This window comes from Crotalus tigris, unplaced genomic scaffold (genome assembly GCF_016545835.1).
Source record: "Crotalus tigris isolate CLP2741 ecotype Arizona unplaced genomic scaffold, ASM1654583v1 scf7180000019097.2288821080:1192077, whole genome shotgun sequence".
Taxonomy (NCBI): domain Eukaryota; kingdom Metazoa; phylum Chordata; class Lepidosauria; order Squamata; family Viperidae; genus Crotalus; species Crotalus tigris.
In genome coordinates this window covers 406931-650723 of record NW_024097373.1, presented here as the reverse complement: position 1 = coordinate 650723, position 243793 = coordinate 406931, and the positions used below count along the sequence as shown (strand labels likewise).

At 37.4% G+C, this 243793-nt stretch overlaps 4 protein-coding genes across 9 annotated transcripts; 3 read left to right on the top strand and 1 right to left on the bottom strand.

The window, feature by feature from the left end:
- Positions 1-7866: 7866 nt before the first annotated feature.
- On the bottom strand, positions 7867-33630 carry DTL (denticleless E3 ubiquitin protein ligase homolog). Its single transcript, XM_039359614.1, has 15 exons — positions 33373-33630; positions 32364-32489; positions 31233-31331; positions 30961-31022; positions 29995-30115; positions 28095-28160; positions 27708-27820; positions 25503-25576; positions 24028-24131; positions 22345-22449; positions 15143-15255; positions 12776-12865; positions 11993-12128; positions 9469-10274; positions 7867-8409 (listed from the first exon to the last, which is right to left on the bottom strand). The coding sequence occupies exons 1-15, from the start codon at positions 33416-33418 to the stop codon at positions 8344-8346; spliced, it is 2127 nt and encodes a 708-aa protein (XP_039215548.1). The 5' UTR covers positions 33419-33630; the 3' UTR covers positions 7867-8343.
- A 54-nt stretch (positions 33631-33684) lies between these two features.
- Positions 33685-85286, top strand: INTS7 (integrator complex subunit 7). The gene is made up of 20 exons (XM_039359613.1): positions 33685-34019; positions 36491-36620; positions 37058-37204; positions 37515-37652; positions 38907-38953; positions 42464-42663; positions 43242-43364; positions 47782-47899; positions 50844-50978; positions 51799-51896; positions 53694-53933; positions 57622-57759; positions 59355-59561; positions 68945-69139; positions 72361-72464; positions 74452-74520; positions 76077-76209; positions 77348-77446; positions 82746-82931; positions 83559-85286. The coding sequence occupies exons 1-20, from the start codon at positions 33929-33931 to the stop codon at positions 83859-83861; spliced, it is 2901 nt and encodes a 966-aa protein (XP_039215547.1). The 5' UTR covers positions 33685-33928; the 3' UTR covers positions 83862-85286.
- A 5295-nt stretch (positions 85287-90581) lies between these two features.
- Positions 90582-164505, top strand: LPGAT1 (lysophosphatidylglycerol acyltransferase 1). Of its 6 annotated transcripts, none has more exons than XM_039359643.1 (9): positions 90582-90695; positions 106603-106694; positions 119183-119450; positions 132758-132876; positions 136036-136131; positions 146566-146839; positions 155167-155293; positions 161740-161846; positions 163349-164505. In XM_039359643.1, exons 3-9 carry the CDS (start codon positions 119213-119215, stop codon positions 163498-163500), a joined length of 1113 nt encoding a protein of 370 aa, XP_039215577.1. In that variant the 5' UTR covers positions 90582-90695; positions 106603-106694; positions 119183-119212; the 3' UTR covers positions 163501-164505. The 6 variants fall into 6 exon arrangements, with proteins under 6 accessions (XP_039215577.1, XP_039215578.1, XP_039215576.1 ...); XM_039359639.1 differs by lacking the exons at positions 90582-90695; positions 106603-106694 and adding exons at positions 116290-116552; positions 118066-118290; XM_039359640.1 differs by lacking the exons at positions 90582-90695; positions 106603-106694 and adding exons at positions 116640-116815; positions 118066-118290.
- Positions 164506-192462: 27957 nt separating this feature from the next.
- NEK2 (NIMA related kinase 2) lies at positions 192463-212484 on the top strand. The gene is made up of 9 exons (XM_039359665.1): positions 192463-193128; positions 196200-196417; positions 199259-199499; positions 200771-200853; positions 201041-201167; positions 201599-201818; positions 205667-205721; positions 206290-206360; positions 211977-212484. Exons 1-9 carry the CDS (start codon positions 193033-193035, stop codon positions 212204-212206), a joined length of 1341 nt encoding a protein of 446 aa, XP_039215599.1. The 5' UTR covers positions 192463-193032; the 3' UTR covers positions 212207-212484.
- The last annotated feature ends 31309 nt before the right edge of the window (positions 212485-243793 follow it).

Genomic DNA, 243793 nt, shown 5'->3' with positions numbered 1-243793 from the left:
TCATGCTATTGAAAGAAAAATCTTCAAGTCCAGTCCAAGTCAGGAATAAATAAATGGAGGCTATTTGATCTTTATTGAAGAGCAGAACAGCAACAGCATGCAGTTCTGGGGCAGCTGACAAAATGGAGTTGGGAGTTGTGGGTTTTTATACCTTCTTGGGCTTTGGAGTTGTTCCTGTTTGAGGTTGTTCCTGTTCCTGTGCAATGAACTTTGATCTATGGTTCAGTGTGCCCTTTTGGTATTCTAATGGTATTCTATTATGTCCTAAAAGTCATGTCTTTAGATTTTGGGTGGGGGATGTAGATTTTAGGGATCTTTGTCTTTCTAATCCCATCAGCTCCAAGCTTCCTGGCCCCAGTCTTCCTGCATGGATTAAAAAATCTGCATTTCTAAAGGGCTGGTCTCCTAAGTTTCTGCTGGGGGCAAGGGCTGCTTTTAAGATTTTTTTTCTCTAATATTCCTTTGAGGATATAGAATATTCTGCCTTTTTAATATTCCCCCAAAATATTTCCTTCTCTTGACTTCCTACAATGCCAATCATGTAATACTGAATGGGAAGATATCCTCTACAAGCACTACATTAGTAGAGCCCAAGCACATAAATATGTTTAAACATATTTATTCTACTTTCACAAATTGCACAAATTCCAGGAAAAACAAATGTCCTTTTAGACTGACAGAAATTCAAAGGCAGAAAGAGCATAAAACACAGGCCACTGACAGTCGCCAATTTCTATTGAGCAGTTGTTTAAAATGTTTAGGATCTATTTTAAAAAAGAGTTTCTGGATTTATTATATTCCAGTACATTTGCCTACAAAAAGGGGAAAAAATCCATTTTTGGCCAAGGTGCATATTCTTCTAATGAAAGCAGAACTGGAGAGGTTACACAACGTTCACTCACCACATAGAATATGTTGCCTGGCAACAAAAAGGAAATGTATTCAAAGCAAGACAGGCCTTAGTTAAAGGAAAGCCTCTTTATGTGGGGAGAGCCGAGTTTTCCTTGACTAAAATATATATTTCCTGCAATTGCAGATGAACTGCTTTACAGCCTGCCTACCATGACCCATTGGCTCCTTCTTACACTTCATGAAGACTTCATTTAGACAAGACAAATATATGGGCAACCAATATATAAGACAAACAAATATATATAAGACAAACAAATTTCCTTCCAACATGATCAGAATGTCATGCAAGGCTCCCTCAGCCTTCATTTTATTCTATTTCTGAGAAGCCTGATTAGAGTGAAAAATGGTGACTCATTCACACTCACCTCATGTAGAAAAGTTTGTGACCAAGGACAAAAACCATTAACAGGATTTAGAAGAAAGCCAATTCTGCCAATGCGCTGAGCCTTTTCCAGGAAAGCCAAGTCATTGCTACCTGTAGCTGCAAAGCTCAGACTACTCATCTACCAAATCATATTTCAGTCATAAATGCAATTTATTGCCAGCGAGATAGGGTTTTGTTGATCTTGCAGAGGCTATTGATCATAATATGCTAACTTTATAGTACTAGGGACCTAGTAGGTATTTATGGGCTGCTCTTGATAGCCTGACAGATTATTTCTAATACTGTCACCAGGATCTTTTGGGGATATTTTCCCATGCTTGTAGGTTGGGTCCATAAGGAAATTATGGTAATGAAGCAGGAATGTGCTGTATTTGCATGCCAATATATTGAATATTTAATGATGAAATAAACAAAAATGAAAGCAGTGTTTATTGTCATGAACTTTTTGCAACTACTGTATTGTGTACAAAAGCCTTTATTAATAGTTAAAAATGTGACCGTGAGTACTATAATTTGAGGATTTTTATCTGAGTGTAAAATGTTAATATATTTGAAAATATGTCTTCCTGGTCTTGATTTTAAAATAGGCCAGATATTATCCTACAAAAATTCATAATACAATAAATATGATCAGTTTCAAGGTCAGTACCATTACATAGACATTTTTGAGAGATGGTAATACTTTGAAATCTATTGTACAACTTACTTGACAGCAACAGATTTAATCTAGCTTTAGAAAAGGCTGTTCAACATTTGCTTAGAGGTAAACTGTTAAAATTGCCTGAGCCGAGAGATGGGTAGCAATTTAATTGATAAATAGATAATATAGGGAGCTGAAGAGTATAATTGTACTTTATTTCAAAGATCAGGGTGAACAGCAGCCATCAACCTATCATTTAAAACTTGCTAACTAATGATAGTTTCACCCAGTATTGCTCTCCTGAAGCTCTTCTGAATAGCAATTATAAATTTAAGATTGTTTGGTCAGTATTTTAAATGCAACTTAAACCTTAAATTTTAGATCATGTATTTATTTATATCCTGCATTTATTATTTTATTAATAACTCAAGGTAGTCAAGAAACATATTCCTTTCTCCTATTTTCCCCACAACAACCCTGTGAGGTGGATTGGGCAAGAGAGAGAGTATAACTGACCCAAAGTCACCTCAGCTGGGCTTTCATGCCTAAGGAGAGATTAGAACTCAGTCTCCTGGTTTGTAAGCCAGCACCTTAAATACTACACCAAACTATGCTTTATAAAAAAAGAAATGTTTGTTTCCAAAGCAGAAAAAAATAAAAAAAATTACTGCTTTAGAAATGATATGGAAAAGTACTTTAGAACATGAAGGAATATTAACATAGAAGCAGTTAATAATTCTTTAAAGCAGCTTGTCTTTTCCCAGGGTTGGACATATAACAGCCATGTGATCCTGGTAAAAGAATTAGCTGCATGAATGGCAAACAGATATGTACATGCCCTCATGCACTACAAAGCACCTTTTTTTTAACAAGAGACATGACCTTTGCACAGATAAGAAAACAATGCTTTATTTGTAGATGGACGAAAAGGATCCCTGAGTTGGTGTCACTTGTAGTTGCTTTTACATTGATAAAAATTAGAAATACATGACACAAAAAAGTTCATTTATTTCTCCTTCATACTCACCCAATGTTAATTTTTAATGAAGCATGATAGAAATAATTTAAATGGAAATTTCATGTATTTTATAAGTGGGTAAGATTGTCGTAAGAAACTAATAGGCCTCTTTAGACTGTAGACCAGGTGATGGGTGATATCGAAGCTGTTGTTAACCCTTCCTGTGCTTCTTTACATCATTCTATAGTATACCCTTAAAATAAGGGATACCTTGAAGAAAGGACAATCTACTGACTTAGCTTTGAATTGAACAATAAACAAAATGGCCATCTTCATATTAGGCAACTGATGGATCAAAGAGGAGAACATGTAAATGTGGCTGAGCAGAAACACTGTGAAGCTGTTATTTCAAATTAATCAGTATTTAAAAGAATAAGATGCAAAAGACCGCAATGACAGCTCAGATCCTTTCTTCAAGGATCTGAAATAGAGCCTGTAAATAACACTCAGATTTGCAGTTTGCTTGTAAGTTTTCGCCTGGCTGGTGAGACAACATTCCTGTACATACACATAATGATATGTCCATGGATGGACTTAACGTCAGGATTTAGTTTCTTTTAGCATTTATCACATGTAATATTTGTCTTGTTGCGAGCACAAACTTCTATTCAGAATATTGTCCTGTTTTGGGATGAAAAGGAAGCTACTATTACAACCCTAATCCTGATTCCAACATATATTTTACATCAGATTGGTAAGGAAAGCTATATTAGAATCTGAATTTCCATAGCTAGTGGGAAACATACCAACTATTTTGCACGTGCTCAGAGGTATTTACTATGAAATGTTTTTAATCTCATAGGATTGAGGCCTGATAAAAATGTAAATCCTAGGAGAGATTAATCAATAATAAACAACTATTTTCTACTGTTTTATGCTACAATCTTGTCCTTTACAAATTGTACCTTCTCCCACCCATCCCAAAAATACAATCAAAAGAGATTCAACAGCTTATCTCTTTCTTCTACTTTATTCCCCAATTCCATAGAAAATCCATTATTCATTCTTGGAAACTTTTTTGAAGCCTCTCTTGGAAAATTCCTTTCTGGAAACACCGCCCAAGTTTAGCATAGATTAGCCAGAGGAGTTATACTTCTATTGAAATCAGTGGTAGCAAAAGTAGAATACTGATTGCTAAAAAAAAAGCCCTCGTGCTATAATATACAAGGACACTTCATTATATCTATAAGCTTTGTTGAGACTCAAGTAAGCTTAAGATCAGTTCATAGATATCAGTCTTTAGAACCCTAGCAGTTAAACTGACTGGGGAGAGACAGTAATCCCAGTGAAGATATGCGTCAAGGAACATTGTTCTATCTCTATAACCTCCCGTGGAACAAATCAAGCAGCAGGTAATGGGAAGAGCTCTAGTGAGACCTTGAGGAGTTTCTGATAGTTGAAATAGGCCAGCTTTCCCCAGTCTAGTGTCTTATACATGTAAGATAAGATAACCTTTATTAGGTTATCATTTTTTACTGTGGCACACCGGCACACATTAAAAATGAATTTCTGTTGCCTGCTCTCAAAAGTGTACACATACATAACACACATATAAACGTGCGGGAAGTACCCCCCTTGGAGAAGGAAATATTAAAAAGGCAGAATATTATATTTCTTCAAAGGATCTTAAAAAGGCAGAAAAGCATGCCCAGTTTTTCTCCCTCCCCCAAGCAGAAACCAGCTCTGTAGAAATGCAGATAATCCTTTCAGAAAGACTGGCACCAGGAAGTTTAGAGCTGATGGGATTAGATAAAACAAAATTCCCTAGAACTAACAACCCCTCACTCAGGCTATGATATAGGAAGCGCTTGTTGCATAACTTTGAACAAGTGTTAAGTGAATGCTTGTAACTTGGTGCTTACCTGTACTTGTATCATGTTCCATTATTTTTGTATTCAGCAACCAACCAACTCCATGTTCATGCAAAACTTTCCAGAATTAAGTTCTATTAAAGTTATAGTGCATTTTCTCTGACTTAACAGACATACAATATTTATATACTTTTTTCAATGACCATCTAAATACCAAAAATATGGACTGTATATGCCTTATCTGACCTAACATTTACTTCCCTCCTTTTGCTTACCTCTCATACCCTTCCAATCAGAATTCTCAGAAACAACCAATTCCCCTGTACTTATATCATTTGTGCTATTTTTCCCTTTATATACTGTATGTATGTACTAAAAAAAACAGTAATGATATTCTTCCAATAGCACATATGCAAATGTCACACACAGCCACTTCCTATAGGTAGACAAATGAATATGCCTAGGAGAAGATCAGGCAAATATAAGGATGAATCAATGCTTACAGATGAGATTTTTAAATGACAGTAGAAATATATCCCACTTTTTTCTTAAACTTGATGACAGGGCCTTATAGCAGGGCCCTAAAAAACTGCCAGAAACAATGTCACACAGAAAATGTGAGAAAAGACTCTGTTGAGTTTTTATACAGTTCAGTACCAATGTCAATCATTGTTTAATCTAAAGTAATTAAGCAATTTAATTGAATAATACGACTGGAGTAATATTAGAGGAAAAATGGAAAACAAATATAACAAAACCTATGCAGACATGGAATTGAAACAGGGATTGTATTGCCTAGCACGCTCCTATCAAGCCAAACATTCAACAAATGTAGAGAAACTTCTGTCTTATTTTCCTAATATTTTTTTTTAATAAGGAGTTTGAAAAACTTTGTTTCACATGCAAAAAAAATATGGGCATTTGGGGCAGATTGTATCTTCTTTCTACATAGGTAGATGCCAATCTAATCTTTTACACATAGAATCTCCATTTTAAAAATTTTTTAGTTCTTCCAGTTTGCAAATGTAAAACAATAGTACAACCGTGTCAAATTTCTTGTAATCAATTTAATCATCTTGAAACACATTTTCTTAGAAAAGAGGAAAAAGATAAGGTTACACTGCATCATTGACATAGTAGAAGATTTACTTCTAAATCAAATGAATGGGAACAGCCTGCAGAGCTCTAAATTACAAAATGCATCTTGCACCAATACAGAAATAAATTTCAGAGGGATGACAGGTGTAAAACCACTTGTAACAAATACAAGGGTCCTCTGAAATCTAATAAACTGCAACCCAAGTGAATTTAAACAAAGTACATGTAGTACATACCTTAGCTTAAGTAGGTGTAGGTGTGTGTGTGTGTGTGTGTGTACATAGATAGATAGATATGTGCCCAGCACAACAGACATTACGGACATGGCACATGAATCAACCCTCGAATCATTGGAGAAGACCGAGGCACCGGTTACATGACCGGGAGAAGAACGGGATGCCCTCTCCCCACTATGACCAAACATGCATCCTTTTAACACTGGATTGGGTCAGTACGACCTTAAATAACTCCCTGCGAACTGCAGGCATCCATTCGAGGCCCGATCGACCACAACAGAGAAATTCCCTGGTGAATGGAATGAGCGGATGCGCGATGGAAACTAGGTCATGCCAGGAAAGAGAGAGCAATCCCACGCTGACCGGTCCGACAGGGGAACGGAGGGCTATGAGCGGTGCATGTTCGGCTGCACGACAGAGAGATTCCCCCTGTGAAGGATGGGGGCGGAGGATTTAGATGCAATAAGCAGGAGGTCGATCAACAACGAACTAAACGGCGACGGACCGCTATCCGTATGGCCAAAAGGAGTTACCTTCAGGAGCACGGGGGGAGAGGCGATGGACTCAATGACATACAAACTGAGATAACACCCATGGAAAGGGATGGGAGAGTGGGTAATACAGAATGGGACGGAATACCTAGGCTACGGTCGCAAAGGGCGAGGGGATTTGACCATAGCTCGGTTGAGACAGATGAAGGGATTGGGAGAAAATGGGAGAAAGCACATACCCCCTCTAGCAAGCTGAACCATGGGCAGGAGGGCGGTGAGAAGGAGATAGCCACCACTCGTGAGGGAATGGAAGGATTCCGTTTAACCCTATGGTTAGCGAAGGAGACGTACACGATGGAGCACAGAAAAGGAATAGGAAAGAACCGCACTTTGACGCTAGAGATATACTTAGAACACAGCATGTTCAGCTGGGACCCGTGACACGATCTAGAAACCGGATGCAGGCAATTAGTGATTTATATAAGCTTCTTCCTAACGACTACTTTTAACCCTGACGATATCGGGAGTCCCCAACGAAAGCTAGGTTCAGTAAATAAATTTTCCATTTTATTCTCTTGGTGATCAACTATTTATTGGTTTTTAACACACACACACACACACACACACACACACACACACACACACAAATTGTATATATATACCAATTGTGTAAGAGCAGAACACAAGTCAATACAGAATCTCAGCACATCCATGCACATGATTAATATGGATATGATCTGAATTAGCAGTCACTAGTCAGTACATATAGGGAGATATTTAAAACAAATCTGTTAAAAAAAGATAAAATTACTTTCTGTAGTGAGCCAATGACTGAATGACCTTGGGAATTGCTGATTTATTTATTTGACTTGTTTGCCTGCATTATCACTTGATATGAAATTATACTATTTTTTCTTGCAGTTAATGACCTATATACTCCTAATGTGATGTACATGGCAACATATATCAATTTTAGGAATTTGACTGTGCTATGAAAAGGTAAACGCTCAATACAAAACAATCATCTAGCCCGGGGTAGGCAACCTTGGCTCTTTTATGACACGTGGACTTCAACTCCCAGAATTCCTGAGCCATCCAAGTCCACGAATCATAAAAGAGCCAAGGTTGCCTACCCCTGATCCAGCCAAAAGCTTAGCTTTTCACCACTTTGCCTCAGAATTCAAGGGTCAGATTTCGTTCAGGAGTGCACAGTACATTTCTGTCTCTCCTGCTTATTATCTGCTCCGTTGCAAAAGAACAAAAACAGTTGCAATGTTAAGAAAAGTGTACTTTATAGGAAAATATTTTTATACCAGTACAACAATGGGACACTGTGAAGCACAAAATAAAGGCATTTCCTTTAGTATAAGGCAGATCAAGTAAATCATTCTTGAATGGATGGTTCCTTTTTTCTTTTGCATTATGTCCTAATTTAGCAATTAAAAGTACATTCAAATAGATAAAAGCATATTCAAAAAAGGTTTGAAAAAATATTTTCTGCAATTTAGCATAAAAAAAAATAAACTTAAATCTTACAATCAAAGGGATTGGCTGTTTCATTCATTGAGCCTATTTCTCCATTTTATTAGTGTACTAACTAATTAAATGCAAGATGGTAAATAGAAAAAAATAAAAAAGGAAGTATTAGTTTTAATTAAGATGCATGAGTATCTTTTTTGTGGATAAAACTAAATCCAGCTGGATTAATAAAAAGCGTGTTTCAGTATTAAGGCACACTTAAAACATAGTTCTTTAGTTTTTTTGTGACTTTCGCTCGAAGTATGTACAAATCTTCCTCATTGTTATTGTAGTTATAATCTGTAAGATTAAAAACAAAAGGTGTATCTAGTCAAATATAATTACCAGCATAAAAGGTCTCATCTTTATAGTTTCGTCCTTTCCATAGTCATTCTAATTAATTTCTCTATATTAGCAGCTAGCTAATTATCATACATGAATTCTTATGTAGCCAGAAGGTTAATAAGCAGTCATAGTGTAGTAGGGTAGTCTAAACCAGCCTAAGAAGACTTATACAATAACTTCACTATTGAAGTCAACTTCCTACTTAGTGCAGGAATTAAAGCAACACACCGATGGCTGTTTTGTTTGTACACATCTAGTAACAAGATGTGAAAGTGGTAAACAGTATCAGATCTATCCATTATCAAAAAGAGATGGACAGTAATCAAATCCTCCTTTCCCAAAGAAAGGAGCATCTAGCAAAACATCAAATCACACTAGCATATTTTTCTGCTTGGAGTGTGGGGCAGGATTTAAAAAACAGCAATAGTACATTTATTAAATCTTTACTAGCCTTACATCTTAATAAAGAAAAACATCATCTCTATACCATTATAGATTTATGCTATACAGCCTGACCATTAGTTTTAGAAAGTAGAACAAAAGACGGCAAGTATAAAATCCATCCAGACTCTGTAGATAAAGATTACAAATTCCGTATTTCTACATGTACAAAAGTGTTGTTTAGAAAAACTGGCCTGCAGTGCAAGTTGGGCTATGTAGGAGGCAGAAGTTCTGTTCATACTTTAGTTCTCAGTTTTGGAAACTGAGAAATTCAATTTCTGACAATTGAGTATCCCTACTTCATAAATCAGTATTAGACATTCTTCAAACTATCTATGTGCTCCCAAGCACGTGCCACTTCCCCATCTTTGCCTATTATGTACCAGAGTGATGCTCTTTGGCTACACAATGCTGATTTAATTTGACATTGGTTTAGTCCTCTCTTCCTACTTTTTATAACAAAGAAACCCTTTTGCTACTTGTTATAGCTTTTACTATAATATATAATACTTATAAGAAGAATTTTGACCAAATTGACAAAGGTGTTTTAGCAATCATGTGTAATTTACTTACGGGCCCTAGTGATGTAGCTCCTGTCCTAGCTTCCATTCGTTTTGTGCTTGGATTCCGTAATGATGAGGATGACTCGCTTGAGTTATTCATCTTGTTAGTTCGTAATTTATTTCCCAAATCAGACAGCCAGGTTCTTCTGTCAGGTGAACTATTCTCCTTGTCAACCATCTTCTCACAAGATGTCTTGGTAAGATGTGAAAAATTTAGACAGGTGGCAGAAGAACAAGGATTGCTAGGAGAAAAGGGCTCTTTCAAGCTTTGAATATTCTGTACTTCTTCATTAAGAGTAGGGTAGTCTCGTCTACAAGACTTTGAACCTGCTGCCAAAGTGAACTGTTCCAGTCTGGATTTCTTAGACTCCGGGTGATGTTCAGTCATACAGTTACAGCTTTTGAGACACATCATATTTTCTTCCCTACTGGATTCTAACCTTCTCTTGGCACGTGCTTCTGACCTCAAGTGTGGTGACCTGGAAGCAAAGGGAATGTCAGGAATATCTGCTGCAGCTATCTGTGGAGAAACTATCTTTGTTTCCTTTATAGGCGGAGATGAATTTGGAATCTTTGTAACCCACTGTTGAATGGACGTAGTTGAAGGTGTGCTTGAAGTAACTTTCTGCTTTGCAGGAGTAAAGGTGTAAATTGAGATGGTTGGTGTCCTAGCAGATGATGATGTTGGTGTGCTGGTAGGAAGTGGAAGATCTCCTGTATAAGTTGGAGCACAAGCAGCTGGCTGTGGTGAAGAAATAAGAGGGCTGCCGACTGGAAGAACTTTAGGTGGAGTCCCATGCCTGCTGCTAAGAACTTCTGAAAGGAAAACAAAGCAGCTTTAGTGAAGATAAAGTAATATGAGGAAAAAATACAGCAATGTTGCACACTAGACATATTTAAATATTTAGAATCTGAATGACTCAGATTTGAAGGTTTTTTTCTGTGTTTTCTTAGTAGGCAACTTGAGAATTGCTACTTAGGAAAATGTATATAAAATTATTTGGAAATACTTTACTTCTAGGAAAATTCAATGCTTCTTGGCAAGGTTTTTTGTGGTAAAAGACAAGATACAAAATGATAAAGTCTGAAAAGATCAGGCAGTTGCACAAAGAACAAAGGCCTTGCTCAAGGAATTCCATTTGCTTGCAGAATTTGCCTTTCCCAAATAGTAAAATCTCAGAAAGCCTGTTAGCAAAGCCTGTGCATATGTAATTCCCGAGCAGCCACAGTACCACTGTCTGTGCCAGTGAATGGGAGGGGGAAGGAAGTACAAACAGCTTGCATGCTTTTATCTAGGCAGCCCTGAAATAGAACTGGGGTTAAGACAATATGAATTGGTGCAAATAACTATTTTATGTATTTAGCATATGCTTTGTATTCAAGAACCAAAGTCTCAAAAGGAAGCCTGCTTATGTTTGCTAAGTTCATGGACTTCCTTTCCCAGGTTATTTCTAACCTGTTTCAGGAGAAAATGAAGAAGAATAAGAAGATAAGACATTTTATATAATACTACTGCCAACTTTATAAAGATGCAGCATGCACATCACTTGCAGTTTTCAGACCAAAGGATTAAATATCCTTCTTTATCTATGGGAATAGGAAGTGATTCTTTTAAAGTTTCCTAGGAGAACAATGATGTATATGTGCACGTGAGATACTCGCAGCATGAAAGAGAACTGGCATATACCCTCCTATTGTTCTGCAAGTTTCCTGCATAGGAATTTTATGTTTATAGAACAATTTACTGCCATTCCTACAGCTAGAAATATGTCATTTGCAAAGCTCACTCAGAGATACCAACATAATTCATTTTTGGGGAACTTCTTTGAAAATATGAGATAAAAGAGATTTATCACATATGATTGTGCTGTGAGTTGCAGTCAATAGATAGAAGTGAAGACACTCTTGTAACATTAAGTTTAAAGACTAATGTCTAACAATACATTCTTTACCCTGTAAGTTTATCCCTCTTTGCAAGCTAGAATTAAGAATGACATTCTCCTTATGGAAAGCACATGAGGCCAAAAGAAATATGCCTTGCTACAACTGTTATTCTATTCATGCACCAATGAATTTGTTTAGACAGAACCAATTGTTAACTACTGGTAAAAACTTTCATATCTAGGATACTGGAAACAATCTATAACGTGTTCAGGATTATATAGATTTAGAATTTGAAATATTGCACTGATTATTAAACTAACCTATTTCGAACAAAATTACTTCAGAAATCTTTATATTGATTGAAATATAGGTTTTATTTCCTGGAATATTTTATTATAAAACCCAATTTTGCACAATCCTTTGATTTCTACTGCCTTTTTGATTGTGTATATTTTTTAATTGTTACTTTGGCAAATGTATGCAACAAATTTGTTGGAAACGAGAATTGCAATAGGGTCTATTGCAGCTTCTAAGTTCTTCCCATTATTAATATACACTGCAACATAAAAGTGATGTTATTTATAATTAATAGTTTTCTAAAATCTAAATCAACATTAGAGAAAAGCTATAATTAATTCACAAGGCCTTACCTATTTTGTTTTGTTCTACTACTCTCTTTTGATCAGTCCAACCAACCAGGCTGGTTTTGTCTGTCCAGGTCTTTTCTTCAGTGCTTTGCCTCAAGCGCCAAATCTTGATAGTGTTGTCATCTGAACAAGTGGAAATCTGAAAAATAGCATGAAAAATATTGCAGTGTTTGAAATATAGAATGTAAAAGGTAAGTGTGGGCAAATTACTGGTCGCATATGGCCCTTACTATCCAATTTACAGTACCCACACTGGATGAAACTGGTATTTCTTTTAAGGAACACTCCTTAAAAATCATCAGTATCACCCATTAATGGAATTAATGGATCACTATTTCTAAATACATTTTTTTCTTAGGCTTGCCCATATTTACAGTATGCCCCATGTATGTTATATACAGAGGGAATGCAGACCTCAGCCTAGAAAAAAGTAATGCCATACTGCATTCACTTGGGAAGTCCTATCAAACTTTGTATTCTTACTTCTGATCAGACAACCATTTCATTACATTATACTTTACAATATAGCAAGAACTGATTTCTATATACACGCTTAATCTGCATGGTAAAAAGGAGCAAGAGAAGCCATTTGAGGAGCAAAGATTTCTAGGAAAAGCATGAAGATATATATAAGGAAATAAGAAATTTATTCCAAATGTCTGGGATAAAGAACCTGTAAAAATAGCCATCCATGTCTTATAAACAAAATAAAATAGTTACATTTTTTTTTTGCAAAAAAAGAAAATGGAATAGAACTAAACAAATGACAAAACACCAGAAAGAAACCTTAGTGAAGTCAGATGGGCACCAGGCAACAGAAGTAACTTCTTGCAGGTGGCCATGAAATACCATTGGAGGAAGTTGTGGTTCAGATACCTATGTAGAATAAACAAGAATAAAAAAAAGTTATTAGGGAAGATTATTAATTTATTTATGACTAGCACAAGGGACACAATTCAAAGGTAGGACACTTGAGCTTCTAGACCAGAGGTCCCCAACCTTTTGGGCATCAGGGACCGGTTCTGTGGAGAGAGGTATTTCCACAGACCGGAGGATGTGTGGTTTTGTGTGCTGCCTGCATCTCGCAGATGGGGCTTTGCTTGTTTGTGCAGCCTGGTTGCTGGCATGCCGTGGCCCAGTACTGGTCCACGGACCAGGGGTTGGGGACCCCTGTTCTAGACATCTAGACATCCCTAGCTAATATCCAAATTGGCTGGACTACTCCAGTCAGCTATAAACTGTGCAATATATCTAGAGAATTCAGGTTAGAGAAAGCTAATATAAGTTAACAAAGAACAGCTTCTATCATGTATTATTAGTTAAAGGACAAAAGGAAGTAGAGAAACCAAACACATTCTGAAGAAATGCATGAACATTGTAGCTACATCTGTAAGCTAAATTCTATATTCAAAACCCAGATTATGGGTAAAACTAAGAAGACCAATGCTGTACAGTCCAAATTTTGAACATTTTTTACCCAGTGTAAATAGTTTTTCCTATTCTTCATTGTAAGGTAAGTTGATGAATTATGTAGCACACTGAACCTCTACTTTCAACCAATTTAAAATCTTTAAAATACATACACAGATCTCCTGTGATGTCCATTGATCAACATAAATGTATGATTATCTTTTTTCAGATTCTCAGCGTAAAACCATGATAGCTCAAATGAGTTTTATACCTGGCTCAACAGTAGTGTTTATGAGAGATCTAGGTATCATGCTGGACCACTGCTTAAGTATATGGGTCAGTGGTGTGCTGCACTTGCCAAAAGGTCCTATGCTGCGTCAACAAAGGGACAGCATCAAGATCACAGGAAGTTATACTATTACTCTTTACTGCAGTAATGAGGCCACACTTCGAATACTACTTCCTTCCCTCTGAGATCTGACAGGCTGTCACCATTCTAACCTTCTACTTAAAACCTAGCAAGTTTTGGGATAGGGTGAAGTCGGGATTGGACAAAAATGTGAATGCATCAGAAGTTTCCTGTTTTTAGTTTTATAATATATATTTTTTATTGGTTATAAGCTGCTCAGATTTGTTTTTAAGATAGGCAGCTATAAAAATGTTTTAAGTAAACAAATTGCATGACTCAAAAATTATGTAGATGTTAGCATGAAACAGTTCATGCTTCATATTTTGTCCTGAATGTTTATGTTTTTGAAAATTCCATCCTTTTCAGGAAAATGTTTTGAAGAGGCAACATTGTGGTAAGAAGGAATATGCAAACATTGGTAACTAGGTGGTGATGAAACATTCCAAGAGCCATTTAGATTTTGATATTTGATGTTAATAATCTTAATATTCAAGAAGCCTAGGGATCACAAACTTTGAGAGAGCAATTTCTCAGGGTTCTTACAAAATGTTTAAGGAGCACTTCGCTGGCTTCCTGAACACTATGTCAACAGAATCAAGTACAAAACAAAAGGAGGTTGCTATAAAGAACATACTCCTTGTTTATGAGTTTTTGTCATATTTGATTATTTTAGAAATATAATTTAATAAAAACACTTAATTTTGCTAGATGGGTTAATCTGAAATGCCCTAATGTATGTCACTGGATGAGAAAATTATACTGAAACATGCATTTCTCCACAGAATGCTTGGCATCTAAACTAAGTTTCTAAGCTGCCAGCCGATACTGGCAAATGTTACTAAAAATTCTAACTGAACTATCATAATAAAATCTTAACTCCTGGAAACTGAGGATCATGGAGATAAGGGAAGAGAAAGAAACCTAATTGTGATTCAGTTTATAAACCTTGGGAAATGATTAGGTTAAAAAAAATAAAAACAATTATGACCATTTAACTTTGGTTAGTGTAGACTCTTGTTAAATATAAAGCAAGAACCTTCAGTTTGTTTTAATTGCTGAAAAACAGAACTGAAAAGAGATTTTTAAAGACCTATTAAAACCAGTTTAAGATCAGCAACTAGAAATACAGAGAAGGTAGAGGATGGAAGCTAGCTCTGTTTTATATCTGGACTTGTATTCAGGTTTGACAGCTGTGTACTTTAGACACAGTATGCTGGAAACATGGTTCAATGAATCTTATTATCTTCGCTCTGCGCCTACATATCCATCTGTCCTGCACAAACTGAACACAGAAATAACATAGCAAGGTTATAGTCAGAGACAACACTGCTTACCTTCCAGATATAGGCACATTGGTCACTTGAACCACTGATTAAGAACTGGTTATCTGGGCTAATGCTGGATTTGACATAGAAACTGGAATTTTGATGTCCAGTAAAAACTGACACTGCAATTCAAAAACAAACAAACAACAAAAAAAACCATATATAACTTAATTTGAGGATAAATCCTTTGCATAACATAGTATTTTATATAGAGAAGGCTCGAAACCATTTAGTAGCATTTCTCTCACAAGCAGAGTAATCAAAGTTTTATTGCCAATGACCCTATTTGTATACATTACAAAATTATCCAAATGATATAAATTGAGATTTTAGGATATTCAAAGACAAATTACTTCTCCCCTTGAAGAGTGAAGATTTAAAAATAAATAGGACAAATATAGATGATGGAAAGAAGGCAGATCATAAAATAAAAGTATATAGACAATAGCCCTGAAATGGAAAGGAAAAGCAAAAAAAAAAGAGCTTGACAAAGAATATTACAGTTAACAAGAATTAACAATTAATATTAAATATACAGTATTCAAAGTAAAGGTAAAGAATTGATATACCTGCTATTAAGTGAAGAAGACAATAAGCATAACAATAAAGAAAAAACACAGAAACTCAGCTATTTGGTTCAGTTTTCTCCAACAAACAAATATACGTTCTATTAGGAAGTTGAAAGGAGGTAAAGAAAAGGGCAAGATTGAATTTTGAGCTTGATAGAAACATTGTGAGAAAATTATGAATTAATTTCTTAATTTTGAATAAATATTAATCTCCAGAGGTAGATTAATTCCATCCCAGAGTACTGAAGGAAGTAGTTGATTGTCTGGCTGAACCCTCATGCATTATATTTTAGATATCCTGGAGAACGGATGAAGTGCCAGAGTAGAAGAGAAGAGAGCAAATGTGCTCAGAACAAGGGAAAAGAAGAGGCTGGAAAATATTGACCAGTTAGCATAATAATGATAAGTGGGAAGGTTCTGAGGTAGATAAGAGACTTATCTGTAAGAAACTTAAAAACAATGTAATAAGCACCAAAAATTAGAAAGTGGTTTTCGAAAACCAGTTTTGCCAGACTAATCGTATTTTGATCAGATTGTAGAAATGCTCACAGACAGGATGAAGTTTCATATCAGCAAAGAATTTGACAAAATACCTCATGGCATTCTGATTACCAAGCTGTTTAAATGTGGGCTGAATGGAATGACAGTTAAGTGGCTACACAATTAGCTCAGGAATTTTACTTTTATGCTCATTGAAATAGAAGTATTGAATGTGGTGCCAGAAGATTCTGACCTGGGTTCTGTGCTCTTGGATATTTCTATTCATGTTTTGGATGTAGAGATACAGAGAACAATTATCAATGAGACAAAAATCACATGGAATATCTTACCGTAAAATAGAAATAAATTTCAAAACTAAATTACAGAGAAAAATTAAAATTTTCTTCACTTAGGAAACAAATAAAATAAAGAAGTACAATCTGATGGGTAAATAGCACGTAAGAGAAAAAATAGAAAAGTAACTGCAAATTTGAATATGGGCCAGCACTGTGATGTGATCACAAAAATGCATATTTGATTTAGGTTGCATCAATGGAAGTACAGGTAATCCTCAACTTACAACCACAATTGAGTCCAAAATTTATGTTGCTAAGCGAGACAATTGTTAAGTGAGTTTTGCCCCATTTTATGACCTTTCTTGCCACAGTTCTTAAATGAATCATGAATCATCGTTAAGTTAGTAACACAGTTATTTAGTGAATCTGGCTTCCCCATAGACTTTGCTTGTCAGAAAGTGGCAAAAGGTGATTATGTGACCCTGGGACACTGCAACCATCATAAATATGAGTCAATTGCCAAGCATCCAAATTATGATCATGTGACTGGGATGCTGCAATGGTTGTACGTGTGAAAAACGGTCATCACTTTTTTCAGTGCTGTTGTAACATTCACTAAGTGAACTTTGTAAATAGAGGACTATCTGTATACTTTTTATATCCCAGTGTAATTTTTCTGTTTTATTCTGTGTTATCAGATCCCATATGAAGAACACTGTCTAGTCCTGGGAACTATATTTAAGAATTGAGAAAACCTAGAAAACATTCAGGACTAATGATAAGCTCAAAGGACTAGAAAACTAAAACCTATGAGAGGAGTTTGAAGGAACTGAAAAGTTTACATATCATCAATATGTGCAAATATAGAAGAGGGCCAAGATCTATTTTATATCAGACTACAGGGCACAGAATATTGGACTTAAGCTACAAGATAAATGTTGTGATTCCATGCCAGCCTGTGCTCCCAACAGCTGAGTCGGAGGACTCTGAGGAGGAGGTGGAGGAGGCATTTGAAGGGCCATCAGAGCCAGAGGGAGGCTCTGAAGTACAGGACTCACAGTTGGATGCAGAGCCTGGGCCCTCCAGCTGTGTTTCTGATGAAGCTCAGCTGTGTGAGGAGCATGAGTCAGACTTGGAAGAATCACAACAGATGGACTTGCTAATTGACGCACGCAGATGGCGTCAATTAGCAAGAGTAAGTCAACAGAGGTCAATGAGGCACCTCCAAAGTAAGAAGAAAAGGCAAGGAGAGGCACCGCCTTAGGACTGCTAAATAAAGGGAAGAGGGGTGGTGCTGGTAGCTGAAGGCAACCGTTTGAAAACTGCGTCTTGGAATCTTGGTCTGTGATTTCTCTTGTGACTTCGCGTCTGCTTTTCATCGTGTTCTTTTGGACTTGAGTTTGCTGTATTTGACAGGTCTATCAACAAAATTAAAAGAGGTTTTTGTTTTTGTTTGCAAGTCTCAGCCTATTGTAATAGCAGGGGTTTTGTCCTTGTGAAGTTAACAAGGACGACAATAGGCTGGGATAGAACAATAAATTCCGACTGAATTGTTAGGAAAAACTTTTAATAGTAAGAGCAATTTGTAAGTGAACAAATTACCCAGAGAGCTGACAGCTGCTCTTCACTGAAATTAATTCACTAAAGCCAGAGAGCTATCTGAAAGCTGTTAGTTGGATACTTACATTAATGGAAGGTTAGATTTAATAGCCTAAGTGGCTTCAATTTCTATGGTTGTCTATAATATCTTAACAATGGACAAACATTCCTTTGAAGTAAAAGAGGAACAATAAGATAAGCTAAAAATATAACCACAGTTAAGTAATATGAGAAATAATTAAGAGACTTTCTTCAGCTCAGGCAATTTTCTTAAAGAGCTAGGACCAGCAGATAAGATATTTGGAAGAACATGGAATACTCACAATCAAAGAAAAAGGAGCAAAGAAGACATAAAGTTTACTCAGTACAGCAAAATAAAACTTGCCACTAGAGGTTTGTAAAATGTTTCAAGTTTCAATTGTATAGAACTATTTTAAGTTCGAAATTAGTGTTCAATCTTGAAATGACCACACTTTCATATTAGAACACATCTGTAAACAGTATCAGATCCTTATTCCTGAATATAGCAAATATTCAGCGAGTTCCTGTATGACATAGTAGACTCCTGTGTTAACACAGAATTTCTAAAATGTTGCAAAAATATAAATAAATATGTATTAAAGATATTCAGAGTAGATTTTTTGAAATGTTTTTTTTAATTTATGTTCACTTATTTCTTTCTCCAGGGAATGTAAGTTTTGAACTATTTATCTCTGAGGTTAACGATATGGTGGATTGTTTACAACTTTTCACATTTGGCACTTCTGAAGTAGACACTGAAGTTTCAGGATCCAGTAGGGAAATTGCTGCTTTTCTCATTTCCTGAAACTGGTATCTTATTTCTTAAGAAGGATGTGCAGTGACACAGAGATATGGTTTACTTGGCTATTTTTAAACACCTTTAACAGCTTTAAAACTAATGCCCCAAAGAATTCTGAGTTGTCAGTAGCAGAGAGTTATATGCAATGGACATTCTTCAGGGACAAATGGGATGTCAGATTCCTAGACTCAGCACAGAAAGTTAGAGACCCTCTGATCAGTATTGAAAAGAAAACTATGATATATAGATGTAGATGGATGGATAGATGCTTATGGATGTAAATATTATAATCCAACATTATCCACATAGTACTGTCTAAACATGGCTTCAAACCATGTTATATCAAGCCTGCATCAGAATTGCTACCAGTAAGGAAAACTAAGAGTTGTTTCAAAACTTCTGGAGATTCAATGCTGAAAAAAGGCTCTACATTTAGGCAAGAAAAACCAAATGCACAGGTATAGTATAGGGGGTACCTTGCTCAATAGTAGCAACTGTGAGAAGAATCTCCGAGTCCTAGTGGACAATCAAATATGAGCCAGCAGTGTGCTGCAACTGCCAAAAAAGCCAACACAGTGCTAGGCTGCATTAACAGAGGGAGAGAATCAAGATCACGTGAAGTGTTAATACCATTTTACAATGCCTTGGTAAGGCCACACTTGGAATACTGCATCCAGTTTTAGTCATCATGATGTAAAAAAGATGTTGAGACTCTAGAACAGTGGTTCTCAACCTGTGGGTCGGGACCCCATTTGGGGTCGAACGACCATTTCATGGGGGTCGCCAAACAAGGCTGTTTTTCCCCCCTTTTCTTTGGCCACGCCCCTGGCACCCAGTGATGTATAAGTGGTTGGGGGTCACCACAACATGGGGAACTGTATTATGGGGTCGCGATATTAGAAAGGTTGAGAACCACTGCTCTAGAAAGAGTGCAGAGAAGAGTAACAAAGATGATTAGGATACTGGAGGCTAAAACATATAAGGAATAGTTGCTGGAATTGGGAATGTCTAGTCTAATGAAGAGAAGGACGAGGGGTGACATGATAGCAGTGTTCCAATATTTCAGGGGCTGCCACAAAGACTGGACAGCCATTTGTCTGAAATGACATAGGGTTTCCTGCTGAGCAGGGAGTTGGACTAAATGACCTCCAAGGTCCCTTCCAACTTTATTATTATTATAGATTGGCCACTCATTCTACCATTTTCTCGGCATACAATTCAGCAGAATATTTTTCTATTGTTTCATAACACTGAGAATTGCCCACCCATCTTTTCCAAAGGAATCATAAGAGATAGATGCTTGATCTATCTTCTTCTTGTCCTGTCAGAGCAATTAGCATGTTGCTTTGTTCTGTTTTAGGTTGAACACACATGGAGCAGGGTAAGCAAGCATTTTCAAGTTTGCAAACATTTTCACGCTTTAGTAGGCAGAGTGTTGACATGTGCAATTGCTCACACACCCTAGCAGTGCTACACAGGAAATCAAAAGTCTTGCCTGTAAGAGTTCAAAGTCAAACCAGAGCATGGGTAAATTGTTAAGTCCAAAAGCTGTTTAAAGGTTAGTCAGCCAATTCTGGAACCAAAAAACTGAGATTCGGGTGGCACAAGAGATTCAAAGACATGAAAATATAGAACTAAAATTTAAGCAGTTGCTCCCAATGGAAAAACCAATTGTTGTCAGTTATAGTAGTATTGGTTCAGTTAAGGTTATTGCTAGCTTGTTTCTCAATGAATTGAGCAGAATTCCTCTGAGAACATGCCATTCTTGGTTCTCTGGAGTTTGTAACATATTCTCAGGGATAGCGCTGCTTGGAATTGGCACCTGTCATTTGATTCATACTGATTCTCCCAAATTGGCAAGGTTGACCCTAGGCAGTTAATTGCTTTCCAATTCCTCAGGCTGACATTTGTCCAGTGCAGGCTCTTCTGTGTTTGAGTCCTCTGACTTGAAAGAGACCATGACAGTCAGGATAGGCAGATCCAAGTTAATTTTTCTCTCTCTTCTATCTGGGCCTTGAAATCCAAAATAATCTTCTTCTAGTAGGAGTAGAGTGACAGAACCCAGAAATGAACTTGACCATTCAGAACAGCTTTCTTTATTCTGATATCTGTTAGATGTACCAAGGCTGAAAGTTCTGGGGACTGCATTTTCAATATATGTGAAAGTATCAGGCTGAGGAACGATGATTACAATTACAAATGTATCAATTCACCTACAGTAATTCAGAATTATCTCCATGCAACCAGTGTATATACAACGTTATTATAAACAAGATGCTATTACAATTCCCAAGAGGCATAGAACATTTTACAATATTGTCTGAACAAAAATAGAGAAATAGGTAGAACAAGATAGAAAAACCAACCAACTTAGGCTAGATTACAATCCAAGCATTAGAAATCTTTAGAGATAGCAAAAATTGAACCAAAGTTTTCCAATTCTGCATGGATTTGTTTTCTTTCTGCTTGGTAACCTTCCATTAGGAACACTCAAATAAAATGGATGTAAGTATTTCCCTTTTCTGACCTTTCCCGTTTTCTAAAAATCCAAGTTCTTACCAGTGATACTTCCATAGCAAAAATAAAAATAAAAATAAAATACAATTTCTTACATTTTCAAAATATTCTGGAGTGGATTGTGGCATTGCCACCTGGAAAAGGGCAGCAATTAAAGTTTTGTAGATGTTATTGATCAATCCACAGAAAAATCAATTTACTGAACCTTCTGACTATTGAAAAATTACAGAATATAGCGTAAAGGTAGATGGTTGGAATGTAAATCAATTTCCATGAATTTTATTTTTATTTCCTCCCCCCCAAAAAAGGGGTGGGTGGGTGGGAAAGAGCAATGATTTAGGAAAAAAAAAAGAATCAGAAGAACACAAGGAACACTTAATAAAATCTACTATTTCAAACACATTTAAGTTAGCCTTTCAGTATTTGCTGTTCTCTTGTGGTCTGAGAGGTAATTTTGTAGACTCTGAAAATGATGTGATAAATAAACAAGCCTTGCTTGAGATAAGCACAATTAACAAATGAATTCACAATTCATAAGATGTAATGGTTCCACTCTGGATTAATGTAAAAGGCTGCTAATGACTATAAGTATACAGAGAAAAGATATATAGGTAGTCCTCAGACAACTGAGCTTGTTTGTCAAAAGGAAAACAGAGTATGGAGACATCTGTAGGGTTATAAACTTTCGTAATGCGATTCATAGAAGCTGTCCTGATAGATTTGAATGTAAAGTATAATCTACTACGTACTGCAATTCTATGGACACTCAGCTTGACAAAAGCTTATCAAATATATGGGACTACCTTTCCTGGAAATGCATATGATACTACCGTACTGCCAGAGATAGAGTAAGTGCATCAGCCATAGCTTTTTAAACTGGTTAAGTATATGATGTACAGATAACCTGTATCCCAAAATATTAGTACTTACCTGGAACATTCTTCAGACCCGGCATACAGAACATGTATATATTATCATCAGTGCAATTAGCAAATAGGTTGGTACCAGTGGAATCCAAGATAAGACTGGAATATCCTAGAATACAGAAGATTCTGTTGTCAGACTTCCCTCCTTAAAAGCTGGATAAGAAACAGCTAATCCCAGGAGCAGGAATCTAAGACCTCTGATTATTAGTATTTATTAGAAGATTAAAGGAAGATTAAACACAAAAATTCCAGCAAGTGCTTTCAAATAAGATACTAAGGTATAAGCAGCCTACAGTGGTGAAACTCATCTACGTTTTATGTTCTTTCAATACAAACAGGAGGCTTGCCTTTTTTTGTGAAGGTGGAATAGACTGCATGTTTTCATTATTTTGGTAAATGCTGGTCTTTTTATAACTAGGGAAACTGATCTCTTATGCTTATTTAGTCGGTTTGTGGGATTTGATAAAAGGAAAAAAGATTTAAAAAAAATATTTTAGCACATCCCGTATTGCAGTGTAAAAATATTTCTATAATAGCTTGTGGAAATCAGATTTTATTTTTCTTCCATTCAATGGAGACTGTTTCTCAGAGAATGCCTGAACAAATCCCTGCAATTTTCTTGGCAAAGTTTTTCAGAAGCAGTTTGCCATTGCCTCTTTCCTAGGGCTGAGAGTGACTAGCTTAAGGTCATCCAGCTGGCTTTGCGTCTAAGGTGGACTAGAACTCTCAGTCTCCCAGTTTCTATTCTGCCACCTTAAACCACTACACCAAACTGGCTCCATGTAAATCAGATAGAAAATATAAAAAAGATGGAAATCAGAAGTATCTAGTGTTCCAAATCACTGCTTAAAAATTAAAACTTTGCTTGGCATCAGGAGAAAAAAAACTGTCTGAAAAGCATTCCCTAAGAGAAAATTGCGTCTAACAAAACCTCAGTTCTGCCTACATCACCTCAGAGGAAGGAGCAAAGCACTGAGAAGACCTAAGCATATAGGCAGGCTCTTATTATTTAGTTATGATTAATGTCATAATGTCATATTTACAATACTTTACAGAATGGTTTTGACTATGACAACATCAGGTCACTCACCAACAGAATTTCTGCTTTATTTGGATTAAGCTTCAGTCTACTGGTTTTCATCTAGTTCCTTAGTAATGCTGACACTAATCTAGCATGGCAACTGCTAGATGTAAAAGAGTTGCATACTATCAGTGTGTTAATTAACTCCTAATGACCTGCCTGAGACTTCATGGAACATGGAAACTCACAAGGACCAGAAAATAAATTTTATAGCCCCTTATGGCATAAGTAACCATCATAGTATCCTCTCCATAAACAAAAACACGACCTTTTTAAAAATCATCTTCCAGGATCATGGAAACAGTGTCTTTAAGCTCCAGTTTACAGACCATCCCAAAAGGTAATGTGGCAGCACTGAAGACTATTGACACCTAGAGAATTAACTCATCCTGCCCATTCTCTCAGAACAGGTGACCAAACAGGTCACTAATGCCATTGTTTTGCTAAAGCTAGTTCTGAAATCAGGCTAAGACAGATTTTGATAAATGACCTCAGCTCAAAGTATAATTCTAAGGTATGAATACAAAACAGAGCAAAAGCAAAGAAAGATCTGTTTTGTTTTGGAATGACTCTGTCTTCCTTCTTGAATATTCAGTTATGCCATACCAAGTTTACGGATGCTATTCCCAGGGTAGCTGAAAACTCTGGATGGCACTGGCTCCTGCCGGTATGCAGTATAGTTCTTGCGTAGATCCCATATTTTGATCACACTAAAATGAAGAAAACAGAATTCTTCAGAATTTCATACAATGATCAAGTCTTCCTCAGTTTGAGGTTCTACACATATATCTGACATGAATTCAGTAAACCATAATCCCAAAACATGTGAAGGAAGCTTGCCGTAATCCAGTCTCATATGTAATACTCAGGCCAAGAATAAAAGATTAATTGATGGACAGAATATTCCTTTATTCAAGATATTTGTTCAGCTGGCTGGGAAGCAATATAAATTGAGAAATACAATAATAAGAAGCACAGTATGTCTGTCTGTCTACTTATCTAATTTATTTTTAACAGTTATAGTTCTCCCAAATCAAAATAGTATGGATGAGTTACAAGATATTAAAAAAATAAACCCCAAGACAAACACCACTAACACTTTGCTAGGTTCAACAATGAAATTAAACAATTTTCAATAAAAAATATAAAACTATTTTCAGTAATTTTCTAAATGACATGAGGGAGAGGACTATATGAACCACAGGGTATAGGTCAAGTATGGGAGCTGCCCACAGAAGCCTGTTGACTTTTTCATGTCCCCCTAACTTCAAGAAAAGTGGAATTCTTACCTGTACTTCCCAAATGGGCAGATTCAATTCTAATTAGACAGTGTCTGATGCAGCCCAGTGCCATATCACATATGGCTTTTATAAGTGATTACCAGCACTTTGCATTGAGCCCAGAAGTCTAGTGATAGTCGGTGCAGCAACAGGAGAGGTGTTACCTTGCAAGAAACTGATCTATCAATAATGGCCTCCACTAGCTATTTAAGCAGCACTGTCAATCGAGGAAGAACATCCCCAAGGCACATAACACATTTCATGGGGCAATGTGACCCTGTCTAATGGCCCATGTTAGTACAATGACATTTACTGATATACAGCAACTCAGCCTCGGAGGGATTTAATCAATTATAAATGTAATACAATATATTAAATATTATTTGTTACTACTATCAGGATATCACCTTCCAGCTAGAAGAATTTGACAGGACCCAAAGATTGAGAAATTATCTTCTCAATTTATTTAATTGCTTAAGAGAGACAGCAGTACATCATATGCCTTTAAAACCTATACAATGTGGGAGAGTGTGTTTCACCATCTTCTGCTACACTTGAGCTATAGGATGGATCCTTGTTTGACAAATGGCTTAGTTTATAATGACACAACTAAATAAGAAATCTGCTGTTTTTTCCCCCCAGAAAGTCCTTGTTCCCCAGGTAAGAGGCATTCTATGAAATTTCATTTAAATTTCATTACAGGAATGTTCATATGAGCAAACAGACCAAAATTAGAAATCCATAATACTTCTCAAAAGGAGAATTAAAAAAAATGTTGGAAACAGAAGTATTTACTATTACCCATCAACAGCCCCTGCTGAGATTAAGGTATTTTCATCTTGAAGTAGTACCACTGTCACACTCTGCTGGAAATCCTTAGAAGAAGAATGAGAAAAGAAGTCATTTCTCAACAGGCTAATTCTATAACAAAGTTAATTTCAGTATTGATTTGAACGTTTCCTATAAACAGCTTCCCATTTGACCCAGTTAGTAATTATTTATTGACATTTCCAAAACGGTGGCTCTATGTCAATAGTTGATGCAACAACTGTGTATAAAGAAAAACACACAAAGGAAGGGAAACCTAATTGCCACTGTATTCACATTTATCTATTGTTGAGTCCCACTGAATACAGATATATTGATTTTTAAGTCAGCATAATTGAGATTACATTGTATGCCTTACAAATGATTAAAACCAGCTTCTCAAGATGTCATTCATATCTATTTGGATGCAGAATGCAACTTAATTGGAATAATTCAATTTTTCTGAAGTTCCCTGCCTATGTCATTCCTTGTGAAATATGGTAGGCTATAAAGTATGATGTAGCTAGTGCATTTATTTTTAAGCCTACCTTCCAAAGGTAAGCCATAACATAACTAAGAAACAACTGCCTAACAGTTATGGAAATTGAAGAAAAATGTATTTAATCAATTTATATACCCACTGCACACTGGGATTCTGGGCTCTAGAGAGAGTGAGAGAGAGAAACCCAACAAACAAATAGAAACAAAGAGCATACAGCATACAAGGCTAACACAATCATATTCCCATTGCAAACAGGCTCATTCTACACCCTGATTCAGGGCTCTGGAGAGAAAGCCAGATTTTCAACATCTTAAGGAAGGCCAATAAGGTTGGGACCATTTGAATTTCAGGGGATATGCTAGTCAACAGAGAAGAGGAGCTGGGTCCCCATAAATGGCACTATTTCATGTAGGAAACCCAAAGCATGTTAGATATTGTACAGATTTCTCTACCCAATCCACCTCACAAGATTGCTATTAAGGAACAAATTAAATGTGGAAGCATTAGATGCCAGCATTAGATGCCATTACAAACAGGCAGTTCCACGAATGACCTGCCCTGTTTCATGAATGGTTTTATAGGTGGTAACCAGCACCTTGAATTGCACCTGGAAGCTGACTAGTAGACAGTATGACTCACAGAGTAATAATATGGGGCTATCATGCTACTGCATTCTCGACCCATGGTAGCTTTTAAATGCAGCATGCATTCAAAATTGGGTGCTCAGAACCCACAACTTGAAATGAGTATACAATGGATATAGCATACATCTGACATCAGTTAGAATAAGTATGTGATAATATATAAGAGTGATGCTTCCTCCATGCACACATTTTCCCTTTGGGCATGCCTCTAGAGCTACTGAATCTGAGATATAAAAAAATGACAGATACTTTCTGATATCTAGATTTTTGTAGTCCAAATACGATAGAACAGTAGAACCTTTTTAATGCCGCGACCCCCAACCGGTCGTAAGTCGAGGACTACTCAACCGGTCGTAAGTCGAGGACTACTCAACTGGTGCAGGATCGTTTGCAGAATGGGACTTTTGGCAGACTCAGCAGGGCAGAGACAGCCTGGACAATTCCTATTGGCTTTTGAAAGCCAATAGAATTAGACTCTATTCAAGAGAGTTTATTCTATTGGCTTTCAAAAGCCAATAGAATAAAAGGGAGTAGCACAGCTAAGGAAAAGGGGAAAAAAAAATGGCGGACTGTGTTGTTTGGCGACCCCCCGTGAAATGGTCGTTTGACCCCAAATGGGGTCCCAACCCACAGGTTGAGAACCACTGTGGTAGAATTAACCAAAACTCTAACTCAAGTTTAAAGCAGCTTATTACTTTCCTATTTGTATCATCTGTGGCAGAGACCTGCTTTAAACCTTAAAGTTAAAATACTTTTGCTTAAGAATCCAGAATAGGCAAAGCAAAATAAACAAAGATGAACAAGCTTCCCAATGTAGGAATATTTTTTTCCAGAAGAATGCATAGGAAATTTTATATTTGTTTAAAAAAATCGGCCAGATTCTCTTTATATGCTAATTAATAACCTTCTAGATATTAGTAGAGGTTCACATAAATCAATGTAATTAATTCAGTTGTTTTCCTTAATTTCTACCATCTCCCTAATAATTTCAAGCTAGTGCAGCTGCCAAGACAGAAAATGACAAAACATGGCCTTAAAATTCCAGATTCTTACCACTGAGGGTGCAAGTCCTTTCACGTTCTGTTTTTTCTTCTTCAGTTTGGATGGTGTTTTATCTATGATGTTGTGGGCACCGCTTATTTGTTTAACTTGTCTGTAAAATCCATCTGTAAAACAGGTTCAGGAAATATTAAAAAGGCCTTCTCTTCTGTCTTTTTCATATATGGTAAATAACCCACAATCATACTGTAAATTCATCCAACTTTTTGAAAACTGAATATCTTTCCTCGTATTAGTACATATTATGTAATGGAAAGCACTGGAATTAAGACAAGGAGATCCAAGTTCATATTCACAAAACTCAGAGGATAATCTAGTGATCACTGCCATCTCATAATACCATTGCAATGATTCAAGAGAATAAACAGACACATCACATACCTTTCTTACTGCATCGAGTGTCCCAGATCATGATATTCCCATCCCTTCCTCCAGTACAGAACACAGCTATAAAATACAAAATTACAGTGTTTCATTAAAAAAACCGATCATGTTGATTAGACCCTAATTCAGTAATTTCTCAAATGCATTCCTTGAATCAATAATAGTCCACAGAAATTTACTTCAGCCTTCGCACACTCACAGGCCTGAGCCCATTTGCCACCTTAGCCTTACTTCCTGGAAGGTGCTCAAACTCCACTCATAGTCTATCTATTCAACCCTTTCTTTCTTGCACCCCCTGACAATCAGCTGGTTTGCAAGAATGGACAAGTGGCTGAAAATTGGCTCACTGAAGCAACAAAGTTAAGATATGCATTTGGTTTTGCAAAGGGTATGCAGTAGTTCCTTGAAGCAAAGGAATTAAGGGTCATAAACAAACTATTGCATTCCAGAAGTGCTGCCATGCTGCTTTGGATTGGCCATTCTTTCAATGCACAACTTGTGTGTTGGCCAACCTGCTCCTGATCTTCTCAGAACCTTTTCCCTTCTTTCACCATTAGTGCATTAATGTTTGCACACCTCTTTGCCAAGGAAGAATCCTCCCTTAGCATTTTTCCCATTCATCCCACCACTAATCCACTTCCAAACAAAATAATTACATTTCTGTTCATTTACAGAAGAGCAACAGTTGTTTATTCCATGTACAGACCACAATTTCTGAAACATGTATCTTTCAGATGAAACATTCAGCTGTTCCATGCATAGATCGTTTTGCACATCCTTGGTACTAATACAACCAGCAATGTGACTACAATAATAAAATTCAGCAAACTTATCTTAAATACAGATCTTAAATACAGTTATTAATAAAAACAACAGTAATCTCACATGAAGGACACCAAAAGAAAAGTATAAGAAAAACAATTAGTATTTAAAAATAGGACTTTATTAGGCTGGAGATCCACAGATTTTTCCACAACATTCTTGACTGACAGGTTTGTACTAAAAATGAATGTTATTAAGGCCTGGGATACATAAAATGATTTAATGTTAATATCTATTATTGAATTAACATTTTGATGCAAATTTTAATTTAAAAAAAGTAGAAGGAATGGGAAGGCATTACCTGAATTGTTAATTCCAGTAGTAATTAAACTTATATAGCACTTCAGAACGCTTTACAGCCCTCTAAGCAGTTTATAGAGTTCAGCATATTACCCCCAACAATGTGGGTCCTCATTTTACTGACCTCAGAAGAATGGAAGGCTGAGTCAATCTTCAGCCTGAGGTTTGAGCCTCTGGCAGTGAGCAGTCAGCCTGAAATACTGCATTCTAACCACTGCGCCACCATGGCTCTTAAATAAATTAAAACAAGAATAACTGGGGGGTTATTTGTTTAGGTGGTTGCCTCATTTTCTTAATATTTCTTTGTTGGCCACAGTTGAAAAAAGTAGAGAAACCATGTTCTAACTTTTTGTCTCTTTTTGTAATACTCATTATTTCAAGTACTAAACATATTTTACATTTATAAATGCAGATGTTCTGTCGTATACTTCAAAGTAGTCTAAACACATACCTTTGCAATTTTTGAGGGGTTTTTCAATTCTACCTTGAGCTTTTCAAAAATTTACCTTGAGAAATGATTGTTTTTGTAAATGTAAAGATGGAGTATTAGACTGGGATTTCTACCTTATCCTTGCTAGTTCATCTAAAACATTAAAAAGTCCTCAATGATAGCAGCATAGCTTTTTCACAATTTATGATCTATGAACATTGGCGTAACCATGGAACCATAATGGTATTATAGTGTATACCATAAGTCCCAAATTCCTATGCTCCATATTTTCTACAGTAATTTCCCCCCAAAAAATTCATTAACGAACAGAATATTAAAGTTTACCTTTTTCAAACTTAGAAAAAGCAACTGATTTGAGACTGCACTGATGTCCTTTGCATACTCCCAAGAGTTCACCAGTCTTTATATCCCACACTTTTGCAGTTTGATCCCCTGAAGCAGTAACCTTAGAGAAAATAAATGTAATAGTTTACCACTGGAAACAAAAAATTGATACCTTTAACATAAGCTTATGAAACAGAAGCATTTTTCAATAGATGTATGAAGTGTTAATTCAATATTATGTATATTTACTCAAAAATAAACTCCAGCAAGTTCAGGGGAACTTAGTCCCTACATAGAATTCCTTGTTTTGGAAGGTATCAGATACATAGATGGTTAAAGACATCTAAGTATAAGACTGGATGTACTCCTGGTCCTCAATTTATGATCACAGATGAGCCCAAAATTTCTATTACTAAATGAGACAGATGTTAAGTACGTTTTGCCCCATTTTATGACCTTTCTTGTCATAGGTATTAAGTGAATCACTGCAGTTCTTAAGTTAATATCATGATTGTTAAGTGAATGTGGCTTCTCCAGAACTCAGAAGTTTGCAAAAGGTGATCACATGACTCTGGGACACAGGAACCGTCATAAATGTGAGTCACTTGCCAAGCATCTGAATTTTGATCACATTTCAAGTTCCCAGTGGTTTCCTATCATGTTTTGCTGTGTTGAACGAAAAAAACAAAAGGCATTTTGTGTTTTCTTCCACTGGAGCCCAGAAAACATAGATATTACTATAGAAAGTTTGTCCTGAATTAAAACCAAACCTTTCTATATTTAATGCATGGCCTAGATTCTGGTCATATCATTTATCTTCTAAGCTGTTATATTACTAAGCCCTCTAATGATCCTGCTAGAGTATTAGGAGCCAAATAAAGCATAACAATATATTGCTAGTAACAAAAGTAAAGGAAATAGTGGCATCCATATTTAATGAAACAAATAGTGATTTACAATACTCACAATTTTGTGGTCATAGGGCATCCATGCAAGATCAAACACAGCATTTAAATGAGCTTGCCATTCTGAAGTGAAAGTGAAATATATTAGATCTAAATAAACCACATTCTTTGTAATAAAAAGTCCACATATGAAAAATGAAGACTATTACCTTCATCAAATTTACAAAGAACAATATCACAATATAAATACAGTATTCAAAAAAACCCTCTACAAGCTACTGCTTTTATCAAATAATCTAATTTATATGGTCCAAATACAAGACTTTTTTTTACCTTTAACAATTTTCTTGTTGCTCAGTTGTGTGTGGGTGTCATACAGCCTAACAAATCCCTCTTCATTGGCAACACCAAGTACATGTTGCACATCTGGAGCTGAAAAATAATGTAGTAATATTTGTATTTTAAAACCTTTTGTATGCTTTTTAATAATACACAATTTTTCTGCATCAGAGAATTACTATCATATATTCTAAGTGTTAATCATACAAAACACAAAATACAAAGGCATTCTTTATTCATTTTTTCCTTATTCTTATTATTGTAAGAATAGACAAGCATTGCCTACTTTGAAAGATTAACTTAATAACTAACAAGCTACTTTAAAAGACTGGCAGATACTGTAATTAAACAAGGGGAATTCAGCTAATGAACATAAACAAGTTCTCCTTTTGCTATATCCTTCTGATAGCTGCTTTCAAAAGAGGAATGCATAATCAATTTCTTTATGCATTAATTGCTTTACTTTTCCAAGATTACTTACTTTCCTACCTTTGCTGAATTTGGAAAAATTTGCTAATTTGATGGTAGATGGTGGATATTTTCTTCATTTTGTCATGGAAATACTTATATACGGATGGGTGTAGCCTAGCTGAAAATTCAAAAAGCATCCCAGAAAAATGTAATGCCAAACCATTTCTGTACTGCAAAGAAAAGTGTAGGATATTTTCAACTCCAAAAGTAACTGACTCTATATAATTTACTACTCACCATAAACTCCCTAATGCACGGGTGTCAAACTGTGACCCGTGGGCTGGATGCATCATAGCGAAACTGCGCCCACCCCATTGCCGGCAATGGCAAAAAAAATCACGATACATTGCGACACATCATGTGACATTGCAAGTTTGACACCCCTGCCCTAATGCATCAAAGTAACTAGCCTTCAACTTAATTAAGCCCAAATAATTTGAATGTTGCCAAACATTGTCCAGCATGTTATTTCATCTTTATGATTAGGAAATTTTTCAGTCTAATATGTGCCAGTTTGTTTGGACTACGAATCAGATAATTTTTACTTTTCCATTGACCATAATGGCTTTGTATTATAGTACAAAAGAAAAATAAAATTAGAAATCACATCAGAACAGTCTACCTTTAAACCAACATAATGACAAACCACTTTACCTGTTGAAAAGCTACAGCCAAAAGGAGGAACTGGAATTCCCATTTCTCCATAGGAATGATGGTCATCTTCCTTAATACACTGATACTGACCTAATAGATGGTGTAAGGAAAATCTTGGTGCCAAACCTACCAAAAAAGAAATTTATAAGACAGATAATTTTATGTTAATTTTTTTACTGACAGTAATAAAATAATGAAACAGTAATAAGCATAGAAGCCATCTCCCCAGTTTATTAGTGTTTTCAAAAAAAATTTGTTTAGTGTTAAGTAGTTCTCTCATCCTCGGTCTCCACTGATCATGTCATATGGAAATGCTAGTATATGTGGCACCAGTAGGCCAAATTATCTCACCCACTATTCAGTCAAATATGGGTTTGCTGTACAGCATGTTTCTTTGATCCACCTCCCCCACCTCTAAGTATTGTATTTTTAAGTGCTTTACAAGGTCTACAATATACAGTATTTGGATTCAGAAATCAACATAATTCTGCCTACTATTAACTTTCATTTCATTAGGGCAGGTTGGGGGTGTGTGAGCTGAGCCATTTAGCTGCGTGGTCCTGGCTGCCCAGAGTCATTTTTGGTGAACGGGGCAGCTATACAAATCTAATTGACAAATGAATGATTCACGAATAGAGGATTATCTGTTTATGTCAGAATGACAAGGGGAAAAGAGAACAGGGAAGACGCAGGCATGCTTTCCTCACTCCCTCGAGGAATTAAAAGAGTTAAAAGAAAGCTCATCTTAAAGACCAGTGGAGGAGTAGCGAGGGTTGTTATGTTTTGATCCCGTTCTCCCTATAACTCAAGGCAGAGAGCATACCTAGTATTCCTTCCTATTTTCCCCACAACAATTAATTCTATGAGGTGGGTTGAGCTCCGAGAGTGACTGGCCCAAATTCATCCAGCTGGTTTCCAGCCTAAGGGAGGCCTGGAATTCTGAGCCCCCTGGCTTCTCGGTTACACCAAACCGGCTCTTTTCAGGAGCGAGGGGCTTCCCGACACTTACCCTGCGGTCCGGCCTGACAGCGACGGATTAATGAACGACACAGCATCCCTACCAGCCGCTGAAAGTTCTATTGTCACCGCGCGCTGAGTCCGCGGGGAAAAGAACAGCTTCTCCACAAGTTCTCCCGCCAACCCGAAGTCCGCGCCAAAGTCACTTTTCTACAGCTATTGGCTACCCTGGCGGCAAGAAGCCACACCTCCTCTTTTCTATTGGCTACCCCTATTCCACAGCAAGATGATGCCACGCCCTTATACGCGAGACATTCATTTTATAAACCAACCCGTCTTTTTTTTGAATCGCGCATGCGTAACAACTTTTCCACCTCCTACTCTTTCGATAGCCCATTTTCCGGAAAGGGTGATCCGTATGCTACCGTAGCAGGACTGGCGGCGGGAACGCGACTGCGCAGGTGCCTAAGCCTGGGGTCTGCACAAGCGCGGATAATTACTGCTGGAAACGGAAAAGAGACAGGATAAGCGATTTCGTGTCTGTGTAAAAAAAATTAATAAAGAGTTATTCTACAATTCCTTTCAAAATCCTTCTTGTATAACTGGGAATGGCTTCCGTTTCCAAACCCTTTCTTGCCGATGCCGGCTACGGGGAGCAGGAATTGAATGCCGATGCCGCACTCATGGAATTGGATAAAGGTAAGTAAAATGGAGGGGGTGGGGTGAGGAACTTGTGGCACGATGTGCGCATGCGCGAATAATGTACTTACTAGTGCCTTAAAGAAGTCCCGCCTTCTCGTTTTGTTTTGAGCGCAATCGTCCTGTTGGGGCTTAGCAGAAGGATGAAGTTGCTTTAGGTTGGAGCGGAAGGCTTGTGACTTTTTAAGATTGCCAGTTTTATTATTGTGTATTTTAAGATGCCACAAGCTTCTTGTTCAACTCTCTCTCTCATTCCAAGGCAAAACAGGTAATCCTCGATTTACAACAGTTCATTTAATCACCGTTCAGAATTACAGCATCACTGAAAAAAGTGACTTATGAACATTTTTCACACTTAACTACCCTTGCAGCATCCTCACAGTCACGTGATCAAATTCAGACAGTTGGCAACTGACTTAACATGAGGGTTGTAGTGTCCCAGGATCATGTGATCACCTTTTGTGACCTGACAAGTAAAGTCAATGGGTAAACCAGATTCACTTAACAAACATGTAATTAACAACTGCCATGATTCACAACTGTGGCAAGAAAAGTCGTAAAATGGGACAAAACTCAACAAATGTCTCATTTAGCAACATAAATTTTGGGCTCAGTTGTGGTCATAAATTGAGAACTACCTGTACTCAACTTTTCCAAAGTGGTTGATTGTCCTGAGTCATTAATTACCTCAGCCAACAACTATCCTGTGTGGTGCAAGTGACATTAAGTCTCATCTGTTTTACCATAGAGCAGCATGAGCCTATTTAGGTCAAGTTATCCCCCCTGTGCACTGAAAAAATTTAGATTAAACATCCCAGGCAGTTGTGCATTGGGCTTTTGTTTGAATACTTTCATTGAAAATGCCTAATCTATGCTTGGATAAAATTAAGCAAGTCCTGTCTTGTTCCAAAGATCACTGCCCAGTATTGGGGGTGATTTGAATCACTCCAAATTTATATAACATTTTCTGTTTATTGACCTGCTTCTTTAAAGGTATGACCTCACTCTTAAAAATTTTAAGCCCCAAACTTTAAAATGAAGAAGAACATAAACAGGATAGTTTGCCATTTAAAATAATGTTATTAAAAATTACATTAAAAAATACAAACTAGGAAAAATAAAAATAGGAAGTACAGAAAAAAAGAGGAAAGAAAAAAAAAGAGGAAAGAAAAAAATAAGAAAATGATAAAAGATAATATAAGGAAATGATTTCCCACTTCATCACAAGTATAAACAATAAAAAGGACAGTTTTCAAACATCTAGCCCAAGTTTTCCTTATGTGGTCAGTGCTTATCCATTGTTGTACTACTATTAGAAATCATTTCATTAGGAGCATTTAATTCTCTCTCTCTCTCCCTCTCCCTCTCCCTCTCCCTTTTGTTCTCATTCCCAGCATGCACTGGAGCAGCAACATAAGCTGAGGAAAGGGGTGGGATCACAATCTGCAAAGTGCCAGGCATGGCATTGTGATTGCTCCATCCCTTTTGATATGCAGTTATATCATATACATGTAGATTTTGACCCTGAGATTTTGACTTTCCCCATAGATGCCTCTGTGCTAGACTAAAATCCAGAGCCATGTAAATAATAATATACTAGCAGGATAAGGAGTAAAACAAGAACAATATACATACACACCAACTAGAACAGTAGTGATAAACCTATGGCATGGGTGCCAGAGGTGGCACTCGGAACCTTCTCTGTGGACACGGACGCGGTCGCCCCAGTCCTAGGCTTTCAGCTGGGTTTTATAAAACCTTTTTGCTTTAGGCCTCCACCATCGTGTGCAAAAAAAAAAAAAAAAGGTTCAGTCAATTTCAACTTCTCACGAGAAAAAAAAAGATCTTGCAAAGTTGGAATTGATTGATTGAACTTTTTAGTCCCACCCAATCTGCCATTACCATCGCAGCCATGCCCACCCAATTGGCCACGCCCACCCAATTGGCAACACCCAGCCAATGGGCCACACACACCCGGCACTCGACGATGCATAAGTGGGTTTTGGGTTGCAGTTTGGGCACTCAGTCTCTAAAAGGTTTACCATCACTGAACTAGAACAGAGTGATCACAATGGTACAGCTGCACAATTAAGAGGCAACTTTGTTGTCTGAATTCTTTTTGCATCATGACAGTAATCCAGTTGGGTGCAGTTGAAGAAAAGCTGGATTTCTATTTCTAGTCCTCTATAAGAGCAGTGGAAAGGTCTTTTTGATATATTACTTTCTCCCATAGGGCTTCTCCAGTGGAGATGGGATTGAAAATTGTATCCTATGCAGGCTTCTTCAATGAATAAACTGCATTGTGTGGAATTTTTAAAATAAATATATTAAATATATTTTTTATGAATTTATTTCATGCTCAGGTCATATGTGTTGTCCCTTAGACAAATAATTTTGAACGCTCTATAACTGTATGATTCTTTGTTGTTGTTTCTAGAGACTGTAGCATTGTGCTGTGTTATTTGTCATAGGTCTTCGATCTGGCAAGTTGGGAGAACAATGTGAGGCTGTTGTCCGTTTTCCAAGACTCTTTCAGAAATATCCATTCCCAATTTTAATTAATTCAGCATTTTTAAAGCTAGCTGATGTTTTCAGAGTTGGGTGAGTGAATATTTTTTGTTTCTTAATTTTAGTACCCTAGTATCTGCGTTGTTTTCTATTTGATCCCTGGTGATTTTTTCTTAAACACTTTAGAATCACGATTGCTGAAAGATTAGCTTCTTCATTTTAAGTCTTGTATTCTTTGTAAAATAATCAATGGAGGTCCTGTTCTATGTCTCATGGACCTCTGTGTTATTTTTTTGAATAGGATTAGCAAGAAGCTGCTTGCAACTGAAGAAAGCCCTTCTTTATTATACAGATTTTTTTCTGTTGGGAGATTTGCAATTTTGACTATTTTTAAATATGGTATTTAATTCTGAAACTTTTTATTTGATGCACACTCTTTCATTATGTTTGCTAACTGCTTTGGAATTGATCAGGAAAGAAACAGTACAATTATCATCAATTAAACACATTATATATATTTTTAAAAACAGTAACAACTTCCTGAGGCTGTGTGTTCTGAAAGTGACCCAGCAAAGTGAGAAGCACTTGGAAAAGATCCTGAATGTGGATGAATTTGTAAAAAGAATTTTCTCAGTTATTCATAGCAACGATCCAGTTGCTCGAGCAATCACACTAAGGTATGCCTGTCTATCAAGGAAGGCTGCCCAGATGCTGCCTATCTGTCTGTCTGTCTGTCCTATCTACCGTGTTTCCCTGAAAATAAGACCTATCCCGAAAATAAGACCTAGCCTGATTTTTTCCACAGGCACTTAATATAAGCCTTATCCCCAAAATAAGGTGCTTTGGCCAGTGTGTAATATATAATTGATAAATAAAACAACATAAAAATAACATTAAAATTAAGATAGGATTAAAAAAAAATACTTTCCCCCAATATTGCTATTATTGTGAAGGTTTTATACTGAATTCTTCTGTTTTCTTCTCCAGGATGTTAGGCAGTATGGCTTCCATTATCCCTGAGAGGAAGAATGCACATCACAGTATCCGCCAAAGCCTCGATTCACATGACAACGTTGAAGTTGAAGCTGCCATTTTTGCTGCAGCCAATTTTTCTGCCCAGTCCAAGTAAGAACAGCACCTAGGATGTGTTTATTGTTCCCAAGTTAGCAATCAATTAATCCTTGATATCTCAATAGACTTTTACTTACATTATTTTCTTATTCATTTCTTTTCATTATTTTTTCTGAAGGAGATGGGTTGTTTAGAGGTTTGAAATATAAACAATAAAATAAACTTTAGCAATTTTTGCAAAAATGTCAGTACAGGTAGCTCTCAGGTTACAACAGTTTGCTTAATGACCATTCAAAGTTACAGTGGCACTGAAAAAAGTGACTTATGATTTTTTCACACCTAGGACCATTGCAGCATCCCCACGGTCACATGATCAAAATTCAGATGCTTGGCTACTGGCTCATATTTATGACGGTTGCCGTGTCCCAGGGTCATGTGATCACCTTTTACAACCTGCTGACAAGCAAAATCAATGGGGAAGCCAGTATTGATCTTTCACTGCTGTGTTCCCCTATAATTTAGAGGAGTGGGGGGGGAGACTAATAGAGTGAACCTCACCAGTGCTTTGTTTTATAGATTGTTTTGTAATAAAAATATTGTATTATAAGTTACTAATAAATTACTAATTAAGATTGAGTCGTATGTAGGAAGTGAACAAAATATAAACCAGGAACTTTATCGTTTTGACTGAAATAGTATTCTTACTTAGAACTAAAGCCCACAGAATTTTGTGAAATATATTTCTGACAACAGGAATTGAAATGTTTTATTAATTTCTTATCTGTTGCACGACACTATTTCTTACTGACATTTAGAGATGGGTATAGTTCATATTAATTTGTACTGTACAACAATGAAGTTGTAGTTTTTTTGAACACTGAAAACCACTAATGCCAACAGTCATTTAACTATGCTGTAGTGGCAACAGTACAAATCTTAAAATATAGTATAGCATTCTTGGGAGCTTGGTAATCTCTGACTATCTTTACCTCAGGTCAAGCAGAGAGGGAGCGAGAAGGAGATAGAATGAGTAATGTAATTAAATAATTAACTAGTTTATTTTTTAAGGCTTAATGTTGGAAGCCTACATACAAATCCTAGTTAATGCAACTATTTGGTATAGTTGGCTTACCATTTTCTTCAGTGTTCTTGGTGTATTCATTGTTTTACATACACTGATTTACAAGCATATAAACTTTAATCTGATAATATCAGATCTAATAGTATGCTCCAAAAGAAAATATCACACTGCCAGAGTTTTCATGGTTTATTCTTATTTTGATTCATTATATTTTTCCTTCTTGACAGAGATTTTGCAGGAGGAATATGTAACAAAATCAGTGAAATGATTCAAGGTATATGTCCTCTGGATTTTCTCCTTGCATATCTGTGCCTTTGAGAGAGTTTTTTAAAAAGTGGTAATTCTGTTATTTAAAATATTTCAATTTTGAAGTAAAATTCTGGAAATGCTAGCTTAATCAAAGGGTGAGAATTTACTGGGTAAAAGTTTTGTCCATTTTAATCACTTGGTGACCTCCAAGGTCCCTTCCAACTTTACTACTACTACTAACTACTACTACTACTACTACTACTACTACTACTACTACTACTACTATTATTATTATTATTATTATTATTATTATTATCACAAAGTATTTCTGGGGTTGGTATTTCAAAGAAACATCTCATTGTAAATATTGTGAGAGGATAGCTGTGTTAGTCTATGGAAACAAAATTAGGAATCCGATAGCACTTTTTCAGATTAAAAATATTAAATATTAATTAAATATTAAATAAATTAATAATTTATTAATGAATAAAATGCCAATAAAATGTGCTCGTTTGTAAAGATTCCTTATGATTAAAGGGAATCTGTGTTTTATTGCTAATGTATAAAAAGACAAAACTTGAATCCTGATGGCTTTATGGACACATCCAAGTACAGTGAGGAAAAAAATATTTGATCCCCTGCTGATTTTGTATGTTTGCCCACTGACAAAGAAATGATCAGTCTATAATTTTAATGGTAGGTTTATTTTAACAGTGAGAGACAGAATAACAACAAAAAAAATCCAGAAAAATGCATTTCAAACAAGTTATGAATTGATTTGCATTTTAATGAAAGAAATAAGTATTTGACCCCTTCGCAAAACATGACTTAGTACTTGGTGGCAAAACCCTTGTTGGCAATCACAGAGGTCAGATGTTTCTTGTAGCTGGCCACCAGGTTTGCAAACATCTCAGGAGGGATTTTGTCCCATTCGTCTTTGTAGATCCTCTCCAAGTCATTAAGGTTTTGAGGCTGACATTTGGCAGCTCGAACCTTCAGCTCCCTCCACAGATTTTCTATGGGATTAAGGTCTGGAGATTGGCTGGGCTACTCCAGGACCTTAATGTGCTTCTTCTTGAGCCACTCCTTTGTTTCCTTGGCCGTGTGATTTGAGTCATTGCCATGCTGGAATACCCATCCACGACCCATTTTCAATGCCCTTGATGAGGGAAAAAGGTTCTCACCCAAGATTTGACGGTATATGGCCCTGTCCATCCCCCTTAGCAGAAAAACTTAATGTTTCTTCCTCCATGTTTGACGGTGGGGTGATGTTCTTGGGGTCATAGGCAGCATTCCTCCTCCAAACACAGTGAGTTGAGCTGATGCCAAAGAGCTCGATTTTGGTCTCATCTGACCACAACACTTTCACCCAGTTCCCCTCTGAATCATTCAGATGTTCATTGGCAAACTTCAGACGAGCCTGTACATGTGCTTTCTTGAGCAGGGCGACCTTGTGGGCACTGCAGGATTTCAGTCCTTCACGGCGTAGTGTGTTACCAATTGTTTTCTTGGTGACTATGGTCCCAGCTGCCTTGAGATCATTGACAAGATCCTCCAGTGTAGTTCTGGGCTGATTCCTTACCATTCTCATGATCATTGAAACTCCATGAGGTGAGATCTTGCACAGAGCCCCAGACCGAGGGAGTTAGTTTGTGTTTCTTACATTTGCGAATAAATGCACCAACTGTTATTACCTTCTCACCAAGCTGCTTGATGATAGTCTTGTAGCCCATTCCAGCCTTGTGTAGGTCCACAATGTTGTCCCTGACATCGTTGGACAGCTCTTTGGTCTTGACCATGGTGGAGAGTTTGGAATCTGATTGATTGCTTGCTTCTGTGGACAGGTGTCTTTTATGCGGATAACGATGAGATTAAGAGCACTCCCTTTAAGAGAGTGCTCCTAATCTCAGCTCTTTACCTGTATAAAAGACATCTGGGAGCCAGACGTCTTGCTGATAGATAGGGGACCAAATATTTATTTTACTCATTAAAATGCAAATCAGTTTATATCTTTTTTGAAATATTTTTTTTCTGGATTTTTTTGTTATTCTGTCTCTCACTGTTACAATAAACCTACAATTAAAATTATAGACTGATCATTTCTTTGATAGTGGGCAAACATACAAAATCATCAGGGAATCAAATAATTTTTTCCTCACTGTAGTTTTCTTGGCCATAATAGTAGTTTGGCATTGCCTTCTTCTGGAAAGTCTTTGTAACTTTTCAGTGACCCACAGGTCAGCTTTAATAGTCTTTTAAAAGCCAAAGTTGACAATAATAGTGAGGAAAAGTTTGTGAATTTTTTAAACTATAAATATAAACTGCAGTGCTGTGTGTGATCCTAGCTTCATCTAAATCCTGTCAACTGGTAGATTCTGATTAAACAACATATGAAAAAGTATCCTGTATCATATTTTAGTTAACATCTGTGTTTATTTTCACTGAGCTAGCATTTATTGTTTATTGGAAAACATTTTTTTTTATATTTAGTAACTGGTGGCACCTCCTTTAAGCTGAGTGTTTCAACAAAATGTTTCCTGTACCTGTTGCTGAATCCCATATAACAACTTGGAGTATTTTGTGTCAATAAGGATATTGTTGGTTATGGTGTTGTTGCTTACTGATAGCTCTGAAGGGCTCACAAACCTCATTACTTAGTTGGGTATACAGTATAGTAGAAATCAATTTTAGAAGTGTATTTGTTAATGCTTCAGAAGTTAATTTCATTACATAGAGAAAGAAGATTCCAGTATGATTCAGATGCCACAAGTCATTTACAATGGAAATTAGCTTCCATGTGCTCACTTTTCCTCCAGTATGCCTATGAGGAAGAAATTGTCCGTTTTTGATTGAGCAAGCTTCTTTCTTCATCTGAGCAAACAGGAATTCATTTTAAACTTCAAAGCATGGGTTATGAAGATGGCTTCTTTCAATAAATTACAGATAAAATTATCTGTTTCTACCACCACATGGAATAGTAAATTATGTAGATAATATGTTTAGTTGAATGCTTGTGATTTAACTTGCTTATCAGTAAAATAATTATTGGATAGTCTTACAGTGGGAATAGGTAACTTCAGCTTGTATCTAAATACAAACACAGCCTGAGGACATCCAAGGAGGAATGCTTTCTCCTTTGAATTTCTTGAGACCATAGAAGATAGAATATTTTGTTTTAATCCTAACATATTTCTTTTTGAGTGGCTGGCTCTGCCAACTCATTTTAGACTAGGTGTTTATATTACTCACTATTACTGTTTTATGTATCAAAATGTGTATACATGGTGCATTGTTGATACAAGCAACAGTGTAGGCCATGTCCTTGAATACCTATTGTTTCACCCCTACAGTCCTAATTTCAGTGGAGGCAGTGGGTTGAAAATTGAACTGCATAGTCTTTGCCCTGTAGCTGCAATCCTGTAATAATAGCACTACCCATATCTTTAATGTTTTTGGCATGTTCTATAACACCTCTACGGGCACCATCCCCCAATTTGATTATGCTTTATTCAGAAAGCTACTTTTCTTTAAACAGGTTTAGCCACTCCAGTAGACTTGAAACTGAAGCTGATCCCCATTCTGCAGCATATGCACCATGATGCCAGCCTGGCTTCCAGTGCACGTCAGCTGCTCCAACAACTGGTGACATCTTATCCATCTACTAAGATGGTCATTGTGACTTTGCATACATTTACCTTGCTTGCTGCCTCCTCTCTGGTTGATATCCCCAAGCAGGTAATCCTATTATTATTTACTGATTTGCTTTTTCTTTTGAAAGCATATAGCGTTTAAATGCACAAAAAAAGTGAAATTCATTTATCCTGGGTAAGTTGAAGAAATCTTATCTATCCTTCCTGACATATACTTTTATGGGCGGCGTATAGAGGTACATCCGTACTCGACTGCTTTAAAATGTGTCCCATTTGGTACTCAATGCACTTTGATGTGAAAATTTTGCCCTGGTATTTGTCATTCTTTTGGTACTTGACATGCAAACTAGAACTTGTCGGTATTGGCTGCCTTGTGACTCGCTACCCTTTTCAGCTGAAACAAAGAGTCACATGTTAAGTCACATGGTTTGTGTGGTACTCATCATTTTTAGTACTCAACCCGCCTCCCGGAACCAATTAACGACTACTGAGGTACCACTGTAAAATAAAACACTAAAAACCAAATAATTTAAGATTTTTAAAAAATAAAAATTAAATTACAAATAATGGAGAGTTCCAAGATAGGGAGACTTGCTTGTACTTGCAATTATATTAAGAAATCCAATGAAATGAAATTTCATTTTAGAGTCTTTTTTTTTACAGATAGAACTCTTATTGCAATACATGAAGAATGACCCAAGAGAGGCTGTAAAGAGGCTTTCTATCCAAGATTTAAAACTGCTTGCAAAAAAAACTCCACATACTTGGAGCAACGAGAATATTGAGGTATAGAAACAGCATCATGTTTTGTAATAGTATGTGGGAATGACCTTGGGAGACAGAGAGATGCAGCCAAGGTCAGATAAAAGGCAGCTGAGCTTATTGCAAGAATGTGGGAGGGCAGGAGGCTCAGAAGAGACCCTCCCTAATTCTGTGGCTGTAAAGGGGGGGGGGAAATTACTTGCAGACTTGCAAGTTTTTGTAATGTAGTTTTACAATAAAATAGAATTGGCTCATCTGATTGTGTTTTTAATTTGATTTATCTAGTAAGGCTGACATGCTTGCTTTGGAATTGACCATTAAAAGCTGCATTCCTAAATCCTTGGATTGGGCAGGAAATGATTTGGTTTACATATAAATAAATATGCATAGAATTGTGTCTATGAAGGCTTGCTTAATATATCAAGTCAATGTAAATCTTGAAACAACTATGTGTTCTTCCATCACATAGTATTTTGGTTTGCCCTGCTATACTAACATGTTCTAGTTATGTTATTTCTTTGCTCATGTTTGATGTAGGTCTTCTCTTTAAAAAAAAGTTTCTTTTAATTTTTTTTATTTATGCTGATCCACAACAAGTATTGTTGTCGAATTATTTTATGGTTTATTTTTAATCTTTCTTATAAGATACTTCTCAGGTGACCTTATATCCTTGATGTGGCACTTGAAAATTTCAAGTGCCTGGATAGACTAGGGATTCTGAGAAGGATTGTTTTGTATATATTTGCCACTAACTTCTACTTAAATTTCTTGTGCAGGCTGAATACAGTTTCTGTAGTATATTTAAATACTGTGTTTGAAATTGAAACATAGAACTCATTTATTCATTCATATTTAGCTCCAAACTAAAGAAAAATATATAATGCAAACTTTCTCAATATGGCACATTTAGGTGCTGCAAATTATGGATGACTAAATATATTACAATTGGTCTACTAGACATACAGTGGGGCAAAAAAGTATTTAGTCAGCCACCAATTGTGGAAGTTCTCCCACTTAAAAAGATGAGAGAGGCCTATAATTGTCATCATAGGTAGACCTCAACTATGAGAGACAAAATGAGAAAACAAATCCAGACAATCACATTGTCTGATTTGGAAAGAATTTATTTGCAAATTATGGTGGAAAATAAGTATTTGGTCAATATCAAAAGTTCATCTCAATACTTTGTTATATATCCTTTGTTGGCAATGACAGAGGACAAACGTTTTCTGTAAGTCTTCACAAGGTTGGCACTCACTGTTGCTGGTATGTTGGCCCATTCCTCCATGCAGATCTCCTCTAGAGCAGTGATGTTTTGGGGCTGTCACTGGGCAACACGGACTTTCAACTCTCTCCAAAGGTTTTCTATGGGATTGAGATCTAGAGACTGGCTAGGCCACTCCAGGACCTTGAAATGCTTCTTATGAAGCCACTCCTTCATTGCCCGGGTGGTGTGTTTGGGATCATTGTCATGCTGAAAGACCCAGCCACGTTTCATCTTCAATGCCCTTGCTAATGGAAGGAGATTTGCACTCAAAATCTCACGATACATGGCCCCATTCATTCTTTCCTGTACACGGATCAGTCATCCTGGTCCCTTTGCAGAGAAACAGCCCCAAATCATGATGTTGCTACCCCCATGCTTCACAGTAGGTATGGTGTTCTTTGGATCCAACTCAGCATTCTCTCTCCTCCAAACACGGTGAGTTGTGTTTCTACCAAACAGTTTTACTTTGGTTTCATCTGACCATAGGACATTCTCCCAATCCTCTTCTGGATCATCCAAATGCTCTCTAGCAAACTTCAGACGGGCCCGGACATGTACTGGCTTAAGCAGGGGGACACGTCTGGCACTGCAGGATCTGAGTCCCTGGCGGCGTAGTGTGTTACTGATGGTTGCCTTTGTTACGTTGGTCCCAGCTCTCTGCAGGTCATTCACTAGGTCCTTCTGTGTGGTTCTGGGATTTTTGCTCACCGTTCTTGTGATCATGTTGACCCCACGGGGTGAGATCTTGCGTGGAGCCCCAGATCGAGGGAGATTATCAGTGGTCTTGTATGTCTTCCATTTTCTAATTATTGCTCCCACAGTTGATTTCTTCACACCAAGTTGCTTGCCTATTGCAGATTCAGTCTTCCCAGCCTGGTGCAGGTCTACAATTTTGTTTCTGGTGTCCTTCGACAGCTCTTTGGTCTTCACCATAGTGGAGTTTGGAGTGTGACTGTTTGAGGTTGTGGACAGGTGTCTTTTATACGGATAACAAGTTCAAACAGGTGCCATTAATACAGGTAATGAGTGGAGGACAGAGGAGCCTCTTAAAGAAGAAGTAACAGGTCTGGGAGAGCCAGAAATCTTGCTTGTTTGTAGGTGAGCAAATACTTATTTTCCACCATAATTTGCAAATAAATTCTTTCCATATCAGACAATGTGATTGTCTGGATTTGTTTTCTCATTTTGTCTCTCATAGTTGAGGTCTACCTATGATGACAATTACAGGCCTCTCTCATCTTTTTAAGTGGGAGAACTTCCACAATTGGTGGCTGACTAAATACTTTTTTGCCCCACTGTATATGGCCTGCTTTTTTTTTTTTTTTTGAAAGTGTTGCCTAAGATTGTATTTCAACTAGTTTCATAGTCTTGTTCTTCTACAAATAAACAACTGTAGCCAACAGATCTTGGAAGTAAAGTGCAGGATTTCCCAACATGCTTAACTGCCTTCCTTTTTTCTCCTTTAGAAGTCAGTTATTTAAAATAATATTTCCGATTATCTATTCATAGGAGATCCAAGGAGGTTTCATTATTTCTGGAATCTGTTCCTTAGCCAGTATTAGTTAGTTGTGGTTGTTTTTAAAAGAACTCTTTGCCAGTCCATTGTGTTAAGTTTCCGAATAGGAAAATTTTGTCTGGAAAAGATTACTAATTAGATTACAATTTTTAAAGCAAGCTTGCCTGGAACAAAGCTGACAGCTGATTTCTCGTGGCAATAAATAATGAAGAGGAACATAAAGTTATCACTGTGTAGATCAGAATCAATTTTATAAAAACCACATCCATCTGGTATCATCTTCATTTTTTATCTCAGTAATTGGGTCTTTTGGTCATTATATTGAAGATTTATTAAGTATTTATAGTCTTCTAGTAAAATATCTGTAATGTGGTTTGCTCATATAAAAGCAAAAGGAAGGGAAGATATAAAATAAGTGAAAACCTTGAAACTTCCCATGAGATTTATTTTGGCTACAGAGATGAATGCTTCTGCAAAAATGAAAAATATAATTTCCTTTTTAGTACGGGCTCATAGTAAAAAATGACAATAGAGGTTATCTTAGCTTTTAAACCTAATTGGGGTTTTTATATATTTTAATGTATAAAGTATAAACCCCCCTAGTTGTTTTTTTAAAATGTTGTTTCTAAACCAAACATTTGCACTAAAGAAATTCAAATGTTCACTTAAAATATGCCAAAATGCAACAATCATGGGGTATTTATTTGTGGCTTGCTTTCATCCTATATAGTTTTTCATATGTCTTGGTACAGTTTCATCTACAGGCTCTGTGCCTCTGCAGAGCTCACATTTGAAAATGGAAGGTTTTGCTGAAAATTCTGTGTCCTGTATGCCAGTTTCTTCAACCTGCTTCTCCCTGAACTCCAGATGTGATAGAATATAGCTTGGAATAGGAATTGTAATCCAACACCACTGGAGGAAATCAGTATGGAGAAGAACACTTTATGCCTAACAGAGAAACCCATGTTGTCTTGCTCTGTTCACTTTTACCTGCCATCACAATATAGCCTTGCATCCAGGGTAACTGTTATAAAACCCAATTATAATGTGGAGGAAGGGCTTTGATCACCCAGTTGTTGTATAACCTCAAAGTATTATTTTAAGGTAGCCAATAAAACATTTGTCAATAGAGGTACTTCACTGACTGAGCTATGAATTATGAGATGGCAAATAGATGTATCCATAAGAAAGGTTGAGCGCCAAAAAATTGAGGCCTTTGAACTATGGTGCTGTAGAAGACTCCTGCAAGTCCCCTGGACTGCAGGATGATCAAACCGGTCAGTTCTAGAGGAGATCAACCCTGACTGCTCTTTAGAAGGCCGGATCCTGAAGTTGAAACTCAAGTACTTTGGCCACCTAATGAGAAGGAAGGACTCACTGGAGAAGAGCCTAATGCTGGGAAAGACTGAGGGCAATAGAAGAAGGGGACGACAGAGAATGAGATGGCTGGATGGAGTCACTGAAGCAGTAGGTGTGAGCTTAAATGGACTCCAGAAGATGGTAGAGGACAGGAAGACCTGGAGGAACGTTGTCCATGGGGTCGCGATGGGTCGGACACGATTTCGCAACTAACAACAAAATAGGTGTATGCAAATTGTCTGGGATTTGATGTAAAATGTGTTTTCTTTAAAACCATTTTCCTCTTGTCTGTCTTTTAGGCCCTATGTGAATGTGCTCTTCAAACTCCTTATGACAGCTTGAAACTAGGCATGCTATCTGTGCTTTCTACCCTGTCAGATACAATAGCCATCAAACAGTACTTCAGCATTGCTCCAGGTATGAATAAATTATATCAGCCTAATTCTGGGGTACTTTTCTTATTTATGTTTTTATTTATGGCATTAACATAAAAAATATTGCTAGTGAGTAGTCCTTTTTCTTGAGAAGTGTTGAAACTGTGCAGTTTATTTTAATCATGCTGGAGTGTTTCAACCATGGTTGTGACTGGAATTTTCAACTGAGTTTCTGGTTCACTGTTTCTTATTAGAAATTGCCACAATCAACGTTTAGAAAAAGCTATGGGTGTACTGAAATGTCTTCTTTGGACAAATCAATTTTCTTGCATTTCTTGTATCTAATCAGACAGAATTTCACCAATCCCACATTCTTTACAAGCTGTTCCCCATAGGTGGTTTATGATAACAAACAAACAGAATCAACATCCTCCCCATTGCCAGACTTAGAATAAAACTTCCACATATTCCCATCACTTATACATAAGTAAGCCAAATCCATATTTTAATATTTCTCCAGTTATATTGCCCATACTTGCTCTATTAGCATTTTCCTACATTCTCAAAACATGGTTTTCTTTTTATCTATTTTTTCTTGAACATTAATAGTTATAGCATTATTTTCATTCTTCAAGGTTCAGTGTGGTCCCCAAACAAATCTTTGAAATACTTTTTCCAGCTCCATTTCCCCAATTCAGCCTCATGTCATTAATCTAGAGTAGGTTACCAGCCTTAGTTGTACCCATTTTATATACATTTGCCGCTAATACTCAGACGTGTACCTGCCAATTTTGTCAGATTTTGAGTGGTTTGCTCAAATGCAAGCAATGTCCACTTTTTGTCCAAGTAACTTCATGCTGTCCCAATCAAGCTAGGATTTTTAATTTAGAGATTATCTTGCAAGTCACCATATTGTTATCTACCTTCCACCACTTAGGTTAGATTCAATATACTGACACACACAGGATGTGCATGTGTCTATATATTCTTATATATATATAGACAGCTATTGTACAGCTATTGCATGACAGTAATGTTCAAATATATCAGTGTGCAGAGTTCAAAGCTTAGATAGTTGAGATATAGGATATGTCCAGAAAACGTGATGATGAGTGACCAAGATATTGAAATAACTGTATTTCAATAATGCAGTTACAGATAGTCCTCGAATTACGAGTGTAATGGAACCTGTACATTCCACTCATAACTCAAAAACTTGTAGAGTGAATCTCGTACCTCGAACGAGATCACTCCCTTTCTCATTAAGTGCACATGAGGTATCTTGGGGGGGGGAAGGCCGGGGGGGCTAGTGATGGAACAGGCCCCCAAAGCCTCCTCAACCCACTAAGAAATGCTTCCCCCTCCTTTCCTGTTGCGTCGGACTCACTTACCTTGCAAAATCTGTCTCCTCTCTGCCATAATTTCTTTCCATTTGAGGGAGAGGAGAGTCGGCTTGGAAATGCTTTTTGCGTCAACAGTGGAAGCTCCTGGGTGCCATAATATCGCACAAGTTCAAACAAAAATGCTCTGCAAAAGAGATCATGGCCCCTGAAAGCTTCCATTCTAAGGGGAGGGGAAATGTTTGCTTCGTTTGCATGTCTATGGGACAAAGCTGGGAATTGGAGTCAGCCAGGCACAGGACCAATACCGTCCAAAGCCCGGGTGTGCTGCTCGCTCACGTGCTCCAGCCTTGGTTTGAGGGCACTAAGCCTTCAACTGAGTGAGGAGGCATTGTGGGGTAAATCCCCTTGGACCTGCATCCAAGCTGCTGGCGGTGGCTGCGGCAGCAACAACCACCTGAGTGGCTACGATTTCCCCTCTTTAGCCAGCCACCCATCTTGCCCAACCTACTCCTTGCCTGACCAGCCGGTGGCACAAATCTTGGCCGCTCTTCTGCTTATACTCCTCCCCACTCCACCGGTGGTGGCAGCTTCAGTTTCTCCGCTCCGTCCAAAACGACGAAAGCGGAGGCACAGAGCAGAATTGCTCTCAAGAAAACATGGGTGTGCTGCTTGCTTGGGTGCGCCGGTCTTGAGAGCAATCCCGCTCTGCACTTCTACTTGTTTCCACTTGGACAGAGCAGAGAAACTCAAGCCACTGCCGTTCAAACACTTTTTATCCAAACGCAGACCTGAGAGACATTGGAAGGTCCATGTGCCTGCCAGTGGAGTGCTTCAGAAACAGAAAGGAATGCTCCGTATGACTGAGGTCTCCATTTGGATAAAAAATGTTTGAGTGCCTATGGGGCTATTCAATATGCAGGGATTTGCTGCGTTTTGAAGCTCCATGTGACAGTCCTTTCCATTTCTGAAGCGCCCCACTGGCAGGCCTTTTCTCAAGCCCTTTCCTGGTGAAAACAAGCCTCTGGAACGAGCATGCCCCACTCTTTCGCTCCATTTTCGCCAAGAGAGGAGACAGATTTTGCAAGGTAAGTGAGTCCAGCACGGCAGAAAGGGAAGGGGAAGCAGTTGTGAGGATGGGGGGGGGGAGAATAGGGTGAATGTTTCAGAGCCTCTGCGGTCGCTCGTAAGGGCGAACGACTGCCGTGATGGTGCAATATTTGTAATTTTGGGATTTGCTCGTATACACTAGGGGGTGCTGGTTACGTAACTTCAAACAAACGTTAAGTGAATGCTCCTAACTCAGGGATTATCTGTATTATTGTTGTCAATTAAATTTATCTTGAAGGAAAAGGTTTATTCATTCTGGATCTTCCCTAAAAATCCTCTATACAAATTGCCTGCAGCCTTTTGAAAATCCTCTTACGGTTTTTTTTCTCATTCACTCCCTGCAAAATTGTGATTCATGCTGCTCTCATTTCTCTGTTGATGTTTGGATGTGTTCATCTACTCATCCCTAGAGACTTGCCAATACTATTAACACAGCTAACATCTTGGTTTTCCCTTTCCTTTGAAAACTGCAGAAAAAAGCTTGTTTCATGTAATAAATGTTACCATGCTGCTTAAAGATGACCTTTTCTTACCTAGGAACAAAATCTACTACAGCAAGGTCATCTGATCTGGTCAAGCTTGCCCAGGAGAGCTGTTATCATAATAATCAGAATATTGCAGCACATGGAGTACGTGTTCTGACAAATATAGCTGCTTCTTGTCAAGAAAAAGGTAATTCCAAAAGGTGTGGAAGGAGCAGTGTTTGCAGAACAGTTTATGATGATTAGCATAGCATATCATGTTCTCATCTGAGAATGCAGTATAAATGTTCCTAAGTTCCACTGTTTTCTATTGCTGCTTCTTTGCTAATGCTGCTTTCCAGTTCCTAACCAAATCTTATAGCCTTTTTCATAATGCCATTTTGGCTGGATGCCAAGCAATAAAACACAAATTGTTTGTGTTTTGGTAGAAACATATGCCAGTAAGTCTGGTAAGATTAGAATATATTTGTTTTTGGAGTGATTTTGGCTGTGTTCTGTTGCTGTGATAAGAGCTCTATACTCCAGGGCAAAGCCTTAATATAAATAATTGTAAATGTAATTTTCCACAGTCCTGTGTATAATAGTGACTTGAGTGATTAGTATCTAAAGAATAAAGCATTATAATCTAGTCTAGAGAAAAGAAGGATTAAGGGTGACATGATTAGTAGTATTCCAGTATTTGAGGGACCGCCACAAAAAAGAGAAGGCCAACTTATTTTCCAAAGCATCAGAAGGCAAGACAAGAAACAATGGATAGAAACTAATCAAGGAGAGAAACAACCTGGAATTAAGGAGAAACTTCCTAACAGTGAGGACAATTAATCAGTGGAACAACTTGCCTCCAGAAGTTGTAGGTGCTTCATCACTGGAGGTTTTTAAGAAAAGACTGGACAGCCACCTGTCTGAAATGGTATAGGGTCTCCTGCTTGAGCAGGGGGTTGGACTAGAAGACTTCCAAGGTTCCTTCCAGCTCTATTCTGATTGATTGAGATAATTTATCTCTCCCCTAGAACTTTTGCCATTGGAGCAAGATGCAGTCTTTGGCCTTGAATCTCTTCTTGTTCTTTGTAGCCAAGAACCAACTTCATCTCCCGAAGCGACTTTAAAGGTAAATTGTAAGGTTTTTTTCATCTTGTCTCTCATACTAATTGATATAAGAGATTTTCCTGTATATTTGTTTAATTATTATTATCTGTAACTTTAATTGTTATTTGTTATTTTAGATGTCTTTGTGATTTGTTACTGCAATAGTTGGTATTTGGAGCTGTCCTGGATTACACAAAAGGTGCAGTTAGTGAACAAGGAATGACACTATTGTTTAGAACAAAATTTAGTAATTGCATTTATTCCCAGGATGCTTCCAGATTTAAAAAAAAAAACCAGTTAATGCTTTTTGAGCCCTTTATATTAGCTGTGCTCTTTCTATTATGCAGACTGACCCAATCATCAGGATCTTCAAAGGAAATTCTTTTTCAGGTCTTGTTAATGGGAATAGCATGTTTTGCAGAGCACAAGAGAGAACCTTGTTAGTGATGTTGCTCTAGTTGGTGCCAATATTGATTTTATTTTGATGCCAAAGAAGTGTTCTGGCTCTTTTTCCAAATTTTGGAATCATGTAGTTTGACATCAGTATACATTCTGTTAATACTGAATTGCAGAATCTATCGTTTTGAAATTGTTGTGTTTTTATTGTGTTATTATCCTTTCTGGTTTGTTTTTCTCATTGTACTTACTCAAATTATAAGTATGCTAATACATGTAAAATCAACATAAGAAGTTAAGTTTTGAAAATAGAGCCTTGAAAGGGCTCAGAGAGAATTTGACTGATGAATTGTCTATGTGTTCTATGTAAAGGAGAAAGTCAAAGAAACCATATCAGATATGGATCTTTAATAAGCCAGGGCATATCATTTAATAAACTCTGTCCTTGAAGTAGCCTGCTCCTAGCCTAAATAACAAAAAGATACAAGCCATTCCACCCTCTTTTGGAACTTAGATAGGCGAAGAGATTTTGAATTCCTTTTGCCACTGCATTTGCCGTGTGCTGCCTCTGTAATCAAGGGCTGATGTCATGTCAGGCAGAAAAAAATAAATGAGAGGACCATAATGTCAAAAAATCTTTTAAAAAAAATAAAAATAAGATGGGAAATATGGTTTGTTCACACCCAAGTGTCTGCAGAGCCATTCCTACCTACTATTAATATCTACAGAGACATCTATTATACCGACTATTAAATGTGGAGTCTTCTAATTGCCTTTTGACTAGCCAGAGAGGGGAAAATGGGAAATAGCAATTTAAAACTATCAGCATAACATTGAACTTTGGTTTAAAATTAGATACAAATTGATACATTGATGCCCAAGTATGTAGGAATTAGTAAGCAATTTGCTTCAGATTATTTTGTGTTATAAAAACTGTGATTACAGATAGTCCTCAACTTAAACCCAATCATTTAGTGACTGTTCGAAATTACAACGGCACTGAAAAAAAGTGACTTATGATCATTTTTCACACTTACAACTTATTTATTGCAGTATCCCCATGGTCACATGATCAAAATTCAGATGCTTGGCAGCTGATTCATATTTATGACAGTTTCAGTGTCCCGGGGTCATGTGATCACATTTTGCGAACTTCTGACAAGCAAAGTCAATGGGGGGGGAGCTAGATTCACTTAACAACTATGTTACCAACTTGACAGCTTCAGTGATTCACTTACCAACTGTGAAAAGAAAGCTCCTAAAATGGGGCAAAACTCACTTAACAAAAGTTTCGCTTAGCAGCATAAATTTTGGGTTCAATTGTAGTCATAGGCTGAGGAATACCTGTAATAGATGGTATCTTTTAAGAAAAACAACTAGGGTATCCTGAAAGCTGAAAAAGTGCCATCTTGTTTTTATGCAGATCATACTCACTTGTATGGTGAAGCTGGCAAAGAGTCGCCCCCATCTGAGCCAATCCATCGTGGAGTCCTTGTTGACACAGCTACCTCGTGCTCAGGAGGCTGCTAGAATTCTCATATGCCATTGTTTGGCAGCCATTGCGATGCAGTTACCCGTCTTAGGAGATGGAATGCTGGGAGACCTGATGAATCTGTATAAAGTGATTGGATGTTCTGCTTCCAATAAACAGCAAGAGCTTTTAGTAAGAAACTCTTGATTCAGAATATTTCTTTTAGGTAACAGATGAAGCTGTTGGGATTCAGACTGAATAAACATTTAATGAACATTCAGCAGAACTAGTTGCTATCTGACAATATATGTAACACTTAAATCAAGAGTGGCAAATTCAACTCCCAGAATTCCCCAGCCAGAGTTGAAGTCCACATGCCTTAAAGTTGCCAAGATTGGACATCCCTGACTTAAATTGTTGTATTTATAAACAGAGTGAAAAGCATGACGTCTTTATAAAATTGATATCTTTGACCACCTCTTTTCTAAGACTACGTTGTTTTTAATTCTCCAGCTCTCCCAGGAAAAAATTGACTGATAAAGAAAAACAACGAGGGTATCCTGAAAGCTGAAAAAGTTTGCTGATAAAACCCCCTAGAGATGCTGATAAAACCCCCTAGAGATGCCAGTAAGATTAGCCAATTACTTCAAAAGGACAAATTATTTCCAAACCTGATAGGCATGAGGAATCTAGTGCTTTTCAAATAAAACTTCCAGAAGATCTATTCAGGGAAACTGAATTAAACAAGGAGTTTTACCTTAGGACTATCTGGAGAATTATCAGTCCTTGCCAATTGAGTTGAGGGACCAACAGCAAACAATTGCACTGACCAGCTAGCTAGTTTTGTGTTGAGCTTTCCAAAAATTATTCCACTTGGTCAGTAAACAAAACATTACAGAGTATTTAATGAAAGATATCACTGGATGTTTTGAAATTCCATAAAGTAAGTAAGATGCTTAAAAAAACAATATTATTTGCATAGTGACTATAGACTGGAGATTTTGTTAGGAAAGCAAACCAAATCAATCTAAGCCAAAAGGCCCTGCTTTAAAAAAATACAGCATAGAAAAAAAGAGAATAATGGGGGAAGGAGCAATGAATGGGGAGAAGGAACATTACAAGGCAAAGGCTGCCTATAGCTCCTGAGTCTTCTTTTTGGTCTAATTCCTTTGACAGTAATTAATGAAAACTGAAAGCATATTTTCCTTCATTTTAGAGGTGGGAAACAGCTGAAAACTATAATGCAATCCTTAGAAATAAATCACATTGGAAAACAGCTGAGATGTACACACACCCCAGCCCTGCCAACATATGTCCATTGGAGTTGAGCAGCTATTAAATTCAAATGAATAAATATGTGAAATAACCCCATCCATTTTGCAGTATTCTATCCTCCCCACATATTGAGTAGCCTCAGTCTTTGGAGCATTGCCTGTACCTGCAGTAGAGAGCAAAATGAAGCCCAAGAAGAGATAAACTGTGTAAAAAAAATCAGTCTGAGAAAGTGTAAGAGAAGAAAAATAATCTTGAGGGTGTACTTCCAAATGAGAAAAGAAACAGTGTAATCAGAAAGATGGTTAAAATAAAACAATATGCAATGCATTTTAAAATGAAGGTAGCAAAGCAGTACCCATGTAGAAAATAAGAGTTAAGTGAACTTTCTCATTGAGCCAACATTGGAAATATAAAAGCCCATTTCAATATAACTTTTTGTTAAAAAAAAAAAAAGCAGCAGTATGACTGTTCCCAATTTTTGTTCTGCCCAGTAGATGGCATTTATTTTACATGGTTGGCCTGGTTGGCCTTAGCAAATGCAGTGGAAAATGTGAGAACTTCACACTGTTGCTGACTCTCTTCTTAACATGCTGTGGAACCTGGCTTAAAAATATACCAATATTTGTTAACAAGTTCCTTTATAACTGATTTTCTTCCTTGAGTCCTGTATTCTTTGGAAACCTTTACCTTAGTACTTAAAAATGAACAATCATAAATTTAATGTTTATGATTAAACATTAAATGAACATAGGTTGCTGGATGAATGAATAAGAACTGCTAAATGTGTTACATTACAAGTAGCCCTTGGCTTATGAACATTTGTTTAATAGTAGTTCAAAGTTACAATGGCCTTGTAAAAAGTGACTTAAAATCTGTGACTGCACTTATGACCATCACACAACCGTTGTGGTCACGTGATTGTAATTTGAGTGCTTGGCAACCGGCTTGCATTTACAACCAATTGTGTGTCCTGTAGTCACATGATTGTGATGGGCAACCTTTTTATGAATTTCCATCAAAAAACTTCCATGGGGAAGCGTTTTGTTAAGCAAACCACCATTGTTAACAACCACCATAAAACCCCTCATAAAACTGAGTCCAACTCAATATATGGTCACGGTGACCACAAATTCTGGTCCCAACTATGGTTGGAAGTCAAGGACTACCTGTATCTACAAAGCAGAGGGGTGCCCATTTCGAACAGTCAGTCCTACCCTGAAATCACAAGAGATTTTTTTAGTTAAAAAGTTGCCCTAATGTTTGACAGCGGTAAAGCAAGGAAGTTTTATTCTATCATTATGGGAAAATAGTCCTATATCATTATAAGGAATGATTAGAATCATTATGGGAAATGCTAATGTATTTCTCAGTGTGACAATTTTATTCAGATTTGGATTTGACCACACTTTGAAAATTATAGGGCATTGTATTTCTAGAATGCAGAATGACAGACCTTGTACCATTCCAGACAAATGGCTGTCCAATCTCTTTGTAAAATCCGGTGTGAGGAAAAACCTCACAACTTCTGGAGGCAAGCCATTCCAGTGATTGTTTTTACTGACAGGATATTTCTCCTTAATTCTAGGCTGGATCTCTCTTTGTTAAGTTTCCATCCATTCCTTCTTATCTTGCCTCTCAGGTGCTTTGGAGAATAGGTTGACTCCCTCCTCTTCGTGACAGTCCTTCAAATATTGGAAGACTGCTATCATGTCATCCTTAGTCCTTCACTTTGTTAGAGTAGACATTCCCAGTACTTCAAAAACTATACATTAGACTAGAAAATCACTAGATAAGAACAACCAAAACGATCAAGGGAATGAAACAGTTTCTCTACAAGAAATGGTTATAGCTCAGAATAAAAAAAAAAGAGGGCGACCCTCTTTAAGCGATGCATAGAGAAAGATTCTGTTCGTATATTGCACTGTTGTAGCATGGTTTATTTATTTTGGCTTAGTTTATGAATAGGCCAATATAGTGCATTCAGATATTATAGTTTAATCTGATATCAGCATGTTGGGCAGCAAGTTAATATTGTAAATATCCCTATCATTAAAGCTGTTTTCTCTTTCTCTGCTTTGTCCTCTCTTGTGCAGTGAACAAATGCTCTGGGCTCTCTTTCCTTTACACTAGCAAAATTGTGGTTTGCATATTTCACAGAAGTACTAATCGGTACGGAAGGAGAGTTTGAAACAGGTAGTCTTTGACTTACAATCATTTGTTTAGCGATCATTCAAAATTATGACAGTACTGAAAGAAGTCTATGCCTCCCGTTTATGACTGGCATCCTGGGATCATGTGACCACCATTTGTGACCTTCCCAGCTGGCTTCCAATAAACGAAATCAATGGGGAAAGCCAAATTCTCTTAATAACCATGTGATGCATTTAATGACCACTGTGATTCCCTTAACCACAACAAAAAAGGTAAAATTGGGTGCAACTCACTTAACTACTACTTCACTTAACAATTGAAGTTCCGGTTCCAGTTGTTGTAAGTCAAGGACTACCTGTGGTCAAATTACTGATGCTCATCCAATTCAGCCTTCTATCAAGACTTTGTGTGGATTTTGACTCAGCCTTTTGCTTTTGCTTTTTTTTCTCATTAGGTTTCTCTTGCTACTGTGATATTCGTTGCCAGTCAGAAGACATTATCTTCTGAAGTGAAAGCTGTTATCAAACAACAGCTTGAAAATGATTCAAATGGATGGACAGCTTATAGGATAGCCAGGCAAGCTTCAAGAATGGTATGTGGTGCATAGTTATAAATCAGATTTTTTTAATGCACAAAACTTTTTGTGTTTTTTCTTTTGTATGCTTTATATAAACTTTGCTTTCAGAGGTAATTATATATAGTAAGCATATAGCAGAGGCAGGTGTCCCACTTCTCATGTAAAATAGATGTATTTTTGATGAACTTTAGTAATAGCACTTAGACTTATATACTGTTTCACAGTGCTTTATAGCCCTTTCTAAGCTGTTTACAGAGTCAGCATATTGCCCCCAACAATCTGGAACTTCATTTTATCCACCTCGGAAGGATAGAAGGCTGAGTCAACCTTGAGCTGGCAGTCAGCAGAATTAGCCCGCAATACTGTATTCTAACCACTGCACCACCACAGCTCTATGTTCTTTATTTGAAAAAGGATTTAAAACAGAGTTGAAGATGTGAAATAATTTATGTAGTTTATATAATTTATATAAAGTAAATTCTTCTTTCCTCCAATAGATGGTACCCAGTGGGCTAGCAAATAGATAAAACAATGTAATTAAAAGCACAATAAACACACTTTCAAATATTTCTGTGCACATTTTCAGCTTCATCAGCTAAAACCCACCTAAGTGTTAGAGACCTACCTAAATAGAAGTTGCATTTGTCTGCTGGTAGAATGCAGCAAAGAGAGAACTGGTCTGAAAGAGACTCGGTATCAAATTTCAGAGCCTGGGAGCAGCTACAGTATGAAGAGCAATTCTACCTCACATTTCCATCAGCCATACCTCTAAGGATGGCAAGCCTAAAGCAAGTCTCTGTAGGATAATGGTTTTTTGTTTTTTGTTTTAGACAACCACGTCCCATCTTTTGTAATGTTTTACAAATCATAACTATGGCTGGAAACAAATTGGTAATTTGTGGAATTGATTTGTCAGGAAAATCATATTCTCCCGGTAATTAATGTGAGACAATGGTGTGAACAGATTATTCAATTTTTTTTCAGCCACCTTTTATTAGTTTTATAAATAATATAAATTTATAATTTTATATGTGTCTACGTGTATTGTATATGCATTATACATTTATAAGACATATCCTGGGACAGACACATTTGGCACACAAAATCTTCCCTAGGGAGATTTTCTCTTGACCTCTACTGAAACCTTAGCATTCAGTTTCAGTACTGGGTTCAGGAGCAGACCCAACGTGAAGACAGTCTTCAAGGAAGAATGTAAGCCCCTTTCAATGTTATGTATTGCCTCATCTTTTTCTTTTTAAGCAACTAGAGTCTCTTGTGGCTTAAATGTGCCAGATTAAATTCTGGTAACAAATGCCAGTTAGTCAAAATTAATTTTCTTGGCAAATCAAATTATGTTTATGCAACTGACGTGGTGTTACTGAGAGCACAGTACGGTATCATGTATATGCTATTTGGGCAGCTGTTGATGGGAATGTCTGTATACTGGAACACAGGCACTATTACAGCACAGAAGGGAAGATTGCCAGCAAGTTTGATTATACTTGAGTTATATATTGCAAGGCTGCTTCAGATACATGTTTATTGCTATCTGCTATGTTTAAGTATAGAGAATTTTCTGCTGTCTTCCTGTTTGCCTTTACCCTTTGTAGGGTAATCATGGCATGGCCAAAGAGCTTTATCAAAGCCTGCTGACTCAGGTAGCTTCGGAACACTTCTACTTCTGGCTGAACAGTCTGAAGGAGTTCTCCCATGCAGAGCAGTGCTTAACCGGGCTGCAAGAGGAAGATTACAGCTCTGCCCTTTCTTGCATTGCTGAGTCACTAAAATCTTATCACAAAGGAATAGCATCTTTAACGGTCAGTATTTTTTTTTTCCCTTGCAGAGCTGCTAGTCAAAGTACAAGTAGTCCTTGACTTACAACAATTCATTTAGTGACTGTTCAAAGTTACAGTGGCACTGAAAAAAGTGACTTATGACCGTTTTTCACAGTTACAACCTTTGCAGCAACCCCAAGAATATGTGATCAAAATTCAGATGCTTGGCAACTGGTTCATATTTATGTCCGTTGCAGTGTCCTAAGGTCGTGTGATCACCTTTCGCGACCTTCTGGCAAGGAAAGTCAGTGGGGAAGCCAGATTTGCTGTAACAACCGGGTTACTAACTTATCAACTGCAGTAATTCACTAAACAACTGAGACAAGAAAGGTTGTAAAATGGGGCAAAACTCACTGAACAAATGTGGGCTCAATTGTCTTCATAAGTCGAGGACTACCTGTAACAATCTTTTATTTTTTTCCCTGTTTTGAGCTACAGCCTTCTGTGTCCTTGGAAAACCAATATAAGGTTTATATCTCATGGTTCAGAACAAGCTTTGGCTGGAACTGAGATTTCAGCAGTGATCCAGTGTGTTCTTATTTAGGAGATGGCGATTATATCATTTCCTAGACCTCTGGTATGCCCAGACCTGGATAGGCGCTCCCGTAAGCTTCCTCTCTTTCTGAAGATGAAACCAAATATAGTTAGTGGGGCATTCCAGTGGTGCATGTGAAAATCTGGTCTGATATATCCTTTTCTTTGCTCCTGTAGTCCTCCTTTTTATCCATAGTCCAAAACCTGTCCAAATTAGGAAGTCTGATAGCCTCTTTGTAGACTGTAATCTATGCCTGGATTATTTGAAGTCTAGCTATATCTACTGCATAAAAAAGAACAGGAAAAAAATCCCTTGCACCTACAGCAATAAAATTTGTTATTGTTGCAGAAGCAAACTCAAGAGTGTGTCCTCATTGAATTAGCAGTGTGGGCAATGTGAAAGGGAGGAGTGTTTGGTCTCTCAATCACTTCTTTTACTGTGTAGCTAGTTTACTCCCACAGTAATTTCAGCCAGAAAATACTGCTGTGTAAGAGTGTAGGTGTGAGCACATTATTGCTTTGATACATGCATTCACTTTTCTCCAAGAGTGAATATGGAGGAGGCAGAGTCAGAACACTAAGATTTTTGACTGCAATTTGAGCAATCTTTGAATCTTGGTATAATCACCCAAATGCCAAAGTTCCTTTCTTCAAAGAGAGACCTTTCTTCCTACGTGCTTCTTCTTTTTAATTAATAAAAATATGGCTTTTGCAGGAGTACAACCCTGTTCCACATTCCTGAAGCATTTAAAAAGAGAGGTTAACTTGCCTGCTGCATATATTAAAATGAGACAGAGGATTTGCAACTGAATAACCCATTGTTCATTTCAGAAATGCTGTATTTGCCACATAATCTTGAGGTGCGTTAGTAAAGCTGAGATGAGGAAAAGAAATAAAGTTGAGATTTAAAATATCTTTAAAGCTTCATTCAAAAAGTGACTCATCAGCCAATTTGGTGTAAATTAGAACATTGATTTTGAATTAGAGAATCCTTTGGTCAAATTCTCACTTACGTCTGAGGCTGGGCCTATTTACTTGCTTCCCAGGTTTACTCTGATACCCCTATTTTACTGGGCTCTAAGTTGCCTGAAAGAAAAATGAGGTACAGATGCAGTGATTAAACACTCAAATCAATATTATAGATATAAGCATTACAGATAGTCCTCAACTTACAACCACAATTGGTACCAGAGTTTTGATATCTAAACAATATAGTTGTTAAGTGTCATCACATGACCAGGGTCAATTTTATGATCATTTTTATAGCAGTCATTAAGCAAATCATCACAATATTTCAGTCAATCATGTAGTCTTTAAATAAATCATGTGGTCATTAAGTGAATCTGGTTTTTCTCATTGACTTTGCTGGTTGAAGGCCAGCTGAGAAGGTCATATATTGCAATCATGTGACTACAGGACACTGTAGCCATTTATAAATGCAAGCCAGTTGCCAAGCACCCAAATTGCAATTGTGTGACCAGAGGGGTGGTATGACTGTCAGAACTTAAAGGATGAGTCATAAGTCACTTTTTTCATTAGATGGATTAAAATTAAATGAATGTTTTTTTTAATTGAAAAGTTTTACAAAAAATTACAAAATATACCCCAAATCCACCCACCCTACCCCCCTACCCCACTTCCCAGAGCTGAATACAGGGTAATAAATATAATAATCATAATCTAACTAACATTAACCAACTATATAGATAAACAATATAATGCACTTTAACTCTCTTTTAACACAAAGTAAACAATTTAAGAATAAACTTAATCATATAAACAAATTAAAATCCCAATTTATAAACAACACAATATTATAAAATTTCCCCTATACTAAACTAATAATAATAACAACAACAATAATAATAATATTCTAAAATTTATTCATAAAATAAATGGAACTTTTTAGTCCCATATTTATTCTGAATATAATCTATCCATTTTCTCCAAACTGAAATGTATCTTTCTTGTGAATAATCCTTCAAATAAGCAGAAATCTTAGCCATTTCTGCTAAATTTGACACTTTAAGCGTCCATTCTTCTATAGTAGGCAAACAATCCTTCTTCCAATATTGCTCTACCAACAGCCTTGCTGCTGTTATTAAATTCAACATCAAATTAATTTCCTTAACATCAAAGTCTACTATAATACCCAACAAAAATAGTTGAAGAGTAAACTTTATCTTTCTTCTAAAAATATTCTGAATGTTCCACCAAATTTTAATCCAAAAAGCTTTTACATTTCTACAAGTCCACCAAATATGAAAATAAGTTGCATCCAAACTACCACATCTCCAACATTTGGGCTGCAAGTTAGGATACATACAAGACAACTTTTGGGGATCCAAATGCCACCTATAAAACATTTTATAAAAATTTTCTCTCAAACTTTGAGCCTGAGTAAATTTTACATTTCTAACCCAAATTACCTCCCATGTGTCCAATAGAATCGGCTCTTGAATATTTTGTGCCCATTTTACCATACAATCTTTAACTAATTCCGTTTCAGAATCCAATTCTATTAAGACATTATAAATTCTCTTTATATAAGCTCAAGTTTGATCTTTAATCTGTTTTATCAAATTCGCATCCTCTAAAGTAATACCAACCTTTTGATCTAAACTCCACCTAACTAACAATTGATTATATTGAAACCAAGAGTGTACAATATTTTCTTGCTTCAGCTCAGCTAAAGATTTTAGTTGCCAGTCCTTCCCTACCAAACTAAGTAATTCCTTATAAAAAATCCTATCCAAATTCACTCCTCTAGATACCCCCCTATCACATGTCCGGGAATCCCCCAAATTGGAATTTTATAATTTAACCTATAATAATGCTTCTTCCAGACACGTAATAAAGCATTTCTTAAAATATGAGATTTAAAAACCTGATCTACTTTTTTATTATAAATTAAATATGCATGCCATCCATATAATAAATCCCATCCCTCAAGAAGAAGTATATTTTTATTTGTTAATTTAAGCCAATCACTAATCAGAGTTAAAGCCACCGCATCATAATACAATTTTAAATTAAGCGCCTTAAGTCCTCCTCTTTCCCGTGCATCTTGTATAATCTTAAACTTAACTCTTGGTTTTTTTTCCCTGCCCAAATAAACTTATTAATACCCTTCTGCCATTCCTCCAAGTTGGCATCTTTTTTCAAAATAGGTATCATTTGGAACAAAAAAAGAAACTTTGGAAGAACATTCATTTTAATTGCTGAAATTCTCCCCAACAAAGATAATTGTAATTTTTTCCAATCATTTAAATCCTTTTGCACTTTTACCCATAATGTCTCATAATTATTTTTGTATAATTTAACATTAGAAGCTGTAATATATACTCCCAGATATTTAACCTTTTTCACTATTTCAAAACCTGTTAATTTAGCTAGCATATCCTTTTCCTTCATAGACATATTTTTCGGTAATATTTTAGTCTTATATATTATTAACCTTAAAACCTGAAACTTTCCCATACTGGGTTATAATTTCCACCAAATCCCTTACCGAATCTGTCACAACCAGATCATCAGCAAAAGCTCTCAACCTGTAATCATTCTGTTTTATTTTTATTCCCTTTATTGTAGTTGATTCACGAATTTTAATTAATAAAATCTCATTGTTAAAACAAATAGCAATGGGGATAATGGACATCCTTGTCTAGTACCGTTTTCAATTTTAAATGCTTCTGTTAATCCTCCATTAATTATAATTTGTGCCGATTGCTGTTGGTATATAGCCTTAAGAGCATGCAAAAATTTATCCCCAAAATTCATTTTCTCTACAACTTTCAATAAGAATTGCCAGTTTAACTGATCAAAAGCTTTTTCAGCATCCAAAAATATCAAAGCCGCAGGAATTTGATTATTCTTATCCAAATACTCAGTTAGGTTAACAATTTGTCTTACATTGTATTTCATATATCTTCCAGTTATAAATCCAGATTGATCACTATGAATCAATTGCTTCAAAACTTGCATTAATCTATTTGCCAATATTTTTGAAAAAAATCTTATAAGCTGTATTCAAAAGAGATATAGGTCTATAATTCTTAGGCTGGGTCAAATCTTGATCCTCCTTTGGGATCAACGATATGAAAGCCCTTCTCCAAGATGGAGGTACCCCTGCTCCCAACAAAATACTTTTAAAAAGTTCCTTCAATGTTTCTATCATTTCTTCAGATAACATTTTGTAATAAATTGCTGTTAATCCATCTGTACCAGGAGCCTTACCAATCTTTAATTTTTTGATTGCCCAAATAATTTCCTCAGAAGTAATTAAACAATTCATCTCATCTCGTTGATCGTTAGAAAGTCTAGGAAAATGTGCTGCCTGTAAATACTTTTCTATATCTAAAACTTGTATACTTTCACTAGCATATAACTTTGAATAAAAATCTAAAAAACTCCTTTGAATCAAATTCTGTTGATATACCTCTTTACCTTTATAATCTATTTTCTCTATAATCCTTGACTTCTGTTTCTTTCCTAATTGGTAAGCCAACCATTTACCAGGTTTATTTGCATTACAAAATGTATTATGTTTCATATACCGCAAATTAATTGCAATCTGATCAGCCATTAACATATTAAATTGCTCCCTAAGCATAGTTATATAACCCTTAAACTATTATCCAATGGATTTAAAATAAGAGCCTTATCTTTAAGTTTAATCTTCCAACTTTATACTTTTTTGCATCTGTTTATGCCTGTTCGCATTATTCGTTTGAATGAAAACTCCTCTCATATACGCTTTACTAGCATCCCAAACTATTGGCATCGAAGTACCCTTATACATATTCAAAAGAAAAAAATCCTTCAAATATTCTCTACATTTCTGTACATTCACCTCATATCTAAATAAATTTTCATTCAATCTCCAAGTCCTTCTATTCACATCTTCAACAGATAACTCCAACCATACAGGATTATGGTCAGACAATGTTCTAGGAAAAATCTTGACATTCTTGACCCTAGAAAGAAAGTCATTAGTAATTTAAAAAAAATCAGTTCTGGAATATGATTGATGCCTGTCCGAGAAAAAAGTAAAGTCTCTTTCTTCAATATTCCATTCTCGCCAAATGTCTCTAAATTCCAAATCGTCCTTCAAGTCAAAAAAAGCTTTGGGTAGCTTAGCATGATTAGTAAGTTTAAAAGAACCCTTCTTATCTCTACTTGAATCTAAAACACCATTCCAGTCACCCATCATAATAACAGATTTATAATCCAATTGAATTAATTTCTGATGTATCAACTTATAAAACTGTTTCTGTTGTTGATTAGGGGCGTATAATCCAATAATAAGACATCTCTTACCATTTAATAATAAATCAATAATAACATATCTTCCTTGTGAATCAGAGTCAATTAATTTCGTCGACAAGTCTTTTCTCACATAGATAACTACTCCTTTTTTGTGCGGAGCAGAGGCTATAAAATGTAATCCCAGCCGGGAATTAATCAAATACTTTTGGTCCTTTAAAGTAATATGAGTCTCTTGCAAACATACAACATCATTCTTGTGTTGTTTCAAATAATGAAATTCTTTCTTTTCTGTGGTGAATTCAAACCATTAACATTCCATGTCAGAAACTTTGCCATCTTTAGTGGCATGAAGCCTCTGGAACACTGCTTGTAAATCTGCCGTCGAAGATGTCTTCGGTCTTGTTCCTCCCACTGGCTCTGAGGTAGTTGATTGCATTGTAGATCCAACATCCACTTTCTGTTGTTCTTTTTCTTTACGTCTATGAGCTGCATGAGTCATCCTCTGCTCCTTTGGATCATCTTTTATCTCCAGAGACTGTTGCATGGATTCAACCTGCAAATCTCCTAAAACTGATGACATTGCTCCTTTAGCCAGCTGTTCTTCAAGCTTTTCTTCAATTTTCTTAGATGGTGGAAATGGTGGTGTACCTGCCTTCAAAACGGAAGCATAAAAATCTCTTGCTTTAAAAATTGTGTTAAGTCTATAATATATCCCAGCATAGTTCACCACAATTCCAACAGGTAAATCCCATCTGAACTGAACCTGTCGTTTTTTTAACCTCCTCAGCCAAAAAAGCAAAGTCCTTTCTTCTTCTAAGAATTTTTGGAGGTATTTCTTTTAAAATTATAACATCTTGAGCTGCAATTTGAAATCTCTGCTTATAAAAAGCCTGTATAATTTCGTTATGAAGTAATCTTCTGGAAAAGTAAATCACCACATCTCTTGGTAGATTTCTCTGTCTCGCAATCCACGAATTGACCCTAAAAATTTTTTCTATTTCTCTCAAAATTGCTTCAGGATCACATCCCAAAATAGGAGCTAAATCTGCTGCAATTTCTTCTTTCAAATTCTCTTGCAAATTCTCTTTCAACCCTCTTATTTGCAAAGTATATTCCATATCCCTATATTGTGACATAATAATTTCATTCTGTGCTGTATCAACATTATTTTCTACTTTTTCCACTCTATCTTCTAACCTTTCAATATTTCCCACCACATCATCCACACGCTCATCTAGCCGTTCTACATGAGCTATTAGCCCTTGGAGAGCCAGCACTATATCTTCTCTCATCTCCCTATTTTTCTCCTCAAAAAGCTCTGCTGTCTCTGTTTTAATTTGTCGTGCTGTTTTCTCCAAAGCATCCTGTAAATCTTTGAGTGTGAATGCCAGTGGTGGGGGAGAGGGTGGTGGAGACTTAGGCTTGGATTGCTGTACAGTCTGAATTACAGGAGAGGAAATTGAGCTTTTAGGAAAAGCAGAAATTCCAGGACATTTAGAAGCCATTTTCAAACCACTTTAAACCACTTCTCTTATAAATCCAACAGTTACAAAAGATAAAAAGAGGAGACAGTAAAAAGAAAAAAGAGAAAAAAGAGCTTCTTTAAATGAATACCAAAATCCATTACTTTGTTAAAACTTTGTTGCCAAGTGAAAGTGAAAGTCTTTCTTAACAATGTCCTTTCAAAGAAAGAAACGGCATTCCTCCGCTATTTTTTTTATTTCCTCCCTTTGTTAGAATAATAGGTGTGAAAGATACTTCAATTATTTCCTGAGTTAAAGTCCCAACTTATCACAATTCTAATCCTCCTGGTCAGCTCTATCTGCTTTTTATTTTATCACAAATCTTCTTTAAACAGCAGATGTGGAAGCAGCGTCTGGCTTTGTTCCTAAGAACAAAGGCATCTCGGGATGTGGAGAAGAACCCAGACTCCGAGGGAGTTCTCCCCCTTCGCCCTCCAAAAAATAAATTTATGGAGGACCTGGTGAACTCGACCTCTATCTGAGTAAGCTCACCTTCTCCCGGGGAGGAAGGCTTGAAGCCGCGAAAGAGCTGTTGATAGCTGTCTCTGCTGGCTTTAACGCGATCCCAGGGTGGACGGCTTAAAAAAAAAGCTGCCATCGGCATGGTGATCGCCACCGGAAGTCAAAATTAAATGAATGTTTGTAAGTAAAGGACTATTTGTAGAATTTCCTTTTATGCCTTTACAAACATAGGTTGTCTATATTTATTCTGTAGATTTTCTGGATATAGAAATTATGTTTTCAAAGCAAGTCACTTGGTGTGATAGAAATAAAAGAATGGGTAAAGGGCTTAACCTTATTAGGTTAGCCAAATTCCTTCATTCTTGTGTTATACAATTGTCATTTTTGACTCCAGAATAAGGCAATTTGTCAAACTCAGCTAAGCAGAAATGAAACAATTTATATATAGAGCAGGAAATGTATTTAATTGCTTAATGCTATGAAAATGTACTAATTTTAATAGAAAGAATATATGAAAATTGAGGTTTTTACAAGTGTCAGGTTGAGCCTTTATTAACCTTGTAAAAGCTTTTTATTTGATGAAACTATAAAATGTGATCATATAATTCAGGGGTCCCCAACCAGGCTGCACAAGTGGGCAAGTGAAGCTTCATCTGAGCATGTGGGGGATCTAGGTTGTGTGTGTGAAACCATCCCCCTGCCACCCCCACTGGTCCGTGGAGCCAGAAAAGTTGGGGAACTGCTGATATAATTTATTCATCTCACTGGACAAACATTTGTTTGGTTATTTTGAGTGTCTTTAGCATTGCCCTTTAAGAGACTATTTAAAAACTGAGCAAATAAAGAAATCCTTGTAGTCGACATCAACAAAGTTGTGGTAAAATGTTCACCACTGCACCTGATCTGATGCCTATATATTCTTTACAAGTGCCCTCTTGGCATTTTCTCTCTCTCTCTCTCTCTCTCTCTCTCTCTCTCTCTCTCTCTCCTTCTTTTCCGTTATCCTGCCTCCTTTACCCTGAATTCAAAGGATAATTCAAGAATCAAATTAAATAATTGAAGTTTAAGAATATTACAAAACCATAGTATCATAACATATTTCATAACAATAGAACAGTAATCCATTGTTTCATCGTGTCTTTGAAAAACTACAGTCATTGTTGGGTTCTTATTGGAAAACATGTCCACTGTCCCCCCCCCTTCTCTTCTGAAGATGATTTAATTGGCTCAATGAAGTAAGTGAAATGCTTGAACAGACTGTACTAGGTCACCATAATTAGAGCATTCTGCAAGTGATATTGGTTTGGTAATCTATATGTTAAATATAGTCCATCTTCCAACGCAAATTGCAACAATCTCAAAACATAATCAGAAGCTACCATCTGCACAGTCATCTGTATAAGCGGTTTGCTGCTTTTAATAAATAATCCCTCGCTATCTAGACAAGCCCTTTTCCCTTTGGAAAATCATTTCCAACTATTTACTAAATTATTATTTATGAACTTTTTACTTTGGACTCAGATTATGAGTCTCCAAGTTATACCTTTACCTGATTGTTATTTTTTTTTTTCCTCCCAGGCTGCCAGCACACCACTTAACCCTTTGAGCTTTCAGTGTGGGTTTGTTAAACTACGGATTGACTTTCTCCAAGCTTTCTCTCAGCTCATTTGCACCTGTAATAGCCTGAAGACTAGTCCCCCACCTGCTATTGCCACAACAATTGCCATGACTTCAGGCAGTGATCTCCAGAGATGTGGTCGTATTTCCAACCAGGCAAGTGACCTGATCTACCTGTGCTGCTGTCATGTGAATATACTTCTTTATCGTGAGCTCTGTGTCAAAGCAAGAATATACAGTAGCCGGAACCATAACACTCTGTGATTACTCACAAGTTATACATCTATGCAAATCCCCTTTTCTAGAGTCTAGAGAATTGCATTTAGTGCTCATTTAGTGACTGTTCGCCGTTATAACTGATGAAAAAGTAACTTTGTGATCAATCCTCACATTTATAACCTTTACAAGTATATAGAACAGGGTTGTCAGACTGCCGGCCCGCAAGCTGGTTTCATCATACCGAAGCTGTGCCCACCCCATTGCCAGCAATGCAAAAAGAGTCGCAATATGTCGCGACACATCACGTGTTGTGATGAGTTTGACACCCGTGATGTAGAACAAAGGAAAGCTGAAGTAAGCATAGACAGTTTCACATAGCAACCACGTAACAACTGAGTTGCCATTCCCATTTGTAGTTACTAAATAAGGATTACCAGTGTTTAATAGGAGCTCCAACCCCACAAGTATTACATCACTAGCCACAGTTCCTTAATTTTGTTTTAGACAACAAGTGTTAGCACATTCATTAAAATAAATTGTTTTCATTTTATTTTTCCTATTTTTTTCCCCAATTCTTCTTTAAGTTGCTTGAAGAAACCTGTAAGAAAAACTTGTGTTTCCACTGCAATTGCCTAATCTTTGGCCTTATGGCTCCAAGAAGCCCATTTCACAAGTGGTAGCATTGTAGGAACAAATTTTCTTTCTCTAGTGTGTGCTAATGGTGTTTTTCCTTGCTGAAAATACTATACTAGTTACCTAAGCATTGCTACTTGTTTACTAAAGTGGCTTCTCACAATTGTATTCTTAATTTGTGAGCCACACCGGGTTGGACCAAGCCTTAATGAGGGCAGAATCAAAGCTGTGGTAACTTCTTTATGTTTCTCTAAGCTTCCTACCATGTCCCAGAAATTGTATAGTGGCTTTCATGTCTCTTCAAGAGATCAGTCAAGAGTTACACTTACAAGATGGATAGATATATACCTCATTTTAATAATAAGTAAATGTTCCACTGCCCAGAGAGAATGTTTACATCTCTGTGCTTATCATTATTGATATTGTGGAAATGACACATTGAAGATTCAAGATATTCTATGAGGCCTGCTTTGCCTCATTCTGATCAAGGCAGAATGAAAAATAGGGATAAAAGCCTACCACTTTTCCAATCCATCTCTAGCACCATAAAGTTCTTTCACACAGTGGTATTCTCCAAATCTGTAACTGCTTCATCACTCACTGAGTCTGAGTCTTCATCACCTTCTTTTCAGTCATAGAAATCAATCCTGAAAGGAAGGAATCTAAGGCAGAGGCCCCCTAAGATTATAGTAGTTCTGTAATAAAATTCCTGTTTGCAGGTTTTTTTCTTAATGTCAGCTGAGACATGCCTTCTTGTAACTTATGGTCAATATTCTATACCCAATGCTTTTGAAAGCAGAAAACTGATCTTGTACTCTGTGGCACATTTCTTGAGGTATACGAAAAGGGCTTCATATCTGTAGGCCTTATTGTGTCGGACTAGATTTTACTTCCACCACTGCTTAATCTGTTCAATGAAATCCTGCTGGGTATCCCCACTTAAATGGAAATTGGAATGGTCTCCACAAAAAGCATGACTTTGTCAGGTACTGGTTAAATGTTTGGAGCATTCTCACAAAATATCCCCCTCCCCTTGTGCATTTTTCTGTAGGAGGCAAGTTAATGCTAGCAATCTCAGGATGCCTTTGGCAGTTAATTTCTTAAAGCACTCCAAAACATTATAGTTTTGCAATCTAAGTTTGTTTGTCAATTGTGTGATCTATGTCAAAGTTCTGACTGACAAACTCAACCAAGCAAATACGTCCTGGACTTTCTGATCTCTTAATAAGAGACCGGCACATATGAAAGTAAAACCAGCTCTGGCAGAACCCCTCCCAAACCCTTATAGTAAAAGCATTAACTTCTTTCTCCTCCCTCTGGGTCATGTTGCCCTATCAAGTTGGGAAATATTGTTATGAGAGAGTATCTCTGGGTCTAGCTAGTCACCTGGCCATTGTCCTTGATTCCCACAGTCTGCTTTCTTAATCTTTGAAGTCTGTATTCTACCTCTCCCCTCTCCTGGAGCTCATTGGCAAGTTGAGAAGCAATGTCTGTTGCAATAGCAAGACTGGGCTTCAAAACTTGACGGTCTATTTTTGTTTAATTTTTCAAGTTGCATGGAATCAAAAGTAGATGTTTTATATATAGAAAATTATTAAACTCTTTTGGAATTTACTGAAAGTGCTATACTGATATTTTAAATCAATAACTATTTTATGTTCAAAGACATTAGAGCCTTGCACTATCCCTAATAATACAGTTTTACATATACATATTAACATATCATTGAAACATTAGGACATTAAAAGAAGCACATCATCAGAAAATCGTCATTTCTTGGATACCAGGAATCAGTAGAGTGCATTGTTTTCCATCTAACTTACTCTAAAGGCCATAATACATGTAGCTTAGCAGGTCTTCCAGAGTAGATTCTCCCATAATATGAAAAGTCCTATTCCTTCTATTTATTCATCTGAAATGAGGGGAGGAGACATGTGAAATAGTAAAGCAACATGTGGGGTTGTAGCAAAGAGAAAATCTTACATGCAGCCGAACAGCAGAACAAGGGAACAAAGCAAATGCTTCTTTCAGCAAAGTAAGGCACTTTCAGCCACAGGAAGAAGCATGAATTGAGATTTGAGTCTGATCCTGCTGCCAATAATCTCATCTTGCTTCATTTTATAGAGAGCTATAAGAGAGATACTAGAGCAAGGGTAGGCAACCTTGGCTCTTTTATGACTCGTGGACTTCAATTCCCAGAATTCCTGAGTCAACATGGCTGACTCAGGAATTCTGGGAGTTGAAGTCCACAAGTCATAAAAGAGCCAAGGTTGCCTACTCCTGCACTAAAGCCAAGTACAGAAAGAGTTTTAGGATAGCATTTAGGAGTCTCTGCAGCAGAGACTGCCCTTTGATCTAAGAATAAGTGTACTTGGTGTAGGATGTTATAGGTAAGCATAGGAAAAAGGACAGGCCAATATAATATAAACCTCTTAGTTGAATTCTTTATGTATAATGTTCAGTCATGACCAGTGTCTTGTGTTTGTTTCTTTTTTCCTGTTTTGCCTCCACACTGTGTTATGCAGATGAAACTCTCCATGGAAGAATTCAGAAACCTTGCAGCAAGATATGGTGATCTCTATCAGTCTTCTTTTGACGCAGACTCTGAAACACTGAGAAATGTGGAACTGTATCCTGCTTCTTATAATATGAAAAAAGTTTAAATCTTGGAACTTAATACTAAAGCCTCTATTGTATTGTTATTTATGAATGCTAAAAAAAAAGAACAAAGAGAACTGTTTGAAAAATGTAGATAGGTATTTGATGTCTTAACTTCCCCCTTCACTGTAGTCCCCCATCAATTTGCAATGTTTATGAACATTTAACCACTTAAAACCCTACTGTAAGTGCTTGGATTTGCCTTGCCTTATATTGTATAGTAGGTATGCAAGCCAATTTTGTTTGAATTTGATTATCTTGCTTCTTAAAAATCAGAGCTTGGATGTTTTTCCCCCAAAGAGGCTCCCTTGAATCTATTGTGGCAGCTTAGGTAGAGCTAAATTTGTGCAAGCAATTCTTAGATACTTATAGTTTGAACATGCAAGTTCATTTTTAAAGTTAAAAACAAAGCATAATTATAGTTAGCTTGCCAGAATTCATCACTGAAAGTACGCCTTTTAATTTAATTTAAAATTTAAGCTTTGTCCCTTTTAATATAGCCCATCCCATATTGTCTTACTATTAGTGATTGTGTTTGATTATCACAAGTAGGATTGTGAAATCAGTGTCTTCTTTGCCCAAGAACAAAATACTCTGTACTTCAAAGCTGTGTTCTGAGTTGGGAACAAAACAAGACATTCCATTCCGTTCCATATTGTTGTTGGAGAATACAAAAGCCATTTAAAGCTTCAGAAACAAATTCCATTACCGATATGAGAAGTTTAATAGTTTGCAGAGAGTAATGCCATGCTGCTTTTGCTATATCTTCTCTGCTTTCTTTTTTAGATAAGTTGCTGAATGCAAAAATGTATTTTCTACAAGTACATCAAACCATGTATATTGCTTTCTTCCAGTTGCCAAATACAAAAACCACTCTGCTTCTTCATTTATATGTTGGGGGTTCACCCACTGGAAAAATTGGGCATTGAGATTACCCATTAACAGAGCTGCTGTGGCTGTGCTGTGGAGCACAGGTTACAGGCAAATTGCAGTTGTGTTAAGATGAATCCATTATTGTTGCTTGCTTCATTTCATGGCTCAGTTGTATAGGGATCTGAAAAAGTTGTCGTTCTTTGGCTGGATTTTTTTTAAATGTTGAAGTCACCTTCTAGGTAGTTTTTCTGCATATAAGCTGATAGACAACATAGCATAGTTACCAGTACTGTTGTAGCCCCAGGACGAAAAGAGAGCATGAGGGAATTCCTCACTATACCTTACGCAAGAATACTCAAAATTGTTTTGAACTTGATTCAGCCAGAACATGGACAACTCAGAATGTTCCATTATAATGTCTGAAGTGGAACTATTCTGAAGGTGGGTTTTTTTTTTCCATTTTGTCTCTACCCCACATTGCAAGCCACAGATTATTTCTTTCCTAGTTCTGAGATTTGTTTCTTTTTCCTCTAGCTAAGTATGCAAATAATTGAGACGGCAATTCTCTATATGCAAAATGTACTTTCTCTTACCCAATGGGAAATAGAAAAATTACATTTTTTAAAAGGCAGTATTACATGTTTAATTTTGCTTTGGGAAAGCAGGGCTCTCCCCATTTTTTCCATTCTGTTATTTAAGACTCCTGTTTGCTCCATTTATTCTTTTGGTAATAGGAACTGCTGCTACAAATGAACTTCCAACTGTGCATAGATCTCTCTTGCTTGCACATCGTCTGCCCTGGGCTGCTAGCCATATCCTGTGTTCATTCAGGCCTTTTATGTCTTGTACCACCAACTGCCAACTTCTTCTGACGTTTTGTTGTACTGTTACAAGAAAAAAAAGTCTCCAGGTTAAGAATACTTGGGCTCATTCAAATAAATAGGTTGACTTTTCAATGCTATAGGATATATCGTGTATGTATATCATGCCAGTTTCCCATCATTATTCAAATCCTTTTATGTGTAAGATAATATAAAATATATGTTGCAACTTTTCTTTGTTAATATTCTTTAACGTTACTTCAGGCAGCAGCAGAGTTGCTTATTAATATCACATGCAATTGAAGCTCTGATTTTAGATCCTGAATCTGCAAGGTATAAGGAATTCAGATTGCCTTTTGTCTTTCTTTTATTTGCTAACCTTTTCACGAATATTCATGTTCCTGCCATATGTTGGCTGGACATTATGGGAACTAAAGTCCAGCATATTTGGAAAGTGCAAGCTGGGGAAGGTTCAGCTGAGCAGTTCTGCTATAAAATAAAAGCTATACAACATATCTGTAAAAGAACACACATCAGCTACTTCTTGAATTCTTTATAAAAGCAATGTAGCAATAGCAACAACACTTAGATTTATATACCACTCTACAGTGCTTTACAGCACTCTCTGAATGGTTAATAAATATCAGCATATTCCCTCCCCACCCAATCTTGGACTTCAAGTATAAGTCTTACATGAATATTTTTTCTGGGGATGTGCTGTATTTTAATCTAAAGCCGCACAGGTGTTTTAGAATGGACATGGGCCTTATTTTTCATACGGTATACATATGTATAAGCAATTTTTCCGCTTGAATCCAAAGAGCGACCTATCTCTAGTGCAGTGTTTCTCAACCTTAGCAACTGGGAAATTCTGGGAACTGAACCCCACGTATGTTAAATTTGTCAAGGTTGAGAAACACTGCTCTAATGTCCTCCTTCAGGAAGTGCTTTTCCCATTATTTTCTGCTAGTGAGCATTTGCACATTTCCTGTGCAATGTTATAAAAGGTTCTGGGGCACATTTGAGATTTTGCATTCAGCCTTGATTTAGTCCTGTTAGGCTTCATCACCAATCCATATGAATCTGGTGTTCAGCCTAAAATCTCAGTGAGTTGAGATCTGTTTGAGCCCTTAGGCCTTTTTCGTCTTTTTGGAGAACAGTCGCCACTTATTCAATTCATTATTACAAAGGCTAGACTTGTAGATATACCCCAGGTGGTTTGGAGATACTTAAATGTTCAGGAAAACAGAGATGTTAACTGTGAAATAGAAAACTGTTATGGAGATTTAAGCAACATAATGGCTCCAGTATTGAAGAGAATACAAGAAGCTATCAAAGAATATTACTCTTGGTATATTGTGTTTCTATGTTTAATTTTGCATAAGTAATACAATTGATATTCCTTATTCTGTTAACTCTTTCAACTAGACACTTCAAATATGTGTAAATACAGGTAGTTCTTGACTTACAACCACAATTGGACCCAAAATTTCTGTTGCTAAGTGAGACAGTGAGTGAATTTTGCCCATTGTACGACTTTTCTTGCCACAGTTGTCAAGTGGATCACTACAGTTGTTAAGTGAATCTGGCTTCCCCATTGGCTTTGCTTGTCAGAAGGATACAAAAAGTGATCATGTGACCCTGGGACACTGCAACCGTCATAAATACCTGCCAGTTGCCAATTGTCTTAATTTTGATAATGTGACCTTGGGGATGCTGCAACGGTCATAAGTGTGAAAAATGGTCATAAGTCAGTCTTTCAGTGCTGTTGTAACTTTTGAACAATCACTAAATGAACCATTGTAAGTCAAAGACTACCTGTACAGAAAGTGCTCTGCAAGAAAGATAAAATAACTACACACTGAATATCTTCTTTTTTTTTTTTACAGCTTCCAGGAATATGGGTCTGCGGGAGTAGCCCATGCTGCAAGTGAATATGAAAGGAGAATGATGTCTGTGTTTGGCTGTGTGTTGGAAGAAGTGGAGGCACTGAACCAAAAATATGCACCAGTATCCTACATGGCAAGTAATATCATTTCTTATATAGAAAACACTCCAGCGTTTGGCCTGAGATAAGAGAACAGAATCCTCAAATTGAAAAGCTAAATATGGTTTTCTACATGTGTTTACGTATATTTAATAAAAATATTCTTCAATAGAAAAGTAGGAATGAGACTGCTTCTCTTTTCTGCCTTATTTCATTTCATTTTCCAGAACTTGAATTATTAAAATATACTTCAAGCTCTCATGCTGTGATGGACATTGTATAAAAGGTTTATCTGTAGAGCTTGCTAGAGACCTTATATAATTGTTCCTATTCAGTAATACTGATTGGGTTTCAGCATGACTTTTTACCAGTCTAGTATTTCTTTTATTGGCTCAATCATCTTTGAATACTAATGCCATTTATACTTGCTCCAAAAACAAAGTGGCAAACAATCAGTGTTGCATTGAGTATACTCTATTTTCCATACTTGGAATAAAATCAAGATTTTAGATGTACTTCAACCATTTTTTTTATTTGATCCCTTGGAAAAGGCAGCATAGATTTTAAGATTTTTTTTCGCCTGTGATGAAGATAGATTTGAATTTTTATGTTCATGGGAAAGGGCATAGATTTCTGAAGAAAAACTGAAATTACAATAACACCTGAACAGCAGGAAGGAGGACAATTATCTCAAGACTTGTTTGCATACTTCCTAAAAGCATCAGATTGACTAAACAGGATGCTGGATTAGTTAGACTTTGATCTGACTCAACAAGGTTAGTCTCCATTCAGATCCATATCTTTGCTGGCCACTTTTGTTGACTGTAGCACAACTTTGCCAGAATGCTTTTCCAACCAAGCAAGGAAATAATTTTGCTAATTGGAGGATTATTAGAATTAAGTCAAGATAAGCACCAAATTGATGCTGACTGTTAACATTAGATAGTCTTTGTGTGCCCAGTTCAGTTGTTCTTAGGATTTGCAGATATTCTTCCAGATTTCTTCCATTTCCAGTTTCCAATCTCTGGAGCTTTTTGGATCAATAGTATGTTGTGTCTTGGCTTCCTAAGCACCAGGAACTGAAGTACTAATGCCCAGAGTTTGTTCATGATGTTTCATATTTCCTTTGTAAAACAAATAATTCTGATCAGACTTGCCATTCTTTTATTCTAGCATACAGCTTGCTTATGCAGTGCAGTCATTGCCTTGCTGAAAGTCCCCTTGTCATTTCAGAGGTATTTTTTTCAGAAGCTACAATCAACTAGCATTAAGGTAAGCTATATTTGCATTTAGGTATAATTGCAGTTTCGGGGAAGAAATTTTATTTATAACTCCTAGATAAGCATGCTGGGAGAAGTGGCTGGAGTGAGGTGGGGGCAGCCAGTTGCTGCCTAAGCTCTGATTTACTAATGATGTTAGATTAGACTTTTAATGAAATATTTGAACTAGAATTTATATCTGAAATAAAGTTTTGATTTAAAAAATAATTTTAAACCACTGTTAGTTCTATTCTGCATTATGAGACAGTTTTATGAAGAGCCTCAGTTACAGTTTGTTATTGCCTTGTGACTTAATGGAAATCGAAATTTTCTAGCAAATAAAGATATTTCTTTTGAAGCAAGTAGTGCTTTTTTATGTATTGATGTTGGGGATGTTTTTTGTTTTGGTGTGCTGCTTCCGTTAGCTTGCTAATGCATTTTATTGTATTTTTTATTCAAACAACTATATATGGCAAAATAAAACAAGATAAAACTATCTTACATAAATAGAGAAATGTAGCACTTTGCAATTTTGTTTCTTTAGCTTGAATGAGTATCTCAGCTCTAAGCCACCTCTCTTCTTTTAAGTAGAGGGGTTGTCCTACTGTTGTGTTTTTTTTTTGTTTGTTTGTTTTAACTCTGGTAATAACTAACTGAGAAAGACTGTAAATGAAACCTATGCAAAATATAATATTCACAATTTATCCCACAGAAAATAAGAGAAAATAATTTCAGAAGGCTAATCAGTCTCTGTCATTGCTGGACAGAGAGAAAGTGAGACATAGTAAGGTTGTGTTTCGCTTCTGGTCCTCTATGTCTCTTGTCTGGGTTTTTGTCATCCCAAACTAATAATGGGAGGAAAACTATGGTATTGAAGGAGATGGGGTAGAAAGTAGATGTGCAGAAAAAATGATGCAACACAGTAGTGACTGCTGAATAATTAAGAATGACAGAATTAATATTGGATGTTGGATTCCTTCCTTCCTTCCTTCCTTCCTTCCCCTCCCCCCCCTCCAAGTTTCTGGCAGCATTTCTGAGATAATTTTGATTTCTGCCTGCTATACAATCTTTTGGAAGCTTGACAGATTCCAATAGTTTGAGTTGATCTTTTAAATTCTTGTGGTCTCTTTTCCTGCTTTATTTTCCTGCTTCATATTAATGGTTGCTTTATTGATTATCCATTTGGTATAAGATGGCTTCAGATGCCTCTAGTCTATTAACCATGTATCCTGCTTATAAAATAATCATGCAACTAGACAAATATATTTACGTTCCCTATAAATGGATCATACATTAAAGGCAATCATTGATGGAGAGCAGCTGGGCACAATATAGCCAAAAATGTTTTCCAATTATTGCCTAATGTCAATACATGCTTGTTTTCCATGTTCGGTAGAGACCTTAGTCACATTGTAATATTGTCACAGAGAGAGCATATCTTTTTCTATGAAAAATGTTTGATGTAGGCCAGGGGTGTCAAACTGCTGGCCCGCAGGCCGGACATGTCATCCGGAAGCAGCGCCCACCCCATTGCCGGCAATGGCAAAACCGTCCCGATACGTTGCGTGACTTCACGTGACGTCGCGAGTTTGATATGTCTGATGTAGGCGTTCAAAAGATGTATTTATGTATTTATTTTTTCCCAATCTAACATGAGATTGCATAGAAAGTACCTGGGATTAGAACTCTATGACTGTCAACGAAATACCTCTTTGAAAATTGAACCAAAGAGGGCCAAATAGGTGTGGGGAGAAACTGGCAAAAGAATGATTGATACTGAAAATGGGGCCAGATCAGACCAGGGGCTATGAAGAAAAAAATGTTGAAAAATTCCCACAGTGCATTCTTGTGGAAGGAACAGTTGGCCAGCAATGTGGAATCTTGGCAGCTGCTCTGCTCTAAGCAGCATCTCCTCTGTTTCGATCATGTGACCCAGAGCTCAGCGTATGCAGTATGCACCCCTTGCCTCCCAGTGCAGACATAAAACACAAACATGGCCACTGTGCCAAAGGTTTGGAAAGAATTCCTGAAGTCATGCTCTGCTTACTTTCCATGCTGTATTTTATCAAGATTATGCAATGAAATATTGCTGTGCGTGACTGAACTTTTGTATGCTATTTCTATTGAGAAATAGTGCAGTTTTTCTCCTAAATGAAAGGACTGCTAGTAAATAAGTAAATGTTAACATCCAGTTTAAATGCTACACTCCAATGTGCTTTCTAAATGTTATGGTAGCTCTGATGCTTGCATAGGTGGAAATTGAAATGTGTCAGTGTACAGGTCTCTTTAGGATGGGTAAAGAAAGCCAGCAGACAGGAGCAAGACTATTTGCCTTCCCAAAGAAATAGCTCATGTTTTGTGCTCTGCTACATCCCTTTCAGTAAATAGGTCACTGGCATATGGATTGGTGTGCATAGAGGATGAGACTTTAGGAATGTTTTAGTGATGTTCTTAAAAGAACTGCCTGTGAATTCAAAATGTTTGCTTACAAGCAGATCTAACGTATCTTTCATACCAACAAAATTATGTGTAAACAATCTATGCAGTGTTTTGTTTGGGAACATTTGAAATGCATTTTACCTGCTGCTTTAATTTATGCAGTAGATAAACTCAGTAATAAATGGCAAAATGTAGAATGTTCTCGGCTTACTTCCTGGCTGGTAGCAAGCAGATGGTGCACAAAACTTCTGCATGTCCCTCATTGCTAGTCAAAGTGGAAAATAAGGTTGAGTGGTCAATTAGTTTGGGAGGCAAAATGTTCTATTTATTTGAAGACTACCAAAAAAAAGTTGAATACACTAGAATGAGTTACTTGGAAATATATATGATAAAATAGAGATAAGGTCAAGAATGGATGGATGATGAATGAATATAAATGGAATATAAAAGCAAGTGACCAATTTGAAAATAGTAAATTGAGTTGGTATGGTTATATGCTGTAGAGAGAATGAACAAGATGGAAATACATGAGGGAAAATTGTATCGTTTGAGACGAAAAGGAGGATTGAGAATAATTGGATAGAATTGATTTGATTTATGAAACAGTAAAAATAATGAGGGTTTGCAATAATAATAGAGAGATATAGTGAATAGTATTCGTGTGCTCTAATTTTAATCATGTTTCCTTTTCTTTTTCTTTATCCCTTTATTTATTTATTGGTTTTGACTTTCTATTAATTTTATGTGTTTGCATTATGTTGCTTCCCCTGATAGTTAGGCATAAATATTTCAGTACTGCAAAAAGAACCAAAATTAAAAAAATCAAGGCATAAGCAGAAAAAAATATGCAAAACAAAGTAATCAAGTCGTGTGGAGAAAAATCCAGATTTTTCATCAAATTGATTCCCTAAAATGGATAGCTCTTCCCACCGTGCTGCATCTTGCTCAAAAGTTTACCTGATAAATCTCTCAAGAAAATAATTCCAAAGCACAGATGTAAGCAGAAAAGTAACTCTTTGCAGAAAGTAGGGAAAACTTGAGGTCTCTTTCAGGTAATCAGTTGATTATGTCAATAACAGTTGAGTTCACGTCTGCTTAGATTTGCTTGGAGTGTGTTTATTTAAGATTATCGGAATCAAAACCTAAGGGCTTTTGACAACTGAGGAAGCTTACTTATAACCTTGTACAATGCTATAAGAGTCATGTTTAAGAGCATAGGTATTTCCTGCAGCTGAGATTCTTGAGTTACTTTTTATACAGAGCAGGCACAGTAGTCTGGCTGCCTCCCTGCTTTATTCCGTAACGATGCACTTAATATTTAAAGCTTCAAATATGCAGTGGTTAGATTTCACACACATAAAGCCCTGTTTGATGGAGATTAGGTGACAAGAGGTCCATCAGTTGACCATCCTTTTAGTGCTGGGCTTTTAAATGATTCAACACTAATATACAGTGGAAGGAATCTAATTTCCATGTTGATGTCATAAAGCTTTGCTAAGTTCTTGAAAGGGTGTGAAGAAGGCAATTGATTTACTTGACACGTTTGTGTTGCTTATCTGTTTTAAGATTATATGTTCTCTGTCGCAAAAAATGTGAAGGTGCTGGATTAGGAAGCCATGAGTTTTAGTTGTTCCTCAACCATGAAAGATGGCTGAGTGACTTTGGGCTGGTCGCTCTGTCTCAGTCTAATGGTAACCCATCTTACAGGGTTGTTTTTATGGCAAAAAGAGAAGGCCGGAGCATTATGTATGCTACCTTGAGTTGTACAAAAATTAAGAGAAGATATAATAATATACTTTACTTATGGAAACAAAGATTTGAATCTATTTGACTCTATTTGCTTTATGTATTTTCCCCCAAAATTCTCACTTGCTACAAAAATATTTTTTAAAATAGCAAAATTGGGCTGGGGGGGAATGTTAAGTTTAATAGGAAGGTCCTTCTCTTCCATAACTCAACCAAGCTGAATGTCCTAGATACTTTTCTGTCTCCTATTAAAGTAAGTTTAATGGACATACAACAAAGTAATCATGAAATAGATTATATAATTTTGGAAGCTGTAATGTGAAATATTGCAGATCTCTCCAACTCAGCACTCCTCAGCCATGCTAGATTACAGATCTCATTATTTCCCATATCTGTGTGGGTTGAGATAATATTCAGTGAAATAGAAAAAAATATTGAAATTCTGGCTAAATGTCAGACCTGTCCCAGCTTGGGCATTTAGGAAAGAAAGACCCTAAACACCATTTGTAGCGAAAGGTATACTTTTACCAATGCCAAGTGGTTACAGCACAAGCAAAATCAGATATGAAAATTCCCATGTAAACCCAGCATTTTTCCCTTCTCCCAGGCCTCCCCCCCCCCCGGTCATCTTGTTGGTGTCCAATGATGTTCAGATTAGTTGTTTTGGTAACAGTTCTAAAGTTTGGTGCCTCTTAAATGGGCGTTCGCATCCATTCCCATTCCCGTGTCCTTGGATCGTTCAGCCCATTGCCTCTGGTTGGCACTTTTGGTCCCTGTCATCTCCCCTTCCTCTATCTTTCTATCCCCCCTCCTCATAGTTTATGGCAGACTACCCTCAAAATGAAGCAGGGCTGAAGCAGTGTAATGGCAGATCTGACACTAATGAAAATTTGGATAAAGTTTTGAAATCTCCTGTTTCTTTCAAATAGGGCATTATGCACACAGTAAATGCACTGATAACAGAATGAGTTCCTAATGCCCTTCTCTTGATCAATACTTTTTGAAGTACTGTACTTACTTTTTTCTCTTCTACTTGCATTTTGTTCTAATTAGTTTGTGGTAGTATTACATGTTTTCTTTTTTTCTGAAAAACATCAATTAATAAATATAAATATTATCTATTTCAGCTTGCCCTATCACCCTCTCCACGTAACCCTGCTGAGCCCATTGTGGTTCAAAATAACCAACAACTTGCATTAAAAATAGAGGGAGTAGTCCAGCATGGCTCCAAGCCAGGCCTTTTTCGAAAGATTCAATCGATCTGTCTAAATGTGTCATCAACTCTGCAGAGCAAACCTGGACAAGAGTATAAGGTAAAAAAAAAAAAAAACCCACTACAGCATGAACTGTCTACATTTCTGCTCCCTAAAACCCATGCACAATTAGAATAGAATTTCACTCCACTAGGTAGCAAGAATTTTTTACACTTCAAGTATGTTCTTGTCTATTAACATGAGTGCAAGCTTCTATGATGATTCTGGTTCCTTTGAAAATGAGACACTTGAATAAGACGCTGATCCTGGTGCTAGGTTCATATCCCCATGATGAGCATGGGGAAAGATAATCCTTGTCTTCACTTGCTCCATTGACAGGAACACCAATCGATAATAGTTGCTAGTATTCCAGCAAGCTTAAAAATTGTGCAGCTGTCTGACAACAAGAAACAAATCTAGTCAAGTGAAAGAGGACTATTCCCCAAGGGTGGGCAAGAAGACCTAGGAATAGCTCAGCAATTTGAAATACGGTAACTTAGAAAAAAATAGACAAATAACTTCATATATTTTGTTTAGACAAGCTAAATGAATATATGGAATATTTGTTGCTTATTTGATTCATTTCTGGTTAATAGTGTCTTCAGAAAACCTAGTCTGTATAAGTAAAATGAAACACTCAATATTTCTTTAAACATTTGGTTGCCTGGTGCTTGTTTTCTCCCACAGATACCCATTGACAACCTAACTAATGAGATGGAACAGATGGTGGAGCCTCACAATGATTACTTCAGCACACAATTCCTCTTGAACTTCATTGTTGTTGGCACCCATAGCATCACAGTGGAGTCCTCAGTTCGAGATCTCAATGGCATTGTATGGAAGACAGGGCCAAAAACCACACTATTGATTAAGTCTCTTGAAGATCCATACTCCCAGCAGATTCGGCTTCAGCAACAGCAGGGGCAGCAGCTGTCTCAACAACCACAGCAGCTGCAACCACAGCCACGGACAGCTTACTCCCGTTTTTAGCTCTCATATATCAGACAAGGGCCTATGTCAAAGGCATTACAGATTGTTTGGAATTTTTTTCTTTCCCCAGGGCTCACATTTCTTCCTCTATAACGGCAGCAGTCTTGATTCTTCTTTGTTTCCTTAAGCACAATTTGCATGTTTGAAATGCTGTGGGATCACTAATATGATAGTAGATTAAGGCAATTTGTGACAAACTGGTTATGTAAAGTTCTGCTTGAAGTTCCAGTTATCATCTTCATCTCACTTCATTACAGTTTTGCCCTTATGATGTAATACAAGTCCTAGTTTAACTTAAAAAACAATCCCCAATTTCATGTGATATCTTTCAAATGCAGGGTTATCAGTCACTAAAAGACTGGGATGGACCAATCTAAAAGATGCTTATAATAGCTTCCTGCTAAACCAGCTCATCTAACCAAGATTCAGTACAAGTGATGGAGTCTAGTTGCATTACATAACCCAGCCAATCACTTTAATCTAATTTCATCCCTTTTCTCTTAAACTGTGTTCTACTTAAAGAATATTTTATCTGAATTATTTCTTTATGAAAATCACTATGAAGCCTGAGATAAGAATAGTTTTGATTGGTATCCCAAAGCATCCATCTTCATCTGCACTGCCTGTGAGATATCCTTCTTGGTGAGTGAGCAAGGAGATCTAAAGGGATTTTTTAAAATTGCAATCATAATAGCTCTTTGAATCATCTAGTTCCCAGTTCCTGCTGTATATAATTCTGCTTATTACACTATGAGGAAGTACTTCCCCCACACCCTAAAAATAATACTATCTGGATTTAAAATAAATATATAACATAATGCATCTAAAAGTGGGAGAATTTTGATACAAAGGTCCACACTGAGAAGGTGGCATTGTTACTTAAAAAGAGAATACATTCTAAAGTAGAACAGTGATAGAAGGACAATGCATGACCGCTAACCTGTAATCTGAAGGGGATGCACTTTGCCTGCTATTATTAGTTCCTTCCTCATACAGGCTTAAGAAGTATCCTGTTGAGAAGATTCTCGCATTACCTATTTCATGAATAAAAACTTGCTGATAGATATAAAAGGAAGTCAATGGATCTGAACACTCTGATGGGCACATACCATAAATGGTTTGTGGACTGCTTATTATAGTAACAAAGGAGGAATTGTCCTTTGCAATGGGTCAAAGCCTCTTTTCAACTGGTTGTTGTTATTTGTTCGGTTGTGGAGAGTTTCCACCAAGCATGTTGGTGGAAATCCTCATTGTCTTATTCAGTTAAAGTGAGTTAAGGTGTGTGTGTGTGGTAGTTGCTTTTTTTAGCAAGAGGGGTTTTTATACTGATGGTAGGGAAATTACTCAAATAGGTTTTTATTAATTAAATTATTGTGTGGTTTTTTTTATGTACATGCCAGTTTAATAAATTGTTTTCAATTTTCATTTGGTTATTAAAAATGGAATTCCTTGCAAACAAAAAGGCATTATACACACATGTAGCCATTATCCAGTCAACAGACCTGTACATACATCTTAATAATGAAATAAATACCAGATCCCAATGCATATTGCAGCTCTAAGAACTCTTGAATCCAAGAGCCAATGCAATCCTAATCTTCATAACTTCAGAAAAAGTCTACTTTGGTATGATTATTTTGAAATCCAGTATTTGTTTATTTAAGTTATATCCTGCCTTTCATTCAGGAGCTCATGGCATATAGATAGTGCTCCATCCTACTTTCCCCACAATAACACTCCTATGAACTGAAGGGGACTGACTGGCCAAAAGTCAATAAGATTCTGTGGAGGAAGGTGGACTAGAAATTGGGCTTTATAGCAGAATGGTACATACTGTTTGTGAGGGAATTTGAGTTAGATTACCTGTTTGTTGACAACCAGCTCTGTTTTTCCCTGAGCTTAGGAAAAAAAAAACACGAAAAAGGGTTATTGTGTGCCTAAATATTTACTTGAATGCAGTACTGGATTAGATGAACTTCAGCAAATTGAAAGTGAAGGCATGGCTCAATTAAAAAACTTCCTAACAGGAAGAGTAGTTTGACAGTAGAACTAATTACTTGCAGATTGTTAATTGGTGGCATCACACAGAAGCAAGCCACTGCAGTAAGCTTCCATGTCCCATGAAACTTTAAGACACCATTTTAGTGTCTTAAAAGTGATTATTTTTATGTTGGTCTTCCCCAGCTGTCAACTTCCTTCATATCTGTATGCATTTGATGTCACACACATGTATACAAAGGTGGGGCCTCAGCTGCACTGTCATGCCTGGCTTCCTGACCTTTTTGACTTCTCCTTCAGATGACCCACAGCTACTATTATAGTGTTGATCCTTATAAATTCCAGGCTGTCATCTGACCACCTTACAACCATTAATAATCTTGTCTGTGATACATATGTCTCTCTTTATTTTTGATGTCTTAATTTCTCAACATGATGATTTACTGCCAAGTGTAGAAATTGCCTCGAGAGAAACACATGATGTAAGTAAATCACTGGAAAATTCTGTCTAATGTGCTATGTCACAGTGGTATAAACTGATCTAGACTTCTCCATCCCTGTTCAGGTGTTCTCATCTCATGTCTTGAACGACAAATTTTTTGAAGTCTCTGCTCTCCGTGTGACTCTTCTTTGAACATAATACTATAGAAATTATAGTCAATACATCTAGAGAGAACTGGGTACAGCAAGATTGTTCTAGATCCTCTGATTAGAAAGAAAACCCTTATCTAGATGTAGAAGGTCTTTCCTAAGACAAATTTATCCTGGCAATCCTCTTATTAATCCTTAGTCATGAACAGAAGGGTTTAAATCTAGCGGAGATGTAAAGATCTATTTAATGTTTCTTTACAAGCTCACTGAAGGAAAGTATTGCTTCATGAATATACATAGGACAGCTACCAAATTTTAGAATTACGACTTTTATTGTATAACATGTTCAAAGATTACTTTTTCACAACATTAGAAGAAAGTTATAGGAAATTTGCAAAAAGATTTGTAAAGAAACCCTTCAGAATAATGGTGACTGTCCAACTTGGAAAGAGAACATTCAGTCCCTTTGCATATATTTCTTTTCTACAAAAAAAGAGAGAATATATTAAAGATAGTGATAGCCTGAGCACAAATATTAAGTGAACTAAATGTGTGGGTCAATACAATGCATATACCTCCTAATAAGTTGAATGTTGGTTTACAAGGCAGTCTTGGATTAAAAATAGCTGACAATACTGAGAGTAAGTTTGGTGTAAAATTATTATGTGTCGTATTGATTAAACTGGACAAAACTGACCAGTACAAAATGCCCCTCTTTTAGCAGAAGTACAAAAATTACTGAGTGGTTGGGAGAGAAAAGCACCAGTGAAAGAAAAAATAATTTAATGAAGACTGAATCATATGTAGGTATCAACTGAACACATATTTTACTTTAGGTTTTTAAAAGCAGAGAACTTGAATAGAGAATGGAATGAAATATGCTTGAAAAGACTATGGTAGGCTGAGTGGAATATTCAACATAATAACTCAACAACACGCTATTGTAAGTCTCACACATGAAACTCATGTTCTGTCCTCCTGGATTGATTTGTTCTAGTGAACTCTTATTTTGTATAGCTGGTCAAGAAATCATTAGTGGCATGGCCTAGCCGTAGATTGACATTCCCTAACTGGAGTGCTTTCCAAAAGTTATTCCCATTGCCTAAGAGTAAAGCTTACTGCAAACTTCCCTTCTTCATTTTGGGACATACTGAACTTATACCATGTGATTAAAAAAAAATCACCCTTTGGGAAGTTGTAAATTCACTCCTTGTCATCATCAGCTGAAAAAGATCTTAGATTATTTGAAAAAGTGAATGAGCATGTTCATTTGGAATAGACCACTGTGCTAATACTGTGCAACTTTAAATGCTCATCATCTTTCCAATTTTCTGGAGCTCTTAAGATTAGAAATTTACTTCCTTTGGAAAAGAAGAGTCAAGAATTTTTGCACATGAGTTTCATGTAGTTTGAGCCACATCTTAGTTGTGTGCTAAGATGAGTGGCCATACAAATCTTTCAAGTAAATAAATTGAGCCAAGATTTAAACTACATAAATAAGTAAGATGTATTCTCACTGCATATAATGAAGATTTCTGAACCAAGCTGTTGTTGAAAAAAACAAGAGGATATATTAGAGATAGTGATTCCAAACTATCATTCTAAATTTAATTTGTGATTGCTAGCATATTTGCAAGATGTACTCTCTAAGCAGAGGCTGTGCTGAACCACCTATTTTCCTAGTACAAGGTGATTCTCTACAGTTTGAAATGCTCTTTAAGTCAGATTTAGATCATGTAGCCCATTTAATATCCATGTTCATGTCGCAATGTTTACATACAAAGATAAAATAAACCCTTTGGTGGCTGAGCAATGTTACAGTATTCCATGCCACAATGATATCAGCCTATCCCACTTAATCTGGCAGAAGGCATGCTGCAGTCTCCAGTTTGGCTGCTGAGATCTAGGGGAGCCTTTTCTGCCTTGGACCCTGCTTTTTGGAATATTGTGCTGTTTAAAATGAGGTCTATCCCGCCTTTTGGTCTTCTGCAAAGGCATTAAAATCTGGCTCTGCTGATTGGGTTGGTGTTCTGATGGAGGCACTCTATGTTGGAGATGGCTGGTGGACTAAAAGAGAAGATGCCACAACTGAACTGGTCTTGTCCATATAGCTAATGTTTTTTATTGTTTTTAATATTTATTATTTTAATTGCCCAGAATGGCTTTACAGAGATGGGCAGCGTATACATTTAATAAATAAATAAATAAAGATTTTTAAAAATGTTTAAATTTAATAAATAAAAGAAAATAAACATGTGTATACTAAATTAAATTAAGCAAAATATCTACGTATCTCAATCATCCAAGTCATGGTTATCTCAAAGATGCTTCCCTCCCCCCCAAAAAGACAAATGCTCTTGTTTTTTTCCTTTGGAAAATGTTTCACTTCTTATCCAAGAAGTTTCTTCAGTTCTGAACTTCTTGGATTAGAAGCTAAACATTTTCAAAGAAAAAAAAAACAAGAAAATCCAATTGCCTTTGGGGAAAAAAAGCACCTTTGGGACATCAGGCAAAATAGGTTTATTTGTCATTGCTCCAATATGTACCAATGTAATTAGGATAGTTCAAGCAATTATTTTTTTCTATCATCCTCTATGTTACAAAGTTGGATGATTGTTTGTTGTTTTCCAGAGCTCTTGCATTCCTTTACTATGGTGAGATTTATATCATCATAAAGAACTCTGACTTCCTACAGTTGCTGTTGCTGGCACAAGGCAATGTTGTACAAAGACAACTCATTCGGTTTTGTTTATGTTTTAGTGTGAACTCAGAACATTGAATGAACTATGCCATGGGTTGTGCAAACAGTCTAGCCTAGAGCGGCCTTCTCTATGAAAGCACTGCAACTCCCAGAATTCCTATCCAATATGACCGAACATTTACAAGATTAAGATATAGTAATTCTGGGCTATGTGATTACTCTCTGAGTAACTTATTCATTCTTGATTTAGCAATTAATTTACTTGTTTTGTAGGGGCCTAGACAAGCCTGTTTGGCTGCAAAATTAATCTCAAGCTCTATGTGCAAGGGGAGGGTAGATCCTACATGAAACAGTCATATGAAGCCTGAGGCAATATTACCACACATATACTTATGCATTTATCTCTTTCATGGTGTAGATTTCAAATGATTTAGGAGTTGTTTTGGCCTTCAGCCATCAATATGGAGCACTTTCTAAAATTGGCATCCATTCAAGATATTAATTTAAGAGCTTTACCTCTGTGGAAAACTTTTTTTTCTGCTTTTGGTTAACCCTTTTTATGTTCTTAACTATTTCTAAATATTCACTAGTAGAATAATAATTTTGGAAAGAGCAACTGAGTCTCTAACTCCCCTCAGAGGAAAAGTGTTCATTAAAATGTGCCCATCAGATGACTATCCGGTCTCTGCTGGCACACATCCAGTAAAGGAAAGCTCCCTGTCTCTTTGAATGGTTGGTCTTGCAATTGAACTGCTTTGACTGTTTGGAAGTTTTATGCATATACATACAGGTAGTCCTCAATTTATGACCACATTTGAGCCCAGAATTTATGTTGCTAAGTGAGAAATTTATTAAGTTTTGAACCCTTTTACGACTTTTCTTGCCACGTTTGTAAAGTGAATCACTGCGGTTGTTAACTTAGTAACACGGTTGTTAAGTGAATCTGGTTTCCCGACTGACTTGCTTGTCAGAAGGTCACAGGGTGGATCACATGACCCCAGGACACTGCAACCATCATCATTAGGAATCAGCTGCCAAGCATCAGAATTTTGATCATTTGACTATGGGGATGCTGCAACAGTCATAAGTGATTCACTTAACTGTGATTTGCCTAACAACCATGGTAAAAAAAGGTTGTAAAATCGGGCATGACTCACTTAACAACCACATCACTCAACAAAGAACTTCTGGTCCCAATTGTTAAAGTCAAAGTCTACCTGAAAGGATTAGAACATTTGGCTCAATGTATAGGGATTTTTTAGTAGTTACTTATGCAGATAATTACTTAATTGCTGTATGCACAAGTTGTTGTGATTCCTTGCTAGCCAGTGGATTTGGCAACTGAGTCTGAGGAATCAGATGAGGAGGTGGGGCCTGGAGTGACATTAGAGTCACAGGGAGGAGCTCCAAGACTTACAATCGGACAAAGAGCCTGGCCCCTCTACTCGCTCAGGCTGAGACGCAGCTGTGCTGGGAGCCTGAGTTGGACAGTGATGAAGAACAGTTGGGACAAATTCAGGATGCACGAAAACGCAGGAAAGAGAGTGAGTAGGACAGTGAAATGTAATGGAGCAGCTCCAAAGGCAAAGGAGAAAGCATTAGGGAGCCATGCCTTGGTTGAATTATAAAAGGGAAGGTGGAGGTGCTGGTTGCCAAAGGCAACCGTTCGTATTGATCAAATTTCTGTGAACTGTGTTTGTTTGCCTTGGATATTAACTCAGGTCTGTGAGAATAAAAGGGATTGGTTTTTTCTTGCGGTTCCTGCTTGTTTCTTGGAAGAGGGGTTTCTCCTTGGGAGCATAGCAAAGACTCATGTAGGCTGGGACAGAACACAAGTTTACTTAACCCTGGTTTATTACAAATTTCTGCTGACCAGTTTCACATAGTACACAAAACCAAAACCAAACACAGTGCTGAAAGAAAAGTCTTCAGGGTCCAGTCCAAACCAGAAATAAACAAAATGGAGACTGCTTTAGGAAAGAAGGTCCTTTTTATTGAGTTGCAGAACCAGACAGAAATATGGCTCTGGAGCAGCTGACCACATGGTGCTGGGAGTGGTGGATTTTTATAGTTTCTTGGGCTTTTGTGTTTGAAGTTGTTCTTGTTCCTGTGGCATGAACTTTGACCTGAACTTTTGAGCATGTCCTTTTGGTATTCTGTTGGTGGTAGGTTAATCCTATTATGTCCTAAAGGTCATGTCCTGCTTCCCTGTGGCTATGGCTGATGGCTATGTCCTGTGTTGGATTTTTTGGGTGAGAGGTTGCTGGTTCTTTCTAATCCAGAGCTCCCAACCTTTTCTATACCCCACACCCCTAAAACACTTCTGATATATTCTCGCACTCCTTACAAAAATTTGAAATAATGGCAACGAATTATGCATATATACTATAATTTTAAAAACCCAAGTTTTCGCACCCCCTGGAATATCGTCTTGCCACCCCCAGGGGGTGCGAGCACTCCTGGTTGGGAACCCGTGTTCTAATCCCATCAGCTCCAAGCTTTCTGGCTCCAGTCTTTTTGAAAGGATTATCAAATCTGCATTTCTATAGAGCTGGTTTGTGCTTGGGGCAGAAAGACTTGGGGTGATGGTGGTTTCTACCTAAGATTTTCTATTCTTTTGAGGAAATATATTCTGCTTTTTTTAAATATCCCCCAAACTATTTCCTTCTCTGGAGGAAGGTGCTATCTTCCTACAACAGCATGAGTTTTATCTTCCTTCCTTCCTTCCTTCCTTCCTTCCTTCCTTCCTTCCTTCCTTCCTTCCTTCCTTCCTTCCTTCCTTCCTTCCTTCCTTCCTTTCCTTCCTCCCTCCCTCCCTCCCTCCCAGGCAGTAAGGAGGTTTGAATTATATTTTTGAAAGTTCAAAAGTGAAGTGATGGGAATAATGGTTCAAATAGTGTATGCCCAAACATATAGCCAAATTTATTAAATCCTCAGTTTGCCCAGGAACAATGGAAGCAGAATGAATAAGTAAATAAGTTGGAAGTATATTCAGCAGAGAATTGCTAAACAGGATAAACATTTTTGCATTTTGTTTTCTTACAAAAATAAAAAATAAAATGAAAGAAGTGGGTGTTGAATGACATATTTACTTGTTTTAGTAATTTTTCTGACTCATTTCCTTTAACCTCCTCTTTTACAACCACCATGGTGCCAATGGAAAACCTCTAACATGCCCTTTCATGTTACAAAACATTATTTTGTGAAACAATGATCTAAATGTTACGATGATAGCTTTGTTTGTATTTAACTGGTAGCCAACCTTCAGAGCAGGTAGTACTAGTAATTTTCCTCAGACAAATCTCTGCTTATTGGACAGCAAAATATCCTGTTGCCTGTTGAATATAAGCAAATAAAATGTGTGGAGATTCACCTCTGCATTAACCCCATGGTTGGTGATTCAGATTGTCCTGTGCTAAACAAGTTAGTTTGTCCCTGTATCTTTTCTGCAACCATATTTTGTTCAATTTGATTTCCATCAAAATTGAGTGTTGGACATGTTTTTTCTTTGTGAGTTTTTAAAAAACTGTTATGAACAATGCTACTTATGAATATAAAAATAGTTAAAATACCATCCAATTTTTTAAAAGTAAGTTTGTATTCCACTCTTATCTGCTTTTGATCTAATCCTTATTAAGTCCTTTTGCATTAATATCAATGGTAGTTACCTTTGAAATGCAAATAGGAGCTTCAGAGAAATAATTTTTATTCGATTATGACAGGGAGAGAAGCTTTGCAGACTGTGGTAAGCCAAGATTTAATCACATTATTACTAGCGATTCCTAAATGTAATTTAGATTGGGATTTTTAGATGTAGTAGAAACCGATCATTTTGAGGATTACCATCCAGCTTTACCTCAGTTGCAGTTGATTACTAGAGGATATGTACTGTAAAAGTTAATTTAGAAGCTGATAAAGATTCAGGAGACAGTTTTGTGAACAGCGACCTGCAAACTCTTCTACTATCAGTGAAAAGAACTACCTCCTTCTTCATTCACAAAAGCCATTCTTATAGAAAGAAACTAATAAAGTTTTTGCCCTAATGCATTGGGGATATTTTATTTTCTAAATTAGAAGTAATTCGGTTGATGAAATTTTTGTAATCCCATTTCTTTCCTCTCAATAAATCCTGTTAAAGAAAGCTTTGTAAAAGCCTTGCTTGTAAGAATTACTTTTAATTCTGCCAAGAGTTTGACAATAAATCTATCTGGTTTATTTAGCCAAGCAGCAAGGTCAAGTACGTATTGCTGATGAGTACATCCTTTAAATTAGTATAAGAACCTCTTCTTGATGGTGGAGACAAGTCGTCTGCAAAATTCACCATTTGGGGAGAATAATATTCCAGAGAATACTAACACACTTCATTTTATTTCCAGAATGTTCCTGTTTGTCCCTTCTAACCATGGTTACATTATTTTCTGGAAATAATCTTCCAGAATAAGTAGCTTATTGTATAAAGGTTGTAGCCCATCCTGAAACAGCAGAATAAATTGTGTGATCCATATAATAATAATAATAATTATATAATGATGATGATAATGATAATAATGATAAAAAGTTGGAAGGAACCTTGGAGGTCATCTATGTTGTGAGTCCGTGCCAGCCTGTGATCCCGGCAGCTGAGTCTGGGGAATCAGAGTCGGAGGAGGAGAAGCCATCAGAGTCAGAGGAAGGCTCTGATGAGTTACAAGACTCACAATCAGATGAAGAGTCTCATGTTCAGGATGAGACACAGCTGTGTGGGGGAGATGAGTTAAACTTTGAGGACTCACAGCTGGACGTCATTATAGATGCTCGTAAATGAAGGCAATTATCTAGAGCAAATCAGAGGGAGTCAATACAACAACTCCAAGGGAGGAGGAGGAGGCATTGAGAAGCCACGCCTTGGTTATTGAGAAGGCACACCCTGGGACTGCTTTATAAAAAGGGAAGGTGTGGGCGGTGCTGGTTGCTGAAGGCAATCATTTGTAAAGAACTTCAAGGGATCATGGTCTGTTTGTTTCACCAGTGAATTTCTTGTTTAACTCCTGCTCTGTTTGCTTTTTTAACCAATTATCTGTTGGGAACAGTCAGCTGGGGGTTCCAAAGTGCTACCATTTATCTATTAATGGTCGCCTGCATTCCAACTGCTGGTTCAACAGGAGCTTGAGCATGTAACAGGAGCTCACACCATCTCATGGCAGCAACCGGGTCTTGAACACAAGCCTGCCAATCATTAGCCCACTGTGCTAACCACACGAGCCACCATGTTCATGTCAGGCAAGACAATATCTAAAACACTATAAAGGACTTCTTGTTTGGAAAGATTTACTTCCAGAAAAAAAATTGATCTGTATCCAGAATGGCCAGAGTGGTATGTTCCGGAATAAAAATTAATTCCAGTGTTCTCCAGAAAGTTTTGATTCTGGGATGTTGAGTTTTGTTCATTTCTAGCACAGACCATTACAATTTAGGTGTGGCATTAGGACCAGTAAGAGCTATAACAATAATTGCTGCCTAATTAATTTGGAATAATAGCTGAAAAACTAGATGTGCAGATGTTCACATATCATAGTTGAGTGAGGTGGGAAAAAATAACCTCAGTGATAATTTAATATTTAATATCTCATATATGTCAAGAAATGCCTAATATTTTATAATATAAAATCAGCTACACTAACCTCTCATTGGATGAAATTCTCAAAACAAGAAGACAAAATGCTTTTACTTATGAATGCAAGAAACTATATAAGGTCATAAGTTAGTATTGTAGAATTTTCTCTTTAAAGAATTCCTATGGCATATTTCTCTTGCATAACAAATAAAATTCATGTCTTTCTGAGTGGAAAATCTGAATCACACCCAACACTATATTTATTAACATATAAGAGTGGGTAGGAATTATTAGCATTTGAAATACGTATTATTAGTTTTGCTCTTCACAAACCTTGTGATTGCTGTAGAATTATTAATTTATAGTATCTTTAACAAATTGGAAACCAGGTTCCTTTGGTACATATGGTCATATAACATATATTTTATATATATTGGAATAATCTTGTACTGTTTTTAAAACATTAGGTTCTCTAAAAGAAGCAATTCTGGCACAAGGCCAAACAACAGTCCATGATTACACAATTACCTTGTTTGTTCACACTGACTAACTGAATATCCTAGAATATGCTGGATTCCCTCCATACACTACAACATAGATGAGGCATTGCAAATTATGGTGTCTGAGTTCACACAACACAACAGAGCACAATCAAACTAAATCCTTTCTCTTTTCCTCTCTCATACTTTTTTTTGGCAATAGTTCACACCATCACTCTAAAAACCCCTCTCACCAAATCACTTTATACCAGGGGTGTCAAACTTCCGGCCCCCAGGCCGGATGCATCACACCAAACTGTGCACACCCCATTGCTGGCAATGGGAAAAAAGTCGCGATATGTCACAACACGTCACATGATGTCGCAAGTTTGACACACATGCTTTATACTATAACATAAAATGTTGTATAAGACCTATTGTTATACTATATAATTCGTTATTTGTGGCTTAGTATATTTCATGATATACTATGTTTTTACTAAAATAAGGGGAGCTGGATTGGAGGAAGATAAATATCTTTTAAAATTAGAGAAAAAAAGCATAAAAAACTTGTGCTATGCTATGATAGCTGAAAATGCAAAGGATCTGCAAATTCTAGAAATAAAAATCAAAGAGTACAGGGAAAAATGGGACTAAAATTAAAGAATACCAAACTAATGACAATAGATAGAACAACCAGTTTTAGAATTGACAATGACAATTCTGAACTAATAGTTTCTGCCTTTTAGGATCAACTTTGAATAGTAAAGAAACAAACAGTTAAGATATACAATACACCAATAGAAAACTAGGAGAATAATGCAGGCAAGTGTATTTCCTGTGATTCTGTATGGAAGTGAAAACTGGATTTTGAAGAAGCAGGAATACTATTTTGTATTGACTATTTTGAACTTTGGTGTTGGAAAAGACTACTGACAATACCATGGAGAGCCAAGAGAACAGAACAGAACAATAAAGTTGGAAGGGACCTTGGAGGTCTTCTAGTCCAACCCCTTGCTCAGGCAGGAGACATTATACTATTTTAGACAAATGGTTGTCCAATCTCGTCTTAAAAACTTCCACTGTTGGAGCACTCACAACTTCTGAAGGCAAGACGTACAACTGATTAATTGTTGTAACTATCAGGAAATTTCTCCTTAGCTCTAGGTTGGTTCCCTTAGTTTCCATCCATTGCTTTTTCTTCTGCCTTCAGGTGCTTTGGAGAATAGCTTGATCCCTTCTTGTTTGTGGCAGCCCCTTAGATGTTGGAACACTGCTATCATGTCACCCCTCATCCTTCTTTTCATTAAACTAGAGGTACCCAGTTCCTGCAACTATTTTCTATGTTTTAGCCTCCACTCCCTTAATCATCTTTTCCCTTCCTCTCTGCACTTTTTCTGGAGTCTCAACATCTTTTTTATATTGTCATGACCAAAACTGAATGCAATATTCCAAGTGTGTTCTTACCAAGACATTATAAACTGGTAGTAACACTTCATGTTATCTTGATTCTATTCCTCTGCTAAAGCAGCCAAGGACTGTGTCTGCTTTTTGGACAGCTGCAGCAGCATACTGCTGGCTCATATTAAGTGATTATCGCTAGGACTCCGAAATTCTCACAGTTACTACTGTTGAGCCTGGTACCACTGATTCTGTACCTGGGCATTTGGTGTTTTTTTTGCCTAAATGTAGAACCTTACTTTTCTCACCACTGAATTTCATTTTATTAAATAATCACAGTGTTCAAGTCTGTGGAGATGTTCTATAGCTTGAGCCTATCTTCTGAAGTTTTTGCTATTCTTGCTAGCTTGGTGTCATCTTTTCTAAATCATTTGTGAAAATATTGAAGAGTACTGGGCTTAAGATCTTTTTTTTTAATTCAAATTTTATTTATAATACAGTTAAAAACAAACAAACATTGGATTTAACGTGACATTCCAGTATATACATTCTTATCAGATTATTCCACTTTTTACAATCAATTCTTCATCTCTTACATATACATTTAAGTTTTATATACAATAATTATTCTAAAATAACATATATTTCTATCTTAACATTCATCTTTAATCCCGACCGTCCTTTTCAAATTCCTCCAGCGGTAAAATTTATCCCAGGTTTCATAATGAACTGATCCACATTTGCCTTTTAATATCGTGAGCCTGTCCATTTCTGCACATGCTAATATTTTATGTATTAATCTTCCCCTGTGGGAATTTCCTTGCTCTTCCATTTTTGCACTAAAGCAAGCCTAGCTGCAGTCAGGATGTATAGCAGCAGGTAGATTGTTCCCTTGTCGTATTTTTCTGTCATTATTCCCAACAAGAAGAGTTCAGGTTTTAACTCTAAGTCCAGTCCCTCAACCAGTTTCGTGTTCTGTTCCAATACTCACGAGTCTTTGGGCATTCCCACCACATATGGTAGTATGAACCTATTGCTGTTTTACATTTCCAGCATAGGAGTGAGATGTTTGAACCCATTTTGGCTAGCCTTACGGGTGGGAAATGCCATCTATAAAACATCTTGTAAAGATTTTCCTTATATGAGGTAGCTAAAGTGAGTTTCCTATTCCTTTCCCACAGTTCTTGCCAAATATGTAGGTCGATACTGAAACCAAAATTCCTACTCCAAATTAACATGGTCTCCTTAACCTGTTCTTCATACATTGTCTGATCTAAAAGAAAATGATATATTTTTTTAACCATTTTATCCTCGGGACCTAATAAAATTTTATCTAGTTCTGTCAGTTCTTTCTTTATACCCCACTCTTTTTTATCTTGCTTGTAGTTGGAGGTATGCCCACCATTCCAATTCTATCCCTGCATCTTGGAGATTCTTCCTCAATTTTAATTCTCCTCTCTCGTCTAGTATGTTTTTATAGGTTATTACTTTCCCCAACTGAATAAACCTTGGGTGCATGTACATTTCTAGTGCTGAGATCCAATTGGGGACTTGCCTGTAGTTCTGTCATCGAATTTTGATCCATACAGTACATCTATTAGTGCCCGTCTGATGTAGTGCCTACAGAAGTACTGGGATCTTTATGCTTCTCATCCCATAACATGGCATGCCATCCCGTCTGCATGTCATGACCTTCCAGTTTTAATAATCTCCGATTTTCCAGTCGAATCCAATCCCGCACCCACAGTAGAATTGTAGATTGATAGTATTTTTCCAGATCAGGGAGGCCGAGACCCCCTCCTTTCCTTAGCATCCTGTAATAATTTTAATTTAATCCTTGTTTTTTTTCCTTCTGGGCCTAAGATCTTGACGTACCTCACAGCATGATTCCATCCATGCAGTGCCATTAAGGACTATACATTGAGTGCAGTTGGCCAGCCAGTTATGAATGCATCTGTCAACTGCCACTTTGCTTGTGCTTTGCTGACTGCCATGAACTGTAGCGAGGGGAAGAAGGCATGAAGTGGGAAATGCTTTTTGGGGAAAAAAAGTGTTATATCTCCTAAAGAGGCTGTTTCAAGGTCACCCAGCTGAAAGAAGGAGGGGGCTGCATACCAAATTACACTTGGGCTGACCATTAGGAAATCATCTTGCCTGAATCCAATTGGTTATACTGGGGTGGGCAATGAGAATTAGTTAAGGGAGGGCAAAGTAGAACTTAGGGATTTTGACAGACGATTTTCAGTTCTGGCTTTGTACTACTGCAATACACTTGGTCTCTAATAAACTATATCTTTCTCAACAAATGGAGGCAGGGATAGTTTCTATTTAGAGGTTTAAGTTTAGCAGGTCTTACACCATTTGGTGGTGATGCTATCTAACCAACATTTTTCTATCTTATCAAGTAGTAGGTTGTGGTCTACTTTATCAAATGCCTTACTAAAGTCCAAGTAAATTATATCCACAGCATTTCGCTAGTCCACTAATTTTGTTATTTTTGTGAAAGAATGCAGTAAAATTTGTCTGGCATAATCTGTTTTTGATAAACTCATGTTGGCTTCTGGTTATGACTTTGCTTGCCTCTAGGTTCACAAATTCATTGCTTGATTGTCTTTTCCAGAATCTTCCAAGGTATTGATGTCAGGTTGAACTGTGATAGTTTTTTCTTTGCAAAGGACCTGCATATATATATTTGTTAACTATCTCACATTAGCAGATTTACCTATCAGGCACCACAGATAAGAAAATGTAAAAGATTTGGGGGGAAAATGTCTACCTATAAGGAAAAAATAAATTTTCCTTTATATGGATTCCTTTATGGAATTCAAAACAGGGCTTCATTTTGGGAGCAAGAGTAGTATATAAATAAAAACAGTAACTTTGAAATTTTAAAGTATATAATTTGTCAACTCCTGTAGTGTTAACATGACAGAAAAATGATTCAGTAGATTCCAAAACTGGTCCCCTTGATTTTATTTCATAATATAAAGAAACAAATGCATAATTTATGGTCAAAGGGTAGAATAGGACTTCAACTTATGACTCATTTGTACCCCTATGCATAATTAAAGCCTTGAAGGGACATCAATGACAAGCCTGGTATAGTTTTCAGAAACCTGAGGTGCCAAACAATGCTACAATTACTCAATCAGCGCAGTATGAAATCAAACAAGGAACTGTGTACATGGATCAGATAATAGCAGCACTATCTGAACCTAAACAGAGACTGCTTTGGCGTGTGCTGGTCTTCCACACATCTGATCCGTGACTTTGTTTTTGGAAGCAAAACGTTTGGCAGACAGTAGTTTCTATTCAATCAAATCAAGCAAAAATATGTTTTGAAGTAGAAACAGTTTTGTGGCATGGAATGAAGATAATGGAAATCTCTGGTGATCGTTTACAGTCATTCTCTTATTTGCTGCAAGTGGGTTTTTTGAAGAAAATGCACAAGGAAATCCCTTTGCTGGCTGTGGTAGCAGCTGAACTTGAAATAATCTAAAACTCTGAAGTCTCAGATAGACAACTTTTTTCATTCCAAGTATTAGACGCCAAAAAACTAAGGCCAAGATTAAAAAAATGATTTACTGAAATGTAGCAAATACAATTGTTTCCCATGTATTTAATAATTTCTCTTTTTTTCTTCATTAAACATTACAATTTAATGACATCTTCTGAAAACATTCTGCTTTGGGGAGAGGCTTCACATTATACCCTGCATGATTAGCTACATCATTGTTTGCTGAATGACCTACATGATCATATAATACACTCCATAAACCATAATGGTTGCATTCACATATTTACACTAAGCCAAAACCAAGCTACATTATAGTTTTCTGCAATGTTTGAACATAGTTACTGTAGCCCCCCACAGGAGTCAATTCAAAGAATAGATAAGAGTACTTGCTCTACAGATTTTATCAATGGCAAGGTGAACACTTTCCTCTTTTAAGCATATATATTATCTTAGGAATCAGTAATAGTAGCCAGTGAAGATAAATTAGGAGAAAAAAAACCTAATCAGTTTGCATAGAGGTATTAAATGGCTTTACAATAGTAACCAGTTGAAGGGACTGTTTTGTAGTGGTTCTCTTTTTACCTGAATGGGCAATTTCAGGTTGCAATTATGGAAGAAAGGCTATTCAAGGTTACTCCAGTCTAGAATTCCACAGGGACCGATACTTTTTCTCATGGTATTTAAGATCCATACGAAGGTGCTGGTGGATGGTGTCCTCAATAATTTTCAGGTTTAGAATTTACTGTACATTTGTGAGATATCTTATATGGTTTGGGGAAGGGTATGTTATTTTTTACTAATTACCATCAATATATGACCTTTTGCTGAACTTAGCATATGAAAAAGAAAAATTGCTGTGCAAAGGTCTTGCAGTTTACACTTTGACACTGACCAGAAGGAAGGAAGGAAGATAGTCAAAGGCAAAAATGTTGCATCTCATATTGACAGTACAATACTGTCTTCAAGTTGTTCTGTAGCTTCTATAACCTGTGACTGTATTGGCTGGGAACTAAGAGAATTCAACACATCTGGATGACTTGAGGCTGGTGAGAGCACATTTGGATGACTTGAGGCTGGTGAAAGCTGGCTGAGAGATAGTTCAAAGTTGGCCCATGGATATAAACTCATCTCACATGGGAAGTTGATACAGATCTCTTCTTTCCTTCTAGAAAGAGTTTGAGGTTTTCAAAAAGACAGTGATGAAAGATTGTTTGACATTAGAGTGCTTAAACTTTGCTATGGCCAAAGGGCTTTGATATTGAAGCCAATAATACTGTACCTAATGAAATAAAAATTAACATAAGTGGCTTTGCAACCAAAATCAATAATAGCAAGATAAAAAATGATGTCCATTAATGCAAAACCTATTTTAAGAAAAGCCTTGATAGATCATACCAAAGACTTACCTAACTCAATTTTCCCTTCCCTTCCTATTCCTTGCTACCCAAATGTTTATGAAGGTGACAACCACTGAAGTAAGATAAGCTCAGCACCTATCATTCAGAGGTGTTTCCATGCCACGGATAGTACTGAAGCAGTCATACATTATCAAAATATGACCTTTCTATCTTTTCTTCTTCTTAATCAGCCGTCTGAATAGGACTGCTTCCTTAAAGTGTTAAGCTATACTGTACCTCCCATAACACTCTGATAGCCTTGCAGTGATGATGGAGGCCCAAAACACCTGAACAATACCAGATTTTTTCGTGTGATTTATCCCTGCACCAGTGTGAGGACTAGATGGTTTATAGATAATAAAAAGCACAACAAAACAAGAATAAATAATATTTAATTATAATAATGATAGTCTTAATGTAGGCACCCAAGGATCTGCAAATAATCCTCCAGCCCTCAAGAAGAGGAAGGTTTTTGCTAGCTTCAGCAAGGCCATAAAAATGAGCCACAGTGAAGAAGGGGAACTCCCACAGAAACCATTAGCCCCTGGGTTACCTCCTACCACATTGTCAGCCCTTCAGTGTAGGCCAGCTCAGGAAACAGATTTCACAAATTTGACTGGAACTATACATTATTGATGTTGGTTATCAGAATCTTGAAAGAATAACTGAACTGTTCCCTCCCTCTGTCCCTCTTTATACTATAGGGAATTAGGAAGGAATCAATCAGAGCTTCTTATGTTTTGTTGAAGCCCAGACTTAAAAAATGATTTTTTTTTTCATGTAACGGTCACTGTCTATGCCTAGTTTTTCTGAAGTTATCTCAATAGCTTTCTACACACCTCCTGGTTAAGTGGAAATGCTGTAGGAGAAAAACAATGGTCACATTTCTTCTATTCAGATTGCTCCACAATTGACCAATAATATTTCTCTCCCATGACTGAGCTTGAAATTAGACAGCTTTTTGATTATGAGTCCCATGCTAGGGGGGGAAAAAAACCCTAGATCTCCTCTTTTTACTGTATTATGGTATGGTTGCAAATAATCAGAGCATTGAAAACCTACTGTCAGATTGAAAAGCACTATTGGACTCAAACATTTTCAACTTTCCCAGCTAAGAGCTATCTTTGTACAAATAATTAAATTCAGAGGGTGCATCCTCAGACAGATAACAGGTTACTATTTTGTCGAATTATGGCTATTTTTAACCTACTACTGTACATCTCTTTTTTGTCACATTTTCTGATATAAACTCAAGTTCCTAATTCTCACATGCTTTGATCTTTCTGAAAAGTCAGCTGTGTGGTTTGGAAATGAAAAACTCCATTTAGCATTCTAATTACTTGCAAGATTTTCTCCGTTTCTTGAGATCTTCCTCCTTCGTATTGGTTGTTGAGACACACGTCTGCACAATTCCATATAGTTTTAAGCAGGCTTCTGAGAATCCACCAAATGTAACTTAAAATCCTAGGATTGTCAGCAATAATCATGATGGAGAATTCTAGGATTTAAAGTCCAGACAACTGAAGAATATTCAGTAATTGTATTAAGCATTACAGTTATACAGATAAAAACTAATAAAAACTACAAAAAAGGTAAAAAGAAAATGCAGTGCAGAAAAAAAGGATACAAAGGGTAAGATTAAAAAAAAGAACAAAATTTAGCAAAGAAAAAGCAAATATACAAAGAAATAGTTTTCTCATATGTCGCAATAAGTATAGACAATTTTAACAACTTATCATCTTCTCTTAAAATACAACAAACATTTCTTATTTATAAACCGATCCTTAAAGCCTCCTCATTCAGTCCTGATCTATAATGGACTGGATGAATTATCTTTCTTGAGGAAAAAGGGGAAGAGATGCTGCCCCAGACAAGAGAGGCAGAAGCCTGTAATCACTTAGTGGTCAGAGAATGAAACTTTGGAAGTACTCATCCTAAATGGATCAAGCAGTTAAAAGTGAAGATGGGAAGTTTGTGCCTTCAGACTTGAAAAATACTCTTAATATCACTTTACAAAAGTAGAATTAGTTCATCTTGTGGTGTTTCCTGTCTGGTTTACCTAGGAGGGCTGATATGATCAGGAAAAATCCATTAAAGGTTACCAGAAATAATATTTGCTTTAATCTTGTTCAAGTAAACCACATTTATATTCCTTTACTTTTAACAATCTTGGTCTTTAATTTCTTCAAATCATGTCCTACAATTTGATTTCTTTTCCTTTTTTTAATTTGTTCCCTTTTCACTAAATCCTTAAAAACGTAAATAGATCTATTTTATAAATCCAATAAAGGAAAGTTATCCAAGTTATTTTTCTCTCTTGTTATTTGTATGTCCCTTTTAATTATTAGGACATCAGGTTTCATTTGTAGGTCTAGTATATTATTTTTTTTTCTAGATTCTTGTAGTGTGTCATTTTTAATTCCACATTCAAATCAATTCAGTCTTGCTTGGTACAACCTGTTCCTCTTCCAAAACATCATTTACACATAGACTATGTTTTTAAAATTGAATTCTGAGTTCATTGTTCACAAATAGCCTTCAATATATCTAATGTTAAAGTATTTTGTTCCAATCTGTATTCACAAGTTGAATTTAATTGCCATAAAACTTGCTCTTCTGAATGTTCTTAATATTTGAGAAGTGTTAAAAATTCCAAAAGTGATTAAGAAATGAGGCTTGGCTGAACTTTGTGTTCATATAGGCTACATTATGATTGTCAACTTAGGTAAAATCAGTTAACTTCCAGGTGTTCAATTCACCAGCTGACTGCAAAAAACTTAGTTCAGTGGTTCTCAACCTTTTTAATGCCGCGACCCCCAACCTCAACCCCAAGGATTATCCAACCGGTCGTAAGTTGAGGACTACCCAACTGGTTGTAAGTCGAGGACTTTCCCTGCCCGGGAGCATCGCACATGCGTGGTGCCACCCCCTGCGCCGGCCGAGGCGTAGCTGGCAAGTGGCAGAGACGGCGCAGGCCGACCACCGGCTGGGCCACCAGCTGGCCCAGCCCAAGGGAGGTAAGGCACCCGCCAGGCCCCACACGCGCCAGCAACCCTCCCAGCGCCCATCGGCCTCCCACCTCCCACCCCTGGCCCTCTTTTACTTACATTTTTAGTAGTTGCTCAGCAGGGAGGGGTGGAAGCTTCCAGACAGCTCGCCTTTGCTGCAGACAACTTGCAGCACCGTTTGCAGAATGGGACTTTTGGCGGGCTCAGCAGGGCAGAGACAGCCTGGACAATTCCTATTGGCTTTTGAAAGCCAATAGAATTAGACTCTATTCAAGAGAGTCTATTCTATTGGCTTTCAAAAGCCAATAGAATAAAAGGGAGTAGCACAGCTAAGGAAAAGGGGAAAAAATGGCGGACTGCGTTGTTTGGCGACCCCTGTGAAATGGTCATTTGACCCCAAATGGGGTCCCGACCCACAGGTTGAGAACCACTGCCTTAGTTCCTGCAGTCTACTCATGGGGGACAACTGTCCAAGGAACATGTGGGCAATCTCACAATCTTTCTGTAGAGCCTTTAGCAGCAGGCAGGATCTGCCCTCTGGCTGCCCAACTCTACCATAATTCTGTCTCTGCTCCTTCAGGTATGTCTAGTTTGCCATGTCCTCACTGGAAGTTTCCATGAATGTAGGTTGAGTGCTACAGAAATCTATTTTCTGTGTTTCCAAACTAGGAATAAAAAGAAACAAAAGAATAGGAGTGCTGTTCGTATGTGAGATCAGCAGCATTACTTCCAAGTCATACTTGAGAATATGCAGCCTTAATGCGTGCTGACTGGGGGTGGGGTTTTTTTTAAGCAGAACATGGCTGTGGAAAGAGGAAAAAAAGTTTCTTGAAATACTATTAAAAAGCTTAAAGGTACTAGAGAAACGAGTATTATGTATATATAACTGGATAATCATATTCAGATATATTGACCTAGACAAGAATTTAGATCAAAATCAGTCCAAGCTATTGGTTAGAAGTAAGACATGACATAACTGTCTAGGTTAGTGTTTCTTAACCTGGGCAATTTTAAAATATGTGGACTTTTGATTCAAATACTTCACATTTTTCTGCTATAAAGTTCTTTTACTGATAGACAGTCTTTAGTGTCATTACAATTATTTGTCATTCCATTTGGCTTAACAGTCTATTTCATACTAACAGAAGAGGATAAAATCTGAGGAATTTCCCAGTCAGAATTCTGAGAATTTCAGTCCACACATCTTCAAATTACTAATACTTTTAGAAATACTGGTGTAGGTCCAGATTTTTGGCTTTATTTTTAGGACTGCAGCAAAAACAGCTGTAGCATTCTGGCCTTCCATAATTGGCCTTAGATAGTTGGGATCACTCTGCATGTTGCAATAGAGGGTGGCCTTCCATATTTTTATTTGTGTTACAGATTTACTTTTGGGTGGAGCAAAAATACCTCTGCATATCTGAAATATATGCAGAGAGACTAGCTAGCAAATCGAGTTCCTATTATCTTGTTTGTTGTGGACTTTGAAATGGAAACAACTGCTTTAAATGTGTTTTTTTTTAAAAAACAGGTCAGGAAAAAGAATGCAGATAAAGAATTTTGCAACTGATGAGAGTATCACAGGGTCACAATTCAGAGGCTATAGTAGCATGTACTTTCTGTTATCATTGAAGTACTGAGTTTAGTTGCTCAAAATGAAATTGGATGCACGGTAAGGTCAGGGTTTAGAAATTCCTAGTCAGTAGTAAAGATTACTGGAAATGCTTAATGGTAAAGATTACTGGATTAATGAAATACCCTGTTTTATTAGTATTATTCCAGCACTGAAACTTAAGTAATCCTCTAAACTTAATTTAAATTTAATTTTGCTATAGGGAGTGTACCTAGATAGTGTATGACTATTGAGATTTTTGCAATCTAATTTCTCTTTTTTAATGAAATAAAGAAGAATTGTTTGCACTTGCTTCTTCCCCCAGGCTTTTATTTACAAGAACAAGCCAAGATTAAACATATGTAGAAACTAATTATTATATCATATCCAGTTTGGCATTTAGCAATTGTGACTTCTATCTATCTGTCTCCCTTTTTTCTGTAGGAAACTGGATTTGGAATCATCCCACTATAAGAAAAGGAAAGAGGTGGAAAAAAAGATCAAGGAGAGACAAGAGTAACCTGTTTCACTTGAAAGTAGGCAATTTCACTATTTCCTATCTTTAAGTATGGTGGATAGGATTGAATGATACTGAAGTCAAAGGCATTCCAAATCATTTATTCCTAAATTAATCTGAATTTGCAAGGTAGGAAACTAGTCACCACATGGAGATGATAAGTGTCTCTTGAGATGTTCTTCATTTGTTTGGTGTATATTATGTATCTGATGCACTGTAATCTTACCTGGAATGTAATCTGGCTACTGTATTGCTATTATTGTTTCATTCCTCAAAAGAATCACCCAAGGCAATGGTTCTTTGCCAGCAAGAATAGCAATTGTTGATATCCCATCTCTCAAGCTTCTGAACTCAAGCCAAGTCTCAATACCACTGGGAAGAGTGCTAATCCAACGTTCCACATGGGAGATTTATAAAGTCAATTACTGTCCCAGTGACAGAGCAGGAGAGTTGGAAAAGCCAAGATTTGCAGAAAATCATTAATAAAAACTCTTGAAATATTATTGCTACCTTGTAAGAGCTGAGTTCATGCTGGACTTTTCTGAAATGCAATTTGTATGTTTGTGAAAAGCTTAAGACAATGACCTCCTTCTACTAGAGTACAGAGACTGAAATCAAGATCAATTGATTTTGCAGCAGGTAGAAACAGCTCTGAGTAAACCAGTATTACACAGCATATTTAATATTAACCAGAATGGTATACTATTTCTTGGTACTGTCAGCCCTTTGAAAGTAGATCAGACTAAGAACCCAATGTCATATAGGTCAATACTACTTTTTATTGCAATGCTGCAATAACATAATCTTCCAAGTCTAAATGTGCTCCCATCCCTTTATTTTTGTGAGAATGAGGGAAGATTATATCTGAAACATTTACATTCCTAATTCCTTCCCCCTTTTTATCTGATTGTTGATAGCAGCTCTTTCTCCTATTCTGCAAGGGCCTTCTTTCTGCCCTATATAGTATCAGAATAAATAACATATGAGTTCTGAAGGAGTTGGCAGATGTTATCTCAGAACCATTGCACCATACCTTTCAAAAATCCTGGAGCACAGGGGAAGTACCTGAGGATTGGAAAAGGGCTGATGTGATTCCCATTTTCAAGAAACGGGAAAAAACAGACCCAGGAAACTACAGACCAATCAGTCTAACCTGGGAAGATCTTGGAAAGATAATAAAAAAACAGATCTGCAAACAACTAGAAGCAAACAAAGTTATAACTGGTAGCCAGCACAGGTTTGTTAAAAACAGATCATGCCAAACCAATCTTATTTCATTCTTTGATAAGGTGACTAAATTAGTAGGCCAGTGAAATGCCATTGACATAGTATAGTTAGATTTCAGTAAAGCATTTGACAAAGTAGACCACAACCTACTTCTTGGTAACCTAGAAAAAGGGGGAATAGACAACATCACCACCAGATGGATTTGTAGCTGGCTGACAAACCGTACTCAGCGAGTAGTCCTCCATGGTATTACATCCACATGGAGAGAAGTAAGCAGTGGGGTACCACAAGGCTCTGTCTTAGGCCCAATACTCTTCAATATCTTTTTTTTTTTAATTGAAAATTTTTACAGTTTTACAATAAATTAATCCCCCTCTCCCATCCCCCCCTCCCCCCATCACCCTCCCCCCTCCTTCCCAGAGCTGAATACAGGGTTAATAAAAACTAGAAAAAACCTTACAACTTAAATAAACATCAAACAATTATAAATACATTCAAAAAAACCAAAATTTTAAATACTTTAACTCCAATATATAAAAACAAAACAAAACAATAGTTCTAATCGTTACCTTAAACATAAATTATTCAAAAGCTAAATAATACTTTTTAATCTCATATTTGTGCTGTATAAAATTCACCCATCTTTTCCACACCAAAAAATATTTCTCTTGCGATTGATCTTTCAAATAAGCCGAAATTTTTGCCATTTCAGATAAATAAGAAACTTTAAGAAACCATTCCTCTAAAGTAGGCAAAAACTCCTTCTTCCAATATTGCCCTATCAGCAGCCTTGCCGCTGTAATTAAATTCAACATTAAAATAATTTCTTTATCATCACAATCAACAATAATGCCTAACAAAAACAATTGTGGTGTAAATTTTATCCTTCTATTAAAAATTCTTTGAATGTTCCACCAAATCTTAATCCAAAAAGCCTTTATATTTTTACATGAGCACCAAATATGATAATACGTTGCATCCAAACAACCACATCTCCAACATTTAGGCTGCAGATTTGGATACATACGAGACATCATTTGTGGATCAAGGTGCCACCTATAAAACATTTTATAAAAATTTTCTCGTAAATTTTGAGCTTGCGTAAATTTAACATTCCTCACCCAAATTATCTCCCATGTATCTAATAAAATCGGCTCTTCAAAATTTTGAGCCCATTTAACCATACAATCTTTAACTAATTCTGTTTCTGAATCCAATTCCACTAAAACACCATAAATTCTTTTTATATGAGTTCGACTTTGGTCTTTAATTTGTTTCAACAGATTCACATCCTCCCTGATCAAACCCACTTTTTGATCTATCCTCCACCTTTCTAATAATTGTCTGTACTGAAACCAAGAATAATTAATATTTTCTTGTAATAATTCATCCATATATTTTAATTGCCAATTTTTCCCATCCCAATTAAGTAATTCTTTATAAGAAATACTATCCATCTTCACTCCTTTTCTTATTCCTTCTATTGCATGCCCTGGAATTGCCCACAATGGAATTTTAGAATCTGTTCTATAATATTTCTTCCAAACTCGCAATAAAGAAATTCTTAAAATATGAGACTTAAAAACCCTATCCACCTTTTTATTATATATTAAATAGGCATGCCATCCCTCCAAAAGGAGTATCTTTACATTTGTTAGATTAATCCAATCACTAATCAGTGTTAAAACCACCGCATCATAATACAGTTTCAAATTCGGTACCTTGAGTCCACCTCTCTCTCGAACATCTTGTATAATTTTAAGTTTTACTCTTGGTTTTTTCCCCACCCAAATAAATTTATTAATACCTTTCTGCCATTCTTCTAAATTTATCTCTTTCTTTAACATAGGTATCATTTGAAACAAAAAAAGAAACTTTGGCAAAACATTCATTTTAACCGCAGCAATTCTCCCCAACAAAGATAATTGCAATTTTTTCCAATCATTCAAATCTTTCTGTATTTTAAACCACAACTTTTCATAATTATTTTTATACAATTTTACATTAAAAGCAGATAAAAATACCCCCAAATATTTAACCTTTTTTACAACTTCAAAACCTGTCAATCTAACCAAGGTATCCTTATCCAAATTAGTCATATTTTTTGGTAATATTTTAGTTTTATTATTATTAACTTTAAAACCGGAAACTTGTCCAAATTGATTTATCAATTGTAACAACTCCACTACGGAATGAGTTGGTTGAGACAAAGTAACAACCAAGTCATCTGCAAAAGCCCTTAATTTATAATCATTTTTATTAATCTCTATTCCCTTTATTTTGGGTGATTCACGAATTTTTATCAACAAATTTTCCAACGTTAAAACAAACAACGAAGGAGACAATGGGCAACCCTGTCTAGTCCCCTTTTCAATTTGAAATACCTCAGATAAACCTCCATTAACTATAAGTTGTGCTGATTGTCTTTGATAAATACCTCGAAAAGCCTGTAAAATTTTATCTCCAAAGTTCATTTCTTCAACCAGTCTTAACATAAATTGCCAATTTAACTGATCAAAGGCTTTCTCAGCGTCTAAAAAAATCAATCCTACAGAAATCTGATAATTTTTATCCAAATATTCTATTAAATTAATAATTTGCCTAACATTATTCTTCATATATCTTCCAATTATAAAACCTGTTTGATCCATATGTATCACTTGATTCAATACAATCATAAGTCTATTAGCTAGAATTTTTGAAAAAAAAAATTTATAATCTACATTCAAGAGATATTGGTCTATAATTTTTTGGTAAAGTGAGATCTTGATCCTCTTTTGGAATCAAGGATATAAAAGCCCTACCCCAAGACGGGGGAGTCTCTAACCCCTGTAATATATTATTAAAAAGTTCCTTTAAAGGTTCTATCATCTCATCAATCAAAACTTTATAATAAATTGATGTCAATCCATCAGTGCCAGGTGCTTTGCCTGCTTTTAATTGTTTAATTGCTGTAATAATTTCCTCTGAAGTAATAAATCCATTAATCTCTTGTCTCTGATCATCTGTTAGCTTAAGAAAATGAGCATCTTGTAAGTATTTATCTATATCTGAACTCTGTACCTTCTTACCCATATATAATTTTGTATAATAACCTAAAAAGGATTTTTTAATTAATTCTTTCTGAAAAACCACTTTACTCTTCAATATCTTCACAAATGACTTAGATGAGGGAACAGAAAGGGAACTCATCGAATTTGCAGATGACACTAAACTGGCAGGAATAGCCAACACCCCAGAAGACAAGCTCAGGATCCAAAAAGATCTTGACAAACTTGAACAATGGGTCCTATCCAATAAAATGAACTTTAATGTGGAAAAAAGCAAATGCCCACCCTGGCCGCACCTATCCGGCCCCCCGGGGTCAACTGCAATGCTGATGCGGCCCTCAATGAAATTGAGTTTGACACCCCTGCCCTAGTAAGACCAAACCTGGAATACTGCAACCAATTTTGGTCACCCTACTGCAAAAAAGATGTTGAGACTTTGAAAAAAATTCAGAGAAGAGAAACTAAGATGATCAAAGGCCTGGAGACTAAAACATATGAAAAACGGCTGCAGGACTTGGGTTTGGCTAGTCTAAAGAAAAGAAGAAATACGGGTGATATTCCAGTATTTGAGGGGCTGCCACAAAGAAGAAGGAATCAAATTATTCTCCAAAGCACCAGAAGGCAGGACAAGAAACAATGGTTGGAAACTGATCAAAGAGAGAAGCAACCTGGAATTAAGGAGAAACTTCCTAACAGTGAGAGCAACTAACCAGTGGAACAGCTTGCCTTCAGAAATCATGGGTGCTCCATCACTGGATATTTTTAAGAAGAGACTAGACAGTCACTTGTCTGAAATGGAATAGGTTCTCCTTCTTGAGCAGGGGGCTGGACTAGAAGACCTCCATAGTCCCTTCCAGCTCTATTCTATTCTAATTGGTCACACAAATAAGATTGAGACTTCAATTCCTCAGTCATGGCTGCCTTCTTGTCTTTTTTCACCAGTCTCCCATAAAACACCCTGCTCCAGTTTGTGGAAGACTGTTGTAGAAATAGACCAAAAAGCATTTCTTGTTGAAGGAGTTAATTTCTTTCAAATATCTCACATTTTTCTGTCTATTTTACTAGTTGACACTGTCTTTAGTGTCATTGTTATCATTTATCATTCCATTTGACTTAATCGTCTGACTTATACCAAAAGAAGAGGATAAAATCTTTGAAAATAGCATTATATAAATAATAATTTGTCTCCCTGGTTAATATGTATTAACTCACAATAACCATAGTGAATAATTAACAGGCATGTAGTATGGGCTGACTCTTTCTTTTCATATTAAAATAGGCTCCTGCCATTCAAAAATGCTAAAACTTAGTAAGTTATAACCCAGCCTATGTGACTATAGAATTTCCACAAAGTTTAAGTGAGATTTAGATTTAATCTACATACAAATGACTACTTGAGTACTTTTGCATTATGCACTCTCTCACACTCTCTTTTAAAAAGATTAACAAGCTGGAACTTGTACTTCAGCAGCTGTATAATTAACTTGCAGTAAACAAATTTGATAATTGTTTCATGCTGGTGTCTTGCTCACTGAATAAAATTACTTCCTGAATTAAGTCTTAGTATATATTTGTGCCAGTTTGACCAATAGCAAGTGAAGTTTTCTGTATTATCATCATCTGTAAATTTCAATACCTATTTGATGTTTCATTAATGACTGTCTAATTGTAGAAAGTGTATTTTCTTGCATATATATGATATGTCAGATTTTTAAAACTGAGTTAAGCTAGATCAGCCTTTCCCAACTTGCTTCCTTCCAGATTAAGAAAGATAATGTCCTATACCTATACTAGCTGGAATTTTGGGGAATTAAAGTTAAGCACATCCTGATTTTAAGAAGTTGGAAAACTCAGAATTAAACTTTACTGAATATTTAAGACTGTTGCTGAAAATAGCTGTTTTGTATTTTACTTCTCTTTTCTTGTGCAATGTGCAGAAATGAAACACCTGATATGACATCAAGTTCTTTTTTTCTCTACTAACCCTCCTACTGCCAATGATGTAGAATTTGAGTAGGAAAGTGAACAACACAAAGAGAAAATTTTATGAGAGTAATTGAGTAATATTTAGTTCTGTTTATGCATTGGGAGCTGGGACTGAGAGCAACTGAATGAAAGCCTATCCACAATCTTGCATATACAGGTAGACAAAGGATATGGACTTGGTTCTTCTAAGTGCAGATTTTGACTCACTGGATCAAACTGGTGTCTGGTTATTTGAAGCAAAATAAATCACTTTTTTTCAGTGGCATAATGGATCAACTGAGTTAGCAGAGAAGATCATCATCCTGTCATCAAGGGGAAGTTTTTACTAGAAAGACAGGAATATAAAAGTATTAAACATGTTAGTTGTAGCATATTATACCGTAATTTTAAATCTCTTGAATAACATGTGATTTGACTCAAAATACTAGAAAAAATAAGTTAAACATTAATTGTCAAGTACTAAATAACCTGAAACCTATTCACTGACAGGAACAGGTAATCAATGTTCATGTCAAATGATGCCCCATGATAGCTATCTTCTTCAAAAGTAAATATCCTCCTTTACTGAAAGCTGAAATGTAGAAGGGATTAACACATTATCTTATATGATACAAATGGAATAATTTACTCTATGTAATAGTGATAATCTTATTTTTAATTTAAAAATAATTGGTTGAAGTATTAAGTACACAAAATCTATTAAGATCAGTGTTGTGGAATATAAAGATGTCACTCTTAGCTATAACTGAAAACTGTCATTTAATGTGTGCCAAATAGCCATAGAGGAAATAGTAAGTTTTACTTATGTCTTAGTGCTGGCAGTTCTCAGTGGTGGAGCAAACTATTTACTTAATCACACAGTAGTATTTCTATTAGGAATCTACCATATCTTATATAAATTCAGATAATCAGTTCACCTAGCCCAGTAATTATACCAATCAATAATGGTTCCAAGTTTATACTCAGGAATGTTGTATATACTAGAAATAAATCTTTCTAGAGACACCAAATATTGAATTAAAGATATTTGCATGGAAAGACAGTCATTTGTGATTGAAGTACAAAATGGCATTGCTTATGTAAACACATCATTGTTTTCATGTCATAGTGCATTCCTATGTATGCCTATTAAAATGATTATGTTCTGTGGTATTTAAATTTGCTGAATAAAGATTGTTAATGACTGACTATAGGAATCATAAAAACAGTTGAACTTGCATAAAGTTCTAAGATATACTTTATTTTGGATGGGGTTTACTGAATAAATTGGGCTTATGTGTAATGGTTCACACATAATTCTAAACCAAAATTTGGTTGTTTTATGCTGCTGGGATGCTGTGTAAACTCAGATGCTGTGATTATAAATAACTGTTTGTTGCTTAGAAAATTGTTCAATCCCAATCAACTGAGATGTATTCAATAAATCAACAAATAGTATTGTGAGAACAAAGCCTCTGTGGAAGTTTCACAATAGTATAACAGTGATTTAGCACCATAAAAGCAGATTAATAACTTTTACATGGATGAACATCAGTCACATATTTGTGATTTTAAGAATAAGGATTTGATTACAAAGTTTGTTTGCCCAAACTATCAAATATGACTATATCTTATATTTTATATAAATTATATCAAATTTAACGTCCCACCTTAATTCATTTGCAGATTTTGGAATTCAAGATAAAGCTTGGCTTCAGAGTTGCCTCACTTGAACAGTGTGTGGAGTTGATCTTAAACATAATTTGAACTTTCAGTGATGTAACAGATCCAGACCAAATGATTATTAAAGCCTGAAGTATTAAATATTTAGTTTTGCTGAAATGCTAAACAGTATAAATTTTGACTTAAATAATTTTACAAAGTACATCTGGCCAAATTACTACTACCAGTATATTATCCACCTAAATAACTGACTGAAGAATTTTAATGTATTCTAATACAAGGATGTATATAGATTGAGACTCCAGGGCCACATGTGCTCCTGCAAGCCTTAGTTGAAACCAGAGCCCCTCTAAAAATTGCTGCAAATTTCAATTCAAATCTAATAGTCAAAGAGGGAAAATTAATTCACCTTAATTCAGCCAGCTCTTATTTTTCTTCTCCCAATATCTCATTAAAAATGTAGATGTAAAACAATGGCCATGTTGCATAAGATGCTTTTAGTTCAGTGTATGATGATTTCCAAGGTATATCATGCAATTATGCTGTTTTGCGTTATGTGGTTTTGGTTACATATAGATTCACAGAGAAAACAATTTAAAATTGTAATACAGAAAAACATTCAGAGTTCCAGTTAGTTGTTTCTATCAGAATGTCTTTATGTTTTGACCCTAAACAACGGTTGGCACTTGCTAATTCTTCTCTGAGTTGTTGCAGAATATCCCATTTTTGGCGTTTTTCTAAAGTTTAAATTTTTGCAGACTTTGTGAAACTTCCTTGGGCTTACCTCTTCTTTGTAGATGAGCCAGTTTGCTCATAAATACTTAGAAAATTACTATAAGTAATAAACTGAAATAAAACTAATGCAATAACTATTTTCCTATTTTTAGCTAAAAATGCAGGTCACTACAGACATGCGCACATGCCCAACAATCTTCAACAACAGTGAAAATTATAGAATGGTGTTGCAGGCATATCCAAAATTGTACTGTACACTTTTTAATCCCATTTCACTTGCTGGATTACCAGGCTGAACTTTTTCATTCAGTTTCTATCCTTAAACTCAGTGAGAGGTTTTATCCTTACCACACTGAACCCCATCATTTTTCTGTTGAAGGCCTCCTCTCAGACCCTATATGCCGTTATCCTTTTTCCAGTCTTCAGCCTACTCCTGCCTACAATACTAAGTTTTACTTTCAATAGGCCCTGGCTCAAGTTTTCTCTTGCTGCCTCTCCTTCGTTCCTTTCCCTTCTCCGGGCCTTCAGAGAACACGTGAGACATTGGGGCGGTGGGGCTGGGTTTTTTTACACCATCAGTCTTAATCTCCTAACAGGACTTTTTAAATTCAAGACTCGCGAGTCACGAACTGTTCAAAGGCCATGGCGCTGTCAGGTCGCCCTGGCAGCCATTCGGCCATATCCTCTTCTTGCTGCCGGTACAGCCAGTCAAGTCTGAGGGCAACGGGAAGGCTGCTAAATCTCTTTGCATTTTTATTGGCTGCAATTCTTGTCGCCGTTTCTCCGATATTCTGAGTTTCGCGTTCCTTTCAGCGGGAAGAACGGCGCGCTTTGGCTGCCTCTTCCGGGACCGGGGAGGGGAGTTGCGAGGGAGGCGGCCTGCTGAGGCCCAGCCCGCCGGGAGTTTGGCTGACTGGCGGGTGGAGGGATAGACGAAGCCAGACTGCTAAGCTTCGGCTCGTTAGAGGGAGCTATCGGCCGGAGACAGCGGGGCTTGCTGCAGTGAAGGACCTGCTACTGCCTTCGCTTCCACCTCCTCGAGAGCCAGCGAAACTTGCCGGCGAGCCGAGTTAGCCGCAAAAGAAAGAGGCGGCGTCGAGGGGTCACGGCGCAGCCTCTTCGCGGCAGTGGAGGTGGGCGAGGGCCCTGGCGGCCACCGTTATGAATCCGACGGGCTCCTCAGAACCGGCCCTAGGAGGAAAACCGCCTAGTCGGAGGTACGAAAGTCCCTACCCATCCTTTGCCTGCGAGTGGCGCCTCTCGAGAGGGGAAGAGGAGGGGCGGAGGTGCGAGATAAGTGAGGGAGCCTTCAAGCCGCTGCCGCCCTCTTTCCCGGGGTTCTTTGGGAAGTAACCCTTCCTGGGGGAGAAGCTGAGGACAGGCTCTTGTCGCCCTTGAAAGGACCCCTCTTGTCGCCCGAGGCGAGGTCGGGGTGCTTCCTTCCCATTGGCGCTCTCTTCAGATCCTCCCCTTGCTCTGGGTGAGCAGCGCGGCGTGGCGGCGGTGATGATGGAGGAGGAGGGCGGCTATCGCCCTTGAGGAAGCTACCCTGGAGCCCGAGATTGAACTTGAAAAGGGTCAGGGTCGTCATGTCCACGGTTGCCTATCTGGGCTCATTCTGGGCAAAACGGGGAGATGTCTTCGCCCGCCCAGAGAGAACATGATCCTTTCAGGCTTTCATTCCGGGGGGGTGGGGACGGTGGTCGGTCGCAGGAGAGCGACCCACCAGTGTCCTAGGTAGGCGACGGTGCTTTTTGCGAAAGATTCTCTTACTGGAGGCTGTGGAGGCACACCGTTAGTGCCCTTGAAAGAAGTTTCTAATCGGGAGGAAGGAGCCAATTCAAGTTCCTGGGAGAGACCCAGTCCCAACCTTTAAAAGTTTGTGGCCGGGTTTGACCCGGAATGTGCTCTATTCCCGCTAGGATCCTTTCTTTTCCCCCCGTATTGGAACACTCCCCGCGCCGTTAGAGGACGTGAGGGGGAAATTCCAGTTTTCCATGTGAATGTAAGGTGATAATGTATTTTGGAGGGAATTTCATACAGGTAAAAATGGGTCACTCCCGATGCTTTCTATGCCTCCCCTCCGTGTCTGTGCATCCCTTGCTGTGGCACTTGTGAAAATCTACTCTTTCAACCTCTCCTAAAGGGAGGAGGTTAATTTTATTACGACGTGGTGAAACTCTTACGGTTTGGAGGGAGAATTTTCTCAAGAGAGCTACTCTTCCTCTTCCGTTACTTAAACAGAGTAAATGCTTCTGAGCACCGCGGAATAGTAGGCTTAGTTCTCTATTTGACCGGGGGACGAGTAGAGCTTCTCTGTTGTTTTTTTGAAGCCTGTGCAAACTTGTGCTTGTCCAGAGAGCTCGAGCCTGTTTCCTGATCCGAAATACTCGATAGCGGCGGCTGAAATTTAAGAGATCCTCCGCGACTTTTTCCTGTCTTACGGCGCACAGCGCTCAGATACCCCAACAGGTGCGGGAGTTGCGCTTGCTGCCCTCTTCCTCCCGGGAGGAGAAGCGGATACACCAGCCGGGTGATTCGCGGCGGAATTCAGCCTCTTCTCTTGGGAAGGCGCGCGAATCGCCATAGGCCCCGAATATTGTGCAAATCTTCTTAGGGTGTGATAGGTCCTCTGGACTGCGCCTTCCCTTGTAACGTGGCTGGTTCCGGCATTTGTGCTGTTTCAGTCTCTTTCAGTGGTATCTCCGCTTGTGTTTTTTTCCCTCTCAGTGAAGTGCACGGGAAATAGGGAGTGTTCCCATCCCATTCCGTTGGATCTAGGCCAGCAACCTCCATGTCCATGAGACCGCCGTTATCTCACCAGAGTTGCTGCCACTGCCTCCACTTCCTTCTCCTTCACCGGCAGCCACCGATCAAGGCACCCCCCTCTACTGCTAAGGCCATCAGGCCCACTTCTCTGGGCCCTCCTGTTCCCTTTCCTCTGCGCAGCAGAAGGTGAGCGATTCAGTGAATAGTGTGGGCTGAGCCTGTTTCTCTTTCTTCTATTCTCCTTCTCCAACCCTTTACTAGAATTCTACATATTCCAGATACAAGCATTGAATTTAATAAATCCTACTCCTAGATAAGTCTCTTTTGGATGGAGTCTCTAGGCTTTGTTCTCCTTTGCTACCTATTTGCCATTTAAATTGGTGCTTCCTTTTGTATTTTTATTTCACTGTTTCCTTCTTGTAATTTAGGAGTTAAAAGCATAATAGTCTGCATGTTTTCAATTTTTCTTTTTACCTACAGTTCCTCTTGCAAAATAAAGAGAGTTAGATATTCTTGATGTTAATATGTAAACCATCATTACAATTTTTTATGGAAGAAAAGCAAAGGGAATTCTTTGTCTCAAAAGATCAGTCCTTTGTATATCATAATTAGGTTTTCTATGTTACCAAATAGATTGCACATTTCTTTAGTATGCCTGCTGTGGTATACTTAAGACATTGAAAATGATTTACTTTATATTCAATAATCTTATTGAGACATAACATGTATATCCTTGTAAATGTATAATTGTGTAAAATATATATCCTTGTAAAAACACAAACCCTAGGGCCGTGAGGAACAGTTTTGTAAGATTTCTTCTAGCAGTTGTGAATATAACAACAATAAAGACAAGTAATTCTGATTGGTAGCCTGCAGTGAAGTTTATTATGCTTTTTAAAAAAAGATTTGAGAACAAATCTTATGTAGTGATCTAGGGAATTAAAAAAAAAATGAAAATACTGGCAACATATATTGCTAATATTTTTAGATGAAAATCTTTTTGATTAGGAAGGATTTTTTAAAAAACATGAAGTTGTGTACTTTATTCTGAGTAATTTTTCTCTTTCTTATTCTGTAGGAAAAGACTACAGGGTTCTGTGTGAAAAGAATGGCTATAACTTTGGAGAAGGCCCAAAGGGCAGGCTATATATTTCTGAAAGCATTGTTAAGATTTAGCTTCATGGTTGCTAATAACCTTGTTGCTATTCCGTCCTATATTCTGTACATGATAGTACTGCAACCTCTTCGATTGTTGGATAATAAATGGTTCTGGTATATCGAAGGAGTATTATTTAAATGGCTTTTAGCCATGGTGGCATCCTGGGGCTGGTGGGCAGGATATACAGGTAAGAACATTTTCTTGATATGAAATGTTTATATGTACAGGAATAAATCACTGGTAGCGATTACATGATGCACTCAATCACATTTAGGCTAACATGTATGAACCCTATGTTGTTAATTTATGGCACAGTTTGCTATGCAAACCATATATTTTTGTTAATTAAACTATAGTTCAGTTAAGGATGTTGGACAAACAGCTATGTTTAAGCATATTAATATATTCTTAAAATAATTACATATGTTCTTGCACAGATACAAGAAATGCTTAGAGTATTACAAATTAGGTTGTCTTCTTGTCCACATTATTGTGCCTTGTTTAAAGTAATGTAAAGTATACATGGCAGCTAAAGAACCCAGTACCAAAGTGATTCTCCAACAGAAAATGTATATTAAGTCTATGAGTTCTGAAGCTCATTTAGTCTATTCTTGCCTCAGAGGCATTCTTAAACATGCTTTTATTTAACACTTTAAAAAGGAAAGTTGATATTGAAGAGAAAAAAAGCTGTATTGAATTCAGATTCATTTGCAAGTAGTTTACAAAAAAAGCTTCATTGTTTGTGGTGAAGAGGAGTTATATTGAATCTGCATGCTATCCTAGATGTTGTTATTTGGGTTGCATTGAAATTTGTGGATTGGAAACTTATAGAGCTTGAATATATTTAGCAGAGTAAACCAAAAGGTGGTTTGTTTGCATTTGTAGCCTAGCATATTGTGCAAAGTCAGCTGTAGTGATTTGTCAATTATGGTGTATGAGCTGTGTGAATTTAACCAGGTTTGTTCAATAAATCATGGTTAAAATATGACAGACACATGTGAAATCAGTCATAATGAATGCTGAAATTAATACTAATTTTTTGTATAACAACCATCACAAATAGTTTATGGAAATGTTTCTGTGAATGTCATCCTTTACTACAGTGATTCTCAACCTTTTTAATGCCGCAACCCCCCAACCGGTCGTAAGTCGAGGACTACTCAACTGGTGCAGCACCGTTTGCAAAATGGGACTTTTGGCGGGCTCAGCAGGGCAGAGACAGCCTGGACAATTCCTATTGGCTTTTGAAAGCAATAGAATTAGACTCTATTCAAGAGAGTCTATTCTATTGGCTTTCAAAAGCCAATAGAATAAAAGGGAGTAGCACAGCTAAGGAAGAGGGGGAAAAATGGCGGACTGCGTTGTTTGGCGACCCCCGTGAAATGGTCGTTCGACCCCAAATGGGGTCCCGACCCACAGGTTGAGAACCACTGCTTTACTATTTCATTTTATTGTTTTATTGTCATATTCATCTAAATAGTGTTGATATTCAAAGTGATAACCTAGATAGTTACAGGATAGTTATGTACTCATAAAATAGAACTGAAAGAAATCCTTTAAACCATGAAGGTCAGTTCTCTGTTCAAAGGAAGAATCCATATGAAAACAGTGATAAATTGGTTGTACACATCTTCTGCTGAACTCATCCATTTTGGGGGAATCAAAAGTGCCTCTTTGAATAAGTTGTACTGTTAAACTGCTTTTTCTGTTAGGATTTTATTCTTAATATTCAGTTGAAATTTGCTGTCTTGTTACCTAAATTCATCATTCTGTATCTTTTGTTTGGGTTGATGAAGAACAGATATTTATATTCTGTATTGGTATCTTTTCTGGTGCTTAAAAATGTTTTCTCGTATCCCCTCTCAGTTGTCTTATGGCAAAACATATCTAATGCCTTCTGTCTATCCTCATACAATGTAGTTTCTGATCTTGTGATGATTTTCATTGCCATTTTTTGAGCTTAATCCAGTTTGGCTAACTATAAAGTATAATGACTGAAGATGACAGAGTTCTGGTGAGATCTAATAAGAAGGACTGAAGTAGAATTATTGCTTCTTAAGATTAGAAGCCGTACTTCTGTTGATATATCCCAAAATTGCATTTGCCTTTTTTGCAGCTACATCACACTGGTGACTTACTCACTTTATTCGCTAATGCAAGATTAGATATTGCCAAGTTCATATCTATACATTTGGTTTCTGCTCCCTTCATAAAACACTTTTTTATTTTCAGCCCAGTTCTTTAATAGAATCATTTTTAATTATTGCTGGAATATAAGCTGTTCCATCATTTTCGGGACAAATAGATCTATAATAAGTATTCTCTATCTTATGATCTAAGCCTGAAATAATATTTTAAAATGTGAGGTTGATGGCCAAATTCCATGGTATTTTAGCTGATACTTCATTTGAATATAGTGAAGCACAGTTCAGTATGATTTTAATACCTGCTTTATATCCATGTAATTTTCATGCCATCCAGGTCATATTCAATTACCATGCTAATTATGTTTGTGAATTATACACACATAATCAACATTGTTCATGAATGATCAGTGGATGCTGCATGAAAGAAAGTTATATAACTTCTGGTAGTAAGTAATTGATAAAGAGGAATTCCTCTGTTGCTGCAGCATTGTCAAACACATCATTGCAGTTGGCATGATCTATAGCAGGGGTCCCCAACCTATGGTCCGCATCCAGGACCGGGCTGTGGGCTCTTGGCCACTGGGCCGTAGACATGGCTGCCTGGTGTGCACATACTTGGTGCGCATTTCCCCCCACTTGCGCTAGCGCCCATGGTCCTGCTTGCGCATGAACAGGAATGCTAGTGCGGGGGAATGTGTCCGCAGCCCGTTTGCGCATGCGCTGCTAGCCCAGGTGGTTTATGTGGCCCGTTTGTGCATGCACGAATGGGCTGCTAGCCACTGTGGGGGAGTGCAGCCATTTGTGCATACGCACAGTGCCAGCACATGCAGCATGTGCAAACAGGGCTGCTAGTGCCACGCCAGTGTGCGTGGCCCCATGTGTATGTCTGCACGCACAAACACCAATTTTGAAGCTGCTCTCCTTCCCTCGGGTCCTCGAGCCCGGAAAGGTTGGAGATCTCTGATCTATAGGTAATAGTTCTTCATGCTTAAGATAACTAATTTTAAAAATAAAGGCTGTATTTTAAAATATTTGAAGGGAAGTGCATAACTCTTACTTGTGATTCTGTATCTGTTTTAAAAATGTACTATTTTTTCTCTGATATCTGAACATTTCAAAATAAAAAGTTGTATGTTGGTGTTTTTCATCTTACAAGTTTGAGCTAATAAAGTATACAATATAGGGGTTTATATGCAACCTCTATTAATTTTAGCAGCCTAAGTTATTGAAATTCAGTAGTGCAGTTTAAGACAGAAAATAAACCTGTTGTGGAAACCTAAAATGTGGCTGTGCTATTTTCAGAGCAATAAAGTATAGTTCATGCCACCCAAAAGTTGCCCAACTTTGTTCTGATAAGAGTTGTTAGAAAATGTTAATAATTAAAAATGAGTCTTTATAATACTGTATTGGGTAAGGCAATCTGCCATTATTCATCTTCAAACTAGTTTGGTGTTCCATAAATTAATTTGGCAGGTTTATACCGTGTGTAAAACTAATACGAATGTTAACAATATGACATAACAGTATATCATAAATATTCAGTCATATATATCTAGGATATTTTGGTTTGCACTTTATATCAATCCAGTTTGAAAATGTTCAATTGAATCTGATATGAACAATGAGTAAGTTACCTACCTTAGTGACACTTACCAAGAAGTAGGTAATAGTGTCAGTTTGCTATGGAGCAGTCATTTTGGACAGCCTTCCATCTACCTATATAGTAGATTGTTCACTATTACTTCCGTATAATTTAAAACTTAAAATTCACAGAGATTGATTGGTAGTGAAGCCACCAGAGATAGGACTGGCAAAGACTTATTTCTACTCACCTTCTGTACAGTTCCAGCTCCTCATAGGTCCTTGAAGGAGGAAAGAAAGGAGACCACACAATAGGAGAAGCTTATGCTGTATGATGAATATTCAAATTATTTTCTCTGGGTTTGGAAACTGAGGAAGATAAATAGTCTCGAAATGCCCTCTTTGTAAAAATACAGTACTAGTAATTAACCTTGGATACACAGGTAAAATAACCTTCAAAACTGGAAATGTCCAGACTACTGAGTTCAAATGACAGGGAGAGTCCAACCAGTTAAGCATGATGTAAATGCAACATTTGAAGTTTGTATTAGGAGATACCATCCTCTAAAATCTTGTTACTACATACCTTTAGTAAACATTTCTACTGAATATTTTGTACAGGCTTTTGATGGCAAAAAAATGTATGGGCACACCAATGCTATAACATGAGAGGATTGTTTGGGATTAAGTTTTTAAATACTTGCATATTGCCAAATACAATGGATTCATGGCAGTCATCAAACAACTCATGAGAGTTTAAATATGTTTTTTGGTTTCTTATTTCAAAATTATGGGAAACTGCAATGTTGGCTTTTTGGTAGAAATGTCATTAATATCAGTGGACAACACATTTTTTCAAGTTTTACTTCTTGAAAAATGTTTGGTGATTATGAAGACCCCTTCAAACTAAACACAAATATAGTTTCAGAATGACTATATTATGTAGAAATCTTGAGAAATATGAAATTAACTTTTAATGACTATAATGTATTTAAATGCATAAAGTTTCTGACACACTGCATGAGTTCAACAAGGCTAACAGTGTTTTGCTGCTGTTTTTTGTTTGCACTCGGTGTCTGATGTATCTTGCTGAATCCAACTAGTCAGCAGCATTGGTGGATTCCAGTTGCCCTGATAATGTTTTTCCATTATGGCAATGTCCTGATGAAACTTTTCACCATGTTCATCACTATCTGCACCTACAAGTGTAAGTGTGAATGCAGAAAATGAATCTTCAGTGACATGTTGTACTTCATGATCTTGTATGCTGAAGAAGTTTGTCAACCAGCTGAATGTAGTTTGGTGCTCTGGCGTTGCCAAGAACATTCTCAACTACATCCTTGGATGCTTTCTAGGCAATTTTCTCTGGCCACACTAATAGATCCTTGAACTGCTTGTCATTGATGACATCTGATCTGCGGACCAGCAAAAATGCCTTCTTTAACCTTGGTATCAGTTATTTTTGGAAACATTTGTCTCAGATAACAAAATCTCCACTTGTTCATTGTTTTCACAAAAAAATTATTAGTCTGAATTTCATGTAAAGTGGAGGCAATTTTTTTTTTTATCAGATTAATAAGTAGTTTGTGTGCCACGTTTTTCTGCTTTGGAAGCAAATTATTTTGGAGTGGCCATTTGTTTTTAATGCAATGTGACTCTCTTGCATGGCTGTCCCATTCACATATGTAACAACAGAACTTGGTATATCTGAGCTGCATTCCAAGTAGCAGACCCACTACTTTTAGATCTTAAATGTTAGATAGTCCAGTTGTACTTGGTGTCCTGGATGTGCTTCAACAACCGTTCTATGTTTTCATATGTTTCTTTAATGTGTGCAGCATAGCCAACAATATGAAGGATGGACATTGCCATTGTGTAAAAACAGATTTCTATAAAACAATATGTGATGGGTTAAATTGCAGATTATTTTTGTGATTAGCAGCCAAAAATCTCTAAGATACACTCTGAATCTTTGTTCTTCAATGTATTCAGTGACACACCTAAAGGGTGCTTGGGATCACAAAAATTGGGACTGAAGATTGGATATAACATATCCACTGCACCTTAAGGCTGCAAGTTGATCTCTGTTTTAACATAAAATTCTGATTATTCATTCTTCAACGTGAAATGATCTCACACAATGCTTTAATTAGTTAATCAAATGAAGATAAGGCATACATTATATCTTGGATTTCCCAAGTGGTAATTAGACCTAGTTCACAAGTTCTGTAAAGCTATTTGTTTATGATTTGTTAATTAAATGACAAAATAACATTATGCTAGGCCATAGGTCGGCAACCTGCGGCTCCGGAGCCTCATGCGGCTCTTTGAGCCTTCCCCTGTGGCTCCCAGCCTCCTCTGCCATTTGCAAAGAGAGACAGAGACAGAGAGAGGCACTTGCGCTTCCCTGCTTCTCTGTCTCTCTCTGTGTGTGTGTAAAAGAGAGTGGACTCACTATGTTCTCCGACAAGCTGAAAATCTTTTTGGGCGTGGCTCCTCCCTTTGCTGCATCTCTGCAGGAAGCAGGAAGGGCAGGAGAGAGCTAGCTAGCCCAGCTATGCTGACTCAGGAATTCTGGGAATTGAAGTCCATGAGTCATAAAAGAGCCGAGGTTGCCTACCTCTGAGCTTGTTGGAGAACAGCTTGAAGCCAGCTTGCCAGGTGAGCAGAAGATCGGAGAGAGGGAGAGGGGGAGAGAAATAGAGAGAGGAAAGAGAGAGAGAGAAAGAGGACTGGCAGACCAAGGGCAGAAAGAAAGAGAGGGAGGGAAAGAGACACACAGAGAGAGACCCTTTTGATATCTAAAATGAAGATAACACTGCATATATCCTTTTTTACCTTTATGAGATATATATATGTGTGTGTGTGTATATATATGTATGTATGTATGTATGTGTGTATATATGTATGTGTGTGTGTATATATATATGTGTGTGTGTGTGTGTGTGTGTGTGTGTGTGTGTGTAAAAAAGGATATATGCAGTGTTATCTTCCTTTTAGATATCAAAAGGGTTTTGTGGCTCTCAGTGTTTTGTTTTTGGTGGGAAATGGGTCCAAGTGGCTCTTTGAGTGTTTTGGGTTGCCTATCCCTGTGCAATCCCGACTGCTCTTTAGAAGGCCAGATCCTGAAGTTGAAACTCAAGTACTTTGGCCACCTAATGAGAAGGAAGGATTCACTGGAGAAGAGCCTAATGCTGGAAAGATTGAGGGCAATAGAAGAAGGGGACGACAGAGAATGAGATGGCTGGATGGAGTCACTGAAGCAGTAGGTGTGAATTTAAATGGACTCCAGAAGAGAGTAGAGGACAGGAAGACCTGGAGGAACGTTGTCCATGGGGTCGCGATGGGTCGGACACGACTTCGCAATTAACAACAACAACAAATCCCTGTGCTAGGCCATAAACCAAACTTTACAAGGCATAAAATTTAAGTTCATATAACAGTCTAAAGCACAGGTCGGCAACCTGTGGCTCCGGAGCTGCATGCAGCTCTTTGAGCCTTCCCCTGTGGCTCCCAGCCTCCTCTGCCATTTGCAGAGAGAGAGAGAGAGAGAGAGAGAGACAGAGAGAGGCACTTGTGCTTCCCTGCTTCTCTCTCTCTCTCTTTCTCTTTCTCTCTCTCTCTCTCTCTCTCTCTCTCTCTCTCTCTCTCTCTCTCTCTCTCTCTGTGTATATATAAAAGAGAGTCGACTCACAGTGTTCTCCGACAAGCTGAAAAGCTTTTTGGGAAGGGCTCCTCCCTGTGGTTGCATCTCTGCAGGAAGCAGGAAGGGCAGGAGAGAGCTAGCTAGCCCAGCTATGCTGACTCAGGAATTCTGGGAGTTGGTCCATGAGTCATAAAAGAGCCGAGGTTGCCTACCCCTGAGCTTGTTGGAGAACAGCTTGAAGCCAGCTTGCCAGGTGAGCAGAAGATCAGAGAGAGGGAAGGGGGGGACAGAAAGAGAGGAGAGAGAGAAAAAAAGAGAGAGGGAGGGAGGAGAGAGAGAGAGAGAGAGAGAGAGAGAGAGAGAGAGGGAAGAGGACTGGCAGACCAAGGGCAGAGAGGGAGGGAGAGAGAGACCCTTTTGACATCTAAAATGAAGATAACACTGCATATATTCTTTTTTACCTTTATGATATATATATCATAAAGGTAAAAAAGGATATTTGCAGTATTATCTTCATTTTAGATATCACAAGGGTTTTGCGGCTCCCAGTGTTTTGTTTTCAGTGGGAAATGGGTCCAAGTGGCTCTTTGAGTGTTTTGGGTTGCCTACTCCTGGTCTAAAGCATAAACATGTAAGTCGCATTTTGCCTGCAGTAGTGTGATGTGTGAACTCAGCCAGGCAAAGTAAAAAATCTCGGGTGTGATTCAAGGATATGTGTATGTGTTGTGCTCTTTTATGATTGAACATTATAGGTAGTCCTTGACTTATGACCACAATTGAGCCCAAAATTTCTGTTGCTAAGTGAGACATTCGTTAAGTGAGTTTTGCTCCATTTTACAACTTTTTTTGTCACCGTTGCTAAGTGAATCACTGTAGTTGGTAAGTTAGTAACACTTAAATTAAGCTGGCTTCCCCATTGACTTGGCTTGTCAGAAGGTTGCAACAGATGATCACATGACTCTAGGACACTGCATCCACCATAAACATGAGCCAGGGGCCAAGCATCTGAATTTTGATCATGTAACCGTGGGGATATTGTGATGGTCATAAGTTTGAAAAACAATGATAAGTCACTTTTTCAGTGCTGTTGTATCTTTAAACGAACTGTTGTAAGTTGAGGACTACCTGTATTTAGTCTACTTGAGTTATTTGAAATTATTGTTACAGCTGTTACCAAGATGTAGCTTGTTTTAATGTTTAATTTTAAAAGATGCTTACTCAAAAATAGTTGCAAAGTGTTTTTAGGCTTCATTTGAAACTTCTAAGCATAATAAAGAAAGCTTGTTTGAGCAAAAAGAAGTGGGTTTTGTATGATACCTTTGTTACTGTAATTATATCAAGCTTGTCAAGAAAGAATTCTGAGCAGTGCTTCTATATACAGAAGTCATAATTTGCTAAGGAAAAAGTGTTTGTTTTTATAAAGTTATTTTAGAGTGGTACAGGTAGTCCTCGACTTACGACCATAATTGAGCCCAAAATTTCTGTTGCTAAGTGAGACATGTTAAGTGAGTTTTGCAGTTAAGTTAGTAACCCAGTTGTTAATTGAATCTGGCTTCCCCATTGATTTTGCTTGTCAGAAGGTCACAAATGATGATCACGTGACCCTGGGACACTGCAATGATCATAAATGTGGGTCAGTTGCTAAGCATCTGAATTTTGTTCATGTGACCTTGAGGATGCTGCAGTAGTTGTAAGTGTGAAAAACGGTCATAAGTCCTGTTTTTTAGTGCAGTTGTATTCAAAGTTATAACAGCACTGAAAAACGGGACTTATGACCATTTTTCACACTTTGTAACATAACTTCGAATGGTCACTAAACAACCTGTTGTAAGTTGAGGACTACCTGTATATGCTTGCTTTTGCAGAATATGTTGGTTCCCTCGGATCTTTTTCAAAGGATGTTTTGGAACGTTTTGTATCTTTGAAATTGTAACAGACCTATGGCATTTGGACTGGACATTTCTTTTACAATATAGTTGTACAAATTGAAAATAGAATTAAGAAACAGTATTGGTAAAATAATTTTTCTCTTTCGTGTATAAAGAACCTACCTGTTTAAAGGATTTAATAAGTTCTGAAGTGATGAAAAGTCAATAATAACTTCTGTTTCAGGATGGAAGGAAAAAAGGTAATATTGTACTTTAAGCTAAAGTCTTTTTTGGTGTGTTTACAGAACAAATCATTTATTAGAATATTTTTAAATAACACTTTAATATTGATTCCTACACTTTAATATTGATTCCTTCTGATAAAAAGATAATAAAGGGATGCAAGAAGCAAATAATGTTGCAGTAGACTATGCTGAACCACTGATAACCTTGAATATATTATTCTTTCTCATCCTTGAAATTATCTTCAAAATACCCAAATATTATGTTTTTTGAAGTTTCACTTCTGTAGCTGGCTGCGTGGATTGTATCATAGCATTTGGGCTTTAATATCTTCTAATTTTTAAGTACATTTTTATTTCTCAAAGGTAAATTTGAAGAGTTTGTTTTCAAAATATTTCTCAGTTACCAAAGTGATTTACAGCTTGATCACGGAATATTATTACCGTATTTCCCAAAAGTAAGACCTACCCTGAAAGGAAGCCTTAGCTTGATTTTTTGGGGTGGGCCTAGTATAAGCCCTACCTCAAAAATAAGCCCTAGTTTTGAAGCGAGGCACATGCTAAAATCAAGCTGGGGTGGGGCGGTGGAGCTTGATTACCGAGCCGAGGTGGCGCAGCAGTTAGAGTGCAGTACTGCAGGCCACTTTAGCTGACTGTGTTCAGCAGGTCAGCGGTTCAAATCTCACCTGCTCAAGGTTGACTCAGCCTTCCATCCTTCCGGGGTAGGTAAAATGAGGACCCAGATTGTTGGGGGCAATGTAAATATATATATACATTGCTTACTGGTGTACACCGCTTAGAGAGTGCTTGCACTTAAAGCGGTATATAAGTCTCACAAATAAATAAATAAATTACCAGGCCTCCCATGAATCGACACCTGCCTTTCCTTGCTGGTCCACTTCTGTGGCATCGCCTGGCCTGCATTTCACAGTCAGAAGCCTTTCCGGATGGCCTCTGCAGCTGAGAACTGAGCTATGGATTCAAGCAGCAAAATGCAGGCGGGAGCTTCATTCTCAGCTGCAGAATGAAGTACTCCTTCGGCCGCAGAAGAAGTGGGCCAGCTGGGCAGGGCTGTTGGTGCTGCCACCGCGAGGGGAAAAGACCCCCCCAAAAAATAAGACCAGTGCCTCTTTTGGAGGCAAAATAAAAATAAGTCCGGGTCTTATTTTTGGGGAAACATGGTAATTTGAATATAGTAATGAGTTATCAAAAGGCACACAATATACCTGTAGAACAGGAATGTCAAACTGCTGGCCTGCGGGCCAGATGCGTCATGCCAAAACCGCGTCCACCCCATTGCAGGCAATGGAAAAAAAGTTGTGATATGTCGCGACACATCATGTGATGTTGCGAGTTTGACACCCCTGCTGTAGAGGGATAACATCATTAGATGAAAGATTGGTTGTCTCAAACGTTTCGTCCCAGTAACCTCCTACATTGACACAGAGGGTAGCTCTTCTTCTTGCCTTGGGCAGCATTTTTGTAGTTACTGCTGCTGTTATCTTTCTTCCAGAGGGGTGCTGCATTTGACATTCTTCCCCTAATTTCAGCATTTGAATAAAATGGAACTCCTATGAGCCCCCTTTTTTTACATATATTCTTTGCTTTTTTGTATATTCTTTCTTTTTCAGTACTTTTTAACTATACTTGATATTAAAAATAATAAAACAGATTTTTTAAAAGAAAAACTTAGGATCTTAAGATTTGTTAAGTTCAAAAGTATTTAACATTGCTTTAGGAATATCTTAATTATTTCTGGTTATGAATAGGTATAGATAGATATTGTTATATTTGAAATTACATATGTTGGGACGACAGGTCTACTAGCTAACGTTACCTAAATCTTGCCACTTGAACGTTTTTATGTTTGAAAATATGTATGTGTATTTTGAACTTAAGATAAAATTTAGACTTTGACCAGTCTTGTCAAATGCATAAGAATAAGATACTTTTAGTTTTGCTTATTACAGAGGCTTTGAAGAGAATTGATGGAAGAAATGCATGTTCTCTCAGGATGACATAGCAGGCTTCAGAAATTTAGAATTCTTAATACATTTAATGAATCAGTAATGTGATTATTAAGTAAAAAACTTGATAATTATTTACAGACATTTCCTTACATCTATTAGTTTAACAAAAATTAGAGTAGTAACCTTCTTCAATCTTAAGACCTAATCAAATTTATTTGAAGAGCATAATTATTATGATTCTTCTCCATACTGTTTTTTTTCTTGGGAACATTTTGTAGCTTCCAATGTAACTGTAGAACATGTTGTAGTGAGAGAATCCTATCTAAAAATTCCAGAATTTAATTAAAATTAGTTCAAGCTATTTTATAGAATAACACTTAGGAATTAACATTGCTAAGCTTTCCTAGATAACTGAACTTTACATTACTATTGGAACTCTTGATGGAGATCATTCTACATCTATAGTACTCTTGGCTGACTATATTCCATGATTCTTTACTTTCCTTAATTATGATATATGAAGATAATATTTCAGTAATATTTACAACAGGCAGATGGTTCATATGGGACAATTCACAAATGAATTGTTCAGTCATGATTTTCTCTACCTTGCAATAAAACTAGCCAGCTTCAGTATTGAATCAGAGCTAGTATCAGTATGCTCATAGGAAAACCACAAAGTGGTCCATTATCAGGGATTAGATTTTAAATTCTGAAAATAAAAACCATCATTGCCCCATGGTAATTTTAGCAAGTTCTGTTTTGTAGCTCTCCTTGCATGTCCTACTGAGTCATGGTCTATCATCACATGACATTTATCCATGGTTAACTAAAATTGACCCATTTTTTGGGGGGGGGTTAACATAATTTAACTCTACCTGGACTGAATTTGTGTGACTTGAATTGGGATTTTATGATACACTATGTTTTTGTATGATTCAGTGTAGTTTGTAGACACTTTTATATACCTGTGAAGGAAAAAAAATTCACTATATACAAGTGTTTCTCATTCATCAGTGTCTTTTAAGTTTTAAGCATTTGGTATCAGAATATGAATTAAAAACTGCAGCATTGTAACATCCTTGCAATCTTTATCCATGCTGGATTATTATTTGACTGGGAGACTTACAGAAAATACCAATCTAGAGTAGAAAATTAAGGAAATAATAATAGAAGAATGCAATGGTAAATCATTTCAAGTTTTTGAAAATAATGACATAATCATGAAATCGCCAAGTATTGAGTTCACTTTGAAGGAGACTTTATCTTATTATTGTTTTACTTATTTTTCAAGATAGTTTCAACATACATGTTCAATATACAGTATATAATAATTTACAAATTTAGAAATGAAAAATCTAGGGTATTTGTTTCTGAATTTAGAAATTTACCCGTGAGATTACTACATTTTAATTTTGTCTCATTTTTATAAGTCTTCATTTTTTTCTTGCCTTATCATTGTTTTACTTATTTTCAAAGATAGTTTTGACATACATGTTCAATATATAGTATATAATAATTTACAAATTTAAAAATGGAAAATAGTATTTGTTCTTGGATTTAGAAATTTTATTGCAAGATTACTACATTTTAGTTTTACCTCATTTTTATGTCTTTGTTTCTTCTTATCACCTGCTATTGAAATTTGATTTCATGCATATACATGTGAAAAATTAAGAACATTATTTTTACAAAGTATTTTTTATAATGGCATCTCAAAAGTGATTTTTTGCATACATGTTTACCCTGAAAATGCATTAATTGAATAGCAATTGAGAAAAGGTAGGGGAAAAATAAATGTAGGAGAATGTATATTTGGGGCTTTCTAAGAGAAAGCTTAAGAGAATTTGAAAGTATTTCCATTAAACATCACTTTAGCTTTAAATAGTGTATTATATTTGAAGTACTCCAAATTTACAAATCAATGTATTCTAATCTGTTGGAATACCTCTGAAACATGAGTTATTTTCATCAATTTTAAATTTGTGTAAGGGACCATTATTTTAATTAAGTCTGTTCTTCCCTTCTGTTTTTGCATAGTCATGGAATGGGGAGATGATATTAGAACAGTTTCAGAAGATGAAGCTTTGATGCTGGTGAATCATCAAGCAACCGGAGATATTTGCACCCTAATGATGTGCCTTCAAGACAAAGGCACGGTATGCTACTTTGATAGATATTGTTGATATGCTGTACTTGTTGAACAATCTGGGTAATTTTTTCAGAAATATAACATTAGATAACCAATACACAAAATCTATGTCCATCCAATACTTTAATCATATTTTTTATTTCTGTATCTTCTCACATCAACTTACATTATTTACCGTGTTTCCCCCAAAATAAGACCCAGTCTTATTTTTTATTTGCCTCCAAAAGAGGCACCAGTTTTTATTTTTGGGGGATGTCTTTTCCACAGACTCACCTCGTGGCCGGCCTGCTTCTTCTGCGGCTGCTTGCCGCTGTTTGCATGCTTTGCCCCTGGCCTACATTTTGCCGTTGGGCTTTCAGGGGGTGCCGCACGCGTCAATCCAGAATTCGGTTCTCAGCTGTGGAGGCCTTTCCTGAACGCCTCTGACAGCAAAATGAAACCCAGGGGTGACATGTGCATCAATCCAGAGTTCCATTCTCAGTTGCAGAGGCATTTCCTGAAGGCCTCTGACAGTGAAGTGGAGTCGCACTTGACCAATGGCAAGAGCCACAGAAGAAGTGGACTGGCGAGACAGGTGTCGGGGTATGGGAGGCCTGACTGCAACAGTAAGCAGGTGCGTGGAGTGTGGGATAGCTCCATCCCTATCCTAGCTTGATTTTTAGGCATGCGGCTCACCCTAAAACTAGGGCTTATTTTTGAGATAGGGCTTATATTAGCCCCCCCCAAGCTAGGGCTTATTTTCGGGGCAGGTCTGATTTTGGGGGAAACACGGTACATGTCTGTTGTAGAAGCAGGACACACAAGGGTTCAGGTCAGGCAGCATTAAAATCTGTCTGTCTATATCTGTCTATCCATAGCTACCTACCTGCTCTGATGTACAGCCATGATAATAAATAAAAATAAAAATTTACAACCATTGTGACTGAAGTTAGAAATGGCATTGAAAAAAGTGAATTCTGACCATTTTTCATACTTATGATTATTGTAGCATCTCCATGGTCATGTAATAAAAATTTGGATGTTTGGCAACTGATATATATATTTATAATGGTTGCATTTTCCCAGGGTTATGTGATCACCTTTTGCAACCTGACAAGCAAAGTCAATGGGGAAAGCAGATTCACTTAACAATCTTGTTTCTAACTTAACAACTGCAGTGATTCACTTAACAACTATGGCAAGAAAGATCGTAAAATGAGGCAAAACTGACTTAACAACTGTCTTGCTTAGCAATGGAAATGTTGGGTTCAGTTGTGTTCATAAGTAGAGGACTACTTGTATTGAAGTTAAAATAGATATGTAAAGAACAAAATAATCAAATCATTGGACAGTTAAGAGTCTGATGGAAGCCATGCATCTTTACAAATTTCCTAAGCCCTGAAAGATTTGGGGCCAGGTGTAAATGCTAAGGGAGTGAATGCAGTTACAGCTGAGTTTCAAGAAAGATTCCCACATAAGGGTTCTGATCTTTTAAGGCAGGGTTCCCTAACCCCCAGTCCATAGACTGGCACTGGTCCGTGACATGCCAGGAACCAGACCACATAAATAAGTGAAGTCCTATCCACGGGATGTAGGCAGCATGCGAAACCACGCCCCCTCCAGTCCATAGAAAAACCTTTCTCCACAGAACTGGTCCCTGATGTCCAAAAGGTTGTGGGCCACTGTTATAAGGAGAATGCAATTTTATTCAAGCGGTTGAACCTCAGTCCCCAAGTCCTGTTTACAATCTTTTCATCTTGTCTTCATCTAATTCAGCTGGTTCTCTTTTTTTCTTTCACCCATCCCATTTTTTAACTTAAGAAACATTCAAAATTACTGATTGAATTTAGTAGTAGAAAGCCATAGAGTTAGTTGGGTATCATTAGTGTAATATTGCTTCCCTCCTTAACAACCTGCACATCTGGGACTACCTGGATTGCCATTGCTAAATGATGTGGTCATGCATTATATTCACATTGCTTAGCAACAGCACAGGAATCCCAGATACAGTTGCTGTTGAAACTTGAGGACTATCTGAACTATTTTATGTATATCTGTTTTTGTTTTATATTTTTATATTGGGAGACTGGTGATGGCAATTAGATACCTTAATTTGGTCCTCATCTTTTTTCTTATCTCATTTTTGTAGCATAAGAAATTATATCATTCAAAATGGGACAAATAAAATACAAGTTGTCCTCGACTTACAACCACAATTGAGCCCAAAATTTCTGTTGTAAAGTGAGACATTTATTAAGTGAGTTTTGCTCCATTTTACAATGTTTCTTGCCACAGTTGTTAAGTGAATCACTGCAGTTGATTAGTTACCAACCTGGTTGTTCAGTGAATCTGGCTATCCTATTGATTGCTTGTCAGAAGGTCACAAAATGTGATCACATAACCCTGGAACATTGCAACTATCAAAAATATGAACTAGTCATAAGTCACTTTTTTCAGTGCCACTGTAACTTTGAATGGTCACTAAATGAACTGTTATAAGTCGAGGACTACCTGTAGAGAACCTGTAGACTACCTGTAGAGAACATATAATGGCATATTTAAAATGAATGTGATAGGTATAATACAAGAATTAGGTTAACTTTGTCAACTTTGTACATGTACAAAAATTTTAAAAATTAAGTTAACATTGTAAATGAATGCTTTCTAAAACAGAAATGTTTAAAGATCTTAAAAAGTATTATTTGACAGGTATATTTTTTGAATAATCAATATAATTTTGCAAATCCTGTTTATATCTACATATTTGCTTTATATTCTCTTGCTTTTTCTTACCTGAAATAAAAAAAATAAAATTAAAATAAAGATTATGTGAGAGCTTTAAAAATGTTAACTAATGAAAGTAGATTTTAAATAAATGATTTAAATGATTTAGATAAATCATATCCAAAATATTGAAGAAATAACTATCTATTTTATATAAAGTGAAAGTAAGGATTTTAGGAAGAAGGAGAAATATACTGAGAGAATATTGTTTTAGTAAATACTTCTTGAAAGCTAGTAAGCTTTTATCTCTAAGGATGCAATTTGTATTCAGTTTTCTATTTAATAGCAAAAATATTTTTTGTATTTTTTTTATACATTTTTTCTATGGAACAGAAAACTCCTCTCAAATTTTTGTTTTGTTTATATGTAGAATGCACACTATTTCTTATCTCAATTTTCCTAGGTTGTTCGTCGGATGATGTGGCTGATGGATCATATATTTAAATACACAAATTTTGGAATTGTATCTCTGATTCATGGAGACTTCTTTATAAGACAGGCAAGAATTACAAATATTTTAATAGTAAAATCTGCTTTCCTAAATATTTATTTGTACCTTGCTATGATTGTCAGTGTATATGGAGAGCCTTGGTGGCGCAATGGTTAGAATGCAGTATTGCAGGCTAATTCTGCTCACAGCCTGGAGTTCAATCCTGATAGGCTCAAGGTTGATTCAGCCTTCCATCCTTCCAAGGTTGGTAAAAGGAGGATCCCAATTGTTGAGGGCAATATGCTGACATTGTAAACCAGCCAAGAGAGTGCTGTAAAATACTGTGGTACAGTGTATAAGTCTAAGTGCTATTGTGTTGATATTGCTATATATTAAATTGAAATCCATTTCAAATAGTGTCAACAATAAATGAAAAAATTAACAGAATGTGGAGAAACACACAGTAACTTCTAAGAATACCCGTTTAGTTTTATGTGTACTGTAGATTTGTGCCATTTATTTTGTTCACCCACCTAGAAATACCAGACCTCTGTTTACAGCAAACTATGGTTTTTAGGGAATTGGAGTACATGGTTTGCCACAAATTTCTAATTTAGTGTGAGATAGAAACAAGTGAATCCAAACTTTTAAAATATGCTATTAATCTGTGTTTTGGCTTTGTCTGAATGACTTCTCCATATGCCAGATGTGTCCCGTACTTATTTATTTAAAACATTTATATAACCACCCACCTTTCAGGCACTCTGGGCAACTCATTTTAAAAACTGAAACACACTTACCTAAGATTTTAGTGTTTTTACACATATAGATGATTTTTTTGGATTTGAAGTGGAACAGAATATTTTGCATCCTTAAATGTCAGGGAACCAAAAATTGTAATAATGTATCATTGATATATAAAACATTTATATTCTTCATAGAATTATAGATTTGGAAAGGATTATTTAAGCTGTAAAATTCATCTCTCATAAATCTGCATAATAGACATGTCAGGAAAAAATCTGAACAGAGTGACTTTTCTGGTTTTATAGGCTTTTGCAAATACCTTTATTCAATTATTGATTTAGCAAATTCTAAGATACAGTATATTATTAGATAGCCAACAATCAACCCTATCTATTTCAGAGAATACTACTGATGCAGATGCAATATTCTGGTTTTTGGAAATTGTTTCCTGCTGTTCAACAGTGTGTGCAGAAAAAGAAAGTGAAAGTCAGAAAAAGTGATAAGGACGAGCACCCTATTAACTTCAAAAGGATTAAGGTGAACACGTAGGCCAGTGGTGGTGAACCTATGGCACGTGTGCCAGAGATGGCACTTAGAGCCCTCTCTGTGGGCACACGTGCCGTTGCCCCAGCTTCACCTCCCCCCACGACCCCCTCACCAACAGCCCCCATGGAGGAGAGTCGCCCCCGAGAGTGGTCCATATGGAGCAGCGCAGCCAAGGACATGGCAGCCAGGCAGCATAGACAAGACTGTGCTCTCATGTCTCATCCCGTACAGTTGATGCTGCGGGGAGCAAGCAGAGGGCGTGGCCACCATGGCGCGCCTGGGCGATCGGCGGGCCCTGGAGGCGGTGAGTGGCCCTGCAGGCAGGTGGGATGGGGGACGGAGCGGGGGCGGGCAGGAGGTGGAGCGGGGGCAGGCCAATTTTTGGGCACTCGGTCTCTAAACAGTTCGCCATCACTGATGTAGGCTATAAGTTAAAGACAAAAAAAATGGTCCCTGGAGAAAGAAGAGTGAGTTGAAAAATAACATTTCCTAATGGACCATTTTAGAGAGCAGCTGGAGAATGGAAGTAGCCTAGATCCAGACCACAAGGTTGAAAATAGAATGATCATAGCTCTGCAAAATCTGATATCTATTTCCTCCTCTTCTTTAGATCTAGTTCTGTTCTATAACAGTTTGTTGATCTCTCCTTCAGTTTCTGATCACTCCAGGTTTCTATGGGAAAATATGAAAAGAAATGGCCACAGTTTAGAAGTTTTTAATATTTCCATTTGGCTAGAAATTGTTAAGCTTGGGAGACTGAGAAATTAGTTATAAAGCTAGCAACAAAAGAAATAATGACAGGAACATATTTTGATTTTATATCCCCAAATATAAAAGATGATGTCAATGGGGGAGTATAAAGGGCATAGGGAATGACCTTGAAGGCAGGAGAAAGAGTAAATATCGGAGCAATGGTCAGATAAGAGGGGATTGCATAAACATATCAGGCAGGCCCCTCCCTTCCCAACATGAAGATAAAAGTGGAGGAGGACATATTCATCTGTTAAAATAAAAATCTTGATCTATATGGCATTGTTTTTTTAGTCTAGTCTACCTTGTTTGGCTACAGGGAGAAATAGAAGAATAATTAATTCACAGATAATTAAATTTCCTGTTCTCTGGGAAGTTTACATTTAACTGGATTAGTGCGGAACAAGTTTATAAGACTGATTAGATTGTCTTTATTTACTCTGTTGAACAGATTCTGTGTTCACTTTTTCCTTTATTTTTTTTTTAAATTAAGATTAAAAGAGCTACTTTTTTTAACATAAAGCTCATCTCATAATGCTTTTTCAGCTTTTGGATGTTTTTTCTAGGATAAGGAAGGGGCAGAATTATTTCTAAAATTAAAGCTTCGTGCTTAAGTCCACTTATAAGAAGTGATTCAATCTTTGCCCATCTGCTAACTTGAACCTTAGTAATGGAAACTTAGAAAAATGCATAAGAAAGAAATAGTTTTAAATTTGCATAATTTCTGTAAATCATTTTTAACTGAATATAGTGCTTACCTCTGTGAAAATCAAATTACATATAATTACACTGTCTGCTAATCGTTTTATATATCTGCAGGTCTCCCCTATGAATGATGTCCTTACTTCTGTATACATACTTCCTAGGACCAGAATAAGATTGCATTCTTTCTATTGTCCATATATTTTTACCTTAATGTTTATTTATTTCATTTGTGTCCTATCACAATCCCACAAAACTCTGATTGGTTTATGGGAATACAACAATTAATGCAAAGTTGGTATGCAGTCATCTTTACTATTATGTACAGTTAGTGACCATTTATGGAGATTGGGAATCTGAATAATATTTTCAGATTCAGGACATGTGACTACCTATCAAGGCATTCTCCATGTAGCTTTCCTCAGGTGCCACTGTCGGCATCTGAGGAGGTTCCCTTTTCAGTTTCCTTGAGTGAAAAATCATTCTCAATCCTTCTGAGGAGTGGAGGGAATGGAGGAAGTTAAAAATAGAAAACACAAACATGTAGAATAAATCAAAATCCCTATTGTCATATCTCAGAACACCATCTGGAAGAGTTCTGTTTTCAGTGCATCTGTAAGGCAATTCAAATAACTGCTTGCCTAATCTCTAGTGGCAGAAACAGCACTTTGAGGTTTTTCCCCTTCCCCCTTCCCCAAACTGCTTTTTTCAAGTCAACTTGATCAGTGGGTAGGTGACTACGGTCCTGAAGGTAACATAGTGCCATAAAGGGTTCTCTAGGTCACGATCAGCACTTAAACTTGAATGAAAGCTATCCTTTTTTTAGTTCTGTTAATAGTATTATTCTTTTACCAATCCTTGTTAGTGAAGTGTAGAAATTTATATCTATCTATCTATCTATCTATCTATCTATCTATCTATCTATCTATCTATCTACTAAGCGACCCAAAAACACATAAGCACCAGGAATATTATAAAACTATAAAAGTTTAATACAATTAATCACCTAGTTTTTGTCGGCAGCTACTGACATCGTCAGGGTACAATGTTAGTCGATGGGAGAGTTCATTTATAGGTAAAGCGCTGCTTGCACCTGGCTCCTAGATCTCGTCACAGGTCCCAATTGGCTAAGCCGCGCTCTAGTCGTAACTTCCGTATCAGTGACTGTGCTTTTCTTGCATCTCCTGCCTACGTGTGTATTATTATGCATTCTCCCCTCATGTGGTCCTAAGTTGGGGGAGTTTTCTCCCCCCCTTTTTTGGTTAGTCAGGAGCTCCGCATCTCTCAGCTGCCCTCTCTTCTCGCACTTTCTCTCCCCTTGTCTGGGATGTCCTGCTATAATATATTCTCTCTCCCCTTCCTCCTTTCCGTATTCCCCATCACATCCCAGTTGCCATCTTTTCTCTTGTGGAGTTGCGCCCTTAAAACCTTCCATTGATTCTTGCTCTCCATTTCCCCCTTCCATTCACATGGTCATCGTTCTTGTGGCTGCTGTCCCGTCTGGCATCTACTTTCTCCTCCCCCCCATTTCTAATACTGTTGGTCTCCGTATCATCTTGGGCGTCTCGGGCGTCACTTCGTGGCCCCCGTTGGCGCAATAGGGCTGTCCCTGTGAGGCCAATTGATGTAACCATCCTCCCCCTTCTCAGGTGCAGTCGATGTTGCTGCCTCGAGCCGGCTCCTCCTGTCTTCCCCATTCGGGGAGTCCAGTGGAATCCTAGGTTTGTTGATTGTCATTCCTTTACCACCTGACAACCCCCTTGTTCTTTGGGAGTGCGTATGTGCTCCCAGGGTGGGGAGTCCTTTGATCCTTGGTTATCCCCCACCTGAATGTTCGTAGGTGGGGCTACTCCTCCCAGATACTTCGGGAGGCACGGGGGAGTCCCTGGTTCGTTAACTGGTGTCCCTTCGTCACTCAATAGTCCCCTTGTTCTTCGGGGGCGTGTGTGCGCTTTCAGGGTGGGGGTGGAGGTGGAGGGAAAGCCTCTCAGTTGTTGGTTATCCTCTGTCTGGATGTCCATGGGTGGTGTCACTCCTCCTAGGTGCTTCAGGAGGCGTGGGGGAATCTCTGGCTCGTTGGTCGCTGTTCCTTCGCTACCCGGCAGTCTCTTTACTTTTTGGGAGCGTGTACATGCCCTCGGGGTGGGGGGGGGGTCTTTTGGCCGTTGATTATTCCCCACCTGGATGTTCGTGAGTCGTTGGGGTGAGGGACTCATCTTCTCCATGGTTTCCTTCTCCGGGACCCGCGGTGCGATGTCAGGTTGCTTCCACCTGGATGGGTGATCATACGTACTCTATGCCCTCAGTGTCAAATGTTATGTGCACAAGTCAATATGTCGGTTGATAGAATCTCCATCCGAGAGCCAGGCTTCTTTAAGCAACCGGCCCCCTTTTGTGTTATTACTGGCTATGACACGTATGTTATCAAAGTCAAATCTATGCCCAGATTCCGCCATATGTGTCCAGATCTGAGAGTACTGCTCCCCCCTTTTTACAGCTAACCTGTATTCGTGGATCCTGGTTTTCACTCTCTTGGAGGTTTCTCCCACATAATTGCTGGAACATAATTCACAAAGGAAACATCTCTTCCACATATGTAGACGCAATGGCTATCCAACAAAATTTGTTAAGCGCCACAGTATACCGTCGAAACTCCTGGAGAACCCACGGACAGAAGAATTACCATCATAGGCAATCCGTGTTACTCTCCGTTACATTAGTAATGTTTCTGAGGCAACAGCTAGGCTGCTAGCACTGTATAATGTGAAGGTGGCACATAGACCCAACCAAACACTACACTCTAAGGTTATGCAGCCCAAGGATCCACTCCCCAGCGTGGGAAAAATCAGCGATTATATATAGGATCGACTGCAAGGACTGTTCCAGCAATCAGTGGAGTACGTGTGATCACCCATCCTGGTGGAAGCAACCTGACATCGCACCGCGGGTCCCAGAGAAGGAAACCATGAAGGAGATGAGTCCCTCACCGCAACGACTCACGAACATCCAGGTGGGGAATAATCAACACCTAAAAGACCTCCCCCCCGCCTCGAGGGCATGTACACACTCCCCAAAAGCAAAGAGACTGCCAGGTAGCGAAGGAACAGAATCAACGAGCCAGAGATTCCCCCACGCCTCCTGAAGCACCTAGGAGGAGTGACACCACCCATGCACATGCAGACAGAGGATAACCAACGACTGAGAGGCTTTTCCTCCACCCCCACCCCGAAAGCGCACACACGCCCCCAAAGAACAAGGGGACTATTGAGTGATGAAGGGACGGCGGTTAACGAACCAGGGACTCCCCCGTGCCTCCCGAAGTATCTGGGAGGAGTAGCCCCACCTACGAACATTCAGGTGGGGGAAAACCAAGGATCAAAGGACTCCCCCACCCTGGGAGCATGTACGCGCTCCCAAAGAACAAGGGGGTTGTCGGGTGGTAAAGGAATGACGATCAACAAACCTAGGATTCCACTGGACTCCCCGAATGGGGAAGACAGGAGGAGCCGGCTCGAGGCAGCAACAGATCGACCGCACCCGAGAAGGGGGAGGATGGTTACATCAATCTGCCCCAAAGGGACGGTCTGATTGCGCCAATGGGGGCCACGAAGTGACGCCCGAGACACCCGAGATGATATGGAGACCAACAGTATTAGAAATGGGGGGAGGAGAAAGCAGATGCCAGACGGGACAGCAGCCACAAGAACGATGACCATGTGAATGGAAGGGGGGGACTGGAGAGCAAGAATCAATGGGAGGTGTTAAGGGCGCAACTCCACAAGAGAAAAGATGGCAACTGGGATGTGGATGGGGAATACGGAAAGGAGGAAGGGGAGAGAGAATATATCATAGCAGGACAGCCCGGACAAGGGGAGAAAAAGTGCGAGAAGAGAGGGCAGCTGAGAGATGCGGAGTTCCTGACTAACCCAAAAAGGGGGGGGGAGAAAACTCCCCCAACTTAGGACCACATGAGGGGAGAATGCATAATAATACACATGTAGGCAGGAGATGCAAGAAAAGCACAGTCACTGATACGGAAGTTACAACTAGAGCGCGGCTTAGCCAATTGGGACTGGTGACGAGATCTAGGAGCCGGGTGCAAGCAGCGTTTTACCTATAAATGAACTCTCCCATCGACTAACATTGTACCCTGATGATGTCAGTAGCTGCCGACGAAAGCTAGGTGATTAATTGTATTAAACTTTTATAGTTTTATAATATTCCTGGTGCTCATGTGTTTTGTGGTCACTTAGAAGATGAATATACCCAGGAATCACACTTTTCTTTTTAATGTTATTAACGATATATGTTGTTTATAACTACAAATATATGAATATCTTCTTACTTAAATAATGATCAACTCCATGATTTAATTTTGTATCTAATTTCTAATAATACTCTTAATCCAAATACTGTATGAAATCATACAATATATCAATAAAGAAAAATATTTTGTAGTTCAGGGTTGACATGGTGTTCTCTGAGCAATATTATTTTCTTGTAGATCAGTGGCCCCCAACCTTTTAGGCACCAGGGACCAGTTCTGTGGAAAAAGGTTTTTCTGTGGACCGGAGGCGGCGTGGATTTGTGTGCTGCCTGCATCCTGCAGATGGGGCTTCACTTGTTTATGTGGCCCGGTTTCTGGCAGTCCACGGACCAGAGGTTAGGGACCCCTACTGTAGATGTTTCATTACCCAAACAGCAGTTAGAGTGCAGTACTGCAGGCCACTTTAGCTGACTGTGTTCAGCAGGTCAGCGGTTCAAATGTCACCGACTCAAGGTTGACTCAGCTTTCCATCCTTCCGGGGTAGGTAAAATGAGGACCCAGATTGTTGGGGGCAATGTAAATATATATATACATTGCTTACTGGTGTACACCGCTTAGAGAGTGCTTGCACTTAAAGCAGTATATAAGTCTCATAAATAAATAAATAAATAAATAACATGATCAATGCTAGTAGGGAGTTGAGTTTGCTCTCAATTCATATTCTAGAGGCTTGCCTTGTTGGTAGGGGTGGTCTTAGATGTTCTTTGGTTGGGGTGCTTACTGTTACCCTGTTTTGCAGCTATTTGATTCGGGTATTGTGTACTTCTTGATTGAATAACAAGGTGGCCTAGAGGTGAAGATACTCCCACTCAGAAGATTGAGAATTCAATCCTTGGCAGTGACAGATGTTTCTCTATTAGGGCACAAAGAGAAAATATCTGCTGCAAACTTTTCTTAAGCATCAGGAAGGGCATCTGGCCAGTAAAAAGCTCAGCTTCATTCAGTCGCCCTGATTCCACCCCGAAACAAGGGATTACAGGGTTGTAAAAAGAAAAAAAATACTTCTTGATTATTAGTCTGATGTTAGTTAATCTTGATGTTAATCTATGTTCATCTGAGTGTTGATTGCTGGCGGGGAGGTGTTTTGGTCTTTTTGTTCCCTTGGCTTGTTAAGAGGTCAGCACATTTTGATGAAGTTGCATGGATATCCATTTTGTTGGAAGATGTTGTATAGCTGATCTGTTTCCTTTTTCTGCTGTTCTGAGTTGCTGCAGTATGTTTATGCTTGAGCACTGACCATTCAGTTCAATATAGCACAATCAACACAAGCGATAACAAGGATTCTGTCAACTCTACAACGAACCTGGCTGAAGCCATCTTGTCATTCTAGGTTGCTACAAGAAAGAGAGGGGGTGCGGAGTATTTTTGCTAGTCTAAACAATATTGAGTCCCGTGGGAACCAAAGTCATTCTATCAGTTAGCTTAGAGCAGGGGTCTTCAAACTTGGCCCTTTTATGACTTGTGGACTTCAACTCCCAGAATTCCTCAGCCAGTGTGCCTGGCTAAGGAATTCTGGGAGTTGAAGTCCACAAATCATAAAAGGGCCAAGTTTGGACCCCTCACTTAGAGGGTTGAGTGTTTTGTTAGAAAGCCCACCAAATTATTCTATTGGGAACATAGCCGATTGCATAGCACTGGGGTGGGAAGTTTGACTTTGTAATAGTGTAACGTTTTGGAGAGAATTTCAGACTTGGTTTCACTTTTGATCGTGCCGATATTTTGTAACCAATAAATATGTTCTTTGAGGAAATCTCTAGCCTTGGAGTTCAGATATTGTTGGTCTTATCATCAGAACCATGACATTAAACCAAGTCTCCTACAAAACCTTATTTTCCCTGGGGTGCTGAGCCCTGGCCACCTACCCACCATTTTGGGGAGGATGGCAAAGACTCAGCGAAGAATCTGCAATGGAGAAGAAGGATGAATCCACCACTGGTCACAGCGGGGATTTGGCTATCAGAGCGCAAGCAGCTGCTCTGATCACTGAGGAAGTGCTGATGGCAGAGGCTCGGCCCAAGAACCAGATAATCCAACCTGGGAAGTTGTACTGCAGGAGAGAATCACAATCCTGGCAGATCTCTATCAGGCAGAGACAATCCCTTAGTACAAAATCACCCTCAAGACTGCTGAAGATGAACTTTTATTGATTCCACTCTAGGGTTGGGGTTTTAGAAAGCCCACCAAATTATTCTATTGGGGAGCATAGCCAGTTGAATAGCACTGGGTTGGGAAGTTTAACTTTGTAATAGTGTAACTCTTTGGAGGGAATTTCAGACTTGGTTTCACTTTTGACTGTGCCAATATTTTGTAACCAATAAACATGTTCTTTGAGGAAATCTCTAGCCTCAGAGTTCTGATTTTGTTGGTCTTATCATCGGAACCATGACAGATAACATTGTCATACATCAAAATCATCTCAGAAACCACTAACAGACAATTACTACTACATGGCATCAGCATAGCACACAAATCAACTAAAGCTCTCCAAAACATCTTAAGTAAACCAAAAAATTGAGCAGCTCCACAAGAAAAAACAAGAGTTATATATAACCTCTACATATACAGAGGAAGTGGTATATGTATATGTCTTTAATGATGAAAAAAATCTCTTTAATTTCATAACATATAGACAGACTTATCTATAGTTTCAACTGGAAAATTGTGACCATCCTATACCAAGCCAAGTCCAAAAACGCTAGAGAATTATTGGAAACCTGGCACTCCGACAAACCAGCCATTAATAGCCACATAGATAAAAATAACATCTACATACTATGCAAGGAGACAACCAACAAATTAAAAAGGGAACAAAAAGACAAAAATAACTTCACCCACATGAGCACTGTAGATTAACACCAAGATTAATACCAGACTAACAATCAAGAAGTAAACAGTACCCCAATCAAGTAACTGCAAAACAAGCTAACATTAAACAGCCCAACCAAAGAACCTCTTAAGACCACCTCCACCAACATTGACAGAGCAAGCCACTAGAATATGAATTGAGAGCAAAACCCACTCCCTACTACTGTGGCACTGATGATGTTACCTAGTTTGGGTAATGAAACACCTGTAAGAAAACAACAAAACTCAGAGAGTACTGGGGACCCCCTCATCATATAGTAATAAGCCATGGCTTATTTTGTATTTTATTTAAAAATCCATACATACTTGGTATACTTCATACTAAGTTCTAATCAAACAAAGCATATTATATACCTTGTGGTAATATATGAACCTAGCTGTTGATAAAGAAAACTGAAGTTCTGAAAAAATATTTATTTATATATTAATTTCATGTTTACTTTTTTATTTCCTAAATTCACAATTTATTGGAAACATTGGTTTGAGTAAAAATAACTACTTTGGGTGGGAAAGTAGAGATTATTCTGATATTTTATAAAGTATTCTTTTTGTCGTTTCCATTTTAGGGAAAAGCTTATCGTGACCAGCAGCTTGTACTCCTCCATGAACATCTAGAAAAATATTACAGGAGCCGTAGTCGCAAGTGGATTGTATTGTTTCCAGAAGGTGGCTTTCTTAGAAAAAGAAGAGAAACCAGTCAGGCATTTGCAAAGAAAAACAATTTGCCATTTCTTACATATGTCACACTGCCAAGACTGGGAGCCACACAAGTTATACTGAAAAATCTGGTAGCTCAGCAAGAAAATGGAACTTTGACGGGTGAAAAGGTTCCTGTATCAGGTATGAAACATTTTGAATATTTATGAAAGAGCTGCTATCTGATCAGAATCTTAAAAGTAGTCTGAGGTTTTATTCTGTATTGTATTGTGTAATTTGTTACACAACAATTTGTATAAATTAGCATTTTGGTATGCTGTAAATTTATCATTTACAGAAAGCTGTGCAGCATTATTAAGTTACCAAAACAATTCCTTTTTTGAATTCATTTTAATTTTCTTTATTGCTATTGACCTCTGAAGTCTTGAGTAACTCCTTAGGTACTTCAGGAAAGCTTTCTGACAGATGAATGTCAGCCCCAAATCAGAAAATCAACTCCAGAGGAAGGCTAAAACTTACCTTTACTGAGATTGGCAATATTAACAGAATCTTGCAAGGCTGATTGTGCTGTACCTCCTTCCTCTTCTGTACTTCAGTGAATTAGGAGGCATCTCCCTGAGCCGCTTCCAAATGATATCGCCGGACTCTGGACTTGAAAAGTATTTTGGCTTCTTTTGCCTAGGTAATGATTCTTGCATATTTCCATCAAGATCATCTTTATACCAGGTGATTTGGAATCTGAATGGTATCTTCAACAGAACTTACAAAGGCAGTTTTCCATGTAGCTCTTTTTAGGGACCACCCTTGGCATCTGCAGCATAATAGTTAGAGCAGGGGTCACTAACCCCCGGTCCATGGACTGGTACTGGGTTGCGGCATGCCAGCATCCGGTCTGCACAAACAAGCAAAGCCCTATCTGCGAGATGCAGGCAGCACACCAAACCACACACCCTCTCCACGGAAAAACTTCTCTCCATGGAACCCGTCCCTGGTGCCCAAAATGTTGGGGACCTCTGAGTTAGAAGTTCCCTGTACTGTTTCCTTGGGTGAAAGATTGTTCTCAGTCCTTCTGGGGAATGGAGGGAATGAAAGAAGTTAACAGAGGGAAGCAATAGCCCTAATGATCTTCTCTGAAGCTTAATAGGACGAATTTTAAGGCAGGTAGTCTTTGCTGACAATTTCCCTTCCAGTCTCAGACTGTTGCAAGTCCATGGGGTCTTATAGAGTGAATCTTTTGCCATCGGGGAACGTGGCTACCCAAATAGCAATTACTGGAACAGGATGAACTAATAAAATCTGTTAGTAGAGACCATGCCCAAGAGTTTGGTGCAAATGCTGGCACTGCTTCTTTGGTTTTTTCTTCTGTTATTCAAATACCAGAAGATCAGAATACTTCCACTTAGGCCACTGTAAGAATAATCTTCCATTTAGATCAAATTTAGTCAGTTTAGGAGCTCATATTCATCTAGAAATAACAACATCTACACTTCATAGTTCAATGGCAAACTTGCAGAACGTAAACTCTATTCAGACTATCTTAGTCTCACATGCAGAGTCAAAGCTGCCTGGAATAAGTTTATAAAATTGTTTGCTGCATCTTCTGTGATTGAAGTACTGTAGGAAGAAAGGGATCCAGAGAATGGTTTTCATTGAAGCAAACCTCAACTGGAGCTTATTACAACCAAGGCCCAACACACCAAACTGCCCAGTTTCAGTTCTGGGATCAATTTTTGAGGGTCACACATTTCTATGGACCCCTATATGATTTTCAGTGTAAACCATTACGAAAATAATACTTGTTCATTGTCTTTCTTTCTTAGGAACAAAATTTGCCACAAAATACAAGTAATCCTCAAATTATGACTGTAATTGACCCTTGCAATTATCGACATAAATTGTGATGGTCATAACGTGGATCACCATGGAACTAGACCTGATTTTACAGTATTTTTTGCGGCACTCATTAAGCAAATGTCATAGTCATTAAGCAAAGTTGTGGTTGTTATTGTTCACTATGGGGTGGTTTTTACCAAACACCAATAGTAAACACTGTTTTTCAGCAAACCATCATAAATTGTAGTCACATGACCATAGTGCACTGCAAATGCCTGTAAATGTGGCCAGTTGCTGAGTACCGAAAATGCAATCACATGACCATGGGGGTGTTGTGAGGATTTGTATTTACATTGTGCTTCGTGGTGTATTCATATGAAATATGAAGGCAAACTATTGTTCTTGGCAGCCTCTGACTGCAAGAAACTGTAAAAGGACAAATGACCTGTTCAGTGAAGTAGATACATGCATCCTGCACTCTGCAGGGTTCCATTCAAATCTCTATAGGCTAATTTGTTTGCTTTGAGAGGAAGCAAGAACTTGGAAAATTCTCAAGAGGAGCAACACTGAAAACTGTAAGAGTCTTATTAGGAGCAGTCTCTGAAATAGATACAAATTTGTATTTTCTTCAAGTAACTAAACTGAGAGTCATTTAAACATACTAGCCCCTTCATTTATAGTTTTTCTTGACGAATATCTGTCTGAAAAATAAATATGTTTATCTTTTTTCTTTTTCCTGAGATGTCATTGGATGATTCAGATCTATAGGTCTTCCGTGGGCTGGGACAATAGCTGAACTTTATGATAACTGCTAAAGAGAAAACTTAGTTATTTTTCTAATATCTTCAGAATTGTGTATCTCTTACAACTTGATCTATGAGTCCCCTACCATCACCATGAAGTAGTATTTCAAGAGTCAAAGGAATCTTCCAGAACATGGCAACCAGCCCACATTTATGGCCATTTGCAGTGCCTAGCAGTCATATCAGTGTGATTTACAATATTTTTTGCTAGAAATGAGTGTTTACTTCCAGTTTCTTGCAAAATTAGCCCATTGATTAATTTAAAACGGATACATTAACCAATATAATCGGTTGTGTTGTTTGCTTAACAACCACAGCAAAAAAGATCATAAATCAGATGTAGTCACATGGTGACCCACTTAATGACCCTCATGACTTTCAGGCGCAATTACAGTTGTACATCAAGGACTACCTCTATTATAGAAACAGCAGCAGTCATAGCAATCTTGCCCAGCCTGTTCTTTGCCCAGTTTTTGCTGTCATTAACAATTGTGTTTTCATTATAGTTTACTATAATATTAAATCATTCTTGTCTATAACATTTTGAATAGATAAAGCCATTACTGGGCTTTTTCCTGAAACTCTAATTAATCTCTGGATTTTATTTGCCATATTCATTGAGATATCTATATGGCAAATGTTAGAAAAGATGCTTGCAATGTGATCAATATTTTCATACTATTATCATATTATCATATTTAATAGTAGTTAAACAATCATATACCTTCACATCCTGCTGTGCTAAATTTTAAAAGATTACACCAAGAGAATACACACCTAGTAGGTTACTCAAGGTGTGAATGTTATTTGAGTTGTCCAGCTAAACAGACAGGAACCTATTGCCATGATTCTGATAGATGAGACCAAGTAAATCAGAACTCTAAGGCTAGAGGCGTCCTCAAAGTACACGTTTATTGGTTACAAAGTATTGGCACAATCAAAAGTGAAACCAAGTTTGAAATTCCTTCCAAAGAGTTACACTATTATAAAGTTAAACTTCCCATACCAAAACTATTCAATCAACTACGTTTCCCAATAGAATAGTTTAGCAAGCTTTCTAACAGTATACCCAATTCCCTAATCTGACTGTTTGAAATGACCTTGGTTCCCATGGGACAGAGAATTGCTTTGATTATTAGAAAACCTCCACTTCCCCCCTCCCATTCTAGAATAAGCAAGATGGCTTTATCCAGGTTTGTTGTAGAGTTGACACCTATACCAAGCAGCAGCAATATAAGAAAATGCTGGGATTGGATTATTACTTTGGTGACAACAGCAAAGGTATCATTTCATATTATATGGAAGAAGGCAGATGGTAAGCCACACCTGTATTTTTTAAAAACCACACAGACAAGTTAAAATGTTGGTGATATAGTGCTAGATGCTGAGTCTCTCAGACTTATGGTACTCAACATGCTTCCGAGGAATTACTGAGGATCTTTCAGAGTACTAAAGGTTTTTAGGATGTGGCTAGAAGAAAACCTTCTGGATGTCTAGTTGATGATATTACCATGCAGGAAAAGAAAATCCAAACCTGCAAAGACACATTTATAGTGGGAATCAGGAAGACCATATTGTTTAGTGGTCAGGACATAAAAAATAAAAAAGAAATTGTGTTGCTTTCATATTAAGAAAGATATAACAGAGATAGCGCTTAGGCACAGTACATTCAGTGATCAGATAGCATCAATTAGATATTGCAGACAACCTTTTCATATTATAATTATCTACCACTGGTACAGAAGAAAAGAAGGTTGATTAAGTTTATGGTCAAGGGCAATCTGAAATCAACAGAACATGTGTTGCTTATGGTTGGAAACTGGAATGCCAAAGTTGGAAATGTTAGGAAGGAAAATATAGTTGGACTGTATGGCCTAGGAAACAGAAAAGAAGCAGGAGAAAGTCATTCTTTTCTATTTTCCAATGGTGATTGAAATGATGCCTACATCGCCAGAATATGCATAAATCAAATTGACTATATCATAAACTGTTTTTGTTCAGGTTCCAAATCTAGCTAAAGTAAACAGTAAAACCAGCCTATTTCCATACTATGATATTGATGATATACCCAGCATTTTCAAGGAGAACTTAAGTTGCTTTGAAGTCCTGAACTTCATTGCTAGGAAACCAAAGGAAGTGTGGAATGAAATAAAAAAGTTATTAAGGATAAGTGTGAAGAGCAACAAAACACCAAGAAGCAGAAGAAAGCAAACTGTATGTCAAAACAAATGGTGGAAGAACTTAAAGAATTTTAGAGACCAGGTAGAAGAGACAAGAAACAGTATTAAAACAACATCTGTAAACAAATAAAGAAAATAAAAGTGTTCTATCTCTATTGATCTATGGATCTGTTTAATCTATCAAATTTATTTGTCTATCTCGCAGTTCAGGTGACTGAGTGGCTTACATCACGTTGACACAGAAAAGCAAGGATGCACTTCCAAAAGATCTCCCAACACAGAAGGAGTTTTCAACATTGAATGGACATGCTAAAAGTCACTAGTGGAAAACTGTAGCAATTAATGGTATATCTATAGAAATATAGCAAACAATAGGAGATGAATTAGTAAAGGTTCTAACCAAACTAAGGCATCAGATCTGAAAAGAAAGGTTGATGCTATATGGGACAAAACTGTGATTGAATCTAGATGTTCTGCTTCAGATACCACAAAGCCACATCCCAGAAGGTAACAAAGAGAACAGGTTGTAAAGAGGATGTGTAGTGTCCCGGATAATCTTGTAGATCCTGCTCAAGCATCGTTTATATGCTATGTCCTGGATAGAAGGAAATGAACTACCAATAATCTTTTCTGCCATCCTCACCACTCTCTGCACTGTCTTCCTGTCTGAAGAGTAATAGCAATAGTGTTTAGACTTATATACCGCTTCATAGTGCTTTACAGTGCTCTCTAAGCGGTTTACAGAGTCAGCATATTGCCCCTAACAATCTGGGTCTCATTTTACCAACCTGGGAAGGATGGAAGGCTGAGTCAACCTTGAGCCAGTGAGAATCGAACTGCCAAACTGCTGGCAGCCGGCAGCCAGCAGTAGCCTGCAATACTGCATTCTAAACACTGCAGCACCATGACTCCATACGATCATACAATATCCTTATTTTGTATGCTAGTTAAAAAAAAGCTCAAGATAATCCAATGAAGATTAGAGCCCTGCATGGAAAAGGAGATGTCAGATGTTCAAAGTGGCTTAGAAAAGTCTGAGGATAACAAGTATGTCTTTGCTGATAAATGCTGGTAATTGAAAAAGCCGCAGAGTATTTATGTCAAGCTGTGGGATGTCCTTAGGAAAATGAGACTCTCAGAACATCCAATCTACAAAAATCTAGAAAAATCTGAAAAATCTATATACAGGTCAGGTAACCATTATCCAGACAGAACATGATGAAATAGGATAAGTCCAAATTGGCAAAGAAGGGAGACGTGGTTTATTTGTTCAGTTTATGTGTTGAAAATATACTGAGAAGAAACTGAATCGGAAGAAGATATGTTGTTTTAAAATTGGAGGAAGAAACATCAGTACTGTTGATGCTATTAGTATGATAGTTGAAAATGCAGATGATCCTGAAGGGGAGTGCCCAGGCCGCACCCCTATAAGCAACCATTATCTATATTACACTTACCCCCCCACATTTCCTCCCTCCCACCCCCAACCCCCCTCCCTTCACTTCCCAGAGCAGAATACAGGGTTAATAAGAAGATTTATAATAATAAGAAAAAAGAAAAAGAAAAGAAAATATCATACTTAACCTTAACTCCAATAACCTATAAGAAAATTCTCTATAATATTTACTATAATATTCATTCATAAAATAAATGAAACTTTTTAGTTCCATACTTTTTCTGAATATAATCTATCCATCTTCTCCATACAGTAATATATCTTTCTTGTGTATGATCCTTTAAATAAGCAGAAATTTTTGCCATTTCTGCAAAACTAGATACTTTAAATACCCATTCTTCTAAAGTAGGCAAAGAATCTTTCTTCCAGTATAAACCTATTAATAACCTTGCAGCAGTTAATAAATTCAACATCAAAATAGTTTCTTTATCATTTAAGTCCACAAAAATACCCAATAAAAATAGTTGAGGAGTGAACTTTATCTTCCTTCTAAAAATCTTTTGAATGTTCCACCAAATCATAATCCAAAAAGCCTTTACCTTTTTACAATTCCACCAAATATGAAAATATGTCGCATCTTTATTGCCACATCTCCAACATTTGGGCTGTATATTATTTAATTTTGAAAAGTTTCTAAAGTACTTATAATACTTAAATTAGAGTGGGTAACTCCATGTGAATTTTCATTGTATTTTAATGAATTTCTGCACAAATCTCCATAATGCCTGTCTCCTCTAATTTATTGTTGAGCTGCTATCCACTGCCAACATTTTTAAAGGGGCACAGCAGACCCAGTCTCTCAGAGAGTCCAGAATTGGCTTTTGTATTGAATAGGCATTTGGTCATTGGGCACTGCAGGAACAGAGGTTTTCAGAAAATCAGTAGCAGTTCCAGTATTAATAAAGGAGATTAATGTATCTATTCTGAACTATAAAAATAAATGATTTTGTAGCTGTTGTTAAGGCATTACATTAGTTCTATTAACACTGGTGTGGTGAAATAACTATACTCAAGTTATGACAAGAATATTCATGAAAATTTCAATTTGAGGAATGTTTATAGCCCCGCTTCTTTGCTCTCCAAGGACTTGACACTTCACAGTATAGCAAACCGGTATACAATACTTTATTGCATACCTTTATTTATATCTTCCCCAACAATAAGCTCTGGGTCAGCAACAGGTTCTGGGTCAACTCCACCCTTCTAGGACTTGCAAGGTGATGTAGGTAAAAGGTAAAGTTTTCTGTCTAATTACCTTATAGGTGATAATGAAAATGCTGATTTAAGTGGAATGTAGATTACAATATTACAGTTATTAAGAAATACCGTATATCATTTACATTAATCAGCTTTGTTCTAAACAGTTATTAAACATAAGGTTCTCTGTGTCAAAGCCATATTTACTAAAGGACCATGCATATTAAAGAACTGCAAGAATATTCTTGCAAACAGAAGTGAGAGAAAGGAAGTTCTAGTTCATGAAATCTTAATACCAGAACCTAACCTTGTATATTCCTGTGTAGAAATTGGATCTGAAAATAGATTTTAGAGCTAAGCTAGTGACACTAGAAATTGCAAGCACTTTAAAGTTACTCATTGGCCTGATGTCAGTTCTTTTGCCTGGAAAGAGTACACAAACATACATTTAGCACTTAGTGTTTATAGCTTGAGTTAAGTGCTTGGCTTATTAGCCATTCACTTTTTGATAGAATAAGAATACCAAATAATGCACATCCAGTGCTCATGGATTTTTTAAAATCATATTTTAGCTACTATATTATTATTATTTAAATTTGATATTAGAACAACTCCATTAATATGGAGTTGCTTTAAGATGGGCAGCAAGCAAATGTAATAATCTAATTTACTAATAAAAACATAAACAACCATATGTTTAAAGCATTTGAATGGCAAACATTTTTCTTTCACATTACAGTATTGATTTACTTCATGGTTTATAAAGAAATCAGGACAATTTTTTTATATCCAGGATTTGATGTGTAGTACTGATTAAAATTAGCCAATGTATGTAGGTAGCAATTTGGAGATTAAGAGAATTCTCCATTTGTTGGCCAAGTGAAGAAATAAACATTTTGAATATAGTATATAAGATTTGGTATTTTTAGGGATGAATTATTAGCATGTTAACATTAATGAAATGTTACATTAGAATTATGGTATATGTGATTTAAAGTGTTGTTTTCCTGGTTTTCTTTCCTCTATATTTTTTTTTTTTAGAAAGTAAATCAAACGGTCTTCAGTGGGTGATAGATACAACTATTGCATATCCCAAAGCTGAGCCCTTAGACATTCAGACATGGATTCTTGGCTACAGGCGGCCAACAATTACTCATGTACATTACAGGTATGAAATGCACTTTCTGTCTTCACTTCATTTTAAGAGACCTGGATTTGAAATTTTCCTAGTGGAACATCTCAGAGCATACACTTGTATAGAAATATAAGCAGCTTTACACTGCATGTTTTAATTTTTGGGCATGCAGTTTTGCATTTGGAAATGCTGGAAAGTATACTTTTAATCCTGATTGCTGTAAGTATGCAACTAATCAGTTACAGTCCCAAGTCCAAACTAGTAAGCTTAAAGAGAGAGCCCCTCCATATATAAATTTATATATGATTAGGCTTTAGTATATGTAGTAGAAAACATATTTAAAACATCTGTGATAAGCTCACAAACACAAAAAGAAAACCTAAGAGTTAAGTAAGTACAAAACAAGAATAAAACAAAAGGACACCCCAACAGATTAAAACCCTGCCTGGAACAGCTCTTTCTGCAACATCCTGAATGCACTCAGGGAGAGCATAATCTTGATCTCTGCAAGGATATTGCTCCAGAAGTTTCATATTGCCCTGGAAAGCAGCACTTTCTTGTTTTAGCTCCCTTTGTTTCCTCTCTTGGATATTTGGAATTGTTTTTTCCTAGATGATCTAATAGGCTCCGCCAATTCAGGTAGGAACAAGATGATCCTGTGTATATTCAGATGTCATTTTTTTGCTGGTTGCTTCTGCCTTAAACAAAGACATACAAGACCACAGAGAGCACCTTTATTTTCTTAGGCTATATTTAACATTTATTGCAAAAGCAAGAAAGTTCGTGAGGATGGTAAATTAAATCTTCTTAACCAAAATGAACTGCCAATAATCCAACTCTCAGCTAAACAACTTGAAATACCACGAGAATAATTATTTGTGTAAAAAAAAAAAAGAAAAAAAAAATGCTATTTGTGTTTCTAGGTGTATCTCTTTTTCAGCTTTGTTTTCACTAATTCAATAATATGGGGAGAATATGGAAAGGAGTGAGTTTCTTTTCCCTAAATTTCTTTTCAGTGCTGACAGTTTCTGCAACTTACAGTACAGCGATTTAAAAATAGGCTGGTTAGCACTTGACATTAAATCATAGTTTTCTTCTTCCTGATGTCTTATAAAATACAGGATTACATGTTCCATCACTTTTCTGCCAACATTTGAGAGGGTTGGTGTGAAATCAAATGCAGGACCAAAAGCAAATAATCAAGGCTTACTGCAGTGTTTTATTAGACAGCACATGCTGGTGCGACACTCATATTTATACCTTAGAAAGGTGGGAGAGACTAATGCATATATAACAGATAATGTACGTAATAGGTAAAAGACCTCAAGTTACTGTAAGCAAATGAGTTGAGGTTACTAAGCAAAAAAGTAATAAAACAGGGAGGGAAACATCTCCCATAACTCAAGAGGAGGGGGTATTTTGGGAATGCAAGTCACCACAAAGAAAAATATTACTCTTGTAAATATATGGGATGAGATATGCCTTATATCTCAATATAACAACTTGATTTAATTAATTCCACTCATCTAAGAACTGATTTTTTTCACCTGGGGATAATGTGAGTTGTAATTCAACAGTTTTAGTACAAAATTGTGGAAGATTTTCTTAGTGCCACCTTTATGAGCTGGAATGAATCACCACTGCACTTGAGGCTTCCATTTCTCTTACTACTCTTTTCCCATGAATCCAGAGGAGTTCTGCTAGCATTTAGTTTCAATTTTGCTTTTCTAGTATGCTGTTCAGATTCTTACGAAGTCAAATAAACCCTATTTTAGAACACCATTTCAAACAAGTACGGTATGTTTCAGCAGTGGGCAGAAGTGATAAACGGCAGTAAGAAATAAGCCAGGATTCTATAAAATGAAATTAAGTGGTAGAAAAAGCCATTTTTCCCATAAGAGTGGAGGAGAGGGAGCAGGTCCAAAGCTTTTGTACAGATTGATTTCAGTAAGTTGATGTAATGCTAAATCATGGTATAATATAACATATGGATATGTGTCTGTTATTTGTGAAAAATCCTGCCAAATACTTGAAGTTCTTCTACACGATGGAAGACAGCAAATGTCCCTGTCATTAAAAATGGGACAAATAAGATATTATGGAATTATACTGCAGTCAGTCTCATATCTTTGGAAGATTATAAAACAGATTATAAACTGTTAAATAAGAAAACACTTCAAAACAATGTTGTGATTAATTGAAATTCACCCTGGATTTACCAAGAATAAGTCCGATCAGATCAGATACTCTGAGCAGGCTTTCTTTTGGTAGTGCTATGGACTTCATAAAGCATTTAACGTAATAATTACTGGTATATATTTATTATAATAAAGGCAGTGTGTGTGTGTATGCATCCTGCCTTTATAATTTCCATGATATTCTGATTGGCAAGCTAATTGAACATAGGGTAGTGGGACATTGATTAAACTGTCCTGAAAATGTAGTCAGTGTTCTCATCAGCAACTTCTTTGTCAAATTGTCTATCTCAACAACCACTTTCCTTAAGTTGAATTTTCCTGTCCAGTGAAAAGTGGAAGAGAAGGCCTGCTGAGACTCCCACCAACAAGGAGATACATTTTTCAGGGATTTTATTGAAGTCTTCTTAGCAATGGACTCCTTTCTTTGGAGCCATTTTCCCCTAGATATCCAGTTACCTCCTCCCTCCCCCCCAATACACACTATGTTTTCAGAGAGCTATAAAATCATGGTTCTTCAGATGAGATGAATAAGATCATGTAACCCAAATGGTGTTGTATTGGTTTTATTTAGATTTATTCTTTATTTTCATATATTCAGTCTTTAAGCTGCTTGAGTCTCTGGAAATAAAGTGGTATATGTATTATAGTAATAAATAAATTGGTGTAAACTCCAGATGGTATTACAGTATTCAGTTTTGGTCACATATTCTTTAACACATTTTTTAATAGTTTGAACTGGGTGGCACAATTTAATATTCTAGAAAATGGCAAACAGTATTCAAAATTACATTGGTAAGCTAAGGCAAGAGATGTGGACTGAAAATAACGATGAAATTTAATAGAAACCAATTCAGAGTTCTTACAAATAAATCAAATGGAAAGATATCAAATATATAATACTTGGCTTAGTAACTATATGTCAAAAGGATCTTGAAATTGTAGTTAAATCAAAACTTACCATGACTGTGTACTACTAGCTATTAGAAAATAAATAAATAGAACTTACGGTATTTGAAATGCAGTCATTATTGTGTTTTATTATATATGGTCCCAGTGTGACATCTATAGATAAATAACACTGAGATGGACTCTTAGTTGTCTCCAGACTCCATGTCTTTGTAGAGGAGTGCAGGGATAGCTTTGTCAAGGTTGTGCAAGAGCTGTTAGGAGAGCCATTAAGTATCAATAAACTACTGAGTCCTGGGAAAGGAGAAGTCTCTGAGAAAGAGACTTAAAATAATTCCACTTTGATTCCTTTTGGTGCAATGGGGCAAAGGGAAGCATCAGCAAATTTTCAAGATTTGGTTATTATACCCTACCGCAGATGTTGCAAAGTTTGTCAGTTCACAATGCTCTTAAAGGTTCCTAAACTGTGTGCTGCAGTATCCCTGGCATAGCAGCAAACTCACAATCGTGTTCATTAAGTAGCAAAATATGATGCTGTATTCCAATTAAACATGCAAACATGTTATTTCCTCAATGAACAAAACATACTCTATATTAGTCATGTCCCAATTCTATGGTTCTGTGTTAATTTTTTTCTGACATGAGAATGCTTTTATTGAGATTCCTGTAATGAGCAATAGATTGGACTTAACAGATGAGTGTCTAAGGAAGAGTGTATATGGAACTATCTAAAGAAAAACAAGAAAGTCCAGTTGCCTCCTAAAAAAAAAAAACACCTTTGGGATAACAGATCAGTGGTACCTTCAAACTGCCTCTCCCAAAGTAGGATACATTTGGAATATAACACAGTGTGCACTAATATAGTTTATTCTATAACTTGAAAAACTTTTCAGCATAATAAATTGCATTGTAAGTAGACTAGAAAGGCTTTAGAGATAAAGAATCATACCAACAAAAGGGACAATACAAACAGATCTGATTATGAAAGATGTTTCTGAATATCTAAGTCTTAGATCACCACTTCCTAGTATTAACAGAAGGCTAGTGCTCAGTATGAAAGTTGGACCATAAGAAAGGCTGAGCGCCAAAGAATTGAGGCCTTTGAACTATGGTGCTGGAGAAGACTCCTGTGAGTCCCTTGGACTGCAAGGCGTTCAAACTGGTCAGTCCTAGAAGAGATCAACCCTGACTGCTCTTTAGAAGGCCAGATCCTGAAGTTGAAACTCAAATACTTTGGCCACCTAATGAGAAGGAAGGACTCACTGGAGAAAGGCCTAATGCTAGGAAAGATTGAGGGCAATAGAAGAAGGGGACGACAGAGAATGAGATGGCTGGATGGAGTCACTGAAGCAGTAGGTGTGAACTTAAATGGACTCCAGAAGATGGTAGAGGACAGGAAGACCTGGAGGAACGTTGTCCATGGGGTCACGATGGGTCGGACACGACTTCGCAATTAACAACAAAGTGCTCAGTAGTCTTGCATAAGAGAAGCCCAGAAGCACTTGCATTAGAGAGCTTACTAACAAAAGCAGCTACTTCATTACTTTTCAGTATCTTCCTGGCAAGGATGATGAGAATCAGAAATTGGCAGTGAAATGAGTAAAACAGATATGTAATGGTTCAAATGAACAGGAAATATTTCATTTAGTGAATTACCTTTTTTGTATTGGGGCAATAAAACTGTTTTTCTGAGAACTATGCTATTATGGTAACATCTAAAAAACCTTGGGTTTTTATTGCATGGAAGATTTTTTCCCCACTCTCCAGTATTTTACTAGGCAATAAAGAGAAAATCTTTGCTTTGCAGATTGAGGGAGAAGTTTCAATATACTGGTTACAGAAGGATGGGATGTGTTTTACTTGTTTGGAATCAAAATGCAGGACCCAAAAGAAATAACCAAGGCTTATTGAAGTGCTTATTAAACAGCACATGCTGGTGGGATTCCTTCCAAAGAATATTGAGAGAGACTCCACCCAATAAAGGTCTGTCTGCCTGTCAGAAAGACAGGGGAAACTAATACATAAGCTGCAGACAATGTAAGCATACATATTCATAGGTAAAGGATCTTAAATTACTATAGGTAATGGATCTCAGTTACTTCCTGGCCTGCTTATTTTCAGGAAACCAAAATTGAGGAATAAAGCAATAAAAATGAGAGGAAAGCGTCTTCTATAAATCAAGAAGAGAGGTCAATTTGGGAATGCCAGATGCCAAACAGAAAACATCTTTCATTTTCAAATCTATGAGAATTTTATAATAAGATAACATTGTGGTTCAAAAGTCAGTATCCTTATACCTTTCTATGTTAACTTGACTTAATTGATTCCATTAATCTAATATTGATTTTCTTAAACTTATTCTTGCTTTTGAAGGCTTGTTATTTCTTTTTTAGCATAAATCCTGCATTTCTGGTACTGGGCTTATTGCAACAGTACCCCAGTGATGAGCCCTTCTGAGATAGGAAGTAGAATGTAAGAATGTACAGCCATAAGACTGTGCATAATGCATGTAAGAACCCAGATTCGCAGAGCCAGGATGCTCTCAACGAAACTAAACAAAATTAAGAATAAGAGACATTGTATATAATGAGGTTGGTGCTTTCAAGCCGAGAGCTTCTCAAATTTCTAATTTATATAAAATTAAGTAGCTATTCCATCATATCTTTGTCAAGAAAAATAAAAGAAAAATGTGACACAGAACACAAAAGTTCACAAGTAGCAAATGGCATAATTTTTTCAAGTTTCACCATGTCTGAATCATATAAATATAATATAACATGAAAGCATTAGGCAGAGATAGTATTGTGTATATTAATTTTTCTTTTATAGTACTTGTCTTCCTAAACCAAGGCAAATAGAAAATAAAATCAGAGCTAGAAAAATTTCAGAGATTATCAGTTTTGAGGTTCAGGTTCTTGTTATCAGCCCTTTTATATTTATTACATATTTATTGTTATGAATATTTAATTGCTGATACTCTTTTTCAGAATCTAGACAAGAGATATTTAGTACAAGATTTAAATCAGTTTTATGTTTACAAAATGCAGAGGTCTCTGAAGGTATAAATTACAGCTCTTAGTGAAATATAGGCCAGATGCTAGAGTTTGAACTGAAACTCAGAATTAATGTCTATTTTCTTAAATTAAATTGAAGAATAACTATTATTCGATAGTTCAACTGCCCCAATAATTGGTGATTTTTAAAAAATGTATCCTTTGAATAATATTAATAAATATTAGATTTTGTTAAAAAATAAATTGTAAATATTGAAACATACTCAATCCTGATGGAGTTCAAAGCAAAAATGAAATTCATCTTACAAAATAAAAATATTTCATACATCTAATTTACTTTTCTGTTTTTTTTTAAATGCAGAATTTTTCCAATTAAGGATGTACCCATTGATCCTGAAACACTTACTGTTTGGTTATATCAACGATTCATTGAAAAGGAGGGTCTTTTGTCACACTTTTACAAGACAGGTACTATATAAGAATTGTCTGTGTAACACCAATAACTATTTCTTAATCCATGTAGATGTTGCTGTCATGATACACAACTCCTATTTATATTCTCATTTTGTTGATCTGCCAAGCAATGGATATGTGTTTGGGTTAGTCTCCTTTCTTGAGATAATATATACTTGTAAAATGGACATTAAAGGTTTTGTACAATAAATTTGTTAAGTCTTTGATGTCCATTAGACTTTTGTTGACAATGCCTAATCAAAGAAGAAGTAGAAACCATGAGTTATTTCATAGCTTGTAAATTTGTCTAAAAAAGTTCAGGTGGCTAAAAAAATAACAGTTGTTGAGAGTTGTCCTGTGATTCTCTTGCTGCCATGAACATTTAAAGTTTTGTTAAGAGAAGATGACACTTGGTGATATTGAGCAATGTTATTATTCAAATAAACGTATATAATACATTAATCTTACATTTAAATACTAGTTCACCATGCTGTTTCATTGCAGAAATGCTGTCATCTTTGCTTTAATTTTAAAAAAATGCAAACTGTATCTAGAGCACTTCCGGTTAGATTTGATACAGCGTCTTGCTTTGTGAGCAAAACAGTTTCTTGATAAGCAAAACTATTGAAGTTACTCTGATTCCTTTGTCTATGTGGGTTGGAAATACATTGTATGACATGCCTTCTTTGAAGAGGAAACCCTATCTCAGTGATGGCGAACCTTTTAGAGACTGAGTGCCCAAAAACTGGCCTCGCCCCCGCTCCACCCTCTGCCCGCCCCCGCTCTGCCCCCCATCCTCCGCCCCGGCTGTTCACAGGCCCACTCACCGCCTTCAGGGCCCTCCGCAGATCATCCAGTCAACCCACCAGCGCTGTGACAGCCACACCCTCTGCCCGTGCCCTGCAGCATCAACTGCATGATGAGGTGTGAAGGCAGAGTCTTGTCTACGCTGCCTGGCTGCCATGTCCTGACTGCGCTGCTCCGTGTGGGCCACGCTCAAGGGCGAGTCTCCTTCAGGGGGTCTACTGGAGAGGATGGGGTCGTGGGGAGAGGCAAGGCTGGGGCAATGGCACGTGTGTCCACAGAGAGGGCTCCGAGTGCCACTCTGGTACCCATGCCATAGGTTCGCCACTACTGCCCTATCCCAAGCTCAAGGTATTCAGCTCTGATGCTAATCAGAGGTGAAGCTAAACCCCAATGCTTACCCAACAGAAATTAAATAAAAATACATTCATTTTCCATTGCTTGACTAGGATTTGATAGCAAAATGTTGGTAAAACTAATTAGCTTTAGTGGAATAAACATTACTAAGATATATAAACAATATTTACTACAGATAGGAAAGTGTTTGCAGATGGTTAATACAATTGCTTCCTAATGTACTGATGATTATAAAAGAGAGCCAGAGTTATATCTGGTGTGCCCTGAGTTCTTGTTAATTCCATTGATATGGAGAAAAAATCCAGAAAGGTAGCTTGAACTTGTCACAAAATGTTTTTTTTTCCCTTCTGTTTCAGGAACATTTCCTCCTCTGCAAGGACAGACAGAAGTTGTTTCCCGAGATATGACTCTTAGCAATTTGTGGCTAGTTCTTGTACAGTTATTTGCATTTTTGTCAGGTGGTATGTGGTACTGCATTCTTCAGTATTTTTATGAATGCCTATTTTAAAAGGTGAATGAATGGGACACAAGGACACAGTGAGGAACTTGGGTACTTTACAGAATGCATCATGTTATGTGTTCAAATATGAATATGCCAGTAGAAAGGAGCATATTGGATGGACTTTCTCTCCTTTTGGGGAAGGATTTTAAACTCCACTAGAAGAAAGGATCAACAATATAGTGACCGAATGATATATTTTAAGAATTGTCCATATTTTTTAAAGGGGGAGACTTCAACATACCTATGTCAGCAAATTCAGCATTTTAACAGGAAATGCAGTTGTGCAGCCATAAGAGGTGAATATCTGTAGCAGAGAATGCTTTTATCACCGGTAGTATTCAGCACTGTAGTTAAAACTCCAAATCTTTAGCAACTCTTTCTTCAGTAGTCTGTACTGCAAGTCTTGTGGTAGAGATCCTTCATCTGCACAATTCAAATTGTATTGTAATTAATTATGCTGGATCTGTTTAACATAATTCACAGCCCTGGCTATGGTATTGTGACTGCCCCATGATACCTGTTTAGTAGCTTTTTTCCTTTTTTTTTTTTAAAAAAAAATCTTTTGAATACTATCTGAGAGATCTTGTATTGTGACACAAGAAAAGGAAAAGTACACTGCAAAAAGAGTTGCAATGTCATGAAGTGTTGAAGAAATTGTGCATACCTCATAGACCAATCTATTTTTACCATGTTTTTGTTATTTGAACCTCTTGTGAATATCCTCTTGAAAGGGTGCTTCAGAAATGGAATGTCATTAATCTGTTAATCTGTTTCCTGTTGTTATTATAAAATGCATTTTGTCTTTCTTTCTTTCTCTCTCTTTCTTTCTTTCTTTCTTTCTTTCTTTCTTTCTTTCTTTCTTTCTTTCTTTCTTTCTTTCTCAAAATGCACTTTTAAAAGTGATGAGCATAGCTAGAAAGAAATGTAGATGCTGTTGGAGAGCTATTAACAGTTCAGGAAGGTCTGGATTTTCAGCATTGAAATACATGAGTTGCCCCCGACTTGGCAAAATGATTTTTTTTTTTTTTTTGCAATTTTTAATCTCCAGAGAGGCCTTTATTTTCATCTGAGAAAAAGAAATACTGGAAATGTGTCTGGGACAGTTTGTGTACATACATGCCAAGCACCTAGATCAGTGGTGGTGAACCTATGGCACAGGTGCCAGAGGCGACACTCGGAGTCCTCTCTGTGGGCACACGTGCCGTTGCCCCAGCCTTGCCTCCCCCCATGACACCCTCCTCACCAACAGCCCTCCTGGAGAAGGGTTGCCCCCGTGTGTGGCCCACATGGAGCAGTGGAGTCAAAGGATATGGCAGCCAGGCAGTGTAGACAAGACTCTGCCCTCACGCTCCATTGCACACAGATGATGCTGTAGGGCGTGGGCAGAGGACATGGCTGCCATGTCACTGCTGGGCAATCTGCAGCAGGCCCTGAAGGTGATGAGTGGCCCTGTGGGCAGGCGGGGTGGGGGCAGAGCAGGGGGTGGAGCGGGGCGGGGTCAGTTTTTGGGCACTTGGTCTCTAAAAGGTTCGCCATTACTGACCTAGATGCTTTGCTAATAGGAAAAATAAGAGGAAGCTAGCTTAATCACCAAACAGAATACCTAGTCAATGAACAAAACAAAAAAAGGAAGATAATCTGCTTTATAATCCAGAGCTGTTGTAAAATTCTCTGAACTGTAAAGGGCATTACTGAATCTGTCATCTTGTTGAAATATGTCACTGTCATAGGGAGTTTTAACTGAAGAGGCAGTTTGGCACTGTAACAGGATTCCAGGTGATCACATTACAGTTTTATAATAATTTTGAAGAATTCTGTGTTATTATCATTCTTTGAATGCTTGACATCAATACCGTGTGACTGCATCATTATAATACAAAACCATTCCTAGAAACCAGTTTCTAATTTACATGTTCAGGCCTGTACACTAATTACCAAATGTTGTCTTTTCTGGACTGTAACTTTTTTTCTAAGAGCAAAGTCAAACCAACAGTTGTCTGTGCTGAGTTTGAGATATATATTCTTCTGTTTTTCTTCTGTTTTTGTTTTCCCAAATTTCATGAGAACCAGCTTTGGTGAGTAGTATATAAAATAAAAATATAAAACCACATTATATTTATCTTTTGTTTTGAATGGGATAGAAGTTCAAAAAGAAAAGCAAATTTTATATTATCTATATAAATGCCATAAAATGCAAATAATACTAATTTTAAACTAGAATACCTTTCATTATGTATTATAGTAACATCCATATATAGGATAATGTATATTTTCAACATTGTCATAATTACATGCAATAGGCCATTAGTGTGTCGTTCAGCTATGAGCATTAAAGGTACATTTTAGCTTTTGAAACATGAGCAATTGATTACTAATGTAAGAAAAAGAAAGCCATTAAATTAATTCTTATGAAGTGCAGCATTTTAGGATAAGAGTACTTTTAATTGCACTTGCCTTTTTATGCTGGTTCTAAAGTGAACACAGGGTTTCGTTTTCCTTTTGCAAAAGGATTCATTAGTTAATGTGGATACAAACTAATAGTTGTTTGGATGTACACTGCTAGGAGATAACATTAGATTAACTTGCTTCTAAAATGATCTGAGTTCCAAAAAAAAAAAAATAAGTAGACACTCAAGTTCACTGTTGTTTTTAAACTCTGTCATCAGGAATACAGTCCTTGTCCATTGCAGATATTGTTGATAGAAAAATACTACAAATTCTGAATGGGGCCTTGTTAAAACAGAAATAGGTATCGTTGGGTGTAATGTAGGTTAACCACTAATTTTAGTTTATTTTCTTTAAGAAGAAGAAGATGATGATGATGATGATGATGATTCCGTTCAGTTATGTCTAACTTTTGGTGATTCTGTGGGCCAGGTCTCTCCACATCTTTGGATATTGCACTACTTTAATGTGATATAGTGGCATTTATAAAGCTACTGGTGGCCCTTTAATTATGAATTATGTTTGTGATTTTGGTAAAATGGTATTATTCTATGTTCCATTAATTTCAAGGGACACTTCCAAATGGGGTGTTTTGGTATAAACTGCATTAGACTTTTATTCTACAGTATTTGCAGTAGAAAATATGAAGAAAGATTATTGAACTTTTTTCATGGCTGAATCAGGAGAAACTGAAGACAGCAGTTTCTCTACCCAGAATATAACAAGGTCAAATTGTTTATTCTACAATAAGCCATTGGAGTTCAACAGGACCAAATAATCCAATTTAAGAATGCAAAAAGTGTGTAGGAAGGAATGTATATATGGCTGTGTATGCAATGTTGTACTTAGTTGGCGATTAAGTGCAGCTCATATCTGATCTACCTTTTCCCTGTTTGCCTGGGTCACCTGCTCTTCTTGAAAACTTGTATTGAAATTATATACCTATAAAGTTTGTTAATTTCAGATCACAGGAGTAGCACAGTTTTATTTTTAGGCCAGAAGGAATGAGTTTGACAGTAATAATGCTGACTCCATAGAAAGCAATACAATGTATGTATTTCAGAACTATTTGTGCTTGGTATTTCAGGTAATCGCTTGGCATGCCCTATGAATTTTCAGGGTCAAAATGCTGCATTATCTCCTTTTATACAACTACAAATTGAAATGCCTTTAATGATCTGCAGTAGAAGGAAAAGAAATGGAAAGCTGTTTTTCCTAGCATAAAACAAAATAATAGGGCTGCACACTTTTTTGGATCTGTTGCTAAAAAGTGTTTAGGGACATATGAATGTAACCCTCATCTGCAACTTAATAAAAAAAAAACCCTTCCCCCCCCCACAGCTGCTTTAGACAGAGAGTTATAGAGAAGTAGTACAGTACTGCATTCCTGCTTCTGCTCTCTGAAATTGCTTTCAAATGCTTTTATTCTGAGAGAACAAAACTACTTCACCTCCTTTCCTTCCTCAATTAGAACCAGCCAAAAAGGTAGGGACAGCCACTTCTTTAATTGGTTAATATACATTCTTAATGGTTGGGGATATTTTTTAAAAAATTAAGTCTTAAACTTTGTGGAACAAAAATAGCTCCCATTTTGTCCTGATCTTGTGATGAAAATCTGGAATACTGCATGTCTTGTTCCAAGTTCAGAATACCAAAATGCCCTTCGCATTTTACATACCCCTGCTTTGCTGCAGTCTGATACATTAGTTTTTAAATCTTTAATCTTTTGTCTGCCAATTGGTTGACATGCATGATTCATCTAATCTCTTCAGGAAATTATAATCAAGTAGATCTCTGAATTCTGGTATTGAAAAGACACTCTAGTTTGACATGCTTACATACATACTGAGTTTCTAAAAAGATTCCTAGAAAGGATTGGATGTTTGGGCTTTTCCACAGTGGGAACCGGTTCTACTATTTGCTTAGAACAGTCTTTCTCAGCCTTGGCAGTTTTAAGAAAGGTGGACTTCAAGTCCCAAAATTCTCCTGTCAGGCTGGCTAGGGAATTTTGGGAATTGAAGTCCTCCTATCTTAAAGTTGCTAAGATTGAGAAACAATGGTCTAGAAGAAAGATGCGACTTGAATATTTTTTTAAAATTTAGAAACAGACATACTGTACAATTAGTTTAATCAAATGCATTTGATCCCACAATAATACACTATATGTGCCCTACTCCTATATTCATTGATAATAGTTTTATTAAATGCTAATTAACTTTCAAATGGTAGGACCTATTTATATAAGTAGGCATGACAGTATTCCAGGACATGGTCTTTTGTTTGAGAGAAAGGCTCCTGTCCTGAGGGACCAAACACCACAAAGACATTAACATACACTTATCACATATGTGTTAATAAATATAAACAATGTGAATAAAGCACCCTTTGTGTGTCTTCACACTCAGGATTTGATAACTTGTTAGAAAATTGTTATACCTTCATTAACAAGCAACAATTGATATGCCCTAATAGTTATTACTGCACATGTATAACTAACATACACTAATAATAAAGTTATGTCAGGAGTCTGCTCCCTAAGGCTTAGAATCCAGCAACTTGCAATATTCAATAAGATGATTGGATGTTCACCAATTATTTTAGTAAATTCTTTGGGTGTGTTTTGTATTGATAGGAATGTAGAGAGAAGCAATTGGAATATGAAAGAAGTGGTCTTTGGCCTATCTAGTCTTGCAAATGTCTTTTATTATAACACAGGCCATTTTCTTATTATGAGTAACAGAAATTGTAAAGGTAAATCGAACATACTAAAATAGGAGACATTTTTCCATGTCTATAAACAGTTCATTGTTTGGAAAGCACAGGCCAAGCTTCCTGTGAAAGGAATTGTGCAAGTTTTTTTTTTATTAAAACTTTTACAAATTTAATACAATATAAATCCCTCCCACCCCATCCCCCCATCCCCCACTTCCCAGAGCTGATTACAGGGTAACAAATAAACAAACATAATCTAACTAACATTAACCAACTATACTATCAATCAAAACCATAACACACTTTAACTCCTTTTCAAAACAAATATTAACAAATTATAAACTCAAATAATAATATAATTAAAACTATTAATAATTATCTAAAATCTACTCATATGTAAGATAATACTTTTCAGTTTCATATCTCTTTTGAATGTAATCAATCCATCTTCTCCAAACCATAATATATTTTTCTTGTGAATGATCCTTTAAATAGGCAGAGATTTTCGCCATTTCTGCTAAATTAGACACCTTAAGTATCCATTCTTCCATAGTAGGCAGAGAGTTTTTCTTCCAATATTGCCCCACTAATAATCTTGCAGCTGTTATAAGATTCAACATCAAGTTAATTTCTTTAACATCAAAATCTACAATAATACCCAACAAAAATAACTGCGGAGTAAACTTTATCTTTCTCTTAAAGATTTTAATCCAAAAAGCTTTTATATCTCTACAAGTCCACCAAATGTGAAAATAGGTTGCATCTGAACTTCCACATCTCCAACATTTTGGGAGGAATTGTGCAAGTTTTCAATGAGCTTTTTCCAACCCAGATTTCATCCAAGTTATAGATATATAAGGAAATACTGTAAGAGATAGAATTTTGACTGGGATGTAGCCCAACAGCAACCAGGGCACCGAGTTCTCCCCTCAGCATTTTCTATATAGTACAGTAATGGAAACAAAACTTAGTGTCCTAGATTTTTTTCATTTACTTTTATTCTGTTGGCTTTTAAAGTGTAGCTGGTTAGTTGGCACAAGATGCTTGGGATTGTGTGAGCAGTGGTGCTGAATCTCAGAAATAACAGTGTCTGAATAAGATTTTTAACTGTTGAAAGTGAGAATTTAATGCTCTGCTTAAATTTCCCCCCTTTTGAATAATTATTGGAGCTTTCACTGATTACTTATTCAAAATACTATTAAACCATTTTTACATAATTCTTGCTTTAAAAAAAACAAAGGATGCCAAATAAATCCTATACATGTAGTCCTTAACGTATGACCACACGTATGGGGAGAACAGCATGCCTGAATTTGAACTGGCCATAGCCTAATTCCATTCAATTATGAAACTCAAGCAATTCCCCAACCCCCACCCCACTTATCATATGTAAATCAATCTGGGAACATTAGATACTGAGAACAGGTTACAAATGCTTTCAATAAACAAAAACTAGTTCCCAAAGAACTGAAATATCATGAAAACAGAACTATCTATTTTAGCACCCTAAGTTTAAAAACTAAATCTTTGTATTCTAAACAGAACTCCTGTAACTGTACAAGAGTTCTGTATAATCAGGTTTTCCTGACTGTATGCCATAGAAGAATTGAGAATAGGTTCGCTGCTTCAGATTGGGGTTTCTGAATATTATATAGGTACTCCTCACAATCATTCACTTAGTGATCAGCGCTGAAAAAAGTGACTTACCACTTTTCCACAGTTAAAATTGTTGCACCATCCCCATGGTCACATGATCAAAATTTGGATGTTTGGCAATGGAAGTTTTGGGCTCAGTTGTGATCATAAGTCAAGGACTACCTAGAGTAGACTAAACAAGGGTGACATGAGTGTTGGTACCACTTTATAATGCTTAGTAAGATCACAGTTGGGATATTGCATCCATTTTTGGTTGCCACAGTATAAAAAGGATGTTTAGAAAGAGTGCAGAGAAGAGCACTAAAGATTATTAGATAACTGGAGGCCAAAACACATGAACGGTTGCAGGAATTGGGTATATCTAGTTTAACGAAAAGAAGCACTAGGGGTGACGTGATTGCAGCATTCCAATATCTAAGGGGCTACCACAAAGAAGAGAGTCAACCTATTCTCCAAAGCACCTGGAGGCAGGACAAGAAGCAAAGATGGAAACTAATCAAGGAGAGAACCAACCTAGAACTAAGGAGAAATTGCCTGACAGAACAATTAATAAGTGGAATGACTTGCTTCCAGAAGTTGTGGGTGCTCCAACCCTGGAGATTTTAAAGACGAGATTGGACAACCATTTGTCTGAAATGTTATAGGGTTTCTTCCTTGAGCAGGGAGTTGGATTAGAAGACAGAGGTCCCTTCCAACTCTGTTATATTCTTATCCTGTTAAGTGTGATTCTTCCACATTAAGTAATGGGGATGGAATCTAATATTCTAAGTAAAATAAGAATGTGTGCTGCATGATAGGTAATTAATTAAAGTTCTCATTTAGCTTTCAGCTTGACTGTTTCAGTATTTTTGTGTTGGGCTGTACATGCATAATGCAAAGCTTGAACATCTAAAGATGCATTTGGCAAGATTGGAAGTCTACTTCTTCCGCTTAGTTTCAGCTTTGATTTAAGAATGCAGACACCTGCTTTTATCTCATTATGCAAATACTATATTAAATGGGTTTATGTGGCAACGTATCTCATGTGTAGTGGTTTCTTTTCTTGAGATAAACAGAAAGCCGGCAGAAAACTGCTCATTTTTGACCAATACAGTAATGATGTTGCTGCTACTTTTTCCATTCTGTGTGCCACAAACACATTTTCAAAAAGAAAGACACCTTCCATTGGACTGTACTATAAAGGCTGTTCTTTATTTATCTCTCCTGTGAGAAAATAGTCAAAGATGAATACAAATAGCACAAGAGAAGCTCAGCAAGATCAAGCATATGAAAATAACCTACAGAATTATGGATGCTCCTGCAAACATCCTAAAGGAGAAATATTTTGATCTCGTATTTCTTTTTCATCTATAAAATTGCTTAAAGTAAATCAGTTTTCTTCTACAGTAATTAACATGAATAAATATTTTTGCAATAGTATCCAGAATAGTAATTACAAATGACTTTAAACGATGTAAGGTAAAAATTGGTTATTGGGTTAAACTGAACTTTTTGCTAATGTTTCATTGATAAAAAGTCACCAGGCTATCTGGAACTTTTGAATGATTAGATGCTTTTTTCTACTAACTCTTTCATTTCACATTTTTATAATTTTTCTGAGGCTTGAGCTTGTAATTTTTACTGTAGCTTATCCACTTCAGTTTAATAAATTCTGAAGCTCCAGAATTTTCCTCCCTTGCATTAGGTTTCTGGAATAGAAATGCATGCATCAGTTGTGAGAGAAAAAAAAATATTCTTACAAAGGTAAAAGTTTCTCCTGTTCAGTCATGTCCAACTCAAGGGCAATGTTCATCTCCATTTCCTAGCTGAGGGAGCCAGCATTGTCCAAGGACACCTCCAAGTCATGTGGCTGACATGACTATATGCTGAGGCACTCAAAATGCTGTTACTTTCCCACTGAAGTGGTATCTATTTATCTACTTGCATTTGCATGTTTTCGAACTGCTAGTTGATAGGACCTGGGGCATGCAGTGCTTGTTTCTCAAACTGCCAAATTTCTCATCAATAAGCCCGGCAACTTAACCGCTAGGACACTGTGCCCTCTATATTACTCTTAATCCCAAGCTATTTCCATTCAACAGTCATCAACATTAGGCTGATTACTAGCATAAAATCTATTGATGATGATGATTGTGTGCCAGCAAGTCATTACTGATTCCTAGTGACAACCTACAAGCTACTGCTTTCATAATAATCCTCTTCCCAAAGATGCCATTTTGCAGTAGTGGTCAAACCTCACAGGATCAGGGCAGGGCAACTTAAATCCCCGATTAGCAGGCCACCAAGCTCTATTGTGTTGGCAGAAGTCTCAGAATTCAGAAAATAATATTAAGTTAATATAACTGTCCCATTCCAGTGGACTCTGGGCAGCTTACAAATATAATACTAGATTAAAAGAAAACAAAACAAATTAGACTACTAAAGACAACATTTAAAACCATTAAAAGAAGCCAAGTTGTAAGGATTTTTCATAGTTGTTGATGTCTGAAGGGTGGTGAGAGATTGTTTATTTCATTTATCTTATTTGTATACTGTTCTTTCTCAAACGTCCAAAGTAGTGCAGAGAAGCAATAAATTTACTATTCAGTAAAATAATCGATCACAAACCAAAACTGGATTGTTGAGCAATCTAAATAATTGAAAATCACCTCAAAGGCAGTCTGGTTTTGGAACAATTTTTTCACTGCAGCTGCCCAAATGACATGCATTATGTTATCTGAAACCTTGCAACCCATCCAATCAAACTTCTTGGGAAGAGATTTCCATGGGAGAGAGTGGGGTTGCGATTACCACAACTGACAAGGGCCTGTTCCTTGTCATTGCTATGCATTTGGATTCACATAAAAGGCTAAACCTGCTTAAAAGAAGGAAAAAAAAAACCCAAACCCAGAACACCCCTCTGCAAATCCAAGCCCTGCTTGCTGTTTTTATCATAGTATCTCTCTTCCCCTTGGCCATATACATAAATGCAAGTGTCTCTTCATCATTCCTGCCCCAGTGGCTAAAACTGTCTATTCCTGCTCTATAGTCCATGTTGAGTGCAAGAGGAACAAGTGACAGCTGTGACCTGGAGAGTCTTTGCACAATTCCATCTTGTGCACCATTCCTGGATCAGATGGTCTTGCTTGTTAGCCCTCTTGTCTTAATCATATCCCTGACTACATAGAGCTGTCCTTATAGACAACTAGAGGCTGATTTGGCCCAGAATGCAGCAATATGAGTAGTTTGGATACCCTAAATCTGCCTATGCAACTTTTACTTGGCAAGCTACATAAGCTCTCTGAATGCAACTCAATGCACTAGCAATAACCTACAAAACCTTATATGGAATAGAGCAAGGTTATGCCTGTGATTGCCTATTTCTGCCTTTCCCACATACTCTCATGGGATGGCAGACCAGCTCCCCTCTCTGAAGTTTAATTTGATGGGACCTAGAAGGCGTGTCATTTCTGAGGTGTTGCCTGCTCTCTGGCATGATCTTCTGCTTCCCCTAAGATTCAGGTGGCCCAAGCCTTTAAGCCTTCTGGGAAGCTTTAAAAAAAACAGCTTTTCCCTCAGGATTTTGGCAAGGATGATAGATGAACCCATTTCTGGGAGGTGGAGGTTTGGTTGATTTAGGCTGTATATTGTCTGATTTATGGATTTTATTTTTCATTTCATACAGTTTTTCATTTGTAATCTACTGTTTTTTACTTAATGTATACCATCTGGAATCATGATTATGTGGGTTGGGCAGTTCCATAAATCTGCTAAATCTTCTAAATGTTCCAAATAAATAAGTTACTCTGGGTTAGTAAGAAAAGTGTTGTGATGCATCCATTCATTCCAGATACCTGGGAAATGGGAGCATATAGATCAGGAGTGTCAAACTGCTGGCTTCCAGGCCAGTTTCATCATACCAAAGCCGTGCCCACCCCATTGCCAGCGATGCAAAAAGAGTCGCGATACGTTGCGACATGTCACGTGATGTGGTGAGTTTGACACCCGTGATATAGATTAACCTCACCAAAGTTTGGCCAAATATCTGGCTACAAACAGCACAGACATAGAGAGGTTCTAGGAGTACTTGGATAGGAGCTATTTTATACTTTAAATGCTGCTGCAGAACCTTAAATTGCCTTTCCCTGCTGATCATGCAGTAGTAACTGTGATTCATGAAGGATAGCAACTTGGGAACAATCCAACAATCCTGTCTCCTGTGCAAACCTAATTTAAACAAATGAGCGCCGGTTCCATTTATTTTGATCACTTTTGTTTTTGATATCTATTTTTTCAGAATTGTCCAATGGCCACTAAATCAGGCAATACCTGGCCTCAGGCTTTTAAAGAGATGAAGAAAAGGAGATGGGGAAGAGAGAAGGAAAAAGACACTCTATTAATAGTTCTTTATGATGAATTTCATTAGACGATCATTCAGACAGTAATGGAGACTGTCTGCTTACATCTGAGCTTAACAACACCATTTAGTTACAACAAACACATACCTACATTTTATCTAGACTTACATTCCCTTCCTAAAATGGCCTATAAAAGCCTTGGGAAGCTCACATCAGAATGTGACAGCAGTGTGAGCACAAGAATAATGTGATATTAGACTTAGTTTGGGTATAGCAAAGTCCATGTTCTCCTTTATTTATGGAAGCTTTATGGGTGATTTGGGATCTGTCATTATTTCTCAGTTCAGTCTACTACACAGGATTTTGTGGAGGGAAACTTTGAAAAAGGAGTGTTGTTATGTTGCCTAGATCTCTTGAAGGAACGACAAAACATCAATCTAATAAATAAACAGCATTACTCATTTATGCTTCCCAAGAATAAAAAGTAGAATGTCAAATTTTAATATTGGAGGTAATACATAGACACTTGTTGATTAGGAGTCACCCAGATTATGATATAAAATGGGTGACTATATAAATGTTTTAAATAGATAAATAATGAGTCATAACTACTAAAAGCATTCCCCTTTTAAAGCTGTCCTAGTTTGTAGCCATGATTTATTTATTTATTTATTTATTTATTTATTTATTTATTTATTTATTTATGAGACTTATATACCGCTTTAAGTGCAAGCACTCTCTAAGCGGTGTACACCAGTAAGCAATGTATATATATATTTACATTGCCCCCAACAATCTGGGTCCTCATTTTACCTACCTCGGAAGGATGGAAGGCTGAGTCAACCTTGAGCCGGTGAGATTTGAACTGCTGACCTGCTGAACACAGTCAGCTAAAGTGGCCTGCAGTACTGCACTCTAACTGCTGCGCCACCTCGGCTCATAATTCAGTTTCACTACAGCAGAGTTCCCCAACATTTCCGGCTTCAGACCGGTAGTGGTGGGGGAGAGTGGATGGTTCTACATGAGCAGTGTGTGTGTGCAAGTGCACCTGCTGCTCACGCAAATGGAGGGCACGCACTCACCTGCATGCTCGTCATCTTTTCTGCGGCCCAGTTGCAATCCCCTTACAGCCTACTAGTGGGCTATGACCCACAGGTTGGGGACCCCTGCACTACAGTATGTGATTTTAAAACATGCTTTCTGTTCATTTTCTCCATTTCAAGCATAATCTTACACTCATTTACAATATCCTTTTTTACTTGCCTATATTTTTCATTTTTTTCCCTAAACTAAAAAGATGCAAAGTCTGTAATGACTAAACCAGATGAGCTAATTCTACTTTATTGTAAGGCTACATTATCAAAATCTTCCAAGTCTGAAAGTACAGACATCTCTTTATATAGTCTGATAGGGAGGATTCTTTGAGTTTCTTTGCCTGCCTGTAATGCAGCTGTGGGCTTCCCCTCACCCCTTATCTGATCATTCCCTAGGCAACTTCTCCCCACCCCTTCCCAAAGCCATTCCCACATATCATATGTTTGTTTTATGCACTTTTTCTAGCTCTACAGTACTCTTTGTCCAATTACAAGGTTTTTGATATGGTTTTGTACAGCACTGTTACAAAATGAACAATTTTATCTTGTAGCCTTTCCTTAATGATCCCAACAAGGAATTTCCCTTTGTCACAGTTGAGCAATGTATCCATGTTTTCATCAAGCTCTCCATCCCTGTTCCTCAATCTCTCTGCTATCAGGTGCTACTAGCTCAAAACTCTATTATAGAGTTCATCTGTGAGGGGAAGCTGTCTTGCTTCCATGTGCCTCAGTTTATACATCCTTTAGTTAAAATGCAAATCAGTTTAAAGAAAAGCTTTTGATATTCTTTATCATCTTCTTAATTTAATGGATACTTGCAAGCTGAATTCAGATAAAAGCTCTGTTCCAGTGCATAACTGTGAGAGATTGAAGCAGTGAAAGACAGCCAAAACCTTTCTCTCTGACAACTTTTTGCTCTATTATTGTGATTTAAAAAACAGAAAAAATTAAAGAGTTCATCATATTCCTTCAATTTCGGTTCCCATTCTAGGCTGGATTTCCTATTTTGTGTCAGCTTCCTCTCATCTGGTGCCCAATTGGCATTAATTATAATGTATAATGTACAATACAATGATATTATACATAATGTATAATCATGTATATCTGAGATCACTGTGCCCATGCAGATCAACTTCTTACATTAAGAATGTCCTCACCACCCCAGCCTCTATGTATGAATCTATGCCCTCTCCCCATTGTTGCTACAGTTTGAACTCAGTTGAAAGAGTTCAAGAGTTTAGCCTATTGAAGGTGACCTTTTATTTTTCTAAAGATTAAAGTAGGAATAAGCTCTTTTCCTCAAAGCACTGTTTTTAGAAGAACTAAAGAAACATACAATGGGATAAACAGTAATTTCAGTACTTTGGATTATACATGTTAGTTTAACAAAATGAGAAGCATGTTGTCATGGCTAGTAGTATAGTTTTTGAAAGTTATACATATGTAGTGCTTTTTTTTCATGTCTAATTTTATCATCTGCACAGATGCTATCTTATACAGCTAAATACATATAAAAAGGAGAAACCTGAGGAGTTTAGTCTAAATTTGAAATGATTTAGCTAGAAAAGCTCTGAAGCCATGTCCAGGTGATAACAGTATTGCTCTTTGGATCTCTTGCTGAGGGGGCCTGCAATGCATGATCCAGTGTGAACTACTGAAAGCTATATAAAGGAAATCCATTCTATGTCTTCAATAAGAAGGCTACACTGACTTGAAATTAAGACTGGTTTGGGCTGCTTTGAGTATTGAAAGATGTTAAGAAAGTCTCTCCTCCCCCGAAGTTTCATCCTTCTTGTCCTATTGGAAATTTTTCCTTTTATCTACTGTTGCTTCAGCATCATGTATTTCCTTCCTGTTATTGTGCTGGCAGAATCCACCCGTGTCCTGATTTGAAAAGAGTTCAGTGAAAGTGATTTTTTCCCCAAATGGTAATCTTTTTGTTATTTTTCTGATTTCCTAATTTTCCTATTGTCTTTCAACTCTATAGCATCAACAAACAAAACGTAACTTTACAATAGCATCTCCCTGCCTCCTTCTTCTAAGTTTGACTCCCAAGGGCCAAACTGTGGAAACAGGCAAACAGAGAAGCAATTTGGTTTCTTAGTTAAGTTCAGAAGAAATGCTCTTTATGTGTTATTTTATAGTTATTAAGAACTAGCAGTAAGTGGTGTTAGATTTCAACACACTTCTGTTACTTTTCCCAATGCATCCTAACTCCGCTTATCTTTTCCCGATGCATTATTGAGCATTATTGTGGTATCTTGCTGCTGAATGGCTTTGCAGAAGGTGACAAGATATCTGCAAGGCATGCTTTAAAAAATCAGTTGTGATCAGAATTTTTAATGTATCATGCTCATGAAAAAACAGATGGAGCTTCAATTGCAACTGCCATTTTGACTTATTTTACCATGCTCTATGGACACCCTTGTGACATTTCCAGGGATTCAATATGATGACATGTTTTGGGCTCCAACATGTTGCAGAATACTGGAGCAAGCCTATATTTTTCTATCTATATGGACTTAAATCATGTTAGAATTCTGATGCTAGGCACAACCAAATGCAGTGTTTACTTTGAAAAAAACACAACAAAATACAAGCACTGTCCAAACTGAATCTGAAGCAGTCTTGATACTTCAGTTGTATGCATGTAGTTATATTAATTAGATCATATCTTCACAAACAGCAGAATTCATACTTTCATCCCACAGGAAGACTCCATATGCACAATCTGGTGAAGAAGCTGTTTATTCTTCCCAAGGCACTCAATTTCTAATGCTCAGGAGTGTGGAAACTCCCCAGCTGATCAGTCTCATTAACATTTGCTGATTCAATTTCCTCAGTCACCTCCAATTCCTCTGTGAAGTTCACTAACCCTGATATGAAAGAGATCATGCAACTTATATGCTTTGCAGCTAAGAGTGATGATTCAATAAATTAGATATGCTCCATTGATAGTGGGATTGGCTGAAAGATTTATTAGCCTGAGGTTAGAAAGCTAGGCTGAAGATAATATGGTATAGGTATAAGACAAGAGCAATACTTTTACTACCTCCACCCTGACGCTATAATCCCAAGATTTTATGGCTGAAGCAAGATGCAGGCTGATCAAGTCTAGACACAGATTACCTGCTTATGTTTTAGAGACCTTCTGGCAATAAAACTCCAGATTTTCTATCATTCTAATTTCATTCTTCTTTATGATTCTAGGATTACTATATTTGTTAGTTTAAGGCAGTGATGGCAAACCTTTTAGAGACCGAGTGCCCCAAAACTGGGCCCGCCCCTGCCCCACCCCATTCCACCCCCTGCCCCGCCCCCACTCTGCCCCACCCTGCCTGCCCGCATGGCCACTCACCACCTCCAGGGCCCGCCGCAGGTTGCCCAGGCAGCTCAGCAGCGCCATGGCAGCCATGCCCTCTGCCCGCACCCTGCAGCATCAACTGTGCGCGATGGTGCGTGAGGGCAGAGTCTGGCTGCCATGTCCTTGGCTGAGCTGCTCCGTGTGGGCCACGCTCGGGGGCGACTCTCCGTGTGGGCCACGCTCGGGGGCGACTCTCCTTCAGGGGGCTGCTGGTGAGGAGGGGGTTGCAGGCAGAGGAAAGGCTGGGGCAATGGCATGTGTGCCCTCAGAGAGGGCTCCAAGTGTCACCTCTGGCACCCGTGCCATAGGTTCGCCACCACTGGTTTAAGGTATTGCATCAAATAAAAGGTTCACTCAGTCACACTCACTCCTGAGAAAAGAAAAACTCCCATTGTTAGCCTAGGAAAGACATCCTGAGGGACTCAGGTTGGGGGTAGCCTGCTTTAGACCTGGAGATAAAAGACCAAATATGCAAATGGTGTTTTGTCCAATTGCAGGAAGCAATTCCACCATTCCCAATAGAAAATCAATGTTTTTATCAAACCAGCAATAAGACAATGTTTAAATAGTACTCAGTATTTTGCTAATGGACATGAGCTCTACTGGTCAGGAAAGGTAACCAGCAATTCAGGTGTCTCCAGTTCTCTTTGTGGCTTTGCAAGTCATCAGTCCTGCTTTTTTACCATGCTTTCAGCCTGCTTTCAGTACCCTTTGTCATTTCCCACCCCATTTTTGATTTTAGAACATTATATAACATCATAGAATAATGTTCTACATCCTAGTGGACAATCACTTAAATATGAGCCAGCAGTGTGCTTCAGCTGCCAGAAAAGCCAACACAGTGCATTAACAGAGGGATAGAATCAAGATAACGTGAAGTGTTAATACCACTTTACAATGCCGTGATAAGGCCACACTTGGAATATTGCATCCAGTTTTGGTCACCACAGTGTAAAAAAGATGTTGAATCTCTAGAAAGAATATAGAGAAGAGCAACAAAGATGATCAGGGGACTAGAGGCTAAAACATATAAGGAACAGTTGCTGGAATTGGGTATGTCTAGTCTAATGAAGAGAAGGACGAAGGGAGACATGGTGGCATTGTTCCAATATCTCAGGGGCTGCCACAAAGAAGAGGGAGTCAAGCTACTTTCCAAAGAACCTGAAGGCAGGACAAGAAGCAACAGATGGAAACTAACCAAAGAGAGAAGCAACCTAGAACTAAGGAGAAATTATCTGACAGTTAGGACAATTAATCAGTGGAACAACCTGCCTTCAGAAGCTGTGAATGCTCCAACACTGAAGAGAGTGGGCAGCCATTTGTCTGAAATGGTATAGGGCAGGGGTCTTCAAACTTGGCCCTTTTATGACTTGTGGACTTCAACTCCCAGAATTCCTCAGCCAGGCATGCTGGCTGAGGAATTCTGGGAGTTGAAGTCCACAAGTCATAAAATGGCCAAATTTGAAGACTCCTGGTATAGGGTTTTCTGCCTGAGCAAGGGGTTGGACTAGATGACCTCCAAGGTCCCTTCCAACGTGACGTATTGCAACTTTTTCCCCATTGCAGGCAATGGGGTGGGCACGGTTTCATCGTGACACATCCAACCCGTGGGCCGGCAGTTTGACATGCCTGGCTTATATTAAAGCAAATGTTAATATGTTAAATATAATGTGTCCTTGAGTAGAAGACAGTTCAAAAAGCAAGTCATAAATATTTTAATAAATGTATTTAAATTATATGAGGCCACTTTTGTTTATGTTTGCCTATTCTTCACAGTCTGCTGCCATCCCGCTTCTTGGGTAGCCTTAGGCCAAGTAGTGAATAGAACAGAATTTGACTAGTGACATTTTTACAAGCATCAATAACAGGTCTATTATGCCATCTTCTCTATATGAAAAAGTATTCTCCATCTTTCAATTTTAAGAGGGATCAGAACAAATCTTTCTCACAATCATCTCAAACCAGTATATTCTCCCCATTTCTGCTGTTCAATTTGCAAGGGCATACACACTACACAGCATTCAGTGGGTAGGCATCAGCAGATTCTTCTGATTCTTCTGATTTCTTTTTCCTGCTCTTCCCCATAATGATTTTATATTATGGTTACATTTTGTTCCATAGCCTAGAGAGCATTGTAGATTAATTGTGCCTGTTTTTGTGGCTTCCGGTGTTCATAAGTCAGAGAAAACTATCTATCTGGTTGTTTTTTGTTGATATTTACTAAGCAGTTGATTAGTTTGGTTGTTTTTTTCAGAAGTAAAAAAAATATACATTGACCCAATGGTCATTCCATCCAGAGATGACCTAAATACTGAACACACAAGACAACTTGTAAATATTTGTTTCAGTCTGGCCTATCCCTAAATATAACTTAAAGGCCAAATTCAAATATGACAAAGTCATTATTCAGATACTTTATCTGCTCAACAACATAACTGCAGACTAGACTTCTCAAAGGTCTTTTAAACAAAGTGGCTTTATTTTTCAGAAGTAGTTTTTTAGCTGAAAATTGATTTGGCCTGTTTTATGGAACTCTCAGAGACCTCAGTCTAACTCTGCTGTTCAGCTGTAAACCAAATGTGCTTACTGTCACAAAAAAGAAGAAAAGAAATGTACATATCATGAGCTAAGATAACAGAAGACAGTTCACATTTATTGGAAAAGTTATAGATGGAAGTAAGGATGGAGAGAGAAATATAGAAAAAAAAAACACCATTTTGTAGCTTCTTCCTGCATCTTTCCATTTTATCCATGGCAGTATTATGAAGTCATGTATCCAGAATGGACACTGAATTAGGCAGCAAAATATTATGACTGCTGCCTAATTCAAGATGCAAAAGACTTCTATCCAGACAGATATAATGTCTTTTTCTCACTACTGGAGCAGAAACAGAAATGCACTTAGAGGCCAAATGCCTCCTGATCACTCTTTACTGCTACCTGCATCTCTTGGGACAACTAGCCTGCATGATGCTGATTTTGCTTTAGCAAAGTCCCTGGGCGACAGTGTCAGATGTCTGAGTAATGTTGTCACCCATCTAAATTTGATATAATCAAATATCCCCAGTCTGTTCCTTTCATTTCATTCTTACAGGAAATTTACAATTCACTATCAAACTAAGCCTGAACAAATTGACCCATCTGGATGCAGGCCCACCAGCTGTGCCTAGCAGGAACTCAAGAAATCTGTTTTCGTTTCTTGCTTAGAAATAAAGAAAGCTAGGGGAAGACTGTCAAATACATGGCAGACCATAATATTTTGTTTGGAAGTTATGGCTAAACTAATGGGTCACATGTTATGCATAACTGTCCTAAACAAACAGAAAAGGAATGCTTCACTTTACCACTTTAAATATTACAACACTGTAGGGGTAGGGAAGATAAATGGCCAGAACGCTCCTTTTGACTGCTCCTTTAGCATGTTGATAGACCTCCATGTAGGATAGGAAACTAGAATTCTCTGAATGCAAAGTTCTGATATAATTTAAAACTGTCAACATGCAGTATAGCTGAGATTACTCCATGACTTTAAGTGATTCATCACAAATATGAATATTTGATCTTGCTCATTATTGCCAGTGGCTCCCAACCTGTGACTGAGGGATAGTGTTGATCAACGAGGAGACACATGCAATCAGTAAGAACATCAATCCAATCAGCTAATCAGTGAAGTTCAGTAACCAAAACCTCATCAACACATATAAAATGCTAATATGAAATGTGATAATTTTTACCCAAATATTCCGATGGGTATTCCAAAATATTTCTGGGATTTGGTGATCTTGTGACCTTTTGGAGACTGGCAAAAATATGAATCTTCCAGAAGACCTTAAGAGACTGACTGGGGGGACAATTATAGCACATTATTTGCTGTCGTTGAATGATTAGATATCTTTATTATTTACAACAGTGCTGCTCTTCTGCATATTGTTTTTTATTATAAATGTTTTATTAATTTTCTATTTTCACAATCAAGTGCCCAATAGACAACGTGATGACTGAGTCCACTAGTGATTCCATGGTACATGTAAGCTTCTTCAAAACTGGAAGAAGTGTTTAAGAAGAAACTGGACAGCCATTTGTCCGAAATGGTATAGGGTTTCCTGCCTGAGCAGGGGGTTGGACTAGATGACCTCCAAGGTCCCTTCTAACTTTATTATTATTATTATTATTATGGATCATCTCACAGTCAGCCAGATGTTCAGACTGGATTTGGCATTTTGTCTACCTATTGAGTCCTTACCCAGGACCTGGGATAGGCAGTCTATTTGTAGGTCTTCGTATTTTGTTATCTTCTCCAGTTCTTTCTCGTCTATTCTCCAGGCACTGCCACGTCCACTATCCAGACTTTTTTGTCTTTCTTATTGACAATTGTTAAGTCTGGGGTGTTATGTTGCAGGTGCTTGTCTGTTTGAATTCTGAAGTCCCAGAGCAGTTTAATTTTATCATTTTCTATGACTTTCTCTATTTTATGATCCCACCAGTTTTTGCTTACAGGCAAATTATATTTTTTGCAGATCTTCCAATGCACCATTGTTGCTACTTTGTCATGCCGCTGCTTGTAATCAGTCTGTGCAATCTTCTTGCAACAGCTTACCAAGTGGTCCACTGTTTCTTCAGCTTCTTTGCATAGGCGGCACTTACTGTCTGTTGCTGTCTTCTCAATTTTGACTTTGTATGCATTTGTCCTTAAGGCTTGGTTTTGTGCAGCCAGAATTAGTCCTTTAGATTGTCAATGTTTGTGTCAGCATTCTCTAGTTTTCCTTCTATTTTCTAGGTTGCTGGTTCCTTCTCTGTAGTTATTTTCTGAGTTTGTAGCTTTAAATTAGAAAATTGTTCTTTTATCTCCTTTATGTTATTTTTAATCTGATCACTGGCTAAAGCAATTGTTTCTTGTATTAATTTCAACATGGAGAGAATTTCTTTCTGTGATTCATCAGTATTTTCTTGGTGATATGGCAAACTGAGGCTACTGGGGACAGATGTTAAGGGTAGTTTTTTACTATTTAGAGCTAAGTATAGAACATCCATTTTATTTTTTATGTAGCCTTTATAAATTTATCCAACCAACCTGTTCCTAAACCTCCCCTAATCAGATATAAGTAAAATTCAAATTTTTCTGTCCAATGAGAAATATATCGTTTTTGTCCAGGAAGAAAAAAGAACCATTAAAGGTTTGTTTAACAATCAAGCTTTATAATCCAAAGTGTTCCATATGTTTCTTCTACAGGAAAATAGTTCCACAATACAGTTCTGAAAGTCAGTATTTATGTTCATAATTCAAACAGGCCAATTTTAGAGTAATATTATCATCTCTGCCACACAGATAAGCAGCCCCCAAGTCTGTTCCTTTTTTTCTCAGCTGCACTTCTCAATAGTAAAAGCTTCCAAGGCCAGCTAAAGTCTTATCTAATTCTGGGCTTCGAGCCAGGTTTCTTTTAGGCATAAATAAGTTGTAGTGCCATAATTCACCAATAGATGTCATCAATGCCATTTTTCAGTTTTTAAATCCAAAACTTATATTGTAAACTTTTCTTTTTTTAAAAAAAAAGGTCTTAAAACAAAAAAAATATATATATATATATATATATATATATATATATATATATATATATATATATATATATATATATTATATTATATATATATATATATATATATATTATATTATATATATATATATATATATATTCCAAATTAATCTTATAGGTTCCACCATTTTTTCCAAGTAATTAATTTGCCGCTTTTCTTTGCTGAGGAAATGGGGCAGAACTCCCTTTCCCTCTTTCATTGGGGAGAGTATTTTGGGCAGATTTTCAGGAAGAGGTCTTAAAATCATAAAGAGAGGATCAGTCTCACCCAGTTTCACCTACGTTACTGTAAGATTGCTTGATAGTGCTTGTTGTCTTCCATTATCAGCAGCTTTGGACTGGCTACATGAAGGTGGCCAGTCTTTCCCCCGCCGGTTTGGAGGGCTTCCTCAGATCAAATGGGAGGGCTGCTGCCCCCCACCCCCCGCAATCAACCAGGGTCAAACGCGAAAGATGGAGCCCTGTCTTCCTATGTCTGTATTACCATGACATCAAAACTGGAAGCCCTCTTCTGCATATTGTTATGACCTGGGATAGGCAGATGCTGTTGTTGGATGTTGTAAAGGTATCATAGGATATAAGCTGTTCCTAGTAAAGTTGCCTTTTGAATAATTGATGTCTCCAGATACTGCAACATCCTCTATCCAGACTTTTTTTGTATGGGGTGTTATGTGCCATGTGCAAAGAAATTAAAATTTTACAATTTCTCTCTAAACTCTGTGGAAGAGTAGGCTCCTTGACAAAATTCCAGGCACATATGCTGCCTTCTTTCCCTCCTATTTGAGCCTTTTCCTCAGTGTCAGTATGGCAGAATTATCAATAAAGTAGCAATTTTACACAGATCTGAGAGGAGAGGAAAGGAGAGGAAATTCTGTTGCTCCGTGGCCACCAGTAAATTGAAAATTGCAACAGAATATAGTACAGTATTTCTCAGTTTTGGCAGCTTGAAAATACAGTATGTGGACTTCAACCCCCAGAAATCGCAGGGAGTTGAAGTCCACACATCATCAAGCTTCTAAGGTTACGAAACCCTGATATAGAATATAGTAAAGTATAATAACAATGACCAGACATTATTTATTATAAAGGACAGCTCTATATGTCCTTTAATATGTTGTATATTTATGTTTTATTTTTTGCTGTTATTGATTATTGGCAGCGATTTTGCTGTGAGCCATCCAGGGTTATTATAGATAAAATGGTCGGCGAAATCAGTCTCATGAATAAATAATATTGCAATATATACTCCCTAAGGAAAAGTACCACTTTCAAACAGATGATTCCTGTCACTATACAACCTTGCTTTTCTGTTCTAAAGCCAAAGTACAGTTAGCTTACCACATACCTAAGAGAACTGCACTCTATTGATATGTTCTGTTCATACCAGTTCATGTGCCACAGGTTCTGTGGATCATGTTATATGAAGCTGAGCACATTCATAACAACCCTCATAACATATTTTATGATCTTGTTATTTCTTCTCATTGAACTTTCAGTTATCACTGAAATATGTGCAGCAAAAACCTTGCCCTGTAAAAGCAATAACAGGGTAATGGATACAGGGATATCACGTCCCTTTCAGTTTTAAGGAAAAGTAGGACTTCCTGATTCTGAGAAATGGTGAAGGGAAAATTCAAGGCAGTGATAATTGGGTAACAGCATCCTGTTCATGCGCTGAATGAATCATAAGCAGAATATTGGGCAACAATGGTAGAAGGATTCTATTCAGTATTTTCAATTCAATGGGTCTTCTTTTTGAGGATAACCTTACAGGAATAATATTTCATGGAGAAAGAAATTTGAAATCAATATATTTAAAATAGAAAATTAGAGTTACATCTGTCTGCTAAATGCTCTCAGGTTTGTTCCAAATAATATTTGCACTTCTTATTTATGAGACTAATAATGCAAGAGAATCCTCACTATAAAGTCACTATAAAAAACTGCTGATGATTCATTCTTTGTTTTTGGCTATCTGCAAGAACAGTAAGCAAGATTTTTTAGAAACATTCATTGCTTGTAATGCGTGCAAAGACAACATGAACTTTGTGTTTCCTTTTCTCGCCATTGTGAAATTTGAAAGAAGATATTTTTAGCTGAGCAGCAATTAAGGCCAGAACATTTCTTCTGGCCATCTTCTGTGCAATTATTGTTAATGAATGTTTGGCATCTTTAAAAATCTTTTTGGAGAAAATTCTTCTATTTCTTGAAAAGCTTATTTAGAATTTCTTCTCTAGCATTTAGACTCCAGCCAGGATAATTTCTGCCTGAAATCACACAGTGATTTTTATGAACAACATTCTAAAAACAGGTCTACAAGCTTTTCACTGATGCCAATAATTATCATCAGCTAAGCATAAACAAAAGCTTAGTTCCAGACAAATACATTTAGAAACACATAACTATAATCAATAAACTGAAGTCCCAAATGGCACAATTCTGTGCATGGCCGTTCATAACGCAAATCTTCAATGTTCAATAGAACATCCTCCCAAGTAAGCGCATGCAGCATTGCAGTCACTTTGTCCTAGTAAAGTTTCCCATGTTACAAAAAAAAATTAATTAAAGTTGCAATTACTATTTTTATTGTTATATTTATTTGAAATATTCATGCACCACTGGCTTTAACAAAAGAGGCAGCACACAGGATCTAATAAAAATCAGTAATAACGATGAAAGAGCCATTATCCACAAAAGAAGTAAAACAAACAAAAAGATGCCCCACCTAAATGCCAGAGCAATGCTATCATGAAAACCAAGGGGGAATCAGCAAGAATTTAAAGAAAGAAGCACATGAGCTGTGCATTTGGAAACATATCAGATTGTACCATTAAGGATTCAAAGTTAAATTGCACAAATATTTTCAAACTGTTTCTGACAAAGCTGTAGGCAAAGGGAGCACAGGCAGGAAGGATAAAGAAGAAAAAGCAGGTTTGATGTCTACCCACTGATAGTTGTTATACAGTCACTAGCACATATCTTCCCTTCCAATAAATATTTGTTATCTGGACACTGACACAATGAGTTTAAGAGCAAACAGGATACCTAATTTTTATTTTCTGCAAACAACAATCTATTTTAAAATAATCTTGTGTTTCTCACTGTATTTTACATTAACAGTAATTTGATCATGTTTATGTAGCACAAATATGCAATAAAATTAGTATGACAAAAAAAACATAGTAGAAATGTGGTTATTTTTAACTGAAAAAAATGAAATCATGAAAACACAAAGAGCCATTCAGCTATAAATTGTGAAGCTTTTGTATGAAATACATTTAATGGCAATTTTACTGCTATAGAAAACGATTGCAGTTTCAACTGCATTGTGGTCTGAGGATTAATATATAATAGGCATATGCAGATAATGGTTTAATGGGCTTTCCTCCAAGCTATGAGATGACCTAAGTGCATGCTGGCCAATTTGCCAGTCTCTACATTTCTTCAGTAATAAACCAGTGATTGATAATGATATGACAGGTTATTGAGTGATTTCTTTGTCATCAAGAAAACTTTCTACCCACTTCTCCCCGTAACATGGACGGGGGCTTGGTTCAGACAAGGCATAGAGTGGAGTTTTGACAGAGCAGTTTATTTATTGAATTTATATGCTGCCCATCTCACTCCAAGAAGTGACTCTGATCAGTATTTGTCTCTACTTTGGTTCCTTAACCATTTACAGCTCTTAATTCTTTGCCATACTTGATGCTTTTAGTCTGAGCATTTCTGCTGGGTGCATTTTTCACTTCCATTGTTGAAATCTTCTCAGACTTTGTTTGGCTTTTCTTTTGGAGTTGTCTTTACTTGTGTAGTAGTAGTAGTAGTAGTAGTAGTAGTAGTAAAATAAAAATTGGAAGGGATCTTGGAAGTTATCTAGTCCAACCCCTGCTCAGGCAGGAAACCCTATACCATTTCAGACAAATGGCTATCCAGTCTCTTCTTAAAAACTTCTAGTATTGTAGCATTCACCACTTCTGGAGGCAGGTTGTTCCACAGTTTAATTGTTCTAAGGAAGTTTCTCCTTAGTTCTAGGTTGCTTCTCTCCTTGATTAGTTTCCATCTGTTGCTTCTTTCTTGCCTTCAGGCACTTTGGAGAATAGCTTGACTCCCTCTTCTTTGTGGCAACCCCTGAGATATTGGAACACTGCTATCATGTCACCCCTAGTCCTTCTTTTCATTAAACTCAAGATATCCAATTCCAGCAACCGTTCCTTATATATTTTAGCTTCAGGTCCCCTAATCATCTTTGTTACTCTTCTTTGTACTTGTTCTTTGCTTGCAATCTTTCTTGCTCTGTCCATTTTGAAGGCATGTCGGCTGCTCACAAAGGGGGTTGGCAGATATGACAATCTGCTGCTGAGCAGTCATTTCAGCACGCTGCATGGGGGATCTGTTGCACTCTCCCAGATTCCTTGTATACAGATTTGGGAGGGGAAAATCTAGCACAAACTGCCATCATGCTTGTCGTGCAAAGGAAGGGAAAGTATCACTTCAGAGATCACATGGAGAGCAACACTGATTTAAATTGGTGTATCAAAGGAGAACCTGGGAGACAGCCACAATCCATTGATGACAGCTGGAGGAAAGGGCCCCAACAGTCAGTAGGAGCTGGAGAGATTCCACCCATTGGCAATAGTCAGCTCAGTTGCCACCAAAGTACTATATATTAAGTTTCTGTTGGGAGAAAAAGGAATGCACATCTGTGAATTATCTGCACATTGGATAAGATAACAAAAGTTAGCTGGCTGGGTATGAGAGGAAGAGATGGACATATGGACATGTCCCTTTTAAAAATAATTTTGTTATACAAGAAAAATTCATAGAACTATAAAATAGATACATTAAATATAGATACAAACAAAATATAAAGTGCAAAAAGAAAAAAGAAGTACAATCAACATAAAGAATTTATCACTATCTTTTAAAATAAAATAAAAGATCTCTTCATTCCATACTGTCCCCCAGTTTCTATAAACCCATTTCTGAAACCCATCCCCCCCTATTAAGGCAAAGTCCATTATGTATTAAGTATTACGAATTATATATATTACACTTATGGATATGTCCTTGAAGAAAGGCTAGCAAAGTATCCTCAAGCCAGTTAGGGGGATATTTACTTGCATATAGCAATCCCTAAGTGAACAAATACTGGCCAATTGCTTTAGCCTGAACTAAAAAGGTGATTGTGTGATTGTCCTATCCTATCCTATCCTATCCTATCCTATCCTATCCTATCCTATCCTATCCTATCCTATCATTGTTTTTTTCTGGGAGGGCTCATTTGGTAAGATATCAGTAAAATCAAGCATCTCTGGATTTAGTGGATGTGAGTTTACATTTCTGTTGGAGACATTATAGCAAAAGAGTTTTTTGCTGCCATAGCAGGAGTCCTCCAGGACAGGCTCTAGATTTCTGTTGCACTTCTTACCATAAAAACAGTCCCCATACTGCTTCCTATAATCTCTCAGCAGCCTTATTACATACTCAGAACAAAGAAAAATAGCTGGATATAATAGGACTTTTAAGTAAATCTGTTTTGGAATGTTGTGAAACAATGTTTGTGGGCTACAAACATTACCTGCCTAATAGATACTGCATGTGCACAGATACATTTCCAAGTACTTTCATATATGAGTTCAAAAGGGAAACAGATGGAATACAATTTATAACAACACTAATTGCTGAGGATGCTGCTTTCCTTCCAGCAGTGTTGTGCTAGGGTATTTAAAAGCTAAACAGCAGAATGTAGTTGGAAAGACCAATGGCTTCTCTTGTGAATGTGCCCTGGGTTCTTATTATACATTCCAAGATTGTCCAAGCTGTAGCCAGAAGTCACATGTGTAACACCCCTCCCCCCGCAAAAAAAACTTGGATCCAGCCTCATAGCATCTCCAAATTGTAAATTTTAAATTAAAGACAAAATAGAAACATTATTAAATACATATAATTATATTAAATTGGCTCCATCCCCCTTGTGGACTGTACCTGCCAGCAGACTATTCAAAGGTGGTATTAATTGCATTTTATGTAAAAAAGGCACAAATAATCTTTTATTCCTGCATTTCATCCCCTTTTCATTTACACACACACACACACACACACACAGCCAACTGAGGACAACACAACACATCTAATAAGATGTGCTGTAATTCATTATGTTACAGAAAAATTGTAAGGTTGTACAAAAGATTTTTATTTTAACTGAGGAGTATTAGAAGTGATAAAGTAGTGCCATCTAATGGAATATTCAGTGCATTTAGTATATACTTTGAAAGGTTCAATTATTTTTCAAATGGTCAAGTTTGAAAGAGATCATGTTTGATTATCTCAGCTGCAAGATATTTAAAATCAAAGTTGCTGCATTAAAATTTTACTAGTTTGCCTTTGTAAATGTCACTTTGCAATCACTTTGATTTTCTAGGATATTTGTAGTTATGTGCACTCACAGACATTTAATTTAATATGATCATTCTATAATCCCCAGTACAATTAATAAAATGATGAATGAGAATGGCAACCATCCTATATATCAAAGACCAGTATAAAATTAACTGTTATTAAAATTTCTTTTAATATTGTATTTTTTTAAAAAAAATCTGACATTTTACTGATCCAGTCTATTCCTGCAGTCAGTAAAGAGAGGCTATTTCAAAACAATGAAGTTATAGCATGCAGAGCAAAGATTCAGATATGAAGCTCAATGGCAAGAATGAAATCGGATTTTGATTCTTCTTTACATATTCTTCATTCCTAAATAGAAACATGAATGCATCAGCAGCCTGACTAAGGAACTGAAAAGACATTGCAACTCAAAATAAGTTTTGGTCTAAATAAATATGAAGATATATATGAATATCATATCTCATAACATATCATATGAGAATATCATATCTCAATATATCTATACCACTTTCTTTCTAAGTTAAATCTGTCCATCTAGTCTAGTCCCCAGTCCACAAGGAGTCAGCCAGTGAAAGCTGCCTTCCTTATACAGGTAAGGAAGAGCAAGAAGCAGAATGACCAGTTAGGTTTTACAGTGGCAATAATGACTGAGCCTCAGAGGGGCCATGTTGCCAATTCACTGCAATCTGGTGTGGAAATTATGATGTGAGCTTAAGGAACAGATGGGAACAGCATGGGAGACAAGCAGCTTAGGCTACAGTGCAAAATTACTCAGAGTCTGAGAAAATGGCCATATATATTGTGAAAATTAAACATATCTCCATTAAATTGAGATTTTTCTCTTTGAAAGTTTGAAAGAAGCCCTCCATGCAAATATTTTTGCTCAACCCATTTAAATAAAGAATGACTTGTAATTAAACCTACAAATAAAGACCTCCTTTGGCCCATTCCACTTCTGCAACATTAGAATCCACATTGTGTTCTAGAGGAATAACACCACTCTGCAGTTTTCCAGAATATTGAGTTACTTATAAGTTAATAAAGACAGGATAAAATTCCAACAAGGAAACAAACAAACTCTACTACCAGAATCCATTTCATGGAAATCTCCAAATACCCTTGCTCTCTGATGTAAAATCTTTATCTCCTTCCTAAAAAGTGACCATTTATGCTGTTTATTTATAGCTGTTATTTGTTTAAACATTTTGCTAGCAATTCTTGATTATAATCTCCCCCATAGTTTATAATATTGATACAGTATTGGTTTGCTGCTAGTTCACCGCTATTGGTTTCTATGTTGTGAAAAATGATATTTTCTTATGGAATATTATATTTATGGACTTTATTTTATGGAACTTTGGAGCTTTGCTCCAAGTGTAGATGAAAAAGATAAATACTGTAAGGTTTATTTTTGAATACACGTATAAAGGATTAGACTTAAGGTTAGCCTTTACAATCCAATCTTAGTTTATGAAAGAGAGCAAACTAATTTTTCTGCCGTGTAACCTTTAGAGGGCAAATGATTGGGAAATTCAAGAAATTGAAATACGGAAATGAAAGCAACGATAGGCTGTTTGAAATAAGAAACCTGGTTCCCGACAGGCACCTTAGGATGCTTTTCGGAAGGCAGACCACCATCAAAGCATCAGGTTAAGAGAGGGGCGGGGCGCGGAGAGCCAATCCGAACGATCTCTACCTGTTTCTCGCGCTGCCCTGAACCGCCGCTAATTGTGGTCGCCTAGCAACTGCAGAAGCAACCGTTGCGCGGCGCGTCCAGCACGTAGCCACAGGAGCCAATCGAAAACTGGACGGTGAGATTTGGGCGGAGCCGCGAAGCCAGGCCAATCAGCTGCAGGCGCGGCGCGTTTTAAACAGCTTCCGTGGCGAAACGGCGTGTTTACTGTTTAAGGGTCTGTCGAATATCGGAGGAGGCGAGGATGCCGAGCCGCCCCGAGGATTACGAAGTACTCCTCACCATCGGTGCCGGTTCATACGGCAGATGCCAGAAGGTGCGGCGGAGGGCGGACGGCAAGGTGAGCGGAGATACCCTCGGGCAACGGTTCCCTGGCACATGGCGTTGCTTGCCCGCACGCCGGGTGCACCTAAGCTCCGCGGCGCCTCTTCCGCCCCTCCTGCGCGGGGAAGGTCTTCGTAAGCCGTTGCACGGCGCACGGATCCCATGTCCCTTATCCCTGAAGCCTGGAGACTTCTTGAGAGGCGGGCGTCGGGCGCTGCGCTTGTGGTTACCTTAAGTACGGTGCAGTTGCAGAACTGCACGATATGCGGAACTACGGTATAAGTTATCAGTTCACACAGTATTCTAGGCTAAAATGTAATTGGCTAGTTTGTGATTCAATGTATTACACCAGCAGCCAGTTGAGGAGAGGTTGAGACAGCCAGAAACGCTACCTCGCTAGCTAGTCCGCAGGTGGTTCTAGTTGCTCACCTGGAAGCCTTACAACTCGTAAAGTGAAACAGTTTTGAAGTTGGCCTTGCACAAAGAGAACAACTCCCAAAATTTTTCTGGAAGGTGAATTTGGTTTATTTTTGAATTAACAATATGGTGATGTATAGGTTGGTGGGTTTTTTAATCACACACATTAAATCAACATGAATTCTGGGCTGTAATGCTTTTGGCCTGGGATACATATTCTGAAGTGCTAAAGCCACATGCACTTCCAGAAGCTATCCTTAAATGTACCCATAGAGTTCCTTTGATAATTACAATTAAATTGGATTTTTTGATATTTTAATAGGCCAGGATATGTGTGCTAAGAAAATATTTCCCGTATTAGTCTAGCCATGGTCATATTTAAAAATTAAGATTTTACTGCTACACGGCATACATGTTTTATATAATAGAAATATGCTCGTGTGACTAGCAAGGTTTGCCTTAGTAATTCTGCAATAAACACATTAAAATAAAATAAATCTGATGGCCTTCCAGAAGACATTTAAAATATTTACAATCTAGATGTACATCTTTAATGTTGTACACTCCTGGAGTGTGAGTTGGGCAGCCATATAAATCTATTTAGTAAATCTATTTAGTGCATCTATTTCAATAGACAACCAATGCCCTGTTGTATTATGGTTTTGGAGATAATTACCTAAGCAGAGAAACAGTGGCCAAAGGCAGATAAAGCAGTGGGAGCAGGAATGATTTCTGATTTCCTGCTGGCTTTTCCATTGAGTATCCTAGTGGGAACTTGGCAGGGAGCATTAGAAATCAAAGATGTGATCGTAGCAGTAGCCACTAGCATCGAGGCAGCCACAACTTCCCCAAATGTCATTTTTTTGGGAGTCATGGGGTCTGGATTTTGAATGCATTCTTTAAATTAGCCTATTTGAGGTACTTTAGTTCAAAAATTGTTACCTTAGGAACACTGTTTTGCCCACTTAAAGGTAATGACAAGAGTTTAAACAGTATAAAGATGCTGTCAAGAAGTCATTGCTATGTGAGGATTTTTATGGAATGTTAGTTATTCTGTATTTGGATGGTTTCGGTTATATATAAGGCACTAAATCTGGTGAAATCAACAATACAGAAATAAATCTTATGATCATGTTTTAAAAGGTGATCCATTGTACCCCTTACCCACCTGATGCTCTTAGGAATAGGATGGCTTTTACAACCTTCCTAAAAGTTAATAATGTAGTTGTGGGTATTATGCACCTGTTTACTTAAAAGCTTTGTGAATTTTCACCCAAATAGTTTTTTAGTGATCTCCCCTTCCAGTTGTTCAATGTAATATTTGAGGATAGATCTGTTAAGGCAGACATGTCAAACACAAGGCCCGGGGGCCGGATGCGGCCCAAAAAGTGGTTTCATGTGGCCCACGAAGCCATCCTGGAAACAATGAGGGAATGGCCCCTGCTGCCTTGGCTCTGGCCCAGGCCAGCCGGGAGCCAATGTACAATTTTATGGTGGCCATCTTGGCACGTGCCCCAGTGGACCATGCCTTGGCACTTGCCCTGGACCCACCCCCTTCTGCCAGAGACCCTCAGATCTGTCCCACTCCTGCCTAGGCCCCCCATAGGCACCCTTGATGCGAATGATGTAGAACTGGCCATGCCCACCCAGTAGGCCACACCCACTCCATCCACGCCCACCCAGTAGGCTGCACCCACTCTGGCCACATCCGCCCGCCCCCCTGCCCCAGGGCAACCGCAATGCTGATGCGGCTGTCAGTGAAATTGAGTTTGACATCCCTGTGTGAAGATCTCTTTGTTCATTGACAGAGACACGTGCTACAGCTTTGTTTTGCTCACGCTCCTATACAGCTGTTACACCCGGCACCAACAAAGCACCAAACACCTTCCTTTGCACCGCACGGCACTTCTTGGGTTTTTCCCAACCTTTTTTACTTCCGACTTCCTTATACCTTGGCCTACTGCAGCTGATAACTCAGCCTAGCAGGCCAGATAATCCAATAACTCCAACAGTGTCTGCTTGGTGAGTGAAACTGAGCAGACTGAAAACCACAAAAATGTATTGGTTCTTGGGGTTATCCTAAGTTGTTCAGAAAGCATGTGTTTTGGGGAGTATAATTTAAGAAATGTTGGTGTGAAATCTCACTCCTTTAGGATACTTTGTTTTTACTTGGATGTTTGTGGCACAAACAGGCTTAGGATATTTGTGACTAGCTTGGGTAATTATATGTTTTTAAACCCTTACTAAGGTCTATTGTTCTTCTTAATTACATAGTTTCAGTGGGATATAGTGGAAGGCCTTGCTATCTACTTCTCCTTGGATCATTATGGCACAAAAGTGTTTGTTATCCTTAATATTCCTGATTAGAACTGACAGAATTTACAACCTCCTACCAGAGGCAGTATATTCCTATATTTAACAAGACTCTTCATGAAGGAAAACCTGGATTGTACTCCTAAAATACCAATACCAAATATCTCTTGATATTATAAAAATGGAGGGTTAGGGTGTTCGTTGCAAGTGAGGCATGAGATACAGTTTCTTAATTCTTGGCTTAAATTTTTTTTTTTTAGTCCACCGGGCTTCATTTGAAATGACTATGCTATTTAATCATTTTTTTTAAAATATATATTTTCAGAGTTTAGAAATGGCTTATTTGTCTTCTTTCAGGTTTTAGTCTGGAAAGAGCTGGACTATGGATCTATGACAGAATCTGAAAAACAAATGCTAGTTTCTGAAGTGAACTTACTTCGTGAATTGAAACATCCAAATATTGTTCGTTATTATGATCGTATAATTGACAGGACAAATACAACACTTTATATTTTGATGGAATATTGTGAAGGTGGAGACTTGGCTACGTTGATTGCAAAATGTACAAAAGAAAGGCATGTAAAAACTCTGGATTATTTGGAATGTTATGTTGGTTCTAGAATGTATGTTGGAATTCATCATTTAGAGCCCTTCTGCATACCAAACGTCTTTCTAACCCTTCTTATTGTAGCATATATACAGGTAGTCCTTGACTTACAACCACAATTGAGCCCAAAATTTGTGTTGCTAAGTGAGACATTTAAGTGATTTTGCCCCATTTAATGACCTTTCCTGACACAGTTGTTAAATGAATCGCTGCAGTTGTTAAGTTGGTAACACGGTTGTAAAGTGAATCTGGGCTCCCCATTGACGTTGCTTGTCAGAAGGTAATATGACCTTGGGACATTGCAACCATCATAAATATGAGTCAGTTGCCAAGCAGCTGAATTTTGATCACATGACCACAGGCATGCTGCAATGGTTGTAGCATAGATTATTTTTTTGGGTGCCGTTGTAACTTTGAATGATCATTAAATGAACTGTTGTAAATCAAGGACTACCTTACTTAAGACTGAGTTATATTGTTTACTGATATCTTCCTTGTATCTTTTTTTCACAACTCTTCTGTGGTTTATACTAACCAAAAATAAATAGCTAATTAAAATTATTTAACTATAAGCAGGGTTGAATTCCTGTGCAGCCCCCTTTCTCCAATTGCTATTAGAAAGCAACTCTGTGAGACTAAAATTAAGTCCATGGAAAAATGAGATATAAAAAGATTCCACTTAGAACAGGGGTCCCCACCCCCCACCCCCCAGTCTGTGACCCAATACTGGCCTGTGGCCTGTTTGGAACCGTGGCATGGAAGTGGTGGGTGAACACGTGTGTGTGCTCAGCTCAATTTATGCAAGGGGCAGGTATGCTCCCCTGCTGCTTGCGCAAATGGAGCTGCATGCATTTGCTTGCCCGCCACTCATGCAGAACCATCCCTTCTCTCTCCCCCCACTGGTCTGCAAAGCCGGAAAGATTGGCAACCTAGAAGATTCTGATCACACCACAATATTGTTTGAATGGAGAAGGCCTAATTTTATACCACACAAAAAAAAGACTCATCTGGGAGTGCTCTAATTTATTTAAATTATGCATATTGAGAGTAATCAACCACTATGAAATTTCAAGAGTTTGAGACAACTTTCATGACAGAATAGACATATTTTTAGTAGAGTCATTATTTTTAAATTCATGCATCTGTATTTGGTGTGATTATTTTTTATAATATGGCAGGATATGTTCATATTCAAATATTAATTCCCAAAACTTTTGGCTTATAAAATAATTTATAAGTTAAGCAATTATTTGTGTAGTTCTCTATTTGAAGTATTTTATTGAATTATTCGCTCCTACCTCCATATACTTTGGCTTAAATTTACACACAGGTTAATAGGATGCAAAACAAAACTTAAATACAAGTTTACACTTACAAAATTAATATATATATATATATATATATATATATATATATATATATATATATATATATATATATATAGACCAGCCAACAATGATAACGCTCTATTATGTGAGATGTCTTTCAGTGTTGTAAAGTAAAATATAAATGGAAATCCTTTTGACCTTGCATCTTTCCTTTAAATCTGAACTAGTGTAAGATAATGTTGAAAATCATCAGCATAATCTTCAAACAACAATCCCAAAAAAGGGGCAGTGAGGATATATATAATAGCGTATGGACAGAATAGATCAAATATTGTTAATAATCCAGAATTTTGTTTGCTGGGGCAAATGTCCTGATCCTCCAGCAAAGAGGACTCCAAGGAACCTTTTTGTGTGAAAGTTGAAAAAGGTAAAAATGGAGCTTCCCCAAACTTAGAGACAATTATTTTCTTTCCAAACTCTTCTGTTTAAAAGAAGATTCCAAACAGATAGTCAGATTTAGTTTGTACTCACATTTCTGAGAAAAACATTTCTACAGCTGAAAAAAGTCTGTTTTTTGAATTTGAGTGAGGGATGGGGATTTTTTTTTCTTTGCAAGTAGATTTGGATAATAAAATAGATTCTTGCCGTATCTTATCTTACATAAATCTTGAAAACATTTACCTCTTTGAAGTATTTACAAGAAATTAGGAAGAGGGAGATAGAATTCCCGTAGAACTGTTTAGAGAAGATTAGTAACAAGAATTTATTCTGTCCTTATTTGCTGCGAATGAAAAAAAAAGAAAATGAATGAATAATGCAAAATGTGAAAAAAATCAGAATTAGAAGTCAGAATACAAGAAAACAAGAAGTTAATCAAACCAATATTTACTAAAAATAATTTTCAATTACTATCATGTTCATGACTACAAAATGTTTATTGCTCTGATTTGTACGTATAAAAAAGGCTTGTAAACACCAGAAAATGGAGTCCTGTGAAACTATTCCTTATACTGTATTCAGAACGCAAATTCACTGCATTTCCTTGAGATTAAAGAGCCAGTTTTGCCCATTTCCAGTGTTTTGTTTTATATGAATTAGTATACATTTTACATTTCTTCTGGGAGCAATTAAAAGAGTATGTGGGAGGATTATATGCAAAATAATAAAATTTATTTTTTGGCTCAGGACTTAGCTATTCAGGTAAAAGTCTCTCAACTTTAAAGAGCCTCTAAAGCAGGGGTGTCAAACTGCTGGCCTACAGGCCAGATGCGTCATGGCAAAACCACACCCACCCCATTGCCGGCAATAGAAAAAAAGTCACGATACGTCGCGACACGTCATATGACGTTGTGATTTTGACACCCCTGCTCTAAAGTATCTTATTCTTAAATCACATTCTACAATATACAACTTTGAGAATTGATTTAATGAAAAAAGTTTAGTCTAAAAGTGCTTAAAACAACCTTTTCCTCTTTCAAAAGACATTATCTGGATGAAGACTTTGTTCTGCGAGTCCTTACTCAATTGACTTTGGCCCTGAAGGAGTGCCACAGGCGGAGTGATGGTGGTCACACTGTGCTTCACCGAGACTTGAAGCCAGCCAATATTTTCCTTGATGGAAAGAAAAATGTGAAGCTTGGTGACTTTGGCCTGGCTAGAATACTTCATCATGATACCAGTTTTGCAAAAACATTTGTTGGTACACCATATTATATGTCTCCAGTAAGTGTCCTTCAAACTTTTTCAGATTAGCTTTGTTCTACTTTAGCATGGTCCATTTATAGTAAATTGAAAGGTAATGAGTGACTGAAGAGAGTGTTTTCTTGAAATTTCAAATCTGCTTTTGTGCTAGTTACTAGTATAATCCAGGTCTAAGGTAAATATGGTGCTGGAGATGCTGCTCCTACGCTAATTATTAACAAACTGAACCAACACTATCTTAATGGAGCATGAAATGATATCTACATTGAGTCTGATTGTACTTGAAGCATTCCCACTGACATTCATAGGGCTTAAGTTAATCATTTACTAGGTTTTATTCTTATAGTTCTGCTTTCCTGATCTAGAATTCTCTCAGATGTATTGATAGCAAAATCTTTGAACTGATTTCTTAGCAAGCAAAGTCATACTGATAGATAATTCCAGAAGGTATAGGCTGGGTTTACTCAATATACAAAGCCATATTATTCTGGCTTGTTTCATATAGCATTATGGTTTATTCAAACTATGACTTAGGACAGTGGTTCTCAACCTTTTTAATGCCGTGACCCCCAACCGGTCGTAAGCCGAGGACTACTCAACCGGTCGTAAGTCGAGGACTACTCAACTGGTGCAGCACCGTTTGCAGAATGGGACTTTTGGCGGGCTCAGCAGGGCAGAGACAGCCTGGACAATTCCTATTGGCTTTTGAAAGCCAATAGAATTAGACTCTATTCAAGAGAGTCTATTCTATTGGCTTTCAAAAGCCAATAGAATAAAAGGGAGTAGCACAGCTAAGGAAAAGGGGGAAAAATGGCGGACTGTGTTGTTTGGCGACCCCGTGAAATGGTCGTTCGACCCCAAATGGGGTCCCGATCCACAGGTTGAGAACCACTGACTTAGCATGTTGTATGGACCTATCCACAAAACATATCTGGGCAGTGCTATTTTGGAAAAGACTAGGTTGGGAAGGCTATCCACTGTTAAGGATTGCTTACAGCTAAATCAGTGGTCCCCAACTTTTTTGGTTCTGCGGACTGGCAATGACGGCAGTTGGGGGGGGAAAGATGGTTTCACATGCACTCTCATCACTTGAGCAAATGGAGCTTTGTGCGCTTGCCCCTGCTTATGTGGCCCAGTTCCCAAAAGACCAGAGGTTGGGGAACCTTGAGCTAAACAGTTCTTCAAACTACACGCTACTAAGTAATTGATTTCCTAGAACAGTGTTCTCTCTAATTTACCATTTTATTGCCATGCAATTATTTATATTTTAATAACTTTTTATCTCATTTTAGGAGCAAATAAATCGCATGTCCTATAATGAAAAATCTGACATCTGGTCTCTAGGCTGTTTGCTATATGAGTTATGTGCATTGTTGTAAGTATAGTACTGCAAATGTTTTTAAGCATGTATTTGAGAATACTATTGAGCAGCTATTCAATATAGTTAGAACCTTCCTGTCAAGCAATAGAACTTAATATTTTACAACACAGTTGTTTAGAAATATTAGAAGTTTAATAGTGACCATTTTAAAATTGAAAAGCATGCCATTCACTTTTCCTAGACCTCCATTTACAGCTTTTAATCAGAAAGAGCTAGCAGAAAAGATAAGGGAAGGAAAGTTCAGACGAATTCCATATCGCTATTCGGAACAGCTGAATGAACTCATCACAAAAATGTTAAACCTGAAGGTAAGATAACTTCTGAAAAAAAAGGAAAGGAACTATATGTAGAAAATTTTCTAGACCTAATGTCCCCACTTCATTTAACTTTTAATTCCCCACTCATTTGCGCTATCTCACTAAAAGGTGCTCCTGTATTTGTGTGAGTGCTTAGTCTTTAATATAACTAAGTGCCAATAGTGAAATTAAATCCAGTTATTTATATATATGTATGTATGTATGTATGTATGTATGTGTATGTGTATATGTATGTATATGTATATGTATATATGTATGTATGTATGTATATGTTTCCTGCCCAAGCAGGGGGTTGGACTAGATGACCTCCAAGGTCCCTTCCAACTTTACTACTATTATTATTACGTCTACATCTGTGTAATCTTTAACATTTTAAAAAAGAACTTTTCTGTAAGCTAAATATGCATTTTTCTGATTTCAAGGATTATTGCCGGCCTTCAGTTGAAGAAATTCTACATAATCCGTTAATAGTTGATTTGGTATCTGAGGAGCAAGTGAAAATTTTGGAGAGGAAAGGGCGACGATCAGAACAGGATAAAGTAGAAAGACTTTCAGGAACACCAACCAATGAATTAAAACTGAAAGAACAACAGCTGCAAGAGAAAGAGAAAGCTATAAAGGAAAGGGAACACAGACTCGAACGTAAGTGAATTAATGTATATGGTATTACAGGGATTCCATCCCTGGCTGCTAAGAGTTTAATCATCACAACAAATGATTCTTTGTCAGGCCTAAAGTGAAAATAGAGATTTGAAGTAAAGGACAGAGCACAGTGACAATGAATAAAATAACATGGCATTTCAGAAAACTTATAATTTGACTTCTAGTGTTCTGAAGTATTCCACTGATATTTTCTGACTGCAATCAAATTCTAAACATCCACAATGTTAATGTGATTATTGTAGTTTAAGGATTCAAATGATGACTGAACTATTTAATAAGGTAATGCATTAAGTGTTGGATAACACAAGGTTGAAACCTAACTCTCCCATGAAAATTGAGTGATTTTGGGTCTTTCAATTCAAGGTACCTTAGAGCAGGGTTTTTCAACTGGTGGTATGCGTACTACTGGTGGTACGTGACCACCTGGCTGGTGGTACGTGGTGTCGCCTTCCTCCCCCCTGCAGTGTCACTTTCCTACCCCCGCACTCCGCTCCTTCCCAGCTCACTTGTTTGTGGAAAACATGCTGCTTGGCGGCAGCCTGCATGAACCCTACCGAACGTGCCCTGCAGGAGGGTGCACGAAGAGCGCAGGTGCAGAGTAAGGCCCCGCCCTCCCCAGGGACTCATTGTGCAGCAACCGGATTGACTTCTCGTGCACACAGGTCAGCAGGATCCCTATCACCCTTCCCCTCCCTCTTTTTACTTCACAACAAGCACTAGCCTGATAGGGGACAGAGCCGTCCACTCCCTTGGCAGGAAGGGGTTTGAGACTGCAGGGTTTGAGACCGCATCGCGGCCCTGAGCACCAACATCACAACCGCCCCTTCTTTCCCCCCTTCTCTCTCTCTCTCTGTTGTGGTCTCACTCTCTTCCATCTTCTTTTCCTTTCCCTCCCCCCGCAAGCTTGCGATACCCCTCACAGCCCTCATGTTGCCTCCCGGAGGATTCATCCCGCAGCAGCAGGTGGGAATCAAGGCCACGTTTGTTTTGCTGATGTGCGCCAGGTGAAGCCAACAACGCAGATGTGGAGGGAGAAATGCGCCCGCCTGACTCCCTCCCCCCTCTGTTTCGCAGTATTTAACCCTTCCCCATTTCCACAACGGCCGGCCTGCCCACCCGCCAGTCAGTTTCCCCTTCCGGGCTGGGAGAAGCGCATGCCGTTGCCTGTATCGCAGGCTTAAAGTCTGAAACAGCTGGGCTCTTGGCTGACTGATCACCTTTCTCCCCCCCCTCATCTTTTCTACAAACCGGGAATCATGGCTTAGTGGGGGCCTGGAGCGGGTCTCGGGGTGCCCGTGCACCCCTTGGATCAGACAAGTGAGCAATCGACTCTAGCCTTTGGGGAACAAAAGCCGGCCGGGGCTGATCTCTTCCTGCTAGGGAAGGCTGGAGAAGCCAGGAGAAAGTCAGTTATTAGAGGGGGGGGGGAGTCACTTCTTCATTTAAGGCAGTTTTGGAAAAGTAATTTTTGCTGGAAAGAAAAGCAGGATTTTTTTCCTTTTCTTGGATCGCCTTCTTTGCTTGGCCCTCTGTTGTCTGGGAGATGCACCTTTGCAGCAGGCTTCCCCTTCCGTTAATTATCGGAGGTTTGAAAGGCAAGCTTCTCCCGGAGCGTAAAAGTAGAGGGCCCAAATAGCGGGAGTGACGCAGCTCTCCCGACTCTCTGCTTCAGGCTGAAACAGTCTCAAAGGTGGAGACCGGAGATTACTTCGCCCAAAGGAAGGATGACTTGGTGGCGATGTGGGTTTGTCTCCCTTCCTTTGGAGGTGGGAGAAAAGTGTCGCTTCCTTCGGGCGGGTGCAAATGTAATTTAAGAATGGTAGCAATGCGGCCAGAAATGGGCATCTCTTGACAGCGCTGGGGAGAGCTATGGGAAGAACGATGTACACGGAGAGGATCGGGGAACCTGGCTTGAATGCTGGGTTCCGGTAGGGGAAAAATGACTGGGAGAAGTAGCTGGTTCATAACGTACGTGCCTGAAAATGGGGGGTGAACCGGCGATATACCCGCCCTGCCCTGTGCGCTCTCTTCTGCCTCTGCGAACGCACAGGCAGGGCCGTGATGTGTTGCTGCCTGCCAAAACCAGGCTGGGGTCTGGGTGGCGTAGCACAGGACAAAGGAACAAAGAAGAAAGGAAAGGAAGGAAGAAAGGGACAATGGGAGCTGCAGCGCTGCAGCCTTCCAGTCCTGTGAGCTTTGTTCGGCTGTGCTCCAGGCCTCACATTCATCAGCTGTTCAGCGGCCGAGAGACAGAGCCTTTCAGCTTCAGGCCGCTCCATCGGCCCTTGACTCCCTGCCTCGGCCTCCTGTCCAGAGTAGGAGCCACTCAGCTGTTGGTCGGGATGCCCACGGAGCCGACATCCACGCTGCCAGGGAGAACGGCGCTGGCTGCTGGTCTCCTTTGCCGCCCCGCACATCATCTTCGACCCCTCCCCCGCCCGTTCATGTTGAGCCGAAGGGCTTGACAGGGAGAGAGGGAGGGAAGGAGGAAGGGACAAAAGGAGGTGAAAGAAAGAAGGAAGGAAGGGGACAATGGGAGAGAGGGAGGGAAGGAGGAAGGGACAAAGGGAGATGAAGGGAAGGAAGGAAAGAAGGAAGGAAAGGACAATGGGAGAGGGGAGGGAAGTAGGAAGGGACAAAGAGGGAGATGAAGGAAAAGAAGGAAGGGACAATGGGAGAGAGGGAGGGAAGGAGGAAGGGACAAAGGGAGGTGAAGGAAAGGAAGGAAAGAAGGAAGGAAGGAAGGAAGGAAGGGACAATGGGAGGGAAGGAAGGCAGGCACCTGCCTCAGTCGCATCCCCCTCCACCACAGATTCCCCCCCACAGGAACCCTGCAATCTGAGTGATCAGCTGGCCGTGCCCCCCGGCCATTGATCACATGATCCTGGACACTGTGAACGTCATAAGTATGAATCAATTGCCAAGCATCCAAATGTAAATCACAAGACCCCGGGGATGCTGCAACAGTCATAAGTGTGAAAAATGGTCATAATTCGCTTGTAACTTCAAACAGTCACTAAGCGAATTGTAAGTCGAGGACTACCTGTACTTTCTCATTTTTTTCCTTTTTTTTTTTTTTGGTCAAGTTTTTGATACCTTGCTGGGCGAGTGGTGGTACTCGGATATTGTCTTATCCTAAAAGTGGTACAATGGGTGAAAAGGTTGAAAAGCCCTGCCTTAGAGGGTTGTTGTTTATAGAAGAATTAGAGGCTAGTGTGCTATGTATAGTGCCTTGAGCAAAGACAATATGTTTTTAACAAATAAGACAATGCAAAGCTTACAGCTGAACTTAAGATATTGCCTCTACCAGCATCTGGATTTCACAAAGTATTTAAATTGCATGCAGTTTTTTCATAGAATAAAGTTATTACAGATAGTCCTTGACTTATGATTGAGCCCAACATTTCTGTTGCCAAATGAAATAGTTGTTAAGTGAATTTTGCCCCATTTTACGACCTTACTTACCACAAATGTTAAATGAATCAATGCAGTTGTTAAGTGAATCTGACTTCCCCATTGACTTTGCTAGTTAGAAGGTTGCAAAAGGTGATCACATGACCCTGGAATATTGCAACCACCATAAATATGAGTGAAGTGTCTGAATTTTGATCACATGAGCACGGGGATGCTGCAATGTTTATAAGTGCGAAAAACAATTATGTCATTTTTTTCAGTGATGTAACTTTGAATAGTCACTAAATAAACTGTTGTAAGTTGAGGACTACCTGTGTTATTAGAATAAAGAAATGTTATATGCCTCTCTGTCAAATAAAATACCCAGTGGTGTTAATTGCAATCTTATAAACATACTTTTCTTTTTGTTCTAGAGCGAGAACGAGAATTGTGTATTCGGGAGAGACTAGCAGAGGACAAATTGTCTAGGTCTGTTCTTAAATGTTTGAAATGTTTTAGTTTGCTACAATAAGTTTTTTTTTTTAAAAAAAATGTTCTGGCATAGGTTTTTGTGACTGGATTTTTACTGGAAAAGTTAAGTGACCTCCTATGTGTGGAATTTAATTCCTGGTATCCTCCAGCCATTATGACCCTTTCTGAGAATTCTGGATATTAAAACATGTGTATTTGGATGGAACATACTGTAGGCTGGGAAAAGCTACAGAGCTAGATATTTGTGATACAACAATATTTGCTAGTCTTCAAAATGCTCTAGACCAGTGGTTCTCAACCTGTGGGTCGGGACCCCATTTGGGGTCGAACGGCCATTTCATAGGGGTCGCCAAACAAGGCTGTCCGCCATTTTTTCCCCCTTTTCTTTGGCCACGCCCCTGGCACCCAGTGATGTATAAGTGGTTGGGGGTCACCACAACATGGGGAACTGTATTATGGGGTCGCGGCATTAGAAAGGTTGAGAACCACTGCTCTAGACTAATGGGGGAATTAATTTGGAAATCATTTTAATATAAGCTTTGTTCTAATCAACTCCTTTTTGTAGGGCTGAGAATTTGATGAAGAATTACAACTTATTCAAGGACCATAGATTCTTCCTGCCAGCCACTTGCCCAGGTAGGAGAAGATACAGGAAGCTCCAACTGGATTACTAATCAGGGATACAGAAGCTCCTATCATTATCTTTCTTCTATCTCTATGGCTGGTATCAGCCTTCTGGAATTGTGATAATCCCAGAATATTATGAAATGCTTTACTGTTGAATTATGTAGAAAAGTGAGATCTCCTCCTATACTGAACACATGGCTCTCTGGTTCCTAAAAATCTGAAACTCTTAAGCATAGGAAACAATAAAAGATGCTTCAAGACTTGTGAAACCAAAAATTTGGGTTTCAGTAATGGCCTTTCACAAATCATGAAGTATGCCTGCTTCAGGATTGTAAGAAGCTTTCCGTATATGGAAAATTATGACTTCTACTAAACCTTTCAAAATTACTGCGAGTTGTGATTATTTTGTGAATTTGATCAGAAACAGACAAAATATATATTCATAAAAGAAACAACCTCTGTTTCTATTTTTATGTGAAAGTTGGCTGTTGCACCTGGCATATTGTTACTAAATTTGGGTGACATTGTGTAAATATAGCTATTCAATTCACCCTCTCTTGTATCTTATCAGATTGCTCTTTATTTTTATATGTTTTAGTCTTGACTTTCTTGAATTGTGAAATTAGTCCTTAATAAAATATATTTTACTACTTTGTAAATAAGAAAATGAGATTTCTGTAAGATAATGAAATATTTCAGTGGCGCTGATTTTAAAAATTAGGTCTTCATTCTTAAAGTATTAAGGTTTACTATTATTATGGATGCCACTATATTCCTGTGTAGCTGATTTCAAAATAATACACTTTGGCTGGTTTTCAGACTGGATTACAAGAAATTATTGCATTCTTGCAAATTCTTCTCTACTTGAAAAGGTGTTTCCCACAAAGTATTTGGGGCTGCCATTGAAAAACACCATTTTGACCATATACAGCTTCAAAGCTTGTCTAGCTAATGAAAACTTCTTTGGTTTTAAAATAGACCATTGTAAATAAAAGACTTAATTGTCCAGGAGCTAAACACATTTTATTTTTAAAAATTTGATGTAGAAACAGCTGTCTCTTAAATATCAATTGCCCTTAGTTCACTTGAACAGTAACAGAACATAGTGCTGTATTAGAACAATTTTACAAGGGGGACTATCCTGTTTTCACACTAAATGAAACTTAAACTAACAATAGCTAACATTAAGCAAGACACTTTAAATGTAATTAGTCTGCCCTCACCCCAGTAGACTTCAACAAATTTATTGCCAGAAAATAGAGTTACCCCAAAAGTGCTTATTCAATAATAGGAACAGTAATAAAGATAATTTAAACAATGATTCTGGGTGGCATACAAATAATGATAATGATGACTCCTGTCACTGAGCAATCATTTTTCTTGACAATGTAGCTCTTACATATGGTATCATTTAACTAATTCCATTGCAAAAAAAAATTATCACAGCCAAATACATACTGTAAATTATTTGTTTTTTTAAGAGGCAGGGTTTTCTGAATCTGCTGTTAGGTTTTGATTAAAACTTCAGATACATAATGTCTATATTAATTGATGTTACAAAAATTTTATGAGGGGGCTGTGCTGAATCATACTAATGACGTCTTTACAGTTTTATCTCTGTAGTTATCACCCAGATATTTTGAGAAGTCCACTGAGTGGTATATTCTCTCCTATACTTTTAGTAATTTATACATACCCAAGATAATGGGGCCTAATTTCTACTTTTTCTATGTGTTATACAAAGAAGTTCTTCCTTTTACCTGCACTGAGTGTAAACACTGTTTGAAGCAGAGCTGCAAATATACTCAACTATTCAACTATATAGTAAAGAAAAATCTAAAAAAAGAAAAGCCAACACTGCTTAATTTTGTATTTTGGATGATATGTATTCTGTAGGCTTAAGGATTTTGGTTGTTGTATTCTCTAATAACCCACACCTATAGCATTTTTTCACAACAACATTTATATTTTTCTATGCTGGCTGATGCAAGAGGCTGTGCTTATACGAACCTGAAGGCTCTTGACTAGGGACTAACAGATTGAAGAGAGGATCGTAAACATTCCCCATTTTACATACTTTTTCGAAATGAAAAATTTACAAGTGCAGTAAAATAGAGTGTAGCAAAATTATTTAAAAAATCCATGGATACCACTTCAATAAAATTTTACATTGCCATATTTATTATTTAGAATTATGGAAATGTTACTTAACATACAGTAAGCAAGTTTTATTCTACAGGGTAAACATCTGTTAGCAGACCTAATCATTGTCAGGGTGGAATCTGTGATGTCTATCTGTTGGATGGATACTTGGATACAGTTAAAATTAATTTTCTCCTTCTCCCTCAATGCCACTAAGATCTTTTCTTTAGAGCAGTAGGAGGAACAGTGCATTTGTTCAAACAAACATTTGTTTGTTAAATGTACCCCTAAATATTAAATAGAATTAAGCTTTAGTTCCTCTGTAATATGTTTAGGTTTTGGAGGAAAATAAAACAAACTTTCAGTTAAGAGTCATGATTTGTCCTGTCATTTTACTGATCTTTAGTTAAGTTACATCTGCACCCACAATTCCATTACATATGTTTTAAAGATGATTCCTTCACAGTTTCCTCTACTCAACTATTCTAAATATATACGTACATATCTTAAAGCCAATTGTATCTCCTCATGCTTTGGATTTCTGTAATTTTTAACGCAATAGGAGAGAAAAACTTCTTGCTTGGAATATATTAACCAACTATAGTATAATTATTGTGAATTAAACTTACGGTAGTTTCCATCCTGCTTGGTTCTTTGTCCTGGCCCTTAGTTCTAGTTCTGAGATAAGCACTCAGAGTACTTTCTTATGAAAAAAGTTATGTGGTCCAGAGCTGTCTGAAAGTAGAAGCACAGAAGATGCGTCTTCTGAGAGGCGTCGTGATGGCCTCATTTTTTAATATCTGGAACATTCTGATTAACAAGGCAGTTAAGTGTGGGCTGATTAGCATGACAAAACTGCATTCACAGAATAACTCTCAATGGTTAGTCATTGAACTGGAGTGGCATTTTGCAAATCACAATCTTGTATTCTTTATCTTTTTTTTCCTGATGACTTTGACGAAGAAATAGAAGTAATGCTAATCAAATCTGTATTGTTCATAGAACTGAGTAGCATATTAATACAATAGAAGACTAATAAAATTCAGTTTGATCTTGACAGATTAGAACAGGTAGGCAACCTTGGCTCTTTTATGACTTGTGGACTTCAACTTCATAGCTGGCTCAGGAATTCACGGATCATAAAAGAGCTAAGGTTGCCTACTCCTGGATTAGAAGAATAGATTGTGAATAACAGAATAAACTTAATGGAGACAAATACAACTGTTCTTATAAAAACATTAAATGTATATGTATAGAATATCAGCTAGTACAGGTGAAAAATATGGGAAGTAAATAAGAGCAGCAAAATTTGGATGCAAATACTTATTATACTTACATATAATAATTATTAGGGTGCATCAACAGAAACAGTGTCCAAATCATAGAAAAGCTGGTTTTGAGTATTATATCCAATTTTGGGTACTACATTTTAAGATGGAATCAAAGAATTGAAAAAATGTTCAAAGAACAACAAGGGTGTTCAGGTTAGGCATATCACATATGGGCTGCAAAAATCCCAAGGTCAGCCTGTTTACCGAAAATAGATCTGTAAGATTCTGTGATGACACTCTTAGCAGACCTTGAGAACCCAGGAAGTAGCTAGAGAGAGAAAGGAGGAAACAGCTGTTTCAAAAGCGATTTTGGAGGTGGAGTAGAAGTGTAAGAGAGCAACTTTACCTCAAGGTTAATATGAAGCTCGTGAGGGTAGCAGGCTCAGGAAATGCCATGTTGAGTTCTGAAAAATATTGCTAGCCTTCAATCATCCTCCACTTTCTACTGCTATTTCACTCATTTCTCCCTTCAGATGTGAACCAAATAATTTTCCAAGAAAAAAGATCAGTAATTTACTGCTCCTTCTCCTTATATATTCAATAAGTGATACCAGCAATAACAGGATCATTGGGAGCAAATGTGTCTAATAATAATAATAATAATAATAATAATAATAATAATAATAATAATAAAGTTGGAAGGAACCTTGGAGGTCATCTAGTCCAACCCCCTGCTCATGCAGGAAACTCTATACCATTTCAGACAAATGGCTGTCCAGTCTCTTAAAAACTTCCAGTGTTAGAGCATTCACGCTTCTGAAGGCAGGTTGTTCCACTGGTTAATTGTTCTAACTGTCAGGAAGTTTCTCCTTAGTTCTAGGTTGCTTCTCTCCTTGATTAGTTTCCATCCGTTGCTTCTTGTCCTGCCTTCAGGCGCTTTGGAGAATAGCTTGACTCCCTCTTCTTTGTGGCAACCCCTGAGATATTGGAACACTGCTATCATGTCCTCCCTCATCCTACTCTTCATTAAACTAGACGTACCCAATTCCAGCAACCGTTCCTTATATATTTTAGCCTCCAGTCCTCCAATCATCTTTGTTGCTCTTCTCTGTACTCTTTCTAGAGTCTCAACATCGTTTTTATATATCCAAAAGAGTTGGTGTGATTGTGTACACAGCCTGTTGGACTTAGATTAGCAAACCTAAGAAACTATAGGGCATAGTCATCTAGATCATCAAAAACTAGGTGTGTCTGGCTCCAATTTCCCATGGGGAATAAAAGGGCTATGGGTATGCACGTATTCTGTGTTGTCAAGAAAGAGAATAAAATATAGGCATGTCAATTAAAAATAACAGTTCATGATTTTTATTTTATTAAATTTATTTCAAAGTATAAAATATAAATGAAAATAGTGGGAAAATGGGGCAGGAAAATGGGAAACAAAAATCTAGGGTAAAGGAACTTCCAACTTGTGGGAATTACCAGTTCATGAATTTAAACACCTATTGTCAGAATAGGCTTCAGAGACTGGTATGGAATTTCAAGAATAAAATAATAATAGAAAATAATAATAAAAGAATAGCATATGATGAGCATAAGAATCTTATATGATCAAGGATGCTCATTGAAGGAGTTATGTGATTATTCTATGCAAAATAATTTTATATAATTCTACCAATTATGTTAGCTTTTTCAAGATGAATCTTTTTAGCATTGCTGGTTCTTGCCTATATATTGTTCTCTTTTTACAAAGGAGCAATAATGAAAATAAGAAAGTAAAGCTAAGAAACGAACATAAACAGAACTATGATACTTTTTGCTATTTGAATATTGTCTAGATATGTTTCAAATGACTTTCAGAGAAAAATCCTGTTCTTCCACCAAAAATAGATAGATAGATAGATAGATAGATAGATAGATAGATAGATAGATAGATAGGGCTGGAAGATTTCACCATGTCTTTAGAAACTATAAAAAAATTCCCTCAAAGTTTTTTTCTTCATAAATACAGTAAGCTATTCCTATTGGATTAAATGACATGGCCTACATTTAGTTAATATTGCTTGGTATTTCTGTTTGCCATATCATATGAATGAATTCTGTGATGTGATATTCTATGATGTTAGATATGAATTCTAATGTTTTGCAAATATTATAGCTAAAGAAAGTTATATGAATATTACAAAAGTATATTTTTGTTTATCTTTTTAAGAAGAGGAAGTGTTACCTGTCCCTACAGCAAGAAAAAAGAAAGTCCAGTTTGGTGATGAAAGTAAAGAAAATGTTCAAGGTGAGGAAAACCTGGAAAATTTTTCCCAATCAAGAGAAAAAAAATGTAACTTGAAGAAGCGTCTTTATGCTGCAAACCTGCGCGCTCAAGCCCTATGTGAACTGGAGAAACACTACCAGTTGAAAAGCCGTCAGCTACTTGGAATGCGTTGAAACAAGTCATTTGTGCCTGTACAGAATAGTGATATTTCTATGGTGTTTTAAAAGTATATTTTTGTAATGGTTGTGATGAAAAGGTCTGTGTAGATAGTTTTAGATGAAAAATGTTTTAAGCTAATGATTTGTGAGCATTTCTCTTCTTAGGAATTGTGCACTTTTATGCACTCAACGACACCAAGAAATTACTAATACTTTTAACAGAAAAAAAATGGTTTAGAAGATGTTTTAGGATTAAGATGAGAGTAATGTAACATTGCTACTATGTATCAAAAGAAAAGAGAATGCTAGGATGGGGTTTCTCCTTTCCAAATTTGCCTTTTCCATTTTTTAAAAGTATCTTCTTAAATTTTGATATTTTTGTATGTGTAAATGCCAGTTGGCTGTGTCTGTTTTATCCCTGTTAGGCTTTTCAGAGTTGGGATATTACTGAAAGCATGGTTTTAAATAATGATAAATTGCTTAAAAGGAGAAAATATGGTCATCAGAATTTAGAAATAGCAAACGTTTGGTTGGCAGAATTTTGCATATAAGCAGCTTGCTTTATTAAAGCCTGATCTGCTTGGAAAGTTTCATCATCAAGTCTATCTGTCAGATGTTATAGACTGTAACTCCTATAAGCCCCAAACAGATGACCAGTAATTGGGGATTTGAGAAGCTGTAGTCCCAAGCATTTCAAGATTATTTCTACATATATTAAATGCTGAAAAAAAGATCTGTTAAAGACATGTCAATGTGAGTTTTACATATGTAAAGGAATTATATCTCAAGCCATGTTTCCTTGGAAGTTAGAATGTGGATTTCTTAAGGAGTCAGGATGTACAAATGCTGCAACTTGGGATAGAAAGCATCAGTTAAATAGGCTTGTGTGTCTATTTTCATAGTGCGTAATAAATAATATGAAGGCATGATCTAAATGGTTTTGTTTTGTAAATCCAAAAGTCTGTGTGATGACCCAGGGCCCTGAATGGAGGCAAAGCAGTCGGCTGGCAAGAGCAACAGTCTTTTAATCACTGCCAATGTTCACCCAAAAGCTCCCACATATGCTGGCACGAGTTCAAACAATACAGCCAGGGAAGTTTACACTGTTCTCAGGACAAGACAGATAACAAAACGTAAAGAGTCTTTTTAACTCTCAGCTTGCCTGCAAACTGCAGACTGCAAGGAAAGATCAGGAATGTAGTCTGTGGTCATGAAGCAGGAAACAGACCGGTCCGGAATACAAGAGCACAAGTCACAGCAATCTCACGTTTGTTCCCGGCAAATGCCCCACCCCACAGCGTCTCCTTAAATCCTAATCCCCAGGAGTGGGGCGGGACGCTCTCCTCCCGAGCAAGTGAGCCCGCCTCCGTTGTTCCCTCCTCTTCTCTGCTCTCCTTGCTCTGGGATCAGGTGGGGGGGGGCTTGCTCCTCACTTGAACTCTGCCTTCCCTGTTCCAAACCTGAAGGGCTCTGGCCTGCCTCAGCCTGCTCCTCCCTACAATCCTCCGAAGCCACAGACACTCCCTCCTGGGCCTCAACAGGGAACTCCATGTCTTCCTCGGAGTCAGGCTCGGAGGGAGGCATGACAGTCTGATTATTAATAACTTCAAATTTTGCTAGTTTCCCCCCCCCTAATGTCCTAAATATGGTGCCCCTGTCCAATCTCTGTCATAGGTCTACTGAGTTCTTGAATTCAGGACTGACTCATGGCTCTATTCCACACGACTTGTTTATAGGAAACAAAATGTTCTTGTGACATAGAAAATTGTGTCTGTAAGAAATGCCTGTGTCCTTCATTAGATAAAAGTGAGTTAACTTTTGCATCCCTTGCAGCCTGAACCAATGCTGCGATTACCAGATATGCAAAAATCAACCATAAGGTGGCAATAAAAAGATACAGAACATAATTTTTTTGTAACCCAGATTTGTCAACTCAACTGCGCCATCTAGATCAGGTCTTCAACCTGTGGGCTGTGGTCCGGTACCGGGCCACATTTTGTTGGCCAGTGGGCCACAGGAATGGCTGGTGAGTGTGCTCACATATGTTCACATCCCCCACTTGTGCTAGTGGCCCCGTTTGCGCATGCGCGGGACTGCTAGCGCTTCCACCAGTGTCATGCGGTCACTAGCATCCTGTTTACACATGCGGGCGCTAGTGGCACGTTTATGGGTACTAGCGTCCTGCTTGTGTGGACATGCAGGCACCAGCACTGCCGTGGGTGCATGCGGTCCACTTGCACATGCACATGGATGCTGGTGCTACCATCGTGTGCACGACCATTTGCACATGTGTGCACGTGCACACATTTTTTCTGCTCCTCCCTTTCCCTCTGGGCTGCCAACCTGCAAAGGTTGGGGAACTCTGATCTAGAACATGGGAATAAATGCACTTTGGGTCAAAATGTAAAGTTGCTTACAAATATTTCAGCTCTATGCTCAAATTAATTTTTAATTTTTTTTGAACAGATGACCTTTATGCTGCACCATATGCTGTTTTTGAAATTTCCCTTAGTAAAATGAGAACACTCTCACCAATGAGTCATTGTTTCCAGTTATTACAATTAGTGATGTAAGTGTAGGGAAATGGATTGTGTCATCTTGTTTCTTAATTCCATGAAACTATATAGTATGCCTATTTCAGGGCATTTGTAATTATAAAAAATGAAACAAAACATACTGTACGAGACAAGGATTGTTTATATTTCCCATAGTGATAGTATCAATTTATTCTTTTTGTTTGTGTTTATTCTTTACATGGAGTAATGGGATGATATTATCTAATTCTTTCTGCTGACATACTAGTATCCAACTTCAAAACTGGTCTCAGTCAGTCTCTTTATTGGGCTTATATACTGTATTTGCACAGTCAAAAAAATTAGTTGTCAGATATTGCCTTCCTTCCTTCCTTCCTTCCTTCCTTCCTTCCTTCCTTCCTTCCTTCCTTCCTTCCTTCCTTCCTTCCTTCCTTCCTTCCTTCCTTCCTTCCTCAATTTATAAAACATATAATGTATTGATAGGTTAGCCACCTTTAGTATGGAATTTACTTGAAAAGTATTTGCTTTTAACTTGTGATTTCCCTTAATAACTGGAGAGACTGACATGCTTACTTACAAATTAGAAACCAATATCTGAATTATAAGAATAAATTAAACTTCAGCATGTTTTATTTTTTTTATTTTTCCAATACTTCTATACAACTGAAGCAGCCTGAAAATATTATTAACAAACAATGCATTTTTACATCTCCCTACTCAATAGTAAATTCCATTGAATTCATGTGTTGTAGAGGAAAGTGGGCAAAGCACTATTAGCACACTGCATGCCAAAGCCAATCACATTTTCTTGCATGAGCAAATGCCTAATATTGGACTGCACATCCAAGAAATCTTTTCACTGTTATGATCAAGTTTCAAGGTATCTTATTTTTTTTAAAAAAAATGAAATACAATTTAATAAAATACAACAGATATAACAATTTTAAATGGCTAACACAAGAAAAAAGTCATAAGCATAGCAGTAAAAAATGGTATGTGTGTGAAGACTTTAAAATTATGCTATAAGCTGAAAAATAAAGCTGACCGGATTGCTTGAAAGTATTAACTGTTGCTTTGTTGAAAAACTAAAACCAAATGTTGACAAGAAATACATTACAACAATTCATTGCTGCAAATCAAGCGTATAGTTGTTTTTGCCAATTCACTAAATGCCTGTTGATGGTTAGATATTCTCCAATTTAGTTTTGGTCCCCTCTGGGAAGTCATTTTTCAAAAACATCTTCAAAAAGTTCACATCACAAAGAATGGTTAGCGATCTGAAGCTGATAAACTTTACAGTTCTGGTGATTTGAACACTGATGCACAAGAATCTATATATCACAAGAAATTCTTTTTTCAAACACAATTGAAAGCAATCGATTTTTAGACACATTCTATTGTCTTTCCCTGTTAATTGTTACTTATATACCCATACTAGATTAATTTTTAACCGTCAAGCAATTTGACACAATGGAAATTCAAGATTTTCCATGTTGATATAATTCTGAAGAAATTGTGGCTATATTTCTCTGCCTGACTCCAAACGCCATGCTGCTATATTAATAGCTTAGTGATCTTGGAAATATCAAAAACTTTTATTGTACAGTATACTCAGGTATAAATACTATAAATAGTTTTCTAAATACATAATGTAATATTCAAACATACTTTCGTTTGGGCTCTGAAGTAGGAACTAGGTTTTACTTTTGGGAAGGCTTACTTTTTGCCGGTACCGGTACCAGTAGGCTACGAGGGTGGGGGCGGGGCCTGTAAATGGGGTGGAGAAGCAACATGGCAGTGAGAGTGTGGTGGCGGACCAGGTATGGTACAGGTACAGTTGTGAGTGGCAGAAAGAGTGCCAAGCCTGGCGCGGTGCGAGTTGGCCCAGATCCGGAGTGCCGCCTGGCCACTGGCCTGCCAGGGCCCTTTGCCAGCAGCCACCGGTGGAACCACACCGACCACGCCTCCGCCTTTGGGCTGCTTGAGTGCCAGCCTGCACACCTATTTGGTGCTGCAGGTGCCGGGTTAAGGGCTGAACCTGGTGCTCTTGGGGCCCTGGTGGGTGCTGCAACTCTTATGCCGGCTGGGAAATTTTGGCCTCTAGTGGCTGCTCCCACTGGATCACCTTCTGCCCGGCCAGCTGCTCCCATGTGGTGAAGTGAAGCAGGTGGCAGGGGGGTGGTTGCTTCCATCTGCCTGCCAGACACCTGCCGAAGCCATGCAGGGTAAGGTTGCCGTGCCCACCTCCTGCTAGATGCCTTCGCCTCCCCCAAGTGGTTTTTTTTAACCTTACTAACCTGTCTTTCAGCTGTATTGCGTTTCTCCGTTCACTTCTCAGCCTTCACCACGTGTTTGTGGGGCAACAACAACAAAAAGAAAAGTTCAATCAGACTTTCCAATTCCTTGAGATTTTGCAAATTGAAATTTCAAAGTTCTTCACACCTGTTCTATTTGCACAATTGTGACCCCTGCTGTGTTCCCACGGTTAACCATATTCATGTGATCCTGATTTCTGATGATCCCTGACTGCATCCCCCAAGCAAAATCTGGGAAAGCTGGCAGGAAGTTGAAGGTCCCAATCTGGCTGCTTACTGGATGAGGGAGGGTGTGCAAGAGGGTGTACAAGGGGATGAGGGGATGTACAAGAGGTGCAGTACAGGTTAGGGAGGGTGACTGGGGGGGCACAAGAGGTATTGTTTGGGTTGGGAAGGTTGCACAGGGTTGTGGCATGGATTGGGGAGGATATGTGGGAGTGCACAAGGGTGTGAAGGAGATCTGATAAAGATTGGGGAGGGTGCATGGGTGTGTGTGAGTGGCCGATGCAGTGCAAGCACAGAGGGGCTTGGGTGGGTACCTGGTTGGAAAAATGTGCCCCAGTGACTTGTAACCTTCCCTGCTGCCTTTCCTGTGTATGGGGCCACTGGCAGGGAAGGTTGGAAATGGCAATCACATAATCACAGGGTATTTGGCACCCAAATAGTATGAGGGGGAGGTTCTGGGATGGCCAAAAACTAAGGTGACCAACTTTTTTACAGTGAAAAGGAGGACACAAATAAATTGAAGAAAAAAATATCGTAAATAAAAGAAACATTTTATTCATTGCAACAATAATACAGACAACTTGCATGTGCAAAGTTTGCTGGCCGGGTGTTTTGGCGCGCTTAGCAGCAATTCCTATTGGCTTTCAAAAGCCAATAGCGGGAGTAGCACAGCACATGCAAAAGTTGAAAAAAAAAACATCAAAAAAAGGTGCTGGAATGCTGTTCTGAGCATTCTATGAGAAAAAAAAAAGCCCTGCAGATTAGTCTTCAAATATCAAAAAGGAGGACATATTAGGAGGACACTTTTCGAGGAGGACAGAACTTACAAAAGGAGGACTGTCCTCCCTAAAGGAGGATGGTTGGTCACCTTACAAAAACTCCAAGCCATAAATACCATTGATTCAGAATCTTTGAACACTAGCTGAACAAACTGTCATAGATTGAGGACTACCTGTATTGGCAAAGTTGTGACTGCTGCAATACTCCTGCGGTTATGTGATCTGGTTTCTGCCAGCTTCCAACAAGTAAAGTCAATGGAGAAGCCAATAGGAGGTTGCAAGCTGCTCCTGCTCCCAATGCTTATTTGTCTGCCATGCTCATTATGTTTATCTGTCGAGGTAACTAAGTATTTCTGAAAGATGAACCAACAGGTCATGGGTTGTCTAGATTGATTTTAAAAGTTTTGTAAAGATATTATTTTTTTGATTATGCAGAAAAAGGGTGCTTAGACTATAGATTTCAGAAGGTTAATAACAAATCAAGGGTTCAGATGGATTTGGAATTATAGCTTTGAATTAAGAAGAAATTTTCTGATAGGAAATGGTGATTATTTGGGATCTTTTTATAATAAAGAATCTTGAACATTGGACACTAGAGGGAGCTAGAAGATAAAGAAATGAATAGAGCAGTAATGTTTAACAGTTTTACAATCCATTTTATTTACAGCCAGAAGGCCCAAAAGTAAGTTATAAATCTAAACCTGATCTAAACCTATATCTTCTATCATTAGTCAGCATAGAAAGTGAGTAATGATAGAAGATATAGTCACTTTTAGTATCCTCACAATCTGTTAACTATCTTCAAGAGTACAGCAGATATGATGATGCATTCTAAATACTAAGCTCCTCTTATATTAATTATTTGTAGGTCTTTTTGTATTTATCTGGGTTGTTTTGCTGGTCTGTGGCTGTAATAAAGTTTTGATTTAAGCAGGTAGAGATTGTGGCCAGTTTTGTTGGTGTATCATTTATGGACCATGATGCTCTTGTGATAGTAATTTATGCCTTGATCAGCACCTAGTTAGATTTCTGTAATGCTGGTTAATTTAGCATATAATATACCAAGACCTAACTAGACAGAGAAGTAGGAAGTTCCTCTCTTAGAAATGTGAAACTCCACATGAGTTTTAAGTGTGGCAACAGCCTCAATCCTAAATTCATCTGGTAGCTTTCATAGCTTTGAGTTGTGAGACTTTGTTGGTGTAATTAGGCTCCAGGTATCCAATCGTATTGTTCGTACTGTACTAATCTTCCTGTTGTGTAGTGAGGCCGGGTTGGCAGTAGAACTGCGTGAAGCTGCAGCTGGGTTAGCACTGGACTTCTAATAGTACTAGAAAACTTTAATCTGTTGACTTTAGGCATGGTTCAGAAATGACTCAGAAGTCACCACAGGCCTGACTCAAGTTGCTATGGATCCACCCGTGATCTCATATTACATTTGGATTTTCTCTTAGGCAGTGGCAGCATGATAAAAAATTGAAGTATTTTATCCTCAGCTTGTTACAATGGTCTTATCACTCTCTGATGGTGCTTTCTACAATCATTACTGCTAAAAATAGGATGTATTTCATCACACACACACCCCTACAAACACACACACACCTAAGAGGGAGTCAAGCTATTCTCCAAAGCACCTGAAGGCAGGACCAAAAGCAATGGATGGAAACTAATCAAGGAGAGAAGCAACCTAGAACTAAGGAGAAATTTTTTGACAGTTAGACCAATTAGCCAGTGGAACCACTTGCCTTTAGAAGTTGTGAATGCTCCAACACTGGAGGTTTTTAAGAAGAGAATGGACAACCATTTGTCTGAAATGGTGTAGGGTTTCCTGTCTGAGCAGGGGGTTGCACTAGAAGACTTCTAAGGTTCCTTCCAACTCTGTTATTATACACACATAAATACCCTTTCTCCCTGGTATGTTTCTCCTGACATATCAAACTTCATTTCTGTGTAACAACCATGGGCAGAAACATGCTCCTATAGAGCCATTTGAGCTTCTTTGGATGTCAAACTTCACATTCTATATGAAGAAACCTTCTTCTATTTTAAATCTTTTGTATTATTTTTCTGTATTGCAAAATCTGATTATTTAGTTATATCCTCTGTTTTCTAAGCAGATTTGGTTGTTAGTGGACTCTTTATCTTGCCCCTTAGTCAGGCTGTCATGGTTCCAATAGATGAGACCAGTAAAAACAGAATTCCAAAGCAAGAGGTTTCCTTAAAGAACATATTTATTGGCTACAAAGTATCAGCACGATCAAAAGTGAAACCAAGACTGAAGTCCCCTCCCAACTGTTACAAAGTTACAAAATTGAACTTCCCACCCCAATAGTATGTCATAAATCACATTCCCCAATATACTACTTTGGCGGGTTTTCTAACAGAAAGCTTAGCCCGCCAAACCCAAGCAGCAATGATCTTGGTTCCCACAGGACAACATTGTTTTGTCTAACTTTAAAAGCACAACTCCCCCCTCCCAACTGTGGCAACCGAAAATGAAGTTGCAGCGTTGACAGTCGGATCCTCTAGAGAAAAGAGAAATCCTGTAAATAAGAAGAATTAGAGTTAGGAATTTGCTTGAGGCTTATGAGGGTGCTTATCAAAAAAATTACATATCAATCTATTTGCTTTGACCTTGGTACTTTTCACCCAAGTGGCCTCTGACTATGGGTACCCTTTCCACTGTACCAAGTACTGTAATTTTTCTTTGTATAACCTAGAGTTAAGGATTCGTTTTATTTCATAATGAGTCTCTCTCTCCACTAAAAGCGACCAGGTGCCTGTCTTGGAGGAGGTCTTAAAGAGGACTCTTTGAAAGTTTTCAAGAGGCTGCAGTGAAAAACAGGGTGGACTTTTCCCAAAAGACAAGGGAGTTTTAACTTTACTGTGACAGGGTTTATAATTCGAATTATGGGGAAAGGTCCAAGGAATTTTGGTCCTAATTTTTTACTAGGCAATTTGAGTCTTAAATACTTCATAGAGAGATAGACGTTTCCCCCCACTCAAAATGGCTTCTGAGGAGCCCTTTTTTTGTCAGCCTGCTCTTTGTAAATTTTTGAGGCTTTTGCTAAAGCTTTTTTTGCATTGTCCCAAACAGCTTTCCAGGAGGCCACCCACTGATCTAAGGTATGAGAAGCGGGAGGGTGTTGCGGGTATTCAGGCATAGGAATAAATTCTCTACCAGTAGCTATCTTAAAAGGGGTGAGTCCAGTGCTGCTGTGTACTGTGTTATTATAAGCCACCTCAGCAAAAGAGAGGAGGTCAGCCCAGGTAATCTGCTGGTAATCAACATAACACCTAATGTATTGTTCCACCATTGTGTTTGCTTTTTCAGCCACTCCATTGTTAGACAAATGAAAAGCCAACAATAGTCCTTGCGTGGATCCGATCAGTTTAAGGAAATTCCTCCAAAATCTTGCAGTAAATAGGACTCCCCTATCCAAAATAATCTGTTTTGGTGCTCTGTGAAGATGGTATATATGTTTAAGAAAGATTCTAACTTCTTTGCAGAGGGGAAACCGGAACAGGCTATGAAGCTTTGAAAAAAGGTCAATAACAGTCCATATTACTGTATTTCCCCTACTTTCATGGCAATCTCTTCCCAGGGTTGGGAAGGGTCTGCAACTTGTTGTAATAATCCAGGAGGCTTACCAGGATGTATCTTCATAGTTGCATATGTTGCACAGCTTTTCACATAGCTTTCAACATTCTTTTTTAAACCTGGCCACCAAAATTGCCTCCTGACCAAATGTAAAGTCTTTAGGTATCCAAAGTGACCAGCCTGGATTATTTTCCATCCTGAGGTCTTCCCTGAGTCTTTGTCATCCTCCCAAAAGTTTACGTAGGCAACCAGGGCTCAGAGTTCTGTGTTTTAAAATGAATTGGAGTCTTGCTTTAATGTCATGGTTCCGATAGATGAGACCAGTAAAAGCAGAATTGCAAGGCAAGAGGTTTCCTTAAAGAACATATTTATTGGCTACAAAATATTGGCACGATCAAAAGTGAAACCAAAACTGAAGTTCCCTCCCAACTGTTACAAAGTTACAAAGTTAAACTTCCCACCGCAGTAGTATGTCATAAATCACATTCCCCAATAAACTACTTTGGCAGGCTTTCTAACAGAAAGCTCAGCCCACCAAGGTCCCTTCCAACTTTATTATTATAGTTATTATTATTATTATTATTATTATTATTATTACCCAAGCAGCCATGACCTTGGTTTCCACAAGACAATTTATTGTTATGTCTACCCTTAAAAGCTCACATTCCCCCTCCCAACTGTGGCAACCGAAAACGAAGTTGTAGTGTTGACACAGGCCTTTTGAACATGCAACTAAGGTGAAAATAAACTGTTTCCTTTCCCCCTCCCTTTCTGCTACAGATCAAACTATTTAAAGTAATACCAGATATCCATATGACAACAACCAGCACATTATCTATTTTTTCATCAAAGTATCAATGGAGACACCTGTTTCTGTATCTTCTGAGCCACCTTCATCTGTGAATCACATTGGCAGAGTTTCTTCTTCATGTTGTAATATTTATGTATGTTATTAACATTCATGCTAAGGATGTAATTAGAAATGAATTAGTCCAAATCCAGGCTCTGAACAGCTACAGTTGTTGGGAAAGCGTGATCAAATCTTAATGTTGTTCTACTTCTATTGTTTGTTATTTTTTAAGTTGTCAAGACACAGAACAAAGGAAAGATTTAATTTCACTGAAACTGGGTTACGCCTACATGGAAATAAAAGCATTGCTTAATCCAGAGCAATGTATTTACAATTTGATACTTCCTTAAAAAAAAAAAAGGAAGTTTCTGCTTTACAGGATAGATGGAAAATACATAACAATGGTTGAAATATTGTTAGAGAATTTTAATTTCTCTATTGGTGAAAAATAAATCAGAAGCTCTCACAGTTGACTGCATTTAGCTGATTCAAATAACTTTATATTTATATAAAAATATTTACAATACCATTCTTCTTTACAGCAACATAGCTTAATTGAAGACTTCTTACAGAGACAGACCAGAGACAAAAACTTGAGACTGGAAAACCAGCACCTAACTCAATAATAATTTTTTTGCACAGACTCAGTAGCACTTTCTTCACATTGGCTGACTGAGTTACCACATGACTCTTCCTGTTCATGAATATTCCAACACTCCTCCCTTCATGACAGGAAGAGACATCAGACCTATTGACTTTACACATTTTCCATAGTGAATACCACCCAATGGTTTAGTCATCATGTCTGCCAAATTATTTTCAGAAGAACAATGATGTAAACTAATCAATTTTCCTTTTACAGCTTCCCTGACATTACAATACTTAATGTCTACATGTTTACTTCTGTTCTTCACCCTGTCACCAGTTGCTATTTTTATACAGGCAGCATTGTCTTCAAATACCTTTACAGATTCTTTTACATTAATATTTAAATCTTGCAACAACTGTACATACCATGTAACTTCAGAACACAATTCAGATAAAGCAATAAACTCTGCTTCCGCTGTTGAAATAGCAACAGTTGTTTGTTTTCTGGACTTCCATCCAATCAGAGTCCCTCCAAACAATATTATAATCCCAGAATTTGATTTCCTTGTGTTTATGTCATTTGCATAGTCACTATCGACATAACACTTTAATTTCAATTCCTCAGTAATCTGTATTTGAAGACCCAAATTTATAGTTCCCTTTAAATATCTGAGAACCCTTTTTACACCCATCCAATGTAACTTTGTAGGTGCAGCAGTAAAACGACTCAAAATGCTTACTGCGCAAGCTATGTCTGGTCTGGACCACTGTGATAGATATAACAAACTCCCTATTGCTGAGTGATATATCTCTTGATCACAGGTTTCACCTTTGTCCGCACTTAAACTATTATAAAAATCTGCACTCATGGGTGTGGGAGCAGTATTGCAATCCTTCATATTATATTTCTGCAATAACTGCTCAATTTTTCTCCTTTGACTGAGAATATAACCACCTTTTTCATTTTTCTGTATCTCTACACCAAGATAATTTTTTATTTCTCCCAAATTCTTTGATTCAAATTTCTTTCCTAATTTATCAGCAAATTCTTTGACTTGTGATGCATCCTTTGCGATGAAGCAAAGATCATCCACAAATGATAACAGTAGACAATTCCCTCCTTGTAACTGTCCAGTATATATATAGTTATCAGCTTTGCAACTTTTAAATCCAAGGTCCTTTAAAGCAGTATCTAAACAGATATTCCAGTTTCTGGCTGACTGCTTCAGCCCATAAATAGCCTTGTTTAATTTATATATGATGTTAGGTTTTGCAATTTCATATCCTGGTGCTTGGATCATATAAATTTCTTCCTCTAACTCAGCATTGAGGAATGCAGTTGTGATATCAAAGTGCCAGATTTTATGCTTATATGCCGCTGCCAACGCCAGTGCTAATCTTATACTCTCACTTTTCACAGTTGGCGCAAATACTTCATCGTAGTGCACATTCTTTAATTGTGAAAAACCTTGTGCCACTAACCTGGCCTTATACTGTATATCATTATTTGGCAATACCTTTTTCTTATATACCCATTTACAACCCACAGCTTTGGTTCCCTGTGGCAAAGTCACTGATTTAAATACTTCATGGTCTCCCATGGATTTCATCTCTTTATCCATGGCCTCCTTCCATTTTTCTTGTTCAGCTTTTGGTAATGCCAACACCTCTTTATAACTTCTTGGCTCATACCACACATTGCAAACCTTTACCTTGCTGGCAGAATACCTGTCAGGCGGAATTCCTTTATTACATAGCTCTGACCTACGTGGTATTAACTGCTCCTGTGTCTCAAGTCCTTCTGGCTTCATGTCTTGTTCAGCCTCTCCTCCCTGAACATTGACATCTTCAATAATGACTTTTTCATCATTAGATGAGTTATTGTCACTAAACAAATCACCGTCATTAAGTGAGACATACCCAGAATTTGCATTAATTCTGTCCCAATTTTGTTCTGCAAAATTAGCAGACCTTGAAATTATAATTCTTTTACTTCCATCACTAAAGCGATATCCTTTTGACCCTGGCTCATAGCCCACAAACCTGAGCTTTCTTGTCTTTTGCTGTCCCTTTCTTCTGATTGCTTTTGGAATATGTACCCATGCAATACTTCCAAAAATTCTCAAATGTGCCAGTGATGGCTTTCTCCCATATAGAATGGCATATGGAGTGTTATTAATGGAGGAACTCCACAGCCTGTTAACTATATAATTAGCAGTCAATATGGCTTCTCCCCAATATGACCTGCTCAAACCAGAATCCTCCAATAATGAATCTTTCATTGTTTGCAAAACACCATTCCTTCTTTCAGCTACACCATTCTCTGCTGCTGTGTAAGGATTTGTACATCTGTGTCTTATCCCTAACTGCCCCAACCATTGTTGGAATTTAGCTGACATAAATTCAGTACATCTGTCAGTTTGCAACTGACACACTTGTTGTCTGTACCTTCTCTCTACAAAACTTACCCACTGTTTGAATTGTTGTAGCACCTCTGTCTTTGCTCTAAGCAAGTAGCAAAATGAATACCTGCTATAATCATCAACAATTACCAGTGCATATTTTGCTCCTCCCAAACTGGCTTGCATAGGTCCCACCAGATCTGCATGGACCAGCTCTAGAACTCTTTTTGTTTGTCTTGTGCTATATTTACTAACTGGGAATGCCTTTGGCTTTGATGCTTTGCATACTGCACAGTCCAAACATGTTTTGCATCCCTTCAAATTTAACCCTTCTGCAAAAGCTTGCATTTGCTGCAAAACTTTAAAGCTTGCATGGCCAAGTCTTCTATGTAGAAGATGAACACATGAATCATGCTCTGCAACATTCTTAAATATATGGGAACATTGAACCTTTTGTCCCTGCAATACATATAGATTATCTTCCTTTATGCCTTCTGCACAAATATTCCCATTCCTTTTGATGAGACATTTCCCATTTACAAAAATGACCTCAAAACCTTGTTTGTCTAAATTAGACACACTTAACAAATTATGTTCCATCTCAGGTACACAAAGCACATTGGTAAACTTTGATTCCAAATATGGAATTTTTACATCGCCTCTTCCAATGACTTTTGCTTTCTGGCCATTTGCCAAAGCCACAGCTTCTTGTGCTACTGGAACAAACCTGCAAAATAATTCAGAGTCATTAACAATTGTTTGACTTGCCCCACTATCTATTAGCCACTTGTCTCTGTTGTTGCTATAGCAAACTTTTGCAACACCAAAATGTTATTTTTACAAAACAGTCCTTTTTCCTTGCACAAATGTCTTTTTCTGAAAATTGTTCCTCTGCAAACAGTTCCTTTGCAAATGTGTGCTTGCTCCACAAATGTAGCAAGTCTTTACTTCTAAAGCTCTCTGCTTGCAAAATCTCTCTTTTGTTGCAATTTGGTCCGGGTCTGATCTACTTGTTTCTTCTCCTCTGGAGATTTGCAGTCTGGACCCCCTCCTCAGGAATTTCTCCTCCTCGTGGCTGCTTCTAAAATGGCGTTTTTCCTCTTCATTAAGCAAACATGCCTTTAAAGCCTCAAACTTTAAGTCTTGCTCTTCTTTGCATTCAAATATTGCAGAAACTGTGTCCCAGGTTTTATCTAAACTGTTCAACACCAATAAAACCTTCTGGGACTCAGGGAATTTAATCCCACGTTGTTCTAAGTCCAAAAATAAACTTTGCATTTTATTTAAATGCTGTTCCACAGATTCACCTGGTTGCAAACAGGCCCTGTAAAGTTTTCTTGACAATTGCACTATATTGCATGCAGAAACATTCATGTGCACAGCTCTCAATTTCAACCAAATCTCCTTTGCAGTCTTTAAATTTGCAACATTTAGAAATTGTTCATCACTTAAATTCAAGATGAGATAAGCCATTGCTTGATCATGGCTTTTCTGATCTGCAGCTGCAAATACTTGTGGTGGATTTTCAACAATATACCACAGCTCTTTTGCTTTCAGCACACATTCCATTTTTGCAGCCCACACAATGTAATTCTTCTGGCCTAAACGAGGCACACAGCTTTCCTTAAATTCCATTGTAGCCATTCTGCTAATTCTGCCTTGTTCTTATACTTTTTAAACACAGGCAATTTCTTCCAGCTTTAAATTACAATGCTTAGTAAGCTCTGGGCCCGTAACCTGTTAGAGAATTTTAATTTCTCTATTGGTGAAAAATAAATCAAAAGCTCTCACCGTGACTGCATTTAGCTGATTCAAATAACTTTATATTTATATAAAAATATTTACAATACCATTCTTCTTTACAGCAACATAGCTTAATTGAAGACTTCTTACAGAGACAGACCAGAGACAAAAACTTGAGACTGGAAAACCAGCTCCTAACTCAATAATAATTTTTTTGCACAGACTCAGTAGCACTTTCTTCACATTGGCTGACTGAGTTACCACATGTGTGCTTGCTCCACAAATGTAGCAAGTCTTTACTTGTAAAGCTCTCTGCTTGCAAAATCTCTCTTTTGTTGCAATTTGGTCCGGGTCTGATCTGCTTGTTTCTTCTCCTTCCTGTTCATGAATATTCCAACAAATATTATGTAGGGCTACCAATTAAACTTTGTGTAATCCCTATTTCCCTTACTTAGCTCACTTTTTCTTAAATTGGAATTAAGAAAATTAGATTAATTTTACTGAATTAAGTGTGCAGCACCAAACAGGAATTTTATATAGGATTATAGGTCGAGAATTGAAGAGAGCCATTTTGCTTTGAATTATAATGCCATAATCTTTATTTTTATTTGCATTAATTATAATATACTGTTATTGTAATTCAATAGAAGACAGTTCCACTGTGAATTAAATTACACTATTTTAAAACACCTTGTATGTGCTTCTGCTTTATTTTCTTTATTAACACTTCTCAAGAGGCAAATCCTGATATATACCATAATGTATGGGTGGCTTAAATCATTTTCCTCAACCAGTTGCTTCACAAACTTCACTTTTGATATGGTAGGGTTAAACATGAAAAAGAAAAAATCTTTATCCACCAATTAACTTCTCATATATAGTGGGTGACAGGATTTAATGTAAAACAGAGAGAAACCTTGATTAAGACTACATCTTCTATCATTAGCATAGAAAGTGGTGGTTTCTCCCTGGTTTACATTAAAAAAAAGAGGGTGAATATAGGTTATGTATTTAACACATCTTGTAATGTGTCTCTGCATGACTAAAACCAGGAAATGGCTGATGGGTCACATACACTATCATGATACAGCCACTTTCAGTGACAGATTTCGTGAGAGGTACCTATCATGTTTTACATTTTAATGTGCCATTATATACAAGAGCAGCATAACATAAAATCCAAATTTGCTTGTCATGAAATGGAGGGTCCAATATAGTTGCTGTTATGTTTTGTTACAATAGTATTAATATGTTTGTGATCCAAGAGCAATAAATTTCTTCAGATAATAAGTGGCTGATTCGCTCTGATGTCATAGACCCTCTGATTGTTACTGGCTTACCTAAGTCTTCAATTTGGTGAAGGGACAGTGGACACATTTAGAATTTTAAAATGATTCAAAATAGTGGGAACAGGCAATCACAAAATATCCATTTGCCAGGTGTGCACAGTTCTAAACAAAATAGTGGTCAATAGCAACAAGGTGATAAATAAATCTCTTTTGCTTTTATTTTCTAAGACTATCCCTATTCTCTCCATATGTATATATAGAACTCCAAACTTCAGGTTCCGCTTTGCAATCTACTATATCAGTTTTCCTGTTTTGTTTTAATGAAATTAATGACCAGTTTCAATCAGGTTTCAGGCCAGGATTCTGTATGGAGACAACCTTGGTTATGCTTATTGATGACCTATGTATCCTTCTAGACAGGCTCTGGTGGTTAAGAATTGAGGCCACCATTTTTCAGTGGTTCTCTTCCTTTTTTCAAGGCCAGTTATACTTGGTGTTGAGTGAGGGGAAGTCTCCTCCTTTGTACAGTGCCACAGGACTCCATTCCACACCTACATGAAAATTCCAGAGGAGGTCACCCACCAATTTGGGGTAGAACATGTAGGTAGGTCCTGTCAAATATCATGTGAAATATCATGTCCTTAGAAAAATAAAAATACCAGAACATCTCATTGTTCTCATATGAAACACATACACAGGCCAGGAAGTTGCAATCCAGGTGGAATATGGCGAAACAAGATGGCTGCAGGTTGGCAAAGGTGTGAGACAAGGCTGCATATGCTCCCTTGTTTACTCAGCCTATATTCTGGAAGGAAGGTAAATAGGAGGAAGATGAATATGATTTTAAAACTGGAGAAAGTAATATAAATAAAAGTTGTCACTGAGTTGATAGAACATAATGAAAAATAATAATTAAAAGCTGATTAAATAAATAAATAAAATTAAAATGAACAAATAGACCTTGATTAAATTAAAAACCATATGACCTGTATGCACACCAATTCCATATCACACATACCAGAGGAAAAGAAGTGGTTAACTGCTGTTTCAAGGACTGGAAAGAAAAATCACTTTGTCCACTTAAAATTAATAGAAATAATATTATCCACTGCTCTCCTGTATCCAAACTTAAGTATAGTGTCTCCCACTCTGCCATAACAATCAGAAATTATATTTATTGGGCACTAGGATTGTGATATGATTTGCCTATAGTCTTTGTTTAAACAAAATGATGTATAGTGCTAATGGTGTTATTCTTTTTGGATTAATCATATTTATTTATTTTTTAAAAAATGATACTTGTGGATACCTATTCAGTGCATATACAATAAAAACATTGGAGAGGCTGAATCCTTTTGGAAAATAAGACCAGAAAATGAAGATTCAAGATGGTCTTTGTTGTGTCCTGAGCCAGCAAAAGCAGGCTCAGGACGTTGCATTGGTCCCGGGCATTCCAAAAGCTGCCCGGGACCAGACTGAGTGCCGCCAGCCTTGTGCGCATGCACAGGGCGCGAAAAGCTCCGCTACTTGTTGCCATTGTGTCCGGGTCTCTGGTCAGATAAGAGAGAGGCTTGCATGCTGTTGTATTGTTGGAGTGTTGCTGTTAAGTGAATAAAGAGCTGTTAACTGCACAATGAGTCTTCATCATTCGCCCATGATCAAAGGACTTAACAGTCTTGATCAACTCAGCATCTCAGCTGGAAATTAAAAGATTGTAGTTAGTTATCAGTTGTTTATCTTGCGACTTCATGATTCAGACAGCTGAGGTATACTTATCTGCTGGAAGTTAAATATAACAGACAGATAAAAACACTGAAACTACCGTACTGAATCTGGTACTGACCCATTAGTTACATCAGTAATTGCCTAATGGTGATCTGGGGGTTTCAATCAGATAGTTTCCTGGTGGCAGGGCTTGAACTTGGTCCTTTCTTACAGTATAAGAACATGTAGCTTTTCTAGTTGGGCAGCATATTTGTCATGTAAATCAGGCATACACATACACACCCCTCCTACTCTTGTTCCCCAGTAGTAATTACTATTTGGTGACTGGTATTACAGTATATGACAAAATGACGCAATTATATTTTCTGCAATTACAACGTTCTACATCTTTCAGTCTGTAAAGTTTAGAAGGGTTGAAAATAAGGACTTGCTGCTTGTGTACATCCACACTGTCCCTTGCTAAAATTTTCTAAAATAAAAAAACACACAATAATATGGAAACTAGATTATCATTTAGTCTGCTTTTATAATGAAAGAAAAATGTAGAAGTAAAACTAAAAGTCACCTGCTTGAAGCCTCTGTGGAGCAAGAAAAGTGAAACAAGTATAGATAGTCCTTGAACTGCAATCATTCGTTTAGTGACAGTTCGAAGTTACAACAGAACTGGAAAAAGAGACTTATGACTATTTTTCACATTCACGACTGTTGTGGCATCCCCATGGTCATCTGTTCAAAATTCAGATGCTTGATAATTGGTTCATATTTATGACAGTTGCAGTGTCCCGAATTCATGCGATCACCTTTTGTGATCTTCTGACAAAGCAAAGTCAATGAGGAACCCAGATTCACTTTACAACTGTGTTACTAACTTAACAACTGCAGCGATTCACTTAACAACTGTGGCAAGAAAGATCATAAAATGGGGTAAAACTCACTTAACAACTGTCTCGCTTCACATAACTTACCAAAATAAATTTTGGGCTCAATTATGGTCATAAGATGAGCACTACCTGTACATGGAAATGTAGGTCAAAAATTGGACACTATAGTATGACAATCCAAAACTCAATGGCTATTACAGAAGCATTGGTTGATCAGTGAGAACAATTGTTTGCTCAGAAAATTACTGCATATCACCTTAAAGACAGAGAGGAAATCACAGACTTTCAATTCCAAAGGTAAAAATACATCCTGAGGCTAAGAAGGATGCCAAATAAAACACTGCAGAATGGCAGGTATTCAACAAAAGGGAGCATAAAAGTAATTTTCTTGGCACACAGTCTTTTTTAATCCACATAAAATGATTGTAGGTTTGTGAATGATTACTGGACAGATTAGAAACACGTGCAGTATAGATTTGCAGTAGTACATATTTCTGCAAGGGAGAAAGATAATTTTCCCACATAGTGGAATAAGGAGGTACTATATTTGTACTGAATTTAGCTTAAAAGTCATGCCGTAAGATTAAAATACAGTCCCTTCATCTGTTTTTAATGGTATGATGCCACCACGCATTATGATTAGTTCTAATATGGAAATTCCCTTTTCTCATAGTAAAGTGTTAACATATGGCCTATTGTATTCCTTTCATTCCAGACCATCAGTTCCTCACACAAGGCCTATTGTTTAAGACTTGCCATCTGTCAGATTGTATATATCTGCATTATACATGTATGCATTGGGGTACGAATATTGTAACTTGAAAGCCAAACCTTACTGAATGTTAGCCAGAAAAAAAGCTGTCTTTCACAGTCTTTTCTAAAAGGCTTGTCAGTTTTAAAGAAGGTTGTTTAAGAAGCATTTTAGAATACCTTGATTATTTCATTGTTCAAAGCAACCCTTTGAATTTATGATGAATATTGTTTGCTGTTTAATTAATATGTCATTCAGTTTACATATTATGCAGCTGGCAAATGCTACTGAAAAAATTTGAAACCATAAAATTTCAGAGTAAATAACAGAATATTAAAATAAAAAAGCAGTACTAGATTTGATATGGATGCAAACATATCCTAAATTATAATGGAAGAATGTTTTTAAATTTTATTTAATTTTGTTCCTCAAGCTACTGATGGTGGATATAACTCAATTGATCGTTCTGTGGTACGAGGCAGAGGAAAAATTGGGAACCAAAGATTTACACGACTGCACTGATAATTTCATCCTCAGTTCCTCCAATTAATTTAACATTAAATTTGGCATTAAACTGATGTTAGTGAAGGTTGATTTCTCTTTTCCCTATCTAAAACAGATGCTTAAAAAAAAGCATTGTGAACCTTCACTTAGTGATGCTGACTGGGCATTTGTTAAGGAAATTTCTGAAGCAGTCTTGAAGAGCTCTCATTGTTCATACTACACAGAAACACTTATTGCTGTGAAGGCCTGTTAGTTTGTTTCACAGGAGTTACATTACTTCAACATGAAAAAATAATGGCCAGAAGCATGCAGCACCACAATGAAAATATACTGAGCTGCAAAAATCTGGATGATCAATGGATGGCATCCAATCAATTAGACTGCATATCTGGTGCTGCCATCTAATGGTGTATAGAATTTTTGGAGCTCGGAATTGATAGCCTTATGGTGAATTATGTGGAAAATATATTGGCACCATCCTTTATAAAATAACTGCCACGTGTGACCCATCAGAATACATCATTTTTTAAAAGACAAAGTAGGCTACATGTCTTTGGCTCAACATATTCCTGCATGCATGTGTGTATGTGTTACACATGAAACTCCCTAATCTGCCTTAACAGAAATTTCATATGTACTGATTACTGTAGAAATGTATGACTAGGCTAGCTATAGAAAGCTAACCCCCTTGCATAATTTTGTAAGTATAAGTTCAGATCAGATCAGTTATTAGAAAATAATTTTTGCAAAATAAAAGAATGTGAGCTTAACATTATACACAGCCTGAAATGAAAAGCAACTCTGTTTTTATCAATTTTCTGAATTGCAATTATATATTCTGCTAGCTCCTGCCATAAATAACTGCTTGAGGTTCAACCGATTCCAAATGCATTTATTCTGATTATTTAGTAGAGGCTGCATCTTAGATATTTATTTTCCTAAGTGTATCATTAAAATCATACCTATTCATTTAATGAAAACTACATTAATTAGCAGCCTATATAGATCAGTAATTTGAGCCACTTATTCTATTAGTAACCACCTCAAATTAAGATTAACAATTAACTGGCTATAATGCCCATTTTTAATTCACACCCTTCAAGTTGATAATAATCAGAATTTTTCCTCACATTGCACTTTATGCACAGATACCATTCAATTATGTCTGGCATATTTTTATTTTCCACTTTTATGTAAGAGCTGCATTTTTTTTTGATACAAATGCCTCTTTATCTCCTGACATATTTGAAAGTAATTTTTCAACACAGGTCAATGAATATATAGAATAATGAGAAGGAACTATACTAAAATATTATATTACTGTACTTCTTCAACTCCTACTAGGAAAAAAATTCTTCTCCAGTTTGCCAGCCAATCATGCCCTACTCCAGGATGCTTCATTTAATTCTCATTTTATCTCTGTTTTTATTTTTTGAGTGGTTTCCGTAGTCTTGGCTATTCGGTATGTTAATTAACTTCATACAAGAGAACTGTTCCCTTTGTTTTTTAAAACATTGCAATTTATACAACTATAGCAGTGTTCTGTTGAATATATATCTTTGGAGGGAACCATCCCCTCATCTTACTTTATTAAGAATGACTAAATATATTTTATTATTATATATTAATTGAATAACTGATCCATAATATGTAAAAGGAAGAACAGATGCTATCTGTAGAATGAGCCTTTAATCTAATTATTTTTAAATGCAACAATAGTGGTAATGGTATCTAACTGTTGGCACTAATACACAACATCTTATTCAGGCTGGTTTCGTGTTTTAGAAGGTCCTCTTGGACAGGATGACCATTGTTTCCTTCCATAACAGAGACTTTCCTTGTTGCTGTTGTATGTCCACTATTCTTTTCTCTTGAGGTTCAGTCCAGAGGATCAATAAAAAAGTCTCTCTTGGAAACCATAAAATGAATTAGACTGACACTCAAACAACAATAGATTCAGACTGATGGTAAAAGTGATAACGGCAGAGAAAAACCTAGATGGGAATAAGGGAAAGGAAGAAAACGAGCATCAACTGTCCTTGCCAAGGGCTAGACCAGGTGTAGGAAACCTTGGCTCTTTTATAACTCTCAGAATTCCTGAGCCAGAAATGCTGGCTCAGGAATTCTGGGAGTTGAAGTCCATGAGTCATAAAAGAGCCAAGGTTGCCTACCCCTGGCCTAGGCGAAAAAGCACATCTTCAGGCTCTTACCCCTTCAAACTACCAGTAGAGTGAGGAAAGGGTAAATTGGGGGGGGGGGAATTGATTCCAGAGGGTATGCTGCTACAAAAGGCATATTTCTGTAGAAAAGGTACTGATAGATGACATTACATTTAGTGGACCACCCGAGCAAGGTATGTTATGGGTTTCATCTAGCAGGGAAGTACATCTAGTGAGATCTAGAATAAGGGCCTTTTCTGTGATGGCTCCCTCCCTCTGGAAAATCTTTTCTTCAGAGATAAGTCCCTAGGGATTGGGCGGCATATAAATTTTATAAATAAATAAATAAATAAATAAATAAATAAATAAATAAATAAATAAATAAGAATGGCCCCCACCTTGATATTTTTCCAGGAGGCCCTGAAGACATGATTTTGTCAGTGGCCTGGGGACTCTAGGTTGACACCAAGTCAATCAAGTGGTTGGTGTGACTGTGCTTGCTGCCACCATGGAATGGGGGTGAAGGTGGTTAGACTTTTTTATACAGGTAGTCAACATACAACCATAATGGTACCTGCCCATTACAATTATATGTAACAGGTCAATCAGACCCAATTTTACAACTTTTTGAGGGTAGCCATTAAATGAACACCGCAATGATAAAGTGAACATCATGGGCATTAAGCAAATCAATGGTCCGCTATAGGCATGTTTTAGGTGAAAGCTAGAAGCAAATACTAGTTTTTGTAAAATGCAGTCATATGACCACGGGACTCTGCAAATGATCATAAATATGGCCATTTTGCTGAGTGCCTGCAGTTTGGTCACATGACTGTGGAGGGAGCCCAATTGTTGGAACCTCAAATTCAGGATGTAAGTTCCCCTTTTTTGTGTCAGTCATATATTTGAATGGTTGCCAAGCAATCAGACATAAGTTGAGGGCTTCCTGTATTGTGGAATCTTAATGCTGCAAGCCACTCAGAGTCACAATCTTGACAACTTGAAGATATGTGAAAGATATATGAAAGCATATCAACTCTCAGAATTACCCAGCCAGCAGAGAAGTTGAAGTTCACACATCTTCAAGTTGCCAAGGTTAAAAAAACTGCTCTGGAGCTAGTGGGAGTTGCAAAAGAAATAAGGAACTATGTCCATAACACTGTCAAGAAAACTGCATAACAGCTCACCAGGATTTGAGTTCAACTTGTATGTCTTTTTAATGGTTAAGAGTGGCTGCCCTGTTTACCTTTGCTTCTAGTTACCTAAATGACAGCACAGAAGCTGGAAGTGCCACCCTGGAATTAAAAAGCCAGTGACTTGGAATTAGGAGATCCACAGATATCAAGTGGAAGCAGCCAAGTTCCATTCTTATTTCTACTGCCAGAAAAGATAAATTAATGAACTAAAGTCAATAGAGAGTCATTCCAGCCACAGGTACCTGACAACATAGACCCAGTTATTAACATATCATTGAAATGAAATGTCACTCTAAATTATTAACTGGCTGTAATGTGTTAATGGGTGGCACTAAATGTATTCTTAAAATGTTTCTATTATTGACATTAGAAGGACTGTCAGACCTTTGAAAACTAAGTAAACTGAGGGAGCAAAATTCAGACTGCCTATCAATAAAAAGACAGCTGTTTATTCAAATCCCACACAGAGGAATAAGCCTATAGTAAGCTTGGCTTACTAAGTTTTGGAGTAAATAATATCTCATCTAAAAAATCCTCTTAAGTTCATTATGCCTATTTGAGCTGATTGGATGGATATCATTATTATTCTTAGTGCAAAATAGGCTGCCAACCCTGACCAGAGTTCTAGTTATCTAAATGTATGCAAGTTACCCAAATATAGGGAGAACATCATTTTAATATCTTTCCACAAATCATCATGATCAATGTAAGAAAGAAGTTATTATTTTCTTCCTGCTTCAATTTACAGCTTTCAGGAAAGATTACCCTGACAGATGGAATCAATATAAAAACAAAACATTACGTTACCTGTAATTCTACCTTATTCCATATATTCTGCAATTGTCATTCATAAGATATGTGATATATTATTATTTTGTAGTTATTTGAACTGTGTTTTTTTACTGTTCTCCATATTTACAGATCTGAAACAGGAGGTTTATACAGTACATATCTGCTCTATATTTTGCTTTCACATAAATGATTCTTCTGAAAGAAGAGGGATGAAAATGACAGACACAGAGGCAACAATTTAATCATTGGAATATCTGCATATTTTTTCTCGTTCTGAATTGTATAAGTTTGTTGGGCAAGATTGGAACCACCAAGTATTCTGCTTTTTCAATGTGGAAATCTCTCAATTCTCTGAAATCTCTTAATTCTTCCTTGCCCTGTTGGATGTTTCTAATGTAGTAGCCTTGTTACATTGTGATTTACATTTATTGGGGACATATTGTGGTCTAAGAAGAGAAACAAAAAGGAGCTGATTGAGCAGGAGAAAAACAGGAGTGCTTGGATACTTCCTTCAATATATGTGTTATTCCTTCTTCTCTTGAATATTTGCAATTTATTTGATCAGTTTTATGAAAACATTGGCTTTGTTAGCTTATGTAATAATATTCAGGAACTCAACAGGCTGACTATGTACTCTTAAAGATAGCCTTGCTCTGGCACACCTAAAGACTTGTTAAGATAGCCATTACAATGGAAACTGACTGCCTCCTTCACTAGAAGTCTGTTTAAGAGAGATAAAATGAAAGACTCCGAGAAGAGCATATCACAGACTTGATTTCTATTTCTAATTTTGGGACTAGCATGAATTAATCTTGTTCTGTTTTCTGGAAGTATCTGTTTCATTTAACCAGGAAGACATGAGTTATATATTGGTGATTTTAATCTCAGTTTGCTGCCAAGTCACTGCTGCCAGATGGGTGGCTCTATAAATCATTTAAATAAATTAGTAAATTATAGCAACCGAAACATAAAAGGGAATACCTTTTAATTATGGCTAAAATGAAATAGAGCATGTGAACATTACTATAGAATGTATTTTTGATATGCAAGGGAAGAATTTTGATGGCAGCATCATTATGGTAGGTGTGTAGTATGTGCTGTAATCTATAATGACACATTTAGCACCATGTTGCATAAGCACAAGGCAACTGAAAGAACCTTAACCTGTTTTAACCCCAAATGTCCTTATTACAACAATGTTTAATGCTCCTGATCACTTCAATTTTTTTTGTAGACTTGGTATTTCTAGTTCTTCAAGTGTGAAGGAATATGATGGAAAGTCTAATAGATCTTGGGAATACAGAGAAGGCAGCAAGACACTTAAGGGAGGAAACAAGGTCATTTTGATGAAATAAACTATAGCTCATGCAACCTTATGTTTTTAATAAAATGTATTAATCTGAAAAGATGCTCTCAGATTTCTCCTGAGTTTTGAGTCCAGGAGTGAGGGAAGCATAAGAAAAAGACTTAGAATAACTCCACCTTCATTATACCTGGAAGAAATTGTGCAGTATAATTGATTGGTAGGTTTTCAAGATTCGGTTACATCACCCTACTAGCAGTAAAGATCTTTCCAGAATCCCAAATAGCTCTTGTTTTCTGAGCTTGCCACCTCAGAGTAAACAATGCAAACATGCCCATTTCTTAGAAATGCTTTTTCTGTTTTCTGTTTATTTTCAGTTTTTTTGGCTTGAATGTAGGATTTAAGGTTTCTCCATAGATTAAAAAAGAAATTATGTAGTGTAACATCTCGAAAGCTCCTCATACACCGTTTCAGAGAGTGAATTAATCATGTTATAGCTTATTTTCAGCTAATGCCACTCAATAAATTTATTTCTTTTAATTCTTTAGTTCCTACTTTCATTCACAGTTTTTCACCTAAAACATCTTTCATTTTGCTCATATTCTGAACCAAATAAAGTAACAGTATGGATTGTTGAACTGCAAATCTTTTTTCCTACCCAATTTTGCTAGTCAATTCATTTTATGTTAGCTATGTTTTGATTTTACTCTGGCATCACATCAAGGATCTCTATGCATAGCAACATGTATGGATCTTCTCATAGACAGCTGCTAAGAGACTGGGGTCAACTCTGATACTTTATTCAGAAGTGGAATAAATGCATAAATTTATGCATCTCAAAATACTGATCAATGCCAACCATTTTTTCTGCATTATGAATGGATAGATAAATCAACATTCTGCATGGAAAGATCTAGACTTGGAAACCACATTCACTCCATTAGTTGCGCTTTTTTTTTTGATCCACAAAGGATTTATGCATAAAGGTTGTCTTATATAGGCTTAGTGGTAAGTCTATATGCCTGTAACATGTTTCATGAATGCCCATAACACTAGTGTGAAACTCATTTCAACCCATGCCCTCCAAATAAAGCATAACCTCATCTTTGGATCTTCCATCATTATTCTGGGGTTTCAAGAGCAGAGGAAACAACACACTCATGATGAATTTTTTGACAAGTGGCAAGCCAAGGCTTTCTTTGCACTAGTCCCCCAGATTTCCTTCCCATTAATCTTCCTGAAAAGAAGGAAAACCAGAGCTCTTCCTCTGAATTATATATCTATTGAAAATTTAGAAATGAGAGGCAGTATATGTTTACAAAATTTTTCTTGACCATTATGAGTGTAATATTTCCATGACCTTCATTCCTATAATGATTTCAGGCCTCCTGGTGTAAGTACTCTAATTATTTTGGTCTTTCAAACAGCACTCCTTTTACCAAATGTTCTTTATTTACACTGTTGTTCAGATCCTGATCTAAAAGAGTTATTCTATATCAATATAAAAGCAACCCAGTGTAAGCATATGACTTTAAACTTCCCAGGAGAAATTGCAAGAACATAATGGAACTAACCAGAATTGAAGTCTATCTTGTTCAAGCATCTTATAAATGAAATTATATAAGGTAAGAGTAATAAAATTACAAGACAAGCATACAAAGAAATATAAGATAAATTTAACTCAAAGAAAAATAGTATTTTTAACAATAGAATTATTCCTGTGATTGGTTGTAATGAGTAGGGTTTTTTTAAAATATGCTTTGCCTGCTACTGCCAAATGTAGTTTTCAACAGATGGTAGGAGCCAATTTAGCAGAATGAATTGGAAATTGGAAAGCATAATCACGGGGAAGTATTTCATTGGAAAGAAGTGATATCTTTTAGACTTTTGGAAGAAGAAAAGGCAGACTGAAAATAGCTTCACAAAAAGTGGCACCAACAACCACAGTGAAAAACAAAGAACCAGTGAATAGATTGGTCTTCAGAACCTCTCTGGATAAGGAGAAAATTGGAAATCGTTCATATGTGCTCCGAACAATTGTTCCTCATGAGAAAACCACAAGATAGTGGTCCTGGGCGAGCTTTGAGTTTGAAGATGATGGGAATAAATGATCTTGCTTGCAACCAGTCAGTGCCCTTTAAAGGTACCATGGACTGGTACCGGGTTGCAGCATGCCAGCAACCAGTCCACACAAACAAGCAAAGCCCATCCGTGGAATGCAGGCAGTACACAAAACCACGCACCCTCTGGTCCATGGAAAAACCTCTCTCCACAAAACCGGTCCGTCTGTGCCCAAAAGGTTGGGGACCTCTACTTTAAAGGACAATATGTTTGCAAAGTTCCTTTTCTAATCATGTTTGGAAATTACTTGTTAACTACTTTTAAGCTATTACAGATCTTTGGATTGATAAGTCTGAAAATGCTAGGTGGGTTGGTCTTCAATGCTTAATAAAAGAAAATTTTAATTATAACCTTAAGAATTTTTTTAAAAAATTAAATAAAACAGCAAAAAGCTGAAAAGGACTTTGATAGAAATTTACAAAGAGATTACTGTAAGGATTCAGATAAATTTGGAATAAAATTCTGGAATTAGTTGTAAAGAATCCTTCCCATGGAAAATAAATTTGTTTGGACTTTTGCAAGATAAAATAAAGATAAGCAATTTTATAAATTGGACACTGAAGGGAACTCAAAATACAAATAATAAACCAAAATCAAAATACAAATAATAAACCAAGAGAGTGACCTGGATAATTTTTTAAAATTGGATTTATTGAATAGGCTTGGTAAAGCTTTAAAGAATCTTATCAGAGGGGACAAAGAAGAAATAATAAAAATCCTATTACATTATTTGAATGGACTAGAGATTAATATCGTTAGAAGTAAAATAAAGGTATCTAAAGTTGCTTTGTTCAATCAAGGTTTAGATAAGATAAACTGTTATTTCTGACAACTCTTAATGGACTTTCTGCTGATTCTAGGACTGAAAGGATGGTGCTTTGTGGATTTGTGTATAGGTAATGTTCTGTTTCAGGAAAAGAGGCATTGAGACGAAGCAACAAGTTCCAACAGTCTCCTTTATTGCAACACCAACAGAACAGATTTTAAAATGGTGCAGCCCCCTTTTATAGCCCCCCTGCACAATACCTTGCTGGCCAATCATTGCAAAGGCTGGAAGCAGCCTTTCTTGTCCTGGGCATCCACATGGTCTGCCCGGGCCAATTGCTGCAGCCTGTGCCTGCCGGCCCAGTACATAACAGGTAAGATATGGGATACAAGATGAAGAGATCATTGGTTGTAAAATAAGAGGGAATGAAAAGTTACAAAATTGTTTACCCTTGTGACGAAGGCTGAAAGTAATTTCTTTACATACAGTATTTCTTTTTTCTTTCTGTATTATATTCACAGTTTTTTCTTTTTTTCTACATTTTTTCTTCTTTGCACCTTTTACTGTTTCTATTCTCTTTCTTTTCATTTGCATTAGATTTTACTATTGTAATTAAAATCCTTAATAAAATAAAATCCCTTCACACCCCTGTGGATGGTATGTGTTTTTCTCAATCGTGGATCTTCTACCAGAAGCCTAGGAGTTTGAAGTTTCTGCACAATATCTTAGCTATTCCTAGTCCTGTACTCTTCCAGACAGAGAGCTTTGGTGTTGTTCCTCAGATCTATTGGAGCCACTCTCCCAACTTAGGAGCCACCGCCGAGTGGCCCTATCGCCACTGGGGCCACTTTGGCCTTTACTTCCCACATTCTCTCTAGTTTCTTCTTCAGACCGATACTTCTCCAGCTTTTCATACTTATTTCTGATGTTGCTATCAGTTGGCACTATATTGATCACCACCATTTTCAGGTCCTTGTCTGGTTGATTGGACAGTTACTTCCCTTCCTGTCTGTATTTGGAAGTCCCACAGGATCTTTGCTCTGTTACGGTTCACGACTCTCTGTGGAATCTCCCACCAGGGAGGGTCCAGCTCATACACTGTGCTCCTGCTTGCATTTTATACCCTACCAACATGTGTTGGATTGTCCCTGGGCTGCTTTGTAGGGACCACAATTTAAGGGGAACAACAGTGTATGAAAGCTGTGAGGTTCAGTCCTTGAAATCTCCGGTTAAAATGATTTCACACAGGAAAGATTAAATGCCACTTGCCCGAATTGCTAAACAACTGCTCTCAGGTACAATAAGCAATAAGGGAAAAGGTAAGATCTATCCCATGTTTTAAACTTCTACTTTTCATTTTGCGCATGATTCATTCCTCAGCAGAAATATCACAATACAGTAGCCTTCCCAACTTGTTCTTTCTGAAAATGTTGTACCTTCAATTTTCATAATGCTTATCAACATGCTAGGCAAGGGAGTAAGAGAATGTCCAATCTATCTGCAGGACATTAGATTGGAACAGAATACAATAAAGTCATGCTTTGTTGCTTCAGTAGCTGTTTGTTTTCCAGACCTTTCAACAGTGTTACCTTATGCTACTTTACCCTTGTGCTCTTAGGATGTGTGACACTTTTGGTACTGTTTGATAACGGTAGAATTCTATAATTTTAAAAGTTTCTTGTAAGCAGCAAAACAGTTCAAGATCATGTAAGCTTTTGTAAATGAAAGTCATTTCATTTGATTTGTTATAAATAACAATTAATGGAGCATAATAGAGCTGGGTTCAAGCCAGATTACAGCCAAAAAAAGGTACATGTCTTTAACTGGAGTCAAGCAACCATCTCAATCAAACACAAGGGGAGATCCATCCTAGAACAGAAAAAATAGAAAACTGAAGAGAAAATGCGACTTGACTCAAGCACATATTCCTGGGCACATATTCTTTGGAGATGCTTACTGCTTCTTTCCTTACAAGCTTATATACCGTATGGCCAAATACACGTCAGAGGAAGCAAAAGTGTAGATTTAATCCTATTATTTTTCAATAAGAGAGTTTCTAGGTATAATGTTCTAAGGGTTAGGTGCAGTGCTGGCTTAAAAGGAAACACCCATAAGCAGTGTTGATATGCTTCATGCCATGTAGTCCTTGTTTAAATATGACTCAATCATTTATGAAATAGATTGTTCTGAAGTAGTTTTAAAGTGTCAGATCTGGAACAGCTCTAGCCTATTTTGTTTTGCTATTCTTCTGGATAACTATTTTTCTTTACATCCAGAGGCCCTGGCTAAATATGAAAGATTATGAAGCTGATATAAATTGGCATTTTCCTCTCTGTGAATTGTTTCACCTTAGATCAGATATAACAATTAAGCTAATAAAATTAGTCTCAGGCTCTTTCACACCATAGTATTTCCACCTACCATTTCTTATTAACTTGTGTGAAACCATCTTGCAATCTCACTTTTGAGGATTTCAAAATGCAAAGGACCATCAGAAAAGCAAAAAAGCCTATTAATGTTCTCTCTCTGGCTGACAATGGAAGAATCCAGTACAGGTAATCCTTGACTTATAACCTTTAATTTAGTGATTATTTTGAAGTTAGAATGGCATTGAAAAAAGTGACCTACAACTGGTTCTTGCATTTACAACTGTCACAGCAACCCCATGGTTATGTGATCAAAATTTGGCTGCTTGGCAACTGGCATGTATTTGTAACGGTCGAAGCATCCCAAGATCATGTGATCATAATTTGTGACCTTCCCAGCCAGCTTCTGACAAGCAAAATCAATGGGGAAGCCAGATTCACTTAACATCGCTATTATTCACTTAATGATCACTGGAATTTGCTTAACAACCAACCATGCAAAAAAAAGTCATAAAATTGGATATGACTCACTTAACAACTGCCTTGCTTAACAATGAAAATTCTGTCCCATAAATTGAGGACTACCAGAGTAATCATTTGATCAATGCCCTATCATATGGTGTTGCAAGTCCTAGAGCAACAAAAATCTCCCCATCCCAATTGCAAAAAAAGTAAAATCCTAAGCAGTTCTTACTTTTATGTCCAGAAAAAC

Excerpts from the sequence above, each read along its gene's own strand:
- DTL (XM_039359614.1), bottom strand. The coding sequence starts at position 33,418 with ATGCTGTGTCGTTCATTAATCCGTCGCTGTCAGGCCGGACCGCAGG. Across the intron at positions 22,450-24,027 it reads GAATAGCATCCGTAAACTTG|GATATTCCAGTCTTATCTTG; the intron begins GTATGGCATAAC and ends TCTGTATTCTAG. Across the intron at positions 8,410-9,468 it reads GAGCTACATCACTAGGGCCC|ATTATAACTACAATAACAAT; the intron begins GTAAGTAAATTA and ends TTAATCTTACAG.
- INTS7 (XM_039359613.1), top strand. The coding sequence starts at position 33,929 with ATGGCTTCCGTTTCCAAACCCTTTCTTGCCGATGCCGGCTACGGGGAG. Across the intron at positions 37,205-37,514 it reads GCTCGAGCAATCACACTAAG|GATGTTAGGCAGTATGGCTT; the intron begins GTATGCCTGTCT and ends TTTCTTCTCCAG. Across the intron at positions 42,664-43,241 it reads TGGTTGATATCCCCAAGCAG|ATAGAACTCTTATTGCAATA; the intron begins GTAATCCTATTA and ends TTTTTTTTACAG.
- LPGAT1 (XM_039359643.1), top strand. The coding sequence starts at position 119,213 with ATGGCTATAACTTTGGAGAAGGCCCAAAGGGCAGGCTATATATTTCTG. Across the intron at positions 119,451-132,757 it reads CTGGTGGGCAGGATATACAG|TCATGGAATGGGGAGATGAT; the intron begins GTAAGAACATTT and ends GTTTTTGCATAG. Across the intron at positions 146,840-155,166 it reads TGAAAAGGTTCCTGTATCAG|AAAGTAAATCAAACGGTCTT; the intron begins GTATGAAACATT and ends TTTTTTTTTTAG.
- NEK2 (XM_039359665.1), top strand. The coding sequence starts at position 193,033 with ATGCCGAGCCGCCCCGAGGATTACGAAGTACTCCTCACCATCGGTGCC. Across the intron at positions 196,418-199,258 it reads GCAAAATGTACAAAAGAAAG|ACATTATCTGGATGAAGACT; the intron begins GCATGTAAAAAC and ends CTCTTTCAAAAG. Across the intron at positions 201,819-205,666 it reads AAGGGAACACAGACTCGAAC|AGCGAGAACGAGAATTGTGT; the intron begins GTAAGTGAATTA and ends TTTTTGTTCTAG.